Genomic DNA, 243,793 nt, shown 5'->3' with positions numbered 1-243,793 from the left:
TTTAAGATGCTATGAAGAGGATCTGTTTTAATTGGACTGCATTGTCTCAAACACACTGTGGTAAAAATGTGACTTTTAACCAGGTGTTTGTTCGTTTTGGGACTAATTTTTTGTTCCAGTCAACTTTTTACCGGATACAACGCGCTAAGGTAAGGTATTTATCACTTCAGTTGTAAGTTTGTACCGACAGTAACCGGCTAGATGTAGCGCTACTAGCATCCTGGTGCTACGACGTATCTGCAAGCTAGCGTGACAACAATCGAACTGTCAGTTTCTACAGTAGTTTAGTAGCCGTTTATATGTAGTGTTACTGTCAGCCCGACGCTGTGAGACATGTCATTAATGTGTAACGTCAGTTAATCCTGGTTATGTCCTGCCAGTTATCTACCAAGCAGAGCTAACCTCACTCTTCATTTTATTGATAGACTCTCAAGTTTGAACAGACCACTGCAGAATAACTGCTGACTGTGGGTTGGAATGAACATTAGCACAAACAGTTTAGCCCCTGTTAGCCTTTAGCTTGGGCTGTATCACTCTCCTGTTTAGCTTTTTTTCCGCTCTTCTGTCCTTTTTCTGTCTGACAGTTGGGCTCCAGTGTCAACCGTCACCATACAAGTAATCACAGAAACCGTTTAAGCAGAGAAAAACACAGATTTCTCCTCTCACTTCTAAACTTCGTCAGCCGTTGTGGCGTTGCCATGGAGACAACTTAATCAATCCGGTCCTGCTTGACCTGATTGGGAAGCTACTAAGTAAAAGGTATTAAGACTGGGGTGATCAGCCTGTTTGCATTCAAATACATTTTTTCAATTAACTCCTGTTTTCTTTTTCTTGCTCATGTTTCTCCTTTTTTCATTTTTAAGCCCTACTCACAACATACCACCAGCGTTTTGCCCTTTCTCTTTAAAGTACAGTCAGGCAATCAGGCTGAACTTTTGCAGCTGAACACTGCTCAAAATACAATCAGGACATGTAGTAAACAGCTAAAACTAGCTTTGAAATATACCTTTAAATCATGATTGCTGTTGGCCAAGCTGGTTGACTTTTATCACAACAAAAACCCACAAACTCCATAAATAATGTGTAAATGTTTGATTATTGAGACGTGGTTTCCACTTGTGGTTTTGAAGACATTTAGGATCAAGATGTAAAACAGAAAATGTTATATCAGAATAACTAATGACTCTGCTTGTTATAAAGAAATAAAACACCACACAAATCCCAGAAGCAGCACTTATTAAAAGATTCTTTATTCACAATAGAAGTGTAACAAATATAGTTTATTAAAAAGTCTGCTGCTTATTAATATCATTTTAATCCATAAGCTCAGAAGATTTTTATATAAATGTAGAACGGCTCATTGGCCAGAATGGAATATTTACATTTTTCAATAATAATATTAACACAATAAAACAGATTTCCCCACAAAATTAAAATATTGCATATAAATGCAAAGTAAACTATGTGCAATGGAATGATTATCAGCAATTTTTTGTACAGACACATTTCTGAGGTTCACGCATATTAACCTTTAAAGGGCAATGCCAACCTTTTTAAAAATTCCAATTATTTGAGTCCCAGAAAAGGTCAGTCGCTCTTAGAGATGGTGCAGATAATTAATAACATTGATGTGGTTTAAATTAACATTTCGGCAACGATACAAAGAATGGTGTGATCTCGAATAGACTGACTTAATATTGAATTCCTAAAATAGGTGGTATTGCCCTTTAATTTTCACCAATAGAAAGGCATTGTCACGCACACAGATCATCAAAAACAATATTTATAAATCACCAAAAATAAACAACCTTTTACAGGAGAACAGAAACAAAAGTCTGCGTGTGGAAATGAGCAGAAGTCTGCGGAGCTTTAACAGACCTGTATACTGACGGCTCACAGGAGAAACTAAATACATTCTGCATTTTCTTCCTATTCAGGCAGTGAAATGACCACATCAGTGTCACATACACAGAGAAAAATCAGGAAGGTGGGATGAAAGTTATTCAAGGTAGGGTAACAGTCTAACATTGTGTCCTACAGAGCCCCTGAAGTCTGATAAAGTGACTGTTTTCATCTTAAATACACAAAGCTTGCCTTTAGTTAGCATCAATTAGCATTATTTACCTTTTAAGAGCGTGAAAGCTGTTAATAACGTGTTCTTAGGTGGGTTACACTAGGGGTGGTATTTTGTGGGTCACACAAGCGCCCTCTGCTGCTGGAGTTGAGGGTGCGCCCCATGTTGTGTTGATACGTAATAAGCTGAGGTGCTGAAATACATCAAATTAAGTCAGTTTTCCAAGCTCAACTCACTTGTAACCATGTGATATATTTGTGAAAGCCTCTGAATATCAAACACGTCTGGGATTTCAGCTACAGAATAAAGTTTTGAAAAACTTTCATCTACAAGATTTTCAACTATTTTTAAGCACAGGGAGTTGTCATGTAGACATGGAAGGTAATAAAAAATCATCTTTGTAAGACTTAAAGGGCTCTGTTTTGTTCCAACTCTGTCTGGAAATGCAGTTTTCCTACTGGGACGCAGCTAATGAGCCCGTTAAATTTATACAAAATCTAAAGTTTGAAAACAGTTGATTCACAAACAAATTATCCTCATAAAGTTTCAGAATCAAATCTCAAAGTTGGGAAGCCAACTTGTCTTCTTCAATCAAATACCCATGAGGAAACTTTCTAACCATCAAACCTCAATTATAGAAAAAGGAAGTGACAAACAAACCCCACCATCCTAAAAAAACAACAACCCATTTTTGCGCTCAATTAAAACTGACGTACGATTAATTCATGTTAAATTCGCTTATTGCCTTGCCTTCCTGGGTATCCTGATGCCTTACACTGTAAGGCTGTTTTCATGTTCCTTAAATCCAAAAAAAACCTCAGTTTCAAATTTGAAACTTCAAGGAAAGACGTCAGTTTCAAGAAAAAAAGAGTCTTGAAGTGGTAAAATAGCTGTTTGTTTCCTTTATCTGAAGTTTTTGTCATCTTTCATTTCACAACATGGACGTTTTTCTCTGTTATCAGACACTAACAGGCTCATCACTCCTTCCTTTCTCCGCCTTATTCAACTATTTGTGCTTTCCACTATTCAAAACAACAACAAACACAGAAAGAAGTGAACACATAACGACAAAAAAAAAGCATAAAAATATTCTTCACTTCACATTGGATGGTACATTCATATGATTTCCTTCCTCCTGGTCGGCTGCTCGATTTACGATTCACTCCCAGGTGGTTCATTCACCCAACCTCTCTTTCGTTTTTCTTTTTTTTGGTAGATAAATATACAAACACTAAGCTCCACTGGACCCTCAGCGCCACCTGGGGTTGGGGGTCAGCTCCCAAACGCTCCAAGTCCTATGTTCACTACTGCAGAATAAATTAACACGATCAGCAAAAATCAAACATTAAAGTATCACAGAGAAGAAACGCCTCCGGTAACTGAAGAGATCACGGATTAAACACGCGGTCAGCTGTACAGAGGGGTTCTTCACAGCTCACAGACAGATTTATCTGAACAGGAAGAAGCACAGACTGATATTAATGTGTCGGTTCTTAAACAGGAGGAGAGAATAATTGTTTGTTGTGGATTATCTTCACTCTGAGTTCTTACGCTGAGGTAAAACTCAAATAAAAGAACAAATTGGATCCCAGAGACTCAGAAGTTTTATAACTCGACTTTTCTGGAAGGAAATGAGCCGACTTTGTGTTCTTACATTTCAAAGATTTTATGAGCTCTGGAGGTGTTTGCTCAGTCTGAGTTAATAATCTCTTGGAATTATGAGGAACTAAAGTTTCTGTTGACCAGCAGTGGCAGCATATTGCCACTAGATGTCAGTGTAGTCAAGGAAATAGCTGGAGACTTACAGGTCGTCCTCTGTATAATACTAACAAGAGTTTCTGACAGATTTTGGCCAAATGAAGCCTCAGGAGGGAAAAAAAAGCATAAAGATGGTTTACTCTGCTTCATTCTTTACTTCAACACAAAGCAGGAATTATTGGTAACACTTTATATCAATTACATTTTTGCATTAGTTAATAATAAGTTGAGACCTAACTCTTCATCTGTAAAGCATTGTTCATACATTAATACTCGTTTGTATATCATGTACAAACACAGTTATAAATGCTTTATTACTGATTAATATGACCCTCTATAATGAGTTCACTAATTTTTTGTTCATACTTCATAAATGATGGATTCACCAACAACATATGAGCTATTATAGTGACTATGAACCAGTTATTAACTTTAAAATATCTCAAATTTATTTTGTTTTAGAAATTGTGTCATCTGAAAATGATTTTATATGATCAGTTTTTAAATATTAATTTGTCTTTTTATATGGCTAATATCTAATATTTGATGGCGTTTTGCTACTATAACCGTTTGAAGTTGCGTCTGTTTTTTTTTCTTTTCTTATTATGTTAAATGTTGGTCTTACACCTTGTTTATAAATGCTTTATAAAGAGAAACAGTCTTCACTTTGAACCAGCTCACAAAAATATGAAAAACAGAGTCCTTGTGACCACTTTAATTAATCATGATTCACTCTGTAATGAGGTGTTCACTAACACTTACAACATAATAGAATCATGTAAATGGGTAATAACTGGTCCATATTGACTGTAATGCATCATTTATAAAGTATGAACAAAGAGTCACTAAACACATTATAGGTCATTTTCATCATTAATAACACATTTATTACTGTGTTATTACATAATTAACAAATTAGGGTTAATGTATGAACAATGCTTTGCAATAAGTAATGCCTAACTAATGTAGTTTATATAAAGTGTTACAGAATTATCCTTTAATCAGTCTCTAGTTTTGGTCAGCCTGATGACAAATTTCAAAGTGGACTCTTTGTTTTTTTTTTGTGTGTGTGAGTGTGTGAGCTGCTCTCCTCTGGGAATCCTCCTTTTTCAACAGTGAAGGCACTATTTTAAAGACTAAGCTGGGTTTAATCTGGCTACAGTTCTGTGTGGAGAAATCTGTGGATTAAAATCTAAACAACCCGCTGAGTGTGACGGTGAAAAAGTACGTAAGAAGAATGACGACGACGATGACGACAGGATTTGTGTCGGTGGGTTAACGCGATCCAGATGAGAACAAAAAGCTCAGAGAGGATGATAAAGCTGTATTTCATCAGTATGGCTTCTTGTGTGCGTGAGTGCATGTGTGTGTGTGTGTGTGAGTGTGTGAAGGTGGGGTTGTGGCAGAGTCAGGTGTCTGCGTCTCCTCATGGAGGAGGGGGATCCTACAGCCTGCTCTGACAGGAGGACGGAGACAAGAGAGGGTTTGACTGACTCAGGTTTAAGATCTGAATCATGAGTTTTTGTCCGAAGGTGATTTTTTAAAGATTTAAACATCTGCATTTGAGGATTTTTTAAAAGTTTACACCATTTATTCTTTATCCTTCTCCTTGTGAAAGTCCTTTCTGATGGATTTCTCAGCCCGGACTTTACGACAGGAGTAAAAACCTGCACAGGGAGGTTTTTTCCTTCAGGGCTTTTTGTCAGAAAACTGTGCCATAACCTCCCCGGGGAAATCCTCCCCTCTCAACACAACTTATATAGTTCAACTACAAACGCTTGGTGTGTTGAATAGAAATGAAAGAGGCTCTGCAACAAATCAGAGAAGCAACAAAACTGTTTTTTTTTAAGCTGTTTGTTACATAATGTTGCAGTAGTTTGCAAAAATAAGTACATCAGGGCTTCAAATTCATTTCCCAGAATGCCTAGTTTTCCTGTCCTGGTGGAGCTGTTTGCTACATGTGTAGAAAAACACATGAAATCTTTAGAAAGTTTATGTTTAATGTGATGTTTAACTGTCAGACGCCGAAAAAATTTGAGAAATACAACAGCTACACTGCAAAAAAATGAAATCTTACCACATTTGTTGTCTTATTTTCAGTGAAAAAATGTCCTTTTAGGCTTAAGATGAGCCACATTCACTTGACCAGTTCCTGAAAAGTGTCTTAGTTTAAGTTTTAAAATATGAGGTCTGAATTGCCTGTAATGAGTAAAAAAACTTTCCCCAGCAATTCAGATCTCATTTTTGTCTTTAGATTACATGATATAAGACATTTTTATGGACTGGTGAGGTGAATGTGGCTCATATTAAGTCAAAAAAGACATTTTTTTACTGAAATAAGACAAAGATTTCAGTTTTTTGCAGTATAGCGGGTGAATTAAAGACAAAAACCTGAGTCAGTCAAACCCCAGAAACACAGGTGATAATGTGACAAATGAAAATGAATTCCAAACAGACAAATGATAACATTTGAGATCCACAGAAGAAGAAGAAGAAGAAGAAGAGGCGGAGGGACAGCTTTGTGTAAACGTCGTGGGGAGACAGTGAGATTACTGGCAGGTTCAGAGCTGGTGTGGCTCTTTCGTCCGCTGTCACACCAAACTCAGACGGAGGAAGAAGAAGAAGCTCTCAGGTGGTGGAGTGACGGGGAAGAGGGTGGAGCAGGAGTCTCAAAGCTCTGCGGGTTTATCTGTAAAAAGAGGCTCGGGTTGTGCTGCGTCTTTGAGACAACCACGTTTGACGATGAGTATCCTCTGAAGGAGAAGACGTCAGGACCATCGCTGAAGTGGTGAAAACCGAGCGTCCTGTAGCTCTCTGAGTCAGCATCGTAAATCCTCAAACAGGAGCTGGAATTTTCTGGATTTGGGTCCCAAACATGGTCCAAAATATCCACATGAGGAGACGACTTCCTTGTTCGTGAGTGATCTCCTCCACAGGGACGAAGAGGCGGAGCTGCAGCTACAGACGACACAACCACCGACGAACAAAGTGAGAGCTGGTCCGACTGTCGCTCAGAAAAAACCTGGAAGTCAAATAAAATCCTACGAAATGTAATGACATCTTCAGAGAGCGTTCAAATCTCTCTGAGGATTCCACTGCATTCTTTGGATGAGTTTTCATAATCCAGCAGTAAATAGTTCAGATTAGCTCCTGGAATCAACCAGAGCTGGAAAAAACCCCCCACAAAAGCTGGACTCTACAGCAAAAACGCCCTCTGGCTTCAACTCCGTTTTGATCCCATCAGAAATGAAAAGTTAAATCCCATCAGGAGAAACTCCAAATGGACAGAGAGTTTTCAGCTGGAGGCTCAGGTGTACAGGATCAGAGGTTCTCTCACTTTGTTTTTGGTCCGTCACTCCACCTTGTTGGAGATTTCTGTTTGGTCTCTCTTTATGACGGGCAGAGGGTGAGCCTCCGTGTTGAAGACCCAGTGGTCGAACGGTAGGTGGTCGTCGTCGGAGAAGAGCAGGTAGAGATACCTGGAAGAGACCAAAGAGAAGACACTTACTCTCAAAGTCGTGATGAGTCATGGTGAGATTTGATGTTGTGGGGGAGATCAGAGGTTAGGCTGAAATATTCTGCCTTGAATATGTTTGTTTACTTTATTTTTTATCATATTTACCTTTTATCTAAACTAGTGCTGTCAGATGATTAAAAATTAATCTAAGTAATTACAGGATTTGTAAATAATTAATCTGATAAACCACATTTGAATCTCATATCTGCCCAAGGTCCCCAAATAAAGAATTTGAATTCTAGGACATAAATACACAAAGAACAGAAGATTTGTAAATCCACATTTTTTCTACTGGCCAATATTAAAATGTTCATGTTCCCTGCAATTGACGTTGCGCAACTGCGTCTATAGAGTGATTATTTCTTTATCAACAACGCCGGATGCGTGCAGAACTTGGGTGCAGAAGTGCTGCGGAGTATAATGGTTTGTCAACTGATGTGGAGGAGTTAACCACCAATTATTGCATTTTCAAACTAAATATCATCACTTATATGGATGGTAAACAGCTCGCAGGTTTGTGAAATAGCAGTGAGTGGATAGAAGAGATCAGCAAGTGGACAGATATGAGGTGGACAGACGTTTTGGCGGAGAAATCTGGCTTGTACCCAGAGAGCAATTCACACAAAACACACAACTGTCACTCGGTGCTCATGACTGCATCATCCGCAGACATTACAAGACTGTGACAGACCAGGACATAAACATGTGTCAATAAATCAGAAACCCTCCCAGACCAAAAAAGAAGCACACAGGTGATTCAGTGTAAAGTGTGACCCTGTTAACTGGCGACTCCCGGCCGTTAATCACTGATACTGTCGGCTGAGAGTCACCAGTTAGCATGGTTGCTATTAACTCCAAAACACCGGTTGCTCTGTGACGGTCAAAACTTGATAGACGTTGCCTCTGTTGTGTAGCATCATTCCTAAAAACTGACGACAGAACAACCGTACATTTTGATGCTGCTAACAGGGTGAATTTAGAGTTTAAAAAACGCTAACTCGTCTGAATAAATGGAGCTAAACGCTGCTTCTACGGTCAAGATGCGTGCGTGTCTTAACTCTTTCACTGCCATTGATGTATATAGACGTCATTTCGGTGCGGAACATTGCCCGCTAAAGAACAGAAAATGGTAGAGACAGTATTTTTTTTCTGATGAAAGAAGAGAGCCTACTCTTTATTTCGTAGTTTCTGTGTTTACATAGCCATAGAACTTAATATTCTGTGGGTCTTGAAAGATAGGTCAAAATGCGCTAAAATGGCTGACAGTGAATGAGTTTTAATAAAGACATAGACTGATAACCCTTTATAGAAGTAAATTTTGTTTGTTAGCAGGGGAAGGTGAAGTCTGGTGGAGCTTGTCAATCAAAATCCTGCTCGTAAACTACTGTGGGTGAGAGCCGTGTGCTCTGTGGATGAGAGCTCAGCATGGATATGAGGAGAAGAGGTGAGATGACAGAGACATAGCGAGACGCTGCGAGTCAGAAAAGATCAGACAGCTCACGCTCCAACTGAGGATGTGTCACGGTAGTTCGGGGAGAAAGAGCGGCGCCATCATAAGAAAAGACGACACAGATCATGGAGAGGATTAAAGGACGGTGATGAATGTGATAAAAAAAAGTAAGTTTTTTTAAATCAAAAACAGGAAGAGAGTCCACTCTTCTTAGGTAGTTTTGATGTTTACATAGTCATAGAAAACAATATTATTTGGGTCTTGAAAGATCGTTCAAGATGCTCTGAAAATAGCTGGCAGTGACTGAGTCAAAATCCAGCGTTATTACATAATGCAGTGAAAATTTTATTACATCATCACATACTGGGACGTTATAACATAATGCCCAGGTATCAGTATCGGTATTGGTATCGGTATGGGAACCAGAAAATGAGGATTGGTGCATCTTTACCAAGTACGATGAGACGATGAACTTCAATCATGGAATAATACAGGACTCCAACATTTTAGCAAAGAACGACCAGAAATGAGCAGAAATGTTTCCTTCACTTGCCATTTTCTCGCAATCTTGACCGGGTTGTTTTTGAGTGTCTTTTCTGACAGATTTCAGATTCTTCCTTCTCTGTCTGTATGTTATCAAACATTAAAGTCTGTCCCTCTGAGCAGAAAATATCTAAAGCAGAGTCTGGGAGAAAACATGTTAAAGTTCCAGAAGATGATCTGTTTTTGTGCAGCCATTTTTAGCTCCTCAGATAAAGTCTTTCTTTTTTTGGGACCTGCTCTGTTTACTTTAAGAGTTATTTCAGGCGCCGTATCTTGCATTATTTATTGGCAGTCTTGGCAAAAAAAAACCTTTAAAACAGATGTGAAACCCAGAGAAACGTCTGGGTGCGGCCCCGGCTCAGACCAGCTTACGAAACCAAAAGTGATGAAACTCTGCGGTTTAATGTGTTATCTTATGATCTTATGAAGCAACACCAAAACAACATTACCCACCAAAAGGAGGCCGAGCAAAGCCAGTAAATAAATAAAGGAGAGTTTGTTTGGCGGCTTTCTACTCCTGAGGAATGGCTCCAGCATGAAAAGATGGAGCCATGTAAAGAGAGTCTCTTTGAGGGGGAGTTTGATGTGTGGAGACCGGAGGAGAAGCTGCAGAAAAGGGACAAGCTTTAAAAAAAAAAAAAGTGTCAGGAGCTGGTTGTCCGCCGAGCCCTCAACCTCCGCATCGAGCCCCCGTCGTCCTCCTCCTCCGCCTGCCAGCAGAGCACTAGAAAGCGGTGAGTGATTGGAGGCAGACAGCAGTGTGAAGTACGGCCGCGTCCTTGGCAGCAGAGGGAAGATGAATACTGGAAGTGGCTCTGCACGCTGCCAAGATCCCTGAGTAACATTAGGAGGATTAGACGTATGGGTTTGCTGCTAAATGGGATTGATATTTTCTGAGTCCAGCGAGGCCTGCTGGTCTCATGGATGTGATGCTGTTTGACTGATGAGAGGGTTATTGTGCTGCTGTCCAGGCTGGTGGTCACTTACACTCCAATATTTCTTTTTTTTCATCAGTGGGATGTTAAAAAAAAACTTCATCTTTAACCACTTCTCCTGGAAGAAACGTTAAAATCTTATTCTGACTTCTTTGCGTTGGATAAATAATCTTTAAAACACAAATCAACAGAAAAAAAACACTTTTATTGATATGTCTCAGCCTGGTTCAGCTGCAAGATGAGAGCAGATATCTGTCTTTGACTGTGTGTGTATGTGTGTGTGTGAGGTGTAATCAGAGGTCGAGGTGACGCCTGTTAAAATTTACAGCCAATAAAAAAGCAGGATTGGATGGCACCTCGCCCCCATCAGGCTCTGTTAAGCTAACCTTGGCTTCAGCTGTCTGCTGAGGGGAGGGGGACAGAGATAAGAGGAGGAGGAGGACAGGAGAGGAGAGGAAGAGATGGAGCAGAACATTTCTGTAGAGGTAAAAGAAACAGGAAGGGCAAGAAGTTGAGGGAAAGAGCATGAAAAGAAGATAAACCAGAGCTAGGATTGGCTGAAATTTACACAAACCAGGATGTTTGTATTTGGTGCTCAGAGGAGAGAAAACCTGAAACATGTTTAGAAATACACAAGCTGGGAATTCTGGGTTTGACAGTGAGCGACAGTTCTGTGGGCCAAAATGTCTTGTTGATGCCAGAGGTCAGAGGAGAATGGACAGACTGGTTGGAGCTGATAGAAAGGAAACAGTAACTCAAATAACCACTGGTTACAACCGAGGTCTGCAGAAGAGCATCTCTGAACACACAACACGTCCAACCTTGAGGCAGATGGGCTACAGCAGCAGAAGACCACACCGGGTGACCCTCCTGTCAGCTAAGAACAGGAAACTGAGGCTACAATTCACACAGCAACACCAAAACTGGACAATAGAAGATTGGAAAAACGTTGCCTGGTCTGATGAGTCTGGATTTCTGCTCCACATTCAGATGGTAGGGTCAGAATTTGGCGTCAACAACATGAAAGCATGGATCCATCCTGCCTTGTATCAACGGTTCAGGCTGCTGCTGCTGGTGTAATGGTGTGGGGGATATTTTCTTAAGTCCACAGCCGACCTGAGTATTGTTGCTGACCATGTCCATCTCTTTATGAGCACAGTGTACCCATCTTCTGATGGCTACTTCCAGCAGGATAACGCTCCATGTCATAAAGCTGGAATCATCTCAGACTGGTTTCTTCAACATGACAATGAGTTCCCTGTACTCAAATGTCCTCCACAGTCCCCAGATCTCAATCCAATAGAGCACCTTTGGGATGTGGTGGAACGGGAGATTCTCATTATGGATGTTCAGCCGACAAATCTGCAGCAACTGTGTGATGCTATCATGTCAATATGGACCAAACTCTCTGAGGAATGTTTCCAGGACCTTGGTGAATCTATGCCAGCAAGGATTGAGGCAGTTCTGAAGGCAAAAGGGGTCCAACCCGGTACTAGCAAGGTGTACCTGATAAAGTGGCTGGTGAGTCCATGGTGGTTGTCAAAGAGTACAATCTACGTCGCATTTTGACACCAAACATGGAGCTAAGTTTGCCAAAGAGAGCCTTCAAGAAAAACAACAGACAGTGAAAGCTAGTTTTGTTTTGGCTGAAGAAATTGCCTGCGCTGTGAGGCAGTATATTTAAAGCAGTAGTTGCATTTATTTTACATTTACCTACATTTTATACTGTTTTATGGTACTGCCACACTGAAAGCGAATTTGCGTCGAGATTACATACAAAGTCAATGCAAAGACGCGTTTGGGGCGTTGGCGTGTTTGGAGCATTGGCCCGTTTGTGTGTTGAAGCGTTGGCGCGTTGGGCGTCAAACACCTCTACGCTCAAGTTGAAAATATTGAACCTTCGACGCGAATTCGCGTGATGCTGTGCCACAGTGGCCAAAAAGGGATCACATTCCCCCACAACGTCATTGATTTCGTGACGTTGGGGAGGAACCGCCACCTGCTCTGACTCCAACCCCGCTGGAAGATGGAGGAGAAGATAATCTGTGCGGTGTGTCACTATTCAGAGTTATACGATACGACGTGTGTACTCTACAGAGACCGGAACAAAAAGGAGCTTGTCAAAATAGTCAAGCGTCCAGACTTGCGCGTTCACGCGGTGCGTTGCAGGCAAGATGTTTAAATTCGCGAATTCGCGCCCAGTGTGGCCGCGGCATTACAGTTACATCTGGCCAACCTGTATTCTGATGTGTCCCTCAGTGAAAAGGAGTTTGACACCCCTGGGCTAGAACGAAGATAAAGAAAAGAAGAGGGTAGCTGTCATTCTGCCTGATCCTATACCCGAAAGTAAAGTCAAAGTTTTAGATAATAGTTAGAAAAAGACATCTTCACTGTATTTATCTGATTCAAATGGGTAGATACCCCACAGACACACACAGAGCCACACACACACACACACACACACACACTCTGTCACACTTGTTTAACAGTAGTTGAGATTCCTCATCGAGCTTTAAGCAGACTGTCGTCCTGAACACAGTTGGAGAGCCATCTGAGAGGGAAAGCCCTATTAGCACGCAGACATCACACTGTGTGGCTGACAACACACTTAAAGAGCCATTTGTGGCTCTGCACTCACACACACTGACACACACTAACACACACTCACAAAGGCACACGAGGGCAGTTCAGTAAAAATATCAGGCGACTGTTAAGAGGAAGTGAGAAGTGGAAGCTGCCTGTGGTGTGATGGGACATGTGCTGATTTTCACAGTTTTTCTTGCTGTACTATTTCAGTTTTAAGTCACGAGCTTTTAGCCGAGCTGCAGAGGATTTTACTCATTTTTAAAAACATGTTTCAGCTTTAAAGTATCTGTATTCACAAATGTTGAGGTGTATGGTTGAAACACGTGAGGGAAAACTGGTTTGAAGACATCCAAGTCATCACAGCCTGTTTTTGTATCGTACGTTTTGTTGTATACTCTTGATGTTTATCATCAAAACAAACTGTTGTGTTTTCTCCAGGATGGGAAAATGTTTTTGCACTGTTAACATCAGCTCACAACCTTTCTGTGCTGTTTTTATTGAAACAATTTATGTCCTGTAGATAAAAATGTCCTCTACAGATGACACGGACGTGTATCTCTGCAGAGCATGTGACCAGCTGCAACATAAAAAAAAAAATCTCCACCACACCATTAGTGCTGAAAAACCTCAGTGGTCATATCTGATTTACTGTCAGTGTAAATAAATTCACCTCTGAAAGGCCTCTGTTATCTGAAACAGGGGTGTTGGTTTATGAGGATCTGAGAAATGTTGAGGAGTCCTGCGTTTGGGGCTGAAGAATCCGATTGTTTACATTCCTGAGGGACTGTGTGGTGTTGGAGCTCACAAAGCCAAGTAGTTTTGTGTGTATGTACAAGTATAACACTGCTGTATGACATTTCCTGTTATTTTCCTCTCAGATTTTTATTTTCTTAGTACTAATAAGTCTTAAAATGAGCCCCTAAAAATGTGAAAGTGCAAAAAAATTGACAAAAATCTCATATGTTTCTCTTTCAAGCTGCATTTGTGAACCGTCCTTGATCTGGCTAAGGCTGGAGAGTCAAAATACTTGATATTTCATATGTTAAAAAACAAATATCTAACATCAAAAATGCAAAAAAACAAAGACAAAAATGTAATGGCTATTAAAACTTTGTAGTTATTTTATGAAGCTAAGCTAAAGTTTGTGCCAAGAAATCTTTTTGAATGGTTTACAGCTTATAACACAAGTGGAGTTCCACAAGGATCTGTTTTAGGGCCGCTACTTTTTAACTTGCACATGCAACCTCTTCAGGAGACATGGCGTAGCTTTCCACGGCTATACTGATGACACTCAACTCTATGTAACCATGTTTTCTGATAACATTTGACTGATGACTTTCGTTTTAGCCGTATTTTAGATACATAACACCTGGAAGTCACTAAACAGAAGTTTTTCTTATCACTTCAAAGGCTCAGTACTATGTACTAAATGTTCTTGGACTTTACCCAAACCATCACAAAGGAAACCTGGGTGATTTTAAAAACAGCAGAAATAATTTTGGGTTTACCATCTTGCTCAAGGTTGGTTATTAACATTTGGCATGTGAGTCCAGGAGCAGGGATTGAACGCAAGACCTTATCTTAAGAGGTGACCATTTGGCCACTACTGACCTTATCCAAATCTTAACTAACTCAACAAATTCTGAACTAACTCCAGACTTACTCTAAACAAACTCCTAATTCACTCTAAACATACTTCGAACTCACTCTCAACTCTCAGCTCACTCTCATTAATCTCTCTTTGTGACGCTTGTCTGTAAAAAGTGCTATACAAATAAAGGTTACTTACTTACTTACTTACTCTCAACTAACTCCTAACTGAATCTCATTTACCTCCTGACTTGCTCTCTACTTACTATCAGCTTACTTATTTGACTCTCAACTAACTCCAAACTCACTCTCAACTTATACTAATTTAATTCTCATTTAACTCTCACTTTTCTCTAGGGCTGCACGATTATCGCAATCGCAATGTCAGCACATGCAATTACGTAATCGCAAAAGAGGTGCGATTGTGCAATTATTTTTAAAAAAGTGTAAAAAAATGAGCGTGTTTATATGAGTGATGTGTTTGTGTGTGTGTCTGTGTGTGTGTGTGTGTGTGTGTGACTGAGTAAGAGAGCGAGCGTGAGATGACAAATCAGTCACTGTTTCAACTGGTCATGTGACTACCTGCCCCTCTGGTACGGCAGTTTAATCAGACAAGATGGAGCACAAAGAAGTAAGTGAGGCGCTCACAGCAAAAAGAAAGTCTACCTCTGTTATTTGGTGTTATTTTGGTTACCGGTTGAATGACACAGCAAAAAGATGTAATTTTCAAAACATGCAAAACAAAAGTGGCATAAATGTGCTATTTTGAATACAAACAAAACAGTACTGTTGTGCTGTACATTGTTGTTTGTATACAGTAAGTTTGGATATTTTGAGAATTATTATACAATTAAAATCCTCAGTAATCCATCTCTGCTTTTTTCTTGATTTTTCTCCATGATGAGTCTGTAGACTCATGACACAACTTTTTTTAATTAAATCGCAAGCACAATCGCAATCGCAATATTGTCCACCTAATTGCCAATCGCACCTTTTCCCCAAATCGTGCAGCACTACTTTTCTCAACTGACTCCTAACTTGCACTCAACTCTCAACTTACTCCTAATTCACTCTTAACTAACTTCTAACTTGCTCTCAACTCATTCTCATGTAACTCTCATTTAACTTAACTTACTCTCAACTTTCAAGTCACTCTCATCCTACTCTCATTTAACTCTCAACCTTCTCCTAACACCTAGTTCACTCTCAGCTGACTCCTAATTACTTTAAGCTGACTCCTAACTTATTCACATTAAACTCTTCACTAACTCTCAACTTATACTTTTTTAACTCTAACTCTCTTCTTAACTAACTCCTCACTTACTCTCAACTTTCAAGTCACCCTCATTTACCTCTCAACTAACGCTCAACTTACTCCTAACTGACTCTCAACTCTCAGCTCACTGTCATCTAACTCCTTACTCACTTTCAATTAACACCTAATATACTCTAAGTTCATTCTTATTACTCCAAATTCATTCTCTCTTAACTCTCATCTTACTCTCAACTCACTCTCATTTAACTCTTAACTTATTGCTTACTCACTCTTAATAAACTCCTAACTTACTGTCAACTCACTTTCCACTGACTTGTTAATAACTCTCAACCAACTCCTAATTTACTTTTAACTAACTCCTAAGTGACTCTTAATTCACCTTTAACTCACTCTCTACTTTTGAAAAACGGATTAGTCTAAACTAGGCAGCACTTTTGAGCAGTCTTTCTTTCTCTTCAGGTTGTCTTCATGGATTACAGAAAACGGTTGTGACCGCTGAGTATACAAACCTTGTTGAGCTCAGGTTTGAGTTATAGGACTCTTACGTTTTAGACCACAAGGCTGAGCTCAACTCACACAGCTGCACAGAGCTGCAAGTTTTCAACTTCGCTCGAGTAAAAAGCTGATTTTTTGCACAATACCACAAAAATAGATTGTATCTCACAGGAAGTTAATACAATATTCTTCCTTCCAGAGCTGCATTCAACCTCTGCCTCAAGTTTATTCTGGGACTGCAGTTTCCTGCTGCAGAAGTTTGTGTTTGTAAGTGTGTGAAGTGCAGTAACCTTCCCTGACCTGAGCCCCTCTCTGGAGCTTAGCCTGAGTGAATGACACCATTATATCTCCTGTTTATGTGTGTTTATGTGTGTGTGTGTGTTGGCGACTTGACATCTCAGTCAGTTCGGGGAAGCAGGGGCCTTGTCCCTCCATAAACTGCGATGACAGCCTGATCATAAAAAAAAGGACAGGAGTGAAGGGTGTGTGGGTATGAAGTCGTTCACTTTGAGGGTCTTACTTGAGCGTCTCGGCCAAGTAGAAGCTCTGCTGTACATCATCGTGGTTCGGAGAGGAGGCGTAGACGTCTCTGACGCCGCTGTAGCCTCCTTCTACTCTACAGTGCTGCTCCAAGGCCTGAGTGATGCACGGCGCCGACAGGAGGAGAGAGGAGAGAGTGAGTGGCGACATTAATCAAGCTCTTTAAGACTTAAAATATCACAAATCCTCAGGGCTGATGTGCTAAATATAACCAGGAGTCAAATAAAATGACCTCCTGTAACTCAAAGTGGGACGTGAGTGGAATAAAAATACTTTAACTGAAGTGAACTGACCTGCACAGCCTCCCAGCCCCACTCCCTGTACTTGGGGTCATGGGTGAACCTCCACATGTACATGTACGTCTCTATGACTTCAGGACGCAGGATGAAGTATTTCTCATTCTGGCGGGTTGCGATGGCCTCGACCCCACCGTCAAATCTGAACGCTTCAGGACCAAGCTTCAAGGCTGTGAGGGAGACAATAACAGCAGACAGTCTAGTTTGTTATTCAGGATGAATAAGAGTTCCTCAGCTGCATTGAAAACAAACTATTCTGTCCTCTTTATGCCGCGTTAAAGAGCCCTGAACCGGAGCGCTCTCCGTCTTTTGATTCAGTGTTTCATTTCCTTCGCTCCTGTGTTTGTGTGATGTTATGTAGCAGAATAATGTCATAACTTTCATGTCGTGAACACTATGTTATGTAACTGCCACAGGGAATGTTTGCAGTGCTGCCTTGAAAACACGATGACTCATATGATGACTTGAGGGTGGTTGAAAGAAGGCCGATAACTTCAATAATATGATTCAAAACTAACATCCACAGAAATGTAATACAAGCTGCAGGTTAAAACAAGACTTTACAGTTAGTTAAGATTTATTAATTAAACTCTAATTTAATCCTTGTGCTGGAAAATATGAGCATAAATACCCCTGATTTAGAAGATAAGATAAGAAATGTTCAAATTAAGAATATGAGACTGAAACAAGCTGAATAAGACGGGCAGAGGTATCTGCAGCTTGTTCGTGCAGAAACTCCTGGGAAACAAACAGAAGTACTTCTCTCAGAGGAAACAATCTGAATCCATCAAGTTTCGTAACTCAGACCAGAACAAATTATCTACAACAAAACAGAAGAAAGTATGACCACTCTCCCATCTGCATCCCATTCACAAAATCATCCAGCTAAATCAAGCACAGCTGTCAAAGTTACAAAGCAAATCTTTCTTTCTCCCCTGTTTGAGAAACTCCTCTGAGTTTCATGTTTACCCGTTCTCGTGTAGGACTCGTGGCAGGTCCGCGCGATCTCGGCGGCCTGCTCCATCTGGTGGCCCGTCTTGTCACTTGGCGCGCCGTCAGCGCCCAGAGCGATCATTCCACCTGCGAAACAGGTCAGGTGACCCATCTTGTGCTCCAGCAGGCCTCCTTTCCACTCGGCTATGTAGGTCAGGCCGCTGCTGGACTTCCTCATCAGGTTGGTCTCGATCGCCTGGAAGAGAAAGAATGAGGTGAAGGACTCTGAGGTGGGTCGGATACTCTGCAAGACCCTGTGAGTAATAACATAGGGGGATCTGGATGATCTTTGGTTCCTCTCCTGTGATTTCAATGATTTTTCTTCAACGTGGGCCTAATATTCTGTCGTAGCATGGTACTGTTTCTAATATGAGACTATTTTGAAACTTCATCAGTTTTGTCATATTAGATAAGACCAAAGAAGTTTTCAAAAAAAACCTCAACAAAGTATGATTAGACTTATATACCAAGGATGGGCGAGTACTGGTATCAGTATCGGGCCATAACCAGCCTTATTGTAGGTATTGGTACTTGTGAAGGCTACCGATATGCAAGGCTAAAAATATCTTTCGTTGAATTAGTCCTCCTCACCAGTGAGTGGCGCCACATTGCTCGATTTGACACCACTTTTCAGACAACATGAATGAACCAGGGGAAGTCAACGGTTACAGTGTTTTATTTTGCACTTCAGTTTTATGAAAATGACTAAAACTCAGACAGTTGTTCGTTTTATTTTGTACTTTTGTTAGTTTGTTTAAAGCCAAATTTAAACTCAGAGAGAGTTGTTTGTGTTTTATTTTGGACTGTGCTGTCTTTGTTCAAAATTATCCGTCACTGTTCGTTAAAATTTTATGTATCAAAAGTACAAGTGGTATCGCTACTTGGTATCGGTGAGTTTTCAAGAGGGAGTACTCGTACTGGTATTGGTCTGAAAAAAGTGTTATTCAACATCCCTAATTATATTCTTTATATTCTCATCAAATTTGCAAACAGTAAATTGCATTTGTCTGTATGGTGTTGTTTGGGATGCTTCCTGCACTTCCATTTGCCTACATTGTAGACCAGACTTCAAGGCGGGGAGAGCACACCTCGTCTTTGTCTCATGAGCAGAAATAGAAAGCTGAAGCAGGGAGAGCGTCAGTGTAGACATAACATGGTGTGAATCACAGTCAATACATGTGACGATGAAGAGGGCTCTGTTGTATCTTTGCTGATACTCTTCCTGCTTTGGATTTGTAGGTATGTTCAAAAAAGCACATCTCACCTTTTTTTGGAATGCATGTAAAAAAAGTGAAGGCAAGGAGAGCATCAGCATAGACAGAACAAAGTGAGCATCAGAGTCAATCAAGCAGCAACCTCTGGTCTCTGGAAGTGCTAAGATCTGCTGTTTCACGAGTGTCCGCTTGAGGCTGGTTCCGTGGCTCTAACTCAACAGTTCAGAGGATGTTAAGATCACAAACTATCAGAGCCACAGCTCAGGTCACGTGACTGACGCACCCTATATCTGTACTCGAAACCCTTGCCACCTTCAATATGGCCGCGATAGCCAATTTGCTTCAAAATCTGTTTCAGAAACAGACAGGTGATGTCGGGGAGACTACTTCCATTCAGTCACTGGTGTCAATACTTACGACACGGGTAAAATCAGGCACAGCATAAACAAAGCAGCGAGGATAGGTAGGCTAAAGCATTTTTATTTACACTCAGATTCTGCAGTTTGCTGGTTGGATGCGCAGATGTAATGAGCTGTTAGGAGCTAACGTTAATGCCTGAACAAACACTTCACTCTTCGTACAGATTTAGGTTCCAGCTTCCCAGCTCAGCAGCTCACTCTGATGTAATTTTTTATTGCTCTGGTTGCTTCATATCATCCTCTGCAGTCTCTACTTGCTGGTAATGTCCTTTGTAAATCTAAAAATCAACAAACAGACTCCAGATTTTCATTTCTGAAACAGTCTTGTTATTAATTTAAATGGCCGGGCGGCATCTGAAGTGAAAGAAAGTGGTGTTTTTCTGACTTTCTGACACAGCATGGGCAGCACAGTTGGTTCACTCTCCCAGTGGGACTCAAATATCAGCTCCACTTCTCCGCTCTCTCCACCGAGGACTTGTCTTAGCAAATAAATCATGAACGTCTTTAATCCTCCAAGATTTGAAGGGATTATGGGTAAAGTATCCCCTGGGTGTTTAGTACAGCATTTAAAGACGTCATGTTTGAAATTTGCTCCCTAGTGAATTACAGAAAACTTACCTGAGAGTAATCTTTCTCCAGCTGGGACCTGTAGCACGACTTGGACTGACATTTTGTTTGAACAGAGGAAATCTGTCCGCATAGGAGGAGGCGTTTGTTACTGTAGATTCATCTGCTCTCTGTTTCTCATCCTCTTATACAAAAGTTTGTTTAGCTCTTTCTGTACTATCAACTTCCCAGCTGCACAAACTCACTATCTGGCTGCAGACGACTGAGAGAGAAACACTAAATATTTAAACATTTTGGCACGAAAACGTTCCCCTTATTATCTCGTGAGCACTACTTTCTGGCTTCAAGGTTATTCCTACAATCTCCTTCCTGCAGGGCCAAATAAATAGCAGCAAGACCACCCTTCACTACCTAAAGCTGACTGGGTGTTTTTCTCCATGATTATCACACAGGCCTGTATTAAAATTCAGAGGGGGCACGAGAGACGGAGGAAATCCATGAAGCTCTGAATCTGTAAACAACATGTTCCCACCTGGAATTAATCCGTTCAATGAGAGGATCTTCAAATTACACAGCACAGGATGCTCATGTTAGTTTCTGATCGTATCACAAACAGATTTACTGAAATCGATGAAGACAGTTACTTCTTAGAGGAAGAGGAGCAACAGATTGGAAATTACGGTCCACGGTATGAGGGCTATAAGATGATTTGATAAAAGCTAAACTAACACCATTCACAGATGTTACTATCAGATGAGAAATTATAATCTCATACTACGATTAGAGCTGTCAATTATACAGGAACCAGGTGGGCGGATGAAAAGTGGGCGAGTAACAGCCACTATTATAGGACAGAGTATTTACAGAAGCTGTTGGATGAAGTCTTGTGTTGTAAGGTTATTTTCTTTCAGTGCTGGCCAAAGAAAGTCTCAGCATGTTTGTATTCAAGAGGTTACAGAAAAAACATCTTGTGGTTTGTTTGACTTCAAAGTAACAAATTAGTTCAGAGAAAAGGTGTTTCGATTGATGTCATTCTGCTTGATGATGTTTTTAGATGTCCAGTGTTGCCACGGTTACCTTGAAAAAGTAATCTGGTTGCTGGTTACGAGGGGTGGGAGAAACAAAAAAAAAAAAAGATCTGTCGAAAATCTTTTTTTTTTCAAAATCAAATTCTTCAGTTCAGTTTTTGGTTATTAACTGGATTGGAAAACCTTACCACTTTTCTCCAGCAGAGGGTGAAACATTTCTCTCTGACTCACATGATGTGCATTTTATGGGAAACTATGGCTCCTGATATAGTCTATAGATGTTATCGCCATCATTTAACTTTTCACATGGTCTATTGCTGAAAAAGCAAACTAAAAATTGCAAAAATCGTAAATATTGAAGAATCATAATTTAAATCGAATCGGCACCCCAAAAATGATCATAGAATCGAACAGTGAGAATAGTGTATCGTCCCAGCCCTACTGATTACTCCTTTACAAAGTAACTTAGTTACTTAACTGATTACTCAATTTTAAAAGTAACTAAGTTAGATTAGAAGTTACTTTATTAGTTACACTTAGCAGTTGCTGACAACACTTGCAGCTGCATGATTTGGCAAAGCTGTGCAATTGCAGTTAAAATGAATAATAATATGAGTCTACATTTTATGTTTTAAAGGATCATGTAGATAATATTGGTATTTGTGAAATGTGTACTCTACAATTAAAAACAAAAATATTTTTACACATTTTGAGTTTTAAAATACAACTAAAGAAAGCTTTTACAGTGCAATCTTTGGTTATGTTTTTGGGAGAGTTTGCTTGTCTGTGAACAACATAACTCAAAAACTAACAAGTGGATCTTGATGAAATTTTCAGGAAATGTTCAAAATGGGATAAGGAAGAAAATTTGGAGGTGATCTGGATCACTGCCTGGATCCAGGGTTTTTTTAAAGGATTCTTTATCATTGTGAGGTCGGGCTGTTTTCACCATATGTGTATATAACTCCATGATAAATGGTCAGATTGCTTTGAAAAACAATACAAGACAAGGTCACCATAATTTCTGACAGATGCACAAGTACGATCCAGATCCTGGCAATATTCTGGATACTAAGATCCAGAATATGAAATATGTACTGGGTCATGATAATTTTCAACACTGTCAGGTAACAAATTATTGTACAAACCTGCAACTAACACCAAATTGTAGCAGACAGTCTGCTGAAAGGGAGTATAACATTAAAGTAGGACTTAAGTGTTGCGTGGCAATCCCAATATGCTTGGCGGATGTCTGTGCTCTCTTTGGATTTTTATAACTTTTTTTTTTTTGTTAGAGAGTCTGCTCACATAATCCTCAGGATCCTGCTCTGGGCACCCCAGTCTAAAAAGTCTGGGTACGCCCCTGCTTGTCACCAGGTGCCTTGATATAACCCATGTTATGTTGCTCTGCTCATTAACGATGGATTTATGCCAAAAGGAGGATTCAGAAAACTTGCATCTCATTCTCCTTCTATTGTTGTTTACATCTGTGTCGCTGGCTGCACGTGAGTTGTCCTCATGCTGAAAACATGATTTGTTGACTACAAGACTCCTATCACTCCAATATTTTGTTTAACTAAGAAAAATGAAAAAAAAAAGTAATGCACAGTGACTTAGATAAGTAACTTTAATGTGATTACTGGTTTGGAAAAAGTAATGTGTTAGATTAGTCGTTAGTCATTGTAGATGTCCTTCATGGAGATGAAAAAAAAACTGTGATTTGAAGTTGAAAAATCCTACAGAGCATTGCGAGAGAGAAAAAAATAGATGTGCTTTGGACTCCAAATTCAATCCTATAAAAAGCAATCAAACATGCGTCCAATTTGGCAAAACATCCAAGGATAAAGAGGTGAAGGATCCACTTTTGTCTTCTGAGTGGGAAAGCTGCAAACCCAGACTTTGTTTGCAATTGATTTAACTTTGAGTTTCTATCTTAAACAACCATAACATCTCCCTGGATCCCACAACGACATCCGTCTGTGCAGAAATCTGTCTGACCATTTGTCCCCAAAGAAGCTGAAAAGATGCCAAACTCAGAGGCTTAAAACCCTGCAGGGAAGGTGGGATTGCACAAAAAGAAAAATAGCATCTTTCTGCAGGATTGTTTTGCCCTTGGATTTGGCATACTTCTGGCACCGTGAGGGACAAACACTGGCAAGATAATGCAGCATATAAAATCACTCTCTTTGACAAAAAAAAGGACAAACTGATGGTGTAGGTGTGCTGCTGCAGGAGAGACTTTCTAAAACATGATTACAGAGTCAAGAGGAGATGGATCAGTCAAAAATGAGGCCTGTGTTTCAGTCTTACAAGGAAGCATGTGGAGGTAAAGAGGTGGTTGTATTAGTTTTCCTCCCGTGCAGATTGGAAGCTGCACACCAGAACTTAAGACAGGAATCATTTAAAATATGAAAGAGCAGAAAAAGTAGAAATATTTCCACAGAGTCTCCTTTAATCCCACACTGATATCAAAATCTGTGCATGCCCCTATTGGTGCAAAAGTATGCCAAACTCATCAAAATCTCAGCAGCAGAAGAAAAAGAGAAATTGCCTGTGGAGCATCATCTAGGGCAGGAGTTCTCAAACTTTTTCGGACCATGGACCCCTTTCAGGTTGGACATTTTTCCAAGGACCCCTTGTTACATTAACAATGATTATAGCTTAATATTATGTAGTATTTTGCAATAATATTAGTACTTCCCAAGTAACTCATTTTATAAAATTTGATTAAATGTTTCCTCTGCGGCAGTGGCCCAATTGTTGGAAAACATCCGCATCTCCAAAGCATGTGTGAAACTGTCCTCCTGGTTTGCGAAAGACTCATTGCTGTCCTCTTGGGTGGCAAAAATGCTAGATGTGCCTTTTTTTCTTGTTTTCAACCCTGCCCCTTAAAAACGTCTGTGCACACTACTGCAACAAGGTGTTGATTGTTTTGAGTTTTTTTTTCTGTTGTTGCACATCATGACGTGATTAACATGTAACGAATATATGAGAAGTGATCTCATGGCACAAAGCTGAATTGGGCGGGACTATTCAAAGAAAGTAGCTGATTTATTAGTGCAAGAGATCTCAGTTTCTTGAAATGTTTTTTAGTGATAAAGCACACTTTCATAAATGTTTTTAAATTATTTCACCGACCCCCTACCTATGGTTTGCGGACCCCACTTTGAGAAACACTGATCTAGGGGACTTAAGGTCCACATTAATCAGAAGTCTCCAACCTTTTTTAGGATGAGAGCGACTTTCAAATATCAAAATATGTTGCAAGCTACTTTTAGTCCCCTGATTTCTTCGTTTTTATTTGCCAGGTATATACTTAGCACTTTATTATAGGCTTACTTTTAATATGATTTTTGCTCGACATGCTGTTGAGGGCCTGGTGACTTGTCTTTTTTTTAATATTTCTATGGACCAGGTTCACTCTTTGTTAATCTCCAAACAGTGCATTAGTTTTAGTAACAGTTAAATAAAATGTGTAACAATAATTCTCAGTAGCAGGCGGCTACTAAGTTCACACACTGGTTACTGCTCATTTGGTCAGGGGATGGAGTCATAAATATGACAGTGGCAGGGGGAGGGGAGGTTGAATGGATATGGAGTTGGAATACGCAGGTAGAGTTTGCACAGATTTTTGGTATTTTCTTCTTTTTTTATTTATTCTTTTTTTTTTTTAATTTTATTTTTCATTCCCTTTCGAGCTACTTATTGAGGGCCTGCGAGCTACCGGTGGCTCGTGAGCAGCCTGTTGCCTGAGCAGACCCCTAACTTAAATGGATTAAGGTTCTCCTTGGAAACTATGACCCTACCACAGAAACTTAGATATAACATTCAGGAAAAAAATTGGGCACTGATCATCTTAGTATTACATTGCTGATCATGAACAGGGAAGATAATAACATTAAGATTTTTCAAGATCACTTATAAAGTCCTCATAAAGCCTTGATGGCCACGGTCACTCTGGTCATCTGAACCGCAAACAAACACAGCCCCTCAACTCTAAATCCCAGAGGGTTTGGCAAGTAGGCTTTACTTATTTATCTGTTTTGGAGAGGTGTGATCCAGCGCAGTGAACTTCATGCACAAGCACGCGCACACAATAAGGGCACGTCAAAACTGCTGCAACCGCTCTCAACGGTTATTTTGAACAATAATGAGTGTGTTAGAGGGCTGTGTCAGACCAAAACAACTTAACAAAAACCAAAAAGTCACCAAAGTTTTGCCATTGTTCTCCATGTTCCCCACTGTGCAGTCTCTTATGAAACCTCACCACTTATAAACAGATGCTTCATGTGCTGGTGTCTTAAGTCCACACTGAAAAACTGGAATCTTATCAAGTGTTTTTCTCTTATTCTCAGTAGAAAATGTCTTTTTAGACCCAAAATGAGCCACATTAACCTGACCAGTACAGAAAAATGTCTTATTTCGAGTTATTTAAAGACAAAAATTAGGTCTGAATTGCTTTGAACAAGTAAAAAACAAGTCTGCCAATAGAACAAGAGAAAAGTTACTTATGTTAAGACATTATTCTAGTTTTAAGCAAATTTCTTGAACAAATTTTATTGTTTCATTGGGAGTTTTTTTAACCTGTTACAATCAATTCAGACCTGATTTTTGTCATAAGATAACTTAAAACAAGACGTTATTTTCTGGAAGTTGAATGTGGCTCATATCAAGTATAAGAAGACAATTCATCTACAGCATGGTTCAGTGCTGTAGATGCTCCTGTTAGCTGCATAGAAAAACTTCAAGAGAGCTTTCTTTTCAGGTATAAAATGTCATAAAAAGTGAAATATATCAAACACATCTCCCACGGGAACGTCAATCTGTGGAAAAAACTTGTTGGACTAAAGGTAGAAACCTAAGATTTTCATGTTTCTTTCTCATCCGAGAGTTAAAAGCTCAGATAATTATATGCCTATTAAAATAGCTGCCGTGGGTTGACTGAAGTCAGTGACAAAAACTAAGAATAAATCTTTCATTTGTGTCATTCTTCAAGAGTCGAAGTCACCTCAACCTTTCACTGAAGAGATTTCTGACGTGTAGGTGTGTGTATGTGTGTGTGTGAGAGTGAATACCTGCAGAGCATCATAGTACATCTTCTTCCCCTCCTCATCAGTCTTGTCAGACATCAGCCAGGCTTTCAGGAGGTACTCATAGAAGCTGTCACCCAGGCCGCCCACGGACACGTGATCTGAAGCACAAAGATGAACACGCCTGATACAACACACCAACACAGGGCGTCTACATCGATGTAACACATAGATCACCCTCACATGACGCGGCGGGGGGATGTTTGTGTTATTTATACGGGGAACATACCCACACCCTGTGATTTACTGTATTATTATGTGTGTGTGAGCCTCCAGCCGGCCGAGCTGCTCCTGTGTATTTGCCCTGCTGATTGTCAGTGATGGCTCATCCATATGCATGTGTCATTAACAGAGTCCGGCTCCGTGTGTGGAGCGCAGAGATTAAATGTCAGCTGTGATCATCCTGAAGTGAGGAGAAAAGGAGGCTGGCAGTAAAGATGGTTTTGGTATTGAGCTGTTAAGAGAACCAGACCTTCAGCGAGCGCAGTATTAGACCCAGGACATGAGCGGCTCACAATGGAAAGAGACGACGCACTTAAAACGGAGCAGCAGTGATGTGCTGAGCAAAACATCAGCTGTCTGATTATGAAGCTTATGGAAAGTGAGAAGAAAATAACATTTGGACATGTTTCTAATGCAGAATTTAAAGCGGATTGATTGGACCTTTTGTCCAAAGTCTCAAGGGCAGTGGCCTTCTTTTGGTTCTTTACATAAAAGAAACTGAATGTCTTTTCAGGCTTAATGCACCTTTGACATATCTGTACCAGGGGTTTTCAGTTGGTTATAAAAGGCTGATTTGTGCCGTGATGCTTCGTATTCATTTAAAAGAGGATGATGCATAGTGAGTGGGTGGACATGCAAGTCAGAACCCAAACTTGGTGAACAAGCGCCAACCCCGTATCAAATGACTATCAAGAGATGGAAACTAAGCATCCATGGTCTATTCCTTGTCCCTCCTCTTTTTGGCCTCACCACTTGGCTAAAGTCTCCTGCTGTACCCTTTGGATTCACGTTGCATTGAAAAGCAGGAAGTTACATTTTTGTCTGGCTGCAAGTACGTTGACCAAGACGTCCCTCTTCTAAGCAATGTTTCCCAGTTGCTTCTGGTGGATCCTGAGGTGTCACCAGGCCAGAAAGGATAGATAATCCAGCCATTTACCATTGAACTGTTTAGAAACCAAAATACCCCCGTCACAGGCGCCGCCATTGGCAGCCATTTTGCAGCCACAGTCTGCGCAGTAGAGGCTATGAGAGAATCTGAGTGGAGCCAAGTGACAAAAATGATAACTACTTTTGTCTTTCCAGAGTCTAAAATGATCTTGGCTCTCCCTCCTGACATGTTTTACAATTCCCGAAAAGAACGGCAGCTGTCAGTCATTGTTACATATTACATAAAGCCTCAATTGTATCCTCTTATAACTAATGAAAACAAAACTTTTCCGAAAAAAAACAAATGATATTTTCAAATCACTTTAACAATCAGATGTAAGAAACATTTCTATGAGGTGTATTAATTTTCTAAAGTTTGACCACAGCACATCTGGAATAACTGGGGAGATGGATCTTTTGACCTATACTGCAGCCAGCCACCAGGGGGAGCAGTTTTTGTGGCAACCTCACTTCAAGCTGAGCAAGATCACGTCCAATTTTTTTACAGTCTTTGGTCAGAAACCACATCTCGTGGCGACAAAAAGTAGTTGGACTGACAAATAAAGAGCTTTGTCCTCAGATTCAGCTCCCTCTTCACCACAACAGTTTGGCACAGTGACCACATTAGTGCTGACGCAGAACCAACCAACTGTCGATTCTTCAACCCATCTCACCCATATTCATAAAAAAAGACCCCGAGATGCTTAAACTCAGCGACAGTGACAGTACAGTTGTTTCCATGTTACCACTTATCTTTTAGTTGATGGCTCCTGACACAATCATATAATGATCTACTACCTAGATGTAAACAAGCACAGGTGGCAAGTGATATCTTAAAGCGTAGCAGTGTTTGTCAGTATTTTGATCTAGAAACTGTCATAATATTGTTTATTGTGCCTGGTTTAAGCACCCAACCAGAGCAATGCATCTCAAACACCTAAGAGTTGATGGCTCCTGACACAATCATTTAATGATCTACTACCTGGATGCAAACAAGCACAGATTGCAGGTGGTATATTGAAGCGTAGTGGTGTTTGTTAGTATTTTGATCTAGAAACAGGCGTAACGTAGGCTGTGTCTGGTTTTACCATCCAATCAGAGCAGTGTATCTCAAACAAGAGCTTGTTTACCTAAAAGGAACAGAGTGCTAGGTGCTAGCTCTTCTACTGTTAGTCTTAAACCATTGAGTGTTTAATATTTGGACGTGGTCTCCATGCCATCACCTATTGAGTTTAGAAGCCATGTTGAACACAATTTAGCTCTGTTTGAGTCGGGATGAAACAAAGAAATGGGCCTTTAGCCTCTTTGCAGACAGCTACTAGCTTTGTCATTTACAAATATGTGCAAACTCTTAGGAAATATTAGATTGTATAAAAGAAATCCCCCCCTTCATGTGTTGATTGTTTTCTGGGTATTTTTCTGCCCTGAGAGAAGTTGGCATGTCAGAATCAAACTTTCCGTTCAACTGAATCAACTTGGTCATTTCGGGACACCCCTGGTACATTCAGTACATGGCAGACATGGTGAGAGTTTTCTGTGCGGCTGTGGCAGGGAGAGATTTTTCAGACAACATCAGGCTGCAAACATCCCTAGGTCATAATTTATTCAACAAATGTGTTCCCATCACTATTGCGTAATTTCTTCTATATTTAAAAAAAACTCTGTGACTCAGACAAGCATGAAAGCATTTCTGTTCAAACTTGCTGTTTTTATTCAGTGTGCCTAATTGAATATGTCACCATTTGCATAAAATACTAGGATGAAAACACAGTTTGGGGCTGCGGTCAAGAGTGTCAGCTAAATGCCAACAATTATAACTCTGGATGTGCTTCCAGTGATGTTATTCATCTGATAATTAAAGTCAGTGGAGCAGAGGTGCAGGTTCGTATTTAACCATCACAGATGCTAACAGGCCTTTAAATCAAGGACTGAGAGAGAAAAACAGAACTAGAAAGTGTGCTAATAAACTGCGAAGCCTTTTGGTGGATAAATGATAAAACTGGATCAAAGCATTTCTAATTTAATGCAACAACTTTCATGTGGGATTCAAGAGAAGTGTGCCCTGATTTTATGTAGAGCAGAGCGGCTTTAACAAACATGATAGACTCACAAGTTAAAACTGATGCTAAAGGAACCAAGCATGACAAACAATTAAGTTTCATTAATTTCAAAACACAAGATGAAAGCAGAGGAAGCTAATCTAGGCAACTTCAGAGACACTGATACAGGTTTGTATTGATCTGATTTTCTCTATTTACACCTCCATGTGCTTCCTTTCCTCTTGATTCACGCTCCACAGTCTCACATCAACAGACGACAAAGAACCTGATGCTTCTCAAGTCTTTTGTATGCAAAAGAAAAGCTTCAAAGAATGACATTTTTCAGGCTTAATTTTAAAAATCTCTGACTAGATTGTTGAAATGATAGCACCTCAGGCAAGGGGAACATTTTCTTTTGTTCCTGGTTTGTGTAGTTACCGCAGGGGTTCATAGTTATGGGAACTATTTGTTCAGAGTTGCCAGGAAAGATTCAGAAATTAAAGAGCTTCGATGAGACAGTCACGAAGTTGGACTTTGATTTGAAAAGTAATGACAATTATTACTCATGTGAATTGGTTTCTTTTGGAGCAGTGCAGAGCTTTCAAATCCACTGATATAATATGACTTTAGAGTAGATATTAAAAACCAGCATCAACGGATCAACTCAAAATTTTAGACAGTTTGACCTCTTGGTTGAAATTTTAATCTTCAAGCAACTTTAAAACTCCTGTAGGAATTTTCTTTCTAGTTTTGAAACAGACTGGACTTAAACCTGACCGCTCTGCCCAAGAAACTACACAAATATTTTTTTCTCTTTCAACAACTGATATTTCTAGGTAATGCATTATCTGGTAGTTTAAAGGGAAACAGGAGGGCATAGAGTGTCAGTTAACAATACCAATGTTCAGCCCAAGACCACCAAAGACAAGTTTAGCTTTGGCCAAAGGGTTACCAAAACCGATACGAACTTAAGGTTCCTCACAGTAGCTTTAAAAACAAAACTCTAAAAAAATACCGAGCAGCAGAATGTGTTTAAGAGTAAAAAGTTGCAGTTTGTTGTGTTTTTGTCAACTTGAAGCTCGTTCTGGAAGTATAAAAAAATTAAAAACGAACACACACACAAAAGAGGAAAGTTTTTACACCAGGAATTAACTTTTATACAGTCTAGCTAACTTAGTAGCTATCGGCTTCTTCAATCTTTAATATAACGCACAAAACAATGATCTAGTGGTTTGCAGGCCACCAGAATGTTACTGAAAAATCTCCTTGTGAGTAGGGATGGGTACCTTTCACATTTGAAACGATATGGTGCTGATACCTGATACCTGGTGATCGGTATCTGTACTCAACGGTACAAGGGGTAAGTATTAGGGATGGGCACCTTTTACATTTGAACCGATACGGTTCCGATGCCCGGTACTTGGCAATCGGTACAGGTACTCAACGTACCAACTTTCAATATTTTTTGTGTTTATGTGGTAGAAAATACAATTTTTTGTAATAATGAATGACAAAAGTTTTTCAATTTAATACATCTTTTCTTAAATATGTAACCTTACAATGCTGTGTGCATGTCTAGCATGGACAATTACCTCTTCTTCCACTTCCTCACAGTCACAAGGATGCATTTAGGTACCTAAACGTGGTACCATTTTGTTTTATATGAAAGGTACTTCGACAGAATTTGGTCAGTACCAATAATAGTACCTAAATTGGTACCCATCCCTAATCACAATATTGTGATATATTGCGATAATCCACACAGTTAACTAGAGATGGTGTTTAAGTTTAATGAAAATATTACTCTAAATTAAAGGACCAAGGAAACATTGATGTCTATGGCATACGGACTTGCTCAGTGCGACAAAAACCCACATTATCAACATTCAGGATAGTAGCTCTTTGGTGCCATCTACTGCGGTGGGTGGGCGGGAGTCGTATTTTGCTTCCAACTCGGCTAAAATATGAACTTTTATTTTTACAACAATATCGATATTAAGAGTTAAAATATCAAAACTGTCTCAGAGGTCAAAGTCTTATGATATTTAACTGTATCAATATTCTTTTCAAACATCTAAACGGTACCAACTTTTGGTACTTTTGTGAGTTTGTGTGGTGATATATTCATTTTTTCAGTCATAAAAACTTAAAGGTTTTCAGTTTAACATATTTATTTCTTAATATAAAAAATCTTGAAATGGTGTGTTCATGTCCAGCATTGAAAATCACCTGCTCTTCCACTCCCTCACAGTCACAGGTACCTAAACATGGCAACATTTGATTTTAAGTGAAACGGTACATGGTCCTTCGGACAGAATTCGGTCAGTACCTATAAAAGAACCTAATTAGGTAACCATTCCTATTTGTGAGTAGAAAAACTGCTAATTTATTTTGTTCTTAATTATAATAGGCCTTTCTCCTGTTGGTGTTCTCCACAACTTATGACTACATTTGCCAATGAATGGTTTGACAGCCTCATAAATATAAAACCTAAAATACTGCAGCCGCCCCCTGGTGGCTTGCTGTAGTATAGGTAATATAAGTGTGTTGGAATGAACACTCATATATCAAATAATAATATTAACTTTTGATACAATATCAATTTTATTTATTTCCATGAGAGCATCTGGCCTGAAGACAAATGCCATACGAGCCTCACGTAGCTAGGGGAGTCAGAACATGGGGAGTTATTGTCTCAACAAACAAATTAGGGTTTTTTTACTTAGATTTGTACTGTGTGATGATTTTCTGGAGTCTCCATTGATGGTGGAATGAGTTTCTTGCTTTGGCTTAAAACTCCTTGTCATCTCTAATCTGTCTTTCAAAAGTATCAAAGAGGGTGAAGAGAAAAACTCCCCAACAGATCATACAGCTCGTTAACACAGCTAGCTTGGTTTTAAGGACGAGCTTATGATCTGGTTTACATCAGGCTATGTGAAGCTGAAAACAATTCATCCAGGGAGGATAAGAATCAGAGGCTGAAGGGACAGTCGTCTGAATCAGAGCCAGACAAACACCTCTCGTGGGTCATAAGTGATTATTGAGAGAGATTGTCTTTAGTAGGAGTCCATACATCGTTTTTGAGACTTGATGATTCGATCTTTTGGCAATGATAACACTTGTCACAACCGATTTGTTCAGTTCTGCTCCCTCGTGGTCAAGAATCACTTACAGCAGCTTTAAGAATGAGACAGAAAATAGATTCTGATATCCAGCTCTTCTCCGAGCTCTTGTAAATGTCACTGTCATTATATCCACTCAGCTGCTTTACTCGTGTGACAGCCGACAGTTGAGGAGGCTTTTACTGCTGGATCCCCGTCTGAAACCATACCTCTCAACTCTTCTCTTTCAGATTTCCATACGTTTGTCTCCCTCTTCCCCTGATCACCCTCATTACCTCCTCTTCCTCATATTCTCCTTTCTCTGTCATTATCGTCATTACCTGTTCAGCTCCTTGCTTTGAAGGGTCTGATAATGGACACTAAATTACACCCTGTTACAACAACCTTGTGGGGAAGTAGACACGTGGACAGACACTCAATGTTAAAGACAGGTACAGGGGGTGGAGTGGGGGTGAACATACTCGACAGTGACATGGGTAAGTAGCAGGTTGCTTGGGTGTAAAGAGCCTTAACAAAGCGCAAGTGGAAAGACTGATGAGAAAATGAGTGGATTTGACATTAGGGCCTTTAAACAACACGTGTCTATGCTGACTGGACCAATCCATAATAAAGAGATAAATTCGCTAGCGCAAATTCTGCTAATCATCTGGTATCAAGTAACACCTGAGAAACAGGTGAGGTTTGATTTCTGAAGTCTGTAATGATGGCACAAGTATGTTTGACCACACTTAAGCTCCGTTTCCACCAAGCAGTCCCGTTTAGATCAGTACGGTTTGGTATGGGTTGGCTATGCGGTTAAGCCTGGTCCCGTTTGTGTTTCCACAACCAACTGTGCCCCCTTGTGGTAGGTGGTGTGTAAGCCGGATGCCGATAGCCACATCAATTAAATAATAGCCATGATGCTAAAGTGTACCCCGCTAATAAATCCAACAAAGAAGAAAAACGCGACAAATTAAACAAAGAACAATGATGGAAGACATCCACAATTGCCTTCTTTGTGATTTCCATGTTGCTCTTTAATACAAAGTGCAATCAAGCTTTTGATTCAGAGAAGACTGTGTGCCACGAGGGGGAAATACAGCAGCCACCCAGTCAACTGACTGCAGTGTTGTAGCTCCACCTTTCTGCGATTGGATCAGTTTAGTTTGGCACCCCCTATGGGAGGGTCCCAAAAAGTGTTAAGTCTTGGTTATTTGGGGATCTGTCCTAGGATTAGTCAGTGGAAACCCCCTACAATGTGCGCCATGCTGAGACGAACCGAACTGAACCAATTGGTGGAAAATGGGCTTTAGTGACTGCTTGGCTGAAAAAAGTTTTGATACCTCTGCTGGAGGTGTTGTAAGTTTCTTGCACAATCTCTCCTCAAAAGGTTCAAGAAATTTTCCAAAGTATCCTTTCTCATGTTTTCCTTGTCAATCTTGAACTTTAGGCTACACTGCCAGACTCTACCTTTGATAACTTCTGGTGGTAATACAACAGGAAACTTTACAGGTATCAAGTCTGGAGCCTGATCAAAGCAGGAGAGGAATGATAAGATGTGGTAAATGTTGAGAATGACTTACGTTGGCCCCACTGGCCGCTGTTGGGGTTCAAGTAGTTGGGGTACAGCCCTTGAGGTTTATCCAGGCGATTTAGTACTTTCCGGATGTTCATCACCTGACGACAGACAAAGGAAACAACAAAAGTGTCAAGTAGAGCACAGTTAAACCATTCTGAAGAGCTGAAAACAAGGCAACTGGACTGTAGAGATTTAAGGTAGAAGCATTGTAATATCAAGAGAAGGTTAGATGAGAGGAGAAACAGTTTTGTACCCGACCAAGCAGGCCAGATTCACATCCGCTTACTCTAATATTCTTTCCTGTAGTTCTAAATAGCTAATGCAAAATTTCCCATTACCTCTTTGAGTGAAAACGACATCAATACTTGTAACAATGGCTGCATATTTGTTGCTGACATCACTAAAGTCAGGTCCCAGTTCTGATGTCTATTCATTATTTAAATCACAGATGGCATTGTTTCAAAGATAACAACATTCAAAAGAAAATCATTATCTGAAAGTAAAGTCTAAAGAATCTTGTTTGTTCAGCTTTTTCTATTCCTTCCTTTTTTGAAAAAAAAATCCCTCCAACTTTTTCAGCAAACACATCTGAAGTTGAAGTGGAAATCCTGCACAAACGCTGTCATTCACAGCAGAAAAACCAATATCATCTTTTCTTTTGTGTGTCTGTTACCTTCTGTGCAAACTCAGGGTTTCCTGAAAGTTTGCTGAGGTGCATGAATTCCAGATGCAGGGTGCCGTACTCTGCCAGGATGCTGCTGCCGCCTGATGCCCAGGGCCAGTTTCTACCGATACCACTGGATGGAGAGAAAAACAGAGGGGGAGAGGTTAAAAGCTGAAGTAATCAAAGCTAATGTGTTGATAAACTGCTGGTTTAATATTGTTTAGAAATCTTAATTTGGTCATTTAGATTCCTTTAGCATCCCTCCCTACCACTTGTACATGTGGAATACAAGGACCTAAAGCAGGCAGAACACACCTCTCAATACTTTGACGCACATACATAAAATGCCAGGGCAGGGAAGCCACACCTCCTAACACTTTTGATGTCCATACATGAAAGGCAGGAAGATCACATCTCCTGACACTTTGATGCCCATACATGAAACAAGGGGGTAGGGAGAGCACACCTCCTGACACTTCGATATACATACATGGAACGCCAAGGCAGGGAGATCACACCTTCTAACACTTTGATGTCCATACATGAAATGCCAAGGCAGGGAGAGCACACCTCCTAACACTTAAATGTACATACATGAAACATGGAATGCTAAGGCAGGGGGATCACACCCCCCAAACTTTTATGCCCATACATGAAATGCAAAGGCAGGGAGGGCACACCTCCCCACAGTTTGATGTTTATACTTAGAACACTTAGGCAGGGAGATCACACCACCTTACACTTTGATGTCCATACAGGGAACGCAAAGCTGGGAGATCACACCTCCTGACGCTTTGATGTACAGACATGAAACCCCAGGGCAGGGAGATCACACCTTCCCAAACTTTGATGTTCATACATGAAATTCCAGGTCAAGGAGATCACACCTTCCCAAACTTTGATGTTCACACATGAAACTCCAAGGTAGGGAGAGCACATTGTCCCCCACTTTAATTTCATTGTTGAAAAGCAAAAGGTTGGTAGATCACATCACACCTCCTAACACTTTGATGTTCATACATTAAACACCAAGGCAGGGAGAGCACACTGCCCCCCACTTTCATTTACATTGTTACAAAGCAAAAGCGGGTAGAGCACAACTTCTCAACTTCAATGTACATGAATTAAAAGGCAATGCAGAAAAAGCAGCAGTTAAGACTCTTTGGGTAAAGAACAGAGTGAGCACCAGTAAAAAAATGAAGGAACACTTGTAGAAGTTGTAAAGTAGTTTGCAGAGGAAGCAATGGAACACCCATTCTGGCATTATGATACACTTTTTTGAACCACAAAGACTCTCCTAATCCCATTCTAAGCTTTGTGTATTTAATTTTCACTAATACCAACAAATCTGTAGGCTTTTACACAAGAAACAAAAATGAGTCACTTATTCATCAGTGAACAGAAAACCCTGACGGCTTGAAAGAGGCGATAAATCTCCAAAAGTCACTCTAAAACTCACGGTGACTCAGCAGTCATACTTTGAATTGTGACTAAAATGTTCCTGCAATTTGTCTGTTATATTAGTAAGCCTGTAATATTTGTCATTTTCTGCTTGTGACATTTATGAGCGGCTCCTTAAAATGGATACAGAGTGAGTTACATTAGCAGCACTACAACCTGACTGCTCACTCCATCTGTCATCTTCCTGGATGCTTTAGCTTCTGTTTTTCCCTCCACAAGCACATCTCATCCTCGCCTGTTTCCGTACGTCAGTCAAACCTGAAGGACTCTTCCCTCGCACCTCTTCTTGCCTGTAGTAACAATGAAACTGTAATTGAATGTGAGAGTTACTGACCCTTGCTATGCTTGACAAGGACAGAAGACCCAGACCAAGACATGCTGTGTGTGCCGGATCATTACAACCACTGACAGATCACTTCCAAGCCAAGGACTGATGCCTCTGGTGGCAAAGCTTCAACAACCTCCTCGTGAATACACAACATTAGCGATTCAGCGCACTGCGAATCACACAGCGGGATATCTGTGCTGCTACAAGTGGACACACGGACATGAACTGCACACTCGGGACACATCCAGCAAATGAGAAAAAGGAGGAGGAGGAGAAGGAGTGTGAATTGGGAGAAGGGCCATAAACACTCGAACACACACGCACACACAGCTCTTGAGAGAGGTGCATGAACATACTAATTATCCCCCCTTCAACTCATCATGCTGCACAAGCCATAATTTGTTTCCCATTACACCATGGATTTAATCAAGTCAACCAAACACGGAGAGGACCACAGCAGCATCAGAGAGACACACACCGGGTCAGAGCACACAACTGCTGCGAGAAAGAATCCCTGATTAAACAGAGCGGAGTGTTTGTTAGCTTTACACTGCTGCACAAATTACAATAGGATCTGAAAGTCTACAATTACCTCACACAAGTTTGCCGTTAGTATGTCTATGGCGCTGTCTGTTTACTCTATATCATAGGAAGTTACAGTAAATAAACACAACAAGCTGCGCTCCTACTTGTTTCAACTCAGAGCAGAATGTAGCATCCATAATAATTCAGGATCTCAACAACTGAATATCTGCTTTTTTTTTATTCTACGTAATCTCACTTATCAAAAAATAAGTGAAGACATTGGTGAGCAAGTCAGAACAAGTTACTTTTACCATGGACTTCTATTATTAAAACTGTATCCCAAAGATCCACATATGACTGTAGATAGAGCCAGAACACAGTTGAAACATGCCGACTGTTTGACCTTTGACTACCATCAAAACTTAAATGTTAAATGTTTATAAATATTTTTTTGTAAGAATGCATCTGGTTAAAACAGGTTAACCTTTGACAACTCTCTTCTATTCAACCATACTTCACTTTAGGTAACTCTAAAATGGTTGAAACCAATAGAAAGACCATTCCTGCCATGTAGGTATTTACATATCTTACTTCCGTTGACCTCCATTCTACAGAAAAGGATCAGGGCCCCTGAAATCAACTAGAAAGAAAGTCTTTTTTTTTTTTTTTTTTTTTTTTTAAAGTGTCAAAATTCTGAGATTAAAGTCAGGTTTCTCAAAAAAAAAAAAAAGAATAAAAAAAAAAAGTCCAATTTATTTTTCATATCTATTTGTTTTATGTGTTTAAAGTCAGAATTCTGCCATTAAAATTTAAGATAATTATTTTTATCTAGGAATTCTGACTTTTTTTTCAGAACTCTGAGATTAATGTCAGAATTCTGAGAATTTTGAAGTGTAAAATCGCGCATTTTTTTTTCTGACTCGCTCAGAAGTGGACTTTTTTCTCAGAAAAATAGTGATATCATTCAAGCCCAGTTTAAATATCTGTAATTCTTTGCAGGTATCTTTAGTGTGTTAAAATTGTACTTAAAATGATAACTTTATGTTCATATATCATTAACTTAAATATCTCAATATGTATTGAGATATTTCTCAATTGTTGAGAAAAAAATTCTCGACAACTTTAAATACCCATGAACTTGCCAAAATTGTCCAACTTTTTTACCCATTGATTTTTATTCAATTTGAAAAAACGTACACGATTGTGAATAACTCTTTTGGAGAAAAGGATTATCTATCTATCTGTCTATCTATCTATGAACTATCTATCTATCTATCTATCTATCTATCTATCTATCTATCTATCTATCTATCTATCTATCTATCTATCTATCTATCTATCTATCTATCATTTTGTTCTGTTTTTATTCCAATTTAACTTATGCAAAGTGTCATTCTGGTCTTGTCCAATTGCATATCACTATGATCTTAATATGAATTGTTATTCATACCTATTAAATATTACCAACTCTGATGGTTTTTGCAGATGTATTTACAAACAAGACGAGTTTTCAGTTATGAGTAACAGACTTTTAAGCTAATGCACTAAACTTATAGTTTTATTTTGAAATGACACCTGTCAGAACTATGCATTTGAATTTCAGTTCAGAGAGAAATGAATGGCCGTACTTTTAGCTAGACATATGTTAAAATGCTAGGGTTTTAGATTTGAAAATACATTTCCAGTTTAGTTATATATTGACCTTGAAAAAAGACTTGAAAAAGGCTCCAGTCACTTTTTGACAGTAGAAATTAAAAATGTTAAGTGATCCTTTCAGTGGTGAGAACCAAATTGCTACGGGTCAGCCTCGCTCTTTAACAGCAAAGATGATAACATAATTATGCAGCTGAGATGGTGTGTTGTTCACTTAAAATCCATCGTATACAGAGTGTTATTTAGAAGAACACTCCTCTCCCTCTGCTGCCTCTGCTTCCTCTCACTCAGATCTTTCTGTCCATCTCTTTCAATCCTTTTATAAACCCCGCGATGCATGATAAATCTCCTCTCTTGGTAGGGTGTGAGAGGTAAACACACATCTTAACGGCTCACCCCTGTCCACCCCAATCCCTCCCAAAGCCCTGCTGTGAGAAAACACTAAATCCCTGTTAAGGAGAACAAAACAAAGACAGCAGGGAAAAGCTGCTGCGTAAATCCAGCAGACGCAAACCAATGAAAAGCACTTTTTAAAAGAATAATACTGGAGACAGAAAGAACAGAGTGTGTTTAATATCATTTCTTCCAGGCTGTCTGTGAGTCTCTGGAAGATAAAGAATTAGAAATGCATTTTAAAAACCAGAGCTGACAAAGTAGTCAAAGCACTTTGGGTAGAATAAAAGAGTGGGGATTAACCCAAATTGACTATTTAAACTTTTTAAACAGATTAAACAATAATCATTTAACAGATTAATTAAAGTCTGAATCATAAGAAATAAAACACAACCTTGAGGGAAACTGAAAATTGAGGCTGGAGCTGCAATAGTTTCATTTTGTCAAGTATAACTAAGAGCAGGAGGAAGCTCATCGCGTGTAAATCACATGTCGTCTTAAACATGTTTTATTGTTATCATCCTTCCAGACTCTGGGGAGCGATGTTGCAACAGCCGTGTGTAAGCAACAAGGCTCGTTATTAAAAACCCAAACTGCCACAGGGCAAGACTGGCAAAGAAACAAACAGATTCTAATCATTTAGGATCATTACGTCCGAGAAACTGAAATTCATCAATTAGTCCGGCTCCTAACTGTGCTCGCTTTCAATAAAACTTGACAGTGAATAAACTGTGATTGAAATAAGTAATGATTAATTATTCATGATTGTAAAGCAAATTAAATCATCGGGTCAGGGAGCTGCCGCTGCTCCAATTAGAGTGAAATGAACCACATGGCTGTTTCCTGATGGAGGCTCATTGTTGTCCCTCGCTGTTTTCTGCACTGGGTTCCCAAAAACTGGCGTTCATCCATTGGCATACAGAAGAGTACGACTGTATTAGTCCATCTGACGGGAGGCCACTGTTGTGTTAATGCAGATGTCCTGCTGGCCCCTTTTCCTCAGCAGTTAACAACCAGCCTCCTATTTTACTGGATGAAATGAAACTTTCTGCATCTTTAAATTACAATCCCACTATTATGTTTCTGAACTGTCTTTGCACTGCTGACTATGCTATAATGTTTTAACGCACTTGCCATATTGACATGATAGCATCACACAGTTGCTGCAGATTTGTCGTCTGAGCATCCATGATGAGAATCTCCCGTTCCACCACATCCCAAAGGTGCTCTATTGGATTGAGATCTGGGGACTGTGGAGGACATTTGAGTACAGGGAACTCATTGTCATGTTGAAGAAAGCAGTCTGAGATGATTCCAGCTTTGTGACATGGAGCGTTATCCTGCTGGAAGTAGCCATCAGAAGATGGGTACACTGTGCTCATAAAGGGATGGACATGGTCAGCAACAATACTCAGGTAGGCTGTGGACTTTAAACCATGCTCAGTTGGTACTAAGGGGCCCAAAGTGAGCCAAGAAACTATCCCCCACACCATTACACCAGCAGCAGCAGCCTGAACCGTTGATACAAGGCAGGATGGATCCATGCTTTCATGTTGTTGACGCCAAATTCTGACCCTACCATCTGAATGTGGAGCAGAAATCCAGACTCATCAGACCAGGCAACGTTTTTCCAATCTTCTATTGTCCAGTTTTGGTGTTGCTGTGTGAATTGTAGCCTCAGTTTCCTGTTCTTAGCTGACAGGAGGGTCACCCGGTGTGGTCTTCTGCTGCTGTAGCCCATCTGCCTCAAGGTTGGACGTGTTGTGTGTTCAGAGATGCTCTTCTGCAGACCTCGGTTGTAACCAGTGGTTATTTGAGTTACTGTTGCCTTTCTATCAGCTCCAACCAGTCTGTCCATTCTCCTCTGACCTCTGGCATCAACAAGGCATTTTGGTGCACAGAACTGCCGCTCACTGGATATTTTCAGCAGATCGTCTTGACCATGTCTAAATGCCTCAATGCATTGAGTTACTGCCATTTGATTGGCTGATTAGAAATTTGCGTTAACGAGCAGTTGGACAGGTGTGCCTAATATAAAGTAGACGGTGAGTGTATATACTAATAAGTTTAAGCTGCTGACTGTTTTCTGTAGTCTCATTTGGCTTCTTTTTCTTCGCAGCCATGAGAATAGAGACTGGTTTGAAAAGCTGGCTCGGTGCACAGCGTCAGTTTTGAGAATCAAACTCACTAACAGGAGGCACAGGGGTGTCTCTCACTCCCAAGTCTAAATGTTGAGCTAATGAGGCTTGCTTTTAACCAAACTGTTGGAATACTGATTGAAAAATAGTCAGGAACCAAATTAGCAAAGGACTGCAAAGCTTTTGCACTGACTAAACCTGAGAATGAAACAAGAAGACAGCTTATAATTCACAAAGTGCGAGCAACAGTGAAATGCTTTCAAATTGCCCAGCAGAGCAAAGAGCATCTCCGTCCTCTGTTTGCCTGTATGTAAATAAGCAATTATGCATTCATTTTAGGCAAACTACATTTTATTTACAAACACTGACGTTTGTTGGCACACATGATTTGAATGAATTTTTTTTACCATCTGCTGGAGAGTTGGTGGCAACTGCTCAGCATTATTGTAATAGATTTAATGCTCAAACTTTGCCATGATTATGACAGTAATTCTGAATTTGGCTAACTAAGGAAAAGTGTTTGCACATAAATGATATGATATTATACTGAGATTGGCTAAATCAGAGGGGCAGACTTATGACCACAATGTTTTGCAACTTTGAAGATGATCTGGACCCATTTAATGTTGTTTTGTCTGAATCTGGAGTCTGAATCTGCCAACAACTGCACAACTAGCTGTCCAAATCTATTCTTAGTGGGGTGAAAAACGCTCAATTATTCTTTAAACTTGATTTCCCTTACAAAACGTTTCTTGTTACAATGCTTCTTTGCCGTAAATCTTGTACCGTCAGAAAGCATGTGTGTTTCTCTTTCAAATGGAGCCACATTTGCAAAGAACTAAGAACGTGGGTTGCGCCCATAGACTGTAAAGAAATGGATGTCATCTTGCTCTGCTCCAAGCAAAGTTGCCATAAAAACTGCTCCCCCTGGTGACAGCCTGCAGTATAGGTCAAAGACTCTGTCTCCCCATTCATTCTAGGTGTGGTCAAACATTAAAAAATAAAAACATCTCGAAGAAATGTTTCTCACATCTGTATGCTGTGGTGATATGAATATATTATTTGACTACACTGTGTTCAAGTCCTTGTTCTACCTCTGCAAAGGAGGTTGTGTTTTTGGGAGAGTTTGTCTGTTTGTCTGTCTGTCTGTGAACAACATAACTCAAAAACTAAGGAAAAGATCTTCATGAAATTATCAGGAAATGCTCAAAATGGGATACGGAAGAAGTAATTAAATTTTGGAGGTGATCCGGATCACCGTCTAAATCCAGGATATTTTTAAAGGATTCTTTATCATTGTGAGATAGGGTCGTTTTCACCATATGTGTACATAACTCCAGGACAAATGGTTGGATTGCTTTGCAAAACAATACAAGACAAGGTCACCATAATTTCTGACAGATCTAAAAGAACGATCCAGATCCTGGAAATATTCTGGATACTAAGATCTGGAATATGAAATATGTACTGGGTCATCATAATTTTTAACACAGGTAACAAATTATGGTACAAACCAGCAACTAACACCAAATTGTAGCAGACAGTCTGCTGAAAGGGAGTATAACATTAAAGTAGGACTAATGTGTTGGTGACAATCACAATATGCTTAGCCGAGGTCTGCGCTCTCTAAGTGATTTTCCAGTTCCTTTTTTATAAATTATTCGACGTCAAAAACAGGGTTTTATGTCATGTTTAACATGATTGACACCTGCCATATTACACTTTCAAAAGCAGAATAAACAAACTCCTTTTTGTCTCCCGGCTCCATTAAGATTCTCTACGGTGCAGACCCTGGCTGCACAATGGCGGTGTCTCTGGTAGGGTTATTTGGGCCACAAAATCATTGCACCATGAGAATGCCAATGCCAAACAGCTTACTCTGCTGTTGCTATTGACTCTACATAAAGTTGGATGTCTACAATTTCTACAAAAATCCAACACCATGTCTTGCTAGTTTGCATGGGAATGGAATAGAAAAGGGTTGGGTAAAATCTGGTGGCTTCTGCTGAAACTGGGTTATGATGGGAAACCCCAGTGAAACTACAAAATCAGAGCCTGAGGTCAAAACCCTTTAAGGAGGCCCAGGATCAGACAAATGGAAGGAGAGCTGTGGCTGATCTGTGCACGGAAAGTACAAATGGGTTCGGGTCAATTCAAGTCAAAATGCCATTACACTTTCCAAAAGATGACAAATGCACTTTGAAATAGCATTAGTCTGTCCATTACCGGTTCTGTGGTCAAGAATGCAGCATCAACGATAACAATGGCCCATTCTTTGAGCTGAAACAGGTTTAAAACCTCCAAGCACTTGCCAAGTACTTATGCATGGACAAAATGGAAATGCAAGATCATTGACTAAGCTGCTTTCTGTGATGTTAAAGTGCTGCAACATCCATACTAAAATCAGAATACATCAACAACTGACTATTCATCCTTCTTTGTCTGCTGGATTCCTCTTGAATGCTTTCAAAAAGCATCAACTGGAACATCAGTACGGATAATCTGACGTCACCTATTGAAGCTGCGGCTGTAGGTTCAGCCAGGAGAATAATAGCCGAGAGCTAAAGTAGTCCACGCAACAATTATGAATCAAGGCCTTGACCTATAATAAAAACTGGGTCATTACCGACTGTGAATGATGAGTGTGCATTGTAGGACATTTCCCAGCATTCTTAAAGCCATGTCTATCTTGTTTGTCCTTTCAGGGGTACCCAATCTTTTATGCAGCCTCTCACTGCTGCAGCCGTTTCCTGGCCAGCTGTGAAATGACAAATCCGAGCCTCCCCGTGCCATACCCTCCGGACCATTCTCCAGTCCAACAACTGTGATTTTAATTCTGTGGTGCCAAGCAGAAAGCTGGAAAAAAAACAGAAAAGCCTTACCATCTCCATAAATTAGCCTGTCCACGCAGGAAGTGCCCTCTCATGCTTCTCTGCTATTATGTTAGAAAGCACTTCCCTTATCAAAGTACTGTGTCGCTGGATGAAGCCGGTATTTCAGTCCAGTTTTTCTTCCTGTTCTCTGCCCTCCTCTCCCATGCCATGACCTCAGTTTTCCCCCTTCCCTTGAATTCTCCGCCTTTCTGTCTTAAAAAATCTATTGTGCTTCTTCTCCTGCGGGCGCAGAGAAAATGTGAATTGCAATAGATTCACAGTTAGCAACTTAATTAGAGGCTTTAAATCATGGCTGCCTTCCACTGCCTCAGGTTACAGTGGAGGAGAGCTGCACTGAGAGCAAGTGTTTGAATTTGTGTGTGTTTGCTTTAAAAAGAAAAATGTCTGCATACTCTGACTGCCAGACTTTTCTTTGTTGTTAAAAAGATGCCTCGGAGCGGTGAAACTGTTACCCTACTCATACATAAGAGAAGTATTTTCAAAAATGTGCTGAAGAAGTCATGAAGGCCCAAATATAAACCAGCCATCAGTTTCTCTACATCAGCTTTTATGGGATGTAAAAATCACACAACCCATGCCCATATGAGAGGGCTCTTAGGGTTTTGGTTTCACTTTTGGTAAGCTAACATGTCATCCTACATTTTATTAGCCAACCAGAAAATATTAAACATGATCGACCTCAGTCATATTAATAAATTTTTTCGTCATGGGTGGTGCCAGCTCTGCTTGTGTTAGCCGCTCTTAGCAAATCATTTAGACAAACTCTTCCTCCAGACACTGAGATCCTGTTATTTTGAGTGTTTTCCAACCTTCGGACTAATAAGCAGGCATGGAGAGTAGGGATGCACGAGATATGGGTATTAATATCATCATCAGCCGTTGTGTAAAGGTAGGCCGATGTTAGCTCATTAGCTCATTAGCTGCCGGCCATTTTTAGAGCATCTATGTATCTATGTTTACTATGTAAACACCAAAACTACCCAAGAAGAGTGGACAAAGAAAACAAGTTTGAAAATAAAGGGAGATATTGAAAAATTCATATTGCAAAATTTTCTGTATGTTCACAATTTGATCATCTCAGATGTTTTTTTTTTTTTTACCAATATTGATATCGGTAAATATCAGTTATCGGCCATAACCGCAGTATTAATATCCCATACCGGTAATGGCCAAAATTTTCATATTGGTGAATCCTTAATCAAGAGTAACAGATTACATGTAACTGCGCTATTTTTTCTGTTATGTAATCTGTAAGTGTAATCTGTTACAGTTTTTCACAAAAAAACATGCGATCAGACTATATTTGATAAAACATGGATTATTTTAGAAGGATTACATTTTGAAATCAAATTGGATTTCCTACAATGCAGCAGACATATACATAGTGAGCACACTTTACGATGCAACGCCTCAACAAACCAACACGTGAGGCGACCACCCACATAGCCTCGAGCTGTAAACATAACATAAGCTAGGGTCATTTATCATTATGGAAAAAAAAAGCTTTCACTGGGTGGAAACTTGCATCATTTTGAGTTTAGATCAGAAAAGGTGAACATGAAGTTCTGTAATCATCCAAGGACACCACATTCAACTTGAAAAAACATCTACAAGTACAAAAGACACACTGCTAATGTTTGCTGAAATACACAGAAATACAGTAAGCTTAAGTTCAGGTTTGTTAGCTTGCTAACCTGTCAATAACTAGGGATGCACCAATCCAGCTTTTCTGATTACGATACCGATACCTGGGCTTTGGGTATCGACCGATACCGATACTGATCCGATACCAATGTTTAATAATAACCTGCATGCTCTACAGTGGGATAAAACTGGTAATGTTTTAGGTACAAGGCAAAAAATGAGTATATGGAGTTACCGAAGTTAATATTTATCTGAAATATAAAATAATTCAATGTTTAACTGCAGTTTGGTAGGAAAAAAAAACATGCTTCACAATGTGCAGAAAATAATATTCAATTTTATTTTATTTTTTTACCCTGTTGACTGATAATTCATCCAATATTTTAACATTCTAAGTTTGCTTAGGAAAAGCATATTTTCTGTCAACTTTGTAAACAATACTATTGTTTATTGTATTGCTAATAAGCTACAATAACTGAAATTCCCATTTGAACATTTATGAAATTTCTACAGTCCATGCTGGGTTTACTATATACTGTAAGTGAAAGGAATGACCAGCTAATTTCAGGAAGGATCCCAGAACCAGATGTCAAATCACTCCAACACACACACACACACACACACACACACACACACACACACACACACACACACACACACACACACACACACACACACACACACACACACACACACACACACACACACACTCCCACAATGCCTCTTCCCATTAAAGCCAGTGAGTATGTGGTGCACTGGGAGTGATTTGCGAAAGCTTTATCAGTCTAAATGTTAATAGAAGAGCTATGGGACAGACTGGCTGACGCTGATAACGACTGGGTAACTAGGGGTGTGTATGTGTGTGTGAAGCGAGGGGAAAGGAAAGAGTCAGAAGAAATTGGGATTGAACTCTGACAGTAAAGCAGGGGAACAGCGCTTAGTGCCAAGGTTCAGCAGCGGAACACGGTGGAAAGCTGCACATGTTCGTACATAATATTGGAGGAAAATGAATTAATACACAATTCAAATGGAATGTTAATGTTGTTTACTCCCACTTTGATGTTCCAGGTTGGGTATGTGTGATATTTTCTTTAAGGGCCTGTTTCCACAGCGTGCATAACACTGGCATCACTACTTTTCTGATACTAAAATATCCTTGGCATCAGCTATTTTTGGTTGTTTCAATCATAGTGCTTTGAGTTAAAAACTGTTAATGTTTTGTTTTTGAGGGTACAGTTTTCAGGAGTAGAGCTGTAGCTAATGCCATGGCACTGTTTTCCAATCAATTAGGCTTACTGTTCAAAGGAAAATTCCATAAATTAAAACATAAAATAAAAAAACTGAGACAAACCTGTAAAATACATAAAACATACACAGCAGTCTCTAAAGGACATCAAATTGGCTACCCAACAATTAAGCAATTACTATTAGTTGATAGTACTTCCTTTTGCAACATATGCTGTTAATGGACACAGGCCCTAAGTAATGAAATAGAATAGAAATATTCCAATTCCAGGATCACAATGTCTTCACAACAATCTAGCAACAGCAAGTGCTAGTTAGAAGGACTCTGATATCAAGGTTGGGGGCACTGCCTGCAGAAAATAATGTTGTTAGTGGACACAGGCCCTAAAGAATCACACAAGATAAAAAAGTCAAATAAGATAGTCACCAAATAATGTAAGGATGCTTTCCTAACAATCTAGAAAGGCTAAAGTGAAAAGCAATCTAATATCGTGGTCAAGGGTACTACCTTTCCAAAAGAGGCTGTAAGTGGACACAGGCCCTAAAGAACCATATGATATAGAAATACTCTGGGGCAGTCACCAAAGAATTTGGACATCCTACCTAATAAATTAGCAACAGTAAGGGTGATTGAGAGGTGCTCTGATATTGAGGTTGTGGGTAATTCCTGTTTAAAATATGCTGTTAGTGGACACAGGCCCTAAAGTATCCAACATGGAAGTTACACTCTACTAAGGCAGTCACAAAAGGAAGTAAGAACCTCTTCTCGACAATCTAGCAACAGCAAGTCAGAGGAAAAAAAACTGTGATATTGAGGGTGGGGGTGCTTCCTGAGCAAAAGATGCTGGTAGTGGACACAGGCCCTAAAAAAATCAGGTGTCACATTTGCTAAAACACTTTAAGATTGTCTGAGATTGCCAAAATATTCCATTATCTGGCGCTTACGATCTGCATTTTGCAAAAAAAGCTGTCATATCCAGAATATCCAGTCTCCCTTAATTCTCTTAGTTCTCTGTAAAGGCTTATTTCCATCTAACATCTAAAACGCATTAAAAACATTCAACACTGTGAAAAATTTGTCTAGTTCTTGATAAAAATGTTACAGGCTGAATTATCAAAGACCCAAAGAAATAAGAGGTAGGATTAAAGATGAATTTCCATGTTATAAAAGCAGAAGAAACTGTAATCTAATGCTTAAGTTAAATTCAATACTGTGCATTTAGCTGAGTACTTCACTGGATGAGTCATTCTGACCTCTCAGGGATGCTTTTCTCTTCCTCTGCTGGAGTAAAATTCAACGGATATGTTCCTCAGTCCATCCAGATTTGTTCTGCTGAGGCCAGAGTCCGTGCTGGATCAATTGAGCAAATCAATCAGATCTGAGCAGCATTTTCCGCTCAGTTAGCGGCAATCAATGGGTTTATGTACAAACAGAAAGAAGGAGGGAGAGGAAGGGGGGTCTTTGGGTCCTGGACTGTCCTCTGACTCTATACTGGGTGCTGTAACCTCTGATTTAAGATCACGTAGTCATGGAGCTGAAGCTGTTTCAAGCATCTCTTGAAGATTAACCGAGCGAACATCAAGACAAGATTTCCCACTGATCATCCTGATGAATAATTCTATGAAGTTTTCCTTTGAAATTATGTCATAATTTATTCAAGGGGTCTCCATAAACATACTAAATGTTGTTTTATCTGGTTTGTTACTGGTTTTTCATAGCAGGCCTAAGAATCTGTTGGGTTTAACAGGGGGGGAATTTCTAATAAATCTCTTCGCATACATCAGAGTCCAGAGTGGGGACTCTTGTAACATGAAAGATCCACTTTGAAGCTAATTCAATTTATATGTTTCAGATACTAAATAAAGCATATGAGGGAAAGATACTGGAAAGCATCAACAGCTGAGACTGTTTTTAAAGTCAGTTTCGAAGAGTATCCAAACACGTGCAGAAAGTCTAATCTAAACCTAAACAGATTGGTCGCATTGTGATGAACAATCTCTTTGTCAAAGCAGACCTGAGACAGTCAGCAGCAAAAGAACACAAAGTAAAAAAAAATGAAAGAAATCAAATCTTATCCAGTGTTTTTTTCTTATTTTAAGTAAAAACTGACGTTTATACTCGGTATGAGCCACATTCAACTGTTCAGTCTAGAAAATTATCTTGTTTTGCGTTATTTTAGGACGAAAATGAGGTCTGAATTGCTTGAAACAGGTAAAAATAATCTGCCAATAGAACGGGAAATATGTGGTAGAAAACTTGCTTAAAACTAGAATAATGTAGTAATACAAATAACTTTTCTCTTGTTCCACTGGCAACTTTTTTTTTACCAGTTGCAATTAATTCAGACCTCATTTTAGTCTTTTAATAACTTGAAATAAGACATCTTTCTAGACTGGTCACTTAAACGTGGCTCATATTAGGTCTAAAAAGACATTTTCTATTGATAATAAGACAAAAACACTTGATAAGATCAGTTTTTTTTTCAATTCATTTGTTTTAATGCACGTCCACTTCTAGTTTGCAGGTTCTTGGTTGTATGGTGTTTCTTGGCTGAGATGATTTGGTTCAATTCAGATTCATTACATTTGAAGAAGGACTTCTAAACTTGGTAAACAGGGCCATGAATGTAGGATTGTTAAAGGGTTATTGGTGCCTCAGCCCACAAAGTGAACAAAACATGTTTCCCAAGTACTTGGTTAGGCCTGGGCCGATAACAACTTTTGCTGGACGATACATTGTTCCACAATTATTGACGATAAACATAACCATTGGCCACACTATCTTGAGACCAAATTAACCACTAATATAAAAATAATATATCATAATTATGCACATACACCAAATCAAATGCAATAAAATTTTATTATATATATGAAATAGCATTTTAGTCAAAAATTGCACTGAAGAAAACTCTGTATTAAACGGCAGCATTTCTAAAGTATGTATATTTTTGTTGTACTGTGACGTTTTGATAATGTGTATGAGTGATGTTATCAGTTATACATTCTTGCTCTATATATCTAAGACCAGGTTTTCCCTTTTGAAATCGATACTTGGACTTTGCACTTGGACCTTTGGTTTAATCTTGGATCTAAGGACTGTACTGTCATCCCTTGTAAATATCAATTCTGGACTGGCATGGATTTTGACCTTTCAATTATTGTCCTACTGTCTATGGTAGTTTGCAAACTTGTTTGTTCCTTTTTTTTTATTGTTTTTATCTCCTTTCAGTCTCTTGTTTTTCTTGCATTGTTAAACAAAAAAACTTTAAATACTTTTTTTTTAAAAAAGGCAGCATTTCTTTTTGGATACAGCAAACCAAAGTTTCTGTTTCTATATAAATGCTCACTCATCCAGGCCAGAGTTAATCTGAACGCTCCTAACTTGGGAAACTGGACTGTTCAGAGTTTCATCTCTCATCCATGAGGCTTCATCAGCTTCATCAGGTGGCATGCCAGTTTAATGTGCTGCCTTTTTTTGTTGCTGCACACCAGCTCGTCTGTGTTGATGGGCTCATCTTCCTCATTCAGTTTTAATATTTCTACTCTAGGGCTGTGACGTTTGGCTTTACAATCATCTTTTTTCCTCCTAATTTGTATACATTAACCTGCGTTACTCCTGACGAGCTAACGAGTCACTTGCTGTGCTCTGTATGTTTACGCTAGCCTGATGCTAGCAGCCCAACCTTTGCTGGAGACAAAGATTTTGGATGACTGACAAGATGCTGGCAAAATTATTGTGTTTATTACATTTATCATATGATTAATTGATTTATTGACTTTCATCCCAGGCTCTAAACTTGGTTGTTTTTAAAGCGTCTGTACATTCAGCAAACCCATCGTCAGAATACTGAATTTATCTTCTTCTCTATGATCCAAGAGCATTTGAGCAAACAAGTCTCTGCCTGCGTATGAGATGAGAAATAACCGTTTGAAACTGTGGCCTTGTTTCTCGTGGCCTCTTTCGGGCTTTTTTCAGATGGCTACAGGGTACACAGCCATGAACAAAAACTGCAGGGAAGGGATAAAGAGAACAAGGCCGTGGAGTGTACCGGACCTACAATACCATGTCCTGAAACAGAATTTAGATACTGGGTCACTCGAGGAAAGATGGATGGACTGAGGAAGGACGGGGAGGGAATACAGAAGAGTGAGACGAGGAAGAAGGTTTTTTAAAAAATGAAAGAAGAGAGGGGAGAAGTAGGGATGAAGGGGGAGCTGATAATTGGGCCTCATTTGCAAGTGTGTGTGTGAGTGTTTTGTACTGATTTATTCAGCCTCGATGTGGGTCAAGGTTATGTAGGCAGCGAACGGCTTTTCAACTATACTGCTTCCAAAATACGTCAGTGATGTTTGCTCTGAAGCTCTGAGTCAGGAGGACTTTTGATCTGTTTCTATCAGCTCTCTCCTCCATAAATAAAACATATAGAAACTAGAAGAGTTCAAAAAATGTTGGCACTGTTTGTTTATCTTGTGGTTTGAGCAAATTATAAAGCAACGTTCTCGTTTTTGTAATGGCAGGTGAACACCCTTTCAATACCACCTTATACACTGCTCAAAAAAATAAAGGGACCACTGAAATAACACATCCTAGATCTGAATAAATAAATTTTCTTATTAAATACTTTGTTCTTTACATAGTTGAATGTGCTGACAACAAAATCACACAAAAATGATCAATGGAAATCAAACTTGTTAACCCATGGAGGTCTGGATTTGGAGTCTAACTCAAAATTTAAGTGGAAAAACGCATGATAGGCTGATCCAACTTTGATGTAATGTCCTTAAAATGAGGCTCAGTAGTTTTTGTGGCCTCCACGTGCCAGTATGACCTCCCTACAATGGTTGGGCGTGCTCCTGATGAGGTGGTGGATGGTCTCCTGGGGGATCTTCTCCCAGACCTGGACTAAAACACCCGCCAACTCCTGGACAGTCTGGTGCAACACGGCGTTGGTGGATGGAGCGAGACATGATGTCCCAGATGTGCTCAGTTGGATTCAGGTCTGGGGAACGGGCAGGCCAGTCCATAGCATCAATGCCTTTGTCTTACAGGAACTGCTGACACACTCCAGACACATGAACTCTAGCATTGTCTTGCATTTGGAGGAACCCACCAGCATATGTTCTCACAAGGGGTCTGAGGATCTCATCTCGGCACCTAATGGCAGCAACTCTGGAGAGCACATGGAGGGCTGTGTGGCCCTCCAAAGAAATGCCACCCCACATCATTACTGACCCACTATCAGAGCAGTCTTGCTGGAGGATGTTGCAGGCAGCAGAACGTTCTCCACGGTGTCTCCAGACTCTGTCACGTCTGTCACATGTGCTCAGTGTGAACCTGCTTTCATCTGTGAAGAGCACAGGGCGCCAGTGGAGAATTTGCCAATCAAAAGCAAATGTGAAGAGTCCTGCACGGTGCTGGACTGTAAGCACAACCCCCACCTGTGGACATCCGGCCCTCATACCACCCTCATGGGGTCTGTTTCTGACCCTTTGAGCAGACACATGCACATTTGTGGCCAGCTGGAGGTCATTTTTGTCTTTCATCTTTCATTTTTTTGCTCTCTTATCTTTTTTTTTTTTTTTTTGGATTAATCTATTTATTTATTTAGTTTTTCTCTGTCTTATTGTTCTTACCTTTTTAAGTCCACCCTCCTTATTTATATGTACTTATTTATTTATTCTATTTTATTACTGTAATTACCTTATTCTAATCCTGATTTTACTAAACTTTGATTCACGCTTGTTTCACTTTTAACCTTTTACTTATACCTTTTAGGCCTTTAATTGTTTTATTGTTTGCTTATATCTCTGCTTTATTATCATTATTCTTCCATTATTCTGTTCATATTTATTTTACAATTTTATAATATTCATATTTGATGTCCTGATTTTGTTTGTAACTGTCTTTTATTGCCCTTTCCATTGCCTTTTCCTCCTTTCTCTCACTGAGTTTATGTTTGTAGTTTTTATCCCCGTCCTCATGGTCTCATTTTATGTTGTATGGTTCTTGTATTGTCTGGGTCCCTGACTTTGCTTCCTGTTGCCCTCATGCATGGTGTCTTTCTGCACATTGCCCCTTGAACTGTGTGTTTTGTTTTTGTGTTTCTGTGCTTTGTTGTTGTTTGTGTTCCTGTAAAAGCACTTTGTAAACTTTTGTTTTCAAAAGGTGCTATATAAATAAAGTTATTGTTATTATTATTATGTTGTAGGGCTCTGGCAGTGCTCCAGCTGTTCCTCCTTGCACAAAGGAAGAGGTAGTGGTCCTGCTGCTGGGTCGTTGCCCTCCTACGGCCTCCTCTACGTCTCCTGATGTACTGGCCTGTCTCCTGGTAGCGCTCCATGCTCTGGACACTACGCTGACAGACACAGCAAACCTTCTTGTGCCATCCTGGATGAGCTGCACTACCTGAGCCACTTGTGTGGGTTGTTGACTCTGTCTCATGCTACTACCACAGTGAAAGCACCACCAGCATTCAAAAGCGACCAAAACATCAGCCAGAAAGCTCAGGAACTGAGTCGTGGTCTGTGGTCACCACCTGCAGAACCACTCCTTTATTAGGGGTGTCTTGATAATTGCCTATAATTTCCACCTGTTGTCTATTCTATTTGCACAACAACATGTGAAACTGATTGTCAGTCAGTGTTGCTTCCTAAGTGGACAGTTTGATTTCACAGAAGTGGGATTGACTTGTAGTTACACTGTGTTGTTTAAGTGTTCCCTTTATTTTATTGAGCAGTGTACGTTATTTATGCTATGACCATCCTTGATGTCATTCTTGGTGACTGACAACCCTAATCTTGTAACATAATGACTTCATTCTGGTGAATATACTGCTCTGATCTTGTTAAATTATGACCTTTTCTCCCAGTTTCTACAACTTTTATCTCTGGCGGCTCCAACCTCATAAAATTAAAACTTCATCCTCGCGACTTTTACGACTTTGCTCTTGAAATGCTCATTTTACCATATTTTATGCAGCTTTAATCATCCATCCTGCATGGTTATAGCTCTTTTTATTGTTTTGCACATGTTTTAGATGTTTCTAAAGCACTTGAAGCAACACCTTAACACTTAAAAAGGTGCAACTTCAAATTATCTTTTCATGTTTGACCTCCCTGATTTGCATTTTGCTGTCTCACCGCTCTTGTTCATGCAGCTTGTTAAAATGATTGTTCCAGTCAGTTGTACTGTAAACACAACACATGAGCACTGATGCATGTGTAACCTCCAATTTGGGAAAATGCTCAGTGGGTCTAAAATTTTCTTCAAAGCCATTTCCAGGAATCAGTCGTTGGAGCTGAAGAAAGGATTTCAGCAAATTACCGGTTTGTTCGAGGAAACTGACTCTGCTCCTCGTGTTTCGTCTTAAATGAACATGTCACAAACAAAAAGCAAATGTTTGGATGGAAACAGGAGTTTGGGCTCCTGTTCAGCAGTGCATAAATGACTGTGTTGATGTCTTTGTGTGTTTGTGTTGTCATAACGTGTGCAAAAGTGTGTGTGTGCTTCTAAGCTATCATAGCTCACTCATGCAGGTAAAGTCATCATCATCACCAATCTGCTCAGGCCTCTGGGGAATCATGCACACACTCCCACACACACACTCTTACATGTCAGTAGCGCACAAACACTTCCTCACATGCACACACACACAGTTACTCCCTGGGGTGTTTCCACTCTAGAGGGGAGGACGGCCGGGGTGCAAAGTCCGTTCACCCATAGAGGGAAAGAGAAAATTAATTTGTCACAGCGTTTATCGTCGGGACAACCTGCCTTTTAATTAACGACTGACAATCAGCAGAGTCGAGTTGCTCTCTGGGGACAGAGATATGGAGAGAAAATGACGGATAAAAAAGTTCATCCTCTTCACCTGTGGTTGACCGAGGTTGAGTGGCGGTGATGGTGGATCCTCTGTATGGTTCACACAGATACAGGTGGTGTGTTAGACTCATTGAGCTGTCTCTGTGTGTGGTTCACAGAATCAAAGTTTGGCACTAGTTTTAGAAAAGACTGGTGACTATGAGAATATTCCTGATTAAAAACAGGGCATTTAAGCGCCTGTTTTTCAGCTGGTTATGATGTAGACTGAATTGAATATGATGCCAAAACAAACTGCAGGAAAAACCAATATATCCCAATTTATTCACAGTGTAGCGACACGTCTTGTTAAACTGGACAAGAAACGAATAAACTTCGCACCGAATGTAATGAAATTTGCATTTGGTTAATTATTCATTTGTTGTAACAATCACTTCTGGCAATAAATTGTTAACTGTTGGAAAGCCTTTTTATTTTCATTTTAAAAAGTACCACATTCAGTGTTGTGTGTAAATGACTAAAAATTAGACATGCACCAATCGATTGGTCGGACGATCAATATGTGCTGATTTTCTGCCCATCCTTACATATGAATCTGATCTTATATACCTCCAGTAAGGTCTGACAGCCAGCCATTGTTGCTTTTTAGTCTTAACACTATATTAGTTGTTAAGGTTAAAACATAGAGATTTGATTGTTTCACAGGTATTGTTCAATGATTTTCAACAAAATAAGATGGGAACATTGAAGATATATTCTGTCAGTTATAAAAAATAAAAATTGGTATCAGCAGGTCAAGCCTTTTAAAGATCGGTGGTTGGTGATTGGCCAGAAAAATGGGATCAGTGAACCCCTAGTGAAAAAAAGCATGTTCATTGAGCGTGCTTATACTTTCATGAAAAGTGAGCTGAACCAGCTCAGTTTTTTACACATGAATGGGGATGTGAGCGAAGTTCGCTCCTGAGGCAGTGAGCGGCCGCTCACAATCTGAGAGGCACTGAAAGGTGTCGAGAGATAAGGGGAGGTCAGACAGGTGATGGGAGGTGCTGAGCTCTGTGATCTCAGATCTACTACTACAGCTCTCTGTACATTCAGCATGGCTCATTCTGCAGAAAATTCACACAACACAGTTAAGGTTACGGTTTTCTGTCTGTGGTTCTATAACAGCATACAAGGATTCATAGATTTGGGGAATTAGCTCAAGAGAACTCAAGGAATTGCTACAAGAGAACTTCTAGTGAAAAAAAGAATGTGAACAAGTTTATTTTTTGGATCATGAACTAAGTTCAGAATTTTCAAAAATGAACTATTAAGGTGAACTAGTTCATTTTAAGTGGTGTGAACTGAACTTTGAGCTAGCTTACTTTTTTGAGAGCTGGCACAATCCTGACCTCATCGGTGAGGAATATACATTTGTGAGATGAGCAGCAGAGCTGAGTGAATGAAAAAGTTGCCGAATTATTTCTGTCAGTGCCAACAGCTTATTTGGCTATTGCTGTTGACTCTTGCTTTGGGCTTCTGGTACTCCTAAGTGCCGATCTTAAAGCCCCGTTCCCCCCAAGCGGTTCAGTTTGGATTGTCTCTGTAAAATCAGGACAGGTCCCAAATTACTGATCTCTACCGTCCCACTTTTTGGTACCCTTCTGTTGGGGTGCCAATCTGACCACAAAAGGTGGAGGTAGAAACACTGCAGTCCATTGATTGGTCGAAAGAATCATCACTTCCTGTACAACAGTGGTAATTAACAACAACATATAACCCTGCCATGTTCAAAGCATGGTACACTATACCGTCCTGCTATGCTGTTAAGCTAGCACTTAGCTGACACAGCTATCTGCATCTGGCTTCTACACTGCCTACCAAGAAGGGGACAGTTGGTTGTGGAAACACAAACAGGATCAGGCTTACCGATGTGGCTCGTACCAAACTGTACTGATCCAAACCGGACCGCTTTGTGGAAACAGGGCTCAAAACTTCCATTTAACTCAGGCCATTCAAAAGGTAAATAAACAGGTTTTTCATAAAGCAGCTTTTATCACTGTCATTTCTTTAATTAAAAAGGTGTGAATTCATTCTCTACACCAGTCATCACATCAGTAATGGAGGATGTTTCTCCTCTTATATTAGAAAAATCCAATTTAAGTCACACTCTATTAATTTCCTCTTGGATTTCTGAGTATATATGTTCTGATAAAGCCTTAATGAATGATCATTAGATGTGATAAATGAATAGATTAATAAACACCCTTTAACTTCCTTCATTTTTCTTAAATGCACTGATTTTGAATATATTATCCATATGTGGAAGCTTTATGTTTTTGCAGAGTTACTGGGGATGGAGATCAGGAAACACATCCTTAATCAGGTTGAGCAGCTGAGAGCGTATGAGTGTCGGAGGATTTGTGTCAGAACAACAAGATTTCATTTACATCTCTGTCAGTGAATTGCGTGTGTTTGTCTTTTTGTGCACGTTCAGCTTTCAAACCCTGAGGCAGCCCTTCACTGCGTCTCTTAATAAAGGCTGACTTGTGGCCTTTCACCTTGTCTGGGTGTTCAGAAACTTTTGGTTTGTCTTTTGAGTGTTGGGAGGCAGCCGCTGGCACGTAGTCCTGGCTGAAAAAAAAAGAAAAACTAACAACATCTGTCTGAGAAGAGGGCTCTGTCATGTAAAACTAAAACATCTCAGCTCAGCACGAGAGGGGAATAAAGAGAGCTTGTGTTCAGCCGGCTTACATCGAGCCTCGGACCAAAGAGCTCTTTAAAGTATCAAACCATGAAAACAGACCTGCTGCCTCAAATACCACCAGAGTGGACCGCTGTGAGAGACAGAAAGTGTGTGAGTGAGTGTGTGTGTTGTACCTCTTGAGGTTGAGCAGAGCCCAGGGAATGCCAGTGGGCGTTTTGAAGGCTGGCAGCAGCTTTTCACCCAGCTCCACCGCTTTCTTACGGTACACCTGGAGAAGAAAGAAAGAGAAGGAAAGAGACAGCACCTCATTACAAGATGTTCCTTCTCGCTCAAAGAGGATTTTCACTTTCTCTTCGCCAACCCTGGAGAGAGACACGGCGACGTACAAAGGAAATGAAACAACCCTCTGCAGCACCATTTTTCAGCAACAACAGCAGTCAGTACTCAAAGCTTCACTTGGTAATAGGTTATCGTGCAAGTAAACAATCCCACAGCTCAGATCTTACCTCATCTTTCTACTTCATATCTTTATCTCATCACAAAGCTCTGCATCAGCATAAAAAGGAAAAAACACAGATATACAGATGCAGCACAAAGGCAACTGTACAAGGATGAAAGGACTCAATATGTGCCACTTTGATTTCATTTTTCAGACATAAAAATGCTCAAACAATGTCAGAATCATTGCAGAAAGCAGAGGTTTTAAAGTGTAAGAGGCTTTTACAGATAAATTGGATTCATATACTATACATAAAAAGGACGGCATGGCTCCACCTTTTACCGCTGTACAGTTTTAATACCCAATCAGAGGCACGGCTACTATGCAGCCAGAGTAATGTGGAAAAGCCGGGTGACTAAAAAAATGATTATTATTTTTTTTTAAGTCTAATCTCTACTTGGATCTCCCTCCTTCTTACTATTCCTGAAAAAAGTACACAAGCATGCAGCTGTCAATCATTGCTAAATGTGACATAAACCCTGTTTTCAACATCTTATTACTTATGAAAACGAACTTTTTCAAAAACTAAAAGAGGACTTGAACACAACCCAGCCCAGTACTAGTCTATACTACTACAGATGAGAGATACATTTTTACTAGGTGTATTTATGTTTTAAAATTTGACCGCAGGTAGTCACCAGGGGGTGCAGTTTTTGTGGGGACCTCACTTCCTGTTTTTCTTTTTTTACAGTCAATGGATTCAACCATGAACATTGAAGTTTGTCTTTCTGCTTAAACAATACAATAAACTGCTGGATAGAAATGTCTTGGAATCAAGAGTTAAACACAACCCGGGATGGGTACCTTTCATATTTGGAAAGGATACAATCCTTGGTAAGATAAGATAAGATAAGATAGCTTTATTAGTCCCCGATGGGGAAACTCATATGCCACCATTCGCACAGTCCACTCATACACACAATACACATCATGACATTTACCATAAATAAATACAAAGAACGAGTACATAATGCAATAATCATGAAGGACGAATACAAAGTCAGTGGTTCACTAACTGCCTTCAACACCTACACATGGAAACATAAAACAGGACGAGCAGCACAAGAACACCAGGAGAACCGACAGGAGCCTCAAAGTCATAAATGTCCATTAAAATAACAAACTGCTGCTGGAATAAAGGACCTTCTTAGTCGTTCAGTAGAGCACTTAGGCATCACCAGACACTCACTAACAGAACGTCTCAGCCTGTTAAAAATACTATGAACAGGATGGTCTTCAAGGAGCACATTTTTCAGTTTAGCCCCAATCCTCTTGTCAAAGATGACCTCAATTGAGTCTAGGGTGCATCAGACCACTGAGCCAGCCTTTTTTTTTTTTTTTTTTAAACAATTTGTTGATCCTGTTTTTTGTCCTCTAAGAAGTCTTGTCCTCCTCAAAGAATTGATGCTTCTCCCCCAGCAAAGAACAGCATAAAACAGGACACTAGCTAATATAAGGTCGAGACAGATGTCTGTCTAACATGAGTCTGGTTCTGTCCGAGGTTTCTGCCCGTTAAAGGGAAGTTTTTCTTTGCCACTGTAAATTGCTAAATGCTGCAAAGTCCTGTACTCATGGTGGATTAAGATAAGATAAGACTCCTTATCTTGTCTTGATGTTGGGTTTCTGCTAATAAAATTTTATTTACATTTACGGGTCTAGACCTGTGAATGTTTTTGTAAAGTGTCTTGAAATAACATTTGGTATGATTTGGCGCTATACAAATAAAGATTGATTGATGGATTGATTAATTGATAATATACCCTGATAAAAGACATTGAGGAGCCTCCTGCTAATATCAAAGGAACTCAGTTTCCTTAAGAGAAACAGTCTAGACTGAGCCTTCTTAAAAACTGCCTCTGTACCCTTTTTCCAATTAAGTTACCTGGCAATAGGTATCGGGACTCAACGGTACCAATTTTTGGTACTTTTGTGAGTATTTATGTGGTAATAAAAATCAATTTGTTTAATAATAAAACCTCAACGTTTCTTAATTTAACATATTTATTTCTTAATATATAAATTTGAAATGCTGTGTTCATGTCCAGCATGGAGAATCTCCTACTCTTCCACTCCCTCACAGTCACAAGGATGCATTTAGGTACCTAAACATGGTACCTTTGGGATAGAATCGGTTTGGTACCTGAAGTACCTAATTCAGTACCCATCCCTGAACACAACCGAGGATTCCCTGCTTAACATCATTGAAAAAAACAAACAAAAACTATGCTATGTCATTGTGAACCCATATTCTTTGATAACAATACTGAGAATAAGTCTCTTTTTTTCAGTCTGCCATCTACTCAATGACAGCTAAAGTAGAATGAAGTTTGTGGTGGTGGTTTCCTACTATAGTACATAGTATGGAACAACAATGAGTTAACGATAGATGGATGTAGCTCATCTTTCCCTTTGTCCCTCAGTTTTTCTCTTCTTAATTCCAGCGTTTTACTCTTTTTTGTGCACTTCCACGCGTCCTTGTTATCTTTTGCCAATATCATCCTCCTGCCTTATTGTAGCTCGCAGCTACATTGATGTTTTTGCTTCTGTAATTTGAAGAAAATTACACAGATTCTTTACCCCCTGTGCTTTTTTGGGACGGTCACTTGCACTTTGTGGAAATGTAATTAGAAGATGCCTTACAGTAAAATGTATCAAATAAGGTTTAAAAAAAAGTCAAATTTGAGATTCAGTTAAGAGCTGAAGAGAAACCACCTCAGACACATGCATGGGATATTTTAGAAGGCACAATGCAAATTTTAACATAAGTTTAATGCTGCAGAATGACCTGAAGCAATTAACCAATTGCATTTAAAGAATGAGCTTGATCGTGGGTGAAGAGTTATAGAGGTTGCAGCATTGTTTCTTTTTTTTTATTTATTACAGTTGGAATATTCTTGAATTTCTCCCCACTGACTGCTTAAAGAAAGTTCCTTTAAGTAAAATATACAACTTTATCTCCCTTTCTGCACCCTATAAAAAAGCTTCAGCTCAAACTTGAAAGTGAAAGACAAACTTCCCCCTAAACAGCGGTGAGTCACCCGTCCATCAGGAGAAAGCCGGACTCACAAACCTTTGATGTTTCACTTTTTTCCTCATTCCTTTGAGAATAAGAAATCACAGGCTGAGCTGGTAAACACGAGTACGCCCGTGTCTATTTCAGTGTTCTGACATCAGTTGACACACTTTTGGGAAAGTAAAAGTTCAATATTTCTCTTAAGTTCACCTCTATTCCACTTGGAATAAGCAGTGTGTTGAAAAGTTTGCTTTAAATAAATCCATGTGGAGTCGACTGTGAGATAAGAGCAAATGAGCGCAAACACCTGGATCTGGGTCCTGGATGAGTCTGAGGGATGTTTTATCGACGAGTTGAATACATCAGGGTGATGATGCCCTACATAAACAAAGTCTGATAAACTTGTGGCAAAACATTTCAAGACTTTTACCCTCTACATTCACAGATCAGGTAAAAAATTATAACCACTGACATGTGAAGTTAATTTGTTGGCAGCAAGTGATGTTTTATCCTTGGTGCTCAAATGCTGGGAGCATAAAACGTAGGTGGTGTGGGAATGCGAATGATTTTGACGAGCGCCAAATGGTGGTGGTTGACCAACAAGGCCGTAACATCTGCTAAACTGCAGCTCTTGAGGGTTGTTCTTGGTCTGGCAGTGGCTAAGACCAACTACAAGTGGTCTATAAAGAAAGGCAAGAAACCCTGCAACCAAGGCTCCCAGATGTGGATCTGGAGCTCAAACTGTTTACCCCACCAAAAAAGCTCCTACGATGGGCATGGGCCCAGCACTGAACAATTGAAGAAATGATTGAAGAAAATGGCCTGGAGGAACATCTGTGGGATGTGCTGAAGAACCAAGTCCAATCCATGGAAACTAGGGGAAAAAGCATCAGCGATGTTTTTCCATAATCAGTGCACTGTGCTGCACCATTATTGTTTTAGTTTGTCTTCAGTTTATTTTTCTCCTTCCTTTTTTTCAGATTGTTTAGCCGTTAGCAACTAGCTGAAGGTGCATCACCGCCACCTGCTTGACTGGAGTGTGGATTACCTGGGCTGTGGGGCTGTGTGCCTTACATGTAAACAGATCAGCGTGGCAGAGGTGAAGCCGAGCTGACAGGTGAGGGAAACAAGTAAACACACAAATTATGGCAGAGCTGGAGAAAGAACTTAGTCCAAAAAATGTCCAGAGTTTGGGAGTATTTCACGCTGAGTAAAAGCACACAGTGTGTTAATTGCAACATTTGCAAAAATCACCTTGCATGGCACGGCAGTATGACTGCAATGATCAAGCACTTAAAACACAAACATGTTGGGCTGATCAATGACGAGCTAGGGAGCTCAACAATAGGAGAGGAGCTTCAAAATTCCACATACACTCCTTTATATGTTGTGAAATGTATGGTAACTCGTTTTGTCTTTTAAGTAAATTGTTACCTCATTTGAAAACCACGAGGAGTTCATTAAACCAGTGTTAGCATTAGAGTTATCTGCTAGAGATGGGGTGAACTGTTTGACCTGCAGGTGAAAAGACTGAGGACACATTTTTATTTATTTGCCTTTTTGGCCCACTAAGCTCTTAATCTGATGAAATAACAATATATATTTCTATTATTTTGAATGCACTGTTGATTCTTTAAGTGACAATACATTCATGTGATTTGTTATACTTTATTAAAAAAATATATAAGAAAATATTATATTGTTATTATTAAATTACAATGATGGTAAACAAATTATGTATATCTGTGTGAAATTATAATTAATCGATTAATCGTGAAAATAATCGTCAGATTAATCGATCACTAAAAAATAACTGTTTGTTGGGGCCCTAATGGAAACCTCAAACCAAGCTTCTAAGACTTGAATGTTCTTGTTGCCAGTAACTGCACATCTTTGAAGGTCTAGATAATTCCATGTCTTTACAGGTAAAGACTGTGTTTCATTATATTTGAGTTACAAAGGTCAATTTTTTGTTTGTTGCTTTTTAACAGTAATTTTGATGAACTGCTTCTTAATTATGGATTTTGGACTCCTTTATCAAAGATGCCCTTCACCTCTGATGTGTTACGATCATGCTGCTTCTGCTGCAATGTGTAATCATTCTTTGCCCTTGAATAACCATCAGCTCTGAGTGTTTTTTACTTACTGTTTTCTGTTCTCAGCTTTTCTGTGAACATATCTGAGTGGACAGCTTTCTAGCAGTTATAGCTGAAGGGTTATGGTGTCTCTTAGGTGTCTCATTTTGTTGGCTGTAAAAGTGAAGTACTTCCACATTGAGCTCCTGGCACAGGTTGACTCCAGCAGTTTGGAAAGGACAGGGTTTGGCACAAGACGTGTTGGACTGTTTGACACGGCTGCCAAAGACTCGGGAGCGTGACCTGAACTACTGCCACAGCTCCTGTCTATGGACAAGAGTGAGAATGAGTCAGGTGTGCAGTGGTAGTTGACTTCTTCAGTTTACATGTAAATCAGCACTTCATCCATGACGTAGTGGTGTAACTTTGATTTAACCTTATCAGATGTACAAACACACAAACAAGAAACTTTGTTTGGCAGGAAATAACCAAAGTGAAGTTTTATAAGAACATTACCAGGATAGTTATTGGGGTGGCAAACAAAGAATTTGCTTGTTCGTCGTGTCAGTTTGAAAATCTGAAAATGTACTGAGTTCTGGCACTTGCACAATAGATAGTGAAGAAATTGAAGAACAACAAAAGATCCAGCCAGATAACAAGACTGATTAAAAGTGACTTATCTCCCAGGACTCAAATTTTAACTGACTGACTGATTAGTCTTAAAGCAAGAAAACACCAATAAGCAGCCAAAACTGAGCACAAAGTAACAAATGGATCTTGATGAAATTTTCAAGAAATGGTCAAAATGGGATCAGGAAGAACTGATAAAATTTTTGCCATTCAATTTATGTATGTTCAGGGGACAATTAGTCCAAATTATTGATGGTACGATAGATAACTGTCCTGTTTAAGGCATTTGACTTTGGATGGGGCAACATAATCATCAGCTGACCTGGTAAAATGAGAATGAAGTGGACTGTATCTAAAAAATGTGTTCGTAGAGTAGAAAAGAGAGCACAACTGAAAAAATTCAACTGTGTTAAAAACAAGCCTACACACCTGTAGGGTTGGGAATTGAAAACCGGTTCCTGTTGAGAACCGATAAGAAATGTTTTATCCATTGATAACGTTAGCCTTTGTGCTTAACAATTCCCTTATCATTTCTTTACATTGTGCCTGAGCTGCCGGGCCTTACGTCGACTAGTCTGCTGCAGCTATCTTAGCTTAGCAGTTAGATAACGTTTCCCAAGAAAACTCAGATTCAGGATTTTCAGCTTGAAGTTTTACTGAAGAACTGACTTCATAAAGAAATGTACATTTCTCTCTCTCAGGAGATTCAAATTTAGTACATTTGAAATGGTATAAATCACCTTATTTACCAAATTAACAAAATAGCGCAAGCTTGATGCTAATGTATCTGGGAAACTGCATTGATATGCTAGCAGTTAGCATACATCACTATAACTTCAGCTTTTAATTTCAACTTTCATCATAGAAACATATCACATCAAGTCATTGGAAAAAATACTTAGAATTTCAGATGTCAAAAGCTAACAGGCAGTGGAAAGGCTCATGGCTGACTTTATAACTACGGAAAGGTTCCAAACAACTTAAACCATTGCTTTAACCACTTCGAGACACTTGATGGCCTACTTGAATTATTTATGTATTACAACACAGTACATCAAAGTCACATTGTGTGCATTTTTTACCTGTTTCTGTATAATTATGCCCAGAAATATCCAGACTCAGGAACCAATTACATTTTATTCACCAACAGTATAAACTCGATTAAATGTTGTTGAGACAGAAAACCTGTAAAGCTACTTTTTGTACCAAGAAAATTCACAACAGAATCAATAAGGGCATCGGTATTGACGAAGTCTTATCAATTCCCATCCCTACACACCTGTGCAGGTTGCACATTGCTCTGGTCAAACGGCTATTCAAACTGTGCTAGGCCGTAAGATGCTATTTATGATCCGTGATTGTTTACATCCAGGTAGTAGAGCATTATTTGGGGTCTATAATTAGTATGTCTTATTTAACCAACTCATCTGACACAAGCATTTCATCATCCACTTTGAGAACCCATTCCACCCAGTTACACACCAGTCACTCCCACCATTCATATTCACACATACAACACGCATAGAGGTGACACAATGTCATACACTCTGTCAGCACGCTAGCATCTCTGTTCCCAAAGGGCCTAACACTCGGCAGGGTGTGAGAGACGAGGGCATGGCGGAGGAGAAGACTTGTGAAGAGGAAGAAAAAGCTCAAGAGGCCACTCGTCACAACAATATGCCAGCCTGACACCTTTTCCTTCAAAAGTCACAGGCATGAAAGGTTAGTGTGAGCTCGACGAGAAAGAGAACCAACAAAAATGTGGTTTTCATGTGAGGGGATGACAGTGTGGGATGGCAGCAATGTCAAAGTGTCGACAGTTTGTTTGGAACATACTCGATCCCAGAAGTCGTGTTTTCCGTGATGTGTCAGAAGAAATCTGATGTTGGCACCTAAATTTTAAAGCTTTAATAGAAAATAAATTAGGAAAAAAGTTTCATTCATAAATGCTTTTACTTGAGCCACAAAGTCTGCCATCTCCAGCTTTCTCCATCAAAGGACCACAAGATACAGCATTTTCAATCCAAAGCGTACTGGTGACACCACATTTCTCCACTGTGTGTGTGTCTGTGTGTGTGTGTGTGTGTGTTTCAGGCTGCACCACGGGGGCATGAAAGTGTCGTAACAAGGCGTTGGATCCTGGTGATTAATGCCTTTAATAATGCCAGGAGCACACTGAGGGGAAGAATAAAATCACTGGCAGGGACGCACAGAAGAATAAATTAAACACACTCTGTGTCCGAGACCATCAAGCAAACTGCCAACAAGCTTTAATAAGCATCTGAATTATACAGAAACTGAGACTCACACACAGGAGGCTGATGTAATCTGTAAAAACACTGATGTTGATAATCACATTTCACACCTGGGTGCCTCTGACAGAGATATCCATCAGAAAAATAAACTCTCTTCATGTGTCTTTCTTTTCCACCGTGAGTCTTAAAGAAGAGGAATCTCTGCTCGTTGGTGTGTTACGGTTTCTGAAGGCACCATCAAGCTGCTTTACTGCCAAAATATTCACAGAGGGAGAGCCTCTTCATGTATTATTGAAATAAGTAATGTACCTTTGCGTGTGTGTCATGTTGTGATAGTTCTTTTAATATCTGTGGGATGATAGAGGGAGATGTTTTGTAATATGTGGACTGATGGAGAAAGATATCAGTGGAAAAAGCTTAGCGCTGTTGACTTACCTGTTGGTGTGACACAGCTTTAAGCGCCTCAAAGAGGCTGATACAAATGGGTGTTAATAAGATTAGAGTTAGAGTTTATTACAGTAAACTCTGGGTTTACTGCAGAGGAAATGAGACTCTGTGGCAAAGATCTTTTCCCAAGGTCTGAATCAAATGGTACTTTAGGAAAATGTGCGAGAGCTGCTATCATGAAACTGAACTTTGTGCAAGATGTGACCAGAGCTGCAGTCAGGTGTAGTCAGGTAACTTTCCAAGCTTTGTAAGTAAGGTCTAAACTACCAAACATCTCAAAGTACATGTTAAATTTATCAATGCCAAGGCCCAGCAGGGCTCCAATAAACCTTGAGAAAAAAATAATTTTATCTCGAAAACAAGTCAAGAGTGAAGGCAGTTCATGAAAGTCTAATGTGGGGTCCATTTCATTGATTCAAGTCTGTGTTTTGGTTTGACTTCAGGTAATGATGGCTGAAAGGTGACTAGATCTTGCAATGTAGAAACCCAAAGCAGGGTTTTCAAACAGTATCTTCAACATTTTCCTATTTTGCAACAACTTGGTTACTTTTCTTCCAAAATGAAACACAAACAAAAAAAAAAATAGATCGCCTTTGTGAGTTTCGTCATATTAATAAGACTTATCAATCTCTGGCTTTCTAACTGATCACCTGGGCGTATCAAATGCATAATTCTGATCACTCAACCAAAGACTGTAAAAGAATTGGACAGTCTCTTGCTAGACTTTAAGTGAGGTTTACACAAAATCTGCTCCCCCTGGTGGCTGGCTGAGGTATAGGTAAAAAAAAAATCCACCTCTCCAGCCATTCCAGATGAGCTGTGGTCAAACTCAAAAACATGAATATACTTTGTAGAAATGTGTCTTTTTGTCACCTGGCTCCACTTGGATTCTCTCTTACCCCTTTTCCACCAAGCTGGTTCCAGGGCTGGTTCGGAGCTAGAGCCAGACTTAGCACCAGTTCTTTGGTGACTTCAAAACTGTACATTGATAAAAGGTGGAGCCATGCTGTCCACTTTGTATACAGTCTATGGTCAAAACCCCATAGAAAAGATTATCCCCTCTCTATAAGAAAAGAACAGCTTGGAACTTTCTTGGCCTGCACGCATGTTCAGCCACTAGGGATGAAAACAGGTAGTTTGCACTAATGGTAGAAAATAAACATTGATTAGTGGAAGGCTTGAGCAAGGTTAACGCCCCAACAGAGCATTTAATTTAATGGTGCAAAGATAACAGATATTTAGGGACTTAGGGATATAATTCTTTGCATTCCGCTTATGAAATACTGTATTGGTCCATTAGCTTACATTCTGGTCCCATAATTCACAGTTAAATTACCATAAATATGTCTAATAAGTCATAACAGTAGGGTTTCATGAGGTTTCTTCCCCCCAAAAAAGCTTTAAATTGTCCCTTTGTTTAATTTCTCTGTCGCATTGAGCAAAGTCAGCAATGTGCAGTTTCTGTGCAGCTGTGTTGCTTTTTCTAAAACCACCTATAACTGCTGTGTCTTTTTCAGTTTTGTTAGTCTTAACCAGCATCCCAGCTTGGGTTGCACGGCAAAATAGTTCTTTAAAATACATTAATGGTGGCAAAGTTGCAATCATTTCCCATTATGTGCAGTGAGTGATGACGGCAGCTGGACTGGTGGTCATGTTGGCTCATCTACCTCAACCTTAGACTGATCAAAGCACCTTCCTTTGTATAATTTACACTTTACGGTGACACCACACATTGGGCACAGCTCATTTTGTAGATGAAAGAAAAAGTATCAAAAGTGCGACTTGTGCATCAACTTTTTTGGTAATTATTAATGTATCACACTGAAAATAACCGAGACAGAGTGATTTAAGTCGCACTGACAGGACTGCTCACAGTCCCTGCAGGCGTATTTTCAGAAACCCCTTTCTACCAACTAATTTAAGAGACTGATTCCATAATTTAATATTTGTGTTCATAAGAATACTGACATTTAAAAAGAAGTATTAAATGCAGCTAAGTTTAGAAATTGAATGTGGCAGAACAGATGGATGTCGTCTGCAAACAAACACACAGACAAAACCCAAACAAGAAGTTATGTATGTTTTAAATATTGAAAGACTAGGAGAGAGTTTACAAAATGCTCCTGAGATGAAAAATAAAGAGAAAGGAAGAAAGTTTGCACAGCTCCTCTAAGGAAAAGTTTGGACATTATGATAAAGTAATTGAATTCCTAGAACAAGACTGAAGGGAAAAAGAGAGGATTGAGTCTGTTTAAGATGCAGTTTCTGTACACATACATGCAACGTGTACCACCAGGGAGTCTGCCTGCAGAGCTCTGTTTTCTTGTATGTATAATTACCGTGTTTGTTCAAACTTTCGAGACATTTCAGCCCGCTACCCTTCATTGTGTGGTATTTTAAGACTGCTATTTTGGTTTTAGGTTAACCCTGGATTTAGGATTAGAAGGTTTGTTTTGGGTTTCAGGATATTTCCAGAACAAAGAAAATAAGAGGCAGCGAGAACAATTTCAACCACACAACACATTCAGTAGAAAGCAGCAGATTTACAGGGCTCAGGGTCAAACATCTCAGTTTGAGAGGAGGAAAGCCAAGTTTCTGCAAAAGCAGCGGCTCCAATGTCATGAAACATGGTAATGAAGTTCAGTCAGGAGGCTATTTGTTGGATATTTGTGCAGCAGCTCTCTAAATGGAGGAAAGCACACCAGAGAAGTCGATACAGTTACACAAACATGACTGATGTGTTTCAACAGGGTATAGATTAGTTCACACTATTGTCAACAAAGTGAAAAGGCAAAGAGCCAATGAAGTGTAAAAGACAACATACATGTAAAGACCACATTAGCCACATTGCATCTAGTCGAACAGGCTGATTCAAGCCCCTGATGTTCTGTGAAAGCCTGGCATTGCTACGGTTATGAAATGGGAATAAACTTTTCCATGACTGAATCATTTACTTAATGGGATGTTGAGACCCCGCAGAATCAATCTAATGGACTCCAGCAGAGCAAACAACACAATCAGATTAAGAATCAGACAGGGTGTAAACAAATCCCCAGTGTGCTGTAATTATCTCAAACAAATTAAAATGTGACTGAAAAAAAAGTTTACTCCATAGACCTCTGTTGAATATCTTTCATGCACATACTAATATACAGAAAGCCTGAGTCACTGTTATGTCTGCTGAAACTACGAGAACATTAAAAACATCATGGTTTGAATCACAATTCACAAAGAATAGAATCACAGAAAGGTGTCGTCTGCATATATTTTATATCATGAAATGATTTAGAGCAAAACAAGAAGTGCTTTTTTATGCGGATGATCCACACTGAAAATATCATATTCTTACCGACACGAGTAGTAGGAGTGTTATGATGTCTTTTTATAAACTAACTTATATACAAATTTTTTAGTGATCAAGGAAACAACAATCCTACCTCTGAGTGACGGAAAAAAAGAATAATTTTAGGAATAATAATACACCTTTAAGGTTTGCTAATATTAGATTTCCAATCTCCATGATAACTATTTTAGAAAATGTTCTTCAAGAAGTAAGCTAGATATAAACTGTAATAACTGTCTCACCTCTGTTGGAACCATTGACTGTAAAATTTATGTACTTAGTCTCCCCGACGTCACCCATCTGTTTTCGAAACAGGTTTTTGAAGCAGATCGGCTATCACAGCTTCAAGTACAGCTATAGGGTGCCCATCAGTCACATGAGCTGAGCTGTGCCACCGATTGGGCGAGCTCGGGATCTTAACATCCTGTAAACTGCAGAAATATAAATAGAAAAAAAAATGAACCAGGCTGTAAGTAGTTAATTTCTGCTGTGAAAATGCCTTTTTTTGGCTTGGTGTGTTGGTGACTTCTGGTACTTCCAGAGCCAGCCTCAAGTGGACACTCGATAAACAGCAGACTTTAGCACTTCCCCATTGTCTCATACTCTTAGACTTGAAGTTGCTGCTTTGTTCTGACGTGAAAACAAACTGTTAGAAGTAAGAATCCTCAATTCAGCTCATATGTGGCTGGATTAAAGGACGAGAGTGCACAGTGCAGCTCTGTACAGCAGAGAGTTGAGATGCTAACAGCTTGACCTAGGTCACAAATAGATGCAAAACAAGAGCAAAGTGCACAGATCTGTGTGGGTATTTTTCCCCCCAAATATCAGTTGTGCAAGTTGGGAATTAGATCTCAAGACAGAGCACAAAGCAGAGCAACTGATTGTGCAGTTTGCTCTTGTTTTGTGGCTCGTTACAACTGAGTCCAGCTGTCAGCATCTCTATTAGGGATGCACCAATCCAACTTTTCTGGTCCTGATACCAGTGTTAAATAATAAGCTGCATGCTCTACTGTGGGATAAGACTGGTAATGTTTTGAGTAAAAGACAATAATGTGTACATATGGAATTACTGAAATTAATATTTATTTAAACTTTAATTGTTTAAATGTTTAACAGCAGGTTTGTTAAAAAATGCTTCAGAATTTACAGAAATGACTATTTGATTGTAAAACTTAATACCTTGTTGACTAAATCATAGTTTAGCCTTAATGTCTAGTCTGGACCGATACTCTCCCACCGATACCTGATCCAGCTTTAAGGGGCTGGATCGGCACTGATACTCGATACCAGGATCTGATTGGTGCATCCCTAAAGTCAATGAGCCGAACTGGAAGGCAAACTTTCTAACAGTTTGTCGACTAGTCAAGTCATTACAACAAATTTTATTGCTCTTTTGTTTGGCGTAGCTACACGTCAATGAGTTGACCAAGTGAATCTTTATTTTACAAATTTTTCCAGATTATACAACCAACGGTTTTGAGGGCCAAGGGTTTGGAGAGATGTTTGTATAGAACAACTAGAGATGCACTGATACTGATCCTGGTACGGGTACTGGTGCCCCTCAAAGATGAAACAGCATTAGCTACTTGATCTGAACTGTTACCCCTGATACACTTTCGTTGTTTTTTGCTGCATAACCAGTCAACTGGGTATAAATGTTTACAGTTGAATAGAATTTCTGTACATCCTGAAGCTTTGTTTTGCTACTCAACATTTGAAATATTTTATAGTTTATATAAATATTAACCTTAGGAATTCCATATACTCATTTTTTTTTACCCCTAACCCCAAAAATCACCAGTCTTTTCCCACATTATCATTTAACACTGGTATCGGATCAGTATCAGTGGATACCCTGAAACCGAAAAATTTGGATCAGTGCATCCCTAAGAATGACTCCCTCTGACTAAACGTGGTGTCTCTGCTTTCGACAGGTGTGTTGGAATGTGTTAGTACAGGCTCCCGCTCAGATAAATTACACTAATTAAGGCGTATATTAGTGTCGAAGTCATGTTCAGAATTAAGCACACACTGGATCCACAATGACAACATGGTGACAGAAGGTCCCCACAAGCTTTGTAACATCACAAGCATGTGGTGTGTGTTTACCAAATCCAGTTTCAGCTGCAGTGTGTGTGTGTGCGTGCGCGTGTGTGTATGATTATGTGTTGCAGTCTGCAGAGAGTCCCCAGGACAGCTCTCTAACTAAGATGAATCACCCAGCAGGCCTTGTGGGACATGAGGCCCAGATTAGAGGGGGAGTCTGTGGGGACGGAGCGGGCCCCACACGCCAACACCTCTGCCTGCCTCCTCCTGCCTGTGGATGCTGACACACTGCCCTCGACTTCATCCTTCTCCCCTCTGACTCATTTCAAGAATCTCTCCTTTTATTTCACCAACACTCCTGTCACTCAAGAGGGCCTCCCAAAACCTGAACCACCTCCTCCATTTAAAAAAAAATCATTCATAAGACACTCACCCGTGTTTTGTTTACAGAAACGAGGCCACCTGATGAGAAAATAATTGAGCAGTTATTGAGTTCAGGAATTGTCACTTGTTATGATCAAACTGTGTGAAATGAAAGACTCATTGTTTTGTTATCACATGTTACATCAGAAACAGCACAGATTTCTCAAGTTTAAATTTGATTGAAAACTCCAGCTATGGTCCAAGCTCTTATGTTCACAGATACTAGAGAGGGCTGACAAGGGCTTTCTTGAAATGTGACAAAAAGAGACAATAGGAGGAGAAGGCTGTCTTAAGATCAGTATGAGCACTTACAATCTCTGAGTACAGAAGTCTGAAAAGTGACTTGAGGAAAAACTTATGACTTTGAAGCTTTTAAGTTGGTCAATATCAGAATGCTATGGGAGAAGATGTGTCATACATTCCTACGAAAGAGGATAAGGGCCACAAAAAAATAAAAAGTCCAATTTTATTTTGTAATTGCAATTTTTTTTCTAAGAAAAAAAGTCAGAATTATAGAAATAAAGTCAGAATTTCAGAATTCTAACTTTTTCAATCTCTGATTCTGAGAAAAATAAGTCAGAACTTTGACATTAATCTGTGAAATTTGACTTTTTTCTCAGAAAAAAATGAAAGACAAAAAAGGTAAAGAAAGGAAAAAAAACAGACTTCTTTTGGCCCTAATCCTCTTCCGAACTGAAATGAAAAATTTGAAACATTCTGACTTTTGAGTCTTGATGCTTAATTTAATTTCAGAATTCTGAGATTTTTCTCTTTTTTTAAATATTTTTTCCCTCAAAAATCTGCGATTGATCTCAGATTTGTGATTTTTTTCTATAAATCTAATTTAGTCCATTTAAAATCTCTGAAATCTTTTAGTGTAGGACTCTGAAGTTGATCTTAGAGCTTTATCAAAATTTGTACTTTAATCCATAATTTCTGATTCTAATCTCAGAATTCGGACTATTTTAAGAATTCAAAGATAAAAGTCAGTAAAAAAAATCTCAGAATTTCCTTTAAAAAAAAAAAAAAAAAAACCTCACTTTTAACTTTGAATGCTAAAAATAAGGTCTGGCTTTATTCTGTGAATTTTTTCTTTCACAAGAATTCCAACCTGAATCTTAGAGTTTTGACGTTTTCCCTTACATTTTATCAAATTTCTGTCTTTAATCCTTGATCGAAGTCATATTAAAATGTCAGAAAATTCTCTCAGTGTTAAAATAAAAAAAAATTGAGGCAAAGTTTTGACTTTTTTTTCATAATTTTTATGTATCCTGGGAGATCTGAAAACAAAGTTAAATGTTTTTTTTGGATGGCTCTTTTCCTTTTTTATTCATCTCAATTGAGGCTGAAAATGTCAAACATGTTCATTTATCATTCTCTCGACTAATTCCTGTTTTTTTAATCCCTGCATTCTAAGAAAACTTTCTGTTTGATCACAAATCATTGTTGTGAGTCTTAGATATGAAGCTCTTTTTATAGATAAATTTTCTCAGGGTTTAGTCTATCGTCTCATTCATCACTGTTTCTGTGTTTCTGTAAACTCTGGACGGAGTTTTTTCTTGAACTTTTCTTTTGTAGTCTGTCACTGTAACCCAGATTAAACTATAGTTTGGCCGCAATGTTTTTGTCTTTTTATTTTGTTTTCTTCGCCTGTGAATCTGTAGATAACTTTCACTCTGTTGTGTTTTCACGTTGCTTCAAAATGTTCACTGCAGAGCCTCGTTTCTGTCTCTGAATCCTGATCCATACGGAAGAAACTGGATGTTGTTTCAGACTAAATATGGAGACAGAAAGCCGGCACACGACTGTCTGGGTTTCAGCTGAGTGAGCGCTGTTTGCAGGCGGCTGCCCTGACAGCTGTATTGGAGAGGCTTCGGCAACACACACACACACACACACTCGCACACTCTGAGGAGGTGACAGCTTTCAGTGGTTAAGGAGCTCGCTGTTGTGTGAATGGCTGCTCTTGTCCTCCTCTTCACTCCCTCCCTCCTCCCTCCTCCTCTCTCTGGGTTAATAACCAGCTTCAGGGAGGGAAAACACAGGATGAAGGGTGGCAGAAAAACAAACACCAACCTGATGAGACGAATTAGTAATAATTAAAGCAAAGCATACAGCAGGGGAGGACGGAGGAGGAGAGGAGAGGGCTGGGAAGAAAAAATAAATTGATATAATTTTTTGACATCAATAAAATAGGTTCTTTGTCAGACTCAGGTTATGTGTATTTTATAGGAAAATATATGGCACCTGATATAATCTGTAGACATGATCATCATCATTAACAGCTAAAACACACTTAATGCATCTGCAGTGCGCCTTCGTTCCATTAAGTAAAACAGAAAAATAGTGCTAAGAAAAGAACAGGAACAGAAAGGAAAGAAAAGACAAGGAAAGGGCAGGAAAGGACAGGAAGAAAAGGAAAAGAAACTGAAGGAAAGGAAAGGAAAGGAAAGGAATAGAAAGGAAAGGAAAGGAAAGAAAGAGAAGGAAAGTAAAGGAAAGACAAGAGAAGGTAAGGAAATGAAAGGAAGGGCAAGGAACGGAAAGGAAAGGAAAGGAGAGGTAAGGAAAGGAAAGGACAGGAAAGGAAAGGAAAGGAAAGAAAGAGAAGGAAAGGCAAGGAAAGGCAAGGAACGGAAAGGAAAGGAAAGGAAAGGAAAGGAAAGGAAAGGAATGGAAAGGAAAGGAAAGGAAAGAAAGAGAAGGAAAGTAAAGGAAAGACAAGAGAAGGTAAGGAAAGAGAAGGAAAGGCAAGGAAAGAAAAGGAAAGGAAAAGAAAGGCAGGAGAAGGTAAGAAAAAGAAAGGACAGGGGAGGAAATGAAAGAAAAGAGAACGTAAGGAAATAAAAGTAAAGGAAAGGAAAGGACAGGGAAGGAAAGGAAAGAAAAGAGAAAGAAAGGAAAAAAGGAAAAAAGGAAAGGAAAAAAGGAAAAAAGGAAAGGAAAAAAGGAAAGGAAAGGACAGAAAAGGAAAGGCAAGAGAAGGTAAGAAAAGAGAAAGAAAGGAAAAAAGGAAAGGAAGGAAAGGAAAAAAGAAAAGGAAAGAAAAGAAAAGGAAAGGCAGGAGAAGGTAAGAAAAAGAAAGGACAGGGGAGGAAAGGAAAGAAAAGAGAAGGAAAGTAAAGGAAAGAAAAGAGAAGATAAGGAAATAATAGGAAAGGAAGGAACGGAAAGGAAAGGAAAGGAAGGAAAGGAAAGAAAAGGAAAGAAAGGAAAAGGAAAGGAAATGAAAGAAAGGGACATGCAAGGAAAGGAAAGGAAAGAGAAGGAAAGGGTAGAAAAGAGAAGGAAAGGAAATGAAAGGAAAGGAAAGGAAATGAAAGGAAAGGAAATGAAAGGAAAGAAAAGGATAGGAAAGGAAAGAAAAGATAAGAGTAAGAGAAGTAAAGGAAAGAAGAAGGAAACGTTCATATTCATATGTAAAAGTGAACTGCACATGGAGAGTGAAATGTTCCTTTTTGACTCACAGAGGTGTGTTTTCTGACATCCCCAGCACACTGACTGACTGCATGAAGAAACCTGTGTGACAGTCACTCAGGTGTAAAATTCAAATGTCTTCCAGGTATGAAAACATTTCCTGTCAGGACGCCTGAGGGTGGAAGATTCAGCAGGAGAACTAATGCTTTTACACACCTCTGACATGTGTTTGAATGGTCTGGAAATAAAGGCAAACGTAACCCCAGCTTTTCACACACACCCTGAGCCGCATGCTGAGCTTTTCTATCACTTTAACACAGCGGGGGTTTCTTCCTGTGAGGGTCAGTGTGGTTTTCTAAAGAGAGGGATCTGGATCCTGAAAGACCTGTCCAATCCTCTGAGAGGCTGCAGGTGAAGCTGTCTGAATGTCAGGAGTCAGGATGGAGAGGCAGAGAGGGAGTCAGATCCTGGTGAATTGGGTGTTTGGACACGGTCCTCTGTCAGACGGGGAGAAAAGCTGAGAGAACATGACACTCAACGGTGCTTGAAGGGTCCACCGTTTGGACAGAAAGAAACTGAGAAAGGTTGACAGAGAGATGTCAAGTCCTCTAGTGATGGAGTAACAGGTTTTGTGGCTGGGTTTAGGATCACGTTTCCAATTTTAACCACAAAATAAACATGCATATGAGATTGAAATCTCATATCAAAGCAAAACAAAAATTTTAGCTTGTGTTTCAGTTTCAGCCAATGAAAAATCAAGGTAGATGGCCTACTGATTCTTACCAAGCTTTTCATGTCATGCTGATGCTAAACTTAGCACAAAGAGCAAGGAAGTGCACATGGTGCGTTTTATCAGCGCTGTGCACTGCTGAGCTGATAAATTCCCTTTCTAGGTGGCGCCCATGAAGCAGGGTGATGCCGCAGCTGCCATAAAGCAGTTGTTTTTGCTGAAATCTAGTTCAGTGTGCTAAAGCTGTGGCCAGAAAAGTTGTAAGTTTTTATCATGTTAATAATTTTCCTCCCTAGTATATTCAGTAAGGCAAAGACAAAACGCTGGGTGTGTTCAAGTTATGTCGCCAAAAGTAGCGCTTGCACAGGTGCCCAAATCACAAAATGTTACTTGAATACACTGGAAAAAATGAAATCTTATCAAGAGTTTTTGTCCCATTTTCAGAAGAAAATGTCTTTTTAGATGTAAAAAGAGCCACATTCACCTGAACAGCCAAAAAATTGTGTTGTTTCAAGTTATTTAAAGACAGAAATGAGGTCTGAATTGCTTGTAAGTAGTTTAAAAAAATCTGCCAATCGAACAAGAGAAAAGTTACTTGTATCAAGACATTATTCTAGTTGCAAGCAAATTTTTCTTGTTTTATTGGCTGATTTTTTTTACTTGCTACAGCAATTCAGACCTCATTTTAGTCTTAAAATAACTTGAAACAAGACGTTTTATTGGACCGATACGTTGGATGTGGCTCATATCAAGTTTTTTGCAGTGTAATGGGGTCAAAAGCAAGTACTCGATTACTCATACCCATCCCAAACCTGTACAGGAAGTCAGGTATGAGGATGGTGGATGCCATTTACTAAATTTCAACATAAAACCCCATTCAGGAACTTTGATTGATTGATTGATTGATTTTCAGCTCCATAGGTAAGAATTAATAATGGATTTAACTGTAAACACCCACGTATCTGTGATTTATATCAACGACAGCAGGAATTTCAGCTGATAACTTTGTTCAAAAGTTACATCGGAACAAAGTAAAAGCTATTTATTGACAATAAACTCGTTTAAACTGGCAAAAGCTAAAGTTTATAGTTACATAGTATTCCAATTATTGGTAAAAGCAAAGTAGTCACGGGGTAGGGAAGTCAAACTGTATCAAACTGTGTGATTGTTTTCACACTTCCTGTAGAAATTATGAGCTACAACTGACAATGTTTACTGATTCTGTTCATGTTTGAGCGTCAGAACAAAAACATAAAAAAACAAAACAATAAAGTTGTACTCGGAAAATGCCAAATGAATCAATGAGTATAATATAATGAGCAGTGTTTTTTTCCTTTTTTCTTTCTGCTGACTGTAATTAATTGGAAAAACTGCATTTTCTCATTTTAATTAGCTCCTTATTTCACACAAATCAATCCAGACAAAGCATTCACACTAAACAAAAATGACTCTGACAGTTTAGATGGAAATCTGGCTGATGTCTGTAAATGAGGAGATTAAAACAGACAGAGCTGCTGAGTTTCTGCTTTTGGATTAGTTATGTGCTTGTTTTCATCTTTACCAAAGCTACAAATATCTATCAGTAGTATAGGAAATATTTGGATGAAAAATTTCCCCAATATCATTTTCATACTATTTGATGGCACACGTGGAGTTGTCAGTAATATCATTTGTGAAATCCTGTCAGATAATCAAAGTTAAAGCAAATATACATTAACTCTGCTTCTATTCCTTTAAAGAAGGAGACGATGGATCATTCCTCTCCAGGAAAAAATGTGTCACCCTGTCCAGATAACGTCAATCCAGCGATGACGACGGCGATGTCACATCTTTAAATCTCCTCTGGACCCACTGCTCCAAACCTTTCTTTGACTTTGACGGACACTTGACAAGCTTTGTAAGACGGTGAAACGCAGCGACTTTATCCTCTATCTACTGGCACCTCACTCTTACACACACATGCACGACTGACTGCACATGCAATGAGAAACAGGTCCTGATGATATTTCCTCTTCTCTCCTGTGGCACGGTCGTCGCTGACTCAGCACACTTTGGACAGTCAGCTCTTTTGACGGCGCTTCTATGGAAATGAAGACGACCGGGAAAAGTGAATTTACATAGAAAATTGCCGTCTCTGTAGGAAAGTTACCGAGCAGGAGTGTGTGTTTGGATACACCGGAGGGGTAAAAAATGCCACGTGAGCAACAAGCAGCAACGAGTTTGATGATCTGCTACGACGCCTGCCAGTTCAGAACGCATGATACCAGATTACGTCCAGATCAAAACTGCCGACGGTGGACAGAAGGAATTGACCTCTAAGGGAAGTTATACCTCGAGTTACGAGCCAGGCTGCAATTAATAACCCAACCTGATGGGGGAATATAAATCTGCTCAGGCTGAACCTCTCATTCACAGATCGTGTCTTGATCCATGTGAGGAAGAGTTTTCTTCACACCTGATATTAAGATGGATCCCAAATGCAACCCAAGTGGCCACTAGTGATTGGATTTCTGCTTCCCTGCTTACATTTGATTTCATCTGTGGAGGAAAATTATGCAACTGCTGACAAACAGAAAATGACACGTGTGCAGTGGTGCGAAGCAGCTGGGGAGAGGAGGATTGAATTGATGAAGATTTGCATAAAGGGGGAGAAAAAAACAGTTCACTTCCATGGAAACAGTTTGGACACTGTTTGACTTTCCTCAGGCTGTGGTCCAACTTACTGTAACACTGAGCCACAGACACTTTAGAGGAAGGACTTTAACATGGAAAACATAAACTGAGTGCTCCTGTTTGTAGTTCTAATAAATTCTACTGGACCATACACTGTCCCACAATTATTGATGATAAACAATATCACTGTCAATATTATCAAACTAGCCACTAATACAACTCATTTGCTGCCAGCCATTTTCAGAGAGTCTTGAACGGTCTTTCAAGACCCAAATAATAATGTTTTTTATGAGTATGTAAGCACAAAAATTACCTCAGAAAAGTGGACTCTCTTCTTCTGTGTCTCTCTTCATGTTTTGATCCAAAAACAGATAAAATGTGCTTTTTTATCACTTCACCTCGTGCAAGTTTGTTGTGTTGCCTTTTTTTTGTTGCTGCACACTGGCTCGTCCGTGTCGATAGGCTTACCTTGCTCATTCGGTTTGAAGCTGAAGTATTTCTACACTAGAGCTGTGGCATTTGGGTTTACAATCAGCTTTTTTTCTCCTAATTTCTTTTACATTTACCTGTGTTGCCCCTGACAAGCTTACGAGGCTCACTTGCTGTATATAGAGTGGACAGTGTGGCTCCGCCATTTATCATTGTACGGTTTTGAAGCCAAAATACCTCCGTCACAGGGGCAGCCATTGTAGCAGTTGTGCAGCCAGAGTCTGCGCAGTAGAGATGCTGAGGGAGAATCTGAGTGAAGCTAGGTGAAAAAAATGACATTTTTTTTTCTTTCGAGAGTCTAATCACTTCTTGAATCTACCTCCCGACATATTTTACAATCCCCGAAAAAAATACACAAGAACGGCAGCTGTCAGTCATCGTTAAACGTTACGTAAAGCCTCGTTTTTAACCTTGTAAAACTAATGAAAACGAAACTTTTCAGAAAAAAAGAGGACTTGAATTCAAGGCAGCCAAATAATCTCTTTAAATCACCACAACAATCGGACGTGAGAAACATTTTTACAAGGTGTATTAATTTTTTAAAGTTTGACCACAGCCCATCTGGAATGACTGGAAAGCCAGATTTTTTGACCTATACTGCAGCAAGTCACCAGGGGGAGCAGTTTTTGTGGAGACCTCTCTTTGAGCCGAGCAAGATGATGTCCCCGCCTCCCCCAGAGATGAGGTGCACAGAGTGAACCCTTCTGTTATCCAGTCTGTATGGGGGCAAGAGATGAGGGAAACCAACAAACAAGCATCCACATGGGGGTATATTGAGGCCGGGAAAATTATCAATTTCGTTTTAATTACTGAACAATTGATTGATTTATTGACTATGTCCCAGGCCTGTTGGTAAGTTTAAAATTTGTTCATCTTCTCTCACCTCTCAGCCTCCCCTATGCATTAACAACACATGGCTTAAAAATGACAGTGATATCACCAACGTTTGATTGGCCACAAGCCTGACTAACAGGGAATACAAGCTTGAAGGTGGTTGATATGGAAACATTACCAAGCGTCAATGATGAAAATGGAAGCTGACATGTTCATGATCAAAGAAAAAACTGGAATAATGAAAGGTTTTCCTGCTCAGCACCCTTCACTTAACCCCCGTAGCAGTGCCTGATGGCCATCTGATAAGCGCCAACTCCTCCGGGCTTCATTGTACATATAATTAACATATTAATAATGCAAGCTTTGGTGACCGGCGCTACTCATCATATACTGAATTACTCTTCAGCTTCGGTGAGAAACAGAAGGAGAAAGCTATTTTAAAGCAGGAGATATTTTTTAGGTCTTTCATTCACTCCTGCAGCCACAGGGGGAGTTATCAGGAAGGGTAGCAGGACAAATATAGCCCGCAGAAAATTAACTGATGTGAGTGGTGATAAATTTTTCAGAGGAATATACTTCCTAAAACAACAGACTAAAAGTAGAAATGAAAAAGAGACCACGGAAGGAGGAAATGGGAGTGTATGGTGAAGAGAGGAAGAGGGAAAGTAAAGTGAAGTGCCATTCAGGAGTCCCAGTGGAGAGCCGTGTTGTCAGCGATCAGGCCGGAGCTGCTTCCCTGCAAGGCTTTTATCTGAAGGGAAATGTCAAATATTCACTCAAACTGTTCAACAAGACCAAAGACCGTAAAGAGCCTGATCCGAACCCCCCCCAGGCAGAGCTAACACGGACCAAACCGGTGTCACAGATACAGCACAATCCCACGTCGTCCACTGCTGTATTTGTTATGTTAAACATGCCGGGAGCGGCTTGTGAATGACAACCAGGAGAGAAGAGGGACCTGGGATGGCTCAGGTCCAAACTCTGGGGACACATATGCATATGAAAGCAGAATGTTGGCTCCGCATACGAGTTTCTGGTGTTTTAGTTGGCATTAAAAGTCTGAGAAGTATGGATTGATCAGCTTTAATCAGACTTTGGGTCGACTGTAGGAAAAAGATCTTGGCTAAGTGAGTGAAATCCTGTCCAAAATCCATTCTTGATAACAAATGGACATCCATCTGTAACAGTTAAGCCTATATTAATTTCTCAAACCACATATCTGCTCACAAGTGCTTCTTAAATATCTTTGAGGACGTCTTAGATCTGCAACTGGGTCTGTAGTGACAATGTCAAGTGTGCATCAGACTTTGACTTTTTTAAATCACATCAGTTATCCATGAGGTCCTGAAATATTGGTAGCTGCCACATCTGTCAATGACGCACAAATTGTCAGATGTTGGGTTTCCAGACTAGCTCTTGTTGGGGCACCAGTAAAGCCTAGTTGTCTAGGTTGTGTGCCCCATGAGGCAAGTCTTCAAGCAGGCAGCCCCAGCTCCAATCCAACCTGTGGCACCTTTCCTGCATGTCACTCTCCACGCTCACCATGTTTCCTGCTCTATCTACAGTCCCGTCCTCAACCACTAAGGGCAGAAAAAGCTAAAAAAAACCCCAAAAAACTTTGGATTGGCTCTCTTGAGTTCTTTTGCAAAATAGTCAAAGGCCTGAATCTCAAATGTTACAAATTCAAGCTTCTCTAAAGCTGCATTTCCACCAAGCAGACCAGTTTGGTTCGTCTCTGTTTCACAGGCGTTTTCACTGACCTGTCCCGGGACAGATCTCCAAATAACCGAGACGAGCTGTCCCACTTTTTGGGACCCTTTCGTATGGGTGCCAGACTGAACTGATCCGCTCTCAGAGGGTGGAGCTACAACACTACAGACCGTTGATTGGTCAAAAGAATCATCACTTACTGTGCGACAGTAGCTGCATTTCGGTATCGGCAGTAGCGGCACATGGACTTCTCTGAAACAAAGCTTGATTGCACTTTGTATCAAAGAGCTACATGCCAATCACAGAGAGGACGAAATGCTGCATGTCTTCTATCTGTGCTTTTTGTTTACTGTGTTGCGTTTTTCTTCTTCTGGATTTATTAGCGGGGTAAACTGTGTAGCGCTTCAACGGCATCTCACTATTGTTGAACAGCTGCTGCTTTCGGGATCTAGCTTATACGGCGCCTACCACAAGAGGGCACAGTTTGCTGTGGAAACGCAAACGGGATCAGGATTAACTGTACTACACCGTGCCAAACCCTACCGAACCGAACTGGACTGCTTGGTGGAAACGAGGCTTAAAGGAGCCAGAGTAGAAGTTTTAGGTCAAAATTTCACTGTGTCATTCATGAATGCTAGTCCCAGCAAAGACTCATAGCTGAGGCCTTATTTTGGACAGTCTTTGATTTAAAAAAAAATCCTGATTTAAGAATATTGAGATATGAGTTTGAAACCTTTAACATTATATTTGTCAATTTGTAAGCTTAGACCAACAGACTGTGCTAGCAATGCTCTGTTTATTTTTAATCGAAGTTACCTGAAAGCTGTTGGTTACACTGGAAAACTTAACTGTGCTTAAGCACTTTTCAACCATAGACTGTAAAAAATATGGACGTCATCTTTCTCAGCTTGAAGTGAGGTTGCCACAAAAACTGATCCCCCTGGTGGCTGGCTGCAGTAAGGGTAGAAAAATCTATCTTCCCAGTCATTCCAGTTGGGCTGTGGTCAAGCTTTAAAATGCATCTCGTCGAAATGTCTCTCGCGTCTGATTGTTGTGGTGATTTGAAGATATCATTTGGCTGTCTTGTATTCAAGTCCTCTTTGTTTTCCAAAAGTTTTTTTTTAATCAGTTATAAAAGGTTAAAAACAAGGCCTTAATTTAGTTAAACAATGATTGAAAGCTGCCGTTCTTGTTTATTTTTTTAGGGGTCGTAAAATATGTTGGGAGGGAGAGCCAAGACGATATTAGACTCTCAAAAGAAAAGAAAATAATTATAATTTTTGTCACCTGGCTCCACTCAGATTCTCCCAGAATCCCTCACAGTCTCTACTGTCCAGACTCTGGCTGCAAAATGGCTACCAATGGCGGCGCCTGTGACAGGGTAAACCTGCTTGAGCAAGTTTCACTTCTCTGCTTTGGCATGCTTCGAAGAGGTAGGCATGAGCACAAGCACGAGGACATGAGGTATGATCCATAACCGCTTGACTGCTCCTCTCGACAATCATCTTATACGATAGCAGGGGAACAAGAGGGCTGTGTCGGATCAAAACAGCTCAACATAAGCCAATAAGTCATGAAAGTTGTAGCAGTGTTCTCTGTGTCTTATTGTGCTGACTCTGATGAGTGTGACTATTAACCATGGGATTGTCATGCTTTTTGAATAATCAAATAGTCATTTATGAAGAACTGAATAGTTCCTGTGACTGCTTTTGGTTAGTCAAATAGTTCCCAGCAACTACACAACAGTATAAATGCTTGAAATGTTCATCACTAGTTTTTAGGAGGTTAATAAATTAGGAAGGGTATAGACTTGGTGCATTGACTGATGCACTCTTTGATAACACATTTTAATACTTCCTTGAAAAGTAGTTCCAGTTCTGTTATAGGAACGACTCTGGACTCAGCAGGCTGCTTTGTTCACCGTCAACAAAGAAAAGATGGACGCCTTCAAGTCGGAGTGTGTTCCTGTGTGTAGAGTCTGTCAAAATGAGCCAAAGCCTCCAAAATAAAAGCTGATCTTTCTTTCCTGGAAGAAGAGATAACTGAAAGTTTGCAATGTTTGCTGGGAAAACCAAAAGAAACCAGCAGGCGTCTAAAGATGAATGTCTAACTAGTGACAGATTGAGTCTACAGAGAACAAGTTTTTGTTGGAATGGCCGGTAAATTTAGACAAAAGACAAAGAAATCAATGTGGCTTACAGAACAGAAAGCCTCTTCCTCCAGGCTGTTTTGAAAAGACGGCAGCTCTGAGGAATGAACTTTTTAATTGTCAACACAATGGTGCTCAGCTGAAAAGACACAAAGTCTGTAGTTACTGTAACTGGTTTTGTCACTGCTGCAAGACTTTGGTGGTTTTTCAACTTGATGATGGTGAAAAGAGAAATCTTCTTGAGTTTGACCTGGACTGTCTCATGATAAAAACATCTGGATTAGCTTCTCTTCATCACAGTTTATACACATTTATCTCAGAGGCTGTTGATTTGTGACTTTTTCTTTTATTGTTTTTAATTTAACACTGCAGAAAACCAAACAAAAAGAGCTTTTCAGAGGAGCGGCAGCCAGACAGACAACCTGAGTGAGGAACAAAAAGACCTCTAAGGCGGTGTGTAGCACAAGTGTTAAACAAAGATACCTGTCAAACTGCTGTCTGCAATGAAAAACCCCTCAGATCTCTAAAGCCAGACTGCACACACAACATAGACACACAACATTCACACACATACACCAGCTTTTCTGTTTTCTTTTTTTTTTTTAAACCAGGTTAGACACAGAGGAGAGACAGGCCTCCTGTATTAGCCCTAAAAAGCAGCAGTCTGACATCAAAAAGACATCAGAGGGGACTGCAGACACGCTGATGTAAAGGGATATATATTTATATACACAGGCCTGGAAACAAAGCCTGGGAGAGCTGATGTAATTGGACTGAAAGGCCCGTGGAGCAGCGAGATGCCTGGTTAGGAGTTGGGAGGCACGCAGCTGGGACCGGGCATTAATATTGAGCAGAGAGCCGCGGGGCACAGTGCACTTTTACCCAGCACAACTTGAACCCTTTTTGTCTCCAAGCAGAGATAAGACAATACGGACAGAGTCAGGTTAGAGCTGGAGATGACCTGAAGGAGTCTGACTCCAGACACTGACCGAGGTCAGGGAGGGACAGGCAGGGCTGAATTTAAGATTTTTATCAAGGTAAACACACTTTTCCAGGGCATTTTCAGGCATGATTCAGCAGAGAGACACAGGAGCCACACCACTGCAACATTTATCTCATACCTACAATAAAAACTGGCCTGATCAATAGACAATTGATAGTACAACTGAGCTTTAATTGAAAAAAATCTTGAAGCAGCAGCAGCCACATATAGTTTAAGCATGATTAACAGCTGGGAGCCCCACAGTCGATTTAATAGACATTTGAGATCTGCATTTTACCAGAGACAACCAAAAGCTGGATGACAAAATTAGGGATAGACAAGTCAAGCAAAATTACTATTTGATAATCACTGGTTAATATAACTATTGGCAGATGTTCCCCATCCTTGTGCAGGCGTTTGATGACAGAGCAAAGTTGCTGTAGATAGATGTTAGGGATGCACTAATTTGAAAATTTTGGCCAGTACCGATATTTACTGATATTTACTGATATTTACCGATATAAATATTGGTATTAAAAAAAAGAAAAAAAAAGATCAGATGATGTGTTGAGGTAGTTCAGAGAGAAAGAGTGGCGTGATCGTGAGAAAAGATGACGGATATCATGGAGAGGATCAAAAGATGGAGTGATGGAGGATATAAGAAAATATCGGCCCACTTTTACATATCGGCTGATACTGATATGTTAAAAAATGACAAACATATATTACATACCGATATTGATAGCGATATCTCATGCATCTCTCATAGATATTCATGTGAGTTTTACTTGGCAAAGAATTTCCTTCCAGAATTAAAGTTTCCACATTTTTTCAATTAAAAAATTCAATTATCACGACTCATCCTAGGACAAAATCATTGACTCCTCAGCTGTGTTGACCCACTGTGTCCTCAGTACAAGATGTTGGATTTGACCAACTTATCATCCGTGTGGAAGAGTATCCCAAACTGTTGCTCCTTTAGAGAGACTTATCTACATGAGATATGTCATGTTTTGGAAATATTTGAACATTTGTTCATAATTTAATAAGACTAGAAATGCATGATAATATCGGTAAGTTATCGGTCCTCAAGCTCAAGTCCATTTACCATTTACCATTTAAACTTGAATTTAGTCTGTAAGGTACATATATCTGACTACTTTAGGCACATTCACCATTTACCAAAGTAAAACATTTTTTTCAATTTTGATTTAATTACTATACCATTGCTAGGGATGCACTGATATGAAGATTTTTGCAGATACCAATATCCCATATTAATACTGCTGTTATGGCTGATAACTGATATTTACCGATATCAATATGGGTGAAAAAAACAAAAAAAAAATATTTTCTCAGGAAGAGTATCATCCAGCTTTCAAGTAGGATTTATATTTTGGCATATTTTGGTTTGAAAGCAGTTGTCACAGTTCCAAGTAAACATTTTTCTTATTTTGCACAAGAAATTACTATTACATAACAAATTTGATAAGAGTATGCACCATAATACAATATGCTACTTCCAATACAGAAGAGAGTTGATGATCTCTACAATTATGTGCACAAGAAAAATATCAGTACCAGTATTGGCTAAATGAGTTGTTGAATATCAGCATATCAGATATCGGCAAATTAATCAAATATCGGGCATCCCTAATTAAGACTTGAGTATCTCTTATGACTGCTTTCTTACCTTGGATTTATAATGTTATTTTCTACAAAGGTCTCGCAGTACAATTGGCCCTAAGAGACTGTAGCCATTTTAGAAGCTGTTTGCTAACTACAAGTTGAAAACAAAGGAGAAAGCATGAATGCCAGGCGGTTGTAAAACTGGCAAGATCTAGAGAAAGCTGCAGTTACAGTTGGTTGTCAAAAGTCTCAGTTAAGGACTCATTCAATATGAAAACAAAACTAGGGTTTGGGAGGCCAAACTAGCAAAACACAAGTCTACAACTATGCACCCAGCCAAAGAGAAAGTGACTAGTCGATAAATCATCCAATTATTTTTTTCCCGGGACTATTGATTAATCTTTCCCTGATTGTTACTATCTGATTCACAGTCTGAACAGAAACAGTGCCAGTGTCCCAGCTTAACCACCGCAACATGGACTTCTGACACTAGCTCAGTGAGTGTGTTCAGTGGCTGAATGAAGATTGAGATCATGAAAAAACATTTATACATGTATTGTGTCTTGCTTCAGGCCACAGAAAGTCTTCCCCACTGAGGTCATCTCTAGAAACAGATCTAACTTCTAAAAAACAAAAGGAAACTGTACTTGTTTTGTATAAACTTGCTCCAGGATTAGCAGCTTAAATAGGCTCCACCCCCTGTGCCCTGCATGCACAGACGGATGAACGATCAATCAATCATCAGTCTTTATTCTCGGTGAGAAAGAATAAAATTACGACTCCATCCTTAAAGTCTGACATGCTCACTGCTCTAAGTCCTGCTCACAGATTCCTGCTAATGGCTGAGCCTGCAGCCCTCCGGCCTCGCCCGGAGTGCTTCTTGGTCTTTTCATGCTGCTGAGCATAGCAAAGGCCAGCTACATCCTGATGCAGCATTTACAGCACGCTCTGTGGGGCTGTAATTAAAGATAGAAAAAAAACAAAACAGACCTCTATGTGTAGATGCTTGGTATTTCACAGTCTGTGCTGGTGGGAAAGTGAAACAGTTTGGGTCAATAGCTTTTTAATCAGAGCATTTGCTGGAACTGTATTAAAAGGAGGGGGAAAGGCCTGGAGGCAGACTGCAGCAGGGTCGGTTTGTGCTCTGGCAGTGTGAGGTTTGGGTTTACACAGGTTTCACATGGTTTTATGGTTCGCTGGGCAGCTGGCTCTAGTGCACTTCTGGAGGCTACTTCCTGCCTGAACAGTTGAGACAAGTTTTGTATTTTTAGAGGGGAGGAGAGTAAAGATGGCTTCATGAAAACTGTGACTTGCAGAGTGCAGAACTGACGTAAAAATTAGGGATAGACTGAATATCCACCAGGCCGATTATCATGGCCAATATTTGGCATTTTGAAGCATATCGGCAATCTGCCATTTTTTTAATCCGACAGCCAATAAGAAACAAATTAAAAACTGCGTTGTTCAGGCTTTGATGCCAGTCTGCAGTCACTACTCAGTCCCCAACACTGTCCCACCAACAGTGCCATCTCATTGGTTACAAGCAGAGCCATGGCTCGGGTAACAGCCAATCAGCAGTGCAGTTATTACAGTTATTGCAATTACATTTAAACTTAAGAAAACTTTATTTACTGTGGGAAAACTTTAGCCATTTATTTTTTCAAGTTTTCATTTAGCTTTATAAAATATGCTGCTAAGCCTGGGAGCTGTTTAATAAACTCATGCTGAAAGGTATTTGAATGAAGTTAAGTGTTGTTTGTATTGTTTGAAATTTTGACACCAATATTTTCACTATGACAGCAAATTAATATCGGCTTCAAGTATTGGTTATCGGCCACCACCACTATGATGCATGTTTTTTGATTTCACAAAACTCAAAATCAATATTTGTATTGGTTTTGGTAAGAAAAGCATCACAGTGAAACAGAACTCTAAACTGGAAATGAACCAAGTTAAAAATCGAACAAAATTTGAAAAAGAAAAAGAAAAAGACACAAATCCCTTGACAGACACAAGAGAACAAGTGACAAAATGTGTAAAATAAGGGTGAAAATGACTGAAGAATGAATGACAGGCAAACACGTTTTAGATAGCAGCACAGAGAGAAAGGCGAACAATAGGAATGTCAGAGTCAACGGCTAATCTGCGATGAGATAACGCCGTGCTTTGATAATACTCAAATGTGAGAGCAAAAGGAGAGACTCAGGCGCTGTTTCCTCTGTCACTCAAAGAGCCAATTGTGTGTGTATGTGTGTGTGTGTGTGTGAGTGTATTAACAAGGCAAATAGCTTCTTCGTCTTATCTTCCTTGCCGAGGAAGAGATAAGGTCCAATGAGAGCAGCTCTGGGAAGCGGCTCGGCTCCCCTCAGGCCAGCTGACACGAAGAAGAAAGAAAGGCGAAGCTGTGAACTCCAGGGAAAGTTCAGTGTTTCTAACAATAACGTGCTGCGGATCTGAGTGATACCGACCCCGGGGACACGTCAGCATAACTACAGCAGCATGAGTCGTGGGTATGGGTATATTAGTTAGATTTTTACAGTTTATTCTGAGTTCTCTAAACTGCAGTTGTTGGAGTGTCCACTTGAGGCCACAGACACACCAAGCCAAAAAGACAGATTATACTATCAGTGGACAAAAAACTGGGGTGTGATTTTTTTTTAAACTCAGCAGTTTTGGAGACATTAAGATTATGATTTTGTCAAATCGGGGAATTGGGTCAGCATTTCCAGTATGGCTCCCTACGACAAAAGTCTTCAAAACTCAGAAACAGATCAGTGATGTCACAGTTTCTAAATCCAGCTATCAGACATTATTGCAGCAACAAAATGAGTTCAATGACAACTGGTTGTAGAGGTGATTTTGAGTCAATGCGGTGACCTCTACTACAGAGTCATCTCTGCTTTTATTATATTTTTTGAAAAGGGGTTGTAATAATTCACTACACGATAGGAATCAGCCACCAAGAATTAAGGATAAGTCCTGGCTTATCAAAACTCAAACATTCATTTTGTTAACTACAACAAAACTGAACACTTCGTGTGATTATTATCTCATTTTTTAAGTGTTTTTATTCAATTGTTTTTAGTGTGTCACTTCAGAGAAACGCAGACTTCTGTGGTGCCAAAGACAGATAAAAAATAAGGTTAGGTGCAAACTTTGCTAGGTTTGAATAGAATATAGATCATAACCGTACCCATACACTGAATAAGCATAACTCCCTTAACTTTGCAGTCATTAAATTTAAATCTATTAATGTTTTTATGATTTGACACATCTATTTATTAAAAGTATTAAAGACATTTAATTGATCAAAATTATTAGATTTAGTTAAATTATAAAAAATATTATATAATTACTAAATTTAAGGTCTATTAAACATATCAAATTAATTTAATTTAATTCAATTTGTGAATTTGCCCTTGGGGATGAATTAAGTATATTGTTTTGTTTTGTATTGTATTGTATTGTATTGCATTGGCTAGGCGCCGCCCTGTTGGCTATGGCTGCCTTTTGCTACAGCTCTCTCTTTTATTCGTTTCTTGTAATTCTTTCATCTCTTTTTTGTAATCTTTGTATTTGGAGCGGATCATCACTTTGTATGGCTCATTTTTTGGTCATGGACACCAAACTTTTTGTGTCTTCAGTGATGTTTTTACTACTTTAGTTGCTGTGTTAATCTGGAGATCCTACATGTAACCATAGCTGCAGTGTTTACATGTGAAATCAGCTGTTAGCAGCCTGTAGCATGTCAATGCTAACTGGTGTAAGGCCAGATGTCTTCTCACAAGGTGAGGAGAAGGAGGTGAGGACGACGTGCTGGTTCTCAGGTGTGAGCTAAGAAGTGACGACATCGAACTTCACCTGCTGTGAGCAGACAGGATCCAGGAGACAGAGACTGAACAGACTGCTGAAGAAGCTCAGTCCTGGACCCTGTGGAGGTGGAGGCTGGCTGAACTGGACAATGATGGACAAGCTGTCATCATCTATTTTCTTATGGATCTTTTTGCACTTTCTATACACTTTCTTACTTTTGTTTCCTTGATTGCTGCCTTCATGACTTCAATTTTGTTGTACTTGTTAAAATGACAACAAAGTTCTATTCTATTCTATTCCATTCTGAATGGCACAAAGTTGGTATCAACTACTGAATAGTACTTCTGCCTGTAATGCTCATCCATCATTACAAATACGACAGCCTTCCCAGAAAAGATATAATTTCTGAGGTTGTCAAAGGCCTGACCTTCCTGTTTCTGAAGGTGAAAATGCAGCTATAAACACATCTTTTAGTCATTTTTTCCTCAAGGTATTTGTTAAAAAATAGACCCAGAAGTACCATCATAAGGCCAAAAACAACTTGATAAACACATTTTTAATGGAAGTATAAGTTAATACACTTACCTTCCCACAAACGCTCTAAGTGAATGAAATAATGAGACATTTAAATGTCTCGGAGTCAAACCTAAAGCGCACAAACCTTGAATTAAAAGGCCACCATAACAATGAGCTGCAGCTTAAAAAACAGCAACATTTCCTTTGAGAGCAAGTTTAAAGTAAAAAGAATATCAGGGTCATGTTTAAATAACAGAATCAAATCCAGGCTCACATTACAAAACTGGAAGTCACAATTATTTCCTTCATTAGACCTCAGTGTTGCATCATTCTGCTAAAAATACTTTATTTACATTAATCTCGCACTGCAAGCAGGAATGCTAATGCCACGCTTATGCAGCGTGCATCACTTCTCCGCCACTCTGCTGAAAACCCAACTCTCCCTACACGCTTTTAAGACTTTACTCCTCACATATTAATAAAATAACTACAAGGCAAGATAAGACGATGGGTAAAACTACAGCGGTAGCTTTTCTCTTTGCAATCCCAAAGGCACTCTTTTTTGGCTTCTGAAACTCTTTAATCCTTTACTGCAGATGAAAAATATCCTCCCCCTGCTTTTAGTAAAACTGAGGCTCTCTGATAATAATTCAGTTATTATTAAAACACTAAATTTTTCAACTCCTACTTTTTCTTCTGGGTGCTCTGAGAGAAGTTGTCCCTTTATCAGCTACAAAGCAGTTTCATTTCGAAGCGGTAAAAAATAAATCACGCTCCAAACTTTGGGATGATAAATGACTTCATTTACACAAAGAGAGAAGTGTTATCTGCTGTTTGCATGTTGGAATAAACAGACTTTAACGGTAGATGTGAGGATGCTTAAGAGAAGACTGAAAGATCAAGATAATCTGTGTCCTACTCTTAATCCACATGCAAAATAAAACAGTAATGGAGAAGTGTAGACTTTCATTTTTTAAGCTTCTTTTTTTCTGTGTAGTAAGAACAGAGCTTTTTATGACCTACTGCTCTGTATATATGTGTGTGAGTGTGTGTGTGTGTGTGTGTGTGTAATGTGTATGAAGACACAGGACAGGGGAGAAATAAAGCAAAGCGTGCTGTAGCAATTACACAGTCTGTCAAAGCACGGCAGGAGGAGAGGCTTCCTTCCTCCTCCTTACAGAGTGTTTGTATGTGTGTGTGTATACGAGGGTGTGTGTAGAGGGCTATAAAGTCAGGTCTTGCAACTGCCTGAAGTGCATGCATGCTGAGGGGGCACACACACACACACACACACACACTCACAAACACGCTGATAAAGGCTTTGGTTTAAAGGAAAGAGGAAGACCGAGTCCATGTGTGACCCTGTTGACCAAACCAATTTTCCCCTTGTCAGGCAGTCGACTGCGGTGAGTGGCTCTGTGTGTGTGTGTGTGTGTGTGTGTGTGTGTGTGTGTGTGTGTGTGTGTGTGAGACCAAATAGAGTACGCAGCGTGTACTAATAATGCACTGAAAGAACAAAGCAACAGAGTACTCCAAAGAGAATACAATACAGGATGCTTACCCACGTTAAAAGGTGTGTGTTTGTGTGTTTGTGTTTGTGTGTGTGTGTTGGCATCTGACACAAGGATGGATTATTCCAGCTCCAGTTTGCTGCCTGCTCAGTTGGCTAATCCTGTTATGATGCATTGCGAAGCTGACCAGCAGCTGGAGACACTGGGTGTTGTTGTATGCAGTCCATTATCATGTACCATGAAATGGTTAGAGTGCGCCCCATGTAAAGAAGCTAAAGGCCTCATCCCCAGTTTTATAAAAAAACAATTTGAAGACGGCCAGACAACAGAGCTGTTATTGGAGTCCAACATGAATGTTTCTTGCATCTTTGTTGAAATTTTGTATCCAGTGTCATTGGTTTTTTTTTTTTTTTTTTTTTGTGTGTGTGTGTGTGTGTGTGTGTGTGTGTGTGTATTTCAGGGTTTTGGGTTGTCTTTTCTAGAGGTAGACCGATATATCGGCCGGCTGATATATCGGGCCGATATTTGGACATTTGTCTCTATCGGCCATTGGCCGTATTTTCTTTTAAAAAGCAGATTTTTGATCCGTTGTATGAAATGACGCAATTTTTGATCAGGCACAAAAAAGATGAGCACCTCAAACTTGTGGAACCACTTGGATAAATAACATACTTTTGTTCAAATTATATTAATAAGTTTAAATTTCTTTTTTGACATTTTAAGAAGAGTGTGAATGTTTACTACTGCTTGTTACATTGTGTGTTTACTCAGACAAAATATTTCATTGTTTTGAAAGCTGAATAAATGTTCAGAGGACTGGACACGACTTGTTGTAATAGATTTCTTTTAGTTGCTCAGAAATTGCTGCGTTTCACAAAAATGTGATAAATATATATTTATTTAACAATCGGCCTGAATATCAAATTGGAAAAATCGGCTATGCATATCGGCATCGGCTGCCCAAATTTGGAAAGCATCGGCATCGGCATCGGCCCCCAAAAAACCCATATCGGTGGACCTCTAGTCTTTTCTCATATGTGTGTTTGTTTACACCTGTCATCCACAGGAAAACAAAGCTTTACGTCACTAAAAACTAGACGTGCACCGATTGATCAGTGCCGATTTCCTTGATTTTTGGGGATCAGTGATCGGTGACATCCTTACAAATGAAACTGATCTTATATAACTCTGGGAAGGTCTGACAGCCAGCCAAAAGTTTCTCAATTTCGATTTTTTTAACGTATTTTTTGTTGTTTTTTTTCCACCTTTGAGAACAAATTGCAACAGCCTTTGGAAATAAGTAGAGTAATGTAGCTATGTCATGCATCTCAACTTTTTAAAAAAATTGCTGTCCAGTCATTTATTCTTCATCGAAAGTGGTTGAAAACATTTTTTTAATGTTTGATTTTTAAAGCATCTGTAACCTCTTATCTTATCACTACTAATCTATTGAACACAATTTTTAAAACTTGATTTTTTAAAGTTAATATGAGAAAACTTACTGCTTGGTGTTTTTTTATTCTCATATATGAATTACGTTAAATAAACCTACAGTTAATCTCTCCATAGTTCTGTTTGACCACCGTCCTTCTCTTCACTTTCATCTCCTTAATGACTTTTTCATCCATATTTTATAGAAGTTGAGTCTAGTCACAATAAAAGCAGCAGAACAAACCCTGACAGTGACTCATCCATAGTAGAGTTTAGCTCCTGCGGGCTGCTTTTTACAAATAAGTGCTGTCTGTACTTTTTTAAACTGGATTTTCTCTTTGAAGTCACTCTGATGTCAGCTTTGTGCTCTGTCAGGCAGAACAAAGACCAGCTTTTGTTTTTACCATTTTCATACCCACATAGACATTTCTCCTCTTTTATCAAGCCTGCTAAATGTTTGATTTGTGCTCTGTGTATGGTTTTATAGTTCAGGCAGTTCTGTCACGAGCATTGTTCTGCTGACCGCTGCAGCAGGGCGGCTGCTCACAGGTGCAGTCAATCAGGCACCTGAGTGACAACCTATTTCTAAGCACCACTGTAACTGTAATCAAATACTACTGAATAAATTGGGTGAATGCATGAGGTTAAAAGTCCACATTTTGTAGCATTAACCTACATGTAAGTGCACTACAAAGAGAAGGTGGGAATTAAATTAAATGTAATGTTTTAATTTGAAGCATAAAACTTGTGCCATCCAACATGCGTTTTACAAAATCTTCAATTTGGCTGGCGTTTTTCAGGATATGAATCCAGGCCACTCATGGGTCTGTGAACCTCATTTCAACCTCAACTTACCAGGCTATCTGAGTGCCAAACTTATCTGATCCAACCCCTTTTATTACCCCATTCTAGGGTCAGGTTTACGTTTTTCTGTTAAAGAAACATGAGTGAGTCCAGACTGGACCAACTGGTTATAGGATATAGGAGGATATAGCCAGGTCACCTTGCAAGTACAGTTGTGATCATTCTAGTTCTGGTACTTATCAATTCCTGATATCCATCCATGATTTTTGGAGCGTAGAAAAAGCATCTAATATTATAAATGGAAAGTTAGCCTGCTCTTCTATTTAGACCATAGACTTTCAAAGTATACTTTCAGGCGCTAGTAAGATTTTTCTCTTCAAACATCATTTGGATAAATCAGTGGACATATCAATCCTTTAATATTTCAAGAAGTGGAAGATGAGTAAAATAAAAACACATTAATTTTATAACAATATCAACATACTACAACACCACAGGTCCTGGCAGATAAGAAAAACTGTCTGTTCATTGCAAAACTCTCGCTTAGGTCTAATCCTGAAAAATGTCAGGAACTATTAAGTAAAACCAGAACTGATTTTACAAATCTTGAGAATTTGGGACCAGGTACAAAATGGAGCCAGTTATTCTCACAAGGGTGGTCAAGATTTTTTGGCTTCTGGAGAATGCCTCAAGTGGACAGTGGAGGAATTGCAGACCAAACATTGTTGGGAGATGAGCGTTGGGCGACAGTGTCCCAGTATGTAAGGACTTGGTTTGGTGATTGGAAGGACGCTGGTTGAGGCCCAAGTGTGTATCAAGATTGGGAATTGGGCTGGGGAGGTTTTGCCTTACATTCCTGAACACTGATGGGTGCCCTTGACCAAGGCACCAAAAATCGCAACTTCTTAGGTGTGCACCGAGTGCAGTGCCATCTGTCTGACCTCTCTAATCATTACATGTTTCCGTGCAAAAAGTGCTGTTTGTGCATGTGTGTATAGGGATGGGTGCCTTTCACATTTAAAACGATATGGTACCAGTGCCAAGGACCTATCGGTACTCAACGGTACCAATTTACGGTACTTTTTTGTGTTTTTGCGGTAAAAATATCAATTTGTTTTATAATAAAATCTTTTTTTTTTTCAATTTAACATAAAAATCAGCTTCTCTTTCACTCCCTTTCAGTCGGTCAAGGATGTGTTTAGGTAGCTAAACATTGTACCTTTTGATTCTACATGAATTGGTAGCAGGTACTTACGATAAAATTTGGTCTTCTTCTTGTTTTAGTGCCAAATGAGCAGAGCACTAAGTCTTAATTGGTGTTGAAATGTTGTAAAGGAAGAAACAACAGGTAGAGATATTATTTGTCTGGTGAATTTCCTTCAGATTAAAATAACTCCCATGAAATTAAAGAACCTCTAAACGGCTTTTAACTAGTGTGAGAATTGCAAGTGTGAATCTGGATCGTCTGTATCCACCGAGAGAAAAAATAAAAAAAACCTATTGAGTGGGCTTTTGTAGCTCAGGGTGAAAAGGACAGAGCAACAGACCTAACTCTTTCTCCTTCTCTGTCCTCAATCCTCCGTCTCCATCTGCAGCCCTCCCCTCCCTCTCAGTCCTCAGAACAGATTAGAGCAGTCTGAAAAGAGATTAAGAAAGATATCCAGAAAACTCATTCTCTGAGGTTGGTAAATAACCTTTACTTGGCCGTGGATGTGTGTGAATGTGAGTGTGTGTGTGGATATGTACGGGCTTTACTCGGGGCCCAGCAGGAGGATGTGAGAGATGGCCAAAATGTAGCAAAGGGAAGGGGGCGGTTGTTTTTCTCCTTCCGCCCCCAAAAGCCAATTTTCTCACTGAGTGAATGGGATTTCCTGAGGATAGAAGATAGAAGCTGTTTGTCGACTCCGCCCAGCGCATTGGAACACTCTGCTCCAAGTGTGTGTGTGTGTGTGTGAGTGTGTGTGTGAGTGGCTCGGCTGTCAGTGGTCAGTAGTGCAGGTTGCTGAGCTGACCCGTGCAGTGAAAGGGCAGAGATGGGATTACCCTGTGGGAGGCTTTGTCAATGAGCTTGTCTCTGCCTGTGAGTGTGTGTGTGTGTGTGTGTGTGTGTGTAAGTCAGAGCCAGGTATTGATAGAAAGTGTAGAGTTTAAACGGAGAGCAAAAAGGATGGGTGGGCGCTCATCCAAATGATCAAATCATTCAGGGACAGAGTTGTTACGCCGGTGGGAGTGAGGGACGCGCTTTATTCGGAAAAATCGGTTGAAGCACTGCATTAGAAATTAAAATACATCGTTTCTACTTAGACGGGCTGTAAAGTGGATAAAAAAGCTGAGTGTCACAGAGAGGATGAGGTCTAAATAAAAAAGGATGATTTAACAGTCCCTTCCTGAAGTCTCTTGCAGCAAAAGTCACACTGCTAAAAAAAAATAATCACATTTGTCCAATTATGCAAGTTTTTCTTCTCTTGAAAACAAAAGTTAAAAGTGGGATGGGCTCAATGCACACATCGCTTCTGCATGGGCGTGCAGTGGTATGGGCATTTCCTGTTACTGAAAGAAGCAGTAGAAAGTGACGTCCAGGTATTTAGCACAACACCATGTAGCAAGTCGTATAAAGGCTTTAAATGTATGGGTTTTTATTTGGAGCTTTGCAGGTAATTTGTTAACACTAGCTAAAGTTGAGAGCTTGAAGTCAATCATACTTTAAAGTCAGTTTAATCATGTGTACCTCTTACTTCATGTGTTTGTACTTTTATAAAAGCACAAGGTAAAAACAGGGCTGCAAGAGATCTCCCTAAGAGCCCACTGAAACATAACCCTCTTACATGATATATACTAGCGTAGGGCTGGGCAATTCATTCATATCTCGATATTTTTAGGTCATGTCACGATATACTGTATATATCCTGATATTTTGACTTGGCCTTGGGATGTCGCTTTTATGCATACAATCAAACCAGAATGAAAACACTCTATCTGTATTTTGATATTTGTGGATATTGATAATAATTATGTATCCATCTTGATGTATGAAAACATTGGACCTAAATTAGTTAGAAAAAAAATAATAGCAGAAAAAAAGTCTTATTTCTTCAAGGCGGAAAGCACAGACATGTGCAGCGATTCATTTTTATAACTTGGAATGCAAATATTAACAGTAAATTTCAAACACTTATGTACAAATTTACCAAATGACACACAAAACACAAAAACTACACTATGTACTAAACACACTACAACACACCAACGATGTCATCCAAAAGCGTTAAAAGTCACAAATAGATCAAAACTAACTTTCGCGCATGTTGTCACTCCAAAAACTTCCCCTTTCTCTTAGCAACCATATAATTTTTCTGATTGGCTGAGATGGTGTAGTTTCGACCAATAGGAAAGGAGCGTCGTGTTTCTCTGTTGTTTTTTTTTTTAATTTTGCCAGCACTTTCAGCACTCTACACAGAACCAAACCATTTCCAAATTATCAAGCTATCATTTATCCTTGACTAACTTTTCTTCAGTGACTGAATTCTTCTCGTGTTGTTGCAGAGTGAGGGGAAGGGGAGGAGGAGGAGCGGTGTTTATCACTTCAAGCTAATGAGGTGGAGCAGAGACACTGTGTGTGAGAAATACCGACACAGAGAAAGGAAGAGGAGAAAAAGGAGCAAGCTTGTGGACCTCGTGAAGAAATGATATATCAATATATTGCCCAGCCCTATGCTAGCGGCTGGAATACATTGAAGAAACTTTGTTTTTCCAGCAAAATAGCAACTTTCATTGATGAACACACAAACACGAGTAATAGTACGGCACAAGAGACTCATTTTTTTATCCATGCAACATGTTATATAGCTCTTAATCGACCAAATCACTATAGAGCACTTGGCGCTAGCTTGAATGCTAACATACATCGGGATTCAATTAATACACTAGCGGTTAGCATACATCGATAAAACTTTTTTTCCAGCAAAATATCAACTTTCATCACTGAACAAATAAATGTAAATAACTACCTCACAAGAGATTCATTTTCAGTCCATACAGCATGTTATATCTCTCCTTCACCACACAGCAGTGGTTTGGAGATGGCTGAAAGAGCTGTCATCCCGTCTAGAAAAAGACACCTATCTACGATCACACGTTATCTCCTTTAGCGCATCCTAAAAATCAGGCCACAATCAAAAGCATTTACATAACTTCTAATATTAACCACACAGCAGTGATGATAATGCACCCTTTTGGATGATTTCATGACAAACATTTGATAGAGAATAAAGTTTACATGCCACTGGATTTTTAACTGCATATACGTCATGTTCGCTTGTGCATAAGGCCTATTGTCTTTAAATCAAGATCTACACTTCTACATGTTCCCAACCTTGCTGTGAAGACCTTTATTTTTTGACTTTCACCTTAACACCTCACATCATATTTACTGGCACAGCAGCAGACAACAGAGGGACCTGGATGCTGTCAGCCTGTCAGGTTTGCTCAACAAAAAAGCTGCAGGAGAACTTTTTATTTTGGTGATTTGAAAAGATGGAGAAGAAATACCACTGAGCTTCAACTTCTGTGTGAGAAAGATGATAAAAAAGGTGATTATGCCCTCAATACAGTCAATACAGATGTTGCAAAAAGGCAAAGTAACAGTTAAATTAGAGTTTCATCCTGCGTTATGAATAATCATCCCTGCAGCTTCTTTGTTTGGTCTGAAACAAACCCAACACTTCACTGTCAACCTGTCAACTCACAGATTTCCCAATTTGTATGAAACCAAGTAGGAAATCAAACTGGTCAGGTCTCTGGATTACTTTCTCACTCTTCCCCTCACATTTTCACACTTGTCAGTTTGCTAACTCGTGTGTTTCTGCACTGCACTCTTCACTCAAAGGTAAAAAACTAACACAAAGTTAGATCCTCAGATTCATGCAGCTACTTCTCGTACTTCTTCTCAGTAACATGCAAGAAGGTGGAGCCTCTTTCACTTTACGTCTAGGTTTATAGGTACAGGCACAGTCCCAGCAGGTCACCAGTCAGACATCTTCTTTGTGTAGTCTCAAATTCTCATTATTCTGAGAAAACACACTGTATCATGCTGTAACTGACCAATCAGAATACAGTATTCATCACAGCCATGTAGAGACAGGAAAAAGAAGTTCTCCGAACAAGTTGAGCGAGGAAAAGAGGAAACTTTTGTAACCATTTTACCTCTGCTGTGAATTCCTATACATCAAAAAGACAATACAGTAAAGCGAGCCCGCCCGCTGTTCTCATGCATCTCCCTGTCTCTCTCGATCCTCGTCTCACTGACTCATCCCAACTCCTCTCAATGTTAAACCGCTCTCTCATGCCAGCTATCCAACTACCGTCCCACACTGAACTTTTTCATTCTGTTCCCTCTCTGCGGTGTTTTCATCATCTGAGCCCCTCACTGAGTGCAGGACCACATTCATCCGTCCTGATGCCGTATTTTATCTTTCCGACACAGCAAATTCTTCCTCTCTGTTTGTAACTGTATCTTTCTGCAGATGTGGTTTTAGAGGAGAAATCCTCAATTTGTTTTGGGGGCAAGAACGTCAAGATGTGATGTGCTTTTAGCACTATTTAATGGGAGAATGAGGGATGCTTATCAAAGACAAATAAGGTGACTGGGTAACATGTTTCAGCAGTACAAATTATGCTAACATTTGACCATTATCACCTCTGTTTCTGTTTAAATTAAAGCAGAAAACATCAAAAGTTTTCAGAAAATTTAATCCAACCAACCCTTGGACAGCCACTACTTATTCAATTTAAACTCACTTCCTCATCCTGCCTGTGATTTTAATACAACCGTACATGTGCTACAGGTGTAGAAACCCAAAGTAAATACTCCATCGTCCCATTGGCAGACCATGAGTGTCCTTACAGAGTTATCAAGCAGTGCAACCAACTCTAAAAAAATTAAAATTTTCTTTCAAATTTCAGAATTTGGATTACAAAACTGAATCAAAATTGTTGTTTTCCACCTTTGGCAAACGTTCTATCAAAATGAAATTTTCATAGAAGTCAACAGCAACACCACATAATGTCAAGCCAGTTCGATCATATTTTAGGCAGGACTTCAGGTTGTGCTCTTTTTGATCAGTTAATCTACCAGCTATAAGTACAATTTAACACCAATATGTTGGCCCAATTATCAGCCAAGGCCAGTAGTATTTCCTGAAGATGGATTGTGGTAAACAGGAAACTGGAGACGAGGGATGGGTAACTTTCGCAATTGAAATGATGTGGTACAGATGCCTGGTACCTGGCAATTAGTACTGGTACTCAGTGGTGCCAAATGTTGGTACTTTTTAGTGTTTATGTGGTAGAAAATATCAATTTGTTTGATAATGAAATATATATATTTTTTTCTATTATTCTTCAATATATCAGCTTGAAATGCTTTTTTCATGTCCAGCATGTAAAATCACCAACTCTTCCACTTCCTCACAGCCACAAGGATGCATTTAGGTACCTAAACATGGTACCTTTTGATTTTACATGAATCTGTACCCGGTACTTTTGACAGAATTCGGTTGGTACCAATAAAAGCACTTAATTCGGTACCCTCCCTACTGGAGACAGCTTGATGTGTTCCAGGTGACATGACTAACACTGCATGTCTAACCAGGGGCAGCGCCATTGGTGGGCCCAACGGTCCCAGGCCCACCTCAAACTTTTCTTAGATTTTTTTTTATTCACTTAAAAAAAAAAAAAGTTTTTGAAGAAGAACATTACAACATTTTGCCCCTTTAGATAAATGTTGTAACTGTTAGATAGCCTGTCTTCCTAAATAAGCAACGTTTGCAATCTTTTAGCCTGTTGGTAGCAATGTTATGAATCATTCAGCCTTATGTTATATTGGTAGGACTAGAAAATAATTTTGGGAGCGACTTTAGATACTTGTCTTTTCTTTAACTGTGGTTGATGTTGCTGCTTACAGCCTATAATACGTGGAAAGTAAAGGCGGCACAGCCCAATGGGGGGCTACTCCTTGGCCGATACCATTGAGAGCCATTGCCGTCTGATGCACTAAAATGATAATTTTTTTAATCAAATAGTTAAGTATTAAAGCAACCAAATATACTTTAAAACATACATTGTAACAGTACTGTATCTATATCTATATCTATATCGTAATAGTTATTTACTAACTTTTGTAATTTAAGGTTCACCCAAAATTAAAATCCTGGCTCCGTCCCTGAGTCTAACTACGAGTGTGGTGGTCAAACAATAAATCATTTAGTCCTAATGAGAATAATTTTAGCATCATGGATGGGACACTAACACATGGAGACAATGAGAGACGATGGCTCTTTGGTGATGAATGGTTGTTAAAGGATGTTATGAAAAGAAACAGGAGAGGAAATCAGCTTCAGGGAGTTGTTGTTTAGTTAATGAGATGTCTGTTAGCTTATCACAGAACCACTTGGTAGCAATACCCTTACATTTACTCTCAAACCTTTGGATACACCTCATAACCTGAACTGTCTGACTCTACTTCAACACAGCAGTTCAATCAGATACAAGAAACTTTCATCAAAATGCATGATTTGTATCTCCGCTGGGGTAAATAAAAGTGTCTGCAGCCTCTGCATAACAAGAAAACGGGTTTGCAGTTCCAGAGGGTTGATGGTTATGGGTATTTTGTAGAGCCCCAAGTGGGAACAAGAGTAGATGGGAGAGAAATTAGTACCAGAGGGTCTGAGAAGCTGTATCTCTGACCCTTCTCAGTTTAACGTCACATTGAGGCTTCTCACACTCATAATTCTCAGCCAGAGGTTAACCCAAATCCCAAGCTGGAGAAAGCTCACAGCCGTCTTTACCGCATTTTATTCATTACACATTATTCATCCACTCAGGGCTAACACACTGAACGTTCTTATGAATCACACCGTTACATCAGAGCCCAGAGTGAACATATTTAAACTGCTGACAGCAAGCAACGTGTTTCAATTTGTTTCTGCGTTAAACATTTAATTGCTTTGGTTCTGACCTTGACTCCCGCTAGTGATCACAAAAACTCTGGCTCTGCCCTGTGGAGGAGTTTAGACAGCCCTGAGGGTGCTGTATGCCCAGGGCTAGTCGGGGCCTTGAGCCTTGTGTGAAAAAAGTCAAGTGTTTGTTCACAGCATGGACTTCCTTTTGTCATCACAAAGCAAAAATCCAAACAACTTTCAAGAAATGTCTCCTAATGTACATCTATCAAACTATCATGAACTTGTTTGTTCACCTGTCACTCAAAGTTTGGTCTAGCTGGCCATTATGCACTCTTTGGACAAGAAAGGAAAAGATTATTACCATAAAATCTGAATTTCAAGATGCACACCTAATACTGTGTTTGTCATCCTTTATCCTGGTGCCACCAGTAATCAGTGTACAATGCAGAGATGTGCTTCATTATGTTACAGTATCCGAGCAAAACGATGGCGCTCCAAGAAGCAAGCGTCCCACTTCACTGCACAAAGCATGCTGGGATGCAAAGCAAGCAGTGACACTTTTTTTTCCTCCTCATTAAATCCCAATCATGCATCTAAAGAGAACAGTGGTAAAACGTTAGGAAAATAAAGCTTGAAGAGTGCGGGCTGGATTAAAAAAGACGTTCAATTAAAGATATTAGGTGTTCTGGAAGGCGAGTGGTGCAAGTCTCGGCAAATTAAATATTGGTTCTTACAACTATCAGTGCTGCTATTGGCTGAACTAAACTACTGTAGCGTTACCTATTAGGATTGAAAATGCCACATGGTGGAAACAGATGGTGCCAGAAATTTGTGATGCACTGCACAGAAACTGCAAATTGTGGAATTAAGTGAATGCAATGGAAATGATAACATAGAAGGACAGTTCTCCTAATATTTCAGATTAGAGTGAGACAGGAGTGGATTTTCACTCGTCCCACTCCTGGTAAAATGACTACTACCCTTGCACTGCTTCTTTTAGTTTTTAGGCAATACATTGAATTTGATTTGATTTTCCGACCATTCCTTTTAGATTACTTTGTGTTATGCAGCTTTATTTCAAAAGATATAGCAACAGGTACAGTTCAACTGTCCAAACAAAAGTGCCTACCTTGGTGTAATAAACCCAAAGATATGAAGTTTCATTTTACTAATTTACTGAACAATTGTCACCTTGAAGCATTGATAATACTTTAAATTGTTCAAAAAAAAAAAAAAACTGCAACAACTAAGAGAGCTGTCCAGTTCAGGCCAGATGTGTCAAAATTATTCACCTTCATTTCTCAAGTAGAAGTATAGATACTAGAGTTTAAAAAGGCTTTCGTAGAGGTTTAAGTATCAACACAAGCTTTTTACTTAAGTAAAAGTGTAAAAGTACTGGTTTCCAAGCTACTTAAAGTATAAAGGTAAAAGTAAATGAAAGGGGCGAAAAAGCCATTAAGGCCAAAAGTTTAGACTGTACCACAGTCTATAGTTTATATGGCTGACCCCTCTCCTAAGTCTCTACCACGGACATCTTCATACCATGTTACACACATCTGTTGTGTCCTTGCTGAAGTGTGTCATGTGCAGGTGTGATGGACCGCGCACAAACCAACAGGGTGTTGGAATAGTTTTACATTTATACATCTCTTCCATCCACAATCAAATTGACTCTTTCCAGATGACGCAATGTCAGCGTGTCAGCAATTTTAGGAAAGTTTTACTTTTTCAGTATGTCTTTTTGAACGATGACAAGCTTGAATAAAACAGAAGCGAGGCAATTTCTAAAATGTGTGGAGTAGAGAGCACAGATATTTACCTAAAAAATATAAGGAGTAGAAGTAAAAAGCTGGCTAAAAAAATAATTTAACAAGTAAAGTATAGATACCCCAATTTTTTACTACAGTAAGGTAACTAAGTATTTTTACTTTGTTGCTTGACACCTCTGGTTACGGCAGATTCTACGCCAGCGTTTAACCCCTTGTTTGCTGTTCTTTGTTGAATCCTGGCAGAAGACAACAGCCAGGAGCACTGTTGTCTTCTGGGGAGTGTAATTATTCTCACTCTGGTTACAGTGAAGGCTTATCGGCAATAAATGGCAAAATGGTAGCACACGTCACATATCATATTTTATCTTCCTGATTGGGTCTCACTCCCATTAGCTTTTCATCCTGTACTATCCCAATCATGTGATTAATAGTACAGTTGACTTACATCCTGCAGAAATCAAATGACCCAGGGGATTCCCCAAAAAATGTCAGCCTCTATTCCAGATTTTAGAGCATTGTATTAATTTCTTTCTTTTTTTAATAGATAAATAAATACATAAAAAGAAAACAATAATAATGAAAAATAATAATGAAAAATAATAATAATAATAATAATAATAATAATAATAAAAATAATAATAATAATAATAATAATAATAATAATAATAATAATAATAATAATAATAATAAAAACAATTTCTTTCAATACATAAGTATATTGGTAGGCTTTGCTATTGAAAGTCAGAGGCCAACAGCCAGAAGAGGCCATCCCTTAGATCTGATTGGCCAGTCAAGTAGCCAGCCCAAAATCCAAACCATAATTGGTTATCTGGCCTTTTCAGAGGTAAAATTTCAGTTCAATTCTATCATTCTTGATGTTTTTCTTTTGAGGTAGCTTAACTTTTCTTCTAGGATACTTGTGTTAAATTCTGTAAAGTGTTGTCTTGACGTCATTCTGTATGTACTCATAACAACAAGCTGCAAAAAGTTTCCCTTGTATTGAAATGTTGCAGCCTCTGTTTTGTGAATGCTTTACTCAAACTTGTGACTCTTAGGTTGTTTAAGGTAAATATCATAAAAACAGAGTCAGTAAATCTAACTTCTTATCTGTGCATGAGCTCTTGCTTCCCTTGTAAAATTCAGTGTCCGTGCGTTGACCCCTGTCAAAAAGTCTGACTCATACATAAAAAAATGAAAGAGTAGCCGAGCCCTGAAAGTTAGAGGTAAAATAAGATAAAAACTGCCTCAGTTGGTCTGCGAAGATGTTAAAAATGGCAGTGGTCTAAGCGTACATGCTGATCTATATCCAAATTGTCTGAAGAAACTAAGTTTGTTCTATGTTTGGTTCATGGATATCTTTATCTTTTATTGAACATGTTTTTAAAAGCCCTTGGCTCATTTTAGACTCAAGTGTAATTACACCAGTCTACATGGCCGCAGCACCAGTATCCTTTAATGACCCTGAATCCAGCAGCTTAACAAAATCCAAATTAGTTTAGAAAGCTTGAAGGGCCCTACAACAGTCCACTCACAGTCTATTTGAAACAGTATCAGTGATCAGTAATTGCAGGATTTAATCGTGAAGGCTGAGCATGAAAGTGAAAGATGAATGCTCAACTGATTGCAAATCAAAGTGTGCTGAGATTTGTGAATAAACTTGGGAAAAGCAATCTGAGCAGAGACCAATCAATTAGCTGGAAGAATTGGCAAAGTCGTGCTGTGCTGTGATATCCCGAGTGAGGCTTCGTGCCATCCGATCCATCTCTGACAATAAAAAGGAAATGGATCAAGGCCTGGCAACAGGAACCTGAAGCGCAGCTAATTTCTGTCGTTCATGCCACGGAAATCCATGGAACAACCAGCGTGTGCCAAGGCAAATCAGTCAAACACAGATCAGTGATTCAGCTGTACAGTAGACAGCAAAGACAGTTTCTCAAGACACATGCCAGCCGATATTACTGCAATGCAGCATCAAATGCAGAGTACGACATCATCAACTGCCATTCATATACAGAATGGATGAAATATGAATGGGAAAGCAGCAATAAGCAGCTTGGCAAAGTTTTTAGCTATCATTTTCTGGCAGAAAAGCGGCAGTGTCTTTTGCTGATGACTCAACAAGTGTTAGCAACTCCACTGCAGGGATGAGGACTTTTCTTCCAAAAGGTAAGAGCTAAAAGTTCTGCAGCTACTGATTTCAAAGTTGTTTACAAAGAGGACAAAACTAAACTAACAGTCAAAATGCAGCAGATTTTTTAATATATGACAAGTCTGTGGGTAGACAAAAACAAGTCGAGTTTGGCTTGAGTTAGCAGAGCTAGCACCACCAACCCTCACTTGTTCTTACAGGTTATCACCCATTAATGTACTGAAAGATCGATAAACCCTGCAAGGTACTATATGCCATGATTGCTTGTTTACATCGGGGTAGTAGAGAATTAAAGCAGTACAGCAGTATCTGTGAACCAGCCTTTGTGTTGTTTTGTGGTCATTATGACCCCCAAATGAATTCCTACACCATCAAAAAGCAGGGTATTCTTTTTGTAAACTACCAAATATTCAGGTTAGAAAAGAAGCACCCCAGAGGTGTTTTTTGTTTTTTTCCAAAGGGTTATTGGTATTTACGTGGCCCTTGCGCATCCAGGTTATTGCTAGTATTCTGAATATGAAAGGGTTACTGACTGCACGTAAATGCACTAAATGATAAATATGTTCATAATTCTAAAGCTGCCCAGGTGACAAAGTCTGATAGCAAAGTTGACCAAGCACAAACATCCCTACAAGAGATATTGTCCCATTTGGTGTTTTAATGATGATGTTGTATATACTGTTGGACAAGCCTTGCTCAAAGCTCGTTGGTTGCCACGAGGTGATTACCCAAAGATCTGGTTGTTGTCTTTACTTGTTAAGCCATTCAGAGGGGTCAGCTGCCTCAGTCAATCAAACAACTTCTCAAAATCAATGGGGGAATTTTTGGTAAGGGGAGATTTATGCCTTAAGGAAGCAAAAAATCCAAATTCTTGAACAACTCGATATTGATAATACTGTCATGGCTAGGGATGGGTACCGAAATAGGTACTTTTAAAGGTACCGACCGAATCCTGTCAAAAAATACCGAGTACCGATTCACGTAGAATCAAAAGGTACCATGTTTAGGTACCTTAACGCATCCTTGTGACTGAGAGTGAGTGGAAGAGTAGGAGATTTTCCATGCTGGACATAAACACAGCATTGCAAGTTTATGTACTGAAGAATAAACATGCTAAATTGATTTTTTTTAATACTTTATTTTTGAACGCAGTGATATTTTTTTATCAAATAAACACAGAAAAGTTATCGTTTCAAATGTGAAAGGTACCCATCCCTAGTCATGGCCCAAGGACACCACTACACTGCAAAAAGTGAGATCTTATCAAGTGTGTTTGTCTTATTTTAAGTAAATAAGTGGTATTCAAGTGGTAAGTCCAGAAAAATGTCTTGTCTTAAGCTATTTAATGCAAAAATGAGGTCTGAATTGCTCGCAACAGGTAAAAAGAATCTGCCTAGGAACAACAAAAATATGCTAAAAAAAAATTGCTTTCAACTTCAATAAAGTAACCTCTTTTCTTGTTCCACTGGCCAAGCATTCAGACCTCATTTTTATCTTTAAATATCTTAAAACGAGACATTTTTCTTGACTGGTCAGGTGAACTTGGCTCATATAAACTCAAAAAACAAACAAACATTTTCTACTAAAAATACGACAAAAAGACTTGATAAGATTTCAGTTTTCTCCAGGGTAAATATCTGAATTAGGAGAAACAGGTTGTATGTGAACTAAAGATCCAAAGCCATCTGTTAAAACCCATCTACATCAATATTAAAAATACAACCTGTGTTTTATTGTCAGTAATGTCAGACAGTAGGATTATTGGGACAGCAGCTCATGCCTCTGAATGGATTTGTTTTGCGACTAGTGTTTTGTTTAGATTGATGCCCTTGAAGTTAAGTGGTCATTGTTTCTCTATAAAAACACCTGAGAATGAAGCCGCGCTCTGGTTTTCCAGTGACAGGAGATTCATTTTAATCTGAGCTGTTCTAAAGGGATGAGAGAGGCAGCTGGGACACTCATCCCTGCCATCACCAGATTACTCTGTCTGACACAACTACAGGATGGGTGGGATTAGTTTTCATCACAATCAAGCATCACCGCGGCTCTTCATTATAATCATTCCCAGATAAGAGTTTGGGGAGGAGGAAAAACCTCAGCTAATGAGGAATTACAGCAAGTTTTAAGAGCAGATCTTCACAGTGAGGGTTTGTTACTCCCCAACACAGTCATTTGGCACACTAAAGTCCAGAAGTGAAGAAAATACTTGAGGGCTTCGTTGTTTTCCAGCGATTATAAAGATGAGTAATGGAAAAAGTGTTGCTCAAAGTCCATCATTTTGTCTGAATAGTAAAAGTAACTTACTTCCTTTCCTGTTTTATTGCTTCTTCCTTTAGTTTATTCCCAGCGTCCCTTGTTTTATTGTTTTCTCCTCCCTACAAAATCTTTTTCCTCATCCAACCTTCTCTGCTTTCTAATTCCTGCAATTAATTCTTATTTTATTTTGTTTCCTTTTAATTTTATACTTTCATTGCTACCATTTGTCTTCCTTACCCTTCCTATTTCACAATCTGGCTGTGTCTTCAAATTTATAATGCACAACAGGTCTCAGAAAGTTATTTGTTAAGCATTTTGTTAGTGGGGGAAAAAAACTACAACAACAAAAACAAAACAAAAAAACATGAGGACAGTGCTTCATCTTCTAGTGTGATGATGAACACTATCATCCCAAAAAACATAGGGTCAAAAATAGGGATACCAGTCTTATTTCAAGGTATCAGTACTAGCGATACCAGCAGCCGATACTTAGGACAAAATTAGGTTACGATGAGTAATTCCTCCTCACCAGTAGTTGGCGCTACATTGCTGCAGTTTGACACCATGCCAAATATGCGTCAGTTAAAGTTAAACTGTTCTTTTTTGCACTTCAGTTTATTTAAAAACTAGTAAAACTCTGAAAGTTGTTAGTTTTATTTTGAACTTAATGGCAGAGTGACTATGCTGTCTTTGTTCAAAACATAGACTGTATAAAACATGGACGTAGTCTCCCCGTCGTCACTCGTCTGTTTATGAAACAGAAAATGAAGCACATAGGCTATAGCGGCCATATTGGTAGTGGCAAGGGCTTCACGTACAGCTATAGGGCGCCTGTCGGTCACGTGACCATCAGCTGTGCCTCTGATTGGGTAAGCTCGCAATCTTAATATCCTCTGAATGGTCGAGTTAGAAAAAGATTCACCTCCCCTACAGTGTGTGCAGGTAGTAAAATTAGCGACTCAGACAGGAGATGTTTTTTGAACCAGGCTATAAATGGGTTAATTTCTGCTTTGAAAATGACTTTCTTTGGCTTGGTGTGTATGTGTGACTTCCGGTACTTCCAGAGCCAGCCTTAAGCGAACACTCCAGAAACAGCAGATTTTAGCACTTCTGCATTGTCTCATATTCTTAGAGCGTAGGTTGCAGCTTGGTTCAAAATAATCTGTCACTGTTAATTGAAATTTCATGGATCCAAAGTACCTGTGGTCTCAGTACTTGGTATCGGTGAGTACCAAGGAGGGAGTGCTTGTCCTGGTATTAGTCTGAAAAAAAAAGGGATATCTAACATCCTTGGTCAAAAATGTAAAGGATGTAGGATATAGATGTATAGGGTAGAATACTCATCATTATATTGTATTGGTTTACATTATGTTACAAAGCACTTCATTGTGTCAAGTTACATTATGTAATATTATATGTTATAATTTTTCTTGTCCTATCATAGCATTATGATGTGTTGCAATAGAAGGTCACTAGATAGCGTTTCCACAGTTCCTCAGGTCATCTGCAGGGATTTTAATCAACTGTGTTTACCTTGTGCACTAAGGGTGTGAGTTGATGGGTTAGAAGTGGAGGGTTGTACACTGATGTGTATTTTTTATTGTTGTTTGCTTTGTTTTGTTTTGATTTGATTCGTCAAGCACTTTGTGTTTTCATCATTGAGCATGAAAAGTGCTTTATAAATAAAGTTTGATTAATTGATGGACTGATTGATAACACAAGCCGCTGTAGTAAATTGAAATGTGTGGCGTCACGCTACCATGTAGGTAACTGTTAAACAGCCTCTGAATTATGTACAATATGGACAATATATTTAACCTTACATTTTGTTTTGTATCCAAGTATTGAGTTGTAATGAAATGTGAAGCAATACTTTGCCATGTGATGCACTGTGATGCAATGTATTGAGTTTGATGTCGTTACTTTTAATTGAGTTGAAATCCACTGAGATCAACTGAAATTGAGTGTGCTAGAGCACATGCAGTACATTTTAATACATTTCATTTTGATGCGTTTTCAATATGACACGTTTGTCATGTTTTGATGTGATGTGTTTTGGTGCAATGCATTATGATGCATAGTATTGCATTGCATTCGTTAAGATGCCTTGCAATGTATTACACTGCAAACAGAACAGCTGGGCATTGGTTAAAAGCTAGCTAGGTACATAGTATAGGATTGCTTCAGTGCACCAATCTCCATCCATCTGAAAATGTAATTACCTTTACCAAGGAGGTCATATTTTTCTTTGTCTGTTTTCTTGTCTGTAAACAACATAACTCAAAAACTAACAAACGGTTCTAGATTAAATTTTCAGGAAATGTTAAAAATGGGATAAGGAAGAAGGGATCAAATTTTGGAGGTGATCCGGATCACCGTCTGGATCCAGGATTTTTTTTTTCATTATGAGATAGGGCTGTTTTCACCATATGTGTATATAACTCCACCATAAATGGTCGGACTGCTTTGCAAAATAGTACCAGGCAAGGTCACCACAATTTCTGAAGGATGCAAAAGTACGATCCAGATCCTGGCAATATTCAGGATACTAAGATCTAGAATATGAAATATGTACTGGGTCATCAAAATTTTCAACACTGTCAGGAAACAAATTATCATACAAACCTGCAACTAACACCAAATTGTAGCAGACAGTCTGCTGAAAGGGAGTATAACATTAAAGTAGGACTAAAGTGTTCTCTACTTTGTCAGGTTTCTTCTCAAGTCTTGTACCCACAGTTTCTTCATCATGCCAGTCTTTTCTCTCTCTGAGATGTTTTCTCCTTTTATTTTTCTTGCAGCTCTTCTCTTTGTCCATCCCTCCTTGTAGCACTTAGCTTTGTCTGAAAGATCGACTGGAGGCCTTTCTATTTTCCTCTCCTCTTCTTACAGTGTTGACTTCTTTGATACAGTCTGGAAGGAATCTGCTAAGACCTCTTTCTTTTCTTTCTTCAGTCAAGCAGAGTTACACACTGTGATATGTATTCAGGCCCAGGCGTTAAAAGCCTGCCAGTAGGGGGCACACAGCAAGTAGCAGCTGTACTTCTGATCAAATTTTCATCAAAGGCTCAGGTCTCTTTGAGCCAGAGCCAGAATGGGAGCCAACAGGGAGGAAGAGGGACTACCTGCTCCTTCTGTCTGCCTCAAACACTGCTCATCACTGTTTGGCTTTTATACCATGATCCTCGAACCCAAAACTACGCTCCCTTTCAAAATTTGCTGACGATATGAAAGATCAAGGGTGGCTTAAAGGTAGACTTGACTTGAGGAGTCATCTATAAAGTTGGGTGTTGAGAATTTCAATACAGATGAAGCTGCATCATGCACACAGAGAGAAAACCATCCTTTAGTTTTCATCATGGAGCCTTTTGAGTGGGCCACTGCTGACAAAGTCTCTTTCTCTGACAAATTCATTTCCCTGCTCAGACAGATTCACTACAGAATGCAGAAGAAGTCAAGGGTCTGCATAGTTTTTAAGGTCACAGTCTAATAGTTTGTTTGGGCTTTATATTCAGCCGACAGCCTCGCTCTCGCCGCTCTGTGCTCTCTCTGGGTTTGAGGGTTGAGCATCTTCTCCAGAGGTCAGGCACGCTGTCGTTTAATAGATACTCCAAACATAAGGGTTATATAATGCCTGACTGGTGTTCAATTAGTTTATTTTGTTTAAAAATATCAGTCTGTAACTGAATGCATGCACACTATCTGCAAATGCTTTTAGGAGGAATGGGATGTAAAAGCAGTGGTTTTACAGGTCAGTGGATAAATAGCTCGAGTGCTATTAAAAAAAAAAAAAAATTATGATGTGACGGCTCACTATGCAGAACAGCTATTGTAAACTTTTTGCATTATGGTGGATTAAATTGCCATATGACTTTACCTTTCTTATCAGTCTCAAAAGAAAAAAGTATTTATTTTATTTTGTTTCTCTAACATAAAAATAGCATTAAAAAAAACTAAATCTTGGACTGAGGTGAGGTGAGTTTATGGTGTTTGGGCTCATTAGATTTTTATTTTTTATTTTTTGGGGAGTTATTATGCTTTTGGGTGTTGTCATTGTTGGGTTCTTTCTGGCAATGTTAAATAGGGATAGACCGATTATCAGCCAGGTCGATTATCAGGGCCAATATTTGGCATTTTGAAGCATATCGGCATCAGTCTTTTTTTTAATTCGACGGCCGATAAGAAATAAATTTAAAACTGCGTTGTTGCGGCTCTGATGTAGCCACTCCACTGTCTGCAGTCACTAACCAGTCCCCAGCGCCGTCCCACCCACAGTACCATCTGACTGGTTAAAAGCAGAGCCATGGCTTGGGAAACAGCCAATCAGCAGTGTAGTTATTACAGTTATTGCAGTTACATTGAAATTTGGAAAACTTTATTTACTGTAGAAAACTTTAGCTATTTATTTTTTCAAGTTTTCATTTAACTTAATAAAACATGATGCTGAGCCTGGGAGCTGTTTAATAAACTCATGCTTAAAGGTATTTGAATCCAGTTAAGTGTTGGAGTTTGTATTGTCCAAAATTTTGACACCAATATTTGCACTTTGACTGCAAACGGCTTCAAATATCGGTTGTCGGCCTCCCAAATAATCATAATATTTGCCCCGGAAAAATCTTTATCGATCTATCTCTAATGTTAAATGACTATGGTTTCTGGGTATTTCAGTATTTCATTGTTTGAACTGTTTGGGTTCCACTAATGTTTTACTATTTATGTTGTTTTGGGCTCATCTTCTTCTTCTTAGGTTCTTTAGATGCTTGTTTTTTTTTTTGTCTTTTGGGGTATACTATGCTGTCGGATATTATGGCACCATTGCTGGGTTCATTTTTTGGATCTTACATTGTTTGGGCACCATGGTTTGGGTTTTGAATTGTTGACATTCTTTTGTCATTTGGATACTACTGTTTGGAATTTATAATAAATAGTTATATATAGTTATAAATAGTTTATTTTAGTTTTTGGGTTATTTAATTGCTTGAGACCTTCAGCTGTTCATACTTGGTTGGATTTTAGCTTCACCAATCAATTTGCTTCCTATTATGATTGGTGTGTATATTTTGTTTGTTATTCTGTTCTGGGATTTTTGGCTACATGGCCTCTTTGATTTTTTGGTTTCCATTTCTCATTTATTTTTTTATTTATTCATTCATTCATTTATTCAATTTTTGATTATCTTGTTGTTTGGTGTCATTGAAATAAGATGATAAGATAAGATAAGATAAGATAAGATACTTGTACTTATTTTGTTTATTGTTGGAGGTCTTTGTTTTTCATTGTCTTGTCCTTTGACAGTTTGGTTTCTTTTGTTGTCTTGTTTGGTTCCCTAATCATTCGGTTGTTTTGGTGTTGGTGTCATATGTTTTTCTGGATCTTTTCCTAAATGTCAAAGCAAAATGTTAAGACTTTGATTTGTAATGTTCAGTTGTACATAAGGGATCACTTAATTAACTTAGAAAACAGCCATTATACCTAGTCAAAATTAGAAAACGTTCTCTGAGTGGATGTATTTTGTGGTTACAGTTTAGTAAATTTCACCAGGAAGCTTTTTTTTAGCTCATACTTTTCTGGGTTTTGCCGTTTCTATTTAAACCCTGAAGGCTTTGATGGTGTTATTTCATCTACCCCCCACACTCCCTCCTTCAGCCCTCCAGCATCATTCTGTCATCTCAGAAATTAACAGCCTTCAGTCCTCCAAGGCCGCCCCTCAGCCATCCACCCAGACAGCTCCTCCATCCTTCAGGGGACCCTGACCTGAGGCTGAAGGAGAAGGACCCCTCAAGGCCCTGATGGGAAGGAGGAGAGTCTTGAACTGATTGACTCTCATAAAATAGAAACGGAGCTGAGAGTGACTGCCGAGGAATGATGAAGAGTCACAGTTTGTCTCTGATGTTTCACACTTGTTGAGAGGACGATCAGTTCAACCAGTCTGAAGCAGCTTTCATCAGTGATTGTGTATGAAAATGTGTGACCCCATGCCAAACAGTTATATATAATCTGTTTTTCAGTCAATCCCCCAAAATAAAACAAACAAAAATATAAACAAACTGCTGTTAAACACAAAAATTTCAGGTATAAGGGTTCATTCAGGGTTTAAAGAGCTTTCTGCTGCTGATTGGTGCAGTTATCTCCTCTCTTATAGGGGATAATCATTCATGGAGAGACTGAGGCGTGTAATTAATAGAAAGAAGAGAGGATATAGAGAAGCAGCGAGTTTGACACAAAATCCCTCTGTTAGCTTAGTGGAAGATGATCTGAGTGTAATACCCCGCTGATGTCATTTTCACAGCCTCTCGTTACCATGAAGAGTCACACTCACACATACACATGGACACATACGCATGGACACACTCACACTCACACATATGCATGGGCACAGCAGGAGCACTTCATGAGTAAGGCGAGAAGCCCTGGGGGATCTCTCCCTTCTCATTTGTCAGAATAAAGAAATTTGTTCCCATTCAGAGTAAACAAAACATTTCATTTTCTCGTTCCTAAGGCTCATCATGGGAATCGAAAACTGGTTCTTGTTGACAATCGATAAGAAATGTTTCAATCCACTGATATTGGTAGCCAACAATTCTTTACACTATGCCGGAGCTGCCGGACCCTACATTGACAAGTCTGCTGCAGCTAACACGATTTCCAGCTTGAAATTCTACTGAAGAGCTGAACTCACTGGAGATTCCTATTCATCCAACATGGTATAAATCTCCATATTTACCAAAAATGATATAAACAAAATAGCGCTGGCTTGACGCTAACATATATGGGAAATTACATTGATATGTTAGGAGTTAGCATACATCAGTATAACTTTGGCTTCAGAATAGAATTTCAACTTTCATGACAGATACACATCACAATTACTCTTTGTACAAAATACTGGAAACTACAAATGTCAAAATAGGAAAGTTAAAGAAAAGCTACTTTCAGGCTCATAACTACGGCAAGGTTCCAAACAACTTAGAATAATGCTATAAGCCACTTCGAGACACTAGATACATGACAACATAACAACTGTTTTAATTCTTTGCACTGTTTTTGTTTGTCTTGTCTTACAAATGGCACATCTTTATCATTTTGTCTACTGATTTTAACTTATCTTTACTTATCTTAACTACTGGTGTTAGCTTATCTTGCTTTTTTATCTTTTAGCCTAAGCACTGTTGTTTCTTTGTCTTGTCTTGTATGTAGGGATGGGTACCGAATTAGGTACTTTTACAGGTACCGACCGAATTCTGTCAAAAGTACCGGGTATCGATTCATGTAAAATCCAAAGGTTCCATGTTTAGGTACCTAAATGCATCCTTGTGACTGTGAGGAAGTGGAAGAGTAGGCAATTTTCCATGCTGGTCATGAACACAGCATTGTAAGGTTATATATTGAAGAATAAATATGTTTAATTGAAAAAAAATGTATACTTTACTACTAAAGAAACTTATATTTTTTACCTCTTAAACACAAAAAAAGTACCGAAAATTGGTACCGTTGAGTACTGATACCGATAGCCAGGTACAGGGCATCGGTACCGTATCGTTTCAAATGTGAAAGGTACCCATCCCTACTTGTATGTGTGTTACAATTAGGGATGGGTACCGAGTTAGGTACTTCTGTAGATACCAACCGAATTCTGTCAAAAGTACAGAGTACCGATTCACATTAAATCAAAAGGTACCATGCCTACGTACCTAAACTCATCCTTGTGACTGTGAGGGAGTGGAAGAGTAGGCAATTTTCCATGCTGGACATGAACCTAGCATTTCTAGTTTAATATATATTGAGGAAAAATTGTTAAATGAAAGAAATTGGAGATTTAATTATTATTAAATTTTATTAAATTGATGTTTTTTACCACATGAACACAAAAAAGTACCAGAAAATGGTAATGTTAAGTAATACCGATTGCCAGGTACCGGGTATCGGTATCGTATCATTTCAATTGTAAAAGGTACCCATCCCTGGTTACAATAACAGAGCACTTGCTCACTGTAAACTGAATTTACCCAAGGATACAATAAATATTCTGAATCTGTATCTGAGCTTCAAATATTTTGGCTTCACTTTTGAGGAGCCATCATGTCACCCCTAGTTACACACTCTATAGTTGGTATCAGCATGCGCATGCTGTTTCACAAAATCTTGCGAGGAAAACCTGTGATTAAATCTAAACTACAGAAAATGCAAAACTAAAAGTTTGGGTTGTGATTTACTGAAAACGAATGTGTCAAAAAAGCCAGATCAAAGGCATATTCACAAAAAGCTTTGTCTGTTCTTTGTGCGCTGAATGACATGCAAACAATTCTCAAATTTCTTGCTTTTTAAATGGAGTTTCATTTAACTGTCTCTGATCTTCAAACTCAAAAGTGCAAATTTCCCTCACCATCCAAAAAAAAAACATCAGCAGGAACAACTGAATGATCCTGATTTGTGCTGCTGCATGATTTGCTTCAGTCAAATTGTGAATTTGCATAATGTGTGTCTTTTAGAGCCTTAAACCTGCTTTGTATGTAATCACGCTGCTTAAAAAGCTCACTCTAGTTTTGTCCTTTAAATTAGGGATTAGTATGCTGCATGTTCATTCCCAACCACATCAGGCTACAGCCATGAAAAACAATATTTCAGATGATGTTAAAGTCGTACCGTGGTTTGAGCCCTTACATTAAATGTGTTGAAGTCTCCACAAGAAACACAGAAGAGGTCACCCAACACATTGCAAAAAGCTGACCTTGGCACTGCGCAACAGGAAACATTCATCTGTAGCAGCTATTAAAGGGCAGATTACTTAAGACTCCAGGTATATAAAAGCACTCATCCATCCACTCTATTTCTACATCAATCATGCGATCTGTGCCGCCGGTTTCATCAATCAGCCATTCCAATAGGCAGAGAGTTCCTTCGCCAAGGTCCTCTTCAACGCAGAGGAGACACCAGCAAACACTACAGCAAGCTCAGGTTTGTCTCTTACCTCTTTTCCAGACAGGTAGTAGGCGGACAGCAGCCCTCCAACAAACCGGATGTTCACCTCAAACACAGACACCTCTGCATTCTGCAACAAAGACCAAACACAGAATGTGAGGGAAAAAATACAACTCATGAAAACACATTTCACCGCCCACAAACTGAATTTGGAGAGCACAAACTAGATACAAGAAAATGTGCCCTGAGTCCTGCTTAACATCAGGTGGGCTTTCCACGGTTCAGACAGATATTTTTAGATGGAAACAGCCCACAGTGTTACTGAATACATTTCTCTTCTGGCAGGTTTCGGGCTGAGTGCTGCTGTGAAGCTGTGGGTACACTTTGGCTGAGTAGGACGAAACAATAAGCCGGTGATTTAGCTGATTTATCAAAATGTTGGTGATGTGTATACGAGCGGTGGGTTTGTGATTTGGGCTGATGGAGTGGTGGATAACTTTGATGCGTGGGTAGTTGAGAAGTTTTGGGTGTGTTAGTCAGTATCCCGACATAAAGAGCTCGTCACAGTTTGCAGTTTTGGCAAAATTACAGTTGAAATGTGGTAATTAAATGTCAGTTGGTCCTCCTCTTCAGTCTACTGAGAATACATGTTTAATTTTAAGCAATGTGTTTTGTGCAAGCGTTTATAGTTTTTCTTTTGGAGCATTAACCACACACATATCAACGTTGAGTGATCACCTAAGTGTTGAATCATGAAGAGCCCACCAAAGACATGCAATGCAAAAGCTGAATATGTATGAGGTTTAAGCACCTCCAGTAATAACATCAATATTTGGGATTTCCCAATCCTGCTTTCAACCATCACATCTGAGCCGATCTTTTCATTTTTTACTTGATCAGTGATGGCTGTAGGGATGGGCTCCTGACCGAATTTTGTCAAAAGTACCAGGTAACAATTCACTTAAAATCAAAAGGTACCATGTTTAGTGCAAAGATATATATATATATATATATATATATATATATATATATATAAGAATAAATATGTTAAAGATTAAATATATATTTAATCATTTAACAAATTGATATTATAGTACTGGGCATCAGTACCATACCGTTTCAAATGTGAAAGGTACCCATCCCTAGACAGACAGTTATCTTATCTGATCATTCATGGTAGCATTCAGTGAACACTATTAGCTGCTAATTGCTAACTCATGAGTGTAACTGATCAGCCTGAGCTTGCCATAGCTTGTAAACTTGATAAGACATTGATAAAATAAAAAATGGTACCAGGACACATGTGCGTAGCAAGACACTTTACAGCACTATCATCAACTTAACAGTCTCCTACGGTAACTCTCCAGGAACATTAAATTCAAATACACAAAAATTTGAAAACAAGACAGTTTGTTATGTTAGTATGAGCAACTTTCTGGCTTAAATGTCAGCAATAAATGTAAAATAAAAAATCGTAACTAAAACGTTAAGTAGTCAAACAGCCACATGTGAAAATTGTGTGATAGTTTTGCAGTACAGTTAGGCCAGGGCCGATACCACATTTTGCTGGGTGATATATTGTCCCACAATCACTGACAATAAACAATAATATGACAACATTATTTTGAAGCAGGTGCAGTTTTTTCCCCAGCTGGGAAAACTTGTGTTTTGTAGGTGAGTAGTTGTGTTTTGGGCGGGCATGCCAGTTTGTTGTTTTGCCTTTTTTTGTTGCTGCACACTGGCTTGTCCGTGTTGATGGGCTCACCTTGCTCATTCGGTTTGAAGCTAAGATATTTCTACACTGTGGCTGCGGCATTTCACTTCATAATAATCTTTTTTCTTACTAATTTCTATAACATAAACCTGTGTTGCTCCTCACATGCTTACAAGGCTCACTTGCTGCACTCTGTGTGTTTATGCTAGCTTGATGCTTGCGTAAACACACAAACAGCAGCACAGTCCCATAGACAAAGATTTTGAAAGACTAACAAGAAATTTCACTTCTTAAATTACATTTATCAAAACTGAAATGTCATTACAAGACTATGTATTAGCAGATATTCAAGGCTAAAAATTCGGATTTGGTACAAAAATGTGGATAAAGACATCAGGAATACCTACAACAGGCACTAGATCACAAATACAACCCAATATAGTTTAACAACTTTGTTCTGATTCAACGTTACTTAAAATGACCCTAGTACCACGATAAGACAATAACCCTTTAGATCTGGGTATGTGATCCTTAAGTCATCAGGGACAAACCTGATACACACTGATATGTCCTTTCTTGTCTCTTTTTAACACCACAGTCCATCTACTCTATTTGTATTCATTAAGTAAACCAAGCGTTGGGTCCAGCATTGTAACCTGAATACTGCTCTCTCTTTGGGAGGCCAAAGATCAGCCAATCAGTATCATTGGCTGTTTCCCAATAAAAGCATTGTCCTTGAATAAAGGAGGATAAGTTACAACACTTGAGATGAGAGGCCTTGTTTTATTAATGTGGCATGGACTCAGAGTCTTAGTTTGTTTCTACAGCTGGACTTTGTTCTGCTGATCTGCTGAGACCCTCACTAAATCAGAGTCCAGGCATAGATGTGGATCATTTCCCACTTAGGACATTCTCTGGTGAATTGTTTGGGGAGATTGGTTTTGTCTGCAGAACAGAAATTAATTATAGAAGAGGAAATGTTTCATTTAGGATGGGAATTTAAAGTAACACATTTGGCGTAGGGTGTACGTTGGTGCAATGGTTGCCTCACAGCAAGAAGGTCACTGACACTATCAGAACAAGATGGATCAGCCAAGTGGTCAAAGTCAGGAACCCATGAGGTTAGCCCTGAGTGGGTGGCTCAGGTTTGATACCAACATGTGTCCTCTTTCCTGTGTGTCACTCCCCACACTCACAGTGTTTCTTGCTCTTGTACCCCACCCTGGGCCAAATGATAACTTGGATAGGCTCCAAATCCCTCCAACCCCGGAAAAGGGCAAGCAGCGAAAGATGGTTTTAATTTGTCAGCCCCATTTTTTTGTCTTTGTTTTCCAATTTGTCGACGTCAATATCCCCTTCAGGGATCTGACCCTGGTATCAGACTAAGAAAGTAAGACTGGACACCCACAAGGTGCTGATCCATAGGGCAGATCTAGTCAACTCCGTTTCGTTTCCAGAGTCCTAAGCCTTGTTTCCACCAAGCAGGCCAGTTTAGATCAGTATGGTTTGGTATGCTTTAGTTCAGTTAGGTATGTGTTAGCTCAGTCAAGCCTGGTCTTGTTTGCGTTTCCACAGCCTACTGTGTCCCCTCATGGTAGGCAGTGTGTAAGCCAGATACCAATAGCTGCATCAGTTGCATAATAGCCTGACGCTATGGCAACACAGTGTACCCCACTAATAAATCCAACCAAGAAGAAAGTGGGACGTTCGGTGTCGATTTTCCTTAATTTTGGGGGATCAGTGATCAGGGATCAGAGATTGGTGATCGGCCTATCCTCGCATATGAAACTGATCTTCTTTACCTCTGGGAAGGTCTGACAGCCAGCCTTTGTTGCTTTTTGCTCTGAGACCTTAAACTCAGGACACTTTATTGGTTGTTCGAGTTAAAACATGAAGATTTTATTGTTTCACAGGTATTGTTCAATGATTTTCAATAAAGTAAGATTGGGACATTGAAGGTATGTGCTGTCAGCTATAAAAATTAAAAGGAAAAATTGGTATCGGCCGTATCGGTATCGGCAGGTCAGGCTTTTTAAAGAACAGTGATCAGTGATTGGCCAGAAAACTGTGATCGGTGCACCCCTAGTAGTAAACAAAAAGCAACAATAGAAGAAATCCAGCAATTTGTCTTCTTTATGGTTGGCATGTGGCTCTTTGTTACAAAGCACAATCAAGATTTATTTAAGAAATACAGCTGCTGTCACACAGCAAATGACGATACTTTGGCCAATCAATGGACTGCAGTGTTATAGCTCCACCTTCCAAGATCAGTTGAGCTTGGCACCCCTACAGAAGGGTCCCAAAAAGTGGGACTGCTTGTCTCGGTTATTTGAGGATTTGTCCCAGGGTTAGTCAGTGGAAATGCTGTAAAATCTGTGCTGTGCCGAGACGAACTAAACTGAACCGCTTGATGGAAACTGGGCTCAAGTATTGGCATTGGTATTTAAAAAGATGTGTAGTCGTTAGCATGCTAACAGGAAACATAAAAACACTGTGGGGAGATCCACTAAGAATGCATTGTGTCTGCTTACAGCATCGAGAAATGTCCATCATTCGGTCCGCCATGTGCTCTGTCTCAAGGTATAATTCACAAAGCATTCTGCTCCTAATGATACTGAATTATAAAAAACGCCCACAAAGCTCTGCTGCTCCTGCAGATTACACCAGATAATGCACCTGATTAAAACAATCATATACTTCTATGCATTTTTTGTCCTGGAATTCAGAGGAAGAACAGATGTACTGTGATATTATCATTATCAAGTTTCCGGTCTGGTCTTGTATCACAGGTTACCCTGTGGTTGTAGAAATTAGGACACATCCTTCAGTTCTGCAGCGGATGATTTTCTATGAATCTGTTGATAAATAAGTTGTGTTCCAGGCGCATTTATTCAAACGTGTCAAAGAAAAGTGATGAACTCCACATCTCCTCCAAAGTTGTGAAATGAAACTCGTAGATACAAAACTATCTATTAAAAGGCAGCGACGAAATGTGCCGCATCTAAAAATACAATGCCTCCATTTTCCTGACAGACTCCTGGCAGAGAGAATGGGACAAATAATAACAAAAATGGAAAGTTTGTAAAGCCATTTGTCTCTGCGGCGGAACAATAGAGCCGCGTCGCTGCCTCGCTCTTCACCGACAGATTCCTGAGTCAGACGAAGTTTTTGTGCTTGACTGACAGCTCTCATAAGTCACTGCTGTCAACCAGAGATAGGACAATAGACTCCATCCTGTGGAAGGGAGGGGGGGGACAACAAATTATGTGCTCGACAAAATGTGTCCCGTTTCCAAGTCTGAATGACTGATGGAGCGGTTAGATTGTGGAGCTAATTCGTCCTAATTAAAATCAAATTATTTCCTTCACAACGCGCTGGCAGCTGAAATGCAAAAAGGACAATATTATGTCCTTCTGCTGCCAGCTGTCTATTAGCAGAGCAGTTTTAATGAGCTGCTGGGGTGAAATATAGTGTGATATAATGTAAAACAGACATTTCAGAGAATGTTACTCGTGTAATTTTCCTATGTGAGAACTTTTTGCAGTGTTGGACAATGACCCTCTGAGTCAGCACTTCTACTACGTTATCTGCTTCCTGACGACGTTGGCAGACGAGGAGTCGAGTTTCCTGATGTGGCAACATTAGAGTCATTTACAGAGCACGTGTGAGACTGACTAAGCACGGCCTCTTCCATACACGAATATAATAAAGGGTGAGATAAGTGGTAGAGGTAATGACCTCTTAAAATGAAAGTGTATCAGGTGATCGCTTTTGTGAATGGCTGGGGAACTTGTAATGCTAAAATATCTCTCCCTGTCTGAACCGTCTTTATTTATGACTGACAGAAGTGTCTGAGAGTCTTTGAGTTCTGACGGAGGAATTCTCAGGAGAGCTTTTAGCCCTGTTCACTAACTCTTTACCTTGAAGTAGTAGAGCTGTACTGTTAAGGTGTTTCTGTAGAAATAAACAGCACTGACCTGTGCGACTGCCGACCGAATGAAGGTGAAGGAGCTACAGAATTTCTTTCTCTAATTCAGGTTTAGTGACGCAGGCGAAACTCTCCTTCAGTCATTGCTCTTAAAAGAGCAGAGAGTAATGCTGAAGGCATGAAGGTTATGATTCTTACAGTAAGTAGTAATTTGCAGAGCCACAATACAGAGTGTGAGTGACCACGGACCTCATGAATCACTGACGATGGAAGTGGGAGGAAGTTAAAGAGGGGGTATAATGCATTACCATATTTTAAACATGAATACAAAGTAACCATGCTGGATATTCACACTAAATGTGTGCAGATTTTCAAACCTCTACATATTAGAATGTTGTAGAAATCTGTCTGTACACTGATCAAAATGGTCCGTTCTTAAAATAGCACAAGACCCCCCCATGAGATTTTCTGAAATGATGAGGTCATTGTGTGAGGATCTTCAAACTGCTTTATGACTTTTTGGTAGGGCTGGGACTATACGCCATTCTCGCAATTCGACTCTATGACGATGTTTGGGGTGCCGATTCGAGTTAAATCGCAAGTCTTTGATATTTCTGATTTTGCACATCACATGAGTCAGAGAGAAACATTTCACCCCACTGCTGGAGAAAAGTGGTTACTTTTTTCCAATCCAGTTTGCAAACATAGACTGAAATAGAGAATATGAATTTAAAAAAATAAAAATTCAACAAAAAATCCAATTTTTAATTTTGCCAAACAAAAAATCCTGATATGTCATATTTTAATTTTTCTCCCACCCTTACATTTTGGGCAGGCCTCAAACACCAGCATCTGCTCTTAGCACTGCCCTCAACAGGCCTTGAGCCAATCAGAGTGAGGGGGGGTCAGTGGAGTGGGGAGCCTTAAAGAGACAGCAGCTAAAATGCAGTGTTCAGACAGTCTGAAATAAGGGTTTTATACAACACAGTGAACCATGTAAAGTGACTAAAAGTGCAACTAGAGGGACAGAATTGAGACTAAAAAAATACAAAACAGAATACCCACTTTTTAAGTTGACATTTGCCTAATTTCTCAATTATGGCTAACTTTTCTACACAACCCTGAAAAAATTGTTCAGTTTAATGTTTGATTTGATTTGATCTTTATTTATCTCAAATATTTACAAATGAAAGGTACAAAAATAAAGAATTACACAATTTGTTGCCTAAAGAGCACTGATGATACTTGATACTGATACTTTCATATCCTAGCTAAAAGCTAAAAGTTCACATGAACCTGTCCCTAACTAGGAATACAAAACTACCAAACAAAAACAAAGAGGAATATTTTAATATTATATATTTTATATATAATATTTTAATGCGTATAACACATAATCTTAAAAAAATAACCCTGCCTTCCAACACATGAAGGAAAAAAAACAAACAAAAAAACCCCCTCATTTATTTATTTTTTTAGTGAAATCTGAAACGGCCCATAAGGAAGCTGAATGAAATGTTTGCTATGGAGGTGTTGAAAACCATAGAATCTACAGAAAATGAAGTGTATTTAAGTCAGTAAAATCATCTATGAACAAAAAAAAATTGCCAGCTTGGTAAGGTAAGGTAACATAAAGATGAAATAAAATAAAAATAATAAATATAAAATATAATAATAATAATAATAATAATAATAATAATAATAATAATAATAATAGTACAAGTAAATAATGAATAATAATAATAATAATAACAATTATAATAATAATAATAATAATAATAATAATAATAATAATAATAATAATAATAATAATAATAATAATATAATACATGAAATAAAAAGAATAATGTAAAGTGATGTGATGTATGGGCAGTTATGCGTGTGATACTGATACTGTGATATGAGGTAGTGTTTATTTCTGTTTTTTCCCTTCATATCATATTATGTTTAAGAAAGATTTGAAAATATGTCCCGAAGTTATCGTAGACTAAAAGATACAACTCTGACATTTGCTTTGTGATCATAACAGATGCAATGTGGCAACAGGAGCTAATACTTTAAGAAACGATTGCCTACAATCTGAATTTCCCCAGGCCCTGTCTGAGTTCTCAAAAGCCAAATCAATGAAATGATATCCACTTTGCTCTTGTAAATCCGCCTTTACATCATCTGTTGGTATTAAAGGTTGCACATCGGTCCCTGAGCCAGCAGCTCTGGTGGCACTGAGAGGGTACAGACCATTAGCTCCTGAGAGAAACAGTTTACACAGCACTTATGAGGAGCACAGAAGTATGACAGGGCTGTTTCTTCTTCTGCTGGTTACTGTCGTTTCTCTTATGTTTGTTTGTGCGCTGACAACTCAAAGGCATCTCGTTTTGTGTGTTTTGCTCAGGGACGGTTGTTTTTATGTTGATGTGTCAAGTATTTCTGGACTGCTTCCATTTGTGGCTGAGCGTCCAGAGCTGTCATCACATCATGAGTCTAAGACAATCACTCTTATTTGTTTTACACTTCTTTGTCTCTCTTTATAAGAGCCCGTCAGAGGTGTCTTAAAACAGCAGCAGTCTTTAGTCTAAATTCTCCTTTGAGGTTGTGATTTCAGGACTTTAACTTTCTTGGATTATTTCACTGCAGTCACTACAGTTTATGCTGCTCATAAGACATCAGTCCTGGTTTTATGATACCTCATTATCATGCTGTCAGATGTGATAAAGATCTTCCCGTGTCTCTACTTCTGCAGAAAAACTTTTATAGTAAATGAGACAGATTCTATTTCAGAGGAAATCTGTAAAACTTCAGCAGCACAAGTGGAACCAGAATGGATCCAAACACGTGTACAACATTCCCCGGGTGTTTTAGTGGCATCTGACATCCATTAAAAAGCACTTATTTTAAAGCATATGCTGAAAACACGAGTATCAAAGGTGGCTTTAAGTCTTCACGTTCTGCAGCTGCAGCAGAAGAGAAAACAATGAGCCTCCTGCTGTGGCGCCGCAGTTTGAGTGACAGACTGCAGGAAAAATAGTGGAAATAAGGCAGGATTAAAGCAGAGAGAAACTGCTGCAGCACGGACGTTTTTGGATGTATAAAAACACGGAAAGAGAAGCAGATGAAACATTGAACATGCAGAGTCTTGGATTCTGAGGAATCAGGAGGATAAAAGCTGATCTGAAAGGGAAATTGACTGCAGCACTTGATGTGTCCTCTGCTCTCTGCTACTGACATAAGTCACGTCTGAATGAAAGATTCCACATTTAGTATCAGTTTCTCCTCATCCCATGGCTTTTAAAATGACTTTGACTCTAATAACAGCTTTTATCAGAGACAAAAGGTGTGTTTTCAGTGTCATTAAGCTTTTATCATTCATGTTCATGTGACCATTCATGCACATTTTAATTCCCTAGATTACAAAAAGAGCGTAATAATTTGCTCTAAAACACATAAACACCACTATTAATCACAAGCCCTTTTTTATGAGTGGTGATAAAAGCTGAATAGATTTTGTCTGCAGCTATTAAATCTAGTTAATGAACATTCCTCATTGAGCAAACAAGGTCTGACGTTATTATTCACTCCTTTAAATCAAGTGAAGAGGAACTGCCCTGTTCGCTGGGAGAGTTCACGTGAGGCTGCAGCTCAGTCAGGTTTGAAGGTTTGAGTTTTCAAAAGTAATCCACACTTTAAAATTAGATTATCAGCAACAATATTACAGGTGACATTGTTTTAAATTGCTACTTCTTAGCTTCCAGTTAGGGTCGACAGGGACCGAATTGATTGATCTAGGTCTCTATGACAACACCACCCCTGCTGATAAAGTTTAGAAGTGAGAACTGACTAACACAGAGATCTGTGTTTTCTCTGCTAAAAGTGATTTCTGTGATTAATTTTGTAGTGATGGTGGACACGGGAGCCTAACTGTCAGACAGAAAAAAGGACAGAAGAGCAGGAGAAAGCTTAACAGGATATATCACATGGGCTAATCTGTTTGTGCTTATGTTGATTCCAACCCACAGTCAGCAGTTATTCTGCAGTGGTCTGTTCAAACTTGAGAGTCTATCAATAAAATTAAGAGTGAGGTTAGGTTAGCTCTGCTTGGTAGATGACTGACAGGACATAGCTAACCAGGAATTATTAATGTTACACATTACAGACATGTCTTAGAGCACCGGGCTGCTAGCTGTGCTAAATATAAACCGCTAATAAACTACATACAAACTGACAGTGTTTACTTGTTGTCATGTTAGCCTACAGATTCCTCGGAGCACTGGATTGCCGATAGCACTACATATAGCCGGCTGCTACAACATTTGCTTGATGTCACGTTTCAAACTGTAGCACTACGTAACTGTATCCAGTAAAAACTTGTCTTAAACAAAGAAAATTTGTTACGATCTGATCTCTATTTAATTCCAAAACAAACACCTTGCTAAAAGTAATTTATGACAGTGTGCAGGGACTCCATAAAATTCCAAATTAAAACACAACAAACAAACCCCCCCAAAAAAAGACAGAAAAGCAGAAAACCTCTGAAAACAACAGGTTGCAAACATCAGTTTCTGATATCTGATCATGAGTAACTCGTGAAGTGATTCAACCGTCAATGTGTCTTTGAATCACCTTATCACTCTGCATAACACTTAAAGCTGGCACGCATTACAGCAGTGTTTCTCAAGTGAGGTCCAAGGACCCCCAAGGGTCTGCGAACCGTGATGTGTTAATCACTTCATACTGTGCATCAACAGCAAAAAAAAAAAAAAAAAGAAAAACACGGATCACACACAATGTCATTTGCAGACATCAGACAATGGGGCCTTTGCTGGCTTTAATCGTAAGGAGATCGGGACAAAAATCAGCCAGATAATCCTGTAGTGTGTACCTGCCCCCAGGCGATAAAAAGTTGTTTAAGCATTATTGAGAAGAAGATCTGCTTCCAAAACAAATGCATGCTTTAGGTGATGGTGCTCATGGGAAATGCAGTCTTAATTTCAGAGAACACTGGAGATTCTGTCCAAAGGGATCTCCAGAATTAATGCAATGTTAAAATTGCAGACAGTGCCTTTAAGAATTTGACTGCACACACACACACACACACACACACACACACACACACACACACACACACACACACACACACACACACACACACATACACACACACACACACACACACACACACACACATAAACACACACACACCTTGACAGGAAGCCAAAACCCAGCGAGAGCAAATGAGGGAAGAAAGGAACCGATCTGATACCAGACACAAAAAGAGAAGCATTGATTTCCATTAGAGCGTCCAGCAGGATTTGAGTATGTTTCTGTGTTTGAGTGTGTGTGTGTGTATTTGTGTCTTCACTAAGAAGCAGACTTGTATATGGATCCATTAGATGTGTTTTGGCTCTTTGCCTCTGGGTTTTATTAATAACACTGTGAGAGAGGAATCAAGAGTCAATACACTCATTTCCTGTCCACTCACACACAAACACACACAAACACAATCAGATTTGTGACCCTTGTGGTCACGGGCATCATTTTAAGCAAATTACTCCTCTTTAAAGATATTTGAAGAAGTCAAGGAGAGAAACCAGGATAAAAACTCCATTTCCCATGAGCACCATCACCCACTGTCATAAGGATGTGACTTTTTCTAAGGCGTCTGTTTTGTAGAGCAGATTTTCTTTACAACATTACTTTTCTTTGTCTCGAGACGACTTTTTGTAGGACGCAAAGCGACAAGATAATGTATCAATTATTAATTATGCAGCCCTTTTGTTTGAAACTGGAATAGTAAACTTTGTAAACTTAGTTTGTACTAGGGCTGGGACAATATGATTTTCTCCCGTTTGGATTCTTTTACCATTTTTTAAACATATTTTAAAACAAAGAATAAAACAAAGTATTTAAATTAATTGAAGAAAAAAAAAGAAACAAAAATCTTGATTTAAAATTGTTAAGCAAAAACCCCAATAATGTGAACTTTTTTCTTTTGCCATCCCTAGTTTGTACTATAGACTATTAGGGCTGAAACAATATGCTATTCCTGCAATCTGTTACTATTACGATTTTTGGGGTGCTGATTTGGGGTGATTCTTTGATATTTACAAAAAAAATTCTCCCACATCTAGTAGTTTGTCAGACAATCTGTTTAGCTTTCTTCTGCTCTGACCTCCTTTTTCTTTGTGACATTCCAGCTCCAGTGTCTATCATTAGGACAAAATAAATTGAGGAAATTGTTTCCCTCCAGAAGAAGAAAAGATCTTACTTTAGATACTAAGAAATAGAGTTTAGAAATAACCAATTTGGGAGTAAAAGAAAACTAAATTTAATACCCAGTACCTGTTAATTAGCATTGGTACTCAAAGGAATCAATTTGTGGTACTTTTGTGTGAACTTATGTGGTAAAAAATATCATTTTGTGTAATTATAAAATCTCAAAGTTTTCGAATTAAAAATATTTATTTCTCTAAATATAAACTTGAAATGCTGTGTTCATGTCCAGCATGGAAAATCTCCTACTCTTCCACTCCCTCACAGTCACAAGGATGCATTTAGGTACCAAACATGGTCCTGTTTAATTTTACGCGACTCTGAACAAGGTACTACAGACAGAATTCAGTCGGATCTTGTAAAAGTACCTCATTCAGTACCCATCCCTACAGGCCTCCTGCCTTTCTTACAGTTTAAAAATGTTACTGCAGCTTGGATTTAGTGTTTGTATAATCCATACAACTCTACACACACACGCACATACACATGCATTAATAATTCAGAGTGCATAGGCAGATGGTTCAGTGCAGCAACTTCAAGGCTTTCTTCCATTCATTTTCCAACCCCACTTTAAATAAACATATATACAGTCAAACTCTAACATGCATGGAGCTATCAAAGGTCTGTAGTTGACTTACACTGATCTACATGGAGAAGAAAAGCCTCAAGGTTCACTGTTCCAAGGTGCAGTTTATAATCTGGCAGCTAGATATCTCTAAATATTCCCATCTCTGCAGACTGCACCTTTAAGGCACATATCTCTCTTCTCATTTTATCACATCTCTGTGGAAAGTTTATTTTATACTCTTTCATTCACTTAACAGCCACAAGATGTTCACCTGAATCCCCGCCAGTAAAAGTCCAAATAAAAAAAAGTAACACCACTTGCAGGCTTTTTCTAAGTCTCCCAACTAATCTAATTACACATTTTTATGTTTTTCATCAGCATAAAATCAGATTTTTATGATTCTTGGGAGTTTTGTTTACAAGCGTCAGATGTCCTTGGCAAAGAGCTTCAGAGAACTTTGGTGTTTAATGAGAAGAGAGCGGGTTCTGTTTCTCTGCAGGATGAGGATGCAAAATATCACGCCTGCTTTGATGGTTTTCTTCTTCTTGCATGCACATGTGACAAAATGTGAACACTTGTGTCATATTTGTCTTTTTACTCAAACTGACACCTGTAAATGATAGCTGCTTCTACTATAAAAACACAGGATTCAACGCTGACAGTAAACACCCCACCCTGAGTCTCTCGGATCAAACTGTTTCCTGACACTCAATGTCAGCAAATGACTTTTTTACACTCTGTCCGTTTGCACCACTCCTCCAAATCAAAGCAGTGATTCACATTTGTGGTGTCTGCAAAATCTACTATTAATTCAGCACAATAACACCGTGCAAAATTTTGGATTCTGTTTGCAAAACAGCATGAGTTTTATCCTCATTTGAAGGGAGAATCTGACCCAGATAACAAACTATGAATAACACCGAGTTGAACTCTGCAATCGTTTTTATTTAAGCGACAAGCTGCTAAATTATGCTGCTAAATTATACCTCCAGGTTAGAAGCAGTGTTCTTATTTGTTGTTGTTCATATTTCTTTAATTACATCGTGACTGAGCCGGAGGCATACTTAAACCTTTATTCTGAAGGCATTTGATCTTCCATGTTAAGTTCCCTTTAACAAAAAAACATGTTAATGAAGGTGCCAAGTGCAGGGTGGGGCTGCTTCTTCAAGAGCAGGTTTATAGACCTAAATTATTCCCATCAGTTTCTGCACAAAAATATCACAAGTATTGAATGTATATCTTACAGGATCTCAAATAACGGAACCAATGGATGATTTAAGTAAGTATTAAAGAAATGTTCAATAGGGTTCAAGTTAGGGCTGCCACTTTTTCAAAAATTTAAGTTTGAACAAATTTCGAATGACCCGTAATTTGTGCAAATAAATCTGAACTCCCCCCACCCCCCAAAAAATCTGCCCACTCCTCTTTAACACCAACTCATTGTTTTTGTTTCTTGATTGACTTAACAACCTTTGCGATAACGATATTTATGACGTTATGGTGAAGAAAACGAAGATCCTGTTATTAGTGGTTTCTGCTTGTGATTAACAGCATTTTTATTGCACAAACAGTATGGAAGCCATTTTCCAATCATTTACTCCTACTACGCAAGCTTGAAATGTAAACATAGTAAGTAGGTCAGATCCAGAGGAAATCTAAAGTTTTGGAGGAAGAAAGTTAATCTTGGAGGTGAAAAACTTTATAATTCTATACGACACAACACATTCTTTCTATAAAGACACCAACAGAAAGGAGAAGGCATGGACTGAAGGTGCTGAAGTTTTGGGAGGGCCAGATGAGCTTAACATGCTAATTAATTATCATTAAAATACGTTGGCATGGGTGTATTCCTGCAGGAACATGTGGTTCTCCTGTGATCTTGTGGTCTCTGGGAATCCAGCTGTTGTGGGCGCTGCCCTGTGCTGTGCTGCACGGCGCTCCAGAGACTAGGGCTGAACGATTTTAAGAAACGATTGAATTGCGATTTTTCTGGTAGATATTGTGATTTCAATTCAATTCACGATTTTCTTCAAATCAAGCTTTGGGATATTCACATGTAGGGCTAAACGATTTTAGGAAAATATCAAATTTTTCTGGCAGATATTGCAATTCACGATTTTTTAATCATCAATAGTGATGATAAATAATCTGTTTTCATCAACTTCTACTCCTAAACAGAGGCTTTGTCTTGTTGACCTGCTTACCAGCACTTTTAACATATAGATTGTCTACAAATTTGTAAAACAGAATGTGTATAATACTTGACACAACAGATCTTGAGTCAGTCAGGAGCGCTGCAAAAAATTGCTGCTTTGGCGATCTCAAAATTGCATTGTCTAAAATTGCGTTTTCGATCTGAAAACGATAAATTGTTCAGCCCTACCAGAGATGCATCCAGTATGAATTAGAATGCGCCCCAAATCCGCTTTGCATGGCGCTCAAGCATTATGTGTGAATTAGGGGTAATGCTGATACCAGGTTTGGACATTCGGCTCCACCACGTCTGTTGTAGGTGCAAAAACTCAACCGTTAATATCGTAGCTCTCACGTCCCTCTCACATGTCTTCATAGCCTGGTTGTATTTGGCCGTGTGTTACAGCTTTAGGTGGTAGAACATGTTTGTGCTGTTGCCACTCTTCGTCGTAATAGTTCTCCTGCACATTTTGATTTAATGTGTTCTGCTGCGTGTCTGATCTTTGGTCAGCCAAACCACCTCCACACCACTGAGGTAGCTCCTCTTTTAGGCACTAAATCCTCATGAGAGGACGAAGTTGATGCTGCCGTGCTACGTTGCTCTCGGCCATTGTTGTTTTGTACACAGCAGGGAGCGTCATACGTCATTGCGTCTCTGACCAGTAAATATTGCGAAATGACAATTTAAAAAAAAAAAATTATAACGGTATTATCGTGGATGGTATGATGTGGCACACCCCTAGAAAAGACTATGTTGTTATTAGGATTCACAATGTAATTTCATTATATTTTTGGTTGGTGGTGTGCCATAGGACTTTTCAATGTTAAAAATGTACCGTGGCTCCAAGAAAGTTGAAAAACACTTCTGTGGACACTGTGCTCTTAGGAAGCTATAATGCTGCAATTATTGTCCACCCTTGTCCAGATCTGGCCTTCATACTGTCTTGTCTGTCAATTCCTTTAACTTCATGCTTGGTTTGTGCTCTGACATGCCTTCACACCTGTGGGACCTTAGGAGTAAGCCTCTATACATCACGTCCAATTTGTACAAACTTTTCCAGGATGATCAGTAGAAACAGGATGCACCTGAGCTCAATTTTGAGTTCCACAGAAAAGGGTCTGAATCCTTTTCTAAGTGCAAAACTTTGGAGATAGTGTTAGCTCATCACTTCCTTACCACGTTGAAGTCCAGGTTCTTGTCCACCCAGTCGGTCGCAGCGTCAAAATCTTCATACATCTCCATGATGTAGAGCGTATCCAGAGCATCCACTATCGTCGCTCCCTTTATACTTCCTATAACAGAAACAGACACAGGAGTTAGAAAACGATGTTGAATTTGGTTCTTTTCTTAAAACGTACTCGAGTCGGTGTGTGTTTGGATTTTTATTTGACTGCTTTGGAAAGAAGAGGAAGCTGGTTAAAAGAAACCCTGAAGAACTGCAGTGAAGTTCATTCAAATGCTAAAAGCGTGTTAGAGTTCCTTCCCTTTGTCGGTATAAATGGCAACAGGTGTTAGCACCAGTGTGGCTGAAAAAGCTCTGATTAAACAGCACAAGTTAAAAGTTATGTTTGGAGGTTGAATAAATTATTTTGCTCGACAGATGGTGGGGAGCAGCGATTATGGGTGCTGATGAAACGTCGGGAGGGTTGCTCGTCTCTGGTGATTAGCCTCGTAGCAGGAGGGAAGACACACAGAGGCACACAAGCCATCATTTCAGGGCTGTCATTACTCAATCCCCCTTAATGCTACCCCAACACCTTAGTCTGTGTTTCTGCCAGGGAGGCTCAATAAATCATTAAGCATGCAGCCCTGAGCCCTCAGCAAAGCTTTTAGTCCTAACATACTTGTTATAAACACGGGACCAGGTCTGTCTGCACTATCTGACCACTTAAAGGTGAGACAGACGGAGAGAATAAAAGAAACGGAAGATCAAGAGCGGGAGCAGAAATGAAAACATGAATACATCAGAGGCGGCAGACGTGCAGAGATAAGGGCAGGGAGTAATGGTAGAAGGAAAAACACTGAAATAATAATAAGTCAAGAAAAACCGAAGCTACAAAGTCAGAACGTAGTGCGGTGCTGGTGTGTTACTTTATAAATCTGTGGGATTGTATCCCTATGTAAGACGTGGGTGGATGCATAGGCAGCTAAAAGCTTTCCATTAGACACCATGCTGAATCATCAGCTGGAGGTGCAGCAGGGCGACTGTTGTCCGTCAGAACTCCCGTTGCGCTCTCTCTCTGTGAAATATTATTATACCCTTACAATAACCTACAAGGGATGAAAACGCAGGAGTACAGTACAGACCACTCAAAATCTCACTAGTTGAAGCACTCACGCATACTCATCACCGCTACATTTCCACTCTACTAAACCAAAAAAGGAGGTGAGTAACAGAGTGACTGGGACTGGAAATTAGCAAGTCATGTCAAATTTATTCATAGGGCACCTTCAAGAAGACAGCAGTCGATCAAAGTGCTGTACACAAATACATATAAATAAAAAAATTTAACAATAAAAGCAATAATAATCGATAAACATTGTAAAAAACAGTAGAAGTATAAAAATTGAAGACTAAGGTGCCTATGATATGTATAAGCTCATTGATGAAAAAGCGGGCCTTTAAGGAAGATTTAAAATCTCTATGGTCTGGGAAGCTCTTATATGGATGGGGAGACTGTTCCATGGTCCAGGGGCAGGGTCCTGACTCCTCTAGACTTAAGTCTGGTTTTAGCATTTGCAATTGGTCAGAAGACCTAAGGGCTCTGGTTGGGGAGTAGTGACGAAGTACTTCTGAGAGGTACAGAGGGGCAAGACCATTGAGGGCTTTAAAAGCGATTCAAAGAATTTAAAAATCAATGCGAAAGCAGACTGGGAGTCAGTGGAGAGATGCTAAGACTGGTGTAATGTGGTCGAGCTTTTTCTTGAGAGGAGAGGAGAGGAGGTTAATGGATGACCTATCCATGCCAATGTATAAAGAGTTACAATAGTCCAATATATGAAATAAAGCCATGGTTCGTCTTTTCAAGATCTGCCTGTGAGAAGTAAGCCTTGGTCTTAGCTAAGAGATGGAGTTGGAAAAAGCTTGCTTTCACAACGGCACTGATCTGCTTCTCAAAATTAAAATGGTTATCAAAGATGACACCAAGGTTCCTAACATTAGACTGAATGTTTGAACTCAAAGGGCCCAGATTTTCAGCAAAGCAGGCTGTTGAGGAGGCGTATCCTCCATAGAAGATGATCTCTATCTTGGGTTCATTGAATTTAAGAAAATTCTCCCTCATCCAAGCCTTGACACCACTGAGGCAATTGAGAAATGGCTGCACAGTGTCCTGGCCTAGCGACCTTAGGGGCATGTATCTTTGGACATCATCAGCAAAACAAAGAAGAGAAATTTTATGCTTCTGAAAGACAACCCCAAGTGGCAACATGTACAGAACAAAAAGAATAGGACCCAGCAACACGTAAGAACTCATAGGTGACGTGTTACTTGTGAACGAGACCACAAGACATTCAAACTTCTTTAAATTTGGGTGCGAAGATTTACTCAACACTTACAGAAGGCAGTCCGCCCTTTCAAGGCGTAGAGTTGCCTAAACCGCCTTAATGCTCACTGGAGCTCCCAGCAAGAAAAACCCAACAGAATGACATCATCTGCAAAGATTAGGAATGTAATCCTGTGGACCCCGAAACTGGAGACACCCCGCTACATCTTGAGGTTCTGTCCATGAAGATCACAGACTGAATCGGTGACAAGGGGCCACCCTGGTGGTCTGACCTACTTACTATGTTTACATTTCAAGCTTGTGTAGTAGGAGTAAATCATTGGAAAAGTGGCTTCCATACTGTGTGTGCAATAAAAATACTGTTATTCAGAAGCAGCAACCACTAATACGTTTTTTTTCCCCAATCATCACAAATATTGTTATTGCAAATTTCCTTAAAACATTGTGATATAAGTTAGAGGCTGTATCACCCACCCCTACCCCAAGGAATCGAATGAATACTTGAAGGAAAAAATAATTCTGACGCTTTGTGTTTGTTTGCTACCATTCTATCTAAGGGGAAATACAACATCAAGACCCATGCTAGTTGTCAAGAAGTTAAGAATTAAGAATTGAACACATGGGCATAAAATCTATTTTTTAACTGAATCTTTATAATCGAATATGGAAATAATAATAAATAGATAATATAAAATGGAAAAACTGCTGTTATTCAAGTGTCCACTGGGGGCTGGCTCCAAAAGTCAAGCAATCCACATTAGAGTGGGGCTACTGATACAAAAACAGTATTCAATCAATCATAGCAAGTGGTGTTTCAAAGCCCGTTCCCTAAAGAGCAGATTGAGTCCAAACTCATTGGTAGATTATAAACATGAGTCAGCATTTTCCATTTTGGCCACTGTTTTCCTGAAACTCGGCGCTAAAATCAAGGGGAGGCATTAAGGCTAGGCCAAAATTTCATACAGTCCATTGTTGCATCACATTTAACCTGAAATGGACCAAACATTCAGGGTGTTAGAGGTCTTTCCTCATCTCATACGCACAACTGGCTGTTTAAAATGTAAGAGCGCACAGGAGCTTAACGCCAGGTTACCCAGAACAGACATAATGTCACTGGAGGTGTCAGCAGATTCGCTTTCTGCTGTCGTCTGTCGTCCTTCCTGTTTTTCATCCCTCTCACATTCTTCGACGCCACTGAAACTCCTGAGCGACAAAGAGAGGACAGGACACTCTCCTCACATCCATTGTCTTGTCACTGTGCTTCCTTTCTCCTCACTGCTCTTCCTGTATGTCTGTGTGAGTCTGTGTGAGGGTGTGTGTGGAGGTACAGATGGCCAGAGAGTGACCAGAATACTAATATGGAATAACAATAATAAGAAGAGGAAAGGTATTTCACAAGTCTTATAACACATTCTTTGGAAGAGGAGGATATTTTATAATATGTAGGAGAGTGGATGCATTTTTTTCGTGGAATACAATTTGAGGATTTCTGTTGTATGTGAGGTGGTTTGTCCAAGAGACAGAAAAGGATGGCTGCTAAAATCAGCTTGTCTGTGTCAGCATGCAGATTTGGTTTTGAGAGTAAACTCCACTGATCTCTGAGGTGATGATGGTCCGTGCCACAGAGGATTTCGTCTCCGTTTGCGACTCTGAGGGAACAGATGGCTCAGCAGAGGGCAGCGTCTCTGATGCTTTCTGTAAAACACGAGTGGTAGCCAAGGAGGAGGCGAGTCTGAGATGCCTGTATAAAGACAGAGCAGCAGGGGAGGACAGGTCTTATGATATCTCCTGCATGTGGGGGCTTTGTCACAGCAGGCGCATCCTTACATTTCTGAAAGTTCCTTCGAGAAACCCCGGCGCTGTGTGTCCTTGGCTCTCGGCACTCACTTGAAAGGAGACACTCCCAGTTGCTTGTTTCTTGTTGTTGAAACCAGTGTGGGTGCACCAGGGGAATATGTTTACTTTAATCTTTCCTTCTAGCCTCTGCAAGTGTTTTTATGTCATTACTTTAATGTAAAGCTGCACTTTGAGAAGAACAAAGCTACTTGAAAAAAAGGGTTATTTATTAGCATTTGTTGCTGCCTCTGGCTTAACCACCTACCATATCTTCGAAGTAATGCCTTCTATCTGTGCCTTCTATCTTTGCCTACGAAGCTGACGCTGGTAGCAAAAACACTAACCCAGTCAAGCCTGGACAAGGGTTGGTGAAGATGGAAGAGCCCAAACACAGACAGTAATAGGCAGACTGGTGCGATACAAGGATTGATTGTTCATGTGGGTGCTCATTTGCAGGTATTTGAATGATGGCAGGAAGCCAATGGGAGGAAAAAGGTACGGAAAAAAGACTCCATTTGTTTTCTCTTCCTTGTTTCTTTTCTGCTGATATTAATTTTGCTTGAAAAGAAATAATGGCCAAACTTGAATAGTTCTAGTTTTCTAGATACTCAAACAATTGTTTAATGATAAAAAAAAATGTCATTTAACATGGCCATTATCTCATCTTAAAAATTGTTTTCCCATTTTTTTTACCATCTTTATCGGTTCCTCTATCCTCTAAAAGTGGGATTTACAGATTTTCTGTGTCAACAACATTCATTTTGATCTCCCTGCAACTGTCTTGGGAGTTCTGCTGCTTGTTGCACGTCATGGGATGTTGACTAAAGGTCCGGTCGCACTGGCATTAAGAATAAACAGAAGCATCACCAAACATAAAAGCTAGTAATGACTAGGGATGGGCACCGAATCAATAAATTTTATAGGTACCGACCTAATTCTGTCAAAAGTACCAGGTACTGATGCATCCTTGTGACTGTGAGGAAGTGGAAGAGTAGGAGATGTTCCATGCTGGACATGAACACAGTGTTGTTAGGTTATACATTGAAGAATAAATATGTTAAATTGAAAAAAATATTATCAAACAAATTGATATTTTTAACCACAGAAACACACAAAAGTACCGAAGATTGGTGCCGCAGAGTACTGGTACTGATTGCCAGGTACTGGGCATTGGTATCGTATCGTTTCAAATGTGAAAGGTACCCATCCTTAATGATGACAATGGATTGAACCCTCTTGATACCCTTGATACCCTCGATACTAGACATATAGCGATCGATCGGTGCCGATTTCCTTCATTTTGAGGGATCGGTGATCAGGGGTCGGTGATCGGCCTATCCTACATATAAAACTGATCTCATAAACCTCCAGGAAAGTCTGACAGCCAGCCTTTGTTGCTTTTTGCTCTGAGACCTAAAACTCAGGACACTTTATTGGTTATTCAAGTTGTAACATAAAGATTTTATTGTTTCACAGGAATCTTTCAATGATTTTCAACAAAATAAGATTGGAACATTGAAGGTATATGCTGTCCATTATAGAAAATAAAAACTAAAAATCAGTATCGGCCGAAATCGGTATTGGCAGGTCAGGCTTTTTAAAGATCAGTGATCGGTGATCGGCCAGAAAATTGTGATCGGTGCACCCCTACTTAATACCCATGATACCTATGATACCCTTGATAATCGCTAGATAGTGGTTGTATAGCATCTGGAAGCTGTTTGCTTTTTGTCACTAAATACCCAAAAAAAACCCCTCCATAATAACATAACAATGTGAAAAATTATTAGTGCCAATAAAACAAGTGCAGTACTATGAATTGGAGAAACAAAATCGAGACTTCAACAAAAGTTAAACAAAAGTACACCTAAAATGCTTATATTGTATCCACCTGTGTGTGACATCTAACCAGTCTTATTAAATAGGTCTCTATCTCCCTGTAACTGAATGAGAGGCTGAGACTATTCAAAAAATCAGCAAAAAGCTAGAAGTGACTATGTAATCATATTTTTTCTTAAAACGCCCATCCTCCATATCTCAAAACAGTATTGGACGTTTGGAACCTTCTGACTGATCGTTAATGTAAGTGATGGGTTAAATAGAGAGCCTGCTCACTGATGGTAGCATTAGCTTGTCATGCTATCAAAACTGTAGTGGCAGACATAACCACCCTCACTTTAATCCTTTGCTGATGTAGATAAGATAAGATAAACCTTATTGTCCCCGGCTCACAGTCAATACATCATTCATTCATATATTCATATCATTTTACAATAGCATGCCTGTAAAATAAATAGCCAAATAAGAGCTGTGATCACTGTGGCATGCCGATGACATTACATGCTAATAAATACAAAACATGTCAGTGTAGTAGTAAAATGAATGTTGGGTCCACTACAATATTGTGTTCTGATACCGCAGATTAAGTAAAGTGATGAAAGGTGGGAGGAAGGAGAGTTTGAAGCATTTTCTTTGAACTCAGAAAGCTCTGAACAGTCCTCCAGGGGGCATTAATTCATATTCTGAAAAAGCACAACTAATAATACCTAACAAATGACCCACAAAGGTGGCAATTTTTATCAAAACATTGCCAAAAAGTAAACAAACAAGAAAAAAACCTTGCCCTGTTACAACCACTGTCAACAAGTAACTCATATAACCCAACTTCAAATCCAAAATAGGTAACTGTTGCTTTGAAATTCATATTAAATCTCAAGTAAGAAATTTGCTGAGAAAACAATAAATAAAACTGATGTTTAAAGCTCCTGTGAGGTTTTTTTTTTGGTTTGTTTTGACTTTGGTGCCCCCAGTGGATGAAGTGGGAAGATTAATCTCTTTGAAACTCTTAAACTTTCATAAGTGTAAATAAATGATTTATGACAAAAATTGACTGTTATTCTTTATTATGTTGAAGGTAATCCATAGTGAATCTTTGAGGTGACTGCTTTCATTCAATTTTAATAGCTGTTCAAATGATGGATATGAGGTTATATTTGTGCCACCAGAAACTGAATTTGAATTAAAATATTGAATTTGAAAAGCATGATGTGTAATGGTACTTACTTGAGCATTGATTAATTGATTAAAAGATTGAGCTTGATTAGTCTCCCTACAGGCACAGGATGACGTAATGGTCTGAATTTAAAGTAAATTGTAAAACTGAATCTGCCGTTTGTGGATTGAAATTGAATTCTGTATTTTTGTATTCAAAGTATAAAAAGAGTAGAGTTTTCATAGGTAAAATACAGTTTTAAGATCAATAAAAAAATATAATTGAATTTACAAAAAAATAGTAAATTAATTCAATTTCAAAACATTAAATTCCATTATACATCATGCTTTTCAAATTCAACATTTTAATTCAAATTCAGTTTCTGGTGGCACAAATATAACCTCATAGATGGACACCTACCCTGCAAGCAAGGCTGACAGGGATATAAAATGACCTTTGAGATACAATATATCAAGCTCACACAGAGATTTAGAAGAGCTTTGGTTTGTGTCATAACCATAAAACAAAACAAATTAAAGAGACAACCTACAGGAGCTTTAAAGAGAATTTTAAAGGATTTATTTGGTTTTAAGAAAAACAAAACATGGTAGCTGGATTAAAAAAAATATATGTTTAAAGGAACCGTTTACAGAAAACATGGTTCCAGGTTTTTATGATGCTCGCCATGTTTTCTACAACCTCCAAACTAGAACCTGGGAAAGTGAAGAATTGCCCCACGGATGACAAATGGAAGTGCTGGTGCCCTCAGAAGACCAGAATCATTACCTTTGTGTTCCCAGACAGAGAATCAGGATGGATGGAAGAGGGACGGCAGAAAGAATGGAGGACTCAAGGTCCAAAAGTCGTTAAGCAAGAGTATCACTTCCTCTCTGCCTGCGAGCCTCCAAACACAATCCATCCTCATGTTCCTCTTCCTACACTCACCATCTAACGAGCTATCCATCAATCGCTCCTCTTTCTTCAGCTCTCCTCACTCTGTACTTCTGTCTTTCCTCTCACAGAGCGTTGTTTACAATGTCCTGCATCCCTCCATCCTCATCTGCTCAGTTTTCTCTCCTCTCAGAGATGATAAGTGAGGAGGAGAGTGATGCGTGAATTTAAAACAGTGTCGAAACATGCAGACTACATTCATTACCCACATAGGGAGACGTCTTTCCTTTGTAGTGAACACAAACACACACTGAAACACACACCCCTGCTTGAAACACACACACTGTCACATCCTATATAATGTCAAGTACAAGTTGTTATTCTGCAGCAGTTTGGTGCAGAAAGTTCGAGTATTAGCTGGTAAATGACTCTATTAGCGAAGCGTCAATAACTGCTTCAACGTACTGCTTCCTTCCTGTTCCCTCCCTCGTGTGTGTGGGTGTGTGTGTGTGTGTGCGTGTGTGTGTGTCAGAGCAGAGTGATGCATTGTTTGGTGGTTCAGAACAAAATAACCTTCACTTTCGTGCAATCAGGCGGCAAAGACAGAGCTGTAATCTCTGATGCTGTGATGTGGGAGTGAGCAGGAGAGTGATTGGGAGTGATTGACGAATGGGATGTTGGATCTTCACTCACACACACACACTCACACACACACACTCACTGGCTTTGATTGGGTTGACAGAGGTCAAAAAGTCAACATGATCTCCCCTCATTCAGACCTTGCAGAATCATAAATGTTGCTTTGGAAGCTGGACACAGTGTTTTGATGAGATGACATGATGATTGTGTGTGAAAGCTGTTCTTCTGAAGAAAACAGGGATTGAGGATTAAGTCTTTAATGATCCTTTATTCTGCTCCCCACCTGTTCCTTACGTGCTACATTTTGAAAAAGTCAGTTGTTGAAAAAGCTAAACACACTCTCATATAAACAAAGTATGTGGGTTGCGCCCCTAGACTGTAAACAAATGGATGTCATCTTGCTCGCTTTGAAGTAAGGTTGCCACAAAAAGTGCTCCCCCTGGTGGCTGTATAGGTAAAAAAAAAAAAAATCTATCTCCCGGTCCAGATGGGCTGAGGTCAAACTTTATAAATAAATACACCTCAAAGAAAATTTGCCAAATCTTCTCTGCCAATGCCAAACAGTTTATTCTGCAGCTACCAACATCCTGTTAATACTCTCAGAATGTGCTTTGTTTGCACATGCACAAACCTCATTTATTGGAGATACTGTCTGTAATTAATATACAACAGCTTGTATCAATCTTTTGGAAAAAAAAGTATTCAAACATATTCAAAATATTAAGCTGAATAACATGTTTTCAGCCTCTGCTCAGAAACTTTCTATCTGCCAGAATAACATTAACTGTGTGACTTTGAACCAAGAGTCAAACGCAATAGTTGAGAAAGATGATGGACGACCATCTAAGGCCCCGTTTACACAACGAAGTTTCAACCAAAAATACGCTAAAACGCAGTGAAAAAAATCTCGGTCTACACAGAAATGCAGAGGGACTGAAAACGCTGTAGTAAGCATGCCAGGCCTGTAGGTGGCGCTATAACTGTCTTGTTCAGATGCAGCTTTTGGTAGATCTCCACTGAAGTAGAAGACAGGCAGCAAATTCAGCAACACAAGCATAACACGGTAGTCCACAACGATCATAATAGCGGTATTGCTGTACTGTTGAATGCGCTTGCGGGAAGTGGAGCGTGACGTCAGCGTTTCTACTGAAAACGCCTGCTTGCTGTTTACACAAGGAATTCCACTGGAGGCTGTTTTCAGAAGTTTGCGTTTTAGGTTGGCTTAAATGCCGTTTTTGCGTAAATGCGAGGCCGAAATGCAAAAATATTTTTGCGTTTTACCCTAAAACTGTTGTTGTGTTAACAGTGCCTAGAAAATTTGAATTGACACACCATCTACCTGAAATAGCTACAGGACATCTTTGGTTTACTGTGCCCCTTCTTGTCAGAACACTGAGCTACTGAAAACCACTGGTTTAGAGTTTACCGTCTTGCTCAGTCAGCTAATTTTTCTGCTTCTGGATCTCACAGCTCTACATCTGCATTTCCAGCAACTGCCGCAACGTTTCTTCTTCTTTCGCTATTTGATGCAGTTAGCCACCTTTTGGCGGGAAAACTGTACCATAACCAGTTAATGATGGAAAAAAAAAGAAAATTTGTCATTTATTAAGATTTTAATAACACTAGACTTGTATTATTGATAACACTTCAAATATTTAACATAGCTATGAACATATGATGTTTTTCGAAAAGCCAAGAGCCATCTCCATATTGTATTTGGAATACTTCTATTGAGTGAATACCCATCCTCTTGTGTTCTCTTCCCTTTATTCATTTTTGTTTTTGTTTTTAATCAATACACAATAATTTTGTACCAACACAGATTCCAGTTTCAGAAGTCAAAACACTGTACTGGATACATTTTACAGTTAGATTTTTCTGTGTATGAGTTATTCCCTGTAACATCCATTAATGTGCTTCAGCAGGTAGGGGCAGGTTCATATAAGCTCTTAGGTGGTATCCAGACCTGGACTGTTTGGTCAACTTTAAATGGCCCAGGGTTCGTTTCCCATGCTGGTGCGGACTTTTCACGCAGGTGTGAATAGACACAAACGAACCCTGGTGCGGACCAAACAACCGGACTGAGACCCACTTTTTGAGGTGGATGCATGCACCTTTTGGGCCTATAAAGCCACCGTAACCGAACCGTTTTTAGTTCATACCTGATCCTCCGTCTTCTGTTTAGCCACGCTGTTGGTAGCATGTTGTGGGTCAAGGCACGCAGAGCATAGCGTCTCCTTGCTGCGCTGATCATCTTCGCTGTTCCAAAATTTGAAACAGAGCATTGTTAAGCCTGCTTTGAGGGAGTTGCTGTTGAAACTGAAAATGATTTTGCAGCTCTAATAAGAGCACAAACACACAGACCAGGAGAGCGGCATGTAGGACTTCCATGTTTACCTCCATTTCCACACGTCACACACGTGGATGTGTTTACAGAATATAGTCCACTTGCAAAAAGTACAATCTGAACCGAACCGCACCAAACAAAAAAATTAAAGTCCGCTTTTGTTCCGGACCAAACAAGTGGACCAAAGGACTTTTCTGGTCTGAATACAGCCTTAGCTGTCTCCTGTCTCTTCTCAAACATTGCAGGTATGATTATTTATGTATTCATTTTTTCTTGATTGTTGCTCTCATTGTTTGAAGACTTTGGATTAATGTAACATCTCTGCTCTTGGAAAACAAATTGGGTAACCTACTCATCTACTTACAATTTGCAAATGTTTGAGATAAATAAAAGTCAAATCAAATCAAAAGTTTTCTGTTACGTGCATTTTCATTTGAAAATATCTGGCTGTGGTAAGGTAAGTTGACTTCTATATTCTATATCATACAGACTTTATGTTAATGTTTTTTGAAATTTTGGGATGTTTGCAGCATTGCCAAACTCATCAGCCTGGTCAAAATCATTATCCTTGGCTGGTGAGTATGGAGCTGCTGTTTTTCTAAACAGTTTCCCACATACACCAGACAATTCAGAGTCCCCTGTTTAGAATTTCCTGCAAAAATCCATGTTGGATCTCGTCCACCATCTGTTTGTCACACAGTGTGAGCTGACCCTAATGTTGTACAAATAATGACGCCTGCATGTGTTCATTCAACACAGTTATTTGCCGATAATTGCCCGTGTTGACACACATCAGCCCGTCTGTAAATAACGTGCCATGCACCGGTCTCTGCAGAGGATGTTTATCTGTATCTTATCACACCTTGTCTTCATCACATAGATAGTACCGCTAACTGCTGATTCTGAGATAAGGCTTTTTATAAGGGAAGAAGAAGTCACGCGTTTCACAGCTGATTTGTTTTCACGGTTAAAGAGGAAAGGAAATATTAGCAGAGCGGGAGAATCAGCCCAGCTCTGAGAGAAATCAGCAACATGTAGTTTCTAAGACATGTTTCAGAGGAACTACACAAGAAAGGGCAAGTGGGAATACATCAAATCTCAGAGCTTATTTAAAAATAGAAACAAAGAATTACAAGAAAGTCTTGCAAAATAAACTCTCGCTAGAATAGAAGCATCAATATTTGAAATGTGTAAAAGGAGAAATTATTGTAGTAACAGAAGTACGGGAGAAAAATGAGTCAACAATTAAATGTAGCAGAGGGAGGTTTGTAGAGAGATGTTTTCATGAGCTTTGCCCTAAGTGTGCTTGTGACAAGCATTTCATGTTTCATATCTGCTCAAGTAAATGTTGCACAAATGTGTTTTGAGTGTTCTTCTTTTGGCAACATGAAGCACACATCAGTAAATGTCATGTGGATTACATCACACATTCACCGTGAACACAGAGTGTGCCCTCCACAGTCGACTGTTCCCTCCAGCTGTGGGTCGCGCTGAGCTCCTTCACATCTTGCTTTCACTGTTATTCTAAGCTTCCAGCGCAGTACAACACAAACCTGAGCTCACAGCCGTGGATTATGTCACAGCAGCCATGTGAGGCGAAACACTGCGCTCCCACAGTCAAGTCAGCCCTGCAACTGTAGGTCGCAGGGATTGTGACTCAATGTGGTGCCTGTTTCCCTGAAGCTTTCTGCGCCTCTCTGTCAGGCAGCATCAGCGTTAACACGCGTCCCAAAACAAGTGCTAAATGTGTGTGACTGATGAATTTATACATGTACGTCTTTTTGTGAACATCTTTTCTGCTTTTTTAAACAACAACAAAGGAGTTTTGTTTTTTGTTTTTTTAAGTAGGACAATACCCAAACTCTGTAAGTTTCACAGCTATCAGGTATAGTTCCTTGTGCCTTCTTTTAACCCCACATCAGTAATCACAACACTCTAAGCACACATGGCAGAACATTTTGCAGAGTGATTACACTTCTCAAAGTCAACAACCAGTCACAAAATCAAACATTCGCAATGCACTTCTCTTTGTAAAGAGAACAACCAGTCCCTCTCTGAACTTCTTATCTACAGCACACCATTACCTCTGACCTCTCAAGTTAGGTACTAAGTCCATTCAAAAAGAAAAAGGCAAACTTGTTGTATATATTTGTTTAACCAAAAGGAAATAGAAGAGATCTGCAAGTTTAATGAGCACTGCAGCTCAAATCAATGCAGCCATGATGCCCTGCTGCTCTACAACCAGGATGTAAACACGCACAGGTTACATACAGCATCTTGTACAACTGTAGGCTGTGTCTGGTTAAACTGAATAAAGAAAATTTGTAACTAGCACAGGTATGTGGACAGTAGCCTGTAAGGACAACTGGAAACCGGTGGTACAACACTGCAAAAAAAAGAAATCTTATCAAGTGTTTTTGTCTTATTTTAAGTAAAAAAAAAGTCTTATTCTACTTGATATGAGCCACATTGAACTTATCAGTACAGAAAAATTTCTTGTTTCAAATTATTTAAAGACAAAAATGAGGTCTGAATGGAACAAGAGAAATTTGCTTAAAACTTGAATAATGTCTCAAAACTAGTAACCTTTATCTTGTTCCATTCTGGTCAGGGGAATGTGGCTTAAATCAAGTCTAAAAAGACATTTTTACTTAAAACAAGACAAAAACACTTGGGAAAACTTCAGTTTTTTACAGAGTAGCTTTGCTAGTGGTAGCCAAGCTCAAATTAGACTGTTTTTCAGTCAGTCATTTCCATTTAGACTGGATGCAACATTCATGTGTCTTCCTTTGAGACCCGATTTGCATTTATATGTGCGTTTTCCCTTTGAGATCAGACACAATGTGTCATTTGAGACAGAATCATCCATCATAGCTGTCAAAAAGCTGATCATAAAAGTTTTATCAAAAAACACCAATTTTTAGTAGCCACAAGTTTTAAAAATAATGACACCATCTGACATTACCTACACGTCACATCCAGCCTAAAAGTACATACACATAAATGTTGCATTTGGTCTAAATTAGTTAACTTTCAACTTGTTGGTTTGTTAGAATTCTAGTTTCATTTTAGAAGACAAAGGAACATGTCACTCCGTAACATCCCAATTAAAAACATTTTGAATTACTCCATTTTACAGATACACATAGGTTTTTCTTTCTACTATAGAGTGTATAATAAATGGGCATAGCATCAGTGATGTCATCCACCTGTTTCAGATACAGAGTTTTGAAGCCCTTCTTCCTCAGCAGCCATATTGGAAATGCTGAATTAGACAGGTGAGCTTTAAGCCTCCTCACTAACCAGTTAGGTGAGCTGTGCCTCTGATTGGGCAAATGTATTATCTTCAGTGTTTCCCCTACCATTATATAAAGGGGGTAAACCTAGGGGAAACACTGATCTTATTCTTTAAACGGCTGAGTTTGTGAGAAAATTTACTCCCAAATAGTGCAGTTAGAGAAATCAGCTATACATTTCACATTGAAACAATACAGCACTGATGCCTGGTACCTGGTAATTGCTATCGGTACCCAGCGGTGTCTATTTTCTGTACTTTTGTGTGTTTATGTGGTAATAAATATTGATTTGTTTGATAATAAAATCTCAGAGTTTTTCAATTTAACACATTTATTTCTCCATACATAAACTTAAAACTCAGACTACATTTGTTTTTTTTTTCTACCAGACTGTAAATATGTTCATTCGTGGTGTAAAAGCTTTTTGAATGTGTGTGTATGTGGTTTTCTGTACTTTCAAAGCCAGTCTCTAGTGGACACTCAACAAACTGCAGCTTTTAACATTGCCTCATCAATTTTATTTCTCTTGGTTACTTCAACTTAACATGACCCAGAAGAGTATTTTTATTTAATTTAGCACACTGAAATCATAAAATTCTTCTATCAACACGGACAGCAGAGCTTGAGGTTGACGTTTTGGAGCTGCTGTTGTTCAGTTGACCCAACTCAAGTGAGTTCGGTCAAGTACATTATTATAGTTTAGGTCAGAATAATCAACCATCCTATGATACATTTTTGGACTTGGGCTGGATTACCAAAGAGGACATAATTTTCTTTAACTGTTTTGATATGACATGTTTGAATTGACCCATCTGCAGTTGCTAAAGGCCAAATCTACCTGTCTGGTCTCTGGTTTCTCAGCTAAGACCTGAGCTCAACTGCCTCCTTTGTGGGCAATACATTTTGTATTGACAAGTACCTCATACCGCCTCACTTTAAGACTAAAACAATAACAAACAAAGCCTTTAAACTTTAAAGAAGTCGGCGATGACCTTTAATTTCACAACAGACCCAAAATCCCAGGCTGCTGTTTGTTCTGTTTGACATTTCAGCCATTTGTATTCAAAACCTGCTTGTCCCTTTTTCTACAGTGTAGCTGTTTTTATTTTCTTTATTACAGGTTACTGCCTACCTATAGATGCAACTACACTACAGACGTGTTGTAATTTATACACTGGAATTAAATAAAATATTACATACAACAGAAGATGCCTAAGATTTTTAAAGTGAATGGAAAGGATGAATGTCAAGGCTTCCACACAGTATTAAAGGAAAAGAGGTGATCGTAACAGCGACTGGTTTGATATAAGCCGTCTCCAACCTTTGTTGAATGTCACCCTGCCATCACTCTCCACGTGTCTCAGCTCCCTTTTTTATCTGATAAATAAATAAATCAAAACATGGCCGTAAACATAACCTCTTCACAGCTTTACTGGTGGAGATAAATTAACACTGACACTACTACACACTGACTCAGCAGCTGCAGCCTTCAAAAGAGTGACAGCAGTCAGCGTGTCAGTGATATCAAAAGAACTGAAGGATCCTCTCAGCGTACGAAAATTCAGTTTTTGAAGGAAAATGTAGAAACCCAGAAGTTGCTCTTCAGCTCTCATTCCAGAAATATTCTCAACAGAAAAAGTCTAAAAGTGTCTCGTATGGTAATGTTAACCCAATGCAAACTCCAGGTTTAATCCTTAATCCTACAGTTTGAGTACAGATCTCAACACCCTCAGCCCAGATGGCGATCTCATTTAGCCCCAAACACAGCCTCACTGTTGGGTTCGCCCTGTATTTTGAGGGGGTCGCAGAGGGGCGGAGAGGGAAAGTGATGGCTAAGCCTTTAGCTAATAGCGTTATCACAGGCAGAAAGCGTGAGCTTGCACAAACACACATACACATCCCCAAAGTGTATTAACCTCTTGGCTCTAGCTGCCAGATACTCAAGCATCAACACTTTTTGTCAAGGTTACAGCAAAAGGTACTTACACTCTGCCTGTGTGTGTGTGTGTGTGTAAACCTGACAGCGGTACTCAAAAAAGGCTAAAAAGGGGGGTTAACGAGACCAAATGGAAGTCTTCTCTAATAACTTTATATCCTAACCTCTGATGTCACCCACTCAAAACACATGAAGACAGATGGAGAAAGGCACAGAGAGCCAGAGCCAGTCCATCACTGGAGTGATGAGGTGGACAATATTTGGGGAGTCTCAAAAGTTTGTTCCTGCATCACAGAATCAACTTCATGTAAGAACAAGTACTGAGATAAAAGAAGAAAGAGGAAAATACAGTTTTTGTTTTGGCCCAAAAAAGATAACCTCCCCTTATGTACATCCACTGACCTGCAAAACTCAACAATTGATCTATACCCCATCTGATCTAGCTACAATTAAAACAAATAATAAAAGTTTGAATTTCTGAATTTAACAGTTTTGTGAACAAGCAAGTTTTGGCCATTGTATCAAGAAACAAAAATAAGTACTTCAAAGTTTTGCATAAACAACGCTTCTGTCAAAATGAACAGAAGAAATACAAGTGAAAGAAAAGATCAGGATGAAAAGTAAAATAAATAAGAAAGGAAGAAAGAAGAAGAAGTACTAGAAAAATTAAAGGAAAAATCAAAAGGAAGAAAAATGAAAAGAAAACTGAAAAAAGGGAGGTAGTAAGAGATTAGACAGTGAATCAAGAAAGGGAATTAAGATAGAAAAACAAGAAGAATAAAGAAAAAATGAAGAGGAGAAAAAAGAGAGGCAGGAGAAAAAACAAGAGAGTAAAGGGAAAGAAAAAAAGAAGGAAAAAAGGGAGAAAGAAAAAAGGTAAGAAATAAAGAAGCAAGGAAGCAAGGAAGAAAGAAAAGAAAAAGGTAAGAAAGAAAGAAAGAAAGAAAGAAAGAAAGAAAGAAAGAAAGAAAGAAAGACAGAAAGAAAGGAGAAAAAGAAATGAAGAAATAAAGAAAGACAAAAAGACAAAAACAAACAAGAAAAGGAAATAGAAAGAAAGAAAGAAAGAAAGAAAGAAAGAACGAAAGAAAGAAAACGAGAAAACAAGAAAAGGAAATGAAGAAAGAAAGACAAACAATGAAAAAAATGAGAAAAAAGAAAAGGAAATGAAGTAAGTAAGAAAGAAACGAGAAAAGAAAATGAAGAAAGAAAGAAAGACAAGTAATGAAAACAAAAGAGAAAAGAGAAAGGGGAAAGATGAAAGAAAGAAAGAAAGAAAGAAAGAAAGAAAGAAAGAAAGAAAGAAAGAAAGAAAGAAAGAAAGAAAGAAAGAAAATAAGGACAGAAGAGGAGGAATGACAGAAAAGGGGAGCAAAGGAAGGAGGGGGGAAAGATGCAGAAAAGACAGAGCAGACGGTGAAAAGATTGGAGAAAGAAAGGAGCAAAGTAAGTAAAGAAGGGTAAAAAAAGGCAAGTGAGTAAAGAGGGAAGGAAAGAAAAGTAAGGAATTAGAAAGAGAGGGAAAGAAAGGCTAAAAGGAGAAAAAGAAAGAAGGAAAGAAAGAAATTAGATTTAGAATATCTAATTAAAAAGAAGAAATGTAACAGAGCAGAGCTGAAAAGGAGTTTTTATACTGAGATTAATCAAAGGAGGACACCAATGTTTTCATTATGTTGGCATTTAATCATTGTTAGTCCCTTCAATCTGAAACAGTCCATGTTTTTTGCCACTTGAAGTGTGTAAACTCTTTTATCAGTTGAGGAGACAGTGGTATCTGACCAGGAAGCCTCTCTGTCTCTCTCTTTGGAGTGTTTCCAGCTGGGAGGAGACTCCAGGGTGGACCTGGAACACGCTGAGGGGGTTATGGATCAGTTTTAGGGTTTACTCTGGAGGCTGATGTGATTTTTATTTTGAGAGTTACGCCGTTCATATTTCCTCCCTGCTTTGTTTATTACTGCAGAAAACTTTCAGGGACTGAGCAGACTTTCAGGAGTGTGTGTGTGAGTGCAGGTGTTTGTGAGTGTGTGAGGAAGCAACAGGAAGAAGAGGTGGAGCTGCTGCAGTGTGTTTTCAAGGCCTTAAGGGGGAGAGGGTGGAGGGGGGGTTCAAAGGCTGGGTGAGCATGCTTGTTATTCAGTGTGTGTGTGTGTGAGAGAGAGAGAGAGAAAGAGTGTGATTAATTAATGTGGATGCGGACTCAAGGTTCCATAACAAAAGACCCAGGAGATGAGACACAGAGCTGTGCCTGTGTGTGTGTGTGTGTGTGTGTGTGTGTGTGTGTGTGTGTGTGTGTGTGTGTGTGTGTGTGTGTGTGTGTGTGTGTGTGTGTGCTCTCATGTGATGGATTCCCCCATTTCGGCTGCTGCAGTGCTCCCTCGTCTGTGTCCCACCCACCTCTGTGCACGGTGAGATTTACATCATTTCAGACATGACCAAATACAACCCCAGTCCCTCCTCACACACACACACACACACACACACACACACACACACACACACACACACACAGAAACCTGAGGGAAAGTCAGGCAGAATTACTCCATCAATTTCAATTACAGAGATTGAATATCTGATTCAGACGCACACAATGCTGTGTGGGAGCCGAGGCCGCAGCCCAGGAGTCAATGTCGCATTATATAACAGAGAAAATGACTCGTCTGGGAATAGAAAGACACCAAAAACACGCGCCCTCCCGACTGGTGGGTGCTGACGTTATTTTTAACCGATGCGGGATCAGTGAGTCAGATTTGATTTGACGGATTGACGGGGTCACGACCGGGAAGAAACGCTCCATTTACTTTGCTGGGTCAACAAATTACACAACAAACACAACACAAATGTTGCCCGACTGGTTTCCTGCTGCAGATTTACATTTCACCTCAGCAGAGTTCAAACCTGTTTGATCGCATCGATCACGCAGATTGTGGTCTTTTCTTTCACAGTGACTCAGGATAAAAACACAGTGCAGCACATTTTGAAAAGATGATCTCTGCCCTTGAGGTGCAGCGACCAGCTGGTGACCAGAACTGGACGATTTTCAGCCTGCTAGGCTGTGATTGGTTACTGGCCAGTCATCTCAGATTCAGCCAATCATCTGCGTATCCTACATGAGCCACCTGTTTGATGCCATGTGCTGTCTCCTTGCGCAATAATTGTGTTCAGTCATCACACAAAGAGCAATAACCTCCTGAAACACTCAGAACCTGAACCTTTTGATAAAACTTATTCAAACTTCCATGAGGCAAACAGTTTGCTGAGAGATGCTAAAATAAGCAGGATTTTTTTGGGGACTCTACAGTACTTGTGTTTCATAATTCCTTCAGCAGTCGGAGGATGCAGCTGGAGGGAGTGAAGCAGCAACTCCGTAATTTCTTTCACTTGATTCATTAAAGAGCTAAAGATTTTGCCTGTTTAAATATCTCTGGACTTAAATCCAAAGATAAACTAGTTTAAGGACATCTAATACAGTTTTGGTTGCAAATATATCAAGAAGCCACCATAGATCAGAGCAAAAAGATAGACGACACAAGAACACAGAAAGTGAAAAGGTTCCACAACCAAACTTTTCTGGAGTAGAAAAGTTATTATCTTAATATCTTTATTTTATTTTTTTTTCCCAGTTGGGTTAACACTGTGACTATGTTGCATTCAGGGGCAACTTGGATCTTTCTACTCTGGTCTCGACAGCAGACCAGGCTGTGAACACAGCCTGCCTGATTTCACCTGAATTGATATCAAGTGGTGGGCTGTGAGTCTGAGACCCCGGCTGTAATCCTTGGTGCATTTTCTGTTTGAACGAAGTGGATTTTCTCGCATGTATTGAGATTCTTGGTTCTTCCTTGTGATTCTTGTCTTGTGTTTATTTTGTTAATCTTTGTTATTCTTTTCTTCTTTTAGTTCTTGTTCCTTGTTGTTCTGGTTTGGTTCTTGTTAAATGTAGGTCTTTTTGTTATGATTATTCTTGGTGTTTCTTTGTTTTGGATTTATCTTGTCTCTGGCCTTGTACACATGTAGCCTACGTAAAACCTGTGCCATCCAATCAGGATGAACCTCCCTTATGCAGCTGTAACATTTGAAAACCAAAAACTCAGTTTCCCGGCGTCCACACAAAACCACAAAAGCAGAGTTTTCCAAAATCTTCACTTTGGCCGGAGTTTTCAGAAAAGGTTTTCAGTGACGTAAACCGCAGTTTTGTGTGGACGACAGGCCTAAACGTAGAAAAATAAATGCAGTTTCCCAAATTCATGGCGTGTGGACATGGTCTTAGTCTCAGTCTTTGTCAGTTCTTTGTCTGCTGTTGCCTCTCGTGTTGCTGGTCTCTCGTGTTGTATCCTCTTGGTTTCTTGTGTAAGTTTTCTAGAGTTTTTTTTATTTTTTTAATTTTTGGACTTTGAGTTTAGTTAAAACTTTTCTGTTACATCTGCATTTGGGTCCTCCTCCTCTCTTGGTTCCCTGTGGATACTCTTGAAACTCCTTATGTAATTATAATACTGTTTATTGAATAGATAACAGTAGGGATGGGTACCTTTCACATTTGAAATAATATAACACTGATGCCTGGTACCTGGCAATTGGTATCGGTTCTCATTGGCACCAATTTTTGGTACTCTTTGTGTGTTTATGTGGTTTTGATTTTACATGAATCAGTACTCGGTACTATAGATGGAATTTGGTCTGTACCTAAATAAGTACCCAATTTGGTATCCATCCCTACAAAATAGTGATCTAAAAGTCTCCCAACAGGAAGCTGTCAAGCTGAAACTCACTGGGATGCAGTGGGTGGGGCCTGAGAGCCTGGAGAGGCTAAATGATGACACCATAGCAATTAAGAATAGCAGCTCCACCCACCGTCTGACTCCACCTACTATTTGACGACAATAATAAAAGAAAAAATAGAAAATCAAATCGAAAGTTGGGAAAAAGGGAATCATCCAAAGAAATCGCAAAAAAAGCAATTCTGCTTTACCCTAAAAAGTACAGCCTCTAACCTTTAAACTGAAGTAAAAACAACCTGTTGTTATCAAGACATTACAAAAACACACATTAATAGGGTTTCTTATATGAGCCTTGAACAGCTTGGTACAGTTTATATCATCTCCACAGATTCAAAATGCATGAATCTACACTTGGCTTTAAAGTAAGTCATTCCATCCAAAAAAGGATGAGTGTCGTACAGATTCACATCAGAATCTGTTCGGGGTCTTTAAAGTGTATTTCCAGCTCTTTAACTCAGTGACATGAAGTGACTTGACTTTGAAAACCTGCCCGCTGCAGTCTGACTGATGGGAAGTTCTGCCTGAAACAAAAACAGCTTAAAGAGAAATTTCTGTTTTCATTTGAACTTATGGAGAGAAGTGAAGCCATAAGAAGAAGCTTTCAAAGCTGTTTCATTTTTTATTAGGAGACTGAAGTTACCACCTGTCCCTCTCCTCTGTCCGTCCTCTAACACACACACACACACACACACACACACACACACACACACACACACACACACACACACACACACACACACACATACACATTCACGGACTCTCATTCCTTTCTTCTGCCACAAAATGTGTGAAACTAAAAAGTATTACATGCTGCACTGAGCAGCCAAGAAGTTATTACCTTTAATTAGTTGTGGTGCACTCAACTCTACTGTAAATAACGTCCAAATAAGCCCACTGGGACCGTTTTAATGGTGTTATAATTGATGGCATAATAGAGCATGGTTAAATAGACATCTGTGCTGGATTTAAACCAACAACCCAAATCAGTTTCTGGCAGGAAGGGTCGGTGCAGCCAAAAACTGGCTCGGAGCACAGACGCCTGTCGCTGAAGCACGAATTAAATGGCTGAATGCTGAAAATGGTTTCGAAATGAGCAGGAAAAAGTGAGTGACTCTTTAACTAGGGGTACATTTCATGTCCATAGGATATACTTATCATTTTTACTAAGTATTAAGCAATGACCAATTTTATAGTGGGTCATTTGGGTGATATTTCACTTTATTTAATACAGGAAGTGAACAGGTTCAATATATTTGGAATTTGGAGTTTTGTGCTGTCCGATTTCTCAACTGTCAAGTTTGCTCTTCAAAATAAACACAAGAATTCATATTTGTAAATATTATTTTCATTATTAATTGTTAAAATAATCATTAAAATATGACAAAGGTGTTATAAAAAACTATTTCAATAATTTATATGGATAAAATACTTCATTTTGTGTGTGTCCGAGAAATCAGCGTCAACCGTGTTAGACCTATGAATTAGCGATGGTTTGCTCCAAAGTCACATGACTTAAATCAATTGAAGTCACATCATTTTTGGTGGGAACCATGAAGAAGGTGTTGCATATTTTCTTTCCTCATCAATATTTCATCAAAATGATTGTCTGTACATAGGGCGCATTAACTGTTCATCACTGTTTTTAATACCCTGTCTAAAGAAACTCTCCAAAGATGTTTGTTTTTGTCCATTTTTAGGGGGGTTTGGCATCAAGTCACATCAAGTCACAGACAGGTATACCGGAAAGAATCCAGTCGTTTTTCAAAATAAAACATTGCTCAGAATAAGATAATTAATCGAACCAATGATGTAAGTTGAGTATTTCTATGTGCGGCCCAGTACCAATTGACCCCAGGACCAGTACTGGTCCACGGCCCGGGGGTTGGGTACCACTGCTATAGATGTTAAAATGACCAAACTGTAAAGAAAATGCACAGAAATATGAGGTTTGTCCCGTCAACTGTGTTACATGTGATTTTTGTGCCATAATTCTTTTAAATGTTGGCTAAACTGTGACATAATGATGAGGGACATCTCTAGGGGGCGTGGTCTTGCATAGAAACGTTGAATAACTCTAAATTCAGTATAACATGGATTTTTGTTGAAAAAATAGTCTCAACTTTTGTGCATAACACGGTTGACAAAATTATGCTCCAAAGTTTTTTGTTACTTAAATATTTAAAAATCAATAGAATTAGATCAACTTTATTTCAGACTCAGATCGGTTCATAAAAAAGACATACAACAAAGAAACAAAACATATATAAATAAACAAAACAACAATACAGGGATAGCAACACCACAGTTGGGATGTGTAGAGGGGTATGCAATACGCTTTAAAGAGAGCAATTTTAACATTGTCAGTGCACATGAGGAATTTACGTGCCATTATGTTGACTTGCCCATGAAGCATACGACACTGGCGCTGTCCATCGCCATTGTCACACAGATCATCCCTTATTATATGACTGAGGTACCTAAACTTATTATGTTCAATACCACTTTTTATGCAGACCAATACCAGTACAAGTACTCCCTCTTAAGTACTCACCGATACCGATTACCGATACTGCTAGTACTTTTGATACATAAAAATTCAATTAGCAGTGACAGATCATTTTGATCAAAGACAGCACAGTCACTCTGCCATTAAGTCCAAATAAAACACAAACAACTCTCACTGAGTTTACAATTTTTTTTGATAAATATTAACAGTGCACCATAAAACTAGCAATTGTCAGAGTTTAAGTACTTTTTAAAGTAAACTGAAGTGCAAAATAAAAAAGTTTAACTGTTAACTCTCCCTTGCTCATTCATGAGCTGTGTCCCAATTCAGGGGCTGCAGCCTACGGAGGCTGTAGCCTTCGGAGGACCCGGCCTTTATAGCCTGCGAAGACCGCAAAGGCCGAACTGAAATGAGACGGTCTGGTCTACGAAGCATTTCCTGTTTGTCACCCTCGACGTCACACAGCACCGCCCTCACCTGTCAGGCTTACATTACTTTTAAACACACGTAAACCAAAACCTCACATTTAAACAGGATGATTTTTACTATCTTTTTATTACTTTGCGTTGTTATTATTATTATCATTATTATTATCATCATTTTTATCATTATATCATTTGTATTATTATTAGCCCTATTGATAGAGTATAGATCTACCATTTACATGAGAGTAAGTCAACAACGTACATTTTCAACATTTGATCAAGTGCTGGGGGGATGATAAATACATAAGTATAAAATAAAAGCTGCTGAAATGATTTAATGTCTTTTGTGAATTCCCTGTAAAAAAATACATAAATAAATAAATAAAAACTCCAAGTAAGTTTTTTTCCCAAGAGAATTTACATTTATGGACATATTTTTATAAAATAATGAGAAGATTCATAAAGAACTGTTTTTCCACAGTATATTACTTGAAAAGAGCCCAAACAAAGCATTTTCACACAGAAAAACAAAATATTCTTTCACGTTTTAGAAACACAATCACATAGTTGTTGCCAGAAATCCGTCATATCTGAATAAAACAGGACTCCTTTTGGAGTTCGGCTGTGTCCATCATGTTCGGCATTCATGCGCAATGAATCTTGGGATATGTGAGGCTATGAAGGATTCACCGAATCCGTCCTTCGCGGCCCCCGAAACGGAGGACGGATTCGTCGGCCGCATTTGGAGGAGTCTCCGTATTGGGACAGCCTCAGACGCACCGCTGTGACGTAATCGGTCTACAAATCCAGCCTCCGTAGGCTGCAGCCCCTGAATTGGGACACAGCTATGTTGTCTGAACAGGACCTGGTGCACATTTGCCGTGGTGTTAAACCGCAGCAATTAGCAGCAACTAGTGGCGAGGAGGACTTGCTTGACATAAGATTTTCTTGCCTAGAGTATCTGCTGCTGGTATCTGCAGCCCTCACGAGTACCAGTACCTTGAAAAAGGGCTGGTATCAGCCCGATAACAATACCTGGTATCGGTACTTGCCCATCTCTATTATTAACAATATTTAAAACATCTCCTGAAGGGGGGAAATGTGAGCTTCTAATCATCTTTAGTTCTGGAAACAACAACAATCTTTTTAGAGCTTAAGATTGCCAACTAATGAATGAAGTACATTTCAGGTGTATCATTTGCAATTAAATAGAATATGAAAGAAAAAAGCAGGTTTTTTTCCCACTTTTTTGTATACCTGAAATGTTCCCCTAGTTATAGAATCACTCCAGTGACTGTTGTTCAGGCTAAAGTAGCAGAGTGCGAGCAAACTTTTGACAGGTGAAGGCCAAGTTTGATCATAAAAGGAAGAGGCTGTCGTTCTGATTTTATTTCATTTATCGCAAAAGTAAAGAGGTGCAGCGTCACTCCAAGGGATCTGAAGCAGAGCAGCCATCGAAAGGTCCTGTCATGCAGGAAATGCCGCCGGAGACGGCAGGAAAAACAACATAAAGACCATCTCAAAAAAAGAAGCCCTGGCAGCATCTGGAGCAAAGCCTGCCATTCATCCAGCGGGTCTTTTTTAAAGCACTGCAGGCAGGGCCGAGCAGATAACCTCCACCGAGCAGCCTCTGTGTCTCCAGAGATACACCAGCTTTTTACTTCCTCACACTGCCTGTAGCTACAGATCGCTCCAACTGTCCAGCAAATAACCCCAGTCTTAACAGGCTGTCAGAGTATAATGGGAATTAGCTAACCCGGAGTAGCAGAGGGGTGAAAAAGAGAGTGGGAAATCAAGAGCCTGTCCTGACATGTACAATCCCCGTGCGCAGAGCAGAGCACATTAATATTAATCCTCTCATCTCACTCATCCACCTTGATAAATCATATATCATGGATGGTTTTAACAGCACTGCCCTCTGACTCATATTTCAGTCCAGAAGACCCAAAGTTGACTCACACATCGTCAGTTGGAGTATGACACAGAGAAAAAACACAGTCTTGAAGAGCAGGTTTATAAAGTGAAGCAACAACAGAAATAAACACAGCATCCATTCATATAAAAGCTAATTAAATCTTTCAATAACAATCCGAGCCAAACCGTTTGACGGCGTACTCTGGCAGAACTTCAGGTTTGGATTTATTGGAATGGAAACTGATTGTGTTTGCTTTTCTGTCTCTGCTGGCCTGGCTGGCTGAAGTGAAAGGATTCGCTCCTTTAATTCTGATCCGACACAACAGCTACAGCGAGAGATGTAAGAAAAATGTGTTAGAACATATGCTACTTTAAAGCGCCTGCATTTTTCATTGATAAAAACCAGTAAGAAGACCTGTGAAGTACAAAACATCCAGAAAGAAAGAGAAACAAAAGCAAAGGGTAACAGGCGATGGCAATGAGTCGAACAACTACTAAAGTGTTGTTTAGCTTGAAGTCCCACCCCAATCCATTGAACAAAACCCTGGAGGGCAAAAAAAGCTCTGGAAAATGTTGGTTCCTGTTGGAAACTCTGTGGAAACGCAACAAAGGGCCAATTCAAAGGTGAAGTATATACATCAAAAAGCAAATTCGCCTCTTTGGGAATAAATTTCATTGACGTTTAGATCTATCTTGTGGAGAGTCCCTCCCATTATACCGCCATCAGGATGAGGGCCTTAAAAAGTACGGACAAGGATATGCATTTCTGTTTCGTGGCAGGTCAATTATTCTAAAACTTGAGAGGAGGGCAAGAAATTCTTCCTGAACCTTAAGTGGTGGTATCACCCATTACAGGTGGATAAAATCTACCATGTTTGAAGGAAGGTGTCTTGAGCTTACCATTAATGAAAGGTTTGCTGAAAGAGGTGTAATAGTTGTAATTGTTTTGATCCCAAATTAAGGACGGTAAAGACTAACAGCATTACTCTACAAAACATCAACTGTGAGTCATTTTAACTTTTTTTTACACCAACTTGACGACTGACTCAAATAATTTACCCATAGCCTGAAGCCTGTTTTTGTCCTCAAGGGCTTGATTCCTTAAGTTGGTGATGACAAGTGAAAAATTTGGTTACGATCCTCTGTTACATTTAAAGTCTAAATAAGTTACCTTTACAATTTCACCAAGCAGATGCTTTTGTCCAAAGCGACATACAAACATTGAGCAGTTGGGAGTATGGCACCTTGCTCAAGGGCAGCTCAACAGTACTCAGGAAGTAATGCTATCAGCCCAATTCTTGATCTTGGTCCATGCCGGGACTTGAACCAGCTACCACCGGATAAAAACCCAAGTCTGTATGGACTGAGCTACTCCTGCCCCAGTAGCCACACTTTGAATTTCTATCGTCATAACCAGTGAATTTACCATAATATACATAACAAACTGTAAAACGAACTGTAAACCTCTGACCCACCATTGTGAGTTGTACTCTTGGGTCACATGGCCTGCTTTTATTAATCCAGAGGCTCACACATTGGCACACTTTTATCAACAGACGCGTTTCCACCAAGCAGTTTGGTTTGGTTCAGTACGGTTTGGCACAGTTAAGCCAAAACTGTGCCCTCTCATGGTAGGTGGAGTGCAACCCGCAGCTGGTAAACAATAGTGTGACGCCGTAGCAGTGCGACACAGTTTACCCCGCTAACAAATCCAACGAAGAAGAAAAACGCGACACAGTAAACAAAGAGCATAGATGGAAGACATGCAGCATTTTGTCCTCTCTGTGATTGGCATGTAGCTCTTTGATACAAAGAACAATCAAGCTTTGTTTCAGAGAAGTCTGTGTGCCACCAGGAGAAATGCAGCCACTGTCACACAGGAAGTGACGATTCTTTTGACCAATCAACGATCTGCAGGGTTGTAGCTCCACCTTCCGAGAGCAGATTGGTTCAGTCTGGCACCCATACGAAAGGGTCCCAAAAAGTGGGACGGCTCGTTTCAATTATTTGGGGATCTGTCCCAGGATAAGTCATTAGAAACTCTATAAAATGCGCGCGGTACCGAGAAGAACCGAACCGGTTTTGCTTTGGTGGAAACGCGGCTAATGAGGCAGTTCTTGGTCTGCTGCCTCCCTATTAATATGTTTTCATCATCAAGCAGAAAAGTACCGGACAGTACTCACTGTGTTCTCAGGACTTTAATAAGCTCTCTGTCCCGAACTTGGACAGAAATTGGGAAAAAGGCCTTTGAGCACTCTGCAACTTAAAGCTCAAGGAGCTGGTGTTCCTTAAATGTTTTTAATCTTAAATGAAAGACATGGAGTCAGGTTCTATGAGATGTTAGTGTTTTAGCTCCATTGTTTGAACAGTTGTTCCCCAGCACATGATTTTAATCTATTATCTTGTGTTTTCTTAACTGTGCTTTGTCTCTTTGTGCTGCCTGTCTGTAACTTTGTGTTTTGCTACTGCCTGTCTTGGCCAGGTCTCCTTTGCAAAAGGTTTTTAATTTCAAAGGGACCAACCTGATTAAATAAAGTTTAAAGAAATAAAATAAAAAGAAGTCCATCAGGAAGTCTTGGGATCACAATTCTGATCAAAACTCAAAGAAAAATCTGTTTTTTTTTCTTTAATAGCTGCGTCCAAAAAACAACAACAAAATGCTAACTTTTACTTGTGCCCCCAAAGAAGTCAATGTGACCAGATGTAGTTGTGCAGGCAACATCAATACACTGGGTGTTGCTCTCTATGGGACGATGGAAAGTTGTCAGTGCCCTAAATTAGACAAACTTTGTAACATTAGTGTACAATTATTTAACCTATATGCTGTTTTTTTTTCTTTTTTTAAAAAAGTTGTATATTTATTAAAAGGACAGCTGAAGATAGACAGCATATGGACAATACATGGGGCACACATTTTAACCAATGGTGCCAATTTTGTTTTAATCTTGGGTGGACATACAGTGTGAGCAAAAAGCAGAAACTCTTCAGTCCCGGTGTGTTTGTTTCTGTTTTATCCCCTGATAGCTCTCACTTGATAAGTGTGCATCATCCTTTCTCCCATCTGACATGAGTTGTTGCTGAACTCTGAATGCTCTTTGTTGGAATTAATAGTTTTTTTCCAGGTACTCAGATTTTAAGGTGCTCTAAATGTTCTCCAGAAACAGCCCACAGCTTATCCAAAAGACAGATGGCATCTAACTCCACACAAATACTCACACAAACAATGTTCTGTCAAACCCCAGACCTAGTCAAACTGAGCTGGATGGCAAACAACCCAAAAATATCAGGCTTTTCTCTTTTCCCCACGACAGGAGACATTGGTAGTGACCTTTATTGTGCTGTGGACAAGTCAAGCCCGTCTCGACTTCAGAAAAACAAGCTCACACACACTCACACATGCTTACTCACACACATCCTATGGGGAGTTTTTTTTTGGATGGTTGAACACACGAGTGCTTTCCTGTGCCGGCCCTTGGCTAGAAAGAGCCCGAGCGAGGAGGAGAAGAACGCTTCAACCTTCAGCTTGTTTGGATGTTGTGAAGAGCAGCCAGTGGGCTGTCAACAGTGCCAATTAAAGAGCAGCAGAGAGAAAACCACAGACAGGAGAGTCCACAGACAGCAACACTGAAAAGATGGCTGTGTATGAAACCATCTGCAACACTGGATCAACAACTATACACTCAAAAATACACACACCATGAAAGCTAGTGTGACAGAGTTTGCCCAAAGTAGACAGGGCTGAACAGGAAACTAGAATATGCTTCAATCACCTTTCAAACCATGCTGAAGCTGATATTGTTATTTTTTTATTGCAAGTTTGTGTCAAATACTTGATCCTGATTGGTCAAAACTAAACGGCGATGGTTATTAATTCTCAAAAGCAATGCAAACAGCAACGATCATCTCTTCCTGTGTCACGTCCATTTCAGGTTGGCAAGTTGGGGTTGTTGGTCACGAAAGGCGGCACAGATGTGGGAGCAGCCTAAGACATTAACTATCTCTGACAGGGAAAGTGAAGCAACATCCTGTCCCGCAATCCGGGCAACAGGAGCCGGGCTGGTGAAAGCTTCTCATCTCCATATGTGGGTTTTTGTTCATCACTTTGATATAATTACTCCAACAGGAGTCAATTCACCTTCACATTACCTTCAGTGAAAAAGTTCAGCTTAGCGTGTGCTACATTAATTAATCAGGCTAATGTTTGAACCTAAATTGAAATGTAAATGTTAAGTCACCTCAAAAAAAACATGAAGCCCTGACTAACCATGCTGTGTATTGACTTTGTGTGCTTTCAGGTCATGAGAGTGACTTCAAATTGACATAACCTTTAACTCACTCCATCACTGAATCAATTAAGGGAAAGTACAACTCCAAATGAAACCCTATATTTATGAGAAAAAAGATCAAGAAAGCAAATCACTATTGGTTGTTTTGTGAAAAATCTATGATCCTTGTTAAGGCAGAAAACAGTGAGAGAAAAGAAATTTGGATTTATTTTTATTTGATCAGAACGATGCAGTTTAACACAGTTCATAACAAGGCATGATTCTGATGTGCAGCAAGTGCTAATTTCCAACATTTGTACCAAGTTGTGCCTACATCAGGGGTCAGCAACTTTACTTTGAATAAATTTGCAAAAATAAAATTGAAATTAAAATACTGGCAAAAATTCATAAATATGCAAAAAAAAAATTCCAAGTAATTCAAAATTTGCAGAAGTTATAAACAATTTTGAATTTTTTTTTTTTTAAATCAAAAATTAGAAAAAAATATTATTTCATAAACTTGCAAAAATTTGAAATTGAAACTGGCAAAAATTCAAAAATTTTGGAGAAATTTCTTACAATTTTGAAATTCTAAAAAGATTTTAAAAAGACCTATTTTATAGAAATTGGAAAATTTGAAATTTTAAAAAACATGCAAATACCATAAATGTGCAAAAAAAAAAAAAAAAATCAGAAATGTATATCAATTTTGAAATTCCCAAAAAATTAAAAAAAAAAACAGAAAAAATAAAAACATTTAATTTTTTTGCAAAAAAATTAAATATTTGACAGACTACTTGAATTTGATCACATATTTTGATAATGTGGCTCAACTCATCATTTTGTATTGTTTGCTTGTTTTCTCTAGCCACATATTAGCATGTATATTAAGCCAGCATGTTGGCAGTTAAATTCATCCATCAATGCAGAAATGAAATCTGTATTAATTTCCAGATTTGTATTTCGTAGATTCAGTTTGTTACCAGGAGATCAAAATTTGAGGTTAGCCAGGGGTGCATGGAAAGTTAACAGTGAAATAAAAAAAAACATAAACCAGTTTAAACAGAAATTTAAAAACTTGGCAGACTCATAATGGTTACAGCTCTGGTTTGCTTTCAGCCAGCACTTGACCTCAGCAGTGAAGGATTTTTAATCTGTGTTTAACAGAGAAAGCTGGCTGTCCAAATTTTGACCTTCGTTTTTGAATTAAACAGTTTCCATTTGGGACCAGAAAAAAAAAAAAAAGAAATAGAAACACTTGTAAACGCGTCTTTCAACTCACTGACTCACATGACTGGTTGCAAAAACAAGACTCCAGAGAGGCTGAGCTGTCAGAGGTAAAGATAGGAAAAGTTTCACGACTTTGTGAGAGACTGTGAGAGCAAATTATTCAACAATTTTAGAAAAATGTTTCTCAAAGATTGTTATCTTTTTGTTTTTCTGGTCAAAATTTGGCAGATGTAACTTCAAGAAACTGGGAATTAAGTGTAGACTCTTTGATGTGGTTTTAAGAAGTCTGTCCAGAGAGGTGAGGGTTTAATAGTTCCTGAACCTGCGATAAGTCAGGTTTAGTACCTGTTTTATTTAATTGAATTTCACCAGTTGATGGAGAAATTTGTTCATTTACACCGAAAAGACTCTCCTCTTTGTTGTCTGGGCACCATTTCAGGCAACTCTTTCTAAATTACCTGAGCGGCCTTGTGAAAGAACAATTGGATTCCGTGATGAAGCTTTAGTTCAGTCCCCACCTCCGGCTCATTGTTTTATAATGGGCCTGAGATTAAATTAAATTCCATAATGTCCAACAGGAGTTGAGGTAGAGCTTAAGGCTGGCTCTGAATGAACTCCTGATGATCTGGAGAAACTTAACAAGGTGATAACTCATCTTCCACGGGGCCGTTTTACATATTCTGGATGGAGAGATCTGGCTGGAAGAAGCCTCGGTGGTCGAAAGCTAATGTCGGAGTCAAAGAGCTACAAGACTTCTCTGCAAGACGGGCTAAATAATTCAAATACTTCTCCAACCTGAGATATAACAATTAGTCCAGAGACTCTTTGTCAAACTGACATTTCACTCCCACTAGGCTCTTTTCTTACATCTTTATTCAGGAGGTTGAAACCTCCTCCTCCTCCTGTTCCCAAAGCTACAAAATCTGTGTGTGTGTGTTCTCAAACTACAATGTCACAACAGGATTTGACCCGCTCTGGATTTAGAAACAGAGACATGAACTGTACCTGTTCCTGCGGGTGAGTCTCAATAGCTGCCTGCTGGTTATAGACAGCCGAGTTGAGCGCTGAAAAATGGAAAGAGGGATTGGAAACGACAGGAGGAGGGACGGATGCCTTGTCGCCTCTAGGTGTATTTAATTTTAGCAATAGAGGCTGAATGTACAGACTCTCCAGGGACGGGAAGCTGCTCTATCGAAGCTGATAGCATCTTAAAAAACACTAATACTGTCCTTCAAATCCCTGTAATGGTCACGCCATAATTAGAAGCAACAAAGGAAGCTGATAAGGACAAAAAGGACGAGATGGTTCAGATAAATTTGAGCATTACATCAGCAAATTAAACTGACTTTACGGTTTGTGACTTTGGGAAAGAATATCGGACACGTAGATTGAATTAATAAATCATCTCTGCAGAATATTGTTGACACTGCAACCCAAGTGTCACGAGAACGAGACAGATCCTGCTCCGAGAGCTGCCCAAAATTATCCCTTTAAATCTTTAAAACTCAAAGCTGCCTTCTATGAACTCTACATCGAACCAGTGAGCATGAAGAAGCCAAACTCTGCTGGAGAATGTGAAGTAACCACACATTGAATGGAAAACTTTGTCCTGATGTAACACCCCTTCATTAATTGTAAAAAGATGGATAACACAGGTTTCAGGGGCTTTAAACGAATCATCCAGATGGGGAAATTAAGTAATTTAGAAAAGCAATAAGGGGAGGTACCCTGTGGCAGCCTTATCATTTTGTTGTTGCCACTGTCTCCTCTGCTGCCGCTCCAAACTCCAAAAATCTGTTTTGACTCAGTTTCAACTGGCACCATCAGTTCGAGTGAACTCAAAACCATTTTCTTATTCCAGGCTGTGGCAGCTGCAATTCAGGTACTGGTATGAACTGGTTTAAGCTCCAAATGATGAAAAGCGTTGGAGCAGCTTGGTTTTGTTATTCATCATCTCAAGTTAGACTAGAAAAATTTGTCTCTTATCAAGTGTTTTTGTCTTATTTTGAGTAGAAAATAAGCCACATTCACCTGACCAGACCAGAAGAATGTCTAATTTCAAGTTATTTAGAGACTAAAATGATGTCCGAATTGCTTGAAACTAGTAAAAAAAAAATCTGCCAATGGAAAAAGAGAAAAGTTACTTGTATTAATACATTATTCTAGTTTTAAGCAAACTTTCTTGCAAACTTTCTTATTCCATTGGCAGATTTTTTTTTACTTGTTACAAGCAATTCAGATCTCATTTTTGTCTTATATAACCTGAAACAAGACATTTTTCTGGACTGACCAGTTGAATGTGGCTCAAATAAAGTATAACAAGACAATTTTTACTGAAAGTAAGACAAACACTTGATAAATGGCTAATGCTTAACTAAATCATTGGGTAAATAATATAATATTGACAACAAGCTTGCAAGGACTTCAGTTTAACATTAAAGAGGGGGTATCATGCCTTTTTTAAGAGCTTTTTTAGGTCCCTCTAGTTGCCTGGTTGTAGCTTTACATTTAATGCTTATAAAAATTTATAGTTTCCTCACACTGGTGTTGTAAAAAAAAAAACTTTTTTCAGCCTTTGTCTGAAATATCCAGTACATTTACATGCACAAAGCAGTCGGACTATGGTCGAAGCTAGATCGTAAAGACAAGGTGGGGGACTTAGTCTTGTCTGTGTATACCACAGACTAAAAAATATGGACGTCATCTTGCTTGGCTTGAAGTTAGGTTGCCTCAAAAACTGCTCTCCCTGGTGGGTGGCAGCAGTATAGGTCATAAAATCCATCTCCCCAGTCATTTCAGATGGGCTGTGGTCAAACTTTAAAAAATTAATACACCTTGTAGAAATGTTTCTCACGTCAGTTTTTTGTGGGGATTTGAAGATATTACTGTCTTGATAGATACTGTCTTGTATTCAGGTCTTCTTTATTGTTCTGAAAATTTTCATTTCATTAGTTATAAGAGGTTAAAAATGAGACTCTAAGTCACGTTTAATGATGATTGACAGCTGACTGCTGTATTTTTTTCAGGCAGAGTAAAATATGTCGGGGGGTAGAGCCAAGGAGGGGTTAGACTCTCGAAAGAAAAAAAATGTTGTAATTTTTGTCACCTGGCTCCACTCAGATTCTCTCTTAGCCTCTACTTTGCAGACTCTGGCTTCACAATGGCTGCCAATGGCTGTGCCTGTGACGGGGGTATTTTGGCTTCAAAACCGTACAATGGTAAATGATGAAGCCACGCTGTCCACTCTATATACAGTCTATGGTCAAAACTTGATTTTAAAGTCCCAACAGGGGACTTAGTCTTGCCTGTAGATACATGCAGAAAAGATAATCGAACTTCTGTCTGAGAGCGGCAGCATCTCTTTTAGATAGGTAAGAGGAAGCAACAGGCTAACAACTATGGTCAAGATGGATGCAGCTGTAGCTCTTTGACAAACTATGCGTGTTGGTTACATTATATAGTGCTTGTTTGTTGTGTTAGAGCACTGAAATCCAATAAGCATGGTCATCTACGTCCTCTTCCAGGTGAAAGAATCCTGAGACGTACCAAGACCTGCTGAAACACAGTCCGAAAACATTATCTAGGCGTGTCCATCAAATCATACGCTCAGTCCATTCTCGGTCTGACTACGCTGTTTACATGCATCTCAATAGTCCGATCTTGTGCTGACTAAGCTCATCGTTTGATTTTTATAAGCTGTATGTGAACATACTGACTTTGTTTCAGCTGTTGTCTCTTTAAGGCTCCCTGAGTCACAAATCCCCTTCCCTTCGATTGGCCGGCCCTTTGGAGGTTGACCTCATCATTTGAGGTAAAGATTTAATGAAGATCTTGTGTTATCTCTAGCACAGGGACAGATTTAGGGATTTCAACATCATAAGCAGTTTGAAAATGTGCACATGTTTTGCATGGACATCCAGCTTTGTTACTTTACATTCATGTTAAAACACAGGAAAGCATCATAACTCCTTTTTAAATGAAATAAACCCATTTGTTTTCACTTCTCTCAAAGAAAAAATGAGTAAGCCACCCCTGACCTTTCAAACAACACGTCCAGCTTTTCTCTCTTAATTGAAAGACAGCACTCTCAGTACTGAAAGCACACTGGTTCACAGAGCTCTGATGGATAGACAATAGCAGGGCTATTTGAGCTGTATTTTGTCAATAATGAAACCGGATTATGAGCAAACACAGTCTTCTCCATCCTGTCTGCCTCTTTGCCACTGGAGTGATTTGGTTATAAAAACAGATTTTGTAATTCTGTTTGGTAAAAAGTATCTGAGTCACGGTTGTTTTTCTGCCAAAGCATTTGGTTAAAATGATAAACAGAGCTGCCTGCCAGCGTTTAGAAATGATCTATGGCCGGTATTCCCACACTGGGAAAGAACAGAGATTTTTCTTCATTAGCAATGAGCATGTCTGTGCATAGATATCGTTTTCAGTGACATCTCAGAATGAAAGGAGGGAAGAGGAAGAGGGAAATAACCATCAAGGCTGAAATCAACAGTTTACTTATGTATCAAAACATCAACAGACATTTAAACTGTTTTGACAATTATCTTATCCTTTTTTTAAAGACGCGGGGCTCAGCACATCATCTGTCAAGAGCTTCTTTATTTACAAAACTTGTACTTTGCATTGAGCCTGTTTTACTGTTTGGATGTTTTAAATCAAGATATTTGACCCTTCATACTCAAATCAGGGTCCACAAGCCAATCACAAACTCTACTTCCCTGAATCTAACAATCATTTTGACATTACCTCCACCTACATCTCTGCAAATATAAAAAATACCAATATACTACATTAAACCTCTCTAATTTGGTACAATTATGCCACCAAACACACTCGAGGAGCAAACAGCCAAGAGCACAGCTGGTGTTTGAAACCGAGGAGTCTGAACTCCTTCAGGGAATGACCAGGAAGGGGACGGACTCCACCCTCATATTCAATCAGTGTTGCAAAATAGGTGCAGAGTTCTTCCATTTAACAGCAATACAGAGAAATCAATGCCAGTTCCAAAACTGTTGGGATGCTGTGTTAAATGGTAATGTCAACATAATTCAATGGTTTGCCAATTATTTAAAAACTGCATTTGTGAAGGAACAGAGCAAGGATGGTGATGAAACCTGACAGATTCTACAATTTATTTGCAAATAGGAGACATTGGGAAGCGCTACACATCTGCATAGAAACTGCACATTGCTGAATGCAATTCAGGTCTAAACCTAAAGCAAAATCTTCTGCCCCAACTTCACGTATAACATGATCAGAAATGATTTATCCTCGTTTACCAAGTTTCCCAAGTTTCCATAAAGAAGTGAAAAAATCAGTCTGATAGGTTTCTTGTGACCCAATTATTTTAAGCAATATTTCCTTGCCCAATTCAATACCCATTTGGCAAATCTTCTGAATTTATTTTCCTCCTGGCCAGCTGGGGCGCTGTTTGTGTTATTCACATTTTATGGACGGAAGCTGCACTAGACCAAACAACAACAAATGGCAGCCAAAGCAAGCAGCAGCAGCAGCAGCAGCATAAAGCCAGCACCTTCAACTTTTAAGTCCAATATTTGGGTGATTTTATTGCTCAAACATGTGAGGTGACCTTCCTCATATGTTCATATAGGCATGAAAATAAATATTTTAAAAATGTCAAAAGAAACTCTATTTGTGTTTTTCTACTTCTTACTTGTGTTGTTGCAATACCAAAATTATGATTCGATACGATACCTGCCTAAAACATCTTGATACCAATACCTAAACGATACCATGGCAAAACCCAACACATTAGAAAACTTAATAGAAAATGCCTTGAAGTATCGATTCTTAAAACACGTGGTATTGTTTACTTTTTGAAGACAGGGGGTATGGATACTTTATCTGTATGGATATATCGTGCAACCCTACTTCTTACTGATTCAACATCCAAGCATTTAAATCAATATCGAATTGAATCGAAAAGAAATCAAAACCAAATTGAATCATCAGGTTCTTAACAATACCCAGCCCTAATACTTTGACCTTTTATACCACTGACTTGATATTGGGTTACAGAAATCTATCTCAAAGCAATGAACAAGGATGCACTGACCCAACTTTATAAGTCCTGATACCAATATGAATACCTGGGCTTTGGTATCTGCCGACATCACTACTGATACAGATACAACATGTTGAGATAGGACAAGTGTTCTATCAGCATTGATGCTTTAGTGAAGATTAAGATTAGAGCTAGCGTATGGATCAGTTCTTTATCATCAATATCCAATCAAACTTTTAAGGACAGTTGAAAATCAGGGCATCCTTAAACTTTTTTTTTTATTTTAAAAGTGCAAAAAAATAAAATCTTTTCAAGTCATTTTGTCTCATTTTCAGTTGAAGATGCCGTTTTTAGACTTAACATGAGCCACATTCATCTGACCAGTCCAGACAAATGTCTTGTTTTAAGTTATTTAAAGACTAAAATGAGGTCTGAATTGCTTGTAACACGTAAAAAAAAATCTGCAAATGAAACAAGAGAAAAGTTTCTTGTATAAAGACATTACTAAAGTTTCAAGCAAACATTTCTTATTTCATTAGCAGTTTTTTTTTTACTTTTTGCAGCAATTCAGACCTCATTTTTGTCTTGAAATAACTTGAAACAAGATACTTCTCTAGACTAATTTACTGAATGTTGTTAATTTCAGGTATATCAATACATTTTTTACTTAACATAAGACAAAAACACTAGATAAAATGTCAGTTTTTTTTCTAAGTGAAATGCTTTTAACCTGCAAAGTTAGTCTGTTTATACTGCCTATTGGTGTGTAAAATATTTAATTCTTAATTTCCCCAGTTTACATGAAGCAGCAGTCCAGCTTACTGTGAATCAGGGAAATAGCCTCAGGTAAAGTGAAGCGGCTTCATTGCGTAATCTTCCAGGTCAGGCTAATATTATCATGAAACATCATGTTCCATAGGAGCAGGAAACGGCTGTGACAAGACCCTGGGGTGGCCGGGTGCTGTCTTATTCTCTGATGGAAGTGGGTCTACAGGAGCAGCCCACTAAGACCTGTTTATTTGTATGGCACAGACGTGATGGAAGGATGTGGAGGGGAAGTCTAACAGAGCAGAAGCAGCTAATCTAATAATTAGAATTCACACAGCTGCTACCCTTTCCTCTCTCTTCCTACATTTACATATGATAAACTGTGGTAATGAAACAGTGGATGGAATTTACACAAAGCTGATTGAATTTCTTCATTAAACATAAGACGGCAATCATTTAAAATGAGCTTGTAAATCCTGCAAACTCCATAAAGGAACTGTGGGATTATCTGCATGTTTCCTCAGCTCTGAAAAACTGAGGTAATGTCTTTAAACTCCAGGTAGGTTTGCAAAACTGCAAAGTCATCCTGCCTCTTGCTCTAAGTTTTCACATATGGAGCTGAAGAATGGCAGAGAAGGAGTAGTTTTTTTATGAGACGGAGGAATGAGGCTGGGACAAAACAGAGGAAAAGGAGGCTAACATCAGAGGACTCATCATCGTGTTTAAATTGAACGAAACAGGCCCGACCCAAAACCGTGGCTCCAAGCTCGTTTCCTACATTCTGCATATATTTTTAAAGCGCTGTCATCCTGTCACTTGTGTAACTTTGTGTACGTTTTACAGAAGCATATGAGTAGAAACCCAAAAAATCAACAGCTCAGCTCCTGACACGAGTAATTCAAACTCAGTGAAGACACAGAAACACCTCCGGAGATTTGATGTTCCAAAATAACTCCACATTATAAATTCTAATCTATGCCTTTTTATGCAGCGATGACTCAAAAGTGAAACAGCATTCAGGACTAATGTACGACTGCCATTAGAAGAGAGGCTCACACAAACTCCCACCAACACACAGCGCTATCAAAGTGAGCCAATCACAAGCCTTGGAGGTCAACTTAGGCAATCTAATTACACAACGTAAGCCCAGCTCGTGATACTGTAAACACAAATGTGACGGATAAGTAGAGCTCTGTTTATCATGCCTGTGCCATGTAAAGGGTGGCGTGCACTACGGATAAGTGACACAGCCAAGTAGGAGGTTCATTATCTCAAGTTAGCTGATGACGGGGAGGTGAGAAACTCTTCCTCCATGAGGGTGAAATTAGCAGATAATGAATGTTTTGAAAGGCAGCGTAGTTTTTAAGTTTTAGCCAGATTAAACCAGATTCATCCCGCTGAAGTAGCTGTCTGTGACTTGACCATCTGGGCATATTAGGAGTTTCCAGGGGGTGTTTTTTTGTGTGTTTCCCTTCGGATATGATTGGTCTTTAATGGTATAATGATGATGGGTCTGCCTGCTTCATCGTTTTTGTTCAATTTGCTACGGGAAGTATATTGAGAGTAGGAGAGCACCGATCACATTTTTCTGGCTGATCACCGATCTTCAAAAAGCCTGACCCACCAATACCAATTTGGGCCGATACTGATTTTTATTTCTTATTTTTTATCACTGACAGCATATACCTTCAATGTTCCAATCTTATTTTATTGAAAATCATTGAACATTACCTGAGAAACAATTAAATCTTTATGTTTAAATTTAACCACTAAAGTGTCCTGAGTTTTAGGTCTCAGAGCAAAAGCAACAATGGCTGGCTGTCAGACCTTCCTGGAGGTATATAAGATCAGTTTCATATGTAAGGATGGGCCGATCACAGATCCTTGCATATGAAATCTAGACACGGACCGATCAATTAAAAAGAAATGAGCCAAATTTAAAGAGATTTGGAACTGGTTCTTGCATTCTTAAAGAACTGTAAAAATTTAAGAAGCTTTGGTAATTTGGAAATATGTCTTTAACTTTCATACCTTGATCAGGGGGTGCTAAGCTTTGCATGATTACTGATGTCACAACCCAGATTTTTTCTTTTTTGAGGAATTGGGGAGTGGATTGTTTTAAACTTTAATGGATCAATATTTTGAAGAGATGGGTACCTAATGAGGTACTTTTATAGGTATCAACCAAATTCTGTCAAAAGTACCTGGTGCCAATTCATGAAAAATCAAAGGTACCATGTTAGGTACCTAAATGCATCCTTGTGACTGTGAGAGAGTGGAAGATTAGGCGATTTTCCATGCCGGACATGAACACAGCATTATAAGGTTATATACTGAAGAGTAAATATGTTACATTGAAAAAAAAAATTATCAAACAAATTGATTCTTTTTGACCACATAAACACAAAAAAGTACCGAAAATTAGTACTGTTAAATACTGATACTGATTGCCAGGTACCAGGCATTGGTACTGTATCGTTTCCAATGTGAAAAGTACCCATTCCTACTGTTTTGTGAACATGCGTAAAGTATTTTAGTAAACTTGTTGCTCTGGCTCCCCTGCAGAACAAAACTCTGTGGTATTTGATGGAGACCAATTTGTTTTTTTCAGGGTGGATGCCGATACCAATTATCGGTAACCAAAAGGCTGATTACCGATAATTAGAGCTGATATTCATTTCCAGTAAATTTAAAAATATTGGCATTAAAATTTTGAATAATACAAACTCCAACACTTAACTTTATCCAATTGCCTTTAAGCCAGGGGTGGCCAACCAGACAGAGACCAAGAGCCACAAAAATGGTCGTGGTACTACGGAGAGCCACATCACACACGTGGTCACACTTCCTCTCACACATTAACAAAATGTCATAAAATGAGAATCAATACATTTCCAATTTTCAAAGCGAGATTTACTGTGTTTGTGTGTTTAAATTTGTAATAGAGAAGAGAAACTGAAACTTAGGTATCAATCCCAACTGATCCCAATGTTGGTATCCTTTTATATATATATAGTAGAGATTGATCAGCACACCACTACTCACAACTATATAAATTTTTTTATGAATGGATCGAAGAGCCGCACACCGAAAAGCGAAGAGCCACATGCGGCTCGCGAGCCACAGGTTGGCCACCCCTGCTTTAAGCATATGTTTATTAATCAGCTCCAAGGCTCAGCAGCATGTATTATAAAGTTAGATGAAAAGTTGAAAAAATAAAAAAGCGAATTTTGTCTACGGTAAATTAAGTTTTCCAAAATTCCAATTCAAATTTTTATAGGCATGTTTCGTGTTTTGCTTTATTTTTCTGTTTAGTTTTCACATGAGTGGCTATCAAGGGCTCTCATAGGGCAGACAGACTGAATATCACAGCTGATAAGTAGCCCGGTCGAAACTCAGTCCATCCTGAGTATTTGACATTAACATTCTCCAAAAGATGTTTTGAGTATTTCACCTTACACAAGAATTTTCAAAAGTTTGTGTGACATCACCTAGAAACATTTCTGAGCCTGTAAATTTTATTCCACTCAAGAAAGCATTTCAGTGTTTTGTTTTGGTTGAATGCTCCAGAATATTTTTTTTAATATTCAACCACTTGGAAATACTTCTGTAAACCTTCACTAAGGGAATCTTTTCATCCTAGCTCAAATGCCATTTCAATGTTTTGAATGTCTTTTCTTCTCATTGTTTTAGCTTCTTATTCATTTATCTGCTTCATTGTACACAAAGCCACATCTGAATTCTGCTGCTGCCTCAGAGGGACTCAGACCTTCACCTTGACATCAGAGGGCAACGTTATAAAACCCAAACAACGACAAACACTCAGAGAAACCTCGGAGCGGATCAAGTACGTGAGTGTATTTTGGTGTCAGGAGACCGGTCTTATCAGCAGTGGAGGCACAGCTCCTCCTTTCACACATGAATGCCATCTTATCTCGTCGAGAGCTCGCGACGGCACTGCTCTCAACTGTCACATTCATTACCCACTGACACACACACACATGCAAACACACACTCATCTGGAGCTGAAGGTATCTGCACAATATTCAGAGAGAGGGTTTAATTAGGTCAAGAGACAAATAGTTCTTAACAAATTAGAAAATCTAATTCCTGCTCTTTTTAATCCAATCAGCCTGAATGAAACACGCTAACAAACACTTAGAGTACACAGAAACGACGCTAACGCAACATGTGCGCCGTTCTGTGACCGTCTTAACAAAGCTTGAAATGTCTTCTCATTACACAACCGCAACAGCGTTTGTTCACTCGTCTTTGTAACAGCATAAAGACGAGTCAGCTGGACAAATGTGTGTGTGTGTGTGTATTTATTAACAAAAGCCTGCAGGCAAACAGCAGCACCCTGTGTTCTTTCAGAGGACAAATGTTTGAAAGAGGGAGAAAGCAGCGGACACATGGCAGAGTAAGATGCCCCACGTCAACAAAGTCATTAACACTCAGTCACCAACAGGCCTCAAGTAGCACAAACTGAATATAAATATATGATAAAGCTGACATTTAGAGGCAGCTGTAGATGGATGACTCTGACTGACGGCCAATTTGGCTGCTAATCTAAAAGGCCAGGGCCGCTGGAAGAGGGGACGGGAGATCAATCGTGTGTTTCTGAGTGTGTGTGTGTCTTTCTGTGTGTGTTTGTGAGTGTATTTATGAGTGTATGCTCTCCCACTCACCAAATAGATTGCTGGAGTGGCCTTGCTTGGAGACAGGCCTGAGCTCATTGGAACCCCAGGCGTAGCGCTTGTAGCTGTCCCACGCGTGTTTCATCATCTGCGAGAGAGGAAGAGGAGGAGAGGAGGGAGGAGAAAAGGGAAAATAAAGAGAGTTAAAGGAGACAATCAACTCTGAGAAGCCATTAATAATTTTGGTGGAGTTTTTCACTTTGACTAACGGTTCTGGATTTGCATGTAGTCGCTGTTTCTGACATAATTTCATATGACCTGTTCATGAACCATATCAGAGGGCGCTTCTTCTCGTGAAATCAAGACTCTTTTCTGACTCCAAATAAAATCATTTCAGCATCTGTCTGTCCCATTTTTCATCACTTGTTACCTTGAACAATCAAAGGTTTGTACAATAATTTGTTACCTGACAGTGTTGAAAATTATGATGACCCAGTACATATTTCATATTCTGGATCTTAGTATCCAGAATGTTGCCAGGATCTGGATCGTACTTTAACATATGTCAGAAATTATGGTGACCTTGTCTTGTATTGTGTTGCAAAGCAATTCGACAATTCATTGTGGAGTTATATACACATATGGTGAAAACAGCCCTATCTCACAATGATATTCTTTAAAAAGTCCTGGATCCAGACAGTGATCCAGATCATCTCCAAAATGTAATAACTTCTTCCTTATTCCATTTTGAACATTTCCTGAAAATTTCATCAAGATCTGTTTGTTACTTTTTGAGTTATGTTGTTCACAGACAAACAGAGAGACAAACAAACTCTCCTAAAAACATAACCTCCTTGGCAGAGGTAGCTAGATCTCCTAGAAGCTAAAAATGCCAACAAAACTTCTGCCATCACAACAAACTAACAACTGTCCAATAGGATTGGGTATGTCTCAGAAAAAATAAATAAATAAATAAATAAATAAAAATAAAATAAATGACAAAAGAGGACAAAAAAACATTCCCCCATCCTTGGAACTCCAAGCTCTCATTGACCAACTCACCAAGCTAACTGCAGCAGGTAACATGAATTTCAATTATATGACGTTTGCCGATACCATGAGATAAGAAAAAAACCCATGCCATGATGCTTCCACCTCCAAACTTCACTGTTGGTGTAGTGTTTTTTGGGTGATGTGCAGTGCCATTTCTCCTCCAAACATGGTATGTAGTATGACAGCCCAAAAGTTCAATTTTGGTCTCATCTGACCAGACAACATTCTCCCAGTATTCTACAGGCTTGTGAAGATGCTGTTGAGCAAACTTTAAACCAGCTTCAACATGCCTTTTCTTGAGGAATGGAGTCTTGTGGGCTGAGCGTCCATTTCAGTACATTGTTACCGTAAATTCTAGAATATAAGTTACACAAGTACACACATTTTTTCAACATTTCTTGTCTGAGGACTTCCATTGCAACCAGCAATGTGTCGTTTCCATGCAGACATGTAGCACTTGATAGTCTCCGGTTTTGAGCTTAGCGTATGATGTGTTGCTAGATAAGCAACACAGATGGACCAATTACCTGCAACAATTGCACAGAGCGTCTGACCATTCATGTTAAAGGCACCGTCTCCTAAAGTCATTAAGTAGTGAGACAGAAAATCAAGTTAACAGCTGTTTGGAGCTCCATATTTATTTCATTAAGATATCAATATTTATCTCCCACATATGAATAATTTAATCACACAGGTCAGTTAAGTATCGACTGCAAATTAGCATAATGATATTTGCCGCAAGGGACTCCCTTGGAAAGGACACTGTTTATTAATAAGTTTATTATCAGTGTGCACATTTCATACTTGTATTTTGATTGTGCATATACATACACATATATATATTTGGATTTTTTTTTTGTTATATATTTGATTTTCTTTTGTTTTTTTATATATATATTAATAATTTAAAACAAAAATATGTTTGTTTTGCCACTGTAATTCTATAAATTTCCCCATTGTGAGACATATTAAAGGATCACCTGGTATAACTGATGTGAAAAAATAAAACGCAAATCTTCTTTACAATATAAGCAACAATTAAAGAATTTTTAGAACAAATTTATCATAACTTATGTTGAAGTAATGTGGCTCATCAGTGTCGGCAGGTTCTTAAAACGTCGTTAAAATGACCCCTTAATGATCCACAGGAAGAGCTGTTTACTTAATGGTGTTACTCGGAGCATTAGGTAGCAAATGACTTAATTAAATGTGTGTCAGCTTCCTGATTGGCTTATTGATGATAGAACTGAAACATCACAAATTCTCAGTCCCATCTGTTTGAGACAGAAGCCAATCAGTTCCCAGGTAGGATTCATTTCCATTTCATCCAGGATAACCTTTATGCTGGTTGGGGCTTTAATAACGGTGAGCGCTCAGGTTTCCAGGGTTAAGCCCAATGATTCATTGTCACACATGGCTCCTCCCACAGCTCTGTATTAGTCTGTGTCACTAATCCAGGTTACATAGCATTGTCCCAGAGCTCTTTAGAACCTGTGTCTGGATTAGACACACTAACCCCCTTCCTCCTCCTCTCCTTACGGGCAGAAAACCATACACTCAGAGTGCTCTTTCGTGTATAGGCTCTTGCTGGTTCTACGCTGAAACCTATAGGGTATAAGAGGCCACTGCTTGTTACTACAATGGCTGCTTTGTACACCTGAATAATGTACACTACATCCACAAGCTTTCAGTGATGTGACAGTGCAGCAAATGTACAGCCTGTTAAGTCCCTCCTACAGGATCGTGTTACATTTTAACACACCCTGAGAGGACATAGATCCTGTTGCAGTGTATACATGAACGCGTGTGTTTGTATGAGCAGCTCTGAGTGGCACAGCTGATGTGACTCCTGCTGACTCACCGTTAGCCCACTCGAGGATGGAAATTCACACAACAAATAAGGGTGATGAATTCAAAGGAGGTATAAACTGACCGCAACAGGAAGTGAACCAGTGGGTCAGCGAGTCACTCAGGCAGTGTAAGAAAAGAAACTTATGTAAGTCGGGTTGAGATAAAGATGGAGGAAGATGTCAGTGGAAGTTGTCCATTCAGGAAGGCAGACCATGCTTTAAGATATCATACAAAAACAGGAAGTGGGGGAAAAAAAGCCAAATAATTTCCAAATTTTTATGAACATATGTTGACCTACATTACATGCACACATACATTCACAATTAATTAATTTACTTCACACACCTCTGTTGATTTCAGAGGGGCAATGGGGGTAATAAGCTAATATTTTTAGGTCTATGATGTTGTATAGTAGCATTACATTATTTACAGCTCAGAAATTCTTTACTTATCTCTTTCTTTAATTTTTGTTTCCATCTAAAACACCAGGACTGAGCATTCTAGTAGCCTCCTCCACTGCTGCCATACAATAAACTTGTTAATTTCTCATTAAAATGACCAATTTGCCTTTTTTTAAGAAATTTACCAAGTGCTGTGTGACAATTTGAGCAATTTAAGAAAGATTTTGCCCCTTTTTTTGGGGGGTAGTATTTTCTAGCTTTTTACATCTTTATTAAGGCCTGGGCCACACGAATATGTATTTATTCCTTAACGCACATTTTTTGGTCCAATTGGGCCTCTTAACCACACAAACACTGTGATTTCACGCACATAAATGGATATTTTTTTTAAACGGATTAATAAAAAGATGTGTAGCAGTGTGTAAATGGAGCTGGTGTTGACGCAATGACATCAAGCGCCTAGCAACAACTCCCAGCCAACAACAAGAATGATAGCCGGCATTTACCGCACTATTTCTGTGTTCTTTGCACTTTTCACCCTCATTACAGCTCTACAAATGAATGTAATGTTTTTGTATTTGTTTTTTTTCGCTATCTCCTTACTCCACTGACTGCTTTTTCTTCCTGTTTTGACTGCGCATGCTCATAACGTTCTTCTTCTCTGGTTTTGTGCTAACCTGCCACTTATCAGCCAGGCATGGCATAGCAGGCTTCAGAGGCGATTGTTTTCAGTTTTGCCTCTTCGTATGGACAGGGATATTTATACGGTGTGGACGGAGATCTTTTTGAAACGGGGACAAAGATATCCGGTAAAAAAAATATCCATATAGGTGTGGTCCAGGCCTTAGAAAGAACAGAAGAGTGAATACAGTAGGAACAGGATGAGGGTGCAGTGTGACATGAGAAAGGAGCTGAAGCTTGAGTTGGAAGTTGGATGAACACTGGTACCGTTATCAGGTCTGCTGATAAACGTGTTATGATGTAGTTTAAAGTAATACAACATTATCCCACCTGTCTCATGGTCACTGCACAGATGAGAAAAAGGAGCTGGAGAAGCTTTCGTGAGGTGCAATAAAATATGAATGAGTTTTTAATACCTACATGGTGAGAGGCTGCACTTTATTACAACTAGCATTAAAAAAAGATCACCATCGGACAGAGAGGAGTCTGTGGGCGTCAAGAGACGTGGTGATTTCAGTATCATGACTCCTTAAACTTTAATGCATCATTAATAATCTGGGAGTTGTGTCTTTGATTTGATGGTGATGTTTGGAGGCTGAGGTATGTGCAATGGGAGCAAAAGTGACATGTAAGAAGGGCTTATTTTGTCTATTTATGGTCTATTCTGATATACTTCAAATGCAAAAAAAGGAAAGACACCAAACTTTAACTCTTACGGAAGTGATTTTAGGCTCCTGTATCTGGTTATTTGTTTTTTAAGAAAAGTCTGTGTATTCATGTATTCTTGTATTCATGTCATTTGCTCTGCTTTGTCTGGTTTTATTTTTGCTGCTGTGCTCCCTGCTTACGCCATTCATGATGGCTCATGATGGGCAGGAATGTGTGCTCTTCCTACCTCAGGCTTTCCATGCAAGCCCATGGAAGAGCAGGGAGTCCCATAACAGAACCATACAGTCATTGCAACAGACTACAAAGGAGTTTTTGTTATGTAAACTGAAATGGAACAATACAAAAAAACAGATTTAATCAACTATTCAAACTAAAGTTTTCAAAATCTGTTTCTAGAGGCACATTCAGCCCATAAAAACATTGTTTCCACTCATTTCAACAATTTTAATGCACAGTGGGGGAAATAAGTATTGAATGTGTCAACTTTTTTCTCATCACATTTAGGCAGCAGGTACAAGTGTTACAGAGAAAACAATAGGCAATGCACTCCACTGCGATAGCCTTCATGGACGCTCAGCCCACAAGACTCCATTCCTCAAGAAAAGGCATGTTGAAGCTGGTTTAAAGTTTGCTCAACAGCATTTTCACAAGCCTGTAGAATACTGGGAGAATGTTGTCTGGTCAGATGAGACCAAAATTGAACTTTTGGGCTGTCATACTACATACCATGTTTGGAGGAGAAATGGCACTGCACATCACCCAAAAAACACTACACCAACAGTGAAGTTTGGAGGTGGAAGCATCATGGCATGGGTTTTTTTCTTATCTCATGGTATCGGCAAACGTCATATAATTGACAGAGCAATGAATGGAGCCATGTATGGGGAAATTCTTGATATGAATCTGCTGATATGAACCAGGATGATGAAGATGAGATGTGGCTGGTCCTTCAAGCAGGACAACAATCCAAAGCACACGGCAAAGTTGACTCTCAAATGGTTTCAAAAAAAGAAAATCAATCTGTTAGAATGGCCTAGTCAATCACCTGACTTAAATCCAATTGAATATTTGTGGAAAGAACTATAGAAAAGGGTTCACCAGAGGGCACCAAAGAATATTGAAGATTTAAAGACAATCTGTGCAGAGGAATGGGCCAAAATCACACCTGAGCAGTGTGGGCGATTAGTTAAAACATACAAGAAGCGTCTGGAAGCTGTCATTGCAAACAAAGGCTTCTCCACTAAGTATTAGATGAGTCTCAGTTAGCGTGTTCAATACTTTTTTCCCGTGTTATCGTACTTAGTTCCACATAATCATTATTTATGGACCTGAACGTTGTGATTTCTCTTCATGTGTGGATTATTTGAGTTAATACAAATATCTGGTAGAAATTTTGTTTGAATTGCATCTTTGGAAATGAATGTGATGAGAAAATAGTTGATGCGTTCAATACTTATTTTCCCCATTGTATCTTTATTTGTGATGCAACTAAATTTTTACTTTTTTTTTTTTTTTTTTTTTTTTTTAAGTCTTTAGCAAAAGAAAGCATAAATGTGGTCTGTATCTTCTTTAAGAAACACTTAAAAAGCTCCAGCATTTGTACCAGAGTAGTGCAGGTGCTTATTCGCTGCCTTATACATTCAATACAGTACATTTAAATGATGCTTCAGAGGATTTGCTCTTTGTTTGTATAGCAAGCTTTACTCATGGTGCCTCAGTCGGAGACAGTCCTCTTTAGGTTGCATCACACAGGCCGAAGAGCCCTGTGCATGAATAGACTCTGATTTCACGCTCTTCAAGAAGCAACTGGTGATTACATCTCACAAGAGAGCGTGGTATATAACGCTCAAGAGGAATGGAGGAAGCATAATTAGTGCAGTTACCTCTCATCCCTTGAGCTCCATCTGCATGGCTCTGCTCTGAGACCCACACCAGCATCACACACATAAAAACACACACACGTAAACATGTGCTGGGTGCATAGTGTTTGAACATCTGCAGTGTCTTGTGTGGGAGTAACCCTCACTGACAAGGAGATAACATGAGATCTAAAATGTAGTTCTATGCCCTTTTTTAAAGCCACACACACACACACACACACACAAAGAAAAAAAAATTGAACAAAAGCTACTTGGTTTGCACATCATCTCCCACTCACATCAAACGGACAGCTACCGATAGCTTTCCTCCATTTAAACCCACTAATTAAAGCTAGTGAGCCTGCTAATTACAGCCTCTGTGCATGTCACATTAAGAGATCTACACTTATACTGTTTTCCCACTCCACACATGCTCTACTGTAACACATACAAGGAATAATGAAACTGGTTCAAGGTCTGCCTAAAGATGTTAGGAATGAGATGAAGGGAAATGAAACTACAAAGATATTACACTGTAAACAAACCAGCACTTCCTGTTGAAGAAACAGGGAAAAGGCAGCAAAAGGAAATGTTGTGTTATATGTAAAATATTAAACCACAGTTTGGGTCTAACTATGAATGTCTAGTGCTTCCAGCCGACAGGTGTTTAAATACCTGCTCTTGTCAGGGCGTTAAGGAGGCATCTGTCTAACGTACCCTAAAGCACTAATCTAAAATAAACTACATGGTCAGGTTTAGGCACATAAACCACCCAGAGAGCTTTTTCTTCTGCCAGGGATCTGGAACCCAAACCTCCTGGGTGTAATCTGGCGTTGATTGTTCCTTTACAATGCCAACAAAAGCCATCCTAAACCCTCTTCTTCTACATCATTATCATCGCTTCTAAAGCACCGGATGGCCAGACAATTAGGCCTCATTGTCTCATAATGCTGTGAGTGGGTTGCATGTGCTCTGTTGCAGATTATGAACGCATGAAAAAGACCTCAAAGATCTCTAATTACTTTTCAATAGATGAGGAAAGAGCAGAGAAAGAACAGCCAGTACCAAAAGATGCTCTAACATTTAACTTCAGGAGTTACTGCGACGAGTACTGTGTTCTAAATCTGACAGTAATGGCAACCAACTAATGTCTACACATGGTGTCAGTGTATGATTTTGTGTAATACACCTTTAACATGGCTGCAGCAGACTTTTTTAAATCTGACTGAAGCGTTTCCAAACAGCCCAAACAGAAACAAGTTCACATCATTTTTTACAGAAGAAGAAACCACATTCAAAGGCACTTGGGGGACTATCTGTTTGATTGCAGCGACACCTCTGGTGGGCATTGGTAGTGTTTTCCTTAGATAAATACACTGTGTATGTGACTCTTGCCAAGGTGTGAATATGTTTTGTAAGGATGGGTATGAGTAATCGAGTACTTGAATACTCCCCATTAACCCAACATTTTGTTATTCCCACACCTATGCAAGCGCTGCTTCTGGCGACATACCTTGTCTTTGCCCAACCAAAGATACTAGGTAGGAGAATTATTTTCGGGATACAAACTTACGACTTCTCCGGCCATGGCTTCAGCACACTGAACCAGATTTTAGCCAAAACAACTGTTTTACAGCTATGGCAACTCTCTAGGAACATGTTATACCCAAAGCAAAAATATGACAAATACAGAAACATCTGCTACACCTGAGACATGCCAGTCAAGGAAAGTGATGTCTAGAAGGACTTCGATAGAAACAATGAAATAAATGTGCAGTGCAGGTTTGTGCATTAAACTTGCATGCAATAGAATAAATGTGTAGTTTGATGCTAAACCACATGATGGCGTTTGTCGAGCTGGAGTACAAGCCATCGCTATGGGGAACTACATCTATGAGAGTGGAAAAGATCTCAGCAGACTCTATTTTCATTAACGGTTAAATTTAAAAATAAAATAATCTGCGAGTATTTGAATATTTGTTCATTAGATATTTATAATATTTGAATACAGGAATTACAGTAGGTACAGTTCCCATCCTCAATGATATGTACTTTTCTCTGATAAAGACAACTTTTTGCGGGATCCAAAGCAACAGAGCAAACTTTACTTTTAGTTATGTAGTGATTGTTTGTAATGTGACTATTAAAAATCTTTGTAAACTGTGTTTCTGTAGTTACACATTTCTGACCCCTTACAAGTAAAATCAAGACTTTCCAAGATTGATATTTTGGTTTACAGCAGTTAAAGCACTTTTGCCGGATCAATAAGACATTTTTTAGGGGCTGTTTACACAACAATGGTTTTGGGGCGAAACGCGAAATTCTTGTTGTGTTTTGACCTTACGTTCAAACAGAAACAGCATTTCAACCGACCTAAAATGAAAGCTTCAAAACGGCCTACAGACTGAAATTTTTCATAAACGCTGCCGGCACCGTTGCCGTGTAAACAGTAAACCAGCGTTTTCAGTGGAAACACTGACGTCAACTCTACTTCGGCAGAAATCTACCAAAAACGGCTTCTGACCAAGACAGTTATAGCACCACCTACAGGCCTGGCATGCTTACTACAGCGTTTTCAGTCCCTCTGCATTTACGTGTTAATGTTGTAGCGTTTTCGGATGAAACGTTGTCGTCTAAACGGGGCCTCAGAGTGTTGGTGTGAAGTGCGGTCTAACCCTTGATACAGTTACAAAGAGATTCACAACAGCAGCTAGGTCATGAAGGCACCATTTTTAAAAATATATGTAAGTCAATTAGAATGCCCTTAAACAGCATTAAAATTCCTTTAATATAAATGTTTAACAAAATAATTTGATGAAAGCATGAAGCACTTCAAAAAGTAGATCACTCACTGAGCTTTGGTAAACACATATTTGTCCTCACACATTAATCTCCTCTGTTATCAAATGTTTCTGCTCAGGTTAAATAAAAGGGAAGAATCACGTCAGCTTGACAAACACAAAGAACCAGTGAGGTCAAGAAAGGTAAATAGGAGGGGTTAGATAAAGGTAACAAGGATCTAAGATGTTCCAGCCAAGCCTGGTCTGCACACACCCTCAATTCCTTTCAGAGAGTTCACACGCAAACAAGTGGAAACACCCATCAGGGTGTGTCCCAGTTCCTCACAGTGGTTTAAGTAGATGTGTGTGAGACCTGACACCTACACCGCCTTTAGTCAAGGATTAGCCTTCATTATTTTCCCTTCCTTTTTATTTGCTTCCATTTGGCAGTGACTGAACAACCGTTATGATGACGATACTCTCTACTAACATCAAACTCCAACTTTACTGTCTGCTGAGGGATCTCTGCTTTGTAGGTGGGCAAAATAACCAAAGTAAAAGTTGTAACAAGGTTTCTGTAGAGGGACCTGCAGCCAACTTTAACTGTCTAACTGCGCTTAACTAGATTTTACAACCTCCTTTTAGATAAATATTTATTCAACTGTTGTCGTCTGAAAGTAGTTCTACCAGGGTTTCCAACCTTGTTTGGTTTCCTGTCTACCTCAGCCACAACCAATCTCTACAACCTCAGTGCTACTTTTTATCATTTGATGCTTTCAAACCAATACATCAAAACATTAATCCGTTCATGTTTCTTTCAAAGAAGGTGAAATTAAGGATGCACTGATACCCTTCCTGGTATCAGGTATTGGTGGATTGGTGACCCTCAAAGCTGGATTGGTATCAGTGGGAAAGGAACCGATCCATGGTGCCGATCCAGGCAACCAGCTCCATGCCTTTTTTCTACTTGACTTAAAATGCTACCTTTGATGCACTTTCTTTTTTTCTGCATTACCAATCAATAGGGTATAAAAGTTTACGATTGAATAGGATTTCTGTACATTCTGGAGCTTTGTTTTAACCAAAACGCTGGTAAACATTTAAATATTTCATAGTTTCAATAAATATTAAGCTCAGTTACTTAAGGTACTCATTTTTTGCCTTTTACCAAAAAAAACAAAACAAAAAAAACATTATCAGTCATATCCCAGTAGGTAGGGATGGGTACCTTTCACATTTGATACAATACGGTACCAATCCCTGGTACCTGGCAATCGGTAGCGGTACTCTACGGTACCAATTTTGGTACTTCTTTGTGTGCATTTATTTAATAATGAAGTATATTTTTTATCAATTTATCATATTTATTCTTCAGTTTATAAACTTGCAATGCTGTGTTCATGTCTGGTATGGAAAATTGCCTACTCTTCCACTCCCTCACAGTAGCAAGGATGCACTTGGGTACCTAGATATGATACCTGTTGGTTTTACATGAATCAGTATCCGGTACTTTTGACAGAATTCGGTCGGCACCTATAAAAGTACCTAATTCAGTACCCATCCCTAACAGTAGGGCATGCAGGTTCTTATCTAACTCTGGTATCGGATTGGTATCGGTATCGATATCAGTAGCTATCCAAAGCCAAGGTATCAATATCAGTATTGGGACCAGAAAAGTTAGATCAGTACATCCCTGAAATAGAAAAGCTGGTTCACGTTTGGTTTACTTCCAAGCTCACCTGCCCGCAAATGAACCAGAAATGCTGCAACAAAAAACTTCAAATAGTCCATCAGGATCAGATTACTTCCAAATTATGTTTACTGCAATGACTGTCAATTAATTTTCGGGTACATTTTAAGATCCTTGCATTAACCCTTGCATCACTGGTAGGTCCCTCAGGTTTTTGGGCAAGGAGTTCACACCTTAAGACTACGGCTCAAACTCTCTGGAACTCTTGTTTTTGCAGATTGGCAGGACTGTTTCTTTAAGCCTTTAAAAGACACATTTGTTAAAACTTTGACCTTAAGATGTTTTTTCCTATTACAACAATTTATAATATTTCTGTTTTTATTTGATCTGCATGGATCACACATTAACTCCAATGTGGAACGGCACTGCTTCCAAGAAAAGCTTTGGGAGGATCTGTTTACTATCCTCAAGACAAACTGTCTCCCTGCCAAAGCTAATGTGTTAAGCTTCAGGCATACAGAGGGTTAGAGGCTAAGTAGCTGGGGAGGCTTACATTATGCTGGCAAGTAGTTAAAATCCTCCTTATATGAATCATCCCATGTTTTTTGTGTGTTTCCCTTCTAATAATCATATGAATGAAATTCTCAGAGCTAGCTGGGTCAGCTAGCCGGCTATATTATCTTTATTTGCCTGTCTGGTAATGAATGTAGCCCTGCTCCCTTGTGTGTTATCTATCTGATCATTAGCAATAATTTCTGGCAAACACTTTAAATCCCTGTTAATTAAAGCTGAGAGGTGCTGTCCTGTAGTTTAAAGAGTAAATCTAGGTTTGTGTAACTCTTCCAAACATTCATGTGTGTTAACTCTTATCGGATTTAATGCTCAGGATCCCTACGTGTTGACTCTAATTGGATTAACAGTGCAGGATTTTTTCCGGGCTGACCACCATTATGAGGATCTGGTGGCTGAGGCTATTTCCGTCACACAATGGCTGTGCTAATTGGCTCTGTGTTTAAGGTGCAGTGGCTTTCTGGGACACCAGCATCAAGCCCAATCTAGCGGGAAGATCTTAAGCACAGACACACCTGCTTTTATCAGTCACACACACACACACACAGAGGATGAGAGTGTTTGGTTGCGTGAGCTTGTTGATAATCAACTCCTCGTCTCTGTGTCTGTGGATCAGCCTCGGGCAGAGCGCTAACAAGTGAGCAGACATACAAGCGCAGAAACACGGACACACAAAAATGCTGCGACATGTAGCATCCTGTCCCCCTCAAACACCACTGTTACCTTTCTGCAGAGAAGCTAATGTAGGAGAACACTTGTAATGGGATGCTAACAGCTAGCAGCAGGGAATAAAACAACACAGTGGCAGCTCATAAACATATGCTCCCAGTGTTAAACAAGGAAAAACTCTGATGCTTTTGCTATTAATATGTAAATCTGAACTCTGTGACTTTTTTATATCATGAGCATTTGAGCATAAAATGGAAAAACTATTTCAAGGAGTTGGGTTTGGATAGCCATCTTTGAAAAACAAAAAGCATACTCTGAAAATGAGATAATAAAAGGATTAGAAATAACTAATTTTGTGTTGATAATCAGACAAATATAAGTGAGACTGTTACAAGATCACTGAAAAAGTCCTCACAGTGCCTTGAATTCTTTTTTGAAGTATTTATACCCACAAGTATTTGGTCTCAAATGACTTTTAGAGACATTGGTATGCAATTTGTAGACACACTATTGCAGCGTGACCATTTTCCATTAGGATAAAGATCAAGGAAGAAACCTTGAACTATGGATCAGTACCTCACACATTTGAATCGATAGGGTATCAATGTCTGGTACCTGGTAATCGGTATTGGTACTCAACGGTACCAATTTTCGGGACTTTTTTATATCAATTTGTTTGATAATAAAACTTTTTTTTTTCAATTTAACATTTTTGTTCTTCAGTTTATAACCTCATAATGCTGTGTTCGTGTCCAGCATGGAAAATCTCCTCTCCCTTCACTCTCTCACAGTCACAAGGATGGGTTTAAGTACCTAAATATGGTACCTTATGATTTTTACTTAAAACAGAATTCTGTCGGTACCTATTAAAGTACCCAAACCCTACCTTGACCACTATCTGAAAAACTCATAACATAAGCACATGCACGTGTCTCAGTTTGATACATGTGAATTTTTATCTCATTCAATCTCAAGAGCCGTGTCACGTCTCTTAATATCTAGAGCTGAAGTTCTCGACTGGTCTGGCTTCAGGACCCACCATCACCCCTCAATGAAGATTTAAAATTTTCCAACATATCAACTTATTTAATAAAAAGATGATGCAGTTAGAACCAGAGAAACAGAAAACAGGTTAAATCGTAAACTTTGAATGGATCCAACACCTGCCTGGCCATGCCCATGGCTACAGGTAGGATAAGGTCTCCTGAGATGCTGTGGGGCTTCTTCAGTTAGCATTAGCATAACAATGTGCCACCTGGTAGGATGCATGGAGAGTCTGTTTTTGCTTCAAGCATGAAGAAGTGAGACAATTCTGTGAAATCCTCAGGTCTTGAAGTCCTCTCCCTTGAAAATACACTCCAGGTTTATCTTTTTTTTGACTGCTTCCTACTTCCACTTACTAACACCTCACTGCATAAAACCGATAAGGTTCTTGTCCTCCCTTACCATGGTAATAAGAACCATAATGTAGTTGCTGTCATATTTGTGCTTATTCCTCCATAATTAACAAACTTACTTTGATCGTCTTCTTCGATACCGTGAAATGTAGTGTAACTAAGCAGTACAGGGCATTAGCGCCACCTACTGTAAAAAAAAATCCTCTTTAATATTAAAGCACAGGGGTATTCCACAGAAAATATTTTTTTCTTTTTTTTCCACCAGTCAAAAGCCAGAAAGCCAGAAACCCACTGAAAAAGAATATGTGACCCCACCACACAGTGAGAAACACTGACCTAGCTTTTTGTGGATTTACTTCATGCTGGTTAATGGCGATCATTTCTTGTTAGCTCTTTATAAATGACCTTTTTAAGGTTTATTTTTAGTCTTAATTGCACTTTATTTTCACAAACCCAATTGCTTCTTGCAACTTCTGCACAATACTTTCCAATTTATCCTCCCTCAGTCTTACTGGTCTTACTGACCTCTAATGTCTCTTGACATACATTCAGAGGGATAATAAAACGGGGAACTGGGGTAATTGGTTGTGATGGAAATGAATGCAGCAGAACTAAAGCGGGTAAATCATTTCATAGTTAAGAGAGGAAATATAACAGAGGAAAAAAATTAAAGCATGATATTGAATCTTCATTTGGTGGCCACAGCTCACATACATCGGCTGAACGCCCACAATACGCTATTCTCACAGTTCGATTCTAGTATGATTTTTGGGTTGCTGATTTGATTTAAATTGTGGTTCTTTTTGATATCTGAGATTTTTGTGATTTTTAATTTTACTTTTTTAACACCAGACCAAGTCAAAAATATAAATAACAATGAATGAAGCCACATTTGCCCATAAAATACACATCACGTGCGTCAAAGAGAAACATTTCACCCTCTGCTGGAGGAAAGTAGTAACTTTTTTTCAAATCCAGTTTATAAACAAAGACTGAAATGAAGAACTTGGATTCGAAAAAGAAAATCGATTATTTGACAAAGAATCCCAATTTTTTTCTCCCACCTCAATTATACAATAATTTCAGATAAAAATGTAATCAGGGGGAAAAAAAAGAAAAGCTCTCTGAAAAATCAGAAACAAAAGTTTACTTTTCTGGCTGCATCTCTGAGGAAAACTTCAGGATGTTATTGCTGTGAGGTAAAAGAAGTTATTTTGAGACAGTGACGTGAAACAAACCGTGCTTTATTCAGGATATTTTTAACAAAAACTTTACTAACTTTAGAGCTAAATGTTGGTTTTGTTGAAAAAGGAAAGCCACCTCCAAGGCTGACAGGATCTGAATGAGCAGCATGATGAAAAGTCTATAACGAATTTAAGGTGTGTTCACACAGTGTTCATGTTGAGCTTTTGCATTGTCCTCTTAATTCTACTATCAATTGCATCTTTTTACCTATCTGCTGTTTTAATTAGTTTATTTCTTTAACATTTGTTTTCATTGATTGTGTTTTTATTCATTGTGTTTTTTATTGATTTTGACTTGAAGCTTGTACAGCACTTTGGTCAACTGTGGTCGTTTTAAAATGTGCTATATAAATAAAGTTTGACTTGACTTGAACAGTTCCTTTTCTTGTTTTTTGATTTCTGCTGTTAAATTTGTAAAGCGTAATTTGATTAATACAAGCACAGAAATGATCACCACAAGGTTAAACTCCATGTAAGTACCAGGGATTGAATGTCCTCAAATAATCCACAGGTCAGGTAGTCATGTGTGAACGGGGCTTAAGTGTTAATTGTATTAAATTTATTTAACAAGGGGTCAGTATCACGTGCTGTGCCGCTGTTAGAAAGCGCTGAAGGACAAAAGGTTCATTGATTACTCATTAAAACGTTCCTAAAATGAAAAGCTAGCATTGATTCAGTGTGTGGCCCTTGTAAACACATACACTTTAACTCCCATGGAGGAACAATGGTAAAACATTGACTGCTGTGCAGAGATCGAGGGGTTAATGAGCAGGTTTGCTGCAGGGCAACTTCAACTGGCAGTGTGTGTGTGAAACAGGAAACGTGTGTGAGAATTCCTCCAGGCGAGGCGGTGGCGAAAGTGAAGCTGCAACTGATAGTTGTCTCTGGGGAGATACTTGTGGCTAACGCCCTTGTAGCAGGTGCAGTGTGTGTGTGTGTGTGTGTGTGTGTGAGTGTGAGAAAGGGAGAAATAGATGGCGAAGGAAAGAAAGAGGGCAGATAGGTGACAATATGGTTGTTGGGTAGATAAGGGCTTCAGGCGGCCAGTTTTGATGCAGACCCCACAAACACACACTCACACACACTATCTGCCTGCCAAAAGGCCTCCCCTGTGAGTGTGTGGTGAAGTGCAGATGCTTGAATCTTTCACTGGCTGTCATCTCAATGAGAGAAAGATAAAGTCAGAGAAGACAGGATGTGGGAAAAAAAACCCTGACACACGCCTGTAAAGGTCGAGTGAGGTGCTTCAGATGACTTCTAAAAACGAAACATGGGGTGAGGAGACGTAAAACATTCAAATCTGTGTTTAAAAATATCAACACAAGCTGCTCTGTGATATAGAGGCTTTAAAAGAGGTGAAATCAAAGTGTAGAAGCAGAAAATTTAAAGAAGAAAGAAATCAAAAGTGTGTAATTCGACCTGTGAGGATAGCGCAGAGCACGACAAGCCAATATTGATTTTTCACTACATCTGTCAGCAAACTTTTTCAGCATCACTTTGAAGTGAAATCAGATTTCTGAACATCAGAAAAGTCTGTGAAAAAAGTCTTTCAGAGTGTGAAGCTAGTGTTAGACACAGCAGGTCTGGAGAAAAGGAGGGACGACAACAGAGGCACTTTGCAAACCAGTCAGAGGCAGATGGTCGCCCACCCAGAGTCTGGTTCAGATTAGGGCTCTTATCTGAGAAAAGAAAGTTTTACTGTCTGATGTTACAAAGTGTTTGCTCACAGTGGAAATCCCTGGCTCTGTAAATGAAAGAAATGAAGAGTCCTGCTCCAGATAGCTCTAAAAAACACTCAGGGTTATGTAGGCAAACGGGTCTTTACAGATACTTCTGTAAGGAACTGCTTCAGTGGAAGTTTAGTCACACATTTCTCCTTCTCCATAATTACAAGTTTGTAAAATTATTCAGTGAAATTTAAAAATTTTGTCACCCAAAATGCAAATCACATTTGTCTAAGCCTAAGCAACAGCTGGCTGGACATAATGCCATTGTGCTACAATGGTCGGATGTCAGCAAATTCAGACAATAGTTGACATCTGGTAGCAGCAGGTAGGGGTGGTTTGTCTGTAATTTGTTCTATAGGTCGTAATTAATGTTTAAGGTAAGTCGTGTCTGCGTCTCCCTGCAATACTTCCCCGAAACACAAGGGGGCAGTGTTGCTGATAAGAAAGTCAGAACTGTTTCTATTCACTACTTCACAGTGATTTTGAACATTTAATGTTCTACTGAAGTTGATAAATGTTACTGTTTATTAGGAATGGGCACTGACTTTCAAATATTTGAATACTCATTAACATAAAAAATATCATGCCGGAGCTGTTACGCGTCAATTTCACAAAAAAAAAAAAAAAAAACGGTCAAGCAAGGACAGTAAGTTGCGCATGGAAACTGTCTAAGACACCCAATGACTTTTAAAATTAAACAAACGTGTCCAAACCTGATCGTATTTAACTTGACTGTGGAAACAAACCGACGTAATGAACTGAGTTAGACTGGGAGTCAACAGGTTGAAGGATTAACAGCAAAAACAAAAACATGGAGACGTCAAAAAAGGGAAGAGTGGGAACTCAATCAAAAAAATGAACGAAAATGAGGGGAAGTGAAAACTCTGCGAGGTTGGGCTAGCATTTCACAAGTCGTCAACAATTACACACCGAAAAGGCGCGGCACTGCCAGTAAATCAACAGTCAATGGTAGGCTTTGTCACCTAAGAAGTAAGTTTGATGATGGACGTGCTACTGTTTATCATACAGCAATTTTTCTGGGTATAACAAGAAAGGCTAGAGAGGACATGTCAGAGCAAATAAAATATATGGCCCAGGTATGATTTAAGACTTTTTGTAAATACTAGAAGCATGAGCCTAAGAAGTGGATCAATCACATGCTTTGCACTATGTGATGTTAAATACATACCAGGTAGAATCTGCACATCAGCTACATAAGTCTCTTAATAAGTATGGGTAGACCTACAGAGTAGACTTCTGTGTCAAGGAGGTTTAAACCAGGCCTGGTGGTGTTATGCTAGAAGATGGATCAAAGGCCGGTGGGGCTAGCTCTGCTAATGGTATTACTTAGCAACAGACTCTATTCTCACCATGTGGTTTAATTTTAAATTAAATAAATTGTGCTTAGTTTTGACTGTTCTATGAGCGTTTTCTTACCTCCAGACATCAGAATTTTAACTCTAATTTAAAAAAGCAGGACAAAGTTGCTCCATAGAATCCCTAACTGCTACTACAACATCTGCCAACAATTTTATTTCCATCAGCATATCACCTTATTTAGACTTTAGGGTAACAACGGAGAGAAACCAGCGTTACCATTTCCTTTTTGGTTCATTTCATGCAAAGCACATTTTTGAAAACACGCAAGTTCCTGCTGACTTCTTCTAAACAAGATTACAGAAACATTTTTTTGGAAACATGCAGCAGGTGAGTGTGTAAGGGGGAATCAGAAGTTTTCATCAAATAGTTTCCTGTTGACTCACTGTGAGAGTACAGCAGTTGATCAGTGAGAATGTGAAACTGTGTTTCTAAGAAGAAATGCTGTTGAAGATATGAGAAAGTCGTTGTAGAAATTTGAAGAGCTTTGACAAAAACGACTTACCTACCACCTACACTACCAAACTCAGTATTTCAACAGATGTATTGGGTTTGGCTGTTTAATACACAGCTCCAACTGCTTCTTATTTCATCATAGTACAAAGCTTTTTCCAAGTCCATTTCAAATCAAAAATTATTTCATGACACTGAACAGAAACAAAAAGGTAGGTTCAGATCATTAATGGTTGTTTAGGTACAAACAAAGACCAATTATCAAGACGGGATACTTTTCAATTGTTTTTTCCGAGATTTCTGAAGGTTTTCTGGAAGCTTTTCAGCTGCAGTACCACCAGCCATCATGGAGGCAGTGTTGAGCAGTGTAGCCAGCAGCACCAACAAAATTCAACAAATGAAAGAATGAATGAATGAAAGTTTATTTTGAAAATGTAGAAGAAGAAGAATGTTATGGAAACAGCCAACAAAAGAAAGAAGAAGAGAAAAAATAAATAAATATATAGTAGTAATAATAATAGTACAATTTTAAATCCAAAGTTACAGTCTTTTACATTTTCAAAAAGGAGTGAAAAGAAGTTTAACTTATTATTTCCACCCCACAAAAGGGAATACTTGGAAAATTGCAGAATTTTGAGATGAAAGTTTGTTTGAATTAGTCAAAAACTAAAAGATTGATTTATTTTTATTTTTTTATTTTTTACCATAACACCAGCTTCTCTTTAACAGGTGTAAATTCAGAACTGAAGATAGAGCTGCACCTTCTTTAATTCTGTGCCACGTATAGACTGTAAAAAATAAGGACGTTCTACTGCCAAGTTTGAAGTGAGGTTGCCACAAAAACTGCTCCCCCTGGTGGCTGGCTGCAGTATAGGGGAAAAAAAACGGCTCCCCAGTCATTCCAGATGGGCTGTAGTCAAGCTTTAAAAAAAAATAAACACCTCGTAGAAATGTTTCACACATCCAATTGTTGTGATGATTTGAAGATGTTATTTGACTGCCTTTTATTCAGGTCCTCTTTATATCTGGAAAGTTTTGTTTTCTTTAGTTACTTGAGGTTAAAAACAAGGTGTTACGTCACGCTTGATAATGACTGGTAGCTGCCATACTTGTGTATTTTTTTCAGGGATTTTAAAATATGTCAGGATGGACAGCCAAGAATAAAAATGTGTATCTAACTTTGACACCCGGCTCCACTCAGATTCTGTCTGAGTCCCTCATAGCCTCTACTGCGCAGACTTTGGCTGCCAATGGCGGCGCCTGTAACAGGGGCTTCAAAACCGTACAATGGTAAATGGCTAGGCCACGCTGTCCACTCAATATACAGTCTATGGTACTACAAAGTCTTCTATATTTGGTCACTAAAGGAGTCTGGGTGGCTGGGACTGAGTGGTAAAGCTGTTTGTACATCAATCCAGAGGGTTGCTGGTTGGTCCCAGCTCCAGCAGTCCTCATGTCCTTTGGCATGATCCTGATGCCCCAGATTTGACCCCAGTGGCATCACCAGCTGGCGAGTGTGACTGACCTTTAATAATTAATCCATACTGATGGGCACTTTAACTCTGCCATCAGTGAGTGTGGCATGAAAGGGTGAACACAATGTATGAGTGATTAAAAAGACCTGAAAAGAGCTCCATGTACCATTTATTTTGTTAAGGTTTACATCCTGAAAACCCTTTGACGGAAATCAAAAATAACCTTTAAGATCTTTTTAGCCTTAATCAGTTTTCAGCACATGAAGGGTCTAAGACCCTGAACTCAGCTTTCTAAGAGCAAAACAACTCAGACGAAGAAGAAGACTAAAGCATGTTATTGATTACCCCAGGAGTTGAAATTGATCAAAAAGGAGCTTGTAAGCAAAATATTTTGAGTAGATCTTGTTGATCTGTTGAGGTGTTTGCTCCGGGGTTGTTTACCAGGCCTCTCTGTGTTTATGATATCCAGAATTTAATCTCTGCCTCTACACCCACCCCCTCTCTCCCTATGTGGGGATGTAAGAAACAGTGTGCTCCTCTGTAAGAAAATATATTACCGCATCTCACTCAACCCTATCTCTGAGCCCAGACTGCCACTGCTGCGAGTCCACAGCATGCAGACACAAATACACACAACCTTTAACGGGGGGAAAGCATTTAACATTCACTGTGATCAACTTGGCGAAAACAGGCATCAAAAAATAAAGCTACTTGCGTCATCAAAGTCATACTTAGCAGATACCGGCTGTATTAATGGGTTTAGAGAAAAGGAATTGAATATCTTTACCGAGAGGGAGAGGAAGTATGGTTTGACACATTAAACATTATGAAATAGAAATGACATTTTGAAGTGTGCCAAGGCCTGGGGCTGCATCTATATTAGAGAGGAGGAGACGCTGGGAGCCTCTACGCACCATTACACCACTTATGCAAGGACACTGCTGGAAGGCCTGGAAAAAGTCTTATGTGGAAACACACATGGAAAAAGAGGCATGAGTGCTGATAGCATTATGCAAGGCCAGTTTTCAGGTTAGATAAAGAGTGTGAGGGTGGACACGATTGTGTAACTCTTGAACTAGCTCATATAGCATGTGCACCCTTCAGCCCTTCAGCATGACAGTTTTAGCATGAGCACCAAAAGCACAGATGAACATAATGACAAAAGTGAGGGCTCTCTTCCATAAAACCCCAGCAGTCGCATTAAATGGCACACCTAAATGGAATGCAGCCGTCATCGGTGTTAACAGGTGCACCTGTGCTCAGAGGCTCAAACTGTCCAGCAGTTACAGGTGCATTTCTCCCACCTGTGCATGTGGCGTAAGTGAATGCTTGGCATTAAAATGAGCGAAGGCACAGATATTAAAATTACAAATGTGCAAGCAGAAAAAGCCAGTAACCCAGGTGCAGCAATTTCCTCAGCGAGCTGCAGTTTAATGATGGGAAAATTAAAGGAGGCAAATTTCTCGCCAACGTCTGGCTGCACCTGAAACATGACTGCGGGGAAGTGAAATAGTCCAAAATTAGGCAAAGCACAAGCAAACAAGGCCTGTGATATGTTGTTTCAGAGGCAAAGAATTGAAAGGTTATAAGAGTTTTTAGCGGTATTGTTCCTTAAGTCAAAAGAGTTCACTCAAGTGTTTGACTCATTTGCTAATGTATACTTTAAATCACCGATGACCATTTTTCAAATTGTGCTGCAGAGCTTTAGATTTGTCACTGTGTCTTCTTGCCTCCCAGGCTGCCGTCTGTTTTCAGCTCTTTGGTATAAAAATCAATTTGCACAAAATCGCTTGAGTGATACAATTTATCACATCGAGCACAATGAGAGCCTTTCTTATTGTGCTGAGAGTTACATCAGCTTTTCCTGGAAACTCGCTCAAAACTCCAGAATGATGTCAAAAGTCAGGATATATCACATGTTAGATAAAACTACTTCTGTGAAAAATCTGTAGAAGATGCAATAAATGTCATAAATTAAGTGAATTAGTATTAAGCAATAATGTGTGCATGAGGATGTCACAAGACAAGCTAGCTTGCTGAGGTTAGCCCAGCTTCCTTCTCAGATAAGTTCAGATCAAGACAACAAAGACTTAAACTGTTGCTGCTGTTTATTAATATGTTAACAAAAAAGTTCAGACACAACTTTGAATGACACCAAAGAGATCATCTGAAGCTGTTTCTACTTTTGGGCACCAGGCAACATGTGAACAGGTCTTTCATGGCCACAAAAACCAACTCCAAGTAAAGCACACTTTTTTGTGTTTTGAAGCTAAAAATTCCCGACAAATAGATAAAAATAGATTTAAAAGATTTAAAAAATGTATTCTATGCCATTGCTTTTCTGGATATCAGTTGCAGTGTTTCCCCTATCATTGTATTAAGGGGGTCAGCTCGCCCCCCCAACAGTGACACAGTCAAGTTAACTTCATTTTATAGCTGGGGTTGGGTACAGAGTGCGATACTTTAATTCGTACCAACTGATTTTTGTCTGTAGTACTGAGGAGCACCAAGTTTCGGTACCTAAACACATCATTGTAACTGTTAAAGAGTGGAAGTTTACATATTGAGAATAAAACTTTGAGATTTTATTATTACACAAGTACAGAAAATTGGTACCATTGAGTTCCGATACCAATTGACAGGTATTGTGCATCGGTGCCGTATCATTTCAAATGTGAAAGGTACCGATCCTCTACATATAGCATACTCTGTATAGTGGACAAAGAGCCTGGAAAACCACCACAAAAAACATAGACAAACATATCCCAGTGCCAATGCAACACTTGCTCTTCTGCTGCCCCCAGCGCCCCCCAATCTCACCCCCAAGGCTGTAAACCTAGGGAAAACACTGAGTTGTAATGTGATAAAACCACCAGAAGCTTTTTTTTACTAAATAAGTAACAAAAAAAGTCCATAAAAACATAATAATATGACAACAAGTGTCACTGTGAGATTCATAGCAGCAGGAAAACACAAAGGCCTGTGCTGTAAAACAATGTTCTGGGAAGAACTTCTACCAAAAATGAAGAAAAATGGGGTTAAGTGCAATTCTTTGCTACAGATAGATCTTACCCATTTGTAAATCATACCTTACCACCCTATAACAACTTAGAAGAGACATCTAATGGATCTCTATGTCCTTGTGTCTAAATAGGTGGCAGGGTAATTGTTGAACAATTGGTGAATAGTTAGAAGTGGCGATCAAATGAAATTTCTGCTTGAAATGTTGATCTCTAAAAGTCACCTGTGTGTGATTAGATTTGGGTAGTACAGCTTTCTAGCATCATGGCTCTAGCCATCAACAGAAGCTCCAGCCAGTGGCGGGTGGTGGCACTACAAATCATATAGCATGAACAACGAGCATTTAAGGCCTATGATAATTAACATATAAGGAAGTTGTTCAAATAACTAGTAAATCTGTTGCTAACTAGCAAAGATGACAGTGTTTTATAGTTTTGTGGATCCTAGACAACTGAATTTTTCCAGTACCCCACCCTCTAAAAACCATGACAACTTAGGTGGACATGTCCCATATATATCTAGGTCTTGAGGACTGATACTCTCTGTTTGAAGGACCTAGACATCCAGGCTTTTAGTTTCATGCTGAAAAAAACAGCATCAGAAAACAATGTGATCACATCAAGTATGGTGTCCTTTATTTGGTTAACCCTGTAATAACACTTATCAAGGCAGAAAAGGAACAAGACAGTCAATATTTTATGACTCATACTAAATATTAAGGTATTGAACAGTATTATTATCCTCTGGTTCAATAGCATCCTACAACACATGCATATGCAATTACCCCTGAGGGCAAGTGCGCTGTGACACTCCGATACGCCTGTTATTCCCAGCACAATTCCCCTGTGCTGGCTTAGTTGAGCAGAAAACAAGGTTTTTGTTGCCACAATTCCTGCTCTTCCGGTAGAAATCTTTTCAAAAATACAGCTTACACAAGCCCACGACATCTCTGCTTACAAAACTTTGCTTCCTGACCCATGCCGCTTCAGAGCAAAACTCACCACCCAACCATTTTTCCAGCTCGTCTCTTCACATGTTCTCCCTGCTCAGAGACAGAGGACAATATCTATCTGTCCGCCGGGGGAACAGTTCTTCAGGGATCACTGAGGGATTTCCTGAGCGGTTTAGTATTTCAGCAGCCATATATGGGTCAGAACTGTACAGCTGGAAGAAAGGATGTGTCTTCTACCCTGCAGTCTCAGCTGGCAGAAAAATCAGCTTAATACTTTTATTCCATGACAGCTAGCATCAGCTGCTACCAGTGAGCCGAGCTCTATGGGAAACAATCAAACTTTTAACATAGCTCACTGTGACAGTAGAGAGTTTGCTGCAAACAAGTTGCACGCCATGTTTGTGTTTTATTATATGAGACAAAAAGAAAGTCAATAATGAAGGATGATGATGACTTGATCACGCAGATCATAGAGAATAAGAGCTATTTACTGAATTTTAAGAAGTTTTTCTCCTCATTTCTTTTGGGTCAGTAGCATCACTGTGGATAACTTGGATTTTTTTCTTTGGTTAATTTACAACAAGATTTTGTCAATAAAAGCCAAACAGACACTATCACGAGTTGAGGCTTTTCTAATGGAAATGAATAACAAAGCACCAAAACAAAGAATTCAGCTCAAACTGTCAACAAAAAGTACTTCTGCGGTTTTCCCCAATAAAAGACAAACACCACTTTGATATTTACTCTAGATATTGGTGGCTGTATTGTTTAGAACAGGTCTTAGACAACACTGAACTTGAACTGCTTTCACTCTGTTTGGTTTAGTTCAAACAAACACTCGTGGTCCTCAATTTATTTTTTCTTGCCTGGTGTGAAAGTTGGTGATAAAAACACAGCAGACCAAACAATCAGATCAAGACTGCAGAAAGAATAGGAGCTTTTGGTGGACATACTAAGTCTGGAATTTCAGTAAATCAAATAGTTCAATTCTAGCTAGACACCTTCATTTATAACTAATCTTCTGACAATGATAAAGCTAAGTCAACTAATTCTGGGCTTAGACTAAACATGCTCAACACAAATACATAAAGTCCAAACATCAATATTTACACAGCATTTTCTATCAAATTCAGAGTCAAAAGTTTTATTTACCATCTTGGGAAATAATGTTGCTATTACTTTCCTACTTTCCTTTCTCTTAACTCTTGTATCTGGTGGTCTTGTTTGCTTTTTGTACAGGGCCATCAGTATCAATATATCAGTGTGTTTCACAACCAGTTAAAGCTTCCTCACTGGAACTTTAATAATATGTTCCTGACCATACACTGCAAAAAGTTTTCCCTAGATAAAAATTTGACCTTTTTGAGGTAGACATTCAGAGTTTCATCTGAACTAGAGGAGCAAAGTGTGTGTTGATTCACATTATCAGACATGCAGAGCAAAGACCAGAACAGACAGTGAACTGATATGAACCACGCACTGTGAAACTCCAGCTCTCTGGCTGATCACAAACAGTTTTACGATCCGTCACAGGCAAATAAAAAATTCATCCAGGACACTTTAAATCACTCAGAAACTCTTGTAAGTCTCAGTAACACCTGTGATAATATATGGACATCCTGTTTTTTATACTCATTATTCAACGTAATACTCAAGTTCACTGACTACCATCGACGATTCAATAATAATTGGTGGAGTGAAACTGGAGTCTATAAATTCCGACTAAATTTCCCATCAGACCTTGTTGGGACTCCTAACAAGCTGCATCTGTGCCAAGACTTACTGACCTGACTGGGGTCATAAAACGCGCTGTTCCCCTGAGCCTGATTGGTTGTTTAACAGTGCTCAGTGTTTATAATATGGTCAACGAAGCGAGCCTATCTGGAAAGCAACACCACACACACAGACGCCACAGACTCTTTCTCACACATTTTAATCAATATTAGATGACTGCCATCCAGGAAAGGGGGAATGATGAAATCGAAGAGGTAGAAAATCCATATCTGCGACTGACTGTTTGGTTAAAAACCTGATTCTGGCGGTAAAACACCGCCCCAGTGGGAGCATGATTATTGACAACAAAGATGTAATAATAAAGCCCGAACAGTGAAGTGTTGGCAATATGATTGCTTTCATTATATGTGCAGAAATGGAGCCAAAACAGCTTTTGACTGAGGTATAGAGACAGTTGGTTTTCAAATTAAAATCTACTGGTTGGGTGAAAAAAAGAGCAACCGTGTAAAAGTTCTTGCCTCTTCGTTTCCTTATGACTCTGAAGCCATTGGGTGAGCCCTTTTCAACCTGTTTAGTATTATGTATTGGACCACACACACCCACACACACACACACACACACACGTGTATTGACTTGACCTTTCCCTTGCTGGAGGAAGCAGCCCAATTGGGTTTGACCCAGCCACTTGACAAAAGGCAAACTAATGAAGACTTTGTGAAAGGCAGATTGATTTTTTTTCTCTCCCTCCCTCCATTACATCCATCGCCTGCTTCAATAGCAGGCGGAGAGGAGGGAGGCGGCGGCGGCAGAGCTCAAGCTCATCACTCATTTGTTTAACAGGTTGGCAGAGATGAGAACTCAATGGCGGAGAATGCCAGAAAATACGCCCCGTGCATTCAAATGACTTTGGCTTCGGGAGCGGGAGAATTACGGCAGAATATGAATTGGCTGAGCTGACCGTTCGAGCCATTCGACAAAAACAAATTAAAAAGCTTTCTGTCTGCTCATTCACATTTTCAGGGCTTTAACCTTTTTACCAAATACGCTTTAACACACTGACGGTGAAATTGGAGAGGGTGAGGCGGTTTTCCAGGATTGGGAACCATCAGGGTTGGAGTGGAAGGAAACCAGACCAAATTACAGCGACTCTTCAGTTTCCATCTACCAATCCCCTTCATTTACTGCCAATTGACCACATTACATTACCCAAAAGAGGTGCAACAGATGACTAAGCTTCTACACAGACTACACTGTTTGATTTTCACCTATTCCTCAAACAGTCACTGTCCCTTCTCTCTCAGTGCATAGTTTTTCTCGACTCATGTTATGCTAGTAAGGCCGCGCAGAGTTTCACCATAGACTGTTAAATAAATGGGAACAGTCCTTGTGACATCATCTATCTGTTTATAAAACAGAGTTTTGTATCGAATCAACTGACACAGCCATAATGGAAATGGGACGGGCTTTGAGTAGGGTTGCACCTATCGAATATTTTAGTATTCCATCGATTAATCAAGTAATTGGATAAAAAATGTTGTTTAGTTAAAGAGAAATTATTTTTTAAATGAAAGTTTGTTACGAAAAAGTGGAAAAACAAGTGACTTTAGGTGATAGATTTTAAGCTCAATGCGATCTGACTAGATATCAGACATTTTGACTAGGAGCAAGACATCCTTGACAAGATTTTAAGTCTTCGCAGTGTTCCAACTAAAATGATAATCACTGCTGGTTGCTCTTTGGTAAAAAAGGCGCTTGAGGGGTCTGAAATGTAGGTAAATGCAGCGTCAGTTTTATGAGCCACATCAAAAGTAGTCCGGGCAAAACACCATTATCTGACATTTTTAAAACTCCCAAACTCCAAAATTCCATTTTTTGTAATCAAGTTACTTGAGTTATTCGAGGAATCGTTTCTCTGTATGGTGTGTGTTGATAGTAAAATTACAGATTCAGATGGGAGAATTTTTTTGTACCACACTGTAAAGATGTTTTTTCCTGCTATGACTTGGACTTTTTTGGTTTTGGTGCGTACGTGACTTCCAGTTCTTCCTGAGCCAGCCTCTATTGGACACTCTAGAAACTACAGACTTGAGTATTTTCTTATATTATTAGACCACAGGTTGCTGCTAGGTTTGCACTTGACCTAAGTTTTCTTTTTCATATTATAACATCTTACTTGAGACTTCTGACTGCCAAAAGTCACGGTCATTTCCTCAAAGAGTAACACTAGCTTTGCTGGAACTTAGCATTAGCTTTCACCTCCCTTAGTTTTTAATTGACAGCTTTCAGAAGGGCTATAGTCACTGGGAGAAGGCGCCCCATTGTTAACCTAAAAATGACCTTGTGGTGAAAGTTAAAGGGACTGAACAGATATTACATTTACAACCAAAGGAAGAAATTCAGAAATTATTCACATTTAAGTTGTCTGATCAAGAAAATGTGTCATTTTACCAGTAAAAGTATGTATCAACAAGTCACCAAAAAGTAAGGGTGTTAAAATTTCAGGCCATTGGCTAGACGATCATCGACTAATCTGTCCTACTTTAACTCATGTTGCTAAGTGTTTGATCCCCTGACTTCATTGATCAGCCAAGAAAGTAACTGCCTGTTAATCCAATCACTTCTACATCCCATTAATCAGGCCCTATAATCAACATTTACACACTACTCACTGAACCAGCACAACCTGTGTTCATCTGATTATCTGCACGCTTCATCAGGCGACTTTCCACGAAAATCAAAGCCCTGAGCTCTCAAAGCAAACCCACCAACTTTAACCCATTTTCTTCTTATTTCTTTATTCACAGTCTCAAATATTTATCTGGTTGTGATGCTAAAGTTGTGATAAAGTCATAATTAGGCCACTACAAAGCATGCAAGAGTTGGATTTGCTCCACTCTGGAGTAATTAAGTCACACATTAAAGAGAGATAATGAAGTTACCACAGCACTTTTCATCTTCCAAGCTAATTCAATACCCGAAAAACTGGACAGTCACAGTCACAACTGTAGCACAGTGTGCATTACAAGATGAAACTATGCAATACAATGAAACCCTCAAGATTAGCTGAATATCTAAAGCAATAGGCAATTTGTTTTCCTTCACTGCACTACACTGTGTTCCTCAATATTTTAATCAACCTGATCATTTTTTTGGTTTGTTTGCTGTAACAGCACATCACCCTGCTGTTAATCTCTCTTCACTGGCTTCCACTGGCAGCTCCAATCAAATTCAAAGCTCTTCTTCTGAATTACAAAACACTGTCAGAACAGCTCCTGCCTACCTGGAGTCCCTCATCCAGGTCTACACTCCTTCTCGCCCACTACGCTCTGCTTGTGAAAGACGCTGGGTGCTCCCAGCCCAGCGCGGCTCCAAATCTCTAGCCAGACTCTCTGTTGTGCCCAAATGGTGGAATGAATTACCTAACTCTGTACAATCCACAAAGTCCTTTTCTACTTTGAAGAGATGTCTGCAGACTCATCTGTTCAGGGAACACTTTGGCACTTCATCTGACCCTTCTCCTCTTTGTCCTTAGGGGTAGAATGAGACAAAATGGGTTGAACTATATTGTTGCAGCGATTAACTGTTGCTTGTGTTGTACGTCGCTTTGGACAAAAGCGTCTGCTAAATGAAAATGTAGAACTGTAACACACTGTGCAGAATTTGCAGCCAAGTAATTAGCAGTAGCAACCTTGTGTTGAAATATATTTTAAGCTAACGTATAAAACCAGCCGATGGGCAGGTTGCAAAATCTGATAATAGTGTAAGACAGTGGCAACAGAGCAGTTTTCTTTAATAGTTTGTGTATGTTCCCCCTTTGGAAATGTTTGTCTGGAGAGTCATGATAACATTCTCTATTTCTTAATATGCAGATGATACTGAGAGTTATGTTGTGGTTACTTCAGGCTTTTCTAACTTTGGCAAAACAAACAGCTGAGTTAGTGTAGCTGTTTTCCTTTCAAAAATGAACAGAACTATGACATTACAACAATGATGCAGAGCACAAGAATGGCTGTTATAAACTTAATAGAGCAAAGACCTGGACTGAATATATTAGCTCTATGGATAAGCCCTTTGTCATTGATACCCAATCTTACTTTCTGAGTTTGTAACAGACTGATACTCCATACCAGGATTGGATTGGTGCATCCTTAGTACTTTCAACTCAAAAGAAAAAAGCTGCACCAAACCAAACTCCAAAACAAATAGATTGGTGTTGGGGTTCAAAATAGCTGATTGGGATATCCCCAATTAACGATCTGCAAAGAGCCACGCAAGCTGAATACAAAGTTCCCCCAGACGTAACATTTACAAGACAAATTGTTCATTAATTCTTATGAAAGTACACCTTTTCCCTGCAGATACATTATTGTTTCAGTCATGGAGGTATTCTTTGACTTATTGCCTGGTGAAGTTCCCAGAAGGGAACACTATAAGGTCTTATATTTTACCCGCTGGGCAGCAGGCCAAAGCATCCTCTTTATCCAGCTAAAACAGTTTAAAAGTCTGCCATTTGTAACTATTAGTGCAGCGGTGGGAGAAGGCCAGCCCAAATCCTGTCTCCCCTTTGTGGGGGAACAGATCAGCTCAGTCCTAATCTTTATTTTTCAGAAGGGCCAAAGTGGCTTTGTGCAGTGGCTTTAAAGAAAAGGACACCAGCAGCTTCTGGGGCTGGATTTCAGCTTCAGTCAGCTGGAGGATTTGATGTGGAAGTTGGTTTTTGTTGGATGAGTTGTCAATCCAATCCACTTCCTGTTTCTTATCAGTCTTGGAGTCTCATGGAGAAAAAAATACTTGAGTTTGTTTTGTTACCTCAAATCCCCAAAAGGGAACACAGATCTTCTGACTGTAAAGCACGGGGAAACAAAAATCAGAGGTTATGCAAGCCTTCTGCAGAAGTTCCCTATGGGTCAATGAAACCCCTACTGAGTTTATTCTTGTGACCATTATCATGAAAACACCATTCTGTGAGGTTAACTTGAGGGCAGCAGCATCAGTTGTTAGGGATTTTAAGCTGTGGGAGGACCCGGAGCTGTGGCCTTGATACTGAGCTGCTGACTCACCAGCAGGTCGTACTGGCTCACTTAAACAGGAACATGGCTCTCATTAATGATATGAGATACCACTGTGTTCTTCTCTGCCTGGACTGAATAAAATGTCTGGCCTGAGAAGAGTCAAGAAAATAAGAAAAAGACACAAAGTAATCAAAGGAAGGTTGGACAGAAGGTGCAAGGTTTGCTCTGTTCAGAGCCAGAGGGCTGCAGTTATTGCTGTTCAGAGGAAACACTCCAGTTCATACAAGAGTCAAGTGAGGAGACTTTTGTCTCCTGGCTATGAAAACAGGAGTGTATGATAAACTGTCTGATGTGTGTGTATTTGTCTGTGTGTGTGCATGTGTGTTTGGATTATGTCAGAAATGATAAATGAGTCACTGATGATGCCCTTCTGTTTAAATTTAGATGTGTCCAAGCCTTTGAGTCAATGAACTTAGGACAGATTAAACGGCACAAGAACTCTCCACCATCAACAGGTCCTCAAACTATAATGTCCATATACTTAACATCCTTACACTGAGGTACGATCTGCTTGGTCATTAGGAACGTGTAATTAACTTTATATGGCAGTAAGCATTTGATCAGAGGCACTGAAAGCTGTGAGAACTAAGAATTAAACCCTCTGGGAACTTGAGTTTCTTGGGTGAAATTTCTACACTGGCATAGCCATTACACTACCGACCCAGCCCCTCCTTTCAATCATGGCAGCATCATTGGTCTTTATGTAATGTTACCCGACCTGGTCTACAAACCAGTGATGGGCATTTTTAAAAGTACAATTCAACAGTCACCACTCACCACTAGGTATTCAAGGATTATTGGATTGGTAGTTCGCGATCCACAGGACGACAAAGAAAGAATCACATAATGGTTGTGCAAAGTTACTGTAGCTATGCCAGTTATGTAGGTATGATATACGTACAAATCCAGTTTTACCTGGCAGAGTTTGTACTTAAACTTGTTTTCATTTATTCTCTTGTAAAAGTTCCTCCCAGAACTCAACGGCGCTTGAAAAGTCTGAATTAAGGCTTTCATATGCCCTACAACCACCGTCTGGCATTTAAACTGGATTACAACCAGGAGCTTGTAAAGCAATCGAAAGAAAAAAATGAAGTTGAGATAATAGTCACAGGAATTATTTGGTAGTTCATTTATAAAACCATTGATTTGACAATTTGAAAATTGCAACTTATCTCTACTGCTAACACATTACAAATTTTATGAACATCATCAGGAATGGGTACCTGACACATTTGAAACAATACGGTATCGATGCCAATGCCTGGCAATCGGTACTGGTTTTCATCTGTACCAATTTTTGGTACTTTTTGTGTGTTTATGTGGTTAAAGATTTTAATTTGTCTTATAATTAAATCTCAAAGTTTTTAATTTGACACATTTATTCTTCTATATAAAAACGTGCAATGCTGTGTTTATGTCCAGCATGGAAAATCTCTTACTCTTTCACTTGCCTAACAGCCACAAGGGTGTATTTAAGTAACTAATCTTGGTACCTTTTGATTTTACATGACTTAGTACTTGGTACTATAGACAGAATTTGGTCGGTAACTAAAAAAGTACCTGATTCGGTACCCACCCCTAAATACCATAGATACGCACTACGTTTTACAGTTGAAAATCTTGATAGTCCAACAAACCCAACTGCCAATGGAAAAGTGATAGGAGATACTGGTTTGATTTGGCCCTGCTAGTGAAAGTGAACCTATCCTCGTTGGCTGGATATAACACAAAGAGGTCGGTGAGGGTCTTCCAGGATGGTTTTTGTCTCTTTAGTGGCTCTTCTTTTATAAACATGGCCGAGATCTTCAAAGTCAATGCCAACAATCTTTTGGCAAAGTTTGACAGGGACTGTTTCTGTTACTGAGGTTGCTAAACCAACAGGATGTACAATAAAGTGCCATTAGACCCAATGAAAGATGACATAAAAACCCTTCAAGTTGATAGAAAAGAAAGGTTTCTGATTGGCTTGTTTGTTTTTGGTCAAATTGGCATCAGTGGTCGGTTTGTCATCAAGGATTGTAGCTGTGTATCTTATTTAGACACTACACAAGTATACACAAAGGCATGTCATTGCAAACCTTTTAGCTTCATCTCAAAGGCTTTGTAACCGGAAATAATAATTCAAAGGGTAAGAAATTTGTCAGAATAGAAACTGACCTTATCTCGAACATAAAATTCAAAGCATAACAATATATAATCAAAAACGTGTGAAACAGAGCTTCTCCTCTCACTCTCTGTCTCTTCTTTTATGTATTTCCTTGTCTCTTCACTGTTGACCTTTACAAAATGACCACATTCATAAAGCCTGCATACACTCAAGCAGCATCGGGGCCCATTCTTATGATTAACTGTTGAAACATGCACCATAAAGCTGTGCATAAGGACCAGCATCATCGTCTTCCTCCCATGAGTTAGTGTAGCTACAGGATGCAGGATGAATTATTTAGCTTGTGTTCTTGGCTTGCCTCTCCCCAGAAAATTGAACTGGGCACAGCACAGCAAAGAGGCAGCTCATCACATGGGTCAGGGAATACAAACCACAACAAACTAGAGTTGAAACCACAGGAGGGGAGAGGACAGATGTGGAGGTGGTAATCAGTATGTCGACTAACCCTGATATGGCTGGTGAGGAATGAGAATTAATGGTGACGAGCGAATACAAAATGTGCAGAAAAGATACATTGAATAAGTTTAAGAGAGCAGCAAAACAGCGTCTTATGCAGAGAGACATGGCAGTAATAGCAAATGACCACTTTTATGATGCCAAAACAAAGAGTGAACAAGGAGTTATGGCTATGCGGTCATTAAACTTGGCATTCACAGAGATGCTAATGCACTCTGGCACTGTGCACTCTCTTTGGAGGACGTTTATATATGGAGGTGGTGTGGATGGTTATAAGCAATCTTTTCTACTTTTCATCCCAGCTGCAGCTGAATTGTGACCTTAGTGAAATGTCTTAGAGAGTCTACCTCATTAAAGATAGTTCTACTTCTGTTTTTCAGCATTTCTACTTCTTTGCTGATCTCAGTGAAGCAGAGAACTTCAACTCTGATTCACAACTTTTTCAGCTCTATCACTTGCAGAGTGCGCCCAGAGGGTAGTCCTATTTGCTGATTGTGTAATTACCTGCAGACTTAGTAAATCAGGCACTAATTACAGAAAAGCTGCAGATGCATCTGAGGGTTTTTGGCCCTTTGAGTATGTCCACCTTGCTGTAGGCTTATTTCATCCCTGTGCATCTCTATTTGGCTGCTAATTTATGGAAAACAAAGATCTTGATGAGTACCAGATATAAAGCAAGGACTATGAGTGATCCTCTATAGTATATGCAGTGGCGTTTTCTCCCGGAGGCCAAGGGAAGCCATGCTTCCTCTCTTTTTTTAGACTGTAGCTGTGATTTAATGAAAATATTCCTTTTTAACAGTTTCAATACTTCTTCTGTGTTTTGTCACCGTCATCTCTTCCTTATTTCTCTCCTCTAGTTATTGAGCATTTTACAATGTGTAAAACAGCGCCCTCATAAATGTTCTGTGGCGAATGTGTGGTGAAAATACGATACTGCACGCTGTTGTCCGCAAGGAAGCCAAGCAGAGTTGGCGTCCCTTGGTGAAAAAAAACAAGAATGATTAACCAATCAGATGAGGCCGTGGTCATGACACAGCTCATCTGTGATTGACCAAGACTGTGTCAAGGGAAGCCACCCCGTCTTTGGCCTCAAACCAATCAAATCACAGTATCGTCATCCTCGAGCCACTGAATGAAATCAGGGAGGTTAGCACATTAGCAGTGTGCATGAAGCAGCCGGTTGTGTGTTAAGTGGGCGGTTGAATTAATTAATACGATGTTTAAGCTAAGTCAAGAGGACAATGTACGTGTGTGAATGAGTGAGTGAGGGTGGGAGAGCTAAAGGGCGTGTGTCGGTGTTCAAAGTAAGTAAAACGAGCGCTCTCTGGGCACTCTAACAGGTCCGTTACATGAAATAGCGATACAAACTGCAACATAGCCTTTTATGTACCCCACTCCCTAAAAAAACATACAGATAAGGGGCCTCTATCTCACTTGGCTTCCTCAAAAAAAATCTCCACGCCACGCCACTGAGTATATGTAGTATTACAGTACACTCTGATTGATGGGAACTACATAAGTGAGAATGAGTGACACACAGCACTACGACCAAATACTAAAGCAAATGAGAATTACAGATTTATGCTGTTGAACTTTCATTTTATAACCTGTCATCTGAGCATGCACTGACATGGTCATTTTAGGTTCAACCTGTGAGAGAAAAATGGTCTCAAATTTCAAGAAATTTGCCTCAAACCTGCTTTATACTTCTGTGTCAAATCAACACCGTTAAACTTAGAGTTTTCAAACTAGGGATGAAAAGCTTCACAAAATCCCTGGTTTAGATCTTATAATGGTTTCTTCTCATAAAGAAAAATGGATTAACGTTAATTCAGTTCAGTAAAACACTTAAGGAACAAGCTTCGTTTTGGAAACGTTAAATTTTTTTTCATGTGTGGGTTGAAAATGTTAAGTTCCAGCTCAGTGAAGCACTCTAAATACTTCATACATTTTCTTTTCCCATCTATTTGTGCTCCAAATACAAAATACAATTTTCCCCCCAGTATCGGCATCGGCCCCCAAAAATCCCATATCGGTCGGGCTCTACTTGAAACACATGTGTTGTTTCTGATTTATCGGTGAAAGGGTCGTACTGAGCTGATAAAACAGGCTCACAGGTATAGCTTGAGCTGTATCTCATCCTATACCAACAGGCTTGTGGCTGATACAATATGCAGGACAGGGGAGCTCGAGGTGTTAAAATTCTACCCCTCACATGGGAAAAAAGGAGAGGCAGGGCAAAGGAAGGCGAGATTGAAAAATAAATGGAGTATGTGATTGACAGCCTATGATTCTGGGTATTAGACTGAATTGGATTAGGGAGGGAGAATCAGCCGGCCATGACCCCCGGATAGCTTGGGATACATTAATACTGAATATCCAAGAGCGTTTTCCTCCATCAGTCTCCATCACTGGGCTACAAGACTCGGTCACAAAATACTTCATCTTGTTCTGAGTCCCAAAGCCCTGAGACTTCTCAAATCCAGACCGTTTGTGCCAAGAAGATTGGCAACTTGCTGACACGATATGAAAAAGCAAATTTCAGTCTTTGGATTTGAGGGTTTTTCTTTTATCTTTCAGAACATCAGAGAATTGCCTCGGAAAGTCTGAACAGGTGGGGCCACTTCAAAACAAAGTGCTGAATGAACAGGAAACCAGTGAAAACAGAGCCCTGGAAATGAAGTATGATCAGCAGAGGATACACAAGGAGCTCATCTCACACAGACAGATGCATGCATAAATTGTGTGGATTTTGGCTCAGACCCCTGGTACCGTCTGTCAGAGAAAAACCATCCATTTAGTAACTTATTTACACTTCCTAAAAACAAGGCTGCAGAGCTGAAAAAGGAATTTGTGCTTCCTCAACAAAATTATCTGCATTTTGTGCAATTTTAGGGAGTTTAAATGAAAGTTTTCTTTCTTTTCAGTCCCTCATGAAAAGGCATCACAATATCGATCGGTCCCCAAAATGTGCACAAAACTGGACACAAAGAAGAGTACGTTCAACCTCACTGCCCTCTCCTCTAATTGAGACAAACTAACCCTTCTTCCACGACTGTCTCCACCTTTTCCAGCGCTAATACATTCCTAATTGTCCTCCACCTCCTCCCCCCTCCTCCCTGTGTGTAACATAACTCTCCCTTGGGCCATGTGAAGCAACACTGGTCCTGTATGTGAATAGACAATAACAAATTCCTCCGTGTTCAGACTGGTTGGCCAAATATAATAGTGCTCGTGCGGCAACTTGCTGCTGTTGGCATGAAGAATGAAATATGATGTTTCACAGCGTCATTTTTCAAAACTGACATGAGCCTGGCTCCTGTCCAAGGTGGAGTGGCATATCAGGTCAGGCCATCTGAAGCTTGTCTCAGAGGGAGTGAACTGATGTGTCTGTTTCAAGTACAAGTGCGATGCTGAGTTTATCTATCGTACCAGATATGAAAAAGCAGAGAAATGTAGGTTTTCTATTACAAAAACAATCCTTTCCCTTATACTTCCATGCAACAACAACAACAAACAACACAGGAGACAATGCTATTAAACTGAACAGGTAAAGCAAGGACAAGCCCCAACCACAATTCTCTGCTCCCCTTGTAATATTTTCAGCTTGTACGCAGAAGCACCAGCTTGGCAGGGTGGTTTATGTGCATACAGAGTCCTGAAAGGAACTCAAACCCCCAAAATAACGGTGACAGAAACAGAAAGCATAGCAACTCTGGGCTGTGTGCAGCAGGGCAGAGCCACACAAGTCTGTGGGCTGCTCAGGCGCTTTCTGCTCCAGTGACCAGCAGTAAATTCAGCCAAATGACTTCTGAACCTGACAGAGGTACAACTGTCTCCACCATATTTCATTTTGACAATGTCTTTTAGAGACAACAGAGTTTATAAAATGCTTGGATTTGACTAACAGGATTGACTTTTTTCATGTTAATTTAAGGGTCTGTGTCCACTAGTAGCATCTTTTGTCCAAGCAGTGCACACAGCCTTAATTTCATTGCACTTAGGGCCTGTGTCCACTAGCAGCATGTTTTTACCCTGGCAGTGTACACAACCTTAATTTCAGAGCTCTTAGGGCCTGGTTACACTACCAGCATGTTTTTGCCCTGGCAGTGTACACAACCTTAATTTCAGAGCTCTTAGGGCCTGGTTACATTAACAGCATCTTTTTCCCTTACAGTGTACACAACCTAAATTTCAGAGCTTTTATCACCAGCACTAACTGTTGCAAGGTTAGAAAAGTTGTCCCATGGCACCAAAACTTCCTGTTGGCTACTTTTGAGCACAGACCTCCGCCAAGCATAATGTAATGGTCACGCAACACTTCAGTCTTACTTTAATGTTATACTCCCGTTCAGCAGCCTGTCTGCTACAATTTGGTGTTAGTTGCAGGTTTGTACAATAATTCTTTACCTGACAGTAATGAAAATTATAATGACCCGGTACATGTTTCATATTCTAGATCTTATCCAGAATATTGCTCGGATCTGGATCGTACTTTTACATCTGTCAGAAACTATGGTGACCTTGTCTTTTATTGTTTTGCAAAGCAATCCAACCATTTATGGTGGAGTTATATACACATACGGTGAAAACAGCCCTATCTCACAATGATAAAGAATCCTTTAAAAAAGTCCCCGATCCAGACGGAGATCCGGATCACCTCCAAAATTTAATCAATTCTTCTTTATCCCATTTTGAAAGTTTTCTAAAAAAAATTTCATCAAGAAGGTGGAGGTAACTATGATTGCAGCAACAAAAAACAGCTGATGTGGAGGGTTGCACTTTGGATGCTGAACTACATTGATCTTGTATCAAAAACAAGAGGCAATAGTGCACAGGATGCTGTTAGTGGAGACAGGCCCTCAATCTGCTTGTTGAAAGTAAAAGTGGAGATTAATTTAGGCTGATATAGCAGCTGCTGATCTCTGGTAGGTTTAAAAACATGGAGCAAACTAGCTCATCAAGGGTTAAGGTTTCAGGAAATTCACTGATTTTTATTTTTTTTTTATCTCTGGTGTTATTAGCATAAGCCATTAAGCTGAAAATAAAAGTCCCATGACATATTCCTCAGACTGGACGGTCTATTGATTATCCTTTAAATAACAAACTCACTATTTAGAATAAAGTGTCATACCAAAGTAATTAATGTCATACTTCTTTAACGGCTCCCTGCCCTTTACAAACCCCCAAACCCTACACACCACAGCTCCCAATCAATAACCTTTGAATGCTAATGAGCTAGCAGTACGTTAGCTCAGAGCTGGACAAGATAAATTGCACCTCCTGGCCTCACTAATCCAACTAGTACGACAAACGCACAAGGCACGGTCATTAATGGCAGACGCTGGCCCATAGATTTAACGTGTGTGTTCACCCAAAGTCCCATGAGGCTTTGAGGCCGATCTGCTGGACATTCATCACTGTCTGGGGAAAAAGGAGCGCTAATAATCCTGCAATCCCACTATAGACTGCTAATGATCCAAAAAGCTATACAGACGGCTGACTTGAACCTGAACCAGGACATGTGCGGTGTTTTCCCATGTGAAATTCAATGCAAATCACTTGTTCTGATATAATGAATGTTCCTCCAGTGCTGTATCACTGTCATGTGATACTCACCACTCCGCTCTGCTTCTCCTTTTACCAAAACAGAGCCAAAAACATTCAAATATCTCTGAATGATCCTGTTTTTCTCTGTTTTTCTGCTGTTGCTGCAACACACTTCCTCCACACGTATCATAATAAAACTTTTGTTGTGAAAGGGAAGGGTTTTCGTCCTCTGAACTGCTGGAAGTGCTCTAATGGGAAACAGATGGAGACCTTGTGTGGTTTTCATTAACAGCTGAAACAGCAGATTAACACACTAAATCAAGGTAGCGCAAAATATAGAGGGAGAGCCATATAAAAAATGAGGCTGTAGCAACTCAGTTTTATTGGTGTAACCATGCGTGGCAGTCTGTAAATGAGATCTGGCTTTTTTCCCCTTTATATTGTGCAATAACTTACTGACATGTCATCTATAATGAGCATCATGTTTTAACCTGTGGATTGGCTTTTATCACAGTTTGACTCAATACCAAAATCACCAATGATCGGCCCTTAAATGATCATCTCTGAGCACAATTTGCGTAAACATGCAGCTCCACTTTCTTACCTCTTGTGCAACTATTACCTTGGTAATCCCAAATATTGGATCTGAATTCATTTTCAGTAGATATTCGATACAAAAAAATGTGAATCTAGATTAGGGGCTAAGAATGCAAATCAGAACATCCTTGCTTTTTCTTCTTGTTTTGTTTTTGTACTGTGGGAATGGCAGGAGGTGAGAGTTAGCATGGTAGGGTGGTATTTTCAGGACGCTGGAGCTAACTGATGGAGCTTGTATAAAAAACTGGAGGATGGGGCCCTTTGATGACGTCAGCAATGTGCTGGCTCTTCCTACTGATTTATCTTCATGATTGGATGCTAGGGGGACATTGGGGGCCATGTGGTTGGTTATGTAACTTATGCGGACTGGCAGTTCAAGTATACAAGTATTAGGGCTGAACGATTAATCCCAATGAAACTGACATCGTAATGTAATGGAATGCAATTATTATATTACAAAGGCTGCAATTAGGAAAAAAAAGAAGTAATAGTAACTTGTTCTTCCTTGAAACCAGCAAAAGTCAATGTGATGTTTTTTTTTCCACGCATGAATATTACACATCTAAAAGGCTTAAAGTGGGGGTTGGAGAAAGAACTGAAAATCGATGTATCAGGATTTTTTTGTTTGACAATATCAAAATCAAGATTCTTTGTTAAATAATTTTTTTTTTTTTTTTTCAAATTCAAATTCTTTATTTCAGTCTTTGTTTATATTGGAAAACAGTTACCACTTTTCTCCAGCAGAAGGTGAAATGCTTCTCTCTGAATCATGTGATGTGCATTTTATGGGAAAATACGGCAGCTGATATAGTCTGTAGACCTTATCATCATCATTTAACTTTTTTTTACATGGTGTGGTGTTAAAAAAGCAAACTAAAAATCGCAAAAATTGTAATAGAATCAAATTGCAAAAATAGCATATCTTTCCAGCCCTAGTTTGGTTTTAAATCAATCTGTCAATTTTCTACTGTGATTATAAATTAAGATTTGTTATTCGTATCAATTCATGCATTCATTCATCTCATTTCATCATAACATGTAGGCCTGGCCAAAAGGACTGAATTGTTTTTATGTTAACAGTCGTGTTAGTTATACTATAGAGTGATTTATTGGTTGTGTTAAGAGAACAATGCAAAAGACAAAAGCCCCTTTCAAAAATTGGAATGTTAAATCTAAATCACGATATTGGTCCAAAAAAAATCTCAATTAGATTATTTTCCGGAATTGTTCAGCCCTAACGAGTACTATTTAATGGTCAGTGCTTATAATTCACTGATTACTTGAATGACGGTACAGCTTTTGGAAGCTCCTAAATCACTGCCGAGTGATTACATCACATTACAACCTGGGACTATGGATGGGTACCATGAGGTACTTTTATAGGTACCAACCAGATTCTGTCTGTAGTACCTAGTACCCATTCACATAAAATCAAACGGTACCATGTTTCGGTACCTAAACACATCCTTGTGACTGTGGGTGGAAGAGAAGGCGATTTTCCACACTGGACATGAACACAGCATTGCAAGTTTATATATGGAGAAATGAAAATGTTAAATTGAAAAACTTTTAGATTTTAAAGAAATTAATATTTATTACAACATAAACGCACACAAAAGTACCAAAAATTGGTACCGATGAGTACAGATACTGACTGCCAGGTACCGGGCATCGTTACCGTACTGTTTCAAAAATGAGAGGTACATATTTGTACCTGGGGCTGGTAAAAACTGTATTAAAGATAGATTTTTAAGAAGAGATATATGTCACGACTCATCCCTCGTAATTTATAGATTTAATCAAGAGATATTGGGATTGTGGCATAACAAGACTGGCTCATCCTTGAGCTCTTACTCTTTTAAAGCAAAAGCATCTTGATTTTTCTGTTTTCCAACACACCTGACACTTTGATGTTAAGCCGTCCTAATTAATACAAGCACAGTAGTAATAAGAAACTCTGCTTGTAAATCCAAAGCTCTGTCAAACAGTTGCTGATATTTAACATGACACTTTTTGTTGCTGCTTAAACATCAGGCCATTATTTTCTCAAACAAAAGTGCTGTGTGAAATAGAAAATCTGCTTGAAGTCCAAGTAAGAGCTATAATCCCAGTCACTCCTGTAAAACAGCAGGGGTGGGATATTAGACGTAAAAACTGAAGCTAGACAGGTCTACTGTATCAATATGTGTTTTGTTTTACCAGTGATGTGAAAAAAAATCAAATATGCCAGAGAAAAGGAAGGAAAAACACTCTGGAGCCAAATGGGGGAGGGCCTAATAAATCCCTGGGGCACCAAATAAAACATGGTCACATTTGTAGAACTACTGGAATCTGTCAATAGGCAGCAGCCCACAGCAGGAAGAGGAGGAGAACACACACACACACACTCACACACACACACAGTCACAGCAGAAAACCAGGTCCGCTTCACCGTGCAGGTCAGAGCCTGTGGAGTATTGATAGGATTCAGTAAAGAAAGGTAAAGCTCTAAAGCTCACCTTTAGCTGAGAATGTCAGCCCGTACTTACAGGAGGTCTGAGGGGATGAAATATAAAGTGAAAGATCAGACAACTCAGCCTCAACTACAAATCTATTTCCGATCTTTGTCATATAAGGACGGCAGTGAATGTGTCTGTGTTTGGGTTTATTTTGAAAAGCTTTGAGTGAATGTCCACTAGCTCACATTGCGCTCTCAGAAAGCTCTGAGTGGAGGAAAGAGCGCAGTGAGTGGACTGAAGCATCAAACAGAGGTGGCTCAAATTGGAGCCTGAAGGGTTATTGATGATCTGTTATTGACATTTCATTTAGCTGGCTTTTCCCAGCCTCTGCTTTCTCTCTGTGTTCAAGGGAAGTTAAAGCCACAAAAAGGCTAACTGACTTTTTGGTCATTTCACTGCACAGGGACACTTGAAGCACTTAGGAGGCATTAAATCTTAAGTTTCTTAAATTGAATCATCTGTCTCCTCAATGCATCACAAGTCACAAATTCAGCTCAAGGCAAAATGCACTTCAGTTTGCTGGCACTGAACACGAAACACTGCAGTCCTAGCTTCTTGAAAAATGGGCATGCCTAAACTTCTGAAGCAACAAACAGCATCCCAAACCCTAACCCTAACCCTAACCTTCTGGTATCTGTTGAATATTAATATATCAACAGTCATCATTAATGATCTAAAGAATCTGAGCTAATATGTTTGGCTAAACAAACAAGCTAGGAATATCAAGCCTTCGAACATTTCTTTCTGGACTCTTCTGAATGTAAGTCTAACATTCATTCATCTTTGGCTCCATTCTTGGAGTCTAACTCCCAAAGGAAACATCTGGATCCTTGGCTGTAAAATACCTGACTAAAAAGTTGCCAAAGTTTTGCTAGTGAATTGATAGAGCTCTCGTGGTTTTAAGCGCCTTGTTGCTGCCGACTGCTGCAGCCAAAGTCAACACTTCGAGAGCAGCAAGGGACAAGTTCAGGAGAAGTTGCCAGCTGGACAAAAAGCTAAAACTCTCAAAAGAGCAATATTAACAAAGTTGAGTAGAAGAAGAAAGGGTTTGTCATAGTTTCTGGATGAAACTTTAAGTTCAAGTTTAGTCACTGTTATTTTGAACTGAATTTTTTTTTTTGGTCTATTGAGTTTTTATAGAAGACATTCACTTGTTGCTTCACCCATTTGTGATGAGACAAAATACTGGCATGTTAGTGCGAAGAACTGAATTTCCACTGAATAAGTGTGGCGCTCTAAATAGACTTCTTTAGAAACTGGATGATGTCACTCTTTCATGATTTCTCAGGTGGTGCTAAATGCATGAAAACTACTACACACTTCTTTAAATGCTAAGACAATAGGAAAGGTGGAAGTTATCTACAAGTCTGCTGTCCTGAATACATGATAACTGCTGCTGATTTTACAGAAGAGTGACCAGAGGATAGATTTCTACCTGCTACAAACTTAACTCAGTACAAAATTTGTAAATTTGGTAAATACAAATTTGTCAGCCTTTCTTCAAAGTATCTGTACTTGCGAAGGCTGCCAATACCAGGAGTCGATACTCAAGGCAAAAACAATCCTATGCTGAGTAATTCCTCCTCACCGATAGTTGGCACTTCATTGCTGGGGTTTGGCACCACAACAGCTAGTGTCAGATTGTCAGTGTCAGTGACAGTTCAGACAACATGAATGAACCAGGGAGAGTTAACAGTTAAACTCTTTTATTTTACGCTTCAGTTTATATTAAAACCTCTAAGGATGCACGATGTATCGGTATCCGCCGATGTGTAAAAGTGGGCCCATATTTACGTATTAGCTGCCAGCCATTTTCGAAGCGTCTTGAACGAATTTTCAAGACCCAAATAATGTTGTTTTCTCTGACTATGTAAACACCAAAACTATCCAAGAAGAGTGGACTCTTGTCTTTTATGGCTCTCTTCCTGTTTTTCCAAAAAACAGACAAAACATACTTTTTGATCACGTCAATCTCAGGCACTCCATCCTTTAATCCTCTCCGTGATTGTCTTTTCTCACAATTGCCCCACTTTTTCTCTCTGAACTTCCTCAACACATCACTACAGTTTTTTTCTAACCAATATTGATATTGGTAAATATCTGTTGTCGGCTTAACAGCAATATTAGTAATGGATATTGGCCAAAATTTTCATATTGGTGCATCTGTAAAAACTTCACAAAACTCTGACAGTTGTTTGTTCTATTTTGCAACAAACTGTAAATTCTGAAAGAGTTGTTTGTGTTTCATTTTGGACTTAATGGCTGATCTGTCACTGTTAATCGAAAATTTGTGTATCAAGTACTAATGGTATTGTTACTCAGTATCTGTGAGGACTCAAAAGGCAGTACTTGTACAGGTATCGGTCTGAAAAAAAGTGGTATCAAACATCCCTAGTAATGCTTCTCAGGATGTTGTCTTGTTGAAAAGCTTATTTCTGTTTTAAATGGAGCCACATTTGTAAGGAACAGGCATTTGTGAGATGAGCAGCAGAGCTGAGTATGAATTTGCCAAATCTTCTCTGCCAATGCCAAACATTAGGTCTTACCACATTGTGTTATACTGTATTACATTATATGGCAGTGTCACACCATATTGTGTAGTAGCTGTATCGTGGCACAGTAACCCTATCTTTCTATCTAAATATCTTTCTCTGAAATAAATAAACAAAAAAATGAATAAATAAATACAGAATGCTGGTCCAGGTCTTTCATGGTAAAATGTGGTAAAAATTTTGCTTTTAGATGAATGTATGTTCCCACAGGAAAAAAATCACAGATTTCTAGTGTTTTTTATTCAAATTATTCTGTCCTGAATAGTATCTTCTTGGAAGTATTTGATTTATTTTATCCAATTTTGTGATCATGTAAAATTGGATCAAAATGTACACCTTAATAGTTTTTCCCTTTTGCTAAGTGCTGCAGGAGCCCGAAGAGATTTGACCATTTCACCATCAAAGCTTTTTCTTCTAAATTGGATGGTTGGTACTTACTAAACTGGATGATGGTGGAGTGGGAAACAGTAGCACCAGCAGCTATGAGAATATATCTAACTTTATATCAGTTTTCCATGACAACTGTGGCGTATGTATGCGTATATGTGTATGTACAGTAGGTGTTATTGATGTATCAGCCTTGCTCCAAGGCTTGCCTGTTCCTTGACCTATAGCGCAAACGCCAGGCTATAGTAATAACGATCCATCTAACTTGTTTTGCTCCAAGCTTTTCCAAACCAGTGCTCAATGATTATGCATGAGCAGGAGCTGGGAGAGTAGATATACTATCAGAGTCTTAGATGGATACGCTCTATAGGCAATAAAGCTTTTTCTACCACCATCTCCCCATGCTCGCCTGTGGTGTGTGGGATGATGGGGCTGGCTCCTGGCTATGGATGGACTTGTGCAATGGCTTTCCACACAGACACAAGCACATGAGGTACAGTTTGAGTGTGTATACGCAAATTACAAAATGACCTCATCCGTCACTCTTGAGTCTATATTCCCCTCCGGAGAGACCTCAGGGCCAGGAGGCAATGAACACAAGACCTGGACCAAACACATTCATCCTCATGCACCACTGGTACAACCAGCCGTGACCAACAGCCCCCTCAACAAACCAATCGATCCACATGAAGCCCCTTCAGCTTGGCTGTAACAATCCATATGAATGTACAGATTGAAAAAAGCCAAATCCCAGCAGGGGATCCTTCAGGTCTATATATTTACAGTGGCTTTATAACACCATTACAATATTCATTACTTGGATTATACCTTGAGCCAGTGCCCCGGCCTCGGGCTACAGGTGCAGCATGATTTGTCTCCTGCATGGAAGACGGTGGACGTCTTGATATATTACAGTAGCCTTAAGTCTTTGCCTATGGTGGGAACTATGAATTGGAAATTACCTAATTATATTCACCGTCTCAACTAAATGCACACGGAGGAAGTTCTCCTCCATCTCAGTCCTCATGAATTCATTCAAACAACCGCATTATCATTCTTAATCTTCCTCCCCTGACCAAACTACCTGTAGCAATGAAAATATTAACTTCAATAAGTGAGGAGAGATTGAACTCAGAAAAGTGTACATTTAAGAATAAGTATATTTCAGGTTAAGCTTAGAGGTAAGTAAAGCGTGCAAGGCTATGTCTGTTGTTTGAATGAACTAATTTATTTGGAATAACTGTAGAAGGGTTGATGCTGGTCTTGGGCAGATTAGTGGGGGGCTGTGGGTCCGTCCCCCTAGCTTATATTATAGAGCTGGGATGATATGCTATTCTAGCAATTCGATTCTATTACAATTTTTGGAGGGTGACGTAGATTTAAATTGCGATTCTTCAATATTTACTGTTTTTGTGATTTTTAGTATGCTTTTTTTACACCAGACCATGTGAAAAAGTAACATGATGATAATGTCTATAGACAACTTTTTTCCAATCCAGTCTATAAACAAAGACTGAAATGAAGAATTTGAATTTGAAAACATTTTTTTTTTTTTTACAAAGAATCCTAATTTTGATATTGTCAAACAAAAAAAATCCCAATATATTGTGATATATTTATATATAAATGAGGGTTTATATCCTTTTGATGAAACTGCATAATGGTTGTAGGTCAGTTAAAAATAATATACATAGATAGGATCCAAATATCCTTCCCTTTTTAGCTAAGAAAAATTGGACTTAACAACAACCACAATATTCATGTTTTTTTTTTGGTAGAATTTCCCCGAGAATTCTTTACGCAGCACAATTTTTTCTTTACTGCTATATTTTTATCCTTCTGGATCTTAAGTCTTTGTTTTTAGGATAAGTCAGTGGAAACGACACAAAATGCGTGCCATAACGAGACGAACCGAACTGGTCTGCATGGTGAAAACGCTGCTAAATAGTACTTAATCTTATTTAGTTAAGAATGCTTTTCTATTATCATAAATGGTTTTTCAAGAAAGGGTTAATTCAAAGAATTATTGAATCATCCGATTACTCGATTAATCAGATATTCGATTAAACGGGTATTCGATTAACCAGTTATTCGAACAGCTACTCATGGGACCTTTTACCAAATTATTCAAACTGTTGGATTAACTGATAAACCAATTATCTGACTATTTCAAAAGAACCTGACCCATCCTGGTTGAAAGCAAAGAAATTTTTCGCATAGAAACAGCTTGTCACTAACTGTAAATCTAAAGTTGCAGCTATTTTCAACTACTTCACATTTTTACTGAAACTGGGACAAGAAAAGAATTGGTCTTCCAGTGTCTGATAATGAACAAGTAGTTCTTTGACTGTATTAGCACACACAATCACATAATGCACACACATACACATACACACACACACATCTCTATACAGGAAGCAGAAGGTCTGGTAGTGGGCCAGAGCTATTTTATAGCTATTAGACGATTAAAGAAAGTACCTGGAGGGTTCAGCTGTAACTCTGCCTGACACACAAACACACACATCTGGTGTACACTCTAAAAGAAAGGAATGGAGCCTGGGTACCAGAGGCAATTAGTCTGATTGGTGGATACAGAAATAGGACTAATAGACTGCCACGTTAGCACAGAAAGACACAGAACGAGACTGTTAAAGGATAGCGAAGACACATAACGCTTTGTTTGTTACACATGCTTCCAAAGACACACCCACATATTGACACACGTTGGAAAAACAACTGTGTTTGGGATGGGCAGAAACAGCTGAACTGTGTCCAAAAGACAGCAGAGCAGAGAAGGGAAAAGGGCCAGCAGTGTGTGTGTCTGTGTGTGTGCAAATAACAGCGCAGTGCTTACAGTTTACCCTCAGCACATATGTGTGTGCATTTTAAGGAGGAGGTGCTGATGGAGGTGACAGGATGTGAAGCGATTTTAATTAGCGACGAGTCTGTCATTAAAATAAAACTGCTGCCTGGAAAAAAGAAAGAGAGGCTCAGAGGAGATCCGGGGCGTCCCCAGAATACAGTGTAATAAATAAACTGTGTACATTAAGATTCTGCAACAGCTGCTGGTGGCAGGGAGGATACTGAAGCAGCCAACGTGTGTGACACAGATTCAGCCCTGTTTTTGTATGTAAGGCAAATATTTGATCCTTTTTTATTAGCTAGTTTAGGAAAAACTATTGCTGTAACTTTGATGCCAAAAATGTTTGAATAACTTAATTTACAGAGAAGAAAATCATCATTAACAACACAGATGAGCAAAAACTGTGAGCAGCCTTGCTCTATTTTGCAAAAAAAAAAATTCTAATGTACTTATTCACATTTGGCTATTTCAATGCTTTAACTAGTTTGAAATATTTCCACACTGCTGACATTTGAGCCATAGGGCTGCTAATGCTAACGTATGAAACATTCCCATATGTGTTTGTTTTTGTCTATTTGAGTCATGTGTTCCCGGAGAGTTACAGTAGGATGCTGTAAAGCAGATGTTACTGCTGTTCTTTGTCTGGCTGTGCACATGTTTTGCAATGAAGCTAAAGCGATTGAGTGACTAGTGTTCCATATTAATGAACCATTTCTTTAAGGATCAGGATTTTTTGCCCCGAATCCCAGTCCGAGCCATTTGATTTTGAGTATCGACTGATACCAGGTCCAAATCCAACTTTAAGTGAAAGTGATGTCATGCCCTGTGTTGCTTCTGTGTGGGGGTTATACTAAGCCATTATTTTTTCCCTTTTGTTTTGAAAAAAAAAAAATAATAATAATAGTAGTAGTAAAATGTAATATATATATATATATATATATATATATATATATATATATATATATATATATATATATATATATATATATATATATATATAAATTTATAATTTCGGGGTGCAATATCTGATTCTGATCAAGTCTATAACCACATGATCGGCCCCTATTTCCAATTACAGGATCTGATTTTGATTAATGATTCTGATGAATTAATGAAAAAACGCCCAGGTCAGGGCTGGAGATTGTAGTTGTTGCCCCCATGAGGCTAGCTAGCTTGAGCTGACCAATCTGTGGCACCTTTCCCTTATGACGTGACCCACTCTCACTCTTAGCAATGGACTGATGTGTTTTTTTTCAGGGCCGATGCCGATACTGAATATTAGTAGCCATGGAGGAAGATAACCAATATGTGGAGCTGATATTTATTTGCAGTAAAAGTGTTGGCGTCAAAATTCTAAATCATACAAACTCCAACACTCACTCACGGCTTAATTAAAACCTCTTCAAGCATATGTTCGTTAAACAGCTCCAAGGCTCAGCAGCAAGTTAAATGAAAACTTGAAAAAATTAATAGCTAAAGTTTTTTTACAGTAAATAGAGTTTTCCAAAATTTCATTGTAACTGCAATAGGACTGGACTGAATTGAGTTTGTGTTGCCTTTTATAGGAATGTGATGTATTTGCAATATTTATCTGTTTAGTTTTCACACACTCAAGTGAGTGTGTTTGTGTGTAATAGAGAGAGCACATCCACAGCTTTGACTGCTGATTGGCTGTCACCTGAGCCATGGCTCTGCTAGTAACCAATCAGATGGTACTGTGGGTGGGACAGTGCTGGGACTGAATAGTGACTGCAGACAGCGGCGCGGCTGCAACAGAGCCAAAATGACACCGTTTTAGATTGGTTTCCTATCGGCCATCGGATTTAAAAAAGGCTAATGCCAATATGCCTAAAAATGCAGAATGTGGGCCTGGTTGATAATCAGTCTATCCCTACTATCCACTGTCCTGTCCTCTCCAAATACAGGCATAAGAAGCTGTAAAAAAACTTTTATTAACACCCAGATCAGCTCCGAATACAAACGATGAAATCAGGATCAGAACACTCCTTAAATTAAGCTTTAAAAACGCTTTTAGCACGGGTCAAGCTTGAGACATCTGTGTCTACCAGCTCTCTTGAAATGCAAGCGCAAGATGCACTTTACGTTTTACAGCAGATGCAGCTGAAGCCTCTTTCTGGTTCACATACACACTGAAAAAAACAGAGGTCAGCTAGAGCACTGAGAATTAAATCCATGCACTTTCCCTTCTCTTAATTTTCACCTTCATAGCATGTTATTGCATCTCCTGTTGACTACAGATGCAAGCTATAATAGCCTACAGCTCCTTCCTGCACCCACTACATCAAAGTAAAAGCCAAATAAAAGTATCAGGGGAGTATTCGATTCTGTGGCTGCATCCTGAAGTTACGTGGAAAACATCAGTAACAACTACAGACACTTTTCACACTTTAGTCTCATCGATAAAGATCAGGTAGAAAACGTGTGAGCAGTCCAAAACATCAGATGCAAAATCAAAGCTAGGCTTTAGCAATCAGCAGCATGTTATAAACACTCAAATGATCTGCTCTTCAGCTGTATCCGGCTGATATCTATCTTCCTTATTATGCCAGAAGTCACAGAGTTTTCCGGTTAGTACAGAAAGAGGAATATCTTTAATATTGCGAGGAAATTGCAAGACAGAGAACAAGATAAGATAGAGCGTTTAATTTTACGTTTCAGTATGTGAAAATGACAGTAAGTAATGAAATCTCTTTTATCGAGGCGAGAGGTGACCGGTTTCAATAAGCGCACAGAAGACATGTTTTTTAACATCTGCTATATAAAATCTCCTCTGCGATTGAAATTTCACAACTTCTCATTACAGCGCTGTGAAGAAAGTGAGACATCAGAATGTCCTTCCCTTGTGATCTGCGTTAATGTCACTTTCCTCAGAATTGAGTTTCCAGCTCATAGACACATCCTGCCTCTACAGAGGAAGTGTGATCGTGACCCAGAACGCCACACCATAGAGTATAGTCAGAGAGAGTACTTCCACAGCTAACCACAGCTTTATAGAGAATTATGACATAATGATGGCACAAAGTTCAGTGTTTTCTTTTATCCTCCTTCTCTTTTACATCATGAGTCATGTGCTGTTTATATATCACTACTCATTTTAAATCCATAAACGTGCTTCTGTTTACTAAAGTCAGGCACCTGATGTTAAGCTTGGAGAGGCAAAGGGCAAAAGATAAGGTTACACATTAACCCTTCAGATTGATTCGTGACAATGGGTTAAATCAGCATCACAAGGCAAGATAAATAGTAAAAATAACGTGATTGGATCTCAAGAACTGGATATCTATCTATCTGTTGATGCTTTTCCACCAAAAAGCCCAGGAACCTATAGTCCCTCGCAAGACATTCCTGGGAACAAAATTGTTCCTGTGGCCTAATGTTTGTCTTTATTTCCACCATAGACAAAAGACCCTGGTTGATAATGCTAAAAAGAATGGAGATGAAAAAAGGGTTGTTGTACTACACTAAAACAACAGTAGAGGGCAGCATAACAACAGCGAAGGCTATTCAGCAAAAATGACACCATAGTAGGGATGGGTACCAAATTAGGTACTTTTATGGGTACTGACTGAATTCTGTTAAAAGTACCAAGTATGTTCACGTAAAATCAAAAGGTACCATGTTTAGGCACCTAAATGCATCCTTGTGACTGTGAGGGAGTGGAAGAGTGGGCAATTTTCCATGCTGGACATGAACACAGCATTGCAAGGTTATACATCGAAGAAAATGTGAAATTGAAAAAAAAAAAAGTTTTATCATTAAACAAATTGATGTTTTTTTTATCACATAAACACAAAAAAGTGCCAAAAAATTGTAATCATTGAGTACCGGTATCGATTGCCAGCTACCGGGCATCGGTTCCGTATTGTTTCAATTGTGAAAGGTACCCATTCCTACACCATAGAAGAAGAAGACAGGCTAGTTAAGTAGGGGTAGTAGTAGGGGTTCAGCATGTGATGGTTTTGATTGTGCTTTATTGATCTGCAGATGCATTTGTTGATACTGCATTTGGAGACAAGTGCTACTGGCAAATCCGTCGCTGGTTGAAGCCATATGAAAACAGTTTCAGTTTCGACTGGCTAAAAACCGGACCGCTCTGCCATTAAAAGCATGAAAATGGCAGAAACTGACCTGTGTTTTGGATTAAATAACTAGCCTTCAACTAGGATGCATTCTCGAGGACTCATTCTTTTTCAAAAACTGTTGTAAACCCAATATCCTCTGACGCACTTAGTTGAAAGTCTCCAGTTAACAGGGTCACTTTTCCCATCATAACACCAGGAGCTGACAGAGATACATTCACACAATTGTTTAGGTTTCAAGTCAACCACAGCTCTGTGTGTGTATTGTGGTCAAATCTTTTACCATAGGCCTTAAAATAAACTAAAGCTCTGACTGTTAAAAATCACACAGTTCCAGGTGAGAGCCCCTAGTTACCGGGGAAGTTCCTGCAGTTGAAAAGCACCCTTTGATTATACTCATTCAATGAAATCCTTTCGAATCACAGATAGAAGAAGTTGTTTGGTCTGACAAAAATTGCAGCTGTATTATTGACCTGTGCACAGGTGGACCATGCAGAGTTCTCCACAGAGCCTTTGATTTCAGGCACACAAACAGATTTAACTGATTGAAGGATTGTGTCGGTCACTCACAACAAGCTATTTATCCTCCACAGAGAGGCCCCTGCAGCCTGCCCTCAGCAACATCACAAACACAACACTCACCCACTGAGACCGGGACATGGCAGGCCAGGGCCCTGCGTCACCGGGTCAGATGCCGGTTGGATAAGAGGCAGAGTTCATAGAGCTTTATCCTCAAATAACTTGAGAGGTCTCGACTGAATAACAGCAGTCCGCTGGAGGTTAAGAGGGGAATGCAGGAGAATGTTTGAGAGGTCAGGAGGGTTGCTGGGTTTATTGAAGAGAAAGTGGAAAAAATAGAAAAGAAGGTGAATGGAGAGCCAAAAATCTTCAAGGTTTTAGTAAAAGTTATGCTGCACTTTGGCTTAAAAATAAATAAGAGGGAATTTATGGACTAACTTCTTTGATTCCTCTGCAAACATCCCTATCATCCTTGAAATGCCTCTTATCTTACATCCCAGTGTACTTACACTGCCACTACTTCTGACACTTTCACTTAGATCATTTACTTGTATCTCATCCTAATTTAAAAACTCAAAAAATTGAATGTTAAAATTATTATTTTTTGTTTCCACCTGAAAAACAGCTTTAGGAATCAGTCACAGCTCCCGTCCAAACCATTATTTGGCCCTACAAAAACAAGTGGTTTCAGGTCATTTTCTTGTCCTGACAAAAACTATGATGCAGTGCTAAGCTAGCTAGCTAACAGTGTGATGTTATAAAGCTAGCAACGATAGTTCTACCATTATCATGCTTTTCTATTCTTTAAGTTTTTAAGAAATTAAGCCGAAGCGAAAGTGATAAAATCTGCAGTTCATCGAGTGTCCACTTGAGGCTGGGATCCCAAGTACCAAAAACCACATACACACCAATTCAAAAAAGGAGATTTTTAAAGCAAACATGTACAAGTTTACAGCTTTTGGACAAAAAAGACTTCAGTCTGAATGGCTCATTTCTACAACAGCCTTTTTAAAAAAAAAAAAAAAAAAAAAAAGTTATTTTTCATGTTAAACTTACACATTTTGCCCATATAAAGGAATGGCTCACAAGACTGACAGGTCCACACCCTGTAGCTGTAGCTGTTAGTGAGGAAACTCAAAGCCCACCTTTTGAGTTCAGCATGAGCAGTTTTGATTTGAATATGGCTCCCAACTTCAATAGGCTTTAAAACTTCATATCAGAAACAACTGGGTGACATCACCAAGACTATGTCCTTTTGTTAAACAGTTTAAAATACATTTATGCAGTTTAGCCTTCTTGTTCCTCCAGCTCAAAGGGATTCTATTTCCTTCTTGGTTCCCCAATGACCTTTATGTGACACTTAAAATGCAGATGAAATGTAAATAGAGAATAAATATCCTGTCTTGAACTGATAATATGAAAAGACAAATGCATTTTTTCACATTAGTATGTATTTTTTCATGCTTGTATTATCCCACTGCAGCTCACTGCCTTTGCACGATCAGCTGTCTCATGCATCTCTAACTAATACTGATATTTGTTTCTGTCTGAGCTTTAAACTTGCACCGATTGGTATTCATTTATGGATATTGAGCGACCAGTCATGTCAACCTTAATTTGACCTCGACTCAGATTTTCAACTGTAATGTAACAGCGAGTGAATGTGTTGGTTGATGTGTGATTTGGGGTCTGTTGTATAATTGTAAAATAATAGATATTATGCAATGGTTTGCATTTGAATAAATCTTATTTTAGTCTCGGTGATTGTTCTGTGTGTGTCTGCCAAGGGATGCAAATGGAAATTAGCCTGCAGCTAAATCTGGCATAAACAATTTCTTATTTGAGAAGATTTCATCAGGCAAGGGTCTCATTTGATCAATTATATTAATAGTTTTTAGATTAATTTAAAAAAGATAGCATCACTTTTTAAGCTAATATTGAAATGTGTTAGAACACGTTGGAGTCATGTTAACAATGAGATGTATGATGGTTTATTTTCGTCTGAAAGTGCGGACTTTGAAGCTCCTCTCTGATAGAAGCAGGTAATCTAGGACAGCGAGCTTGGAGTTCTCTGGAGACAAACACCAACTGACTCCCCAAAATGTTCCACATCAGCATGTCTAATTATCTCCTATCAAAGCAGAGGAGCTGCAGATTTTATGCATTACAAAATTTCGACTAACAACCACAGCGCCGAGGCTCCAGTGAATACTGTGATCAAGGATACAAGCGAGTGAAAACTCACCTCCGCTGACATTTCTGCTGTTCAATCAAGCGAGGCGTAATAACCGGCACCGCTGGATCAATATTTATCTGAACAGGTTTGTCAAAATTACTCTTCTTCACCGAGCTGATTTATTCAAATAGCTTTTCTCACAATATAAACAGAGGAACGGATCTATCAAATGGAAGAAGAGATGTGTTTAAACAGCAGGGGCATACAAACATTTACTTAAACATCACGTCAAATATACTTCAATGCTGCAGTGACAGAAATATTTAGCAGCTTGATACTAAAAATACATGAGAGTAAGACATTTATAAAGACTTCCACCCCATATTTTTATGATTGTATATTATTTTTTCATCACTTCTCAAACTAAAGTAAAAGAAAGCAATATTTATCAGTGCATCTTTCAGGACTCAGATTCACTACTTCATCTGTCTTACTAGTCCAAATGCTTCAAAATAAGTCTCTGAAATAAAGAGAAACCTGTTCATTGTTTGTGAAAAAGTGTCACCAGTGACCTTCAGTTTTAAAATCCAACACAACTGTTTAAAGCAAAGCAAAACTCTGATCCTCCTTTGCCAACTCAGCTGTCAAATTCTGACGCTGACACCTCTGAAGGAAACAGCAGGTGACTCTGAAGAACAGGTATTTATTTTAAGGTTTAAAGCGCCATTGAACCTGTTTATGAGTTAACTTAAGTTGGAGTTTAAAATAGAAACAGCTGGAAAACATTCACTGACCTGAAAGCAAGTAAGATTTTTAAAAAGCAGAATTTGTGTTTATGTCACGTTTTTGCTGTCTGCTCCAGCCGCTCTGTTTTCAAAGATAAGTTGACTTAATATTTATCCATTTTGGAAAATAGCCTAGAGCCTCACAATCTGTGCGTTTAATAAACACAAAAAATCTTCAACACTGTTAGGACAGAGGAAACTTTCTGCCAGAGAGCTTTTGTTTTAAAGTGACATAGTTCAGAGTTGAATTTCAAAACTCAAACACTGATCTGGGAAGGAGAAAATTTGGGATCCCTTTAGAGGCAATAGATTAGTTTATCTATTACCTGAAAAAAGAGACAACAACAATCCTCATGCATAGCTGCCACTGATGCCATAACAACCTTTGCACATCTGTAACATCGTCTGTGTTCTCACACCTCTGTTGACTGAAGGATGTACATTTTGCTGATTCGCACACAGTGCAGCCCATTGCCGACGTGATGTGTTACATGCCACGTCCTTGCAGCTGACAGTATGACAGCAGGGTTCCTTAACCTTTCCGCACAGGTCAGGTTATGACACTGGAAACGTGGTGTCTTCAATACTAAATACGTGCAATGATCTTCACAGGGTTCAAGGCTGTGTTTACTTTCGCACTATTAACAGAGTAACAGTGTAGGGCACTGTGTTGAACCTGTATTATTGGAGACTGTGTTTTTACGGTTGTGTAACTGTTTGGTGTTGATTACAGTGACACCTCTGGCCACAATCGGTAGTGTTTTTTTTTCAGGGAAAGACACCATTTCCCATGAGCACGATCAAACATTGTATTTATTTAAGGAAGCAAATGAATGGATATCAGATCTTCTTTTTAACACAACGTTTCTTTGTTCAAGACAAATTTTTGCAGGATGCAAACGATGAGGTAATGTATTTATTGGTAGATATGCTGTGCTATTGCTTGGAATGTGACAACAAGCAAACTTAGTTTGTAATTTAGTTAAGTGTGTTCTTAGATGCATCGGTAAGATGTAGCATCTTGGTTATGTTTTATTGTTACATATTTGTCATTCATTCATTCATTATCCAAAGAGCTTATCCTGTTCAGGGTCGTGGGTAGCTGAAGCCTATCCCAGCTGTCATTGGGCGAAGGGTGAGATACACCCTGAACTGGTTGCCAGTCAATCACAGGATAGACACAGAGACAGACAACCTTTCACATGCACACTCACATCTACAGACAATTTAGAGTGACCAATTAACCTGATGAGCATGTTTTTGGATTGTGGGAGGAAGCTGGAGGAACATGCAAACTCTACACAGAAAGGCCCACCAGCCAAGTTGGGAATCAAACCGGTGACCTTCTTGCTGTGAGGCTGCAGGGCTGACCGTTGCAGCCCCGTTACATTTATGTTTGTGATTAGGGATGGGTACCTTTTCACATTTGAAACGATACAGTACCAATGCCTGGTACCTGGCAATTGCTACCGGTACTCAACGGTACCGATTTTTGGTACTTTTTTGGCTGTATGTGGTAATTTGTTTAATAATGATTTTTTTTTTCAATTTAACATGTTTATTCTTCAATATATAACCTTGCAATGCTGTGTTCAAGTCCAGCATGGAAAATTACCCGCTCTTCCACTCCCTCACATTTACAAGGATGCATTTAGGTACCTAAACATGGTACCTTTTGATTTCACATGAATAGGTACCCGGTACTTTTGACAGAATTCAGTCGATACCTTTCAAAGTACCTAATTCGGTACCCATCCCTAGCTGGTAAAGCCAATAAATGTCACCAATGTTACTCAAAAAAAACTAGTATTGCACAAAACATGACCATGATTATTAATGTATTAGTCTATGTGTAAAAAATAAACTTAAAATGATTTTAAACTGGCTGATCCAGGAACTGAGAAAGAAAACAGTAGTGTTTATGGCATCAAAACCAACATCCCCAAGTTTCAGAATAAAATATTTTAAAGATACTTTGAAGTTATATTTATTACACAGTTTATGGGCAACATACGGCGGAGTAGCTCTTCGGCGCCAAATATGAACTTTATTTTCACAAAAATATCAACATTAAGAGTTGAATTAGTGTCACCAAAAGGGCTTCTTGTCTATGGGCTGTAAATTGATTCATGCTCTCCCAGAGAAAACGACCCCACCATGAATACTAAGATAAGGCATTTAGAAATTGCAAATTTTGGTGTAGATAATCTCATTTTGTATGACAGGTTATGATCAGGCAATTATATAGAAAGTGAGACTATTTCAAGATAATTAAGTCCTCACAGTGCCTTTACAACAAGCTAACTGTATCCCAAATGCATCCCCTAATCCAACAGCATGACTGATTCTTGGTTAGTAGTACAACTACATCCTTGTGTTATTAAATTTCATTTGTGTATAGTCTCACAGACTGTCAGGTCTGCACAATGATAACCTGCAGACCTCATTCAAAATTTCATTTGAAATGTTTTCCAATAAAGTTCAATATCACGTAATCTGTCTGTGTGGTCAATCACAATGCTGAACCCTTATCTACAAAATCCCCCAACAGTCTCCTGCGCCACAACCTGAATGAGCAAACGGGATCAAGTCACCTGGCCACATTGTGAAACTCTTCTTTTTTTTAAGGTGGAGGAGATATTGCTGTCGCCTCGGTTAAATATTTTCTGTCCTGATATTCCAACAGAACACAGAGCCGGGATGATAACACCTCCAATAAAGCAGCAGCCTGACTGCACACAGCATCAACAGACACCTGAAACCACCTCTGAGAGACTCCACCACTGGGCTTGTTTCACACACGCACACTCACACACACTGTGCGGTGACATAATGCAAAAATAGCTGACATGCTACCTGTTGGTGCTTTTCACCCTGCTGCTGCAGGATGAGAGGCTTAGTGATGAATGAGGGGACATGACGCGGCAAAGATGCCTCAAAATAAAAGTAACAGACAAATATCAGGGTTTGGATTCACAGTGAGCTTGTAAAACGTCTCACTTGCTCATTAGTATACAAATCAGGTCATAGATAAAGATGAGATAGAGGATGAAAGGTGTGTTTTCTTCCTCACAGCCATGACCTGAGTTTTCCCACAGTGGTTAACGACCACCACAGCTGGTAATGCACCAACCCTGTAATGCCTGAAACTGGGAAGACAGGTAAAACAGCCCGGAGGGCGGGGGAGAATCCTGCATGCATTCCTCCGTTTTCTCCAGGAATTCACCTCTGTTGGATTTCGTGGAAGAAAATCGCCACGCAGGACCCCATTGCAAAGGAAAGTCTCACTTCAAGGCGCATGATCCTCGTCCTAACATCCTAAAATGTTTACTAAATCCGGCTGCTAGAATTGCTGAATTCTGTGGGGGAAATTGTACGACAACTGGACTATCCATCTCTGTGATCATATGGCGTTTTAAATAGCGTGTAATGCAAAAACACTGGAATAGACATGCAATATATGCACATGCATGTTTCTATCTCTGTCTTGTTTGCTCTGATAATAAAGCTGCAGGGCTTTTCTCAAAACAGAAACCCCGGTTTCAGTGCTTCATCTTGCTTAAATAAAGCATGAATAGAAAAGAAGAAACCTTTCCCCAGCAGTCTGGTCTGATCTGAGTAGGAAACCTGTCGTACACATGCTGGCGCCTCTCTTCATGTTAGAGCAGACTTTCGAAATATCACGCGAACATTTTGTAAAAGTTGTCATTCCCGTTATATTCGGCCTCTTTTGTGTTTTATATATCAGCCGAATTGTAAAGGGGACGTAAAACCTTGACTTTAGTTACTGAGACAGTCCTCTCACACATTAAAGCAGCTCATTTTAAAGTTTAAACCAAACTTGTCGGTTTTTAAGCGGACTTTCGTTCAGCGCCTTCCTCCACAGAAGGAACCCAGCGCGCGAGCTCAACAGATACTCACCTCTTTGACTTTAGCCCGTCTCTCTCTGGTCTCAGGGTCCACGGGTTCGTGTCCAGTCGCCCCGGGTGGGCGGTGGTACTCAACGAAAGGTAAATTATTGACATCCTTCCCACCTTGACCTATACTCTCCTTTTTAACTTTCTCCTTATCCACAATAATGTCCTGTTTGATCTGATCGGGTCGTTTTTGTAGAGTATCCTTCGCCTCTATCAGAGCCTTTTCGTGGTCTTTCCTGATCTTAGCCAGGACCTTCTCGTCATTTCCAGCCGAACCCGAGTCCCCGCTGTCCTGCCCGGTGCGGGTGTTGGTCTCCACGGCGGAGGAATGAAAGAAAACTCCGCTAAGCAGCTTTGTCGAGTCCGGGAGGAAGAATATGGCCCCGAAACACAGGGTTATAAAAGCGCTGAAGACTAATAACAAAATGAATTTCTCTGTCAACCTGAAAGAGGTCGGGCTGGCAGACTTCCTATTCGGGGTCGCGGTAAAAGGTAGAAGAGTTGCAACTGGCATTTTCCCCTCTTCCTTCAACAACTCCAACAACAGAAAAATGAATTTAAATCGTCGAAGTAAGTCGCGTTGAGCTCAAATCCGCCTGATCCCGTTCAGAAATCCATGTCCGGCTGAGTCAAAGCGTGACAACTGTAAAGTACCAGTGGTAAAATCTCCCGTGAAAAGTTGAGGAGTGGGGCTGCTGCCCATACCGGAGACTCTCTGCAGACAGATCGAGTCTAAAGGCTAACACAGGAAGCAACGGCAGATAGGCGTGACTGACAGCCGCGATGAGCTAATCACTTTCTGCCCTGTGAGTGGTGGGAACGAGGGGGGCGGGGACTCCCGGCGGCTGGGTATAAAAGCGGTGACAGCAGCGTTGGACAGTTCAGTGCTTACTAACCGTTGAAAACGGTTGAGAGTTAGGAAAGACTGCAAGAGGAAAAATGAAGCGTCTGGACTCGTTTTAACGGAAACAAAAAAGATGTTACCGCTAACTTAACTTTTCCTTCAAGACTGTTTTCATTAAATTCAACATGTAAACAAACAAAAAAAAAAAACGTACAGAAGAAATCGTGAGGAAAAAAAAGATCAAATCTCCATTCTGTTAACCAACAGTCCCAGTGTCCACTTTAGAGATCTGTACTGCACTTTTCTGTTGAATTCTCACTGATTAAACCACAATCATGTCCTGGAAGCATTATAATCCACTAGCAGTTAGAATCAAAATGTAAAAGAAAACTTACAATATAACTTAAAAGGCAGGTGTTTGCAAAGTTAAAGGCAAGAGGTAGACATGATAATATTAAAGAGAAGTGGGGTAAATTTAGTTTTTCTCAGAGACAAGAAATAAAAGCAGCGTCCATCCACCTTGGAGAAGTAGCACATCTGGCCAAAAATGAAAAACTCACAGGGGGGTTGGCTCTATGGTGACAGCTAGTAAACTTTTCATAAGAACTATATCTTTTCCACTGTCTGTCAATACACCTGTTCACATGAGTAAACTACTGCTCATCTGTTAGAATCAAATCATGTCTAGTTTTGTTCTTTCCCTGGCATGGACAACTTTGTGTGTGTCTGTGAAGTCTGTGAATGAATCTGCAATATTGGTGCCCCCTGTAGACAAACCCTGGCATATTATCCCTGGACTGATCTTGTCTTGTTTGTGTGTGGGTAATGTTGGCTGAGAAAAAAAAAACTAATCCTACTGTTTGTTTGTTTGTTTTTTTGGCAGTCAATTGTAGCACTCAGTGAAATGATAAGAAAGGATGGTCTTCAATTTGCTGCAGAACTCTTATTTAACAACTACCTTGTGGCAGGTGTTAGGCATTAAAACTCAACCCCTTTTTGAAACTTATGTCACTGATAATTATGAGTTTATGTTTTTTGGGAGAAAACATTCTAGAGAGGCTGGATCTCTCAAGGACTGTGTAAGCAAATAGTTACAGCTTTTGAATCTCATTCCTCTGTGTAAAATTACAAAGAATTCGGGGATTTAAACATCACTTATGCATAATATCATTAACAGAATTTGAAAAAAAAAAAAATCTTTAAATAAGAAAGAAAAAGCTGGAAACTTGTACTTGATGTCTGTGATCTTCCCAGTTGGCACTGCACTAAAAAAAATTGTCTCTGTAGTGGGAATCACCGCATGGGCTTATGATGAAGTCCAAAATCCATTGATTGAACCTATTTAATCACAATATCCACTTGGGAGGGTCTATTGCAACATTTGACTGGGTTGTTTTATTATAAGCACTGAAGCACTTCACAAAATAGTGAATTACCACCATATTATCAAAGTAAAACATTAAAAGAATAAAAATAATACAGATATAACATTAAAAAATATACAATTAAGAATTATGAGAATTAGATTTTTTTTCCTTTTTTGAAATGTGCATGTTTCAGTGGTTTGCACACCTTTGAATTAAATTTATATTCAACTTTGATACAGCATTTTACATTTTTGTAAAATGGTGTGGTGCAATCCAAAACCATTTTTTTTTAAATTAATATTATTTTTCCTTTTTTATAAAAAAAAAAAATGGTCTGAAATTATTCAGCCATACAGACAAGGAACGACAGATTCATCTGCATGAATTCCAAAAGATGTAAAACAAAACAAAGAAAGAAAAAAAAAGATTTACAGATATACAGATTGGAGACTCCAGTGTTGGCCAATGTCTGAACAGGATCCTGGTACTAAAGAGGACACCCACTTAGGTCGTAATTCTTTCTACCAGCTATGACATTCCTCACTGGCTTACCATCTAAACGTGTCATGTGCCTTTCTGTCTGGCCTTCTTTGTGATAGGGTCCCTTGTGATGGAATGGAGAATTGGGTTCAGCCCCCCCCCCCCCCCCCCCCAAAAAAAAAAAAAAAACATTAAAAAGCAGGTGATGTTGCGAAACAAACCACTAAACCCCACTGTAGTGCAGTAGATTAAATTTTGCTGCTGTATTATTTAACACCCATGCTTTATAACTTATGTCCTGTACATTCATTATTTATAATTGTGAATAAAACTTTGGAGTCACTAGTGACCTCTTTACAACACACAGTCCACTATTTAATCTCTACAGTGTGCATGGTGCTTATTATTATTCATGGCCTTAACAAATGGGCTGACACAAGGTATAAGCACATGCAAATGCACACAAAGACTGGCTGATAATATCCATGATATATGTTTGTGTGATTCTGAATGCAGGAGACAAATGGCAATCACGACAACTGTCTCCGTCAATGATAAATGATGGTGTCAGGAACCAGCCTCTTACGGCCGTGAAACACACAATTTATACTTGAATAGAGAGTGGAATTATAGGAACAGCTGAAATGAGAGGCTTATCAAAGGGAGAGGAGAAAAATCAATCTTTGAATTGTTCTGTGCCATTAGAGATACTGATGAGAGCATGCACCTCTTTTCAAGTCGAGGAATTCATCCTCCGTGTGATTTCAGTGTGCAAATTTATCTTGTTTGGATGTTCAACACTGACATTTTGATATCATACATCACCAGTGTCATTGTTTCTGATAAATAGCTGCCAAATCACAGATCTGGCAGGAGGAAAAACAGTTTGGATTGAAATCTTCCCCCGGTTATATAACACACCTTTCCCATGCTTCACCTGCTGCATGAGCGCTCGAGAGGTAGGAAGTCTAATCTGGGGATGACAGATGTGTGCTGCCATATTGAAATTCTAATTCTGGGATGACATCTCGTCTAAATGATGACACACGTCCACATGATTACTTTCTCACTCTGCGATTCAAGCAGAAAATTAATTCTTGGATGAAATGTATGGCATCTTAATATCGAACTAAGAGTCCCATGTGACACAGGTTTTGACAACCGACGCTCTTTCACTGCAACATTTCATCAAAGTTGGATTCTTCTGTGGGATTTGTTTCAGACCTGAGTAGCTGTTGATGCTGCATGTATGAAAAGAAACTATTTTCCCTGTGGTGTTGTGGTTGTTGTAGGTGTAGAGGAATGAATAATTCCTTTTTTTTTTAAAAGAGGGTACAACATGTGGAGTGGTGGAGATATACCTCTAAAGCTCACCCAGAGGAAAACTCTTTAGTTTACCTTTACATTATCAGACACAGCCACCCTCAAGTTACTCGCAGACACAAGAAATGTGGGAAAATAGGAGCAAAATGGCAAAATATGGTTTATATGGTGTAAAAATATCTGTACCATGGGTTACAGCAGTAGCGCATTAATTAGCATAAGACTAAGGTCTGAAATTAATGCACATGGCTAGTTAAATCACATGCTTAAATCACAAAATAACAGAGCTAAACACCATTTTAAATGTCAGAATTAATATGTAAAAAAAACCCTCCTTGAAGATATAAGTGAGTGCCAATTTGAGCTAAGCATTCAGGCGCAGCTGATCAGGTGGATAGCAGAAGGTAACTGCATCACAAAAAGCTAAGAAAGCTCTATTGTGGCAGAAATCTCTGAATGTCTACACACCTGTGAATGAACCTTGTAGAGACAGGTTAAGTAACCAAACTGGGATCCCTGAAAAAATGTAAAAGCTGCAGCATTAATCCTTTATTGGGCAAGGTACTATACCTGGTAACTTCTACATACACTAACCAGTTGGGTCTCTGGTCCAGCTCGACTCTGTTGCGTGTTGATAGCGTACTCTCTACATCGATGAAGAACTCTCTACTCATGTTGGACTTTAAGACCCCAAATTTGTGGACCCCTGGCTGCTCATTACGCTGGTTTGTTGATACAGTCAACTTAAACAAGATCTGGTTTTGACATGGTTTGTTTACTTTTTTAAAGTTACTGGGTGTTTTTGGGTGCTTTCTGTGCACAACTTCCTGACTAAATCCTTCTGCTTTTCACATACTGGTGCGTCACAGCTCCTGTATCAGTATGCGAAAACTTGCAAAATATGCAATATGCCAAAAATCAGATGTCCTACTGATCCAGGAAAATTTCTCAATATGCAACAGACCAGTCTACCTTGCATACTGGTTCCCACAATGCACAGCGCTAGCGCTGTCTGTCACTGCGGGTGGCAGGTTTGGGTAAATTACCGCCATCTACTGGAATGAGTCAGCATTATAACTACAATACAACAACACTAATGTTAGACAATCCGTGAGCTAGAAGTGAAGTGATGAGAAAAAAACACAGGTAAATCTTGTCACTTCTAGATGTAAAAATAAACAGCCATTCCCTTCAGATTTTTTTTAAATAAACAACATAACTTTTGGTGTAATATTTGAAATCAAATGTGATTTTTCTGCTGTGATATGATTAACAAAACAACTTAAATGTCGTGATCAACCCAAAGTTTGTGATGTACATTTTTAATAAAGGTAAAACAACAACAACAACAAAAATCATCGGCTGTAGCTCTGCCTTCCGAAGCTGAAAACCAGAGTAGGTTACTACAAAACTGACCCAACTGAGCAGTCATACTACATACTACATGCAAAAGCAGTAGGCAGTATGCAGTGCCTACTACATTTACATGTAGAATGTGGTAGGTGGTTTGGAAAACAGCCACTGACTGGAATAGAAATGTATATATATATAAAATATCAGGGTGAGTTTCTCACCTTAGCTAAGCTGCCCTTATTTTTCCTAAAGGTTTGAATGCAATGCTTGATAACGGCAACATTAAGGCATGACTAGACTTTCTGTGGTAATGATCAACACCTACTGAAAGACAAAAGACCATCAGTGACCCACGCTTAATTCTTAATTCAGATAAATAGACAATAAAAGCCTCATTAGTCAGCTGAGGTCATTAAGCAATCAAATTTCTAACATGCAACTTTTTTTTTATGAGTTCTCATTAAGATTTATGACGTGTCTTACATGAAACAATATCCTCTTTACAGTAGTGATAAAAGCAGCACACATCCACCTTTACTGGTCAATAACATGTAATATATGTGGCATTTTCTTCAGTCTAAACTATAATCAAAGGCAAACTCACTAGCATCAGCAGTCCCATCATTTAAAATAACCATTATCAGTCCCTGCCGTAGAAATGCTAACCTAACACGAGAAAGTGGCACAATTCCTTGTATACATAATGTATGGATTATTTAAATTCATAAGCTACGTCGGACGAGGCTGCTCAAAAGAGATAAACACACGAAGCCTTCAAATCTGCAGCAGCAAGATGTCATTCTTATTAAGGTGCCAAGAGCTCTGGTCTGCTGAGGCAGCTGTGGGTGTAAAAATCCGTCTGTCTGCCTCCTCCATTCACTGCGTTTAATAGCTGAATTGTTTGTGCGGGGTCGTAGCTCTAGAGACGACTCCTGTCTCTTAGACTCTAAGGGGGCCCACTCTGGAATCTTAATATTAAAATGAGTTTGATTTAAGCTGCAGTGAGGAGGTTTTATCTGTTTACAAAACAGACTGAGATTTATACTGATAGTTCTTTATGACCTACAAAAGCAAACAAGACCATTAGCAATATGACTGATGGTATGTGTAGAGACATTTGAGATGCCTGGAGCCACCAGTGGGGGAAGTGTCAGTCAGGTTGATGGAGTACATTTCTTAGAGGCAGCAGTGAATCCCAGTGTCTTTGACTCGCCTCATAGACGCCATCTGCCAACCTGGTAGCCAAGGTGGAGTTCTTGCACCTCGTCTCCCAGAGTAGCCTCCTTGTTTCTGTGGCCATGAGGCTTCAACCAGTTGGACATCTGCCTCTGCTACAAACTCATTTCCTTGAGCCAGGAGGCCTCTTCTTCTCTTAGCATGGGTCTATGAGATCAGTGATGGGGACCAGCTGGTGTGAGGCCGACCATGACACAAGATCTGGTTGGAGGCTGGTTGCCGGGATCTCAAATGGGAAACAGAGCCACTGGCTTCAGTCCACCTCCATCTTCCAGTCACATGCTTTGCCAAGATGCCAAGTGTCTGATCTTGATCTGCAAGGTTGTCCCATTATTGTGTCATTATCATGCCATGGGGAGAGAGAGGAGGATGGGTAGTGTTGATAGAAGACCTGGTTGTGTCACAAGGTGTTTGTGTGGAAATAACATGGTGTGATTGACTTGCCTTGTCTACGAAGAACACCAAAATCAATATAGAATGAGAGTTACTCTGAAATAAATCACAATACTAAAATGGGCATACCATCCTGAACACGCCAGATCAAGTCTAACCATGGAAGTTCAATGGGGTCAGGCCTGGTTAATGCTTGGGTGGTAGACCACCTGGGAATACCAGGTGCTGTAGGCTTGAGGGTGGCTGTAGCTCAATAGCAGAGTCATTGACTCTCAGTCCAGAGGTCAGGTGTATGATCCCTTGAACTGAACCCCAAGTTCCTTCCGCTTTTGGTGAGTGGTGTTGGGAAGATGTATGACATTAGCTTATATCTACAGTCCCCTATCGCAGTGTTTGCCATCAGTGTGTGAAAGAGAGGATATGTCACCAGTGAAAGATTTCTTCAACATTTCTCCACATTTAGCCCTAAAACATCACTTTTTATGCAGATTTTTGTTAAATATTTGTGAAATATATCTGTCAAATATTACATTTAAATGATGAATGTCTTATCCAAATGTTAAATGATATATAAAATACTGTTATACATAAATGCCTTGATTCTAAACACTTAGCAATGTTTCCAGACATTTAGCTTATATTCTAAATATTTAGTTAACATTTCTACATAATTAGCAAAGACTAAATATTTCTCTAAGATTTCTAAATATTGAGCT

General features: G+C 39.3%; 1 protein-coding gene across 1 annotated transcript; it reads right to left on the bottom strand.

The window, feature by feature from the left end:
• Positions 1-1,300: 1,300 nt before the first annotated feature.
• Positions 1,301-236,790, bottom strand: man1a1 (mannosidase, alpha, class 1A, member 1). The gene is made up of 12 exons (XM_074685022.1): positions 236,086-236,790; positions 176,888-176,984; positions 134,010-134,125; positions 118,212-118,292; positions 57,866-57,960; positions 34,913-35,036; positions 34,244-34,337; positions 26,357-26,472; positions 18,030-18,249; positions 17,058-17,230; positions 16,745-16,860; positions 1,301-7,311 (listed from the first exon to the last, which is right to left on the bottom strand). Exons 1-12 carry the CDS (start codon positions 236,593-236,595, stop codon positions 7,185-7,187), a joined length of 1,869 nt encoding a protein of 622 aa, XP_074541123.1. The 5' UTR covers positions 236,596-236,790; the 3' UTR covers positions 1,301-7,184.
• Between the last annotated feature and the right edge of the window lie 7,003 nt (positions 236,791-243,793).

This window comes from Halichoeres trimaculatus, unplaced genomic scaffold (genome assembly GCF_033239565.1).
Source record: "Halichoeres trimaculatus isolate MK-OKI-2021-1 unplaced genomic scaffold, fHalTri1.1 fHalTri1_scaffold_13, whole genome shotgun sequence".
Classification (NCBI taxonomy): domain Eukaryota; kingdom Metazoa; phylum Chordata; class Actinopteri; order Labriformes; family Labridae; genus Halichoeres; species Halichoeres trimaculatus.
This window is presented reverse-complemented; position numbering and strand designations above follow the sequence as displayed.

Coding starts and splice junctions, on each gene's coding strand:
- man1a1 (XM_074685022.1), bottom strand. CDS start 236,595: ATGCCAGTTGCAACTCTTCTACCTTTTACCGCGACCCCGAATAGGAAG. Junction 118,293..134,009: donor AGAACCTGGACTTCAACGTG/GTAAGGAAGTGA, acceptor TCTTTGTTGCAG/AATGCAGAGGTGTCTGTGTT. Junction 7,312..16,744: donor TACTTGGCCGAGACGCTCAA/GTAAGACCCTCA, acceptor GGTCTCTTCCAG/GTATCTCTACCTGCTCTTCT.